This window comes from Coregonus clupeaformis, chromosome 23 (genome assembly GCF_020615455.1).
Source record: "Coregonus clupeaformis isolate EN_2021a chromosome 23, ASM2061545v1, whole genome shotgun sequence".
In the NCBI taxonomy this organism is placed as follows: Eukaryota; Metazoa; Chordata; class Actinopteri; order Salmoniformes; family Salmonidae; genus Coregonus; species Coregonus clupeaformis.
This window is the reverse complement of record NC_059214.1, coordinates 15,459,452-15,747,809: the sequence shown is the minus strand read 5'-3', so window position 1 is coordinate 15,747,809 and position 288,358 is coordinate 15,459,452. Positions and strand designations below refer to the sequence as shown.

The following is a 288,358-nucleotide window of genomic DNA, read 5'->3' as shown; positions in this document are numbered from 1 at the left end:
AAATTGTGGAGATGAAATATCTCTCCTTTAAAACTTCTTTAGTGATTGCCCTTAAGTCTGCAAAGTGAGTGAGTGAGCTGCACACACTGTCAGTCCACTTTTTGTGACAACAATTTGCCCCTGGGTTATCTAAGGTAACTTTGTTACCTAACCCCTCCTTTATGCCTAAGGCTAGCGATAATTCAATTGTCTTGCCTTAGAGCTTGTGGTTTTCCACCCGCCGCCCTTTGGAAGAAAAGTGTTTCCACCGTTTGCGTCCAACACATGCGTTGCGCATTTACTTACATAGATGAGAGCATTACAGATAGGGAAAAAAGTATTTGATCCCCTGCTGATTTTGTACGTTTGCCCACTGACAAAGACATGATCAGTCTATAATTTTAATGGTAGGTTTATTTGAACAGTGAGAGACAGAATAACAACAAAATAATCCAGAAGAACGCATGTCAAAAATGTTATAAATTGATTTGCATTTTAATGAGGGAAATAAGTATTTGACCCCTCTGCAAAACATGACTTAGTACTTGGTGGCAGAACCCTTCTTGGCAATCACAGAGGTCAGACGTTTCTTGTAGTTGGCCACCAGGTTTGCACACATCTCAGGAGGGATTTTGTCCCAAGTCATTAAGGTTTCGTGCCTGACGTTTGGCAACTCAAACCTTCAGCTCCCTCCACAGATGTTCTATGGGATTAAGGTCTGGAGACTGGCTAGGCCACTCCAGGACCTTAATGTGCTTCTTCTTGAGCCACTCCTTTGTTGCTTTGGCCGTGTGTTTTGGGTCATTGCCATGCTGGAATACCCATCCACGACTCATTTTCAATGCCCTGGCTGAGGGAAGGAGGTTCTAACCCAAGATTTGACAGTACATGGCCCCGTCCATCGTCCCTTTGATGCGGTGAAGTTGTCCTATCCCCTTAGCAGACAAACACCCCCAAAGCATAATATTTCCACCTCCATGTTTGACGGTGGGGATGGTGTTCTTGGGGTCATAGGCAGCATTCCTCCTCCTCCAAACACGGCGAGTTGAGTTGATGCCAAAGAGCTCAATTTTGGTCTCATCTGACCACAACACTTTCACCCAGTTCTCCTCTGAATCATTCAGATGTTCATTGGCAAACTTCAGATGGGCCTGTATATGTGCTTTCTTGAGCAGGGGGACCTTGCGGGCGCTGCAGGATTTCAGTCCTTCACGGCGTAGTGTGTTACCAATTGTTTTCTTGGTGACTATAGTCCCAGCTGCCTTGAGATCATTGACAAGATCCTCCCGTGTAGTTCTGGGCTGATTCCTCACCATTCACATGATCATTGCAACTCCACGAGGTAAGAACTTGCATGGTGCCCCAGGCCGAGGGAGATTGACAGTTCTTTTGTGTTTCTTCCATTTGCGAATAATCGCACCAACTGTTGTCACCTTCTCACCAAGCTGCTTGGCGATGGTCTTGTAGCCCATTCCAGCCTTGTGTAGGTCTACAATCTTGTCCCTGACATCCTTGGAGAGCTCTTTGGTCTTGGCCATGGTGGAGAGTTTGGAATCTGATTGATTGATTGCTTCTGTGGATAGGTGTCTTTTATACAGGTAACAAGCTGAGATTAGTAGCACTCCCTTTAAGAGTGTGCTCCTAATCTCAGCTCGTTACAGGTAGCCTAGTGGTTAAGAGCGTTGGGCCAGTAACCGAAAGGACGCTGGTTCGAATCCCCAAGCTGACTAGGTGAAAAATCTGTTGATGTGCCCTTGAGCAAGGCACTTAACCCTAATTGCTCTTGTAAGTCGCTCTGGATAAGAGCGTCTGCTAAATGTAGAAAATGTATTTTTTTTTTATGTAAATAAAAGACACCTGGGAGCCAGAAATCTTTCTGATTGAGAGGGGGTCAAATACTTATTTCCCTCATTAAAATGCAAATCAATGTATAATATTTTTGACATGCGTTTTTCTGGATTTTTTTGTTGTTATTCTGTCTCTCACTGTTCAAATAAACCTACCATTAAAATTATAGCCTGATCATTTCTTTGTCAGTGGGCAAACGTACAAAATCAGCAGGGGATCAAATACTTTTCCCCCCTCACTATATGTCTTCTTCACTAGTTGATATCTATGCAGGGTTGACATCAGAATATAAAGGGATCATTGTGCTGTACAATAACAAGGAAGAAATGTGTTAATGGTCAAGCTCCACTACAAGCTCCACTACTTTTTTCCCTGACTGTATGCCAGAGCGAACAACTATTTGTTTCTTGGGCACCCCCCTCCAAGGTTAGGCCCCTCTCTCATCAACGTCTATCCCATTGGATAGTGGAGGCTATTATATTGGCTTATAATAGCAAGGGTTAACAGCCCCCGGAAGGCCAGAGGGCTCACACCCATTGCTGACAGGGTTATAAAATCGAGCACACAGCCATTCAATCTCCATAGAAAAACATTGGCAGTAGAATGGCCTTACTGATGAGCTCAGTAAGGCCATTGTGGCAGTTCGTCAAATGTCTGCGCTGCTAGAGCTGCCCCGGTCAACTGTAAGTGGTGTTATTGTGAAGTGGAAACGTCTAGGAGCAACAACTGCTCAGCCGCGAAGTGGTAGGCCACACAAGCTCACAGAACGGGACTGCCGAGTGCTGAAACTTCCTTTGGAAGCAACGTCAGCACAAGAACTGTTCGTCAGGAGCTTCATGAACTGGGTTTCCATGGCCGAGCAGCTGCACACAAGCCTAAGATCACCATGCGCAATGCCAAGCGTCCGTTGGTGTGGTGTAAAGCTTGCTGCCATTGGACTCTGGAGCAGTAGAAATGCGTTCTCTGGAGTGATGAATCACGCTTCACCATCTGGCAGTCCGACGGACGAATCTGCGTTTGGCGGATGCCAGAAGAACGCTATCTGCCCCAATGCATAGTGCCAACTGTAATGTTTGGCGGAGGAGGAATAATGGTATGGGGCAGATTCGTAATTGGAAATCTTAACACTACAGCATACAATTACAACTTTGTGGCAACAGTTTGGGGAAGGCCATTTCCTGTTTCAGCATGACAATGCCCCCGTGCACAAAGCGATGTCCATTGGTTTATATCGGCCATTGGACATAAACATCACACAACAAGTTGGTAATCGTAAATTCAACAATGAGTGTTTTGGAAGGAATAAATGGCTAACTGCAAGCGTTGCAAAGCAATGACTAGCCTGCTATTCAGTGGAGTGGGTGTGTGGTCCAAGTCTGGGTTTAGGGGTCTCTTTTCCTAGCTTAAAGGATAAACATTCAACACCATGGGCATTAGCCATGCTGTCAATCCAGCATAATTTATGCACGTTCAAAATAACTGGAAACTCGGAACTGGGAAATGTGAGACTTCAGTAAGTTCAAGACAACTGGGAATTCTGAACAAAACTAGCTCAGACTGGGAAAATAAGTTTTGAACGGTCATCCAACTCAAAATTCCAAGCTCAGTTGGTAGAGCATGGCGCTTGCAACGCCAGGGTTGTGGGTTCGATTCCCACGGGGGCCAGTATGAAAAATTTATGCACTCACTAACTGTAAGTCGCTTTGGATAAGAGCGTCTGCTAAATGACTAAAATGTTAATGTAAAACATGGGAAATCGGGCCTCTTTCTAGAGCTTCGACCTGAAGATCACTGACTTCATGATTCAACCTTGTTTTTTTCAGAGTTCCCAGTTGTCTTGAAAGCACCATAAATCCAGAGAATGCCAGACTTTGAGGACAAAGTTTGATGACACAATTTGCCCACAAGGACCGCCGTGCCACCTTCCTGTTCAAGTCAGCACAGCACAACAAGGTAAGTCCAAACATGTATTGTATGCTGCTGCATAAATGATGTAATGTGCCAGAGAGATATGTATACTATAACTAAGAAAGTAATACTAAGTGTATGTTGTGTAGTAAGCTGTTAGTAGCCCATGTGCCTCACCCTAATAATTTGGTCCCTTTCCCCCTCATAACTTAGCCTACTGTTCTGACGTGGTAGTTCACATGTAGCTTATAGCCTGTTTTAGAGAAATGTAATCATTGACTATTGTAAGAGCTTTCATTGTCTGCTTATATGCCCCCTTTATTTATCCTACGGTTCTGACTTGGTGTACAAGGACAATACTGTAAGAACGGCCCATATTCTGAATTCTGTCGCTGTACATTTCAAAAGTGCTGAACAAATTGTCATATTGACTACGTCCGTCCTAGCTCGCACATTAATGTCTTAATCGAAATTACAGATTGCCTCTTATCCGCTCGTCGTCCCCTTATGCCATTGTTTGTACATCTCAATTGTCAGTAGAAACCACATTTGTTTAAGCAAGTCAGCCATATCAACTATGTTTTTTTTAAAGGCAGTAAATGAGGCTGAATGAACTGTTTCGCTGCCAGACAAGGTTCCGCTGATAGCCAGATGTAGCAGTGGTAAGGATTCACTCCATGGTGCTGAAAAGAAAGCTCTGCTGTTGGGACAGCTTTATGTAGGCACCGTTTGTCACTGTTATAGTGCAATTAATGTATTGTTTAGTGTTGTGTTGTGTAGTGGCTTTGCTGGCAAGCATAAAAATTTAAAAATACATGAGTTTGCCCCACCAATATTTACATGCTAAAATCGCCACTGCACAAGACATGTCTTTTAAAACAAATCTCTCCTATTCTCTACACACTTTCCGCTGTGTTAAATCCCAGTAAATTAAGATATTGGATTTTAAATTATCCACTAATTGCTATGAGAAGTCAAGGATTTCTAAACTGAATTTCAATTCAATCTTCTGACAGGAATTGTCACGCCCTGACTCAGGGGACTCTTATTTGTTGAGTCAGGGTGTGATTTTCTATGTGGTGTAGATCTATGTTTATGTTCTAGTATGTGTAGTTCTATGTTGGCCGGTGTGGTTCCCAATCAGAGGCAGCTGTCACTCGTTGTCTCTGATTAGGGATCATACTTAGGCAGCCTATTGGCACTCATTAAGTTGTGTGTTACCTTTGGACGTCACGTTTCGTTGGTTTATTGTTTTGTCGTTGTTTATTAAGTTTAAAATAAACATGTATGCATATCACGCTGCGCCTTGGTCTGACCCGTCTATGAACGAACGTGACAGGAATGGACATGAAATGGACACAATTCCTGCCCTACAGTGCAGTTTGTCTGGCCCTAACCACCACCGCCATCCAGGTGCTCCATTCAATGTTATAAATCTTGGGAAGAACAAGAACAGACATGGTTGTGCTGTAGAACAGGACAAACAGCTGTCATAGCTAGCAACCCTTTGAAGAAGCATGTCATGTTTCCCTGATATACTGTACTTGTTCTGACCTTGTTTAACTAACCACAGCTGATTGATTACTCAGTGGTATCTGCCAGCTCACCAGGTGTGGCTGGCTATGCTGGCTATGCTTTTCAGGCCACAGAAGTCTTGTTAGCTGAGCCACTATAGAATCGTTATTGTATATTGACATTGGCATTATCCATATTTTGACAATGGGAAGAATATATTTAGCATGAATACGTTGGGTCATCTGGAAACCATCAGCATTTCCAATTCAGTAGTGTTTCCTGAGGACTTCATCTGAAAGGAGTTAAAAGTTAGTGCTCTCTGCATGCAAAGTGGGGACACAATACACTCACCAGCATGTCATTACTGGGGCCAAGCACAATCTCAATCCTGGGTAGGGGGTTGGAAGTTGGCAGAGTCGTAACTGTGATCTATGGCTGTGTCGGCCGCTGCACATTAACGTTTCATCTTTGGTGTGAGAGGCCTGGACTCCCGGGAGAGAACACACAATGGCAGTGTTGTTCTGGAATATGAATGCTGCAGAGATCCTTATATAGATTAGATTAGATACGTTTATTAGTCACATGCACAGGGTCACAGATGTAACCGCAGTGTACAGTGAAATTCTTATGCTCCGAGCTCCAACAGTGCAGGTAAAAAAAAGAGAAGTGAATGAGACAATAATGCAAATAATAATAGTGAGAAAATTATAGAAAAACGCTAGAAAAAGTAGAAACCTGCAAAGTTTTGTAGGAGATCGAGGCGAGGATACCATGTAAAAATGTATGCGCACAGGACTGTAAGTCGCTTTGGATAAAAGCGTCTGCTAAATGGCATATTATTATATTATTATGTTTGTTGGTGCTATTCCAGTGTTTAATATATATATATATATATATATATATATATTTTTTTTTTTATAGAACCTGTGTGCAAAGCACTCCGTTTTTTTTCTAATACTGATCTAAGGCCAGTATTCTGGTGGAGAATTCCCTCCACTAATCGCTACTGCTACCAATCTTCGCCTCCACCCCTCGCTAACCCACCACTCCTTTTTGAATACAGAAATCATCCCTGTATGATGCATCATACTAGGATGATTTCAGTATTTTGAAAGTTACATATCTTGAAAACTTGATTGCTGACAAGCAAAATATTTTGTGACTATGTCAACAATGGACTAATGAAACAAATACCAAAATATAGGTTTTGGGCGGAACATTTTACCCTACATATTTATTTGGTTCCCCTGCTGCCCACCCATTGGCCATCTTAACAATGTGAATATTGCCCAGCATTATTTTCTAAAAGCCTGCTGTAGTTTAGACTGACTATATAAATAGGTATGTGTGGAGTCCATATGCACAGGATATTCTATGAGAGCTTGTATATGCAGATGTTTTATATGGCTCTTAAACAGTTTGAACCCCCCTGCACCTGATCAACCACTCCATTTTATGCTGTCCTCTCTAACCTTGAAACTGTACCCAGTTATTTACATCATTGTCATTTCCTTCCCCCCACAGAGCAATAACTGGGATGAGATGTAATCGCTTGATTTGTTCTATTTCAGCTTTGCTGTCAGATGCATCTGCTACACCAGTCTGGCTTGTCTCTTCGTATGCAGCATGAGCGTGTATGGTTACCCGCATTCAGTCATTCATTCCTCCTGACATGCATCCATGCTCTCTGTCCATCCCCTTGAACACTCTCATGTACCTCATAGTATGTTCTCAATGTGGCTCATTCCTCATTCATGTATTCATCCCTATAATCTTCATCATTAACCCACCCTCCTTTACAACCTGGCTCTAAAATCTTGAGGCATTCTTGCTGAGATTAAGTGTGGGATCCAGATGGATGAGGAAGGGTGGGGGGGGGGCATGAGATCTGGAATGAAAGTGTGGACAAACTCAACCCCTCTTGGCCTTGGGTCCACCTTGTCATCGCTAGTTCCATTTGAACAAAAGTAATTTAACCAAAGTCATCCCCTGCCCCAGTCCTAAAGTAATTCCCACTGTCATGAGACTCCGTCACTTTCCCAGGTTGATTACTACTGCCTTCATCCATTCTCTCTTAACTGACTGATCTCAGGTATAAGCAAAATAAGTGGTCGCTTAGGGCCCCCCAACCATTTTTTAGGAACTCAGTCAGGGTCTCAACCGCAGGAGGTTGGTGGCACCTTAATTGGGGAGATCGGACTCGTGAATGTGTGCCTGGCGCAGACGAGGATGGCGGCCTCGCGACTATCTCTTAGGAAACTTAGCGGTATTTTGTTTGTTTATGTATTATTTTTTACACTATTAGCTCAGAAAGTGTTTTGTATCATTACATACAGCCGGGAAAAACTATTGGATCAGAGCGGCGGTAACTCACCAGCATTACAACCAGGAACACGACTTTTCCGAAGCAGATCCTTTGTTTGCTCTCCCCAGGGCAATTTAACTGATTCCAGCTGCTGACCCAAAACATTGCCGGCGGAGGAGAGGCACTCGGAGCGGCCTGCTGATTCAACTTCAACACCACCCACCACTTCCAAGTATACTACTCGCTAATGTTCAGTCTCTGGTTAACAAGCTCGACGAGCTCCGGCAAGGATTTCTTTCCAGAGAGACATCAAGGCCTGTAAGATACTTTGTTTCACGGAAACATGGCTCTCTGGAGATATTCTGTCGAAATCGGTCCAGCCAGATGGGTTCTCAGTTCATCGCGCAGACAGGAATAAATATCTCTCCGGGAAGCAGAAGGGTGGAGGTGTGTGTTTCATGATTAACGACTCATGGTGTAATTGTAGTAACATACAGGAACTCAAGTCCTTCTGTTCACCCGACCTAGAATACCTCACAATCAAATGCCGACCGTATTATCTCCCAAGATAATTTTCTTCGGTTATAGTCACGGCCGTGTATATCCCCCCTCAAGCCGATACCACGACGGCCCTCAAAGAACTTCACTGGACTTTATGCAAACTGGTTATAAGGCCCACCCCCGCCCTCCTTTCGGCAAATCTGACCACGGCTCCATTTTGCTCCTCCCTTCCTATAGGCAGAAACTCAAACAGGAAGTACCCGTGCTAAGGACAATTCAACGCTGGTCTGACCAATCGGAATCCACACTTCAAGATTGTTTTGATCACGTGGACTGGGATATGTTCAGGGTAGCTTGTGAAAATAATTTAGATGAATACACTGAAACGGTGACTGAGTTTATCAGGAAGTGTATAGGTGTTGTTGTGCCAACTGTGACTATTAAAACCTACCCTAACCAGAAACCGTGGATAGATGGCAGCATTCGCGCAAAACTGAAAACTGAAGACAGCATCCCTAGCCGCATCCTCAGAGCATGTGCAGACCAGCTGGCTGGTGTGTTTACGGACATATTCAATCTCTCCCTTTCCCAGTCTGCTGTTCCCACATGCTTCAAGATGGCCACCAATGTTCCTGTACCCAAGAAAGCAAAGGTAACTGAACTAAATTACTATCGCCCCGTAGCACTCACTTCTGTCATCATGAAGTGCTTTGAGAGACTAGTCAAGGATCATATCACCTCTACCTTACCTGTCACCCTAGACCCACTTCAATTTGCTTAACGCCCCAAAAGATCCACAGACGATGCAATCGCCATCACCCTGCACACTGCCCTATCCCATCTGGACAAGAGGAATACCTATGTAAGAATGCTGTTCATTGACTATAGCTCAGCATTCAACACCATAGTACCCTCCAAGCTCATCATTAAGCTTAAGGCCCTGGGTCTGAACCCCGCCCTGTGCAACTGGGTCCTGGACTTCCTGACGGGCCACCCCCAGGTGGTGAAGGTAGGAATCAACATCTCCACTTCGCTCATCCTCAACACTGGGGCCCCACAAGGGTGCGTGCTCAGCCCCCTCCTGTACTCCCTGTTCACCCATGACTGCGTGGCCAAGCACGCCTCCAACTCAATAATCAAGTTTGCAGACGACACAACAGTAGTGGGCTTGATTACCATTAATGACGAGACCGCCTACAGGGAAGAGATGAGGGCTCTGGGAGTGTGGTGCCAGGAAAATAACCTCTCACTCAACGTCAACAAAACAAAGGAGATGATCATGGACTTCAGGAAACAGCAGAGGGTGCACCCCCCTATCCACATCGACAGGACCGCAGTGGATGAGGTGGAAAGCTTCAAGTTCCTTGGCATACACCTTACTGACTAAATGAAATGGTTCACCCACGCAGACAGCGTGGTGAAGAAGGCGCAACAGAGCCTCCTCAACCTCCGAAATTTAGCTTGGCACCAAAAACCCTCACAAACTTTTACAGATGCACAATTGAGAGCATCCTGTCGGGCTGTATCAACGCCTGGTACAGCAACTGCACCTCCCACAACCGCAGGGCTCTCCAGGGGGTGGTGCGGTCTGCCGAACGCATTACCAGGGGCAAACTACCCACCCTCCAAGACAGCTACAGCACCCGATGTCACAGGAAGGCCAAAATGATCATCAAGGACATCAACCACCCGAGCCACTGCCTGTTCACCCCGCTATCATCCAGAAGGCGAGGTCAGTACAGGTGCATCAAAGTTGGGACCGAGAGAATGAAAAACAGCTTCTATCTCAAGGCCATCAAACTGTTAAATAGCCATCACTAGCACATTAGAGGCTGCTGCTGCCTATTGAAATCACTGGCCCCTTTAAGACAGAGTGAAAAGAAGGAACCCTGTACAGAATAAAAATATTCCGAAACATGCATCCTGTACAACAAGGCACTAAAGTAATACTGCTAAAAATGTGGCAAAGCAATTCATTTTTTGTCCTCAATACGAAGTGTTAGGGGCAAAACCAACACAACACATTACTGAGTAACAATCTCCATATTTTCAAGCATAGTGACGGCTGCATCATGTTATAGGTATGCTTGTAATCGTTAAGGACTGGGGAGTTTTCAGTATAAAAAATAAATGGAATGGAGCTAAGTACAGGCAAAATCCACCAGACACTTGGAGATGAATTCACCTTTCACCAGGACAATAACCTAAAACACATGGCGAAATCTACACTGGAGTTGCTTACCAAGAAGACAGTGAATGTTCCTTCAGCACAGGTGCATCAAAGCTGGGACCGAGAGAATGAAAAACAGCTTCTATCTCAAGGCCATCAGACTGTTAAATAGCCATCACTAGCACATTAGAGGCTGCTGCTGCCTATTGAAATCACTGGCCACTTTAAGAAATGGAACACTAGTCACTTTAATAATGTTTACATATCTTGCACTACTCATCTCATATGTATATACTGTATTCTATTCTATAATATTCTACTGTATCTTAGTCCATGCCGCTCTGTCATTGCTTGTCATATATGTATATATTCTTAAATTCCATTCCTTACTAGATTTGTGTGTATAGGGTATATGTTGTGAAATTGTTAGATATTTGTCACGGATTCTGCCGAGGCTGCTCCTCCTCCTTGTTCGGGCAGGCTTCGGCGTTCGTCGTCCCCGGAGTACTAGCTGCCACCGTTGAATGTTTCTATGTTTGATTGCTTTGTCTGTCTATTGCACCTGTGTCCGTTTGTGTCTGATCATGTGTTCTATAAGTTGCCTGTTTTGTATTGGTTAGGTTGTGTGTTGTTTTTCGCATGTCAGTTAGTGCTGCGTGTTTGCTCTGTTTGTTGTTTTGGAGTTTACGCACAGTTTGCGTAATCGCTCGCCTCTGTGTGTTTTGAGGCCGTTTATTGTATTTTTGCCTAGTGGTTAACTAGTAAACTTTGTTGGACTAAGCTTCGGTGTCCTGCGCCTGACTTCCACACCACACTTACATCAGCCCTTGACAGAACAACACACCATTATGGAGTCAGCAGGAGCAGTGGCGGCACCCAAGTCGCTGGAGGATCGGATCAGCGACCAAGACACCATGATCCGGCAACTTGGGGCCGCCATGAACGAGGTGTCCAACACTCTACGCCGGTTGGTTACGGGAGAGGTGCCCACGCCTTCGCACACCTTACCATCACCATCGGCCAGTCCTCCTCTCCCAGCACCGGAACCCAGTGGCATTCGGCTCTCGCTCCCGAGGGCATATGATGGTTCTGCAGCCGGGTGTCAGGGGTTCCTCCTGCAGGTGGAACTATACCTGGCCACCATACACCCGGTGCCCTCGGGATACGAGAGCGTCTCCGCCCTCATCTCCTGTCTATCCGGCAAGGCGTTGGAGTGGGCCAACGCCGAATGGAGGGGAATAGACGCCGCTACCATCACCTACGCGGAGTTCTCCCGCCGCTTCAGGGCTGTGTTCGATCATCCACCTGAGGGGAAGGCGGCGGGGGAGCGTCTGTTCCACCTCCGACAGGGGAAGAGGAGTGCACAGGAGTTCGCCCTGGAGTTCGGACTCTAGCGGCGGATGCGGGGTGGAATGAGAGGGCCCTCATCGACCATTACCGGTGTAGCCTACGAGAGGACATTCGTCGTGAGCTGGCCTGCAGGGACACCAACCTATCCTTCGACCAGTTGGTGGACATTTCCATCCGTCTCGACACCCTGCTGGCTACCCGCGGACGTCCCGAGTGGGGGTCGTCCATTCCACCCTCCAGCACCTCCGAGCCGATTCCCATGGAGCTCGGGGGTGCTGGCGCTAGGGAGAGGAGGAGAGAGAACCCGAGGGGGGCCGTCCCCTGCACCAACTGTGGCCGTGGAGGACACACTGCGGCTAGGTGCTGGGGAGGGTCTCCTGGGAGAGGGGACAACAGGTCACGCACCGGGGAGTCATTTCAGGTGAGTAGGCACCCCACTTACCCAGAGCTCTCTGTTGGTCACATGAGTATACCTGTGAGATTTCCACAGGTGGCACCTCATTCCCAGCATAAGGCGCTAGTAGATTCAGGCGCAGCTGGGAATTTTGTTGATCGTGAATTTTGTTATAGGCTAGGAATTCCCCTTCGGCCGGTAGAAGTCCCTTTCCCTGTTCATGCCCTAGACAGCCGGCCGCTGGGGTCGGGGTTGATCAGAGAAGTCACAGCACCACTTAAGATGACGACGCAGGGGGGTCATGAGGAGATCATTCAGTTTTATCTGATCGACTCTCCTGCGTATCCCGTGGTACTGGGGCTTCCCTGGTTAAGTGCCCATGATCCTACCATTGCGTGGCAACAGAGGGCTCTTATGGAGTGGTCTGCCCAGTGTGTAGGGAAATGTCTAGGTGTTTCCTTAGGGGCGACCTCGGTGGAGAGTCCGAACCAAGTGCCCGCAATGCGCATTCCCCCTGAATATGAGGATTTAGCACTTGTGTTCAGCAAAACTAGGGCAACACGGCTACCACCTCATAGACGGGGATTGTGCGATAGATCTCCAAACAGGAGCGGCACTTCCGCGGAGCCGTGTGTATCCCCTGTCCCAAGAAGAGACAGCGGCTATGGAGACTTACAGTGGGGAAAAAAAGTATTTAGTCAGCCACCAATTGTGCAAGTTCTCCCACTTAAAAAGATGAGAGAGGCCTGTAATTTTCATCATAGGTACACGTCAACTATGACAGACAAAATGAGAAAAAAAATTCCAGAAAATCACATTGTAGGATTTTTAATGAATTTATTGGCAAATGATGGTGGAAAATAAGTATTTGGTCAATAACAAAAGTTTCTCAATACTTTGTTATATACCCTTTGTTGGCAATGACACAGGTCAAACATTTTCTGTAAGTCTTCACAAGGTTTTCACACACTGTTGCTTGTATTTTGGCCCATTCCTCCATGCAGATCTCCTCTAGAGCAGTGATGTTTTGGGGCTGTCGCTGGGCAACACAGACTTTCAACTCCCTCCAAAGATTTTCTATGGGGTTGAGATCTGGAGACTGGCTAGGCCACTCCAGGACCTTGAAATGCTTCTTACGAAGCCACTCCTTCGTTGCCCGGGTGGTGTGTTTGGGATCATTGTCATGCTGAAAGACCCAGCCACGTTTCATCTTCAATGGCCTTGCTGATGGAAGGAGGTTTTCACTCAAAATCTCACGATACATGGCCCCATTCATTCTTTCCTTTACACGGATCAGTCGTCCTGGTCCCTTTGCAGAAAAACAGCCCAAAAGCATGATGTTTCCACCCCCATGCTTCACAGTAGGTATGGTGTTCTTTGGATGCAACTCAGCATTCTTTGTCCTCCAAACATGACGAGTTGAGTTTTTACCAAAAAGTTATATTTTGGTTTCATCTGACCATATGACATTCTCCCAATCCTCTTCTGGATCATCCAAATGCACTTCAGACGGGCCTGGACATGTACTGGCTTAAGCAGGGGGACACGTCTCGCACTGCAGGATTTGAGTCCCTGGCGGCGTAGTGTGTTACTGATGGTAGGCTTTGTTACTTTGGTCCCAGCTCTCTGCAGGTCATTCACTAGGTCCCCCCCGTGTGGTTCTGGGATTTTTGCTCACCGTTCTTGTGATCATTTTGACCCCACGGGGTGAGATCTTGCGTGGAGCCCCAGATCGAGGGAGATTATCAGTGGTCTTGTATGTCTTCCATTTCCTAATAATTGCTCCCACAGTTGATTTCTTCAAACCAAGCTGCTTACCTATTGCAGATTCAGTCTTCCCAGCCTGGTGCAAGTCTACAATTTTGTTTCTGGTGTCCTTTGACAGCTCTTTGGTCTTGGCCATTGTGGAGTTTGGAGTGTGACTGTTTGAGGTTGTGGACAGGTGTCTTTTATACTGATAACAAGTTCAAACAGGTGCCATTAATACAGGTAACGAGTGGAGGACAGAGGAGCCTCTTAAAGAAGAAGTTACAGGTCTGTGAGAGCCAGAAATCTTGCTTGTTTGTAGGTGACCAAATACTTATTTTCCACCATAATTTGCAAATAAATTCATTAAAAATCCTACAATGGGATTTTCTGGATTTTTTTTTCTCAATTTGTCTGTCATAGTTGACGTGTACCTATGATGAAAATTACAGGCCTCTCTCATCTTTTTAAGTGGGAGAACTTGCACATTTGGTGGCTGACTAAATACTTTTTTTCCCCACTGTACATAGCCGAGTCCTTGGCACAGGGATACATCCGGTCCTCCCCTTCCCCGGTTTCCTCGAGTTTCTTCTTTGTGAAGAAGAAGGACGGGGGTTTGCGCCCGTGTATTGATTACCGTAGTCTCAATCAGATCACGGTTAAGTACAGTTACCCTCTTCCTCTGATTGCGACTATGACGGAGTCATTACGCGGAGCGCGGTTCTTCACAAAGTTGGATCTCAGGAGCGCGTACAATCTGGTGCGCATTAGGGAGGGGGATGAATGGAAAACAGCATTTAGCACCACCTCGGGTCATTACGAGTATCTCGTCATGCCATACGGGTTAATGAATGCTCCTTCAGTCTTCCAATCCTTTGTTGACGAGATTTTCCGGGACATGCATGGGCAGGGTGTGGTAGTATACATTGACGACATCCTAGTGTACTCTTCTACCCGAGCCGAGCATGTAGCCCTGGTGCGCCGAGTATTGAGGAGGCTGTTGGAGCATGACTTGTATGTTAAGGCAGAGAAATGCCTGTTTTTCCAGGAGTCCATCTCCTTTTTGGGTTATCGGTTGTCCGCGTCTGGTGTGAAGATAGAGGTTGACCGTGTGTCGGCCGTGCGTAATTGGCAAACTCCAACCACTGTAAAAGAGGTGCAGCAGTTTTTGGGTTTTGCTAATTACTACCGGAGGTTTATCCGGGGCTTTGGACAGGTGGCAGCTCCCATTACGGGGGGTCCGGTGCGTTTTCAGTGGTCAGCTGAAGCGGACAGGGCATTTGTTAGACTGAAGAACCTGTTCACTTCGGCTCCGGTGCTGGCGCATCCGGACCCCGCTTTACCATTTCAAGTTGAGGTAGACGCGTCCGAGGCCGGTATTGGGGCAATCCTATCGCAACGGTCCGGCACGCCACCCAAGCTCCGCCCCTGTGCGTTCTACTCTAAGAAGCTCAGCTCGGCGGAGCGTAATTATGACGTAGGGGACAGGGAGCTGTTGGCTGTAGTCCAAGCCCTAAAGGTGTGGAGGCATTGGCTTGAGGGGGCTCAACACCCTTTCCTCATTCTGACTGACCACCGTAACCTGGAGTACATCCGGGCAGCTAGGAGATTGAACCCTCGTCAGGCTAGGTGGAACATGTTCCTGACCCGGTTTGTTTTTAAGATTACATACATCCCAGGGTCCCAGAACGGTAAGGCAGACGCCCTGTCCCGGCGGTATGACACAGAGGAGAGGTCCATCGAGCCTACCCCCATACTGCCGGAGTCTTGTCTGGTGGCTCCGGTTATGTGGGAGGTCGATGCGGAGATCGAGCGGGCACTGCGTACCGACCCTACTCCCCCCGAGTGTCCTGTGGGGCGGACGTACGTTCCGCTCGAGGTTCGTGACCGCCTTATTTATTGGGCTCATACATCACCCTCCTCTGGACATCCAGGTATTGGCCGGACAGTGCACTGCCTTAGCGTGAAATACTGGTGGCCAACGTTAGCTAGGGATGTGAGGGTTTATGTCTCCTCCTGCTCGGTGTGCGCCCAGTGTAAGGCGCCTAGACATTTGCCCAGGGAAAGTTACATCCCCTGCCCGTTCCACAACGACCATGGTCCCACCTCTCGGTGGATTTTGTGACCGACCTTCCCCCTCCCAGGGGAATACCACCATTTTGGTCGTTGTGGATCGGTTTTCCAAGGCCTGTCGTCTCCTCCCAATGCCGGGTCTCCCTACTGCCCTACAGACCGCTGAGGCCCTATTTACCCACGTGTTCCGGCACTATGGGGTCCCCGAGGATATTGTGTCTGACCGAGGTCCCCAGTTCACCTCCAGAGTCTGGGGGCGTTCATGGAACGCTTGGGGGTCTCGGTGAGCCTTACCTCGGGGTACCACCCAGAGAGCAATGGGCAGGTTGAACGAGTCAACCAGGATGTGGGTAGGTTTCTGAGGTCCTATTGCCAGGGCCGGCCGGAGGAGTGGTCTAGGTATATCCCCTGGGCAGAGATGGCCCAGAACTCTCTCCGCCACTCCTCCACCAATTTAACACCTTTCCAGTGTGTTTTAGGGTATCAGCCGGTCCTGGCACCATGGCACGAGAGCCAGATCGAGGCCCCTGCGGTGGATGAGTGGATTCGGCGCTCTGAGGAGACGTGGGTCGCTGCACATGTCCATCTGCAGCGGGCCATCAGTCGACAAAAGGCGAGCGCCGATCGCCACCGCAGTGAGGGACCGGTATACGCACCGGGGGATCGAGTCTGGCTCTCGACTCGAAACCTGCCCCTCCGCCTGCCCTGCCGGAAGCTGGGTCGGCGGTTTGTGGGGCCCTTTAAAGTCCTGAGAAGATTGAACGAGGTGTGTTACAGGTTACAACTGCCTATTGATTACAAGAATATTAACCCCTCGTTCCATGTGTCTCTTCTCAGGCCGGTGGTAGCTGGTCCACTCCAAGAAGATGAGATAGGAGAGACCCCTCCGCCCCCTTTGGACATCGAGGGGGCCCCGGCGTACAGGGTCCGGACCATCTTGGACTCGAGGCGCCGGATGAGTGGTCTCCAGTATCTCGTGGAGTGGGAGGGGTACGGTCCGGAGGAACGGTGCTGGATGCCTAGGAGGGACACCCTAGATCCATCCCTCCTGACTGAGTTCCACCGTGGGCATCCCACGCGCCCGGGTCCGCGTCCTCCTGGCCGTCCCCGGCGCACGGCTGGAGCCGCGCGTCAAGGGGGGGGGGGGCACTGTCACGGATTCTGCCGAGGCTGCTCCTCCTCCTTGTTCGGGCAGGCTTCGGCGTTCGTCGTCCCCGGAGTACTAGCTGCCACCGTTGAATGTTTCTATGTTTGATTGCTTTTGTCTGTCTATTGCACCTGTGTCCGTTTGTGTCTGATTATGTGTTCTATAAGTTGCCTGTTTTGTATTGGTTAGGTTGTGGGTGTTTTTTCGCATGTCAGTTAGTGCTGCGTGTTTGCTCTGTTTGTTGTTTTGGAGTTTACGCACAGTTTGCGTAATCGCTCGCCTCTGTGTGTTTTGAGGCCGTCTATTGAATTTTTGCCTAGTGGTTAACTAGTAAACTTTGTTGGACTAAGCTTCGGTGTCCTGCGCCTGACTTCCACACCACACTTACATCAGCCCTTGACAATATTACTTGATAGATATTACTGCACTGTCGGAGCTAGAAGCACAAGCATTTCGCTAAACCCGCAATAACTTCTGCTAAACACATGTACAGTCGTGGTCAAAAGTTTTGAGAATGACACAAGTATTGGTCTTCACAAAGTTTGCTGCTTCAGTGTTTTCTGATTTTTTTGTCAGATGTTACTATGGTATACTGAAGTATAATTACAAGCATTCCATAAGTGTCAAAGGCTTTTATTGACAATTTTATTAAGTTTAAGCTAAGAGTCAATATTTGAAGTGTTGACCCTTCTTTTTCAAGACCTCTGCAATCCGCCCTGGCATGCTGTTAATTAACTTCTGGGCCACATCCTGACTGATGGCACCCCATTCTTGTATAATCAATGCTTGGAGTTTGTCAGAATTTGTGGGTTTTTGTTTGTCCACCCACCTCTTGAGAATTGACCACAAGTTCTCAATGGGATTAAGGTCTGGGGAGTTTCCTGGCCATGGACCAAAAATGTCGATATTTTGTTCCCCGAGCCACTTAGTTATCACTTTTGCCTTATGGCAATGTGCTCCATCATGCTGGAAAAGGCATTGTTCGTCACCAAACTGTTCTTGGATGGTTGGGAGAAGTTGCTCTCGGAGGATGTGTTGGTACCATTCTTTATTCATGGCTGTGTTCTTAGGCAAAATTGTGAGCGAGCCCACTCCCTTGGCTGAGAAGCAACCCCACATATGAATGGTCTCAGGATGCTTTACTGTTGGCATGACACAGGACTGATGGTAGCGCTCACCTTGTCTTCTCCGGACAAGTTCCTCGCTGCCCTTCTTGACACCAGGCCTTCCTCCAAAAGTCTTCGCCTCACTGTGCGTGCAGATGCACTCACACCTGCCTGCTGCCATTTCTGAGCAAGTTCTGCACTGGTGGTGCCCCGATCCCGCAGCTGAATCAACTTTAGGAGACGGTCCTTGCGCTTGCTGGACTTTCTTGGGTGCCCTGAAGCCTTCTTCACAACAATTGAACCTCTCTCCTTGAAGTTCTTGATGATCCGATAAATGGTTGATTTAGGTGCAATCTTACTAGCAGCAATATCCTTGCCTGTGAAGCCCTTTTTGTGCAAAGCAATGATGACAGCACGTGTTTCCTTGCAGGTAACCATGGTTAACAGAGGAAGAACAATGATTTCAAGCACCACCCTCCCTTCCAGTCTGTTATTTTAACTTAATCAGCATGACATAGTGATCTCCAGCCTTGTCCTCATCAACACTCTCACCTGTGTTAACGAGAGAATCACTGACATGATGGCAGCTGGTCCTTTTGTGGCAGGGCTGAAATGCAGTGGAAATGTTTTTTGGGGATGAAGTTCATTTTCAGGGCAAAGAGGGACTTTGCAATTAATTGCAATTCATCTGATCACTCTTCATAACATTCTGGAGTATATGCAAATTGCCATCATAAAAACTGAGGCAGCAAACTTTGTGAAAATAAATATTTTTGTCATTTTCAAAACTTTTGACCACGACTGTATGTGACAAATCAAATTTGATTTGATTTGATTTGGTAATGGAGTGGAATAAGTAAATATGGTTTGCAAGTGTTTGATGCCATTCCGTTTGTGCAGTTCTGGCCATTATTATGAGCTCCTCTGGTCTCAATTTACTGTTGAGAGTTAGAATAATAGAATACGCAAGGTGCAATTTCAAAATGTGGTTGTGCATCAGCAGTCTTTCTCTTTAGATTGGTACATTTTTAGATTGGTAAATTAGTCTAGCCAGGTATCTAACTTGTAGTAATCCTGGCCGAATACCGACTGGGCACAGGGGCCCTGACCTCCAGGGGGCCCCCATTGATTTTGTTAGTCATTCTCACTCAGATACTGTATCATTAACACGGCATAAGTCTTGGCAAAATGTGTAGAATTGCAGGAAATTTGCTTTTTTTTTTATGTATCTCTGACCCATGGCAAAATGTGTAGAATTGCATGAATTATTTTATAAAATTGATAAACTTCTCTCCACCCCATGGCAAAAATGTGTAGAAATGCAGAAAGCTTTAAAACTGCAACAATTGCTCTACTCCCCATGTCAAAATGTGTAGAATTGCAGGAAGTTAACTTTCAAACTTAAATGTTTCTCTCCGCCATAAAGAGGGGGGCCACTAAAATGTTTTCCCAGTTAGGTGGGGGAGCCACCAACCAAATCTTGCTTAGGTCCTCCAAAAGGCTAGGGCCGGCCATGACTGAGCTCATCCCTTTCTTTATAAATGTCCTCCATCTGGCTCATATGCACACGCATACACATACACAGTGAGTTTTAGAAGCCCTCTCATGTCTGCATCGTCAAAGCCACATGCAGTGCCTCCTGCTGAGTTCACCTTGCCAATGGAAGTGTGTGTGTGTGTGTGTGTGTGTGTGTGTGTGTGTGTGTGTAGTGACAGGGACACAAATAGAGCAGGGGACAGACCGAGCAGTCAGAGGAAGGCCAAGGACAAATAATTTAATAGGAGGATGCTAATTATGTTTTTGCCTACAGTGTGTGGGGTCTTTAAGAGACAATTAGCTCACTTAGGCTCATCTTTTGCAACTTTTGCAATAAAATAATCAAACCAAGCAAACAAGTTAGGTTGTGGAAATGAGCAAGTAATAGAATGAATTAATACATTTACATTTACATTTAAGTCATTAAGCAGGCGCTCTTATCCAGAGCGACTTACCAATTGGTGCATTCAACTTAGGATAGCCAGTGGGACAACCACATCTTGATCACAGTAAGTACACTTCTTCAAACAAGCAGCTGTGAGCAGTCAGTGCAATCAGGGACAACTACATCTCGATCACAATAAGTATATTTCTTTAAACAAGTCAGTGCTAGCAGGTGAAATAAGTCAGGTGTTAGTTTAGACAAAAGACAGTGGTAGTAAAGGGGGGGTAGAAGGATTACTATTATACTATTCCAGGTATTCCTTAAAGAGGTAGGGTTTCAAGTGTCTCCGGAAGGTGGTCAGTGACTCCGCTGTCCTGGCATCGTGGGGGAGCTTGTTCCATCATTGGGGTGCCAGAGCAGCGAATAGCTTTGACTGGGCTGAGCGGGAACTGTGCTTCCGTAGAGGTAGGGGGGCTAGCAGGCCAGAGGTGGATGAACGTAGTGCCCTCGTTTGGGTGTAGGGTCTGATCAGAGCCTGAAGGTAAGGAGGTGCCGTTCCCCTCACAGCTCCGTAGGCAAGCACCATTTATTTATTTTTTATTTAACCTTTATTTAACCAGGTAAGCCAGTTGAGAACAAGTTCTCATTTACAACTGCGACCTGGCCAAGATAAAGCAAAGCAGTGCGATAAAAACAACCACACAGAGTTACATATGGGGTAAAACAAACATAAAGTCAAAAATACAACAGAAAATATATATACAGTGTGTGCAAATGTAGCAAGTTATGGAGGTAAGGCAATAAATAGGCCATAGTGCAAAATAATTACAATTAGTATTAACACTGGAATGATAGTGCAAGAGATTATGAGCAAATGAGCAAAATAAATAACAATATGGGGATGAGGTAGTTGTGTGGGCTCATTTCAGATGGGCTGTGTACAGGTGCAGTGATCGGTAAGGTGCTCTGACAACTGATGCTTAAAGTTAGTGAGGGAGATAAGAGTCTCCAGCTTCAGACCATGGTTTTGTAGTAGATGCGAGCTTCGACTGGAAGCCAGTGGAGTGTGCGAAGGAGCGGGGTGACGTGAACTTGGGAAGGTTGAACACCAGACGGGCTGCAGCGTTCTGGATAAGTTGCAGGGGTTTAATGGCACAGGCAGGGAGCCCAGCCAACAGCGAGTTGCAGTAATCCAGACGGGAGATGACAAGTGCCTGGATTAGGACCCGTGCCGCTTTCTGTGTAAGGTAGGGTCGTACTCTATACATTTAGATTTGTTCTCTCTCCTACACCAAATGGAGTCATTCCAGACCTTTCATAACCGCAGGGTTCCGTGAAACCCTAGGGCCTACAGTAATTTACAGATACAACAGATATATTCTAGTTATAACTTAGTCCTTCATGTCTATAGGACAGCCGTTAAGACAGGCAATCATCTCCTCCCCAATTAAATTACCCCGATCCTAAGTTCGAATTTAATTAATTCCCCGTTAATGTCCAGTGGAGAACTCTGGTAGAGTGCATAATCATCAGCATGATTAATCCCTCCATGGTAAAAACAACCATAGACTCGATCCAGCTTCCTCAGCTCACTGCTGGGACTGTGGAGTTGAGAGTGAAGGGAGGATGTGTGGAAGATGGGTGGAGGAGCGCACACAAAGTTCACAGTAATGTACTGTTAAACCAACGTTTTTTTGAATTTACAGTAACATACTGTACCTTTTTACAGTAACTGGCTGCCAGTAAGTTACCGTAAAAACAACAACCACATTTTTATTTATAGTATACACAAACAGTGACAAATCAGATTCCACCTCAGAAGTAGCAGGTCCCTCTCCTAAGGACCGAATATTCACACAGAAAATAAAGGTTTTTCAAATCATCCTCCTTCCTTCATCATTAGGTATATAATTAAGGGTTTGTCCAAGGACGTTGCTGTCGGGAATAACTGTGTTGATGACGGATGGCGGATTGATAATTGAGTGATAAAACGTATGTATGATCATCTGCCATTTCCTTCCCCAAACTCTTCCAGCACCTTTCTCTTTTTTCATCAGGTGTCTCTCTCCCTGCTGTGGGTAGTTTCGAGTCCATTTGATGTTTCCATCTCCCAATATGTGATTCTTCAGGTGTGTAAAGCAACTAATGATCCGACTTCAAAGGTTGAAGGCAGCGAGGTGAACGGAGGGGGATTGATTTACTGACGTATGAACGGCTGGGAAGGTTGGTTGGGAGTTAGGTGGGTGCCCACCGAGCTGTGTTTCGTACCCTCAGTCCCAAGGCATATCCTGTCTCTGTGTCTCTATGGAAATGTAACAAATGTAATGATGACGAAGCCACAGTGGAGTGGGGTAGAAGAGAGGGAGGGAGAGAGCGAGAAAGTGAGAGAGGGAGCGAGAAAGAGAGAGGAAGGGAGAAAAATAGATTAAGGGAGAGAGAGAAAGTGGTGGACTTTTTCAAATGAGACGTTAATTAGCGTGGACAGACCTCTAATGGTATGTCAGCTTGCTAGAATGACTCTAGGACACAGCCTGAAGGAGATGGAGGTAGTGAGAAAAAACGGCTGGATTTTTTTTCTTCATTTAAACAAATATTTTTCAATAAAAGGGCGGGGGTGGGGGGAGCACAACAGAGTAGCGGTGCGTGGCTAAAATAACTCGGGAAGACAAGCCATAAAAAAAAAACATGTTGTGATAATTGCGTTGTTTGCTCTATAACCTGCTAGTTCACATTCCTTGCGACCGTGATATATAGGCCTGAGGCCGAGACAATAAGAAGACACAGTGGCAGAATAAATTCAACCACACATTTGTTTCATCACAAAACCGGAGAGCAACCTCTGTCTGGTGAAGTCCACAAAGCATATCGTATGTAACAAACAGTTAGATGACCTACAGTATGGTCAAGCAAGTTAATGTTTCCGACATTTTCGGACCACTACACAACTATTGATTTAGAACCACAGAGAGTTAACGCACGTTGCAAAGAAAACAGGAGCTGCCTCAACTATTCCAGAACAGTTTCAACTTCAACATTTCAACATTGTCACACCCTGACATTGAGATCTCTAGTTGAGTTGGTCAGGGTGTGAGATCTATGTTATATATTTCTATGTTGGCCGGGTGTGGTTCCCAATCAGAGGCAGGGAGAAGGAGTCAGTGGATGCACGGAGAGAGGAGCTGGCCAGACAACAGGAGGAGCTGAGAAAGGAGTTAACCCTCCAGCAGCAGAGAGCTCGGGCCTTAGAGCAGAGGCTGGCGGAGCAAGGTTTAGCAGAGCCAACTCCCCGCACTCGCTTTGAGGAGCATGTGACCGTGCAGGCACCAGGCTATGCGCCGGCTTTACGCACTGTGCCGCCAGTGCGCCTTCACAGACTGGTACGGCCCGTGCCTGCTCCTCGCACCAAACCAGTGGTGCGTGTCTCCAGGCGGTGCGCCCCGTACCTGCTCCTCGCACCAAACCAGTGGTGCGGGTCCCCAGCCTGGTACGGCCCGTGCCTGCTCCTCGCACTAAACCAGTGGTGCATGTCGCCAGCCCGGTACGCCCCGTACCTGCTCCTCGCACCAAACCAGTGGTGCGTGTCACCAGCCCGGTACGCCCCGTACCTGCTCCTCGCACCAAACCAGTGGTGCGTGTCACCAGCCCGGTGCGCCCCGTACCTGCTCCTCGCACCAAACCAGTGGTGCGAGTCTCCAGTCCTGTACGGCCCATACCTGCTCCTCGCACCAAACCAGTGGTGCGTTTCGCCAGCCCGGTGCGCCCTGTACCTGCTCCTCGCACCAAACCAGTGGTGCGTGTCCTCAGCCCGGTATAGCCCGTTCCTGCTCCTCGCACTAAACCAGTGGTGCGTGTCACCAGCCCAGTACGCACCGTACCTGCTCCTTGCACCAAACCATTGGTGCGTGTCCCCAGCCCGGTAAGGCCTGTGCCTGCTCCTCGCACCAGACAAATGGTGTGTGTCCCCAGCCCGGTGCGCCCCGTGCCTGCTCCTCGCACCAGACCAGTGGTCTGTTATCTGCTCCCTACCAGAGCCGGGGCAGTCCACTTCACCAGTGCCCAATGTTTTTCAGTGGCAGGGACTGAGAGACAACTCAGGATTGAGGGAAAGATTAACGGAGCAAAGTACAGAGAGATCCTTGATTAAAAACCTGCTCCAGAGCGCTCAGGACCTCAGACTGGGATGAAGGTTCACCTTCAAGTAGGACAATGACCCTAAGCACACAGCCAAGACAACGCAGGAGTGGCTTCTGGACACGTCTCTGAATGTCCTTGAGTGGCCCAGCCAGAGCTCGGTCTTGAACCTGATCGAACATCTCTGGAGACACCTGAAAATAGCTGTGAAGCAATGCTCCCCATCCAACCTGCTTGAGAGAATCTGCAGAGAAGAATGGTAGAAACTTCCCAAATACAGGTGTGCCAAGCTTGTAGTGTCATACCCAAGAAGACTCGAGGCTGTAATCACTGCCAAAGGTGCTTCAACAAAGTACTGAGTAAAGGGTCTGAATACTTAGGTAAATGTGATATTTCCGTTTTTATTTGTAATACATTTGCAAAAATGTCTAAAAACCTGTTTTTGCTTTGTCTTTATGGGGTATTGTGTGTAGATTGATGAGGGGGGAAAACGATTTAATCAATTTTAGAATAAGGCTGTAGCGTAACAAAAAGTCAAGGGGTCTGAATACTTTCGGAATGCTCTGTATTAAAGATACAATTTGGCTGAAAGGAAATGGCATAAATACAAAAATATACCATTTTCATTTGAGGAAAAAACTGCGCCATACAGGTAGCAAAATAAATGGAAAGAGATTTTCGATGTACAGATTTAATGGCACATGGTTTATGAACTGGTACAAAAAACAACACTTGATTCAACACTTGCCACCAACAGAATGCTATATATATGGGGCACTCAACAATCACAGCTCTGTAGATTTTACTGCGAAGAGACAGAATCATTAGATCATTTATTCTGGAATGCCCCTATGTAGCTTGATTCTGGTCACAGGTTCAGGAATGGTTAAAAAATCACAACATTCACTTAAAATTAACCTTACAAATAGCAGTGTTGGGCGATTTGGAAAGCCATATTCAGTCAATAAATAATATAATAATATGCGTAGGAAAGGTTTTCATCTTTAACTCCCAATCTGTGGATACTATACGATTAGAAAGCTTCAAAATGTATGTAAACATCACAGCACAATTGAAAAATATATGGCACATGGAAACCAAACAAGGGTGGTCTATGGTGATAGGGGGATGGGCTGAGAGTGGCTGAGGGGTGGGATTAAAGAGCTTATGTTTGGTAATGTATTATTGTTATGTGATTGATTTATATAAAAGTACCATGTATGTAAAAAGTATATGCAAAATGTGTATGTAAAATGTAAAATGTATATGTAGCAGAAAAGCTGTCAAAAACAAATACGATGTGTCCTCAGAAGTGGATGGGTTAATAATATTAAAATAAAATAAAAAGCTTGCTCGCTAGCCTAACTTCCTTTCATGGGCAACGTTAGCTAGTTAACATTAGCCTTCTACATCTAGCTACATATTGAACTTTCATCCTTTCAGGCCAGGGGCACAATGTATGAATTTATGGTTGAATCAGAAACGCCATTATAATCATTGGCCACTATGCAGAATTCAGTAAAACCAAAAGTCAAAATCCCTATCTCCATCCATACTAGTTTAGGAAAGGGACAATTTTAGCTAGATAGCAAGCCACCGGAGAACAACAACACAACGAGATGCACAATGAGTTTCTGTCAGTGACGTATGCTCTCGATGCAATGTGATTGGAGTGAAGCCAAATCCAAACTGGCTTCCCTTGACACTTTTTCTTGGTGCTCCAGGACAATTCACAGTTGAGCTGGCTCAGTTTAGCTCAACGCTGATTGACTATTATTTAAAAAGAAAATGATCAAGGGAAGCCAAATGCTCGCTGGTTTCCCCTGCATTCAATTCTACGGGTGGCAACAATGTCATACTCTTTTGGACAAGACAGCATCAGATAAATATCCTACACGTACGGAGACAGGGGGGCGCTGTTTCGCTCGCTCAGATGGCTTCTCTGGTGAGATACATTCAGCCACTTGCAAATTGAAGGAAAGTTATGAAACACAGAGAGACAAAAGATAAATTATCTACAAAAAAAATCTTGGTCAATTATTTGGGGATGCCTGGCTTTCCTTGGCATCCATGAATACACACCACTGATGCTGAAGTCATGTGTGAGGTACTGTATTTCGAGAGAGAGTGCCTGACTGAGTCGGTTTAGTCTAGTGAGCTGTCTCTGCCTACTTAACTATGGCACCTGTGATCGGAGTCGGAGACTCATGAGCAGCCTTTGGCCTCTGCCTTATATGTACATCTATTAAGAAAATGCTTCTTTATGAGCTCACAGCCAGCTTAGCATATTAGCACATTAGCACTTAATGGGCTTTATGGCTATGGTTGCATGGAGGTGGAGATATTAGACACTTTTATAAAGAGCTTATAGTTTAATCAGGAATAAGCTCAGTTCACAATGTAACTGAGCCTGTGTTCTGTTTCTGTCATGTGTTTGAAATACAGAGGAGGCAAAGCAAGGGAACAATAGGACTTTGATTATTCATCAGCTTTCATCATGGGGGTCATTGGTAGTGTATTATTTTGACCCCCCCAAAAAAAAAAAGAGGAGACTGTTGATGAACAGGTAGCAACGCTTTTTCATCACACCACCCGCACCTGGTTTTGTTATGAGAGGCAGCCACCATCAAAGCCCTGGAGAGACCCAGAAAAATACATCACACCTGTGATGTCTATGTGAGGGCACACGGTGCGGGAACTGTGTGCAGGTGATGCTTCTGTAAGGGTGTAGTGACAAAATTCACACCCCCAGCACTTACCGCTCCACCAAAACCCCAACCATCAGAGCTGGGCATCCCCTCTCTGGATAAGCCTTTATTACCAGTCTCCAAATGAGCAGCGTACAGTGCCTTCAGAAAGTACTCAGACCTTATTCTAAAATGGATCAATAAAACAATTTCCTCAGCAATCTACACACAATACCCCATAATGACGAAGTGAAAACACTTCTTTAGAATTTTTTGCAAATGTATTTATAATAAAAAACAGAAATACCTTATTTACATAGGTATTCAGACCCTTTGCTATGAGACTCGAAATTGAGCTCAGGTGCATCCTGTTTCCATTGATCTTCCTTGAGATGTCTCTACAACTTGATTGAAGTCCACCTGTGGTAAATTCAATTGATTGGACATGATTTGGAAAGGCAAAATACTTTCTATATAAAGTCCCATAGTTGACAGTGCATGTCAGAGCAAAAAAAAGCCATGAGGTCGAAGGAATTGTACGTAGAGCTCCGAGACAGGATTGTGTCGAGGCACAGATCTGGGGAAAGGAACCCAAAAAATTCTGCAGCATTGAAGGTCCCCAAGAACACAGTGGCCTCCATCACTCTTAAATGGAAGAAGTTTGGAACCACGAAGACTCTTCCTAGAGCTGGCTGCCCGGCCAAACTGAGCAATCGGGGGCGAAGGGCCTTGGTCAGGGAGGTGACCAAGAACCCAATGGTCACTCTGACAGAGCTCTAGAGTTCCTCTGTGGAGATGGGAGAAACATCCAGAAGGACAACCATCTCTGCAGCACTCCACCAATCAGGCCTTTATGGTAGATTGGCCAGACGGAAGCCACTCCTCAGTAAAAGGCACATGACAGCCCGCTTGGAGTTTGTCAAAAGACAACTTAAGACTCTCAGACCATGAGAAACAAGATTCTCTGGTCTGATGAAACCGAGATTGAACTCTTTTGCCTGAATGCCAAGCTCCAGGTCTGGAGGAAACCTGGCACCATCCCTACGGTGAAGCATGGTGGTGGCAGCATCATGCTGTGGGGATGTTTTTCAGATGCAGGGACCGGGAGACTAGTCAGGATCAAGGTAAAGATGAACGGAGCAAAGTACAGAGAGATCCTTGATGAAAACCTGCTCCAGAGCACTCAGGACCTCAGACTAGGGCGTAGGTTCACCTTCCCACAGGACAACAACCCTAAGAACACAGCCAAGACAATTTAGGAGTGGCTTTGGGACAAGTCTCTGAATGTCCTTGAGTGGCCCAGCAAGAGCCCGGACTTGAACCCGGTCAAACATCTCTGGAGAGACCTGAAAATAGCTGTCCAACCTGACAGAGCTTGAGAGGATCTGCAGAGAAGAATGGGAGAAACTCCCCAAATACAGGTGTGCCAAGCTTGTAGCGTCATACCCAAGAAGACTTGAGGCTGTAATCGCTGCCAAAAGTGCTTCAACAAAGTACTAAGTAAAGGGTCTGAATACTTATGTAAATGTAATTTTTCAGTTTTGTATTTGTAAGACATTTGCACAAATATATAAAAACCTGTTTTTGCTTTGTCATTATGGGGTATTGTGTGTAGATTGATGAAAAAGTCAAGGGGTCTGAATGTTTTCCCAAGGCACTGTATATGGTGTGGTGAAGCTCAGGGTGCAGTGCTGTTGTCACTTTCTGGAGCAGAGGCAAGGAAGCGGTTATGCTTGGCTGCCTCGTCCTGCCTCGACTCTCTCCCTGACACATCCCCTCTCTCCCTGACACATCGCACATTGTGCCTCTCTTGGCTCGAGGCTTCGAGGATTCCATGTGAGTGAGACCTTTAAACAGGTTAACATTCACAAGGCCGCGGATTTACCAGGACGCATACTCCGAGCATGTGCTGAAAAGCTGGCAAGTGTGTTCACTGACATTTTCAACCTCTCCCTGACCCAGCCTGTAATACCTACATGTTTCAAGCAGACCACCATAGTCCCTGTGCCTAAGAACCCCAGGGTGACCTGTCTAAATGACTATCGCCCCGTAGCACTCACATCTGTAACCATGAAATGCTTTAAAAGGCTGGTCATGGCTCACATCAACACCATCATCCCAGACATGCAGGACCCACTCCAATTCATATAGCGCCCCAACAGATCCACAGATGATGAAATCTCTATTTCACTCTATGCTGCCCTCTCCCACCTGGACAAGAGGGACACCTATGTGAGAATGCTGTTCATTGACTATAGCTCAGCATTCAAAACCATAGTGCCCTCCAAGCTCATCACTAAGCTCAGGACACTGGAACTGAACACCTCCCTCTGCATCTGGATCCTGGACTTCCTGACGGACCGACCCCAGGTGGTGAGGGTAGGAAACAACACATCCGCCACGCTGACCCTCAACACGGGGGCCCCTCAGAGGTTCGTGTTTAGTCCCCTCCTATACTCCCTGTTCAGCCACGACTGCATGGTCGCGCACTAATCCAACACTGTTGTGCTGACGATACAATGGTGATTGGCCTGATCACTGACGATGATGAGACAGCTTATAGGGAGGAGGTCAGTGACCTGTCAGTGTGGTGACAGGACAACAACCTCTCCCTCAACGTCAGCAAGACAAAGGAGCTGATCGTGGACTACAGGAAACAGAGGACCAAGCACGCCCCCATCCACATCCACAGGGCTGTAGTAGAGCGGGTCACAAGCTTCAAGTTCCTCGTTGTCCACATCACTAAGGACCTATCATGGTCCACACACACCAACACAGTAGTGAAGAAGGCACGACAACGCCTCTTCCCCCTCAGGAGGCTGAAAGGATTTGGAATGGGCCCTCAGATCCTCAAAAGGTTATACAGCTGCATCATTGAGAACATCTTGTTTAGCTGCATCACGGCTTGGTATGGCAACTTCTTGGCATCCGCGGCAAGGCGCTACAGAGGGTAGTGCGTACAGCCCAGTACATCACTTGGGCCGAGCTCCCTGCCATCCAAGACCTCTATACCAGGCGGTGTCAGAGGAAGGCCTTAAAAATGGTCAAAGACTCCAGCCACCTAAATCATAGACAGTTCTCTCTGCTACTGCTCGGCAAGCGGTACCGATGCACCAAGTCTGGAACCAACAGGACCCTGAACAGCTTCTACCCCAAAGCCATAAGACTGCTAAATAGTTGGTTAAATAGTTAACCAATAGCTACCCAGACTATTTGCACTTACACTTTTTGCACTAACTCTTTTGATTCATCACATACGCTGCTGCTACTGTTTATTATCTAGCCTGTTGCCTAGTCACTTTATCCCTACCTACAGTATATGTACATATCTACCTCAGTTACCTCATACCCCTGCACATCGACTCAGTACTGGTACCCCGTATATATAGCCAATATTATTTCCTTTTTCTCTCTGCATTGTTGGGAAGGGCCTGTAAGTAAGCATTTCACTGTTAGTCTACACCTGTTATTTACGAAGCAAATAACATTTGATTTGATTTGATTCTTGGCTCAGCCCCAATCTTTTCTCTGACTCACTATAGAGTAAAGACCCCATAACCATCATATTAGTGCTGGGAGGTACACATCACGATAAAGGAACAAAGTCAACCATGTTTGTGTGATGGTCAGGAACGGTAGGAAGGGATAATGTGTGTGTGTGTGGGTGGGGGGTGAGGGTCTTGGTGAGAGGTGGAGTCCTACAGCACACATATGTTGTTTTACAGCCTTGATGAGCCAATTCTCCTGCTCTAGATCAAGGAGCAGAATCAAAGGTCCCACATGTTAGGCCATGTGTGCGGTTGAGTTGACTTAATTGACTGAATATTGTGTTGTTCACTGTCTTCTTCTCGTACACTTATTGCCTTACTCTAGACCCCTTTATCAAACCCTCTCGATCGGCCCCACTCGCACTTTGATTTGCTCGTTTTATGATGTGCCGTTGGAGAACTGTAATCAGAGACATTTCAGGCCATGTAATTACACTTGGGGTTCTGGGTATTGTATCTATAAGTGGGTCTTACAGATTAAAGCTTTGTGGAGTGTTTTGCACTTGCTGTGGCTGCCTGACAAACAGCGGTAGGAAATCAGGATATTAGGAAATTGCTGCTGTAGCTGAGATTACAAAAATAATACTTCTGGGTGATACAGGAGGAGCATTGTTCAAAGTGGACTGACACCCTTCCTGTCACTCCCATTGTCAGTGTTCACCCAAGAAAAATGCAGACAATTAGAGCATCTCATCAGATGCAAAAGCTTCCTACCATATCATTGTCATGTCAGGAGAGACAGCTTAATCTAGTTTACTTAAGTTTTATTTCTCTAGTGTACCTGACATCATCACTGTCAGAACGTACATCGCAACAGACTAGGTGTAAAATAAACTGTCATGACTCCCTCCGAAGCTGCCTCATCTCCTTGTTCGGGCAGGCTTCGGCGTTCGTCGTCACCGGCCTTCTAGCCAATGCCACTCCTCTTTTCATCATTCCATTAGTTTTGTCTTGTTTTTCACACACACGTGGTACATATCCCCTCATCAGTCTCTGTATAATTATTCCCTCTGCTCCCCCATGTCTTTGTGTGTTATTGTTCCATGTGGAGTTGTCGCTAGCTAGCATTATGTTACTTTTATCGCCGGGATATTCACCTGTGTGTTTTGTTTTCCCAATACGCATTTTAAGTCGCACTGTATTTGGATTACGCATTGCTGCGGACTGCTGTATTGGCCAAATAAACCCTGTTCTTTGATTCACACCTCCTACGCCTGGCTCCATCCTACTCACCTTGTTACAGAATAAGACACCCAAACAGCATGGAGTCAGCAGGAGCACGGAATATGCCTGGAGTCATTGAGCGGGTCCGGGAGCATTCCACCATGTTAGCCAGCTTGGGCGAAGCGATGGATCGTGTTCTCCAGGCCGTCCAGCGCCTGGAGAGGAGAGGATCCAACCCTGCGGAACAAGCTGAGCTACCAGATCCAGCCACCCACACACCAGCAACCAGGGGTATTCACCTTTCTCTACCGAGGGAATACAATGGGACAGCTGCCCGCTGCCAGGGGTTCCTCCTGCAGATGGACTTCTATTTCTCCACCATTAGCCCGGCTCCCTCGGAGCGGGAGAAGGTGTCCGCCCTCATCTCCTGCCTCTCGGGCAAAGCCCTGGAGTGGGCCAACGCGGTCTGGAGTGTAGGAAGAGCCGCGTTGGACAACTACGGGGAGTTCGCTCGCCTCTTCCGGGCCGTCTTCGATCACCCTCCCAAAGGGAGAGAGGCGGGCGAGCGGCTGATCAATTTGAGGCAGGGGATGAGGACAGTGTAGGACTTTACCCTGGAGTTCAGGACTCTAGCGGCTGGGTCCGGGTGGAACGAGCGGGCCCTCATCGACCACTTCCGGTACCATGTGCGAGAGGACGTCCGAAGGGAGCTAGCCTGCCGGGACACCACATTGTCCTTCAATCAACTGGTGGACATGGCCATCCGGTTGGACAACCTGCTGGCTTCTATAGGACGTCCTGGGAGGTGCCTGCCCGTTTCACCCCCCCCCCCCAACCCAGATCACGAGATGACGGGTGGTACGGCGATCCAGGAGAGCGGAGGATGACAGCGCCAGTGTCACTCTTGTGGCACAAGAGGACATTCTACTGCACGCTGTCGTCAGTGTTCTTTTGGGTTTGGAGGCGGCAGGCAGGACACTCTCGCATCACCCCTGGTATCGAACACCCACATGCCTCCCAGGAGTCAGGTATATCCCCTGTTGCAGGCTGAAACGGAGGCAATGGAGACATACTGTACGTCTCAGAGTCCCTGGGCCAGGGGTTCATACGTCCCTCCACTTCGCCCGCCTCCTCAAGTTCATTTTTTGTGAAGAAGAAAGACGGAGGTCTGCGCCCTTGCATTGATTACAAGGGGACTATTCGTTATAGTTATCCTCTACCCCTCATTCCATCTGTGATCGAGTCAATACATGGGGAGCGCTTCTTCAGAAAATTAGATCTCCGGAGTGCGTACAACCTGGTGCGTGTCCGAGAAGGGGACGAGTGGAAGACAGCATTCAGCACAACCACAGGGCATTACGAATACCTGGTGATTCCATACGGTTTGATGAATGCTCCATCAGTCTTCCAGTCCTTCGTGAACGAGGTGTATCGGGACATGCTTGGTCGCGATGTGGTGGTCTTCATCGATGACATTCTTGTGTATTCCACTACACGCGCCGATCATGTGTTCCTGGTTCACAAAGTGCTGGGCTGACTGTTGGAACATGACCTTTATGCCAAGGCAGAGAAGTGTCAATTTTTCCAGCAGTCCGTCTCTTTTCTCGGATAACGCAATACCACCTCAGGTGTGGAGATGGAGGGAGACCGCATGTCAGCCGTGCGTGATTGGCCGACTCCAACCACAGTAAAGGAGGTGCAGCGCTTCCTTGGCTTTGCCAACTACTATCTGAGGTTTATCTTGGCCTTTGGCAAGGTCGCAGCTCCCACCACCTCTCTGTTGAATGGTGGGCCATCCCGGCTCCGCTGGTCTGCTGAGGCTGACAGGGCCTTCAGTATCCTGAGGGCTCTGTTCACCTCAGCCCCAGTACTGGCCCATCCCGATCCATCACTACCGTTCGTAGTGGAGGTGGATGCGTCCGAGGTAGGGATAGGCGCTGTCCTATCTCAAAGCTCGGGCACACCACCCAAGCTCCGCCCCCTGCCTTCTTCTCCAAGAAGCTCAGCCCGGCAGAGCAGAACTACGACGGTGATCGGGAGCTGTTGGCTGTTGTCAGAGCCCTGACAGCATAGAGGCATTGGCTCGAGGGGGCAAAACACCCTTTCCTCGTCTGGACTGACCCCCGTAATCTGGAGTACATTCGGGCAGCGTGGAGGCTGAACCCTCGCCAGGCCAGGTGGGCCCTTTTCTTCACCCGGTTTGATTTGACACTGTCCTACATACCGCCGTTAAACCCAGGTACTAAGAACGTGAAGGTAGATGCACTGTCACGGCTGTACGATACAGAGGAGAGGCCCATAGATCACACCCCCATACTCCCGGCCTCCTGCATTGTGGCGCTGGTAGTATGGGCGGTGGACGCGGACATAGAGCGGGCGTTACACACTGAGCCATCTCCACCTCAGTGTCCAGCTGGGCTGCGGTACGTGTCGGCTCTTGTCTGATCTATTGGGCACACACATCCCCCTCCTCTGGTCAACCAGGTATCGGACGTACAGTGCGCTGCCTGAACAGGAAGTACAGGTGGCCTACCTTGGCTAAGGATGTGAGGGTGTATGTCTCCTCCTGCTCGGTGTGCGCCCAGAGTAAGGCACCTAGGCACCTCCCAGCGGGTAAGTTACAGCCCTTACTAGTTCCACAACGGCCATGGTCCCACTTGTGTATTGACTTCCTTACTGATCTTCCCCTCTCTCAAGGTAACACCACCATCCTGGTCGTTGTGGACTGCTTTTCTAAAGCCTGCCGCCTCCTTCCTCTGCCCGGTCTCCCCACGGCCCTGCAGACTGCGGAGGCCTGTTTACACACATCTTCCGGCACTACGTGGTGCCAGAGGACATAGTGTCTGACCGGGGTCCCCAGTTCACATCCAGGGTCTGGAAGGTGTTCATGGAATGTCTGGGGGTCTTGGTCAACCTGACCTCTGGTTTTCACCCCGAGTCTAATGGGCAGGTGGAAGGGTGAATCAGGATGTGGGTAGGTTACTGCGGTTCTACTGCCAGGACCGGCCAGGTGAGTGGTCAGTGTTCTTGCCATTGGCCGAATATTCCCAGAACTCTCTCCGCCACTCCTCCACTAAGCTATCGCCATTTCAATGTGTTTTAGGTTATCAGCCGGTCCTGGCACCGTGGCATCAGAGCCAAACCGAGGCTCCTGTGGTGGATGACTGGTTTCGGTGCGCGGAAGGGACGTGGAACGCTGCTCATGTCCACCTCCAACGTGTCGTGTGTCGCCAGAAGGCCAACACTGACCACCACCGCAGTGAGGCCCTGGTCTTTGTACCGGGTGATCGGGTCTGGCTCTCGACCTGAAATCTGCCCCTCCGCCTGCCCTGTTGGAAGCTGAGCCCGCGGTTTGTGGGGCCGTTCAAAGTCCTGAGGAGAATAAACGAGGTTACCTTTAGGTTACTACTCCCTCCAGATTACCGCATTAACCCCTCGTTCCATGTGTCTCTCCTCAGGCCGGTGGTGGTTGGTCCGCTCCAGGAGTCTGAGGTGCGGGAGGTTTCCTCCGCCCCCTCTGGACATCGAGGGGGCCCGGCGTACTCCGTCCGTTCCATCCTGGATTCGAGGCGTCGGGTGGGGGGCCTTCAGTACCTCGTGGAGTGGGAGGGGTACGGTCCGGAGGAGGGGTGCTGGGTCCCGGTGAGGGATATCCTCGATCCCTCCCTGTTGCGGGATGTCCTCCTTCGCCATTCGGCTCGCCCTGCTCCGCGTCCTCCTGGTCGTCCCCGAGGCCGGTGTCGGAGCGCTGCTGGTGCTGCGCGTCAAGGGGGGAGTACTGTCACGACTTCCTCTGAGGCTGCCTCCTCTCCTTGTTCGGGCAGGCTTCGGCGTTCGTCGTCACCAACCTTCTAGCCACTGCCGCTCCTCATCTCATCATTCCATTTGTTTTATCTTGTTTATTACACACACCTAGTTTATATCCACTCATCAGTACCTGAATAAGTGTTCCCTCTGCCCCCTTGTCTTTGTGTGTGATTGTTCATTGTAGAGGATATATAGCTCGGTGGAGCTAGATTTGTATTGTGTATCGCTGGGATATTCACCCGTGAGCCTTGTCTTCCCCAGTGCGCCGTTTACCGCACTAGTGTATATTACGTATTGCTGCGTACCTCTGTTTATTTGAAAAAAACATTTATTCCATGATTTCCTCTCCTGCGCCTGACTCCGTCCAACATCGCCTGCTGCAGGTATTGCCCCAATGTAGCTTGTTTCTGGTCACAGGTTCAGGAATGGTTAAAGAATCACAACATTCATTTAAAATTAACCGTACAAATAGCAGTGTTGGGTGTATTTGGAAAGCCATAGTCAGTCAATAAATAATATAATAATACTCGTAGGAAAGGTTTTCATCTTTAGCTCACAATCTGTGGATACTATACGATTAGAAAGGTTCAAAATGTATGTAAAACATCACAGCACAATTGAAAAATATATGGCACATGGAAACCAAACAAGGGTAGTCTATGGTGATAGGTGGGATGGGCTGAGAGTGGCTGAGGGGTGGGATTAAAGAGCTTATGTTTGGTAATATATTATTGTTATGTCATTGCTTAATAAAAAAGTACCATATAGGTACGTAAAATGTATATGTAAAATGTATATGTAAAATGTGTATGAAAAAGTATGTAAATGTAGCAGAAACACTGTAAAAAAACAAATAAAATATGTGTCCTCAGAAGTGGATGGGTTAATAATAATAAAAAAGAAAAAAAGCTTGCTCGCTAGCCTAACTTCCTTTCATGGGCAACGTTAGCTAGTTAACATTAGCCTTCTACATCTAGCTACATATTGAACTTTCATCCTTTCAGGCCAGGGGCACAATGTATGAATTTATGGTTGAATCAGAAACGCCATTATAATCATTGGCCACTATGCAGAATTCAGTAAAACCAAAAGTCAAAATCCCTATCTCCATCCATACTAGTTTAGGAAAGGGACAATTTTAGCTAGATAGCAAGCCACCGGAGAACAACAACACAACGAGATGCACAACGAGTTTCTGTCAGTGACGTATGCTCTCGATGCAATGTGATTGGAGTGAAGCCAAATCCAAACTGGCTTCCCTTGACAATTTTTCTTGGTGCTCCAGGACCATTCACAGTTGAGCTGGCTCAGTTTAGCTCAACGCTGATTGACTATTATTTAAAAAGAAAATGATCAAGGGAAGCCAAATGCTCGCTGGTTTCCCCTGCATTCAATTCTACGGGTGGCAACAATGTCATACTCTTTTGGACAAGACAGCATCAGATAGATATCCTACAAGTACAAAGACAGAGGGGCGCTGTTTCGCTCGCTCAGATGGCTTCTCTGGTGAGATACATTCAGCCACTTGCAAATTGAAGGAAAGTTATGAAACACAGAGAGACAAAAGATAAATTATCTAAAAAAAAAATCTTGGTCAATTATTTGGGGATGCCTGGCTTTCCTTGGCATCCATGAATACACACCACTGATGCTGAAGTCATGTGTGAGGTACTGTATTTCGAGAGAGAGTTCCTGACGGAGTCTGTTTTGTGTAGTGAGCTGTCTCTGCCTACTTAACTATGGCACCTGTGATCGGAGTCGGAGACTAATGAGCAGCCTTTGGCCACTGCCTTATATGTACATCTATGAAGAAAATGCTTCTTTATGAGCTCACTGTTCAGCCAGCTTAGCATATTAGCACATTGCACTTAATAGACGTATGGCGATGGTTGCTTGGAGGTGGAGATATTAGACACTTTTATAAAAAGCTTATAGTTTAATCAAGAATAAGCTCAATTCAACTGAGCCCTGTGTTCTGTTTCTGTCATGTGTTTGAAATACAGAGGAGGCAAAGCAAGGGAACAATAGGACTTTGATTATTCATCAGCTTTCATCATGGGGGTCATTGGTGGTGTATTATTTTGACCCCCCCAAAAAAAAAAAAAAAAAAGAGGAGACTGTTGATGGACAGGTAGCTTCGCTTTTTCATCACACCACCCGCACCTGGTTTTGTTATGAGAGGCAGCCACCATCAAAGCCCTGGAGAGACCCAGAAAAATACATCACACCTGTGATGTCTATGTGAGGGCACACGGTGCGGGAACTGTGTGCAGGTGATGCTTCTGTAAGGGTGTAGTGACAAAATTGACACCCCCGGCACTTACCGCTCCACCAAAACCCCAACCATCAGAGCTGGGCATCCCCTCTCTGTACAGTGGATAAGCCCTTCTCACCAGTCTCCAAATAAGCAGCGTACAGTGCCTTCGAAAAGTACTCAGACCACTTGACTTTTTCCGCATTTTGTTAAGTTACAGCCTTATTCTAACATGGATTAAGTAAAACAATTTCCTCAGCAATCTACACACGATACCCCATAATGACAAAGTGAAAACAGTTTTTTATAATTTTTTGCAAATGTATTAAAAATAAAAAACAGAAATACCTTATTTACATAGGTATTCAGACCCTTTGCTATGAGATTCGAAATTGAGCTCAGGTGCATCCTGTTTCCATTGATCATCCTTGAGATGTTTCTACAACTTGATTGGAGTCCATTTGTGGTAAATTCAATTGATTGGACATGATTTGGAAAGGCACACAACTGTCTATATAAGGTCCCACAGTTGACAGTGCATGTCAGAGCAAAAATCAAGCCATGAGGTGAAAGGAATTGTCCGTAGAGCTCCAAGACAGGATTGTGTCGAGGCTAGAATCTGGGGAAAGGTACCCAAAATATTCTGCATAATTGAAGGTCCCCAAAAACACAGTGGCCTCCATCACTCTTAAATGGAAGAAGTTTGGAACCACCAAGACTCTTCCTAGAGCTGGCTGCCCGGCCAAACTGAGCAATAGGGGGCGAAGGGCCTTGGTCAGGGAGGTGACCAAGAACACGATGGTCACTCTGACAGAGCTCTAGAGTTCCTCTGTGGAGATGGGTGTAACTTCCAGAAGGACAACCTTCTCTGCAGCACTCCACCAATCAGGCCTTTATGGTAGATTGGCCAGACGGAAGCCACTCCTCAGAAAAAGGCAAATGACAGCCCGCTTGGAGTTTGTCAAAAGACATCTTAAAACTCTCAGACCATGAGAAACATTATTCTCTGGTCTGATGAAACCAAGATGGAACTCTTTGGCCTGAATGCCAAGCGCCAGGTCTAGAGGAAACCTGGCACCATCCCTACGGTGAAGCATGGCGGTGGCAGCATCATGCTGTGGGGATGCTTTTCAGCGGTAGGGACTGAGATACTAGTCAGGATCAAGTCAAAGATTAATGGAGCAAAGTACAGAGAGATCCTTGATGAAAACCTGCTCCAGAGCGCTCAGGACCTCAGACAAGGGCATAGGTTCACCTTCCAACAGGACAACAACCCTAAGCACACAGCCAAGACAATGCAGGAGTGGCTTTGGGACAAGTCTCTGAATGTCCTTGAGTGGCCCAGCAAGAGCCCGGACTTGAACCCGGTCTAACATCTCTGGAGAGACCTGAAAATTGCTGTGCAGCAACGCTCTCCATCCAACCTGACAGAGCTTGAGAGGATTTGCAGAGAAGAATGGGAGAAACTCCCCAAATACAGGTGTGCCAAGCTTGTAGCATCATACCCAAGAAGACTCGAGGCTGTAATCACTGCCAAAGGTGCTTCAGCAGATTACTGAGTAAAGGGTCTGAATACTTTTGTAAATGTAATATTTCAGTTTTGTATTTGTAATTGATTTACACAAATGTATAAAAAAATGTTTTTGCTTTGTCATTATGGGGTATTGTGTGTAGATTGATGATTAAAAAATATAATTCAATACATTTTTAAATAAGGCTGTAACTTAACAAAATGTGGAAAAAGTCAAGGTGTCTGAATGTTTTCCCAAGGCACTGTATGTGGTGTGGTGAAGCTCAGGGTGCAGTGCTGTTGTCACTTTCTGGAGCAGAGGCAAGGAAGCGGTTATGCTTGGCTGCCTCGCCCTGCCTCGACTCTCTCCCTGACACATTGCCTCTCTCCCTGACACATCGCACATTGTGCCTCTCTTGGCTCGAGGCTTCGAAGATTTGATGTGAGTAAGAATTTTAAACAGGTTAACATTCACAAGGCCGCGGATTTCCCAGGACACATACTCCGAGCATGTGCTGAAATGCTGGCAAGTGTGTTCACTGACATTTTCAACCTCTCCCTGACCCAGCCAGTAATACCTACATGTTTCAAGCAGACCACCATAGTCCCTGTGCCTAAGAACCCCAGGGTGACCTGTCTAAATGACTATCGACCCGTAGCACTCACATCTGTAGCCATGAAATGCTTTAAAAGGCTGGTCATGGCTCACATCAACACCATCATCCCAGACACGCAGGACCCACTCCAATTCGCATAGCGCCCCAACAGATCCACAGATGACGCAATCTCTATTTCACTCAATACTGCCCTCTCCCACCTGGACAAGAGGGACACCTATGTGAGAATGCTGTTAATTGACTATAGCTCAGCATTCAACACCATAGTGCCCTCCAAGCTCATCACTAAGCTCAGGTCACTGGGACCAAACACCTGCATCTGGATCCTGGGCTTCCTGACGGACCAACCCCAGGTGGTGAGGGTAGGAAACAACACATCCGCCACGCTGACCCTCAACACGGGGGCCCCTCAGGGGTTCGTGTTTAGTCCCCTCCTCCACTCCCTGTTCAGCCACGACTGCATTGTCGCGCACTAATCCAACACTGTTGTGCTGACGACACAATGGTGATTGGCCTGATCACTGACGTTGATGAGACAGCTTATAGGGAGGAGGTCAGTGACCTGTCAGTGTGGTGACAGGACAACAACCTCTCGCTCAACGTCAGCAAGACAAAGGAGCTGATCGTGGACTACAGGAAACAGAGGACCAAGAACGCCCCCATCCACATCCACAGGGCTGTAGTAGAGCGGATCACAAGCTTCAATTTCCTCGTTGTCCACATCACTAAGGACCTATCATGGTCCACACACACCAACACAGTAGTGAAGAAGGCACGACAACGCCTCTTCCCCCTCAGGAGGCTGAAAGGATTTGGAATGGGCCCTCAGATCCTCAAAAGGTTATACAGCTGCATCATTGAGAACATCTTGTTTAGCTGCATCACGGCTTGGTATGGCAACTTCTTGGCATCCGCGGCAAGGCGCTACAGAGGGTAGTGCGTACAGCCCAGTACATCACTTGGGCCGAGCTCCCTGCCATCCAAGACCTCTATACCAGGAGGTGTCAGAGGAAGGCCTTAAAAATGGTCAAAGACTCCAGCCACCTAAATCATAGACAGTTCTCTCTGCTACTGCTCGGCAAGCGGTACCGATGCACCAAGTCTGGAACCAACAGGACCCTGAACAGCTTCTACCCCAAAGCCATAATACTGCTAAATAGTTGGTTAAATAGTTAACCAATAGCTACCCAGACTATTTGCACTTACACTTTTTGCACTAACTCTTTTGATTCATCACATACGCTGCTGCTACTGTTTATTAACTAGCCTGTTGCCTAGTCACTTTATCCCTACCTACAGTATATGTACATATCTACCTCAGTTACCTCATACCCCTGCACATCGACTCAGTACTGGTATCCCGTGTATATAGCCAATATTATTTCCTTTTTCTCTCTGCATTGTTGGGAAGGGCCTGTAAGTAAGCATTTCACTGTTAGTCTACACCTGTTATTTACGAAGCAAATAACGTTTGATTTGATTTGATTCTTGGCTCAGCCCCAATCTTTTCTCTGACTCACTATAGAGTAAAGACCCCATAACCATCGTATTAGTGCTGGGAGGTACACATCACGATAAAGGAACAAAGTCAACCATGTTTGTGTGATGGTCAGGAACGGTAGGAAGGGATAATGTGTGTGTGTGTGTGTGGGTGGGGGGTGAGGGTCTTGGTGAGAGGTGGAGTCCTACAGCACACATATGTCGTTTTACAGCCTTGATGAGCCAATTCTCCTGCTCTAGATCAAGGAGCAGAATCAAAGGTCCCACATGTTAGGCCATGTGTGCGGTTGAGTTGACTTAATTGGCTGAATATTGTGTTGTTCACTGTCTTCTTCTCGTACACTTATTGCCTTACTCTAGACCCCTTTATCAAACCCTCTCGATCGGCCCCACTCACACTTTGATTTGCTCGTTTTATGATGTGCCGTAGGAGAACTGTAATCAGAGACATTTCAGGCCATGTAATTACACTTGGGGTTCTGGGTATTGTATCTATAAGTGGGTCTTACAGATGAAAGCTTTGTGGAGTGTTTTGCACTTGCTGTGGCTGCCTGACAAACAGCGGTAGGAAATCAGGATATTAGGAAATTGCTGCTGTGGCTGAGATTACAAAAATAAAACTTCTGGGTGATACAGGAGGAGCATTGTTCAAAGTGGACTGACACCCTTCCTGTCACTCCCATTGTCAGTGTTCACCCAAGAAAAATGCAGACAATTAGAGCATCTCATCAGATGCAAAAGCTTCCTACCATATCATTGTCATGTCAGGAGAGACAGCTTAATCTAGTTTACTTAAGTTTTATTTCTCTAGTGTACCTGACAGCATCACTGTCAGAACGTACATCGCAACAGACTAGGTGTAAAATAAGCTGTCATGACTCCCTCCGAAGCTGCCTCATCTCCTTGTTCGGGCAGGCTTCGGCGTTCGTCGTCACCGGCCTTCTAGCCAATGCCACTCCTCTTTTCATCATTCCATTAGTTTTGTCTTGTTTTTCACACACACGTGGTACATATCCCCTCATCAGTCTCTGTATAATTATTCCCTCTGCTCCCCCATGTCTTTGTGTGTTATTGTTCCATGTGGAGTTGTCGCTAGCTAGCATTATGTTACTTTTATCGCCGGGATATTCACCCGTGTGTTTTGTTTTCCCAGTACGCATTTTAAGTCGCACTGTATTTGGATTACGGATTGCTGCGGACTGCTGTATTGGCCAAATAAACCCTGTTCTTTGATTCACACCTCCTACGCCTGGCTCCGTCCTACTCACCTTGTTACATAAGCAGTGGTGACCCGTCATTCAGGGCCCCACATTCATAGCTACAAATAAAAAATGTATAAAAATAGAGGGGGGTTGCCTGTTTTGCATGTTATTTTGGCATTAATACGTGTCACATATCAGTTTGCAAACAATGTGAAAATTAATAATAATCATTGGGTTAATAAAGCCACATACAAACATGGTCCCTTTTATTGCTTTCTTGAGTAAGGCAGCTCCAAAATGCAGGTGTTTCAGCCTAGCTCAGTGCTTTTTGTGGTGGTGGGGCAGCCAGCGGAAAATACATTTTACATTTACATTTTAGTCATTTAGCAGACGCTCTTATCCAGAGCGACTTACAGTTAGTGAATACATATTTTTTTTATACTGGCCCCACGTGATTGACTCAGTGTTTTGTCACTCATGGAGACACTACGTCACCACCAAGTAGAAGGGTAGAGCTCAAAATTTCAAGCCCCTTGGGTGCTGCCATGGAGTTACATTAGAAGTGCCCATCCAAGAAGGCTCAAGGTCATTGGCCACAGATAAAATGACATCATCATTATCTACAGTAGCTTTGATTGGACTGATCATGTCAACATCATACTTTCAAAATCTTAGCTAGCAGTCATCATCATGAATCAAGTCGACAATCTACTGGCAAATCATTTTTAACATCTACTGGACGGGTATCCAGTGAACGGGACAGTTATTGCTCAATATGCATAATGTGACTACAACTACGTTGTAAACAACAGCCAATTTTCCGGGACATATACGTTTCTTATATGGGCAAAAAGCTTAAATTATTGTTAATCTAACTGCAGTGTCCAATTTAAAGTAGCTATTACAGCGAAAAAATACCATGCTATTATTTGAGGGTAGTGCACAACAACAAAACACTTTTATCACGGCGACAGGTTTGATACATTCACATCTGAAGGTAAACAATGTACTTACATTCAGTAATCTTGCTCTAATTTGTCATCCTGAGGGTCCCAGAGATAAAATATAGTGTCGTTTTTTTGGATAAAATCCTTTTTTACATTATAACACGATCCATGTTGTATGCATGATCAATGTTGTATTCCCACTCGTTCAACTTGCAAATAAATATATCTTTGAAAATCGAATGCTAAACCTTGATTCAGCCAGTCAAGTTTGGTTCCTATTTATTCCTCAGAAACTCCAGAAGGTAACCAGTCTTTCCATCATCATTCTGCATTAGGTATATCCGATACAAAAACATTTTTAGACACAAAGACACGACATCATTACGCGCCGATGAGACGGGCGTTGTTGACTTGATTGACTGTATCTTGGTCCAATGACCAAGATACCTATCGTTTTGAAACATAGCTAGCTATATAGCCAATTAGCTGAGCTTTACAGGAGTATGAGATGGTCCTTTGTCTGAGGAAAAGCATGTGTATTCAGCATGTGCGCAACGCAGTTTAGTGTCCATTGGAAATCTAAACAAGGAAGTGGCACATCGCTTGAAAGTACAATATGGCTACTAATACTGGAAAAGCTAAATGAAAGTCCAGGTATACAGATTTGGACAAGATTATAGAAGAAATCGACCGGGAAAGTGTCACAGAACCAGTAGATGAGGACTTAGTGAATAAAGTTTAGACGCAACAGCTGAAGATATGTTTTTGGAAGGAGAGGACGCCACTTTAGACTGGTAAGTGAAATACGTTTTCTACTCATATTTTTTTTTTTTAACTTTTATTTAACCAGGTAAGCCAGTTGAGAACAAGTTCTCATTTACAATTGCGACCTGGCCAAGATAAAGCAAAGCAGTGTGGAAAAAAAAAACAACAACACAGAGTTACATATGGAATAAACAAAACGTACAATCAATAACACAATAGAAAATATATATACAGTGTGTGCAAATGTAGTAAGTTATGGAGGTAAGGCAATAATTATAATTTAGTATTAACACTGGAGTGATCGATGTGCAGAAGATGATGTGCAAATAGAGATACTGGGGTGCAAATGAGCAAAATAAATAACAATGTAAATAACAATATGGGGATGAGGTAGTTGGGTGGGCTAATTACAGATGGGCTGTGTACAGGTGCAGTGATCGGTAAGCTGCTCTGACAACTGATGCTTGGAGATAAGTGTCTACAGCTTCAGAGATTTTTGCAGTTCGTTCCAGTCATTTGCAGCAGAGAACTGGAAGGAATGGTGACCAAAGGAGGTGTTGGCTTTGGGGATGACCAGTGAGATATACCTGCTGGAACGCATTCTACGGGTGGGTGTTGCTATGGTGACCAATGTGCTAAGATAAGGCTGGGATTTGCCTAGAAGGGATTTATAGATGACCTGTAGCCAGTAGGTTTGGCGACGAATATGTAGTGAGGGCCAGCCAACGAGAGCGTACAGGTCACAATGGTGGGTATTATATGGGGCTTTGGTGACAAAACGGATGGCACTGTGATAGACTACATCCAATTTGCTGAGTAGAGTGTTGGAAGCTATTTTGTAAATGACATTGCCGAAGTCAAGGATCGGTAGGATAGTCAGTTTTACGAGGGCATGTTTAACAGCATGAGTGAAGGAGGCTTTGTTGCGAAATAGGAAGCAGATTCTAGATTTAACTTTGGATTGGAGATGCTTAATGTGAGTCTGGAAGGAGAGTTTACAGTCTAACCAGACACCTAGGTATTTGTAGTTGTCCACATATTCTAAGTCAGAGCCGCCGAGAGTAATGATTCTAGTCGGGCAGGCGGGTCCAAGCAGTGTTCGATTGAAGAGCATGCATTTAGTTTTATTAGCGTTTAAGAGCAGTTGGAGGTCACGGAAGGAGTGTTGTATGGCATTGAAGCTCGTTTGAAGGGTTGTTAACAGTGTCCAATGAAGGGCCGGATGTATACAAAATGGTGTCGTCTGCGTAGAGGTGGATCTGAGAGTCACCAGCAGCAAGAGCGACATCATTGATATACACAGAGAATGGAGTCGGCCCGAGAATTGAACCCTGTGGCACCCCCATAGAGACTGCCAAAGGTCCAGACAACAGGCCCTCCGATTTGACACATTGAACTCTATCTGAGAAGTAGTTGGTGAACCAGGCGAGGCAGTCATTTGAGAAACCAAGGCTATTTAGTCTGCTAATGAGAATGTGGTGATTGACAGAGTCAAAAGCCTTGGCCTGGTCAATGAAGACGGCTGCACAGTACTGTCTTTTATCGATCGCGGTTATTATATTGTTTAGGACCTTGAGTGCGGCTGAGGTACACCCATGGGGGGGGGGGGGCATGGGCAAGTTGCAGCGGAGGGTGCAGAGCTGGTGGCCGGGGTAGGGGTAGCCAGGTGGAAAGCTTGGCCAGCCGTAGCAAAATGCTTGTTGAAATTTCGATTATCGTAGATTTATCGGTAGTGACAGTGTTTCCTAGCCTCAGTGCAGTGGGCAGCTGGGAGGAGGTGCTATTATTCTCCATGGACTTTACAGTGTCCCAAAACTTTTTGGAGTTAGTGCTACAGGATGCACATTTCTGTTTGAAAAAGTTAGCCTTTGCTTTCCTAACTGATTGTGCAAATTGGTTCCTGACTTCCCTGAAAAGTTGCATATCGCGGCGGCTGTTCGATGCTAATGCCGTATGCCACAGGATGTTTTTGTGCTGGTCAAGAGCAGTCAAGTCTGGGGTGAACCAGGGTCTATATCTGTTCTTAGTTCTGAATTTTTTGAATGGGGCATGCTTATTTAAGATGGAGAGGAAAGTACTTTTAAAGAACAACCAGGCATCCTCTACTGACGGAATGAGGTCAATATAAAATGGCGCCGGAGAAGATGGCTGCCGTTTTACAGCCCTCTAACCAATTGTACTATTATGTGTGTTTTTCCACGTTATTTTTAATTTATTCTGTACATAATGTTTCTGCCATCGTCTCTTATAACCAAAAAGAGCTTCTGGATATCAGGACAGCGATTACTCACTTCGTATTGGACGAAGATTTTTTATTCAACAAGTCGGATGCGAAGGATATCCTACAGACACCCGACAAGGCCCAAATCCCCGTCATTCGCATGAGAAAGAGACAGAGATATCGTGGACGTAGGTCGGGGTGCCTTGTAAGGATCCGACGCCGAGCAAGTTAACTGCCTCTTCCATCAATCCTATTAGCCAATGTACAATCATTTGAAAATAAATTAGATGACCTAAGATTACGGTTATCCTACCAACGGGACATTAAAAACTGTACTATATTATGTTTCACAGAGTCATGGCTGAACGACAACATGGACAACATACAGCTAGTGGGTTATACGCTACATTGGCAGGATAGAACGGCTGACTCCGGTAAGACAAGGGGTGGCGGTCTGTGTATATTTGTAAACAACAGCTGGTGCACAAAATCAAATACTAAGGAAGTCTCGAGGTTTTGCTCGCCTGAGGTAGAGTATCTTATGATAAGCTGTAGACCACACTATTTACCAAGAGAGTTTTCATCTATATTTTTCATAGCTGTCTATTTACCACCACAAACCAATGCTGGCATTAAGATTGCACTGAATGAGCTGTATAAGGCCATAAGTGAACAGGAAAACGCTCATCCAGAGGCAGCACTCCTAGTGGCCGGGGACTTTAATGCAGGGAAACTTAAATCAGTTCTACCTAATTTCTACCAGCATGTTAAATGTGCAACCAGAGGAAAAAAAACTCTAGACCACCTTAACTCCACACAAAGAGACGCATACAAAGCTCTCCCTCGCCCTCCATTTGGCAAGTCTGACCATAACTCTATCCTCCTGATTCCTGCTTATAAGCAAAAACTAAAGCAGGAATCACCAGTGACTCGGTTAATAAAAAGTGGTCAGATGACGCAGATGCTAAGCTACAGGACTGATTTGCTAGCACAGACTGGAACATGTTCTGGGATTCTTCAGATAGCATTGAGGAGTACACCACATCAGTCACTGGCTTCATAAATAAGTGTATCGATGACGTCATCCCCACAGTGACCGTATGTACATACCCCAACCAGAAGCCATGGATTACAGGCAACATCCACACTGAGCTAAAGGGTAGAGCTGCCGCTTTCAAGGAGCAGGATTCTAACCTGGACGCTTATAAGAAATCCCGCTATGCCTTCCAACGAACCATCAAACAGGCAAACAGTCAGTACAGGACTAAGATTGAATCATACTACACCGGCTCTGACGCTCGTCGGATGTGGCAGGTCTTGAAAACTATTACAGACTACAAAGGGAAGCACAGCCGCGAGCTTCCCAGTGACACAAGACTTCCAGACGAGCTAAACCACTTCTATGCTCGCTTTGAGGCAAGCAACACTGAAGCATGCATGAGAGCACCAGCTGTTCCGGATTACTATGTGATCACGCTCTCCGTAGCAAATGTGAGTAAGACTTTTAAGCAGGTTAACATTCACAAGGCCGCAGGGCCAGACGGATTACCAGGACGTGTACTCCGAGCATGTGCTGACCAACTGGCAAGTGTCTTCACTGACATTTTCAACATGTCCCTGACTGAGTCTGTAATACCAACATGTTTCAAGCAGACCACCATAGTCCCCGTACCCAAGGACACTAAGATAACCTGCCTAAATGACTACCGACCCGTAGCACTGACGTCTGTAGCCATGAAGTGCTTTGAAAGGCTGGTCATGGCTCACATCAACACCATTATCCCAGAAACCCTAGACCCACTCCAATTTGCATACCGCCCCAACAGATCCACAGATGATGCAATCTCTATTGCACTCCACACTGCCCTTTCCCACCTGGACAAGAGGAACACCTACGTGAGAATGCTATTCATTGACTACAGCTCATCATTCAACACCATAGTGCCCTCAAAGCTCTTCACTAAGCTAAGGATCCTAGGACTAAACACCTCCCTCTGCAACTGGATCCTGGACTTCCTGACGGGCCGCCCCCAGGTGGTAAGGGTAGGTAACAACACATCTGCCACACTGATCCTCAACACGGGGGCCCCTCAGGGGTGCGTGCTCAGTCCCCTCCTGTACTCCCTGTTCACCCATGACTGCATGGACAGGCACGATTCCAACACCATCATTAAGTTTGCAGACGACACAACAGTGGTAGGCCTGATCAATGACAACGATGAGACAGCCTATAGGGAGGTCAGAGACCTGGCCGTGTGGTGCCAGGATAACAACCTCTCCCTCAACGTGACCAAGACAAAGGAGATGATTGTGGATTACAGGGAAAAAAGAGGACTGAGCACGCCCCCATTCTCATCGACGGGGCTGTAGTGGAACAGGTTGAGAGCTTCAAGTTCCTTGGTGTCCACATCACCAACGAACTATCATGGTCCAAACACACCAAGACAGTTGTGAAGAGGGCACGACAAAGCCTATTCCCCCTCAGGAGACTGAAAATATTTGGCATGGGTCCTCAGATCCTCAAACAATTCTACAGCTGCACCATCGAGAGCATCCTGACTGGTTGCATCACCGCCTGGTATGGCAACTGCTCGGCCTCCGACCGCAAGGCACTACAGAGGGTAGTGCGTACGGCCCAGTACATCACTGGGGCCAAGCTTCCTGCTATCCAGGACCTCTATACCAGGCGGTGTCAGAGGAAGGCCCTCAAAATTGTCAAATTCTCCAGCCACCCTAGTCATAGACTCTTTTCTCTGCTACCGCACGGCAAGCGGTACCGGAGTGCCAAGTCTAGGTCCAAAAGACTTCTCAACAGCTTCTGCCCCCAAGCCATAAGACTCCTGAACAGCTAATCATGGCTACCCGAACTATTTGCACTTTATTTTACTTTTTTTATAAAAAAATAAATGCATTGTTGGTTAAGGGCTGTAAGTAAGCATTTCACTGTAATGTCTACACCTGTTGTGTTCGGCGCATGTGGCCAATAAAATTTGCTTTGATTTGATCCATCCAGGAAACCCGAGCCAGGTCGTTAGAAAGGCCTTCTCGCTGAAGTGTTTTAGGGAGCGTTTGACAGTGATGAGGGGTGGTCGTTTGACCGTGGAACCATTACGGACGCAGGCAATGAGGCAGTGATCGCTGAGATCCTGGTTGAAGACAGCGGAGGTGTATTTAGAGGGTAAATTAGTCAGGATGATATCTATGAGAGTGCCCATGTTAACATATTTAGGGTTGTACCTGATAGGTTCCTTGATAATTTGTGTGAGATTGAGGGCATCTAGTTTAGATTGTAGGACGGCCAGGGTGTTAAGCATATCCCAGTTTAGGTCACCAAGCAATACGAACTCTGAGGATAGATGGGCGGCAATCAATTCACATATGGTGTTCAGGGCACAGCTGGGGGCTGAGGGGGGTCTGTAGCAAGCGGCAACAGTGAGAGACTTATTTCTGGAAAGGTGGATTTTTAGAAGTAGAAGCTCAAACTGTTTGGGCACAGACCTGGATAGTATGATAGAGCTCTGCAGGCTATCTCTACAGTAGATTGCAACTCCGCCCGCTTTGGCAGTTCTATCTAGACGGAAAATGTTATAGTTGGGGATGGAAATGTCAGAATTTTTGGTGGCCTTCCTAAGCCAGGATTCAGACACTGCTAGAACATCAGGGTTGGCTGAGTGTGCTAAAGCAGTGAATAACTCAAACTTAGGGAGGAGGCTTCTGATGTTAACATGCAAGAAACCAAGGCTTTTGCGATTACAGAAGTCAACAAATGATAGCGCCTGGGGAGCAGGAGTGATACTGGGGGCTACAGGGCCTGGGTTAACCTCTACATCACCAAAGGAACAGAGGAGGAGTAGAATAAGGATACGGCTAAAGGCTTTAAGAGCTGGTCTTCTAGTGCATTGGGTACAGAGAAAAAAAGGGGCAGATTTCCGGGCATTGTAGAATAGATTCAGGGCGTTATGTACAGACAAGGATATGGAAGAATATGAGTACAGTGGCGGTAAACCTAAGCGTTGGGTAAAGATTAAAGAGATAGCATCACTGGAGGCACCGATTGAGCCGGTCTCTGCGTGTGTGGGGGGTGGGACAAAGGATAAATCTAAGACAGGTTGAGCAGGACTGGGGGCTCTACATTGAAAAAGTACAGTTAGAACTAACCGAAACAGCAATAGGCAAGGCATATTGACATGGGAGATAGGCATAAAGCAGTCACAGGTGCTAATGCAGTTGTTTGAATGGTTGCATATTATTCATTAGAGATATTTTTTAGATGTTTTTTCTTTTATTGCTATATATTTTACATTTTAGTCATTTAGCAGACGCTCTTATCCAGAGCGACTTACAGTTAGTGCATACATTTATTTTTTTCATACTGGAATCAAACCCACAACCCTGGCGTTGCAAACACCATGCTCTACCAACTGAGCTACATCCCTGCCGGCCATTCCCTCCCCACTCCCTGGACGACGCTGGGCCAATTGTGCGCCGCCCCATGGGTCTCCCGGTCGCGGCCTGCTACGACAGAGCCTGGATTCAAACCAGGATCTCTAGTGGCACAGCTAGCACTGCGATGCAGTGCCTTAGACCACTGCGCCACTCAGGAGTTTAAATATATATATATACAGTTGAAGTCGGAAGTTTACATACACCTTAGCCAAATACATTTAAACTCAGTTTTTCACAATTCCTGAATAATAGTAGAGAGAATGATTTCTTTCAGCTTTTATTTCTTTCATCACATTCTCAGTGGGTCAGAAGTTTACATACACTCGATTAGTATTTGGTAGCATTGCCTTTAAATTGTTTAACTTGGGTCAAACGTTGCAGGAAGCCTTCCACAAGCTTCCCACAATAAGTTGGGTGATTTTTGGCCCATTCCTCCTGACAGAGCTGGTGTAACTGAGTCAGGTTTGTAGGCCTCCTTGCTCGCACACGCTTTTTCAGTTCTGCCCACACATTTTCTATAGGATTGAGGTCAGGGCTTTGTGAGGGCCACTCCAATACCTTGACTTTATTGTCCTTAAGCCATTTTGCCACAACTTTGGAAGTATGCTTGGGGTCATTGTCCATTTGGAAGACCTATTTGCGACCAAGCTTTAACTTCCTGACTGATGTCTTGAGATGTTGCTTCAATATATCCACATAATTTTCCTTCCTCATGATGCCATCTATTTTGTGAAGTGCACCAGTCCCTCCTGCAGCAAAGCACCCCCACAGCATGATGCTGCCACCCCCGTGCTTCACGGTTGAGATGGTGTTCTTTGGCTTGCAAGCAACCCCTTTTTCCTCCAAAGATAACAATGGTCATTATGGCCAAACAGTTCTATGTTTGTTTCATCAGACCAGAGGACATTTCTCCAAAAAATACGATCTTTGTCCCCATGTGCAGTTGCAAACCGTAGTCTGGCTTTTTTTATGCGGTTTTGGAGCAGTGGCTTCTTCCTTGCTGAGTGGCTGTCACGGATTCTGCCGAGGCCGAACTGAAAAACCTGTTCACCTCGGCTCCGGTGCTGGCGCATCCGGATCCCTCTTTACCATTCCAAGTAGAGGTAGACGCGTCCGAGGCCGGTATTGGGGCAGTCCTGTCGCAACGGTCCGGCACGCCACCTAAGCTCCGCCCCTGTGCGTTCTATTCTAAGAAGCTCAGCTCGGCGGAGCGTAATTATGACGTAGGGGACAGGGAGCTGTTAGCTGTAGTCCAGGCCCTAAACGTGTGGAGGCATTGGCTTGAGGGGGCTCAACACCCTTTCCTCATTCTGACTGACCACCGTAACCTGGAGGACATCCGGGCAGCTAGGAGATTGAACCCTCGTCAGGCTAGGTGGAACATGTTCCTGACCCGGTTTGTTTTTAAGATCACATACATCCCAGGGTCCCAGAACGGTAAGGCAGACGCCCTGTCCCGGCGGTATGACACAGAGGAGAGGTCCATTGAGCCTACTCCCATACTGCCGGAGTCTTGTCTGGTGGCTCCGGTGGTGTGGGAGGTCGATGCGGAGATCGAGCGGGAACTGCGTACCGACCCTACTCCCCCGAGTGTCCTGTGGGGCGGACGTACGTTCCGCTCGAGGTTCGTGATCGCCTTATTTATTGGGCTCATACATCACCCTCCTCTGGACATCCAGGTATTGGCCGGACAGTGCACTGCCTTAGCGTGAAATACTGGTGGCCAACGTTAGCTAAGGATGTGAGGGTTTATGTCTCCTCCTGCTCGGTGTGCGCCCAGTGTAAGGCACCTAGACATTTGCCCAGGGGAAAGTTACATCCCCTGCCCGTTCCACAACGACCATGGTCCCACGTCTCGGTGGATTTTGTGACCGACCTACCCCCTCCCAGGGGAATACCACCATTTTGGTCGTTGTGGATCGGTTTTCCAAGGCCTGTCGTCTCCTCCCAATGCCGGGTCTCCCTACTGCCCTACAGACCGCTGAGGCCCTATTTACCCACGTGTTCCGGCACTACGGGGTCCCCGAGGATATTGTGTCTGAACGAGGTCCCCAGTTCACCTCCAGAGTCTGGGGGCGTTCATGGAACGCTTGGGGGTCTCGGTGAGCCTTACCTCGGGGTACCACCCAGAGAGCAATGGGCAGGTTGAACGAGTCAACCAGGATGTGGGTAGGTTTCTGAGGTCCTATTGCCAGGGCCGGCCGGGGGAGTGGTCTAGGTATATCCCCTGGGCAGAGATGGCCCAGAACTCTCTCCGCCACTCCTCCACCAATTTAACACCTTTCCAGTGTGTTTTAGGGTATCAGCCGGTCCTGGCACCATGGCACGAGAGCCAGATCGAGGCCCCTGCGGTGGATGAGTGGATTCGGCGCTCGGAGGAGACGTGGGACGCTGCCCATGTCCATCTGCAGCGGGCCATCCGTCAACAAAAGGCGAGCGCCGATCGCCACCGCAGTGAGGGACCGGTGTACGCACCGGGAGATCGAGTCTGGCTCTCGAGTCGAAACCTGCCCCTCCGCCTGCCCTGCCGGAAGCTGGGTCGGCGGTTTGTGGGGCCCTTTAAAGTCCTGAGAAGATTGAACGAGGTGTGTTACAGGTTACAACTGCCTATTGAGTACAAGAATATTAACCCCTCGTTCCATGTGTCTCTTCTCAGGCCGGTGGTAGCTGGCCCACTCCAAGAAGATGAGATAGAAGAGACCCCTCCGCCCCCTTTGGACATCGAGGGGGCCCCAGCGTACAGGGTCCGGACCATCTTGGACTCGAGGCGCCGGATGAGTGTCTCCAGTATCTCGTGGAGTGGGAGGGGTACGGTCCGGAGGAACGGTGCTGGGTGCCTAGGAGGGACATCCTAGATCCATCCCTCCTGACTGAGTTCCACCGTGGGCATCCCACGCGCCCGGGTCCGCGTCCTCCTGGCCGTCCCCGAGGCCGGGGTCGGCGCACGGCTGGAGCCGCGCGTCAAGGGGGGGGTACTGTCACGGATTCTGCCGAGGCTGCTCCTCCTCCTAGTTCGGGCAGGCTTCGGCATTCGTCGTCCCCGGAGTACTAGCTGCCACCGTTGAATGTTTCTATGTTTGATTGCTTTTGTCTGTCTATTACACCTGTGTCCGTTTGTGTCTGATTACGTGTGCTATAAGTTGCCTGTTTGATATTGGTTAGGTTGTGTGTTGTTTTTCGCCTGTCCGTTGTGCTGCGTGTTTGTCTCTGTTTTGTTGTTTTATTGTTTTACGCATAGTTGCGTAATTGCTCACCTCTGTTTTGTTTTGAGGCCGATCATTGTATCTTTGCCTTGTGGTTTCACAAGTAAACTTTGTTGGACTAAGCTTCGGTGTCCTGCGCCTGACTCCCACACCACATACACCTCAGCCTTGACAGTGGCCTTTCAGGTTATGTCGATATAGGACTCGTTTTACTGTGGATATGTCACGATCGTCGGATATAGAGGACCAAGGCGCAGCGTGGAAGGTGAACATACTTATTTATTAAATGATACACGAACAAAACAACAAATCGATACGTGACGTCCACAGGTGCAAAACACAAACCAACACGGAACAAGATCCCACAAACACTGTGGGAAAACCACCTGACTAAATATGGTTCCCAATCAGAGACAACCAGCAACAGCTGATACTCGTTGCCTCTGATTGAGAACCACTCTGGCCAACATAGATATACCAAAACTAGACTAGACACAACGAGCACAAAACATAAACTCTACACACCCTGGCTCAACTTAAAAGAGTCCCTAGAGCCAGGGCGTGACAGTACCCCCCCTTAAAGGCGCGGACTGCGACCACGCCTAAACATCACCGAACAGGGGAGGGCTGGGTGGGCATTCCTCCTCGGAGGCGGTTCCGGCTCCGGGCTTGACCACCACCCTCTACTAACCCCCCCGTAGTGCCCCTGGTCTGGTCTAGCCCCACTGGCTGGAGCTGGACTGGACTTCGGTGGAGCGGATTGCTCAGGCTCCGATGTGGAGCAGCTGACCGGTACCTGACCAGGCACCGGTGAAACGGGCACGGGCTGGCGATGCGCACCACAGGTTTGGTGCGGGGAGCAGGAACAGGCCGGACCAGGCTGGCGACGCGCACCATTGGCTTGGTGCGGGGAGCAGGAACAGGCCGGGCCGGGCTGGCGACGCGCACCACTAGCTTGGTGCGGGGAGCAGGAACAGGCCGGACCGGGCTGGCGATGCGCACCACAGGTTTGGTGCGGGGAGCAGGAACGGGCCGGGCCGGGCTGGCGACGCGCACCATTGGCTTGGTGCGGGGAGCAGGAACAGGCCGGGCCGGGCTGGCGACGCGCACCATAGGCTTGGTGCGAGGGGCAGGAACAGGCCGGACCGTACTGGGAACACACACCACTGGTCTTACACGGGGATCAGGAACGGGCCGGACCGGACTGGCAACACACTTCAGTACCTCTCGCCGTGCCTCTACATTTTCCTTCCCTCTATACACCAATGGCTCCCGTAACCCGGTGGCCTTCTCTCCTCGTCCACCAACTCGCCCCTTATCTGCCTCCAGTGGCCCCGTCGTCCCTGCCATGTGCCCCCCTAAAAATGTATTGGGGTGCCCCTCGCCTGTCCGACGACTGCCCGGTTGGCGCCGCTTCTCCTCTCCTGCCTGGGCACGCTGCTTGGTCCTGTATTGGTGGGATCTTCTGTCACGATCGTCGGATATAGAGGACCAAGGCGCAGCGTGGAAGGTGAACATACTTATTTATTAAATGATACACGAACAAAACAACAAATCGATACGTGACGTCCACAGGTGCAAAACACAAACCAACACGGAACAAGATCCCACAAACACTGTGGGAAAACCACCTGACTAAATATGGTTCCCAATCAGAGACAACCAGCAACAGCTGATACTCGTTGCCTCTGATTGAGAACCACTCTGGCCAACATAGATATACCAAAACTAGACTAGACACAACGAGCACAAAACATAAGCTCTACACACCCTGGCGCAACTTAAAAGAGTCCCTAGAGCCAGGGCGTGACAGGATATAGATACTTTTGTACCTGTTTCCTCCAGCATCTTCACAAGGTCCTTTGCTGTTGTTCTGGGATTGATTTGCACTTTTCGCACCAAAGTACGTTAATCTCTAGGAGACAGAACGCGTCTCCTTCCTGAGCGGTATGACGGCTGTGTGGTCCCATGGTGTTTATACTTGCATACTATTGTTTGTACAGATGAACGTGGTACCTTCAGGCGTTTGGAAATTGCTCCCAAGGATGAACCAGACTTGTGGAGGTCTACAATTTTTTTCTGAGGTCTTGACTGATTTCTTTTGATTTTCCCATGATGTCAAGCAAAGAGGAACTGAGTTTGAAGGTAGGCCTTGAGATACATTCACAGGTACACCTCCAATTTACTCAAATGATGTCAATTAGCCTATCAGAAGCTTCTAAAGCCATGACATCGTTTTCTGGAATTTTTCAAGCTGTTTAAAGGCACCGTCAACTTAGTGTATGTAAACTTCTGACCCACTGGAATTGTGATACAGTGAATTATAAGTGAAATAATCTGTCTGTAAACAATTGTTGGATAAATTACTTGTGTCATGTACAAAGTGGATGTCCTAACCAACTTGCCAAAACTATAGTTTGTTAACAAGAAATGTGTGGAGTGGTTGAAAAACAAGTTTTAATGACTCCAACCTAAGTGTATGTAAACTTACGACTTCAACTGTATACTGTAGCTAAGAAAGTAATACTAAGTGTATGTTGTGTAGTAAGCTGTTAGTAGCCCATGTACCTCAACCCTAATAATTTGGTCTATTTTCCCATCTTAATTTCGCCTACTGTTCTGACTTGGTTGTGCACATGTAGCCTATAACCTGTTTTAGAGAAATGTAATCATTGAATATTGTAAGAGCTTTCATTGTCTGCTAATATGCCTCATTTATTTATCCTACGGTTCTGACTTGGTGTACAGGGAGAACACTATAAGAAAGGCCCATGTTCTGAATTCTGTCGCTGTACATTTCAAAAGTGCTAAACAAATAGTTATATTGACTACGTCCGTCCTAGCTCGCTCATTAATGTCTTAATCGAAATTACGGATTGCCTCTTATCCTCTTGTCATCCCCTTATGGCATAGTTTGTACATCTCAATTGTCAGTAGAAACCACATTTGTTTAAGCAAGTCAGCCATATCAGCTATGTTTTTTTTAAGGCAGTAAATGAGGCTGAATGAACTGTTTCACTGCCAGACAAGGCTCCGCTGATAGCCAGGTGTAGCAGTGGTAAGATGTTGGGACTGCTTTTGAGACTCTGCTGTTGGGACAGCTTCATGTATGCCAAGATTTACATGCTAAAATCGCCACTGAAAATAAGATTAGGACGCACAATGATGATGCTCTTACAATGTCTTCATATGGTGTATTTCAAAACATTGAATGTGTGGAAAGAGAAACTGCTTCTATATTCGTAGTAAAAATGTACCAAACCCTGGGGGACCACTTTAGGGTCAATGAGCTGTGGAAATATGAAGACAGGTCAATAACTGTATCCACCTTCTCCATCCCACAGAGAACAAACCAACGGAGATAAACTCTTCTAGTGGTGTTTTTATATTCTGATGGGTGCCGTCCTAAACTAGTCTGTTGATTAAGAAGGACCCTGTCTTCTTGATATTGAGGGTCGATGGATCTGGTATCACATCATTGGGGAAGAGGGAAAGGTAACCTGAGATTTTTATTGGACATCGCACTATGTAGTTTGTGTATAGCTGGATGTAGGGAGTGGGGAAAGGAGGTTGACTTCTTTGCTGTTGAGAGCCTTCACCGCAGGGGCCCCTTCTGTCTTTATGGAGATTAACTCTGTTCATTTTGGCCCTGCTGTCAAAGCCCCATCTACCCCGAGCTTCAGCCAGACTGACAGCCAGCCACTGATAGGGAGATTTAACCACCGACCAGAGGGCTTTACGGCAGCAGGTTCAATCAATAAAGGTCTTATAGGCCTCTAGGCCCTCCCTCGCCCCCCTACAAGAGTGATCTCCAGTCTTAATGCGAAACAGGAGTCCTCCTCAGAGGCTTCGCATTACTTTTCATTAAAATGTTCCCTCAGCAGCTGGAGCTGACCAGGTTTTAAGGATCCATCCATTACAGAGAAAACTGATTTAGTCCGTGAACAATGACATGGCCAGAGCTGGCACGGTGATGTTTTCTGGCAGGTACTTTGATGGTACTTTGCATTCCGTTGAACCATTGTCAAAAAGCAATATGTTGTCAATTTTTCCCTAGGCTCCCTCCGATGGCATGGAAGTCAATACCGCTGTTATGGTTTATATTGAAACCGAGCCAAACAAATAAAAACCTGCTACACCTGACACATCCATCACCGTGTCAATCCTGGCAAACTGCCCATAAAAGATAAGAAAATAGGAGAAAAAAATCCCCAACTGCAGTTCCTGACAGGCATGCCAGAGCAGATAGCCAATGTCAGCGATACCTGACCTTTTATTTCTTGGTTTCCAGTCTAAACAACTGTGTCTGCAATCACAACAGTGAAAGTAACCTAATGGGTGCCCTGTGGGGATCCCTTGGGACGAAGGAGGGAGGAACTGTACATAGAGCAGTGAGGGCTACACTGCCTCAGGAGGGGTGGCAGCCTGAGTCATCATGGAGACGCACATTGACCGACAGGACGAGGAGGTGGTTTGTGTGGCAGCAAGGATCCCCATTGAAGTGTTTCACAGGCAGCCAGGGATCTTCCAGGCTCTCGGCTGGGAGTCCATCACACACACCACACCTCCCACAGTGTTTGCACTGGAGGCATGCAGTGGTATGGTATGTGGCACACACACACACACTCATACTTTAGAGAAAAAAAACACACACACATACACACACACATGCACACACACACACTGAATAGTTTAATCTGGCAATCGCATTGTCTCGCCACATGATAAATAGACATTAGATAGATAAAGTGGACTTCCCTCTAGACATCTTTATCAAGGGTATTATTATAAGGGTACAACAGGAAAAAACCTAAAATGCTATTCTAATACCCAGTAGCTTCCCCAAAAGCAGGCACACAACATAAAACCAAATGCTTCTCATAAAGATGAATGCCATATCTAATGTGGAAGATCCAAGTTTCCTAAAAGACATAAAAGTCTACCCTCTGTACCCTCTGTTATTACGAAACAGTGAACACATGGGATACAGAATGTATTTTATCATGTGACTGCTGTAAATATGTTGTTATACTTAATGAACTGGTTGTTTGTGGTCCCGGACTGGATTTACACATGAATGCACAGTACACTCACACGTACACACAAATAAACACACACATATACAGTACACATTCTCTCTCTCTCACTCTCACTCTCTCCCGCTTCCTCTTTCTCTCTTTCTTTACAATCCCCTCCCTTTTATCATCTCAACTCTTGGATAGAAAGAGTTGATTCTAAATCAGTCCCTAGTGTCCGAAAGCATCCAGACGAAGTTTATTTAGGGTCTAGTACCTCTCCTATGTGACAAACACCTACTCTGGTAGTCTGGTTTACTTCTGTCTCCCGGGATACAAATGCAAAACACAGGGACAGGCCAAAGAGCCCCCTTGTTGTTTAATGTGAACTGTAAAACCCACTGTGTGCTTTGGCCTCTTTTGGCAGGGAGTGGGAGAAGCTGTTGAGTTTAGGAGTCAACAGGTCCCATTACGCTGGAGCAGACAAAGGCCTCAGTGGCGATTATCACCTCCCAGTGTTTCAATGCTTTGTAATTTTTTGCGTCGCATGATGTCAAAGAGGCATGCTAAGCAGTGTTTTGCTGGGCTAACCATCGCGCTGGGCTTTTTTATTTATTTAACCAGGTTAGTCTTGTTGAGATATACATCTAGTTTTCAAGAGAGACATGGACAAAGCGATGGCCCTAGCATTATTCAGACTCCTCCATTGACATAGTACTGGAAAACCCATTGCCTGCCAGCCCTGTTGCTGTAACCTTAGCTGTAATCAATGGAAGGGGGAAGGCACCGTGTATGATTCAGTCGACCACAGCAGATGCCTGGGTTACCCGCACCCACATGTAGCGGATTCATTCAGAGATTGTTCTCGTTCTCATTCCTTGAATTACAGTATTATTAAGCCCTGAGCACATGCCATGTCTGTACAATATGTCTGGCTTTTGCAATTGTGTGTGTGTGCGTGCGCGCATGTGTGTATGAGTGTGTGTGTCTCCGGAATATGTGTGTTTAGTATGAGCATGTACAAATACACATTTGTGTAGTGTGAATGCATATACAATCCCTTGTATAATGTGACAAGAGGACATATACACTACCGTTCAAAAGTTTGGGGTCACTTAGAAATGTCCTTGTTTTCGAAAGAAAAGCAATTTGTTGGTCCATTACAATAACATAAAATTGGTCAGAAATACAGTGTAGACATTGTTAATGTTGTAAATGGCTATTGTAGCTGGAAACGGCTGATTTTTAAATGGAATATCTACCTAGGCGTACAGAGGCCCATTATCAGCAACCATCAGTCCTGTGTTCCAATGGCACGTTGTGTTTGCTAATCCAAGTTTATCATTTTAAAAGGCTAATTGATCATTAGAAAACCCTTTTGCCATTGTTAGCACAGCTGAAAACTGTTGTACTGATTAAAGAAGCAATAAAACTGGCCTTCTTGAGACTAGTTGAGTATCTGGAGCATCAACAATTGTGGGTTTGATTACAGGATCAAAATGGCCAGAAACAAAGAACTTTCTTCTGAAACTCGTCAGTCTATTCTTGTTCTGAGAAATGAAGGCAATTCCATGCGAGAAATTGCCAAGAAACTGAAGATCTCGTACAATGCTGTGTACTATTCCCTTCACAGAACAGCGCAAACTGGCTCTAACCAGAATAGAAAGAGGAGTGGGAAGCCCCGGTGCACAACTGAGCAAGAGGACAAATACATTAGAGTGTCTAGCCTCACAGGTCCTCAACTTGCAGCTTCATTAAATAGTACCCGCAAAACACCAGTCTCAACGTCAACAGTGAAGAGGCGACTCCGGGATGCTGACCTTCTAGGCAGAGTTGCAAAGAAAAAGCCATATCTCAGACTGGCCAATAAAAAGAAAAGATTATGATGGGCAAAAGAACACAGACACTGGACTTTTTCGTTGTACGAGATCTTCAGTTTCTTGGTAATTTCTCGCATGGAATTGCCTTCATTTCTCAGAACAAGAATAGACTGACGAGTTTCAGAAGAAAGTTATTTGTTTCTGGCCATTTTGATCCTGTAATCGAACCCACAATTGCTGATGCTCCAGATACTCAACTAGTCTCAAGAAGGCCAGTTTTATTGCTTCTTTAATCAGCACAACAGTTTTCAGCTGTGCTAACATAATTGCAAAAGGGTTTTCTCATGATCAATTAGCCTTTTAAAATTATAAACTTGGATTAGCAAACACAACGTGCCATTGGAACACAGGACTGATGGTTGCTGATAATGGGCCTCTGTACGCCTATGTAGATATTCCATTACAAATCAGCTGTTTCCAGCTACAATAGCCATTTACAACATTAACAATGTCTACACTGTATTTCTGATTAATTTGATGTTATTATAGTTGCCTCCGTCTTAGAGCCCTGCAGAGCCCTCCATGACAATATATTATAGCTACAAATAAAGTTATTCAAATTGAATTGAATACAAAGATCACTGGGTCCAGTGTGCAAATTACAAGGTCTATTGTTTGCTAATAGACTGCTTTAACACGTGCTCCAGATTAAGCAAACAAACTGGAGAATGAGTGTGAAATGAACAATGAAATCGTTGACGAGCGCTAATGTTATCATTTGCTTTTCTGAACGTGTGTAAGCTTACATCATCCTTAATTCATCAGAAGTCTTTGTGCTCTCTGCACTGCTCAGTACTGAAACACAGAGACCTGGGGTGTAGTAGGGTGGTTTTGAACATGATCTGTGGATTTCTGGCTAAGGAGCAGTCGACTGTTACCCACAACGCCTTCAGGAGTTGGTATTTTTAAGCCTTATGTATTGCGTAACCTATTAAGCAGAGCAGTCCTTAAAAGGGCACACTGAACAGTGGGGATAGACTAATAACACCGGACGTCAACAAAGTAGGATTTCTGTAAATCCTGTGCTGAAATCCAGTATATTTTCTCGCTTAGCCTTTCCTTCATAGCCACTCACAGGTTTCAACTATAAAAGGTATAAAAGTAACCCTTAACCCTAATCCATGACGATGTTCAGTATGCAGTGCACTCAATAGTCTGGTATTAGGATGTTCATTTGTTATATGAATTATACATTTGGAGATGTATAACCTGTCTGTATTATAACAAAACATGCTGTCCAAAATTAACATTGTTAGTGACATTTTTACTAAGATGGCGGTATTGCCATCGTCTCGCAAAAGGGATTTTATCTCAATTAAACTAACCTGGATAAATAAGATGAGGAATAAATGACTAAATAACGGTGACATATATCCATCCAGTCGGCCCAGAGAGCCCAACCCTGATCTCAGGTGTGCGGGAGTGGGAACTCGTGAGAACAAAGTTGAACCTATGATGTTCCTGACATTCCAACAGCTAGCTTGTTTTTCCAAGTTGGGAGTTTTGGCCTGCTGAGCCATGCACCTGGCATAAACAGACACACCCTCCCAACTAGTGTGTTTTCCCATAAAGACTGAGCCTTTTATTGTTCTCCAATAGTGTTGTGTGAAGTCTTTAGTTTACGGTCATGCCTTGGAGCAATGAGTGTACCTAGGAAAACGGTCCCAGTCTTGGCTGAGGTTTCCCAGCCTGTCTTTGGATGCTTCACAAAAGACAGAGAATCAGTTCCAATAGACTTAGTTTGGGCCTGCCTTGACAGTATGCTTGACAGTATGCTTAGTGATATGCAGTTCGTGAACGATTTGTTCTTTTTGAACAACTCTTTTTACTGACTCGAGTCATGATACATTTTTCGAGTGACTCATTCATTTTAGTCATTTGTTTGACCTGCTGGCCGCAATGAATTCTACAGCAGGATTAATATGCGCTCCTCCGGTTCAGTGGCTCCGTAGACGTGCTTTGACCACCAACTGTCAATCATGTATTATGCTGCACGCAGCAAAGAGAAGGAAAATATATGTTTAGAACTGATAAATGATTGCATGGTGCATGCAATAATTGCATTCCGCCAAGAGTCGTTCACAATCTGGTCCGGTTGCGGCCGCGTTTCAAAGGTATCAAGAAATAATCGTATTTGTACGCCTAGCAAACACAAATGTACATTATTTGAAGCACAGTTTTATACACTACTGGTCAAAAGTTTAGGAACACCTACTCATTCAAGGGTTTTTCTTTATTTTTACTATTTTCTACATTGTAGAATAATAGTGAAGACCTCAAAACTATGTAATAACACATATGGAATCATGTAGAAACCAAAAAAGTGTTAAACAAATCAAAATATATTTTATATTTGAGATTCTTCAAACAGCCACCCTTTGCCTCGATAACAGCTTTGCACACTCTTGGCATTCTCTCAACCAGCTTCATGAGGTAGTCACCTGGAATGCATTTCAATTAACATGTGTGCCTTCTTAAAAGTTAATTTGTGGAATTTATTTCCTTCTTAATGCCTTTGAGCCAATCAGTTGTGTTGTGACAAGGTAGGGCTATTTTACCAAGAAGGAGAGTGATGGAGTGCTGCATCAGATGACCTGGCCTCCACAATCCCCCGACCTCAACCCAATTGAGATGGTTTGGGATGAGTTGGACGGCAGAGTGAAGGAAAAGCAGCCAACAAGTGCTCAGCATATGTGGGAACTCCTTCAATACTGTTGGAAAAGCCTTCCAGGTGAAGCTGGTTGAGAGAATGCCAAGAGTGTGCAAAGCTGTCATCAAGGCAAAGGGTGGCTATTTGAAGAATCTCAAATATAAAATATATTTTGATTTGTTTAACACTTTTATGGTTACTACATGATTCCATATGTGTTATTTCATAGTTTTGACGTCTTCACTATTATTCTACAATGTAGAAAATAGTAAAAAATTACGAAAAACCCTTGAATGAGTAGGTGTTCTAAAACTTTTGACCGGTAGTGTACGTTTCAGTCACAGATGACAGCTCCAATAAGCCCCCTTTGGTGAATGAGAGGCTTGCAAAATCATGATTCTTTCGAGTTTTTAGTTAATCGTCGCTGGTAGGGGGTCCTGTGTGCTTTGGGCATTACTGGCTTAAATGAATGAAATGAGTCGAAATATACGTTATTTGACTGAACGAGTCGAAAAGATCTGTCAGTAAAAAGAGCTGAACTTCCCATCACTAATGCTTGACAGTATGCTCGTATTACACCGTCATAAAGGATCATGACAGGTTATGACAATCAATCTTACACAATCTGAAACAATCTGAAACAATCATAAATCTTAACATAGATTTTATGTGCGCTATATAATAATGAGAGTGTTGTCAGTTTAGCAATGGTTGGGTGTCATCAACATAAAAACTTACAGGTACAGGTACAGGTTGGTCTAGAAGGTGTGTGCATGTGTGTGTGTGCGCGCATTAGTGCGTGTGTGTGTGTGTGTGTGTGTGTGTGTGTGTTTAGGTAGGCTTATGTATGCATGTAGGTATGTTGGTGTATGCCTCATACTTTGACAGCTCCTGAGACAATCAATGTCTCAATTGTCTCAAGGATTTAAAATACTTCTTTAATCTGTCTCCTCCCCTTCATCTACACTGATTGAAGTGGATTTAACAAGTGACATCAATAAGGGATCATAGCTTTCTCCTGGATTCACCTGGTCAGTCTATGTCATGGAAAGAGCAGGTGTTCTTAATGTTTTGTATATCAGTATATTATGCACAGTATATTTTCATGCGTGTATGTTCATATACAGTTGAAGTCGGAAGTTTACATACACCTTAGCCAAATACATTTAAACTCAGTTTTTCACAATTCCTGACATTTAATCCTAGTAAAAAATGCCCTGTCTTAGGTCAGTTAGGATCACCACTTTATTTTAAGAATGTGAAATGTCAGAATAATAGTAGAGAATATGATTTATTTCAGCTTTTATTTCTTTCATCGCCTTCCCAGTGGGTCAGAAGTTTACATACACTCAATTAGTATTTGGTAGCATTGCCTTTAAATTGTTTAACTTGGGTCAAACGTTTCGGGTAGCCTTCCACAAGCGTCCCACAATCAGTTGGGTGAATTTTGGCCCATTCCTCCTGACAGAGCTGGTGTAACTGATTCAGGTTTGTAGGTCTCCTTTCTCGCACACGCTTTTTCAGTTCTGCCCACAAATTTTTTATAGGTTTGAGGTCAGGGCTTTGTGATGGCCACTCCAATACCTTGACTTTGTTGTCCTTAAGCCATTTTGCCACAACTTTGGAAGTATGCTTGGGGTCATTGTCCATTTGGAAGACCCATTTGCGACCAAGCTTGTACTTCCTGACTGATGTCTTGAGATGTTGTTTCAATATATCCACATAATTTTCCTTCCTCATGATGCCATCTATTTTGTGAAGTGCACCAGTCCCTCCTGCAGCAAAGCACCCCCACAGCATGATGCTGCCACCCCCGTGCTTCACGGTTGGGATGGTGTTCTTTGGCTTGCAAGCAACATAACGATGGTCATTATGGCCAAACAGTTCTATTTTTGTTTAATCAGACCAGAGGACATTTCTCCAAAAAGTACGATCTTTGTCCCAATGTGCAGTTGGAAACCGTAGTCTGGCTTTTTTATTGCGGTTTTGGAGCAATGGCGTCTTCCTTGCTGAGTGGCCTTTCAGGATATGTCGATATAGGACTTGTTTTACTGTGGATATAGATACTTTTGTACCTGCCTCCTCCAGCATCTTCACAAGGTCCTTTGCTGTTGTTCTGGGATTGATTTGCACTTTTTGCACCAAAGTACGTTCATCTCTAGGAGACAGAACGTGTCTCCTTCCTGAGCGGTATGACGGCTGCGTGGTCCCATGGTGTTTATACTTGCGTACTATTGTTTATACAGATGAACGTGGTACCTTCAGGCGTTTGGAAATTGCTCACAAGGATGAACCAGACTTGTGGAGGTCTACAATTTATCTTCTGAGGCCTTAGCCGATTTCTTTTGATTTTCCCATGATGTCAAGCAAAGTGGCACTGAGTTTGAAGGTAGGCCTTGAAATACATCCACAGGTACACCTCCAATTGACTAAAATGATGTCAATTAGCCTATCAGAAGCTTCTAAAGCCATGCTGTTTAAAGGCACAGTCAACTTAGTGTATGTAAACTTCTGACCCACTGGAATTGTGATACAGTGAATTATAAATTAAATAATCTGTCTGTAAACAATTGTTGGAAAAATTACTTGTGTCATGCACATAGTAGATGTCCTAACCGACTTGCCAAAACTATAGTTTGTTAACAAGAAATTTGTGGAGTGGTTGAAAAATGAGTTTTAATGACTCCAACCTAAGTGTATGTAAACTTACGTATTATACAGTGTATTTGTTATTTAATACTCCATCTACCCCCCCCCCCCTAAGCTGTTAACGTATGTGTAAACTTTACTGCTAGCTTGAGTTACCTTATGTGGAAGAGAGTTCCATCCTACTTGGCACAGATGTCAATTCCACATTGGTTCAACGTCATTTCATTGAAGTGACGTGGAAACAACTTTGATTCAACCAGTGGGATGTAGTCATGGCTCTATGTAGTACTGTGTGTTCCCACGCTCTGTTTTGGACTTGGGGACTGTGAAGACACCCCTGGTGGCATATCTTGTGGGGTATGTATGGGTGTCTGAGCTGTGTGTTAGCTGTTTGAACAGACAGTTCGGTGCTTTCAACACATCAATACCTCTCACAAAGACAAGTAGTGATGCAGTCAATCTCTCCTCTACTTTGAGCCAGGAGAGATTAACATGCATGTTCTTGATATTAGCTCTCTGTGTATATTTAAGGGCCAGCCGTGCTGCTCTGTTCTGGCCCAACTGTAATTTGCCTAATGAGTTTGGAGTTTGCGGATACACCAGAGAAAAAGCATGTGCTATGAAAGCTTTTCAATAAATAATTGATCTTGATCAAAGTAGGTTTTCTCCCTCCATTGAGTGGAACTAAATGGGTCTCGTTATTGCACTATTTGTTGTGGAGGTAGAAAGAGAACGAGCCTTAGACAACAATCACCCCCCCCACCACCACCATGTTATTGTGGCTGAAGACATTACTTAATCGCGGACAATTTATTAGGATATAAAGCAGACATTCATCAGATTCTACAAAGGGTATATGGATTCTACTGTTGTGCACATGATTGTAGTATAATTTCCGGGCACTTAGGGTTCTTGTTTTTGTGATTTCATAAATTTTCCCTGAATCTTTCCAACTTGCACTTTTTCATCTTTCAAATCGAGCTAATGCATTGCAAAAAAAGTAATACATCCATGCAATGGGATAACAACTGATGCTGTATAACATCTCATGCACTGTTGTACTTTGTGCTTCTTCTTCCCAGTCTGTATTGAGGAAGCTGTCCTTACTCTGACCTCCCAAGTCTCTGTCGATTTGACACCCCACTGACAACAATGGCAACTTGTTCTAAGGAACATAAATAAAGAAAGGAACTTGAAGCAAATGAGTACAAGTTCAAGAGGAGAGAGTAAAGGAAGGGAGAACAATGAGACTGGTAATTATGCTAATCTAGTTGGCTAAATTAGCACGACAGAACCCAAAGCTGTGTCAGCCACAGCTCCAGAGGGCCCTGGTCCAAAATGCCCAAGCCTCCATCTGGTCTCCCCCACTGGCTCACAATGCCCCCCCCACACACCGCCCCTCGCCTACCCTCTTTATGTGACTTTATGGCAATATGGCTGACAATCGACTCTGGCCTTTGCCAGAGATAGACATCACAAGGGCGCTAATTCCCCATGCGTCAGCTGTTTGGCTGGTAAGCTTTTGTGAAGTGGGACCGTTTCTTCCTAGGTTCCTGCCTTTCTAGGGAGTTTTTCCTAGCCACCGTGCGTCTACATCTTCATTGCTTGCTGTTTGGGGTTTTAGGCTGGGTTTCTTTATAAACACTTTGTGACATCCGCTGATGTAAAAAGGGCTTTATAAATACATTTGATTTGATTTGATGAGGTCTGTTCAACGCTGATTGCACAAGGCCTATTCCAGGCTGGCCAAGACTGAGGTCCCTTTCACCTCAGGCAGGGGAATCTGCTTCCCAATACAAAACCACACACACAAATAAATAAAACGAATTCAAGCAGACACACACGTACACACTCAAACACATATACACACACTATGCCACACACACACTGTCAAAGAGAAACAGACTGGAATGCAGAGACTGCATGCTTGGGAGTTGTATTGTTCCCTCTCATTTTATTGTGTATTGGAGAGAAAAACAATCTGGCGTCTGACTGAAGAGCTACGGAAATGTAATTTTCAACCTTTTTTCATCTCCATAGGAGAGTCCAAATAAGAATGGAGACTGTTTGCTAATTGCGAGGCCTTTCACCATTTTAGTTAACTCCCATGCCCCAAGCCGTGGTTGGACTCCAGTCTTTTCCCCTTGGTTAGGTTGATGTTCCTGGGTACAGCTGGGGGTTTCTAGACAAACTCTCTCTCTGGGCCCTTGGGGTTAACTTCTCTTCTCTCCCGTGTGGAGAGAGGAACCCCACTTCACCGCCTACTTTAAATTATTCAAGTGTTTACCAAGATGTAGCAATGCGGTTTAGTGTTTGTTTTGCCTTCGAATTCCAGTGGCTATTACAAAAATCTCTGAAATGCTTACAGAGGGTATTTCAGGGCGCACCAGGGACTTGTATCATCTTCAGTTTAATGACGAAGTGAGAAGCAATTAGGCAGAGGTGGTTTTACCTCACGCCACCCATTGGTGTAGCTAGCTGAATGTTGTGGTATTCATTTCACATCACAGAGTAGACACAAGATAAGCGAAATGTGTGTGCAATGCGTGTATGTTTACTGGTGGAGGTTTGTATCCGACATGAATGTGCCCAAGAGGCAGCTACGGTTCCTCAGTCGCAGACTCTTCCAGACAACCCCCCTTCCTGCTCTCCTACCAATACATGCACATACTCCTCCCATCCTTCAACCCTCCACCAAACTGACATTCTCTCTCTCGCATGCACACACACTTTTTTTGTACTTTCTTTGCGCTAAATGTATCTGCCACAGGAGGCTGCTGAGGGGAGGACTGCTCATAATAATGGCTGGAACGGCGCGAATGGAATGGCTTCAAACACATGGAAACTATGTGTTAGATGTATTTGATACCATTCCACTTATTCCACTCCAGTCATTACCACGAGCCCGTCCTCCCCAATTAAGTTGCCACCAACCTTCTGTGGTATCCTCTAAAATGTATTATATGATCGACAAAACCTTTTGAACATCACATCGGCAGTTACTAACCTAAATGTTGGCTTCAACGACTTCGACTCATCTGGCCTGGGCTCTTTATGTACCTCCGATCCAATCATCGGGCTAACCAAGATTAAATGCATGCGAAAAATAGGCAAGAGATCGGGTGTCCTGTTGAGACTAAGGCAAAGAGAAAGGTTCGCTGCTTCCCCAATCAAAATCACTGGATTAACACTGAGGTACGCGCTAAGCTAAAGGACAGAGCTACTGCTCACAGGGCTATCACAGCTAACCCAGAGGCTACAGCTGAGGACACAAACACGTACAAGAAGTCTCGCTACGACCTCTGCAGAGCCATCAAACAGGCAAAAGGACAGTATAGGAACAAGGTGGAATCATATTACACTCAACGCATGTGGCAGGGGCTACAGTCCATTAGGAGTTACAAAGTTAGACCTAGCCGTGATCTATCCAACGATGCCTCTCTACCAGACGAACTCAATACATTTTATGCACGTTTCGACAAAAACAACACCAAGCCATGCACGACGGCCGCTGCTGTCCCAAAGGACTGGGTGATCTCACTCTGAAGCCGACGTGTGTAAGGTTTTGAATCTGGTCAACACTCGCAAGGCAGCGGGGCCGGCCAGTATTCTAGGGCGCGTTCTCAGAGCATGCACAGACGAGCTGGCAGGCATCTTCAAGGTCATTTTCAACCTCTCCTTGTGCCAGTCTGTAATCCCCACATGTCTCCAGCTGACAACCATTACTGTTCCTAAGAACTCAATGTCTACCGCCCTGTAGCACTAAGAGCAGTAATTGGGGTGGCAGGTAGCCTAGTGGTTAAAAGTGTTGGGCCAGTACCCGAAAGGTTGCTAGTTTGAATCCCCGAGCCGATTAGGTGAAAACTCTCTCGATGTGCCCCTAAGAAAGGCACTTAATCCTAATTGTTCCTGTAAGTTGCTCTGGATAAGAGCATCTGCTAAATGACTAAAATTTCAATGTAATCATGAAGTGCTTTGAAAGACTGGTCATGGCACACCTCATCACCCTAGACCCACTCCAATTTGCATTTTGCCTCTACAGACGATGCAATCTCAATTGCACTCCACACTGCCCTATACCTATGTGAGAATGCTGTTCATTGACTACAGCTCAGCGTTTAACACCATAATGCCCTCCAAGCTCGGGGCCCTGGGACTGAATACTTCCTGACGGGCCGACCCCAGGTGGTGAGAGTAGGCAACAACATCTCCGCCATGCTGACCCTCAACACGAGGGCCCCCCAGTGGTGTGTGCTTAGCCCCTTCTATACTCCCTGTTTACCCATGACTGTGTGGCCTTGCACGACTCCAACTCCATCATCAAGTTTGCTGACGACACGACGGTGCTAGACCTGATCACTGACGGCAATGAGACAGCCTACAGGGAGGAGGTCAGAGAACTGGCAGTGTGGTGGCAGGATAACAACCTCTCCCTCAATGTCAGCATACCTGTATATACTTGCATTATTATAATTTTTGTGATTAAATGTTTATTGAGTTTTCACACAACATAAAACATATATAACAATCAACAAACAAAACAGACACAACAAGCAGAGTCAACACCACACAATGCTCCAGCCCATGAAAAATCACAAAATAAAAATACAGTTAAGTTTACAGATTTGGACAAGCCTCCCACCCATCTCCCACCAACAGCTCGAGGCAAACTTCTCAAATAGTAGAGACAGTCAAAGGAAACAAAAAGGGGAAGAAAAGAGAGGTAAGTCACCCTACCAGTTGGTCCCTTATGGCGGAGGATATCCCTGCCCATGCCTGCACTGTGGACAGCCTCCAAATTAACAATATTCTGGCAAACATTCATCTAGTAAATTTCAAGAACCAGCCCTGGATTCCACCATAACGGCAAAATTGTTTTCTTTGCTGCTGTAAATTTGGCTAGTAAAATCCTACGTTGAATAAGTGTCAAAGATAAGTCATCATTCAACAGGCACAGGTAAGGATCTGGGATAATCTTGACAGCACCAAGCACGTCACTCCAAAATGTATGTAAAACTGAACAATCCCAGAGCATATGCATAAAAGTACCTACAGCATTATTTGTACAGGGTGTGCAGTTTGGGTTTGTTATTATTTCCATCTGAAAACGTTTATATGGAATTGCATGTGCTCTGTGATTCAATTTGAAGTGAATGAGCTGAAGGGTAAGATTCTTAGATGTCTTGCTCAGACTTGACCATATCCTATCCCAATCAGGGGTTAATCCCATCCTCTCTAACTCTGTCTCCCAAATGACCTCCATGGGTCATTTCTTATGTCTTCCCTGTAAGTGAGTCATATATCTCTGCTACTATCCCTCTAGAACTTCTATCTGGACCTATCCAGCCTGCCATTGGGTGTTCTGGCAAGGGCAAATTCCAGGGTACACCGTAAGCTTTCATTGCTGACCTTAACTGCAGATACAGAAAGTATGAAGATACTGGCAGGGAATAGTCATCTTTAACATCCTGAAATGTGCGCAAGCCAATCTCACTATAAATGTCCTTCAAAACATAAACACCCTTTGAAGACCAAGAGGCCTGTGTGAAAGGATGTCCATTCGTCAATAAATTGAAATTGTTCCATATATAACTGATGGAATTTTGTCTGATGACCTATGACCTTTTCCACCCTCTTCCATACATTCAATGAGTTCAGAACTATGCCACCAAACCTAAAACTAAGATGTTTTCTATCAACCCCAGAAAATAGTAACTCTTCTAGTCTATATCTATATAAATATTATTTTTATCACTGCATTGTTGGGAAAGAGCTCTCAAAGTAAGAATTTCACTGTACCGTTTTACACCTGTTGTATCCTGTGCACTAGGCGAATAAACTGAAACTTGAAAAACACACACATTTAGCCCCCCGACCACTTTCCCACTTCTCATTCCCTTGCTGTGGTGGTCTTCCTTGCTAAGCCATTATGAATCAATTACCCTCCACACTGCCTGGGCTCTCAGGTTCTTTAATCTTAATTTTTCTTCCAATTACAGCTCTGCTTGCTGTGGGGGGTGGCGTCCTGTCTCTTCTCCCTTTCTCTGCAGGTTTCTTTCAGAACCCTATAGGTTTTACAATCAGCTTCCCCTGCCCCAGTCCTAGCCATCACCCATAAGGGATAAATAAGTTTTAAAAGGATCCTGGATTAGCAGTTAGATACAACTTCCACCTAATGTTCTTCACTCATAGTCCTGGGGACCCACAAGGTGTGAAGGATTTTGTTGCAGACCAGGACTAACTCACCTGATTCAATCAACTATTCGCTAAGCCCTTGATTTGCTGACTCAGTGCTGGGCTGGAACAAGAGCCTGCACACAAATAACAACTAATAACAACAAGATAACTAATGTAAAACATTCTGTGTCCTCAAAACGTATATAGGTTATAGGTTAAGAACTTTTGTGAAAGAGCACAGTTTGAAAGATATGGCAAATAGAAATCAAACCGGATGGACATCAGAAATAGATGGGAGAGGTTGAGGGAAGAGGAAGGACAGGACTAAAAACAAGCAAAATATAATTATTGTAAAATAGACTGTGTCCATAAAATGTATATAGTATGTATAAGCTGGAAGTAGAGGCCTAAGCGTTGTTGTTCACTAGTTTACTCCAATTAGAGGAGGGGTGGTAGGGTTAGAAAGTAATAAAGGAAAATATATATATTTTTAAAGGATATGTATACAGTATATATGTATGTATATGTATTTATATGTATGTATGTATATATGTACTGTATGTACAGTGAGGGAAATTTGATCCCCTGCTGATTTTGTACGTTTGCCCACTGACAAAGAAATGATCAGTCTATAATTTTAATGGTAGGTTTATTTGAACGGTGAGAGACAGAATAACAACAAAAAAATCCAGAAAAACGCATGTCAAAAATGTTATAAATTGATTTGCATTTTAATTAGGGAAATAAGTATTTCACCCCCTCTAAATCAGAAAGATTTCTGCCTCCCAGGTGTCTTTTATACAGGTAACGAGCTGAGATTAGGAGCATACTCTTAAAGGGAGTGCTCCTAATCTCAGCTTGTTACCTGTATAAAAGACACCTGTCCACAGAAGCAATCAATCAATCAGATTCCAAACTCTCCACCATGGCCAAGTCCAAAGAGCTCTCCAAGGATGTCAGGGACAAGATTGTAGACCTACACAAGGCTGGAATGGGCTACAAGACCAAGCAGCTTGGTGAGAAGGTGACAACAGTTGGTGCGATTATTCGCAAATGGAAGAAACACAAAATAACTGTCAATCTCCCTCGGCCTAGGGCTCCATGCAAGATCTCACCTCGTGGAGTTGCAATGATCATGAGAACGGTGAGGAATCAGCCCAGAACTACACGGGAGGATCTTGTCAATGATCTCAAGGCAGCTGGGACCATAGTCACCAAAACAACAGTTGGTAACACACTACGCCGTGAAGGACTGAAATCCTGCAGCTACCGCAAGGTCCCCCTGCTCAAGAAAGCACATATACAGGCCCGTCTGAAGTTTGCCAATGAACATCTCAATGATTCAGAGGAGAACTGGGTGAAAGTGTTGTGGTCAGATGAGACCAAAATGGAGCTCTTTGGCATCAACTCAACTCGCCATGTTTGGAGGAGGAGGAATGCTGCCTATGACCCCAAGAACACCATCCCCACCGTCAAACATGGAGGTGGAAACATTATGCTTTGGGAGTGTTTTTCTGCTAAGGGGACAGGACAACTTCACCGCATCAAAGGGACGATGGACGGGGCCATGCACCCTCAAATCTTGGGTGAGAACCACCTTCCCTCAGCCAGGGCATTGAAAATTGGTCGTGGATGGGTATTCCAGCATGACAATGACCCAAAACACACGGCCAAGGCAACAAAGGAGTGGCTCAAGAAGAAGCACATTAAGGTCCTGGAGTGGCCTAGGCAGTCTCCAGACCTTAATCCCATAGATAATCTGTGGAGGGAGCTGAAGGTTCGAGTTGCCAAACGTCAGGCTCGAAACCTTAATGACTTGGAGAAGATCTGCAAAGAGGAGTGGGACAAAATCCCTCCTGAGATGTGTGCAAACCTGGTGGCCAACTACAAGAAACGTCTGACCTCTGTGATTGTCAACAAGGGTTTTGCCACCAAGTACTAAGTAATGTTTTGCAGAGGGGTCAAATACTTATTTCCCTCATTAAAATGCAAATCAATTTATAAAATTTTTTACATGCATTTTTCTGGATTTTTTTGTTGTTATTCTGTCTCTCACTTTTCAAATAAACCTACCATTAAAATTATAGACTGATCATTTCTTTGTCAGTGGGCAAACGTACAAAATCAGCAGGGGTTCAAATACTTTTTTCCCTCACTGTATTTAGACTTACTCAGCAGCCTAAAGCAATGATCTTTCTGCTCTCCACTGGTGGATGAAGCAGCATACATTAGCTTGGTCCCAGATGTGTTTGTGCTGTATAGCCAACTCCTATGGATGTTGTTATTGTTTGGCATGACAATGACCATAGTAGTTCCATATACAACACAAACAGATCTGGGACCAGGCTAGTGATCAGTCCTGGAGTAAACCTCTGCTAGTATACATTATCACATCTTTATATGTAATTAGAGGGGGAGGGTAGGACAGTATAATTATAAATACTTATTTTTGCTCTGTACTCTCCTGAAGAGAAGAGCATAGCTTTCAGGGACGGATTCTGCACTGTACCTGGCCAGCTGATTTTGACCACCACCCCTACTGCTAAATATGTACATGTTGCCATTAAAACTCGTTTATCAACCACTCCACAAATTTCTTGTTAACAAACTATAGTTTTGGCAAGTCGGTTAGGACATCTACTTTGTGCATGACACAAATAATTTTTCCAACAATTGTTTACAGACAGATTATTTCACTTATAATTCACTGTATCACAATTCCAGTGGGTCAGAAGTTTGCATACACTAAGTTGACTGTGCCTTTAAACAGCTTGGAAAATTCCAGAAAATGATGTCATGGCTTTAGAAGCTTCTGATAGGCTAATTGACATCATTTCAGTCAATTGGAGGTGTACCTGTGGATGTATTTCAAGGCCTACCTTCAAACTCAGTGCCTCTTTGCTTGACATCATGGGAAAATCAAAATAAATCAGCCAAGACCTCAGAAAAAAATTGTAGACCTCCACAAGTCTGGTTCATCCTTGGGAGCAATTTCCAAACGCCTGAAGGTACCACGTTCATCTGTACAAACAATAGTACGCAAGTATAAACACCATGGGACCACGCAGCCGTCATACCGCTCAGGAAGGAGACGAGTTCTGTCTCCTAGAGATGAACGTACTTTGGTGCGAAAAGTGCATATCAATCCCAGAACAACAGCAAAGGACCTTGTGAAGATGCTGGAGGAAACAGGTACAAAAGTATCTATATCCACAGTAAAACAAGTCTTATATCGACATAACCTGAAAGGCCGCTCAGCAAGGAAGAAGCCACTGCTCCAAAACCGCAATTTAAAAAGCCAGACTACGGTTTGCAACTGCACATTGGGACAAAGATTGTACTTTTTGGAGAAATGTCCTCTGGTCTGATGAATCAAAAATAGAACTGTTTGGCCATAATGACCATCGTTATGTTTGGAGGAAAAAGGGGGTCGCTTGCAAGCCAAAGAACACCATCCCAACCGTGAAGCACGGGGGTGGCAGCATCATGCTGTAGGAGGGACTGGTGCACTTCACAAAATAGATGGCATCATGAGGAAGGAAAATTATGTGGATATATTGAAGAAACATCTCAAGACATCAGTCAGGAAGTTAAAGCTTGGTTGCAAATGGGTCTTCCAAATGGACAATGACCCCAAGCATACTTCCAAAGTTGTGGCAAAATGTCTTAAGGACAACAAAGTCAAGGTATTGGAGTGGCCATCACAAAGCCCTGACCTCAATCCTATAGAAAAAGCGTGGGCAGAACTGAAAAAGCGTTTGTGAGCAAGGAGGCCTACAAACCTGACTTAGTTACACCAGCTCTGTCAGGATGAATGGGCCAAAATTCACCCAACTTATTGTGGGAAGCTTGTGGAAGGCTACCCGAAACGTTTGACCCAAGTTAAACAATTTAAAGGCAATGCTACCAAATACTAATTGAGTGTATGTAAACTTCTGACCCACTGGGAATGTGATGAAAGAAATAAAAGCTGAAATAAATCATTCTCTCTACTATTATTCTGACATTTCACATTCTTAAAATAAAGTGGTGATCCTAACTGACCTAAGAGGGAATTTTTACTAGGATTAAATGTCAGGAATTGTGAAAAACTGAGTTTAAATGCATTTGACTAATGTGTGTGTAAACTTCCGACTTCAACTGTATTTAGCAGTACAATGTTAAGTCTGTGAGACATAACATCTAATTTGTGAGCATCTATATTGGACATATTAACAAGTAAGTCAATACTTTGTGAATACAAGATATGTATAGATTATAATCTTTAGTCTATAATATCTATAGACTACAGTCTCCATGACAACTGTTTTGTAAAACATGTTCATACTGTACTGAGTAGGCTACTATCAGCTAGATATGTTTCCAAAACACTGATATGCTTAAGAAAGAGGCTAGTTTTAAATTACCACGGTGTATGATCCCCTCTTTTTTTTGTGTTTTTAACATTGCTAAGCATAGAATGAACTACCTTTTGAGTGGGGACGTTCTGTGCTTTTTGTACATTGCCCAGTAGGCCTAAACATCCATTTAGGTACACAAAGTAATCATGACAATGGGAACAAGTGTTCAAAGAGTTCCACTTGGCAATCATAACACTAGTGACCAAAAGGTTAACACTCAATCAACATCCCTCCTGATGCAATGATCTGAAACTCTGTAAAATGTGTCCACTTCTACCAATTAGACTGAGACATACTGTGGGAATGTCAGAGTTTAAACCCTTTAAACCTTGGAGAGGGAGAGAGAGACCATTGATTTGACACAACTTCTTGATTGGTGCGGCACTCTGAAGTCTCCAACCCTGAACAGGCAAACTTTTCTTTTTTTTCTTTTTACACAGAAGTCTCTTTCTGTCTTTTTATGAGCATATGCTCTAGTTCACAAGCACAGGCACAAGGAATTCACACACCAAGGACTTCATTCAGGCAGATGAGAAAGGTACAGAACAAAGCTATATTGTTACTGACACAGCATTGAATAGGGCGCTGTGACATCACATTTGCTACTCATGCCAAATATTGCAATCTGTGAGATGATGGGAGTATGTTTGTCACATGCTAACTAAATCAGGGGGAAATTAAATGTTTGTAAGTGAATCTTATCTGATTGTCACGATCGTTGAGAGACAGGTCAGACCAAGGTGCAGCGTGGTATGCGAACATGTTTATTAAACTCAATAAACACCGTAACGTGAAGTCCTCCGGCCATACACATACAAACCAAACACAGAACAAGATCCCACAACTAAGGTAGGCAAACAGGCTACTAAAGTATGATCCCCAATCAAAGACAACGAGCGACAGCTGTCTCTGATTGGGAATCACACCCGGCCAAACATAGAAACACAACCTAGATCCTAAACATAGAAATACATCACATAGATTTCCACACCCTGACTCAACATACAAGAGTTCCATACGTCAGGGCGTGACACTGATTTAACAATCATGTATGTGAGAATATGAAATGTGCGTACTGTACTGTATGTATCCATTTCGCAATAAAAATCTGGATAGACTCTTGTCACCACCAGTGATGTTGTGGTAAAAAATAGGTGGGTAAACACTGGTCGGTGCTTGTGGTGAGTAAAGTAACACTACCTCTACTTTCAATACATTTCACTGTAAAAAGGTGGGTCAACGGATGCGCAAAATGAAATAAGGTGTTTACATGCATTTACCCTCCACTAATGCTCACCATATATCCCTGCATGTGCAGATTCAAATGTCAATACTTGTTTTGTTTTACACAGACCTGAACTTCGTGACATTAGTCCAGGAGTTTGGAGATGCTGGTTGAGATGCATTCCTACAGAGATCTTCCAATGGGGACAAGAACTGGGCCAGAGGCTTTAGCCCCAAAGTATGAGTCTGAGTCACTGAGTTAAATGACTTTGTGAACTAGATTCACACTATGACACTGTTGTTTCAAGCCTTAATCCTCGTCCTAGAGATATTGTATCCCAGTGAATGGATCGATAGACAATCCCAATCACAGTCTGGATTCCACATAGCCCCTGGTGACACAAACATGTCAGAGAAAACAAACCCAGCTAACAATTCTAGGGACAGAGAACATATTTGTTGTGTTACCTGTAATGTTCCCCTGATGTTTGAATGTCCAGTTTTTCATTAGTTAGGGGAACAGTCTGTGTACAGTGCATTCGGAAAGCATTCAGACCCCTTCACTTTTCCACATTTCGTTACATTACAGCCTTATTCTAAAATGTTTAAAATTGTTCTTAGAAATTGTTGCAAATTTATTACAAATAAAAAGCGGAAATATCACATTTATATAAGTATTCAGTCCCTTTACTCAGTACTTTGTTGAAGCACCTTTGGCAGCGATTACAGCCTCGAGTACCTCGAGACCCTTGACTCCCGAGTGGCGCAGTGGTCTAAGGCACTGCATCGCAGTGCTAGCTGTGCCACTAGAGATCCTGGTTCGAATCCAGGCTCTGTCGTAGCCGGCTGTGACCGGGAGACCCATGGGGCGGCGCACAATTGGCCCAGCGTCGTCCAGGGTAGGGGAGGGAATGGCCGGCAGGGATGTAGCTCAGTTGGTAGAGCATGGCGTTTGCAACGCTAGGGTTGTGGGTTTGATTCCCACGGGGGGCCAGTATGAAAAATAAAATATTAAGATAATGTAAGTCGCTCTGGATAAGAGCGTCTGCTAAATGACTAAAAATGTAAAAATGAGTCCTCATGGGTATGACGCTACAAGCTTGGCACACCTGTATTTGGGGAGTTTCTCCCATTCTTCTTCGCAGATCCTCTTAAGCTCTGTCAGGTTGGAAGGGGAGCGTCGCTGCACAGCTATTTACAGGTCTCTCCAGAGATGTTCGATCGGGTTAAAGTCTGGGCTCTGTCTGGGCCACTCAAGGACATTCAGAGACTTGTCCCGAAGGCACTCATGCCTTGTCTTGGCTGTGTGCTTAGGGTCGTTGTCCTGTTGGAAGGTGAACCTTCACACCAGTCTGAGGTCCTGAGTGCTCTGGAGCAGGTTTTCATCAAGGATCTCTCTGTACTTTGCTCCGTTCGTCTTTCCCTTGATCCTGACTAGTCTACCAGTCCCTGCCCCTGAAAAACATCCCCACAGCATGATGCTGCCACCACCATGCTTCACCGTAGGGATGGTGCCAGGTTTCCTCCAGACGTGATGCTGGGCATTCAGACCAAAGAGTTCAATCTTGGTTTCATCAGACCAGAGAATCTTGTTTCTCATGGTTTGAGAGTCTTTAGGTGCCTTTTGGCAAACTCCAAGCGGCCTGTCATGTGCCTTTTACTGAGGAGTGGCTTCTGTCTGGCCACTCTACCATAAAAGCCTGATTGGTGGAGTGCTGCAGAGATGGTTGTCCTTCTTGAAGGTTCTCCCATCTCCACAGAGGAACTCTGGAGCTCTGTCAGAGTAACCATCAGGTTCTTGGTCACGTCACTGACCAAGGCCCTTCTCCCCCGATTGCTCAGTTTGGCCGGGCGGCCAGCTCTAGGAAGAGTCTTGGTGGTTCCAAACTTCTTCCATTTAAGAATGATGGAGGCCACTGTGTTCCTGGGGACCTTCAATGCTGCAGACATTTTTTGGTACCCTTCCCCAGATCTGTGCCTCGACACAATCCTGTCTCTGATAATTTCTTCAACCTCATGGCTTGTTTTTTTCTCTGACATGCACTGTCAACTGTGGGACCTTATATAGACCGTTGTGTGCCTTTCAAAATCATGTCCAATGAATTGAATTTACCACAGGTGGATCCAATGAAGTTGTAGAAACATCTCAAGGATAATCAATGGAAGCAGGATGCACCTGAGCTCAATTTCGAGTCTCATAGCAAAGGGTCTGAATACTTATGTAAATAAGGTATTTCTAAAAACCTGTTTTCACTTTGTCATTATGGGGTATTGTGTGTAAAATAATTTCATCCATTTTAGAATAAGGCTGTAACGTAACAAAATGTGGAAAAAGTGAAGGGGTCTAAATACTTCCCGAATGCACTGTATATTAGCAAATACCTCCTTAGAACCTATTTAGCATGTTTTGGCGTTAGAGTTAGGAGAACATTTCCTTAATGTCAAACAAACTTACCCAGAACGTGCTTACCTTGTTCTCAGATTAAATATATTAATGTTCTTGACACGTTTCATGGGAACGTTGCAAGAACATTCATGTGTCCAAGCACGTTTAAAACATAGGACATTCTGTCATGGTTCCCTGAAGGTTTTTGTCTATTTCCCGGCTTGTTCCGGTGACGTCCCTAAAGAAGTGTTTAGGAAGTTGCCTGATGGTCCCAAAGAGACGTTCTCCCCCCAAATAATTTGTTTCATTACACGTCACCCCTTGCCGAGCCCGTCAAGGCTCTGATTGTTGAACCACTCACAGCTCTTTGTCTGTTGGCAAGGTTAGGGATACCCACAAATACAAACAGTGCTTTCAATATACATTGTTTTAGACATATGTATTTGTAACACTTTGACATACATGATTACATTGTGCATGTTCATTTATACAGTAATTATTATTTAACATGTCCTCAACTGGGATTTGAACTCGTCTTGGTTCACAGCATTCCGATCTTCCTGTTACGCCACCATGGCTGTATCAATAACTGATTTCACATGTATTGCTACACTTTGCACTTCAAAGTAAATCTCAGCTCTTTTAAAAGTACACTCAAGAAAAATAAACTGGAAACTGTGTAGACATGGTGATCTGAGCTATCTGATTGGCCAGCATAAGTGCACTTGATTTGCTCTCTGGTACTGCCGGGTAGGCAGAGTTCTACCTTCAGACACATGAAACGGTTCAAAATGGGAATTTGTATTTTACTTTTGGATTATGTGTGTATTGTTATTTTATTGCTAGATTTTGCGGCACTGTTGGAGCTAGAAATATAAGCATTTTGCTGCACCTGCGTTAACACAGACCAATAAACTTTGATTTAATTTAAAACTGCATTGGGAAGAAGAAACACTGATGTCAACTTGATATCCTTGGAATCCATAAAATATTCATTATAGTGCCACACCTGTCGCTTGGATAATCTACACACACCTGTCCTATATGTACACCCACGTACGTTAAAACACACGCATGCACATACACACATGTACACACCACACACACACACACACGGGCATACAGACACACACACACACAGGCCTACGGACACATGCAAGCACATGCACACACACATGCAGTAAGATATAATGTATGAAGGGCTGCCACGTGTAATTACGTTTATTTCTCCATACAGTAGCCAAAGCACCCCTGCTGGCAGGTGACATCAGTGTCTAAGCTGGAGAGTCCTCTGTTATTTCTATAAAAAAGAAATGAAAGTACAGTACCTTAGGCATACTGTAATAATTGTCCATTAAAATTAGCAAACAACTATTTCTCAAGCTGTCTGGGAGTGATCTAAGTGGGGAGGGCACCTGAAAATGGAAAACTAGCTGTTATTGGCAGAGAGGTTTGGAGCTCTCTTTGTTATTGGTCTATTATATTTACCACCTGGTGATGTCACCAGCCAATCCGAAACTCCACCCATGCAAAACCTGCTGATTACAAGGTCCTGTATATATTGTATTTTCAACCCGCAACTATTAAGAAATAACACTGATCAAATGTTTTCACACTTTTACAGTGTTAGTTTCATCAGCTGTTGTACAATATGATACAAAACACAGGAAAAACAAAATGTTGACTGCACTGGGCCTTTAAACAAAAAAGTATTACATGCTTAGTATGTGCTTAGACAAAATATTATAGGCTATTCTAATCAAGATATCCATTGTAAGAGCATAACATTGACATTTAATTGGCAGTTTTCTATTTCTCTCTGGATAACATTTGCTGTATCCCTCGCATGCATAAACATTTTATTGAAATACTAATGAAGGGACTATTGTTTTTGTAACAATTACTAGTTCACATAAATCCCAAAGACATAAAATACATTTAAAATATTCCAATAAATACTTATTAGGCAAAATGTTGACAATGTTGTTCAAAATCAGGTAACACTAAACTTGTAATAGCATGTAATTTTGAGTCTCTTGAAAATAGCCACTTTTCAACCACTAAAACACATGTGCAATACAAGCAATATAGCTTATTTAATGTGAGACAGTGGGCCCATTCAGTTCTCTAGAGGAGGCCTCCACATCAGACTGGCTGGGTTGAATTTGACACTGCCCAGCAATTTCCCAGTGATCCATTTCAGTTTGTTCATGAGCTAATTATAATTCAGTGAATTTAACAGCTCCATTCACCCCCTCTCATAATAGAATTCCATCCTCATGTCTTTTCAAATCTACAGAGGCTATTTCATGAAAATTGACCTAGGTCAATTTGTGATATGAATGAATGTCCACACGTAGGCCTAATTTGACATTTGTGTCAAATCTCTTTGTTACAGTGTAGCCTAACTAACAAACCAATATCACCATACCTGTTACATCTAGCCCGATGGTAGGCAAACTTTTTGGCTCAAGGGCCACATTGGGATTTCGATATTCAATGGAGATCCGCACAGATTTGTTTGGGACCGATTTGTTTGTCAAATTCAATTTGCGGCCCAGAAAAAGGGCTGTTATTTGAAAATACTGTATATAGGTCCATTATAATTTCCACATACTTTCTATCTAGTTTTAGATTCTATCTAGATGCGGGCCCCCTCCGCTCATGAGTCATTTAAGCTTGTTAACCCTCACAAGACTGCCGGTCCAGACAGCATCCCAAGCCGCATCCTCAGAGCATGTGCAGACCAGCTGGCTGGAGTGTTTATGGACATATTCAATCTCTCCATATCCCAGTCTGTTGTCCCCACTTGCTTCAAGATGTTCACCATTGTTCCTGTACCCAAGAAAGCAAAGGTAACTGAACTAAATGACTATCACCCCGTAGCACTCACTTCTGTCATCATGAAGTGCTTTGAGAGGCTAGTTAAGGACCATATCACCTCCACCTTACCTGACAACCTAGACCCACTACAATTTGCATACCGCCCCAACAGATCTACCGACGACACAATCGCCATTGCACTGCACACCGCACTATCCTACCTGGATTAAGAGAAATACCTATGTAAGAATGCTGTTCATTGACTACAGCTCAGCCTTCAACACTATAGTGCCCTCCAAGTTCATCACTAAGCTCAGGGCCCTGGGTCTGAACCCCTCCCTGTGCAACTGGGTCCTGGACTTCCTGATGGGCCGACCCCAAGTGGTGAAGGTAGGCAACAACACCTCCGCCATGCTGATCCTCAACACGGGAGCCCCTCAAGGGTGCTTGCTCAGCCTCCCATGTACCCCCTGGTCACCCATGACTGCTACAGTATATACCGTACTTAGCTACTATTTATAAACTTTTTATAAAATTACACATCAAATAGCCTAACAATGAGGAAAGAAGTAGTCATCTTGAAGATGACTGCGCCTGAGTGGCGCAGTGGTCTAAGGCACTGCATCGCAGTGCTAACTGTGCCACTAGAGATCCTGGTTCGAATCCAGGCTCTGTCGCAGCCGGCCGCGACCGGGAGACTCATGGGCGGCGCACAATTGGCCCAGCGTCATCCAGGGTAGGGGAGGGAATGGCCGGCAGGGATGTAGCTCAGTTGATAGAGCATGGCGTTTGCAACGCCAGGGTTGTGGGTTCGATTCCCACGGGGGGCCAGTATAAAAAAAATTAAAAAAAATAAAAGATGTATTCACTAACTGTAAGTCGCTCTGGATAAGAGCGTCTGCTAAATGACTAAAATGTAAAAAATGTAAAATGTAAGATAAATTCAGCCACTGTTTATTGTTGAACTCAGCGGGTTTTGTCTGGCAAATGGGCAGCAATATTCAAGGTAAATTAAATTAAATCATATGAAATCCAACTTGAAAGACTCTGCTGGTGTCCTGAAGTCCTCCTTTTCTGTGTGTAAATGTTTTCACCACAGCCTGTAGGTCCAGGTTGCAGGCCCGACTGTTTTCTATACTGAGTATTGCCAATCCAGAAAGTATTTCCTGAGACATTGTGCATTATATGTCCATTGCGCAGCACACAATTTAAACTTAGTGTTGAATGATGCGTGCCAAGATACTGTATACCAGAGATAAGGGGCTGTTGATATTCTCATGAAAACGATGGTGTTCTCCGTTTTCCTCTATATGCCCACAAGCCTCACAAGACTAGTCTGAAGGTAGTCGGGTACCAGTTAAAAAAATTAATGGAAATACAGTATATATGGAGATAGTTTAGTGCCTAAAATAAGGGGTTAAATACATCTAAATATATCGTTTCCTGATCTTACTTATATCTCTCAGATATAGGACATACACTTCAGAACAAACTTCCTTTTGATTTTTTTGGACTATTTGTTTATCCATGTATGAAGCTGTTATTCAATGTGTTTCTATGGGCTGAAAGCAGTAAGGCCAAATTCAATGTTTCATCAAATAATTTGTACATATATTTTTTTGATACCTTAAGGGGTCCTAAAACTCCAAATCAAATAGCTAAATGATCCTTGGTATGACCATCTTAAAACAATTCCATATGTTAGCTTAGTAGAACCCCCCACCCTCAGGGTTAACATCCTTGTAACTGTCACTTCTGCAGAGAGATTATTTTCTAAACTACAACTCGTAAAGAACTACCTAAGAAGCATTAGGCTGTCAGTCTGATATGCGCTTTTGAACACCTGAGTAAGCTCCACTAATAACACTGGCCCCGTTGCAGCCTTGACCACTGCGTTTATTCACTTATATCCCCTTGTACTTTCAATCAGTTACTTTTTTATTTTAAACTTTTTCAGTCACATTCCTGAAGCCCAAGAAACAAACACTTAGCTTTCTAGTACTTATATGGACATTAAAAAGGTTAATGAATAACTTTTACCCTCAAAATAATGTATACAATAAAGACATTGATGACAGGGGCATGGGCTCCCAGAGCTCCGATATATTTTTTTATTTCTTCCCTTTATACTTGTTGGATTATGTGCATATTGTTTTGTATTGCTAAGTATTATTACTGCACGGTTGGAGGTAGAAACACAAGCTTTTCGTGCACCTGCGATAACATCTGCAAATATGTGTACACAACCAATAAACTTTGATTTGATTTCATATAGATGTTCAAGAGTGGCCTGGATTTTTTATTTTTTTTACCCAATATAATAATTCCGATGGCGAAGTTGGCTCAAAACAAAAGTAACGTTGAGTAATGAGTAGGATTCTGTGTTTTCACATGAAAAAGGGATCTGCCTTCCTAATGAAAACTAGTTTTCGAACATTAACTGTATATTATGGAAAAGAGATGTATGTTTATGAACGATGCATCATGCTGCCTTGTTGACAACATGAACGAGCGGCGCAGATTACTGTTCGATTTGAGAAGTGCGCTGCTCCATCACCGCTTTTGCCCATTCACAGTTACAGGCCACAGCCCGGTGCACCGCGGTTCAGCTTAATCGAACTCCCTCAATGAAGCGCGTGGCGCGTAGTTCATGACATAAACCAATCCCCTTCTAAAACAATAACACCCCAATCGGTGCTCAAAAATTTACAGCCTCCTTCAAGAGTTTGTCCAATCAGATCTGTCTAATTAGTATCCAGTCTCGGTAGCCTGGGCATCCAATGAAAATCCAATGTCCTTCCACGTTGCTCGCTTCCGAGGACCGATACCGCGAGAGCAGGCTAGGCCGCAGTTCGTCTGTATTGCGGTGAGTGCAACTGTACTGGCAGTGCCTTCACGCCAATTCATTCAGTTGCAGCAACCCATAAAACGGAGGACAAGAGGCGGTCTGTGCTTTTACATTGAATGGAGGACGAGCACAGTTTTCTCCGGCTCTGAAAGCGTCCCTTTCAATTGCGACACATACTGTAAGTATTGACGGCTTCTCAGTGTGTCGGATGGTATGGATGAAAACACAGGCTATTTTTCTTGGGTTCCGGGGTGTTTATGTAATATTTTCTTGTAGATCGCGTGCAAACATGGCTCTTGAATTACCTTTCTCGAGTCTACGGCGGTGTCGTTTTCGGCTGTCGTGCCTGTTAGTCTGTTGCGAAGATACGGTGGAGAGACAGCATGGGAGACCTCATGTGCGAGCCGCAGTATGATGAAAGGGATACATTGTAAGGTTCTGGTGGCGGGGAACGACACGATTAGTTGACAGAATTCACGGTTGTCCAGTTCAGCGTTATATCAGTCATTTGGACAGTTCGCTTGGTGAGAATTTATGAAAAATGTTGATTTTCTCTAGATTTCGTCTTAGAAGTAAACTACCAAGCCATCAGAATTTGACCTGTAAAAGATAGCGGTTGAAAAGCCACAGTCATGGGTTTTTAACAAAATTAGATATTTCAAAATGTAGCCAATTTTTCTCTGAATAAAACGAAAGCACCAAATTGAAATGTGGTTGGGTACCTTGCAAAGTTGTGCCAGGCTATTATAGCCCATACAAAACCTGTCTTATGGGTTTTCAGTAGGACACTTATTTAGGTTAAATCATGGTTGTATGGTTGTGCTTAACCATGCGATGTAACTGAATCATGTATAGCCTACAATTTATGCTACTGAGTTGGTTCAAGAAATGTTCGGTGTTCTTGTTGAATTCAATAGGCCTGTTGACTGTGTTTGGGACAAATGGGTGCTTGAAGTAGATATTGAATAGTTAACCAATTCATTAGTGTAATGGGGAAAAGTAGATTTAGGCATCCCCCTATTCCCACAAATTGAATAGTCTGCCAAATTGAAGTTGGAAAGATGATGGTATAAATCAGAGTTGCCCAACCCTCTTCCTGGAGATCTACTGTCCTGTGGGTTTTCAGTCCAGCCCTAATTTAACACCCCTGATTCAACTTATTAGCTGCTCAACAAGACCTTAACTAGCTGAATCAGATATACTAAATTAGGGTTGGAATGAACCTACAGGACAGTAGATCTCCAGGAAGCGGGTTGGGCAGCCCTGCTCTAAGTAATCCACGAGGGTTGCCTACTGCAATCACAAACTATCAATTGATAGTGTGTCAGCAAACACGCCACTGTTGCCAGATTCAGCACAAGAGTCGATCACCATGTCCAAACACATGTTTTTCTACTAAACACTCTTAGGTGGGCCTGTCCTCATCAATTTACACTTAATCTCATTACATTTGCTGCAGCCCGGTACTAATTGCTGTGATGACAGTTTTCCATGCTTAGAGGGGCATAGGCTCTGAGCCATGGATACCTTGCCAAACCTGTGCTGTGCCTAGCCCAGCTCAGTTGCCCGGGGCACTTTTGCTGGACCGTTTAATTTACCTTCCACTCTGCCTCGTTATTAGCGTGTTACAGCGACGGGGGAGCTACCTGAGGCAAACAAATGGCTGCTCAGCGTCACCACAAAGAGCAAGGGCCTCCGTTAACCCCGTAGTGGCTGATCGGAAGCAGGCTGCAGCCGCCTCCGCTGCTCAAGCACATTACATCAGCCGTCACTCATTCACCCGCCTGTTCAGGACCCTGGCGCTTTCAGTCAGCTCTCCATACGTCCCCGAGGACTATGATGTAATTTCAGATGTATTAAATGCATCATTGCTAGCATTAGCAGCCTTATGACCTATTCACATTACATCTGAGCAGTCCGTCTGTGCCAGATGTCATTCATTTCAATGGGACCGTCCACACAGTGTTGCCAACTCCTCAGTAAGGAAAGTAGCTATTGGCTGTCCTAAAAGTCGCTAGAAGTCGCTAAAATGACATCATCACCTAATTTGCATAATTGGCCATGTGCATGTAATTGTGATGGATGCTGTAGGAGAGAGGAATAACGTTGTGGGAGAGACAAAAAGTGAGTAAAAAACACCCTACATTTACATCCCGCCCTGAATGTAAGCCAGGGTGGGATCAGCCAGCGGCGGCTTCCCGCATGCGCAATTGATTTGCAGTCTGGATGCGGAGGGGTGAACATCTCCTGCTCTGACTGCAGCTGGGAGGGACTGGGCCGCCTGTGAGTGCTTTGGGACGAGCACCCGCTGCTCGTTGAGAAGAGTAAGAGCGATACGTGCTTTCACGTCAGTCTCCAAAAGTCTCCAATAACACCAGAAAAAGTCGCTAGATTTGTCGCTAGTCGCTTTTTTGAAAATGTGTCGCTAGAGGGGTCTGAACTCGCTAAATATAGCGACAAAGTCGCTAAGTTGGCAACACTGTGTCCAAAATGGAGTGGTATAGCAGCGCCCTTTTGCCGTTCTAGGCTCCGTTACGAAACAGATGCCGCGTACTTTGATTTTTTTCAAACTTTGCGTCATCTTAAGTGTAGCCAGAGTCAGTCAATAGAACAGGAAGTTACCAAACCACAGAACAAGTTGAACATATGTGGTTTTCGGCGAAGCCATTATGGGATAGCTAGCAACTTGTAAACAATTACCCGTTCTTATAAGTGAGTACTATTTTAATAGTAATGTTAAATAATACACATTGGCTGTAAACCAGTTATATTATAGACAGTGTACAAAACATTAAGAACACCTTCTTAATATTGAGTGGCACCACCCCTATTGTCCTCAGAACAGCCTCAATTTGTCAGGGCATTGACTCTACAAGGTTTCAAAAGCGTTCCATAGGATTGCTGGCCCATGTTGACTCCAATACTTCCCACAGTTGTATCAAGTTGTCTGGATGGCCTTTGGGTGGTAGACCATTCTTGATACGTACAGGAAACTGTTGCGCGTGAAAAACCCAGCAGCGTTGCAGTTCTTGACACAAACCATTGTGCCCGGCACCTACTACTATACCCCGCTCAAAGGCACTTAAATCTTTTGTCTTTCCCATTCACCCTCTGAATGGCACACATACACAATCCATGTCTCAATTGTCTCAAGGCTTAAAAATCATTATTTAACCTGTCTCCTCCCCTTCATCTATGCTGATTTGAAGTGGATTTAACAAGTGACATCAATTAAATTTTTTACATTTTAGTCATTTAGCAGACGCTCTTATCCAGAGCGACTTACAGTTAGTGAGTGCATACATTTTTCATCAATAAGGGATAATAGATTTGACCTGGATTCACCTGGTCAGTCTACGTCAAGGAAAGAGCAGGTGTTCATAATGTTTTGTACACTCAGTGTATAGGGTGTCCACCCACTGCCCAGAGTGGGTGAAAACGAACTTTGGTGATAAAATGTCACTTTATGTTATAAAATACATTTTACAAATATGATACCTTTTTTATACATTATATCCAAAAAGTTGGATTTCGTAACCTAATACATCTGATAATAAGCACCTAGCTCTGAAAAAAGTAACTAAACGAAACATGTTTTATTATCACCTGAAACAATATGTTTCTCCTGTCTTGAATGAAAAGGTCATCTTTTTTTTAATGAAAAGATCATAAATGAGATCGCTGACCAGAGATTAGGCTCTCCTCCATCTTGTTTTGCAGTGTGAAACCATATGCTCTCCGTCTAGTAGCGGGCGTGAAGATGACGTACGGCCTAATGAAATGCATTATGGTGGCCAGGCTATGCTCATTTCAGCCATAAAAGGATACTGTCCTTGTTCATTTTGGTTACAGTCAGGCTATATTTTCAAGAAAGCCAGAGAGACGAGAACCCTGATTTCTTACTGACTGTTGACAAACCTTTTCACCTTCTTTCCAATAAACCTTTACACTTTCACCGCTGATCTTTCATCCAAACTCTGGGGGGGAAAATGTGTCTAGTCTTTCTCTTATTGGTAGTCCATTTAGAGCTGAAGTTGATCACCACATGACCACAGAAAGCCACACTGTTTTCTTTGAGATCTGTTAAAGGCATGACCTGGCTCTTTGTTGATCTACAAACCAGAAGTGAGAAGCTCATGGCAAGCACAAAGTTACTGATGCTGCAGCCACACGGTTCAACCACAATAAGGCAAAACGTTCACACATGAGCGCGCCGTCAATGTTGACTTTCAACAAACATCCCGGCAACTTTGCTTTGCCGTAGAGTTTCAGCGATTGGGGGAATGGGTCACCTATATGCTCCAGCTTGCTGATAATCACATTGGACCCGCTTCATGCTCATCATTAGACATCGTCATTATTATGAGGCAGATGTAAGGGCAGGGAAACCCCAACATCGAGTAACGTGTGTTTCATATTTTCTAGAGTTCGGGGTAATCTTTAGAATTTTTATTTAACCTCTGTTTGCTATTTTCTCATTTGAAGGTGGCAAGTTGGATTTGAACCCATAATGAGCAGTGCTTTGATTAGTTAGTTTTTGTTCATTAGGTAGGCCTATGTTGCCATAACCAGAATGAAGGGGTGCAGATCATCGATCTGGTGATTAGGCTATGGATGACCTTCCTGTCTCGCATATGTCCGCTAGCGACTAAAAAATACCCCACCCCTGTGGGGCTGATATTATTATTATTTCACCCTGACTATATGGAGGCCAGTTCCATGTAACCGTTCTATGTGAATAGGACAACAATATTTGAACACTTTCACTACACAGAAGTGTCTCTGAAGATCTGTTTTCATAACATGACTTAGGCCTTCAGTTTGACATAACGCCATTGCAGTGTTTGTCATATCTTTGACTACCATATGCTCAATTTGCAGGGACACAACGATGGCCTCTTGCGTCAAATGGGCCTGCAGAGACATCAAATGAGCAAGGCAAGAGGCACTTTCACCTGGCAATGTCCTTTTTGGTGTAGTGAAAGCTACCAGCACTAATTTTGAATACATTACATTAAATTTGCGTGGAGCACTGTACCCTTATTAAGAGGCCCTGCCCAGAAAATAAGTTAATGTATGGTATGATGCACAGAAATAATGAGCCTTAGAATGAAGCAAGGCAGGGCCTCATTGTCACACAAGGCTGTGTCCTCGTTTTCTTTATCTGCAAGCCTCCGCTTTAGTGTAGCTGAATCAGTTATAGTGTGGCATATCCATTTGTTAAAAGAAACCCCATGCTATTCCAAGTTGATTGAAGTAAACTGGGTTTGGAAAAGGAAATCTCAAAGGATATTCCTCTGGAGCCGGAAGAAGGAGCCAAATGAATCACCTTGCTCGCGTTTGAAGCTTCAGTCGTAAGAGATCTCAGATAACCTATCCTCTGACGTATTATGTCTTCTCCTTTTGTGTATTTGTTTTTTAAAGGTTCCGGGAGAACGTTGATAAAAGCAGTCATCCCCACTGCACTTACACTCCCTTGATTCCACCGAGGGTAAAAAAAAAAAAAAAGACCAGTGACGAATAACAAGGTAAATGTTTCCTTTGAGTTCCTAATGAGGAACATAAGCATTGAGGCTTAATGAAATCTCTTCACGTGAACGAGGGGCTAGTTGTGGCGGGATCTGAATTTTGCCATTTGTTGCTGTTTTTTCACCTCCTACAGGGGTGACTGAGGGGAATTCTTAACGGAGCAATAACCTCTCACATGACTGAAACCGAATTGGGTCATTGGGTGTTAAGTGGCCCTAAACTCTGCTCTTCTGAAAAAAAGGTGGTCTATAGGTAAAGGGATTATTCATGCTAAAAAATGGCACAGGATTTGAACAGTTGAATAAGTAAATCTGGTTGCTGGTTAACATTACCATGTGTCCGACAACCAGAACCATACAAATTTAAGCAGACCACACATACAAGTCACTGTTGTGTACAGATACAGTTGCCCCACATGCCGTCTAAGCTTAAGTCATTGACATTGACTCTTGGATTGTTCATTTGCGGTGTGTTTTGTTTGGGGAAAGGGGGTGACTCAAACGGAAATTAAATGCGGTGGTTTGAAGAGTGAATTTACTGGGCTGGAAGTATTGGCTTTTCGATGGGTCTCTGGTAGTTGAGGGGCGTTTGTGTGTGTGTGTAGGGGTAGTCTAATTGCGTTGCAGTGTGTGTCCCGGGGAGGGAGGAACATGTTTTGAAGGGGGGTTGTCAGTGCGAAGGGGGGTAGTTGCTGTTGGGTGTAGGCTGGGATCGACGGGACCCCATCCTGCTCTCCCCGGAGGGCGCATCAGTGCCGCCTCATCTCCCCCGTCACCAAATTTTGCAGGGCAGGAAGCCGCAGGTTGGAGCCATTATTCATGCTCAATACGTTTGGATGTTGAGACTTAGTTGCATCATTATTTTTAAGCAAGAGACAAGAGAAAGCCCTCCAGAGATTAGAACAAATAACTCAGTCGGCCTGTATTGGCGTGTGTGTGTGTATGGTCCCTGTGGTATATAGCGAGGGCCCTTTTTGACATGTGCTTTCTTTTGCAAGCGGTTTCGTAATCTCTAACATCCACTGAAGATGGACATTCAGCGAAAAAGGGCTAACACACGCGACAGAGCTGGTTAGCATCAGCTACTCGCTGCAACATCATGGTGCGTGGGCACACACATAGGGTCACTCCACCGCCACTGAGAGCCCTCTGTCCCACTGCCACCCAGACCCTTCCAGTCCACAGCCAGGCCAGGGGCGGTTGGGGCTGGCTAATATCAGCCTTTTACCCATATACTATCACACCAAAAGTTAGGGACTAACATGGTGTGGGATTTATATTATAATCTAACAGCACCTGTTTGTCACACATAATATGCACACAGCTCTTGCTCCTATATCCTCCTTTTTCATGATCTTCTTCTTACAATTATTATGATCATCATTATAATAATAAGTAATGTTATCATTAGTAGGCTTTTTATAGTAGCCTTGTATAACAACCATCGAACTGTAGGCCTAAGAGCGCATCCTGTTTAGTCTTAGCGTAACTTAGTTAGAAAAAATAATATTGTAATCTAGCTGCAACTGTTGGCACATAATACTCACGCAACGCTTGCTCCTATACTCTCCTTTTTCTTGATCTCCTGTAGTTTCCACAACAACGTCATGTCTTCCACAGATCTGACTTCTTCTCCTTTTCCTCCTGTGCAACCAGTAAACATTCGGAAGTTTCACATTTCTTTTTCACTTTCTCCGATCCATGCGATTATGATAGGCTATAGGTCAGGCTATTGGTTGCATGCAATGCTTACATGTTTCACGTTGAGAGCAAGGGTTGAAGGAATAGGGAATGTTTTTCCTAAACAAATTAGGGATTTCGTTAACAGAACTTTTTAGTCAGAAACAAGTAAGAAACGGCTGAAATGATGTTGCAGCATCGGCACGGACAGCGCAATAAACACTTGCTGTGCTGTGTTGCCTTTGCGCTGCAGTAGGGAGGAGAGCGAGTCAACGTGCGCCAGTCACACAGGCACAAGCGTTTTTTTTTTTCCACAGTGTGACCATCGGGATCTTGAGTCATTTTTGTGTCTTAATTATTTAATCGAACAGTGTGCTTAAAGCATCAGACAAGCTCAGTACATATTTAGTTTTATTGAAACACACAGGGTGTGTCTGTCTATCATGGCTTGCAAAAGTATTCATCCCCCCCATGGCATTTTTCCTAGTTTGTTGCCTTACATCCTGGAATTAAAATAGTTTTTTGGGGGGTTTGTATTATTTGATTTACACAACATGCCTACCACTTTGAAGATGCAATTAAAGCTGCAAGTCTCTTGGGTTATGTCTCTATAAACTTGGGACATCTAGCCACTGGGATTTTTGCCCATTCTTCAAGGCAAAACTGCTTAAGCTCCTTCAAGTTGGATGGGTTCCTCTCGTGTACAGCAATCTTTAAGTCATACCACAGATTTTAAATTGGATTGAGGTCTGGGCTTTGACTAGGCCATTCCAAGACATTTAAATGTTTCCCCTTAAACCACTCGAGTGTTGCTTTAGCAGTATGCTTAGGGTCATTGTCCTGCTGGAAGGTGAACCTCCATCCCAGTCTCAAATCTCTGGAAGACTGAAACAGGTTTCCCTCAAGAATTTCCCTGTATTTAGTGGCATCCATCGTTCCTTAAATTCTGAAAAATCCCCACAGCATGATGCTGCCACCACCATGCTTCACTCTGGGGATGGTGTTCTCGGGGTGATCAAAAGTAACAGTCAGTATCTGGTTTGGCCACCAGCTGCATTAAGTACTGCAGTGCATCTCCCCCTCATGAGCCTGCAGGAAGGGTACCACATGAGGGAGGAGGATGTCTTCCCTGTAACGCACAGCGTTGAGATTGCCTGCAATGACAACAAGCTCAGTCCGATGATGCTGTGACACACCGCCCCAGACCATGACGGACCCTCCACCTCCAACTCGATCCTGCTCCAGAGTACAGGCCTCATTGTAACGCTCATTCCTTCGACGATAAACGCGAATCCGACCATCACCCCTGGTGAGACAAAACCACGACTCGTCAGTGAAGAGCACCTTTTGCCAGTCCTGTCTGGTCCAGCGACGGTGGGTTTGTTCCCATAGGCGACGTTGTTGCCGGTGACGTCTGGTGAGGACCTGCCTTACAACTTGGGGCCAGGAGGTTAGCCGATCAATACCAACCGCCGTATGAAACATCTGAGGGTAAGGTAGGCAAGTCCTCCCCCACTCCTCTGGTCCCTCTCTTAATTCATAATTGTTTGTATATATAGCGTAGAACTTAAATTAATAGCCCGGGCATTTATTTGATGTCTCTGAACACAACAGGCGCTTATTCCTTAATGCACACAGCTTTTGCTCATTTGCATAGGTATTTTTTTAATTCTAACATTAACGTTCAGCATTTTAATAAATGTATTCATTTCCTGCACTAATGTATTATCATCCTTGACAGAATACTTATTCTCCTCTTTCACTGTGCATTTTCGGCAGTTCTTACTTTTACCACTAAAGGGCCATCGGACGATTTCAAGGGGTCTGGACTCGCGAAGTTGACTTTTTGTCCTCGCCAGTTAGCTAGCAGTTCTCAACGGTAAGCAGCCAATGGCTAGCAGTTTCTTAATGGCGATTATGATTGCCATCATTTTTCGAGTCATTACTGAATTATTTAATGTAACAAATAAAACGAGTTTATTTGCTGAAATGTGTGCAGTTGCCCAGCTAATAAGGGACAAGCGGCTATTTTAGACTGTTTAATTGAAGTTTTACGGTAGGCTGTTAGTTCATACTGTCTTGGATATGACTTAGGATAGAATAGGAAGGCCTATGTTGGTCGGTGGTGTAGGATGAAATTGCCCCCTAGATCTAAAGTCAATTTTGAACTTTTCCTCTCTAATGGTTCAAGGATGATAAGCTGATCGCAGATCTGTGCCAAAGGACAACTTCCACCCTGGGGTGTGCATGAGTCCCAGCGTTTCCCTGTCAAACTGTTTTATCCCCCCCGTTGGTTTTGCTTTTCATTTTTCAGGAGAGATTGTAGTACAAGCCCTCAAATGCAAACTTATTGTATACATGGAGAGCTAAGCGTATAACCCCCTCTTTCGCTATGACTACCTGTCCTACCCTGTTTAGCACTTTTAGTGGATTTCAGGCATGCTGTGTGGAAAGCCACATCCCAGGTTAAGACTATAGTTGGCCGATATGTCTGTCGGCAAAGCTTCCGCACCGCTTCCCGGTCAGGTCTGAGCAGACTGAAATAACAATCTGGGATGAACCACACACACACCTCGTCCCCATGTGTGCATATCACTCTGTTAATACAGGGCCTGTCATGATGTGGCAGTACATGTATCTGCGATGGAAGAGGAGCCAGGTCCATGAATAATGCAGGACTCATAGAGAAGCTGTGAATACATGCTCTTCATGTTTCATAAGCTCCGCGCGCTGCTCCATGGCATGTGTCTGGGCGTTCGGTTTCAAAGGCTGCCTTCCTGCCCACACACAATGCTCCACCAAGTTATGAGACTTGTTTATTTTCCCTCTCTCCTACATATCAACACGAGTCTGTTTTTCTCACCGTCCCGGGCCGTGCTGACCGCACCGCAAGCTGCACTAAGCAACTAGCCACATCCTCCACTCTGAGACTGGTAGCGATTAACCAAAAATGTTGGCCATTAATTTTGGTTCAAATATTTGAATTCCGATTTAGTTAGTTTAATTTTTTTTTACCTCAATTGCATGTTGCAGTTTCACTAGAGATAAATCAAATCATGCCCAAACTGTGCGATGTAGTAGGGAGTTGTAGTTTCCAATGGCCAATGTTCTACGTAGTTTAGCGCAGAATATGTGATAATTGACTACAATGACCATAATCCATTGTGCAGCTACTTGTCTGTCTCTTTAACGCTTGTTACATAAGACAGAAGAATGCGTGATGAAGAGGGGATAGAGAGCAATTGCTTTGTGAGGTATTGGTATTCAGCAGTCATAAAAGTATGCCTTATTTACTTTGAAGCACTACTAAAATTGTGATTTTTGTCAGACAGCATAGGCATCAGCTCTATAGAGATATAAAGTAATGTGAGTAACTGATGGTTAATACAATGCCTTCAGAAAGTATTCACACCCCTTGACTTTGTCCACATTTTGTTGTGTTACAGCCTGAATTTAAAATTGATTAAATTGAGGTTTTACATAATTGGTCTCTACACAATAGCCCATAATGTATAAGTGGAATTATCTTTTTAGATATTTTTTACAATTTCATTAAAAAAGAAAAGTAGAAATGTCTTGAGTCAATAAGTATTCAAGACCCTTTGTTATGTCAAGCCTAAATAAGTTCAGGAGTAGAAAATGTGCTTAACAAGTCACATAAGTTACAGACTCACTCTGTGTGCAATAATAGTGTTTAACCAGATTTTTGAATGACTACCACATCTCTGTACCCCACACATGCAATTATCTTTAAGGTCCTTCAGTCGAGCAGTGAATTTCAAACACAGATTCATCCACAAAGACCAGGGAGGTTTTCCAATGCCTCACAAAGGGCACCTATTGGTAGAAAAAAAAAAAAGCATGGTGAAGTTATTAATTACACTTTGGGGTGTATTGATATCCCATCCAGTCACTACAAAGATACATGCGTCCTTCCTAACTCAGTTTAAACCAGTTAGTTTAATGGCTGTGATAAGAGAACTGAGGATGGATCAACAACATTGTAGTTATTCCACAATACTAACCTAAATGACAGTACAGCCTCTACAGAAGAAAAATATTCCAAAACCTGCATCCTGTTTACAATAAGGCACTAAAGTAAAACTGCAAAAAATGAACTTTATGTCCTGAATACAAAGCGTTATGTTTGGTGAGTGGGGAAAATCAATTGAATCCATGTTGAATTCAGGCTCTTAACACAATCAAAATGTAGAATAAGTCAAGGTGTATGAATTCTTTCTGAAGGCACTGAAGTGATCAGCAGTAATGAGCAGTCACTACCATCATGGGACTTTTATTAATTGTTTTATTCTGTGTCACAGCATTCAACCCACACAATGCATTGTGTATTTAATGTAACACAAAAAAATCTTGATCATTTTCTTGAGAGAATCATAGTACCATCTAAACTGCTGTGAAATCTTTTCAATAACCCAAAATATTGTATTTTCAGATGTTTGAAGCTGGTGTACAAAACTGAAAGTAAAAGACGCAAAAACAAAACTTAAGAACTGGAAGCATAGAATTAGTGCAGATAGAACCGCTTGTACCTGCTTTCAATGACAATGACGGATATATAACTCACATTTCTTTTTATATGGCGGTTGGCAACTAACTTTAAGGTGCATTACCACCACCAACTGGACTGTAGTGTGCACCTCAGTTCATCTTTCAGTCACCCACGTTGGGTATATGCTCCTAAAAACCAATGAGAGGCGGGACTTGCAGCACGTCACGCGTCACAAATAGAACCAAGTTCTATTTTAGTGCCTGGCTACGCAGATGCTCGTTGACGTGCGCGAGCAGTGTGGGTGCAATGATTGAATAACATGTATGTGTATATTTATTTTTCAACCCTCGCGGAGAAGTACCTGTCCTGCTTCTCTCAAATGTAGGAAAGTGCGCAGTTGTGCTTCTCAATCATTTTTTCCTTCACCTCACAGAGTAAGCTAACAAAGTCCTTTTTTTTATTACATTTTTTATATAAAGCCATTCAATTTATAAAAGTTCCTCACAGTATTTGAAAAATCTTTCCAACACTCTCCCCCTCGATAATCAGCGTCGCTGATAAATAGGCTATGGACATATTTGTTTCAATTTTAATAATTGTGAATTTCATATTCATACTATAGCATAGCTGTCCCCTTCATACTTTCCTTGTCAATTCATCATCTTATAGCCTTCTTTAGGAAAGCCTAGGTTTTTTGATACTTTTTAAGGAAAGGAGACACATTTGCTCGTGTCTGACATACACTGGTGGCTTTGGACCCCCCCCAACCCTCCCATGTACATTGGCCTGGCCAATTACTGTAACCTCAAATTCCAAGACCGTCACAGCCCTACTCGGTGTGTAATACAGTTAATATCAATCAATCTCATCTCCCCAACACAACCACACACACAGCAGTCATCTCTATGGCCAGTAATCTGCCGCCAGTCTGCCCATTCTCACACTCGGTATGTAATTTAGTTATTATCCCAATCTGTACACAAACAGGCCACAATCACACAGCCTTCTGGTCAATTCTCAAGTCGACTTCTGTCCACTCTAAACAGTGCACTATTTGACACTGTTAAAGTAACTGTCCAGTGAAAATCTCCCTTTTCAAAAGCTCAGATTCTGTTAATGCATACCCAAATAATGTTGTTGACTCGTCCTGTACTCGTATTTGTGGCCAAAGCATAAATTGGAGAAAAAACACTTCAAAAACCCCACTTTAAACTTGTATCGTAAACAGACCACTTATAAAATGCTTGCTATTTCCTCATTTAACAATTAAAAAATGCCATATCTCAGACTGGCCAATAAAAAGAAAATATTAAGATGGGCAGTCTGAGATATGGCTTTTTCTTTGCAACTCTGCCTAGAAGGTCAGCATCCCGGAGTCGCCTCTTCACTGTTGACGTTGAGACTGGTGTTTTGCGGGTACTATTTAATGAAGCTGCCAGTTGAGGACCTGTGAGTCGTCTGTTTCTCAAACTAGACACTAATGTATTTGTCCTCTTGCTCAGTTGTGCACCGGGGCCTCCCACTCCTCTTTCTATTCTGGTTAGAGCCAGTTTACGCTGTTCTGTGAAGGGAGTAGTACACAGCGTTGTACGAGATCTTCAGTTTCTTGGTAATTTCTTGCATGGAATAGCCTTCATTTCTCAGAACAAGAATAGACTGACGAGTTTCAGAAGAAAGTTCTTTGTTCCTGGCCATTTTGAGCCTGTAATCGAACCCACAATTGCTGATGCTCCAGATACTCAACTAGTCTCAAGAAGGCCCAGTTTTATTGCTTTTTTAATCAGCACAACAGTTTTCAGCTGTGCTAACATAATTGCAAAAGGGTTTTCTAATGATCAATTAGCCTTTTTTAAAATGATAAACTTGGATTAGCAAACACAACGTGCCATTGGAACACAGGACTGATGGTTGCTGATAATGGGCCTCTGTACGCCTAGGTAGATATTCCATTTAAAAATCAGCCGTTTCCAGCTACAATAGCCATTTACAACATTAACAATGTCTACACTGTATTTCTGATCAATGTGATGTTATTTTAATGGACAATAGAATTGCTTTTCTTTCAAAAACAAGGACATTTCTAAGTGACCCCAAACTTTTGAACGGTAGTGTATGTCCTTATTATACACATGGTACAATACATCTCTCTCCATTCTTACAAAATCCTCCCAATGTCTATCCACTTAAGTCCATCTTGGTTCATTACGCTTAGAAAAAAGGTCAGTCCTTTTTAGATGTCACTCAGAGCAAGGATGGGCTACAATGTCCTGTGAGCTTGGTCTTTTGGTACTCTGAGTCAAAATAATGTTTTGCACCATTTTCCTTGTAATGCTGTTACTGTCGTGAACCCTGTCATCTTTAATGCAGTTCTTGCATAAGTCATGGCGCCCTCATTTCTTGACTGCAGCAGGATAGGAGGGAGGGGATGAGGATGGAGAGGGATGAGGATGGAGAGGGACATTGCGAGTAGGGTGAGCAGAGAGGGAAAGGGAGGCCTTCTGTTGAGTTGCCAATAAGTTACGACAGCCTCCTTCGAACGTAGCCTAGCCCAGGAGTGCGCAGAATCCCCCCATCACCGCTCGTGTCAGGCAGAATGCACAGCCGGGTGTCATGACTCACTGTGTCACACATGAAAGAGGTGCTCTTCCTCCCACTCCTCCTCTACACACTGCATGGCTCTGTGTAAAGCCCTTGGTGATATGGCTATATATAGAGGGGAGAGAAGAAGCTAGACAAAGAAGAAACAGTATTTTGGTGCTGTATGGCTGACTCTGTTGAGTGCCCCCTATGTAAGGTTTTAGGAGAGGGTGAATGTACGCGCCGAGTTGGTTATGTTTGTGGCTTCTCTAGAGGGGTGTACAAGGTTAAGGAGTCGTGCTTGACTGGAGGATAACTAATATTGTGGGCAGTGGACACTTTTTTTTAAAGTTATGTTTAATGTAAGACTCAGATCAGATCTAGGATCAGTTTACCCTTTCCCTAGTTGCAACACACATAATTAGAGCGACGAAAAAATCGGACCCTGTATCCGTGGTTAAAGGCAACTTCTACCTACCTCCACATTTTACCTTGTCAACCGTTATGCTTCCTGCGTACAACCAATCCAGTCCGCTCCTATTAGTGAGGACAAAGGTAAATGACTTAGAAATAAACAGAAGCTTCTCCATAATATTATTGACTCTCATTCCTCTGCTTTGGAACCAGATCAGGGACATTGAATTTCAAGGTTGCCATGGGGATCGCTCACATCCATTCCTTAAAAGTAGAAAGACTGCTGTGTCTGGAATAGTTGGAATTCCACCTGGTCGGGAACGCTGGCACCGCTTAGCCATGCATTCATAATGATGAGCGATCCAAGGGTCAGGTGTGTATGTAATTCACTCCAAAAAAGTAACTGTACTGCACCAAGAGGAGAGAGGGGAAAAACAAAAAAGAATGGCAGTGTTCTCTGTAAAATGAGTGTGGCAGGTGCATGCTGGTCTGGAGGGCATGTGTCTGCACTTTGTTCACTCAGAGGGAACATTTTAATTTGATCTGTTTTTAAAACAGGTCGGATTCATGACACCACCGAGCTTTTGGGTTTATTGCGGCTATGCTCACCTTTTGGCTGTTTTGGGGAAGCCATGGCATGACTTTGTGAAACATTGTTAAATTAAGTGGGGTAATTCCACAGTAACGGAATTATGCTTTGACAAAAACCATTGATTTGAAAGTATAGCAAACCTTACAACTCTATGCACAATGACTACTTTGAACAATTGACACAGACAGATTTCCTAGAAGAACTGTGCAGATGCAAAGTTTGGTAAAATAATTACGGTAAAATCTCCCTCTGTTTTTTATGTGACCATGTTTTTTTTGTTTTATATCTCCTCCAAATTAAGATTCAAAGATGTCTGCAGAAAGAATGGGGTGTCAGCTATGACATGACACCTTGAGTTTGAAAAATTCTATATTTTTGGTTATTGAACTACAGTATGTGAAGTGGATTTACATCCGGTAATGGAATTACAGTAACAGTATTACATCATGGGTCCCTGATCTGTACTATACAGAAATGCATAATTATGGATATGAATATCATTATTTTAATGGTGCTGTATCCTGAATAGGTACACAAAGGTATAAATATGCAATATCCTTCTTTTGTGTATTTGGGTATTATTCTACATTATTCTACCTACACCCCCAAACAAGACCAGATTTGGTTGGTCTGGACCAGACTAAATATAAAACAATCATAGATGTCTATGTTTCACATGTTTGGACATCACAGCACAGTAAAGTACTACTGGTAGGCCTAGGCTTTTTGGTCATTATCTGCAGATAAATTATGAAAACATTAGATGAAGATGGTGAATCATCACTGTAGGTACAATAGGTAGTGGAGAGACCCATTCTGGTCCAAATATGATCATTAGGGCCCTCACGGAATCCAGGCATTAAAATGTAATTCGACAATATAAAAAAAAAAATGTATTGACCTTAGTAGGGAATCAACTAAATGTATTGAAAATGTATTAAGTTGCCCAAGTTTATCATAAGACAAGAACAGAATGCATTAGTGATTCGTATTTCGAGAATGCCCCTGTCTAACACAGCCGTAAGCAATGATCCTATGGTAGATGGAAAGGCTTTCCCAAAAACCTTCTCAATTAAATGTTAACTACAAAGTATCCTATGCTTACCTGGCAGAATTATATCATGTTTATTTTCATCAATCCAGTGTGTATTTGTTTTGCAAACCATCACGTGCGCTACAAAAACACTACCTGCTAGATGCATACTTGACTTAATCCTTTGAAGTGTACCAACACACGGGTGTGATCATTCTACAGTGGTCCCTGCAGCGTACGCTCAAACCGGTGTGATTAGAACGCTTATTTAGAACGTCCAGTTTCGATCGACGCAACAGTCAGCGTTTGAGCTGGCAACATTGTTTTTTTTTCACATAAACATTTTTCACAAACACCGTCCTTAAAACGTTATGTCCTGAATGTGACCAGTTTATTTTTGGAAGCAATGTTCAGACATTCACTGAAGTGGTGACAGCATAACACAATCATCCAAACCGGAAAATGTAGGCTACATTAGTCCTAGCGCTAACTGAGGAAAGATTGACTATATATTATTTAGCTAACTCTCGGTTGACAGAAACCATAATATGAATTAGCTAATAGAAATTACTATTTACAATTCATCACATCACGGGTGAGCTCACTATTGATCAAAATAATTGAGTAAAACACTGTAATCCGACGATGGGTAGTTTGTGCGTGCTGCCATGTTTGTTTTTTCGAGTCAACCAATGATAAGAAGAGGACACAAGATGAGTTTGGTCTGTTTGCAGTATGCATGTTGAAGGAGGTGTCATATACCATCATTCACTTCCCTTCATTTACTTCCGGAAGTTGACTCGAAAGATGAATGAACCATCCCTCACCTCATTCTGTTATAACATCTTTGGTCTGACAGACGTTTACGTGACACCCAGAATGCATTGTATAATGTCAACAAACATAGTGCCACACATACAGTGGGGGAAAAAAGTAAACTTCTGACCCACTGGAATGGTGATACAGTGAATTATATGTGAAATAATCTGTCTGTAAACAATTGTTGGAAACATTACTTGTGTCACACACAAAGTAGATGTCCTAACCGACTTGCCAAAACTATAGTTTGTTAACAAGAAATTTGTGGAGTGGTTGAAAAATGAGTTTTAATGACTCCAACCTAAGTGTATGTAAACTTCCGACTTCAACTGTACATACAAATGGACTACAGTAGAAACAACAACACGATATACAGAAAATAAGGCACTTACTTTGCTTGGAGTGCACACATGTCCAAAGTTGTTATTTGTAAGGAAAACAACCATGAATTCAATGTGAGCACCAGAAAATATGCCAGGGGAAAAGTTTGCGCTAGACTGCGAACATGTCTGCATACTTGATCTTGGGATATACTGGGGAGCTGCTTGGGCTCTCATCAAAGAGAGGAGTTTGTCCGGTTCAGTAAAGCCTCAAACATAAATTGTTCAACAGTGGAATGGGCTACTTCTGTGGGAATTAATGATGAGGCGGAACACAACTCAATTCAAACTGTTATGAAATAAAACTTTTTAGAGATTAATTTCAAATTGACAAGTTGAAATATAGCCTATAGATAATTAGCAGGCAGCGTCTTGGTTTGAGGGCAGCGTGGGTTTCACTGTCTTGTTGCGTAACAATCACATTTTGGAACAGGTGAGTGCATTCTGACATTGACACTGGGGCAACCGTTAAAGATATTTGGAACGCACACCTGTGGTTAAAGGGTAACGACACCCCAAAATAAAAATAAATCAGAATTTATATATGATCTCCTGATGTGGTGTAAGCATTGTGGTGGACTCTTATTTTTATTTTTTTTAAAGAAAACAAGTGATGTGCTGTGGCGTCCGCACCACCCTCTGTAGGGTCTTCCGGTCGCCGGCGGTGCAGTTGCCATACCAGACGGTGATGAAACAAGTCAGGATGTTCTCAATGGTTCAGCTATAAATGTTCCTGAGGATCTGAGCGACCATGCCAAATCGTTTCAGCCTCCTGAGGGAGAAGACGCGTTGCCGTGCATCTTCACGACTGTCTGGTGTGAGAGGATCATGTTAAGTCGTCATTGATGTGGACACCGAGAAACTTCAAGCTCTTGACCCCCTCCACTGCGGCCCAATGGATGGGGGTGTGCACCCCCCCCGTTTCCTTTAGTCCATGATGAGCTCCTTGGTCTTTTTGACGTTGAGTGTGAAGTTGTTGTTCTGGCACCACACTGACAGTTCTTTGACTTCCTCCCTGTAAGCTGTCTGTCTCATCGCCATTAGTGATCAGGCCTACCACGTCGTGTCATTAGCAAACTTGATGATGGAGTTGGAGTCGTGCGTGGCCACACAGTTGTGGGTAAACAGGGAGTACAGAAGGGGGCTAAGCACACACCCCTGAGTGGGCCCTAGTTGAGGGTCAGTGTGGCGGAGGTGTTGTTGCCTACTCTCACGACCTGGGGCTCTTCAGGAAGTTCAGGATCCAGTTGCAGAGGGAGGTGTTCAGTCCCAGGGTCCCGAGCTTGGAGGGTACTATGGAGTTGAACGCTGAGCTGTAGTGTCCAAGTGTGATAGGACAGTATTTGAGTGCAAATGAGATTTGCGTCGTATGTAAAACTGTTGGGGCGGAATGCAAATTGGAGTGGTGATGTGTGCCATGACCAGCCTTTCAAAGCACTTCATGATTACAGATATTACAGGTAGTTATTGTGGCATGTAGCCGTAGCGTTCTTGGGAACAGGAATGATGGTTGTCAGCTTGAGACAAGTGGCGATTACAGACTGGGACAAGGCGAGGTTGAGAAGGACAGTGAAGATGCCTGCCAGCTGGTCTGCCCATGTTCGTATAAAGCACCCTGAATACTGTATGGCCCCGTGGTCTTGAGTGTTGATCCCCTATTCGCCGTGGGAAATGTGGGGACCCGTTGTCCAAGTAGGCTACACATAGCTATGTGAAACATTTCGTCACAGGTAAGACATTTAACTTGTTTAGTATAGTCCGTTTGTAACTCCACTCAATATACGTTTTTCCAAGTAGTGAGAACGCTTTGGAGTAGGCAATGTTGGAAAGTAATCTTTAGACACGTTGTACTTTTCTTAAATGTAGTTTTGTAATTGACTAAAACAAGCAGACAAGAAATGTGCATTTGACAAAGGTCAAGTATTTGCTGTGAGCCAATGGGGTAACCAAGGTAACCACATGTTGTTTTCCCCCACAGGCGGGTGGGGCCACAACGTTCTATCTAGTACCGACTGGGATTATGGGCCACGTCATGTATGCCTCAACCCATTTTCTCTGCAAATTGTGCTCATGGTAAACAGAGCTGATCCTGGAATGTTGGATATCAGACAAACCGCAGCAATACACAATTGCATTACTATTGTTTTGTAACTAATTATAGAACACAGTTCACTGATACACTTCACAAGAATTAGTAAAACCTGAGTCCCTTAGGGGATATAAGGGAATGTACATGAAAACAGCATTCAATAAGTGTACTGGACAATTTATTGGTGCCTCAGCTTTAGCATTATACATGTATTTGATAATTTACAATAGGCCAGCATAGCTGAAATATTGATCAACATGAACACACATGAGAAATAAAGGTGAGGAATAATGGGGAGACATCATTTGACATAAAAAAATTTGGGCCATAAGCCTAATATAGGAACCCAGCCGCCCTACGGTGTGCAGGACCCCATTGATTCGTACAATTTGTAACAATCATCTCTCGTCCGAATGCTTAAAGAAAACAATACAAAATCATATCACGTAAAAGTGCATTACTTAGGCTTTAGGAAATGCAACCAACTACGGAGATTGATAGGAAGGGGAGCGGGAGATTAGGGTGACCCATGTACCCCGCTTCAATCAAGCAGGCTTCAGTCACCCACTTGACTTCATTTTTATTTTTTTTATTTTTTTACGTTTAGCAGACACTCTTATCCGAAGTGACTTACAGGAGCAGTTGGGGTTAAGTTCCTTGCTTAAGGGCACATCGACAGATTCCACCTAGTCGGCTCGGGGATTAGAACCAGCGACCTTTTGGTTACTGGCCCAAATCTCTTAACCGCTAGGCTACCTGCCACCCTCCAGTCACCCCCAAGATTGAAGCAGGAGACAAATCCAGCTATGGCCTCCTCGTCAGGCTTCTCACACTGGGCAGACTGGGGTCCTGGGATGGACAGCTCACACAGCTTCTCTATATACGGTGCTGGATCAAGGGTGACCTCATTCAAGAGGAGAGCCTGTCCATGTAGAATTTAATGTTTTGGAAAAGGGAAATGTTTGTTAAATGGGTAGTGAATTGAATTTCCTTTTATTTACTGTTCTGAGTTATGATGCTATTAATTCGTTGATATAGTGTTCTGAAAACTGAGAAGCAAATTTCTGGTGACTTTTCAAAAGGAAATTCTACTCAAATTTATGAAAATAAAATTATGCTGACACCATCTAAAATACTATTTCCACCTCCAGAAATGAGCCCAATAACATATTGGTAAAATTATTTGTTAAAATGATTTTAACATATTGGAACATACAGTGGGGAGAACAAATATTTGATACACTGCCGATTTTGCAGGTTTTCCTACTTACAAAGCATGTAGAGGTCTTACATTTTTATCATAGTTACACTTCAACTGTGAAAAATCCAGAAAATCACATTGTATGATTTTAATGTAATTAATTTGCATTTTATTGCATGACATAAGTATTTGATACATCAGAAAAGCAGAACTTAATATTTGGTACAGAAACCTTTGTTTGCAATTACAGAGATCATACGTTTCCTGTAGGTCTTGACCAGGTTTGCACACACTGCAGCAGGGATTTTGGCCTATTCCTCCATACAGACCTTCTCCAGATCCTTCAGGTTTCAGGGCTGTCGCTGGGCAATACGGACTTTCAGCTCCCTCCAAAGATTTTCTATTGGGTTCAGGTCTGGAGACTGGCTAGGCCACTCCAGGACCTTGAGATGCTTCTTACGAAGCCACTCCTTAGTTGCCCTGGCTGTGTGTTTCGGGTTATTGTCATGCTGGAAGACCCAGCCACGACCCATCTTCAATGCTCTTACTGAGGGAAGGAGGTTGTTGGCCAAGATCTTGCGATACATGGCCCCATCCATCCTCCCCTCAATACGATGCAGTCGTCCTGTCCCCTTTGCAGAAAAGCATCCCCAAAGAATGATGTTTCCACCTCCATGCTTCATGGTTGGGATGGTGTTCTTGGGGTTGTACTCATCCTTCTTCTTCCTCCAAACACGGCGAGTGGAGTTTAGACCAAAAAGCTCTATTTTTGTCTCATCAGACCACATGACCTTCTCCCATTCCTCCTCTGGATCATCTAGATGGTCATTGGCAAACTTCAGACGGGCCTGGACATGCGCTGGCTTGAGCAGGGGGACCTTGCCTGCGCTGCCGGATTTTAATCCATGACGGCGTAGTGTGTTATTAATGGTTTTCTTTGAGACTGTGGTCCCAGCTCTCTTCAGGTCATTGACCAGGTCCTGCCGTGTAGTTCTGGGCTGATCCCTCACCTTCCTCATGATCATTGATGCCCCACAAGGTGAGATCTTGCATGGAGCCCCAGACCGAGGGTGATTGACCGTAATCTTGAACTTCTTCCATTTTCTAATAATTGCGCCAACAGTTGTTGCCTTCTCACCAAGCTGCTTGCCTATTGTCCTGTAGCCCATCCCAGGCTTGTGCAGGTCTACAATTTTATCCCTGATGTCCTTACACAGCTCTCTGGTCTTGGCCATTGTGGAGAGGTTGGAGTCTGTTTGATTGAGTGTGTGGACAGGTGTCTTTTATACAGGTAACGAGTTCAAACAGGTGCAGTTAATACAGGTAATGAGTGGAGAACAGGAGGGCTTCTTAAAGAAAAACTAACAGGTCTGTGCGAGCTGGAATTCTTACTGGTTGGTAGGTGATCAAATACTTATGTCATGAAATAAAATACTAATGAATTACTTAGAAATCATACAATGTGATTTTCTGGATTTTTGTTTTAGATTCCGTCTCTCACAGTTGAAGTGTACCTATGATAAAAATTAGACCTCTACATGCTTTGTAAGTAGGAAAACCTGGGTGGGGTGGGGTAAGGGGGGGTTAGAAGGATTACTTTATCCTATCCCAGGTGTTCCTTAAAGAGGAATTCATGGTGAATTGCAGAGCTGTAACTTGCTTAACCATGCCTCTGCTAAAAACTCTGGGTTTAAAATGGTGCAGTTCGCCCATATTTAGGAGTTGAGAAATAAATAGGAATCGAATAATGGGAGCCTCTTTTATTAAATAAAGGCCGTTAAAACTCCTGTTTTTGCGATTGCATGAATTGACTGCTTGTCAGAAAGCATGTTTCCTTCCCTATGGCACTTGTAACTTGAATGCGCCTCGAGAGGAATATTTATCTCACATGGAACACCCAACAACAACAACAAGCCGACTAGGTAAATAGAAAGTATTCTATTATGGGGTTGTCCAATTTTTTTATTCATTGCTCGTTTCTGTTTGCAGAGGAAAATTAAATGTGGACTGTTCTAGCAGCAATGATTTTGCCGTGGAGCAGCGCCACAGCAAAATGACTGTAGCGGACACAGTGCTCCTATGAACCTCACATGTTGGTGCTCATGGGTCCATTTTAGATGGAAAGGCCTTGTGGTTTTTCGGAAACATTTCATCAAAATGCAGAGAAAGCCTGCGTCTAATTTGACGCATTCCAGGACGAACGCATATCGCTGACATGATAGACTGACTATGCATCTCATAAACTCATTCAATTTACTTATTTACTTGTTCAATTGCTGATAGGCCAGAGTGTTCTGGTCATGCATAGTAGTTGATGCTAAACCGATAACTCTACATAATTGTGTCAGAGAAGAGGAATCTGGGTTCTATAGTTGTATAAATGTTCCATTATCGGTGCAATACATTCCAAAACCCATGTCGGCTGACATCCTTTTGCAATTCTTGAGGTGAAATGCAAAAGGACTTCCTGCCTGTGTTTTTGAATGGACAATTACAAACATATGACTTTATAAGTGGTTGGAATGCAGGCATTTTATCAAAACCAGCCGTGCCATCAGATAATGTAATTTTCTTCTAATGTTTTTGGCTGTTTTTCAAGTTTATGCCATTTATAGTCATAAAGGGGCTTGTAGAATTTTGTCTGGAATGATATTTTTTTTTAAATAACCGACATGTACGTCGATTTAAGGCAGCCCCCCGCACCTCTCTGATTCAGAGGGGTTGGGTTAAAAGCGGAAGACACATTTAGGTTGAATTCATTCTGTTGTGCAGCTGACTAGGTATCTCCTTTCCCTAGATGCCAATTCTTTTGAGTGCAAGCATCCTCCAAAGATGGTTAGGGACAGTTCATCATGGCATGATCAGAGGAAGGTGGTCAGGGAGATGGTTGATGAAGAGTCTGGTGACAATCTTGTTGAGGGTTACTCTACAAAATACATTTTTCCAGTATAAAATATAATACAATGTGTTATCTCTTGAAGTTCACCATAAGTATGCTTTATTGCTTTTCTTTGTCTAAATTATCAGTAGCCTACATAACGTCAATACACATTTTCTCAGTTGTTCATATGGAAGCATATTTAATGGCTTAAATGTACACTACCAGTCAAAAGTTTGGAAACCTACTCATTCAAGGGTTTTTCTTTATTTTTACAATTTTTTACATTGTAGAATAATAGTGAAGACATCAACTCTATGAAATAACACATGGAATCATGTAGTAACCAAAAAAGTTAAACAAATCAAAATATATTTTATATTTGAGTTTCTTCAAATAGCCACCCTTTTGCCTTGACAGCTTTGCACACTCTTGGCATTCTCTCAGCCAGCTTCTTGAGGTAGTCACCTGGAATGCATTTCAATTAACAGGTGTGCCTTCTTAAAAGTTAATTTGTGGAATTTCATTCCCCCTTAATGCGTTTGAGCCAATCAGTTGTGTTGTGACAAGGTAGGGGGGTATACAGAAGATAGCCCTATTTGGTAAAAGACCAACTCCATATTATGGCAAGAACAGCTCAAATAAGCAAAGAGAAATGATAGTCCATTACTTTAAGACATGAACTTTGAAAGTTTCTTCAAGTGCAGTCGCAAAAACCATCAAACACTATGATGAAACTGGCTCTCATGAGGACCGCCACAGGAATGGAAGACCCAGAGCTACCAATGCTGCAGAGGATAAGTTCATTAGAGTTACCAGCCTCAGAAATGGCAGGCCAAATAAATGCTTCAGAATTCATGTCACAGACACATCTCAACATCAACTGTTCAGAGGTAACTGTGTGAATCAGGCCTTCATGGTCGAATTGCTGCAAAGAAACCACTACTAAAGAACACCAATAAGAAGAAGAGGCCTGCTTGGTCCAAGAAGCACAACCAATGGAAATGTGTTCTTTGGTCTGGAGTCCAAATTGGAGATTTTTGTTTCCAACCGCCGCGTCTTTATGAGACGCGGTGTGGGTGAACTGATCTCTGCATGTATAGTTCCCACCGTAAAGCATGGAGGAGAAGGTGTTATGGTGTGGGGGTGCTTTGCTGGTAACACTGTCTGTGATTTATTTAGAATTCATGGCACACTTAACCAGCATGGCTACAACAGCATTCTGCAGCGATACACCATCCCATCTGGTTTGGGCTTAGTCCCACTATCATTTGTTTTTCAACAGGACAATGACCCAACACACCTCCAGGCTGTGTAAGGGCTATTTTACCAAGAAGGAGAGTGATTGAGTGCTGCATCAGATAACCTGGTCTCCACAATCCCCCAACCTCAACCCAATTGAGATGGTTTGGGATGAGTCAGACCGCAGAGGGAAGGAAAAGCAGCCAAGTGCTCAGCATATGTGGGAACTCCTTCAAGACTGTTGGAAAAGCATTCCAGGTGAAGCTGGTTGAGAGAATGCCAAGACTGTGCAAAGCTGTCATCAACGCAAAGGGTGGCTACTTTGAAGAATCTCAATTTGGTGTTGCCTGTATCAAAGCCTCAATTTCTATTTCCGCGAACCGACCTAGTCATGATTGTGATGAAGTTCTGCCTACAGCTACATTTCATACTAAGCCGTAACGCTGAGACTGCATTGGCACGCACTACGCTCTTAAGCTCTTAATGTTTGCTAGGCAGTGCGCGTTTCTATTAGGTTGACCCCAACCTCCTGGTAGTTCTAAAATTGGAGAGACATGCCACCACCCATTTCTTCGCATACCCCACCATATGCATCTATCGGTAGATATTGGGGGGAGCAGACATTGAATATCCCTTTTGAGCTTTGAGCATGGTGAAGTTATTAATTACACTTTGAATGGTGTGTCGATACACCCAGTCACTACAACGATACAGGCATCCTTCCTAACTCAGTTGCTGGAGAGGAAGGAAACCGTTCAGGGATTTCACCATGAAGCCAATGGTGACTTTAAAACAGGTAGTTTAATAGCTGTGATAGGAGATAACTGAGGATGGATCAACATTGTAGTTACTCAACAGCACTCACCTAATTGACAGAGTGTAAAGAAGGAAGCCTGTACAGAATACAAATATTCCTAAACATGCATCCTGTTTGCAATAAGGCACTAAAGTAATACTGCCAAAAATTTGGCAAAGCAATTCATTTTTTTGTCCTGAATAAAAAGTGTTATGTTTGGTGCAAAGCCAATACAACACATTACTGAGTTCCACTCTCCATATGTTCAAGCATAGTGGTGGTATGCTTGTATTTGTTAAGGACTGGGGAGTTTTTCAGGATAAAAAAATAAATGGAATGGAGCTAAGCACAGGCAAAATCCTAGAGGAAAACCTGGTTCAGTCTGCTTTCCACCAGACACTGGGAGATGAATTCACCTTTTCAGCAGGACAATAACCTAAAACACAAGGCCAAATCTACAATGGAGGTGCTTACCAAGAACACAGTGAATGTTCCTATGTGACAGAGTTACAGTTTTGATTTCAATCTACATGAAAATCTATGGCAATAACTGGAAGTGGTTGTCTAGCAATTATCAACAACCGTTTTGACAGTTTGAAGAATTGACAATAATAATGGGCAAATGTTGCACAATCCATGTGTTGAAAGCTATTATAGACTTACCCAGAAAGACTCAAAGCTGTAATCGCTGCCAAAGGTGCTTCTACTCTGCAGCACTGGAGGAGTATGCGAGATTTTAGCACCTTTCACTGATCTCTCACTTTCTAATGTGTGATCCGCAGTACTGGGCTTTCTAGTAGGACAGGAGCTGATAGTTTCCCACCCAAGGCAATAATGTGTTTTTTCACGGGTAGGTATGGTTGTTTACATGTGTGTTGAATACAGTACAATACAACTATTAAATCCCCTCGAGGGCAATTTAGAAGGCATCGTCACAAGAACGCAATTACATATTGTCCATGTACTATTCATACAACATAATGTAGTTCTACATTGCAGCTCATTCTAAATTACTAAATGCAATACGGTTGTTAATACGGTTTGAACTTTATGCAGTTTTATCACAATGAAATGAATCCCTCTCTGAATTAGGCCTACAGCAAAAGGGTAAAAGGAAAACCTGCCAGTGGCCATTTACAGATGCAAACTGTATGCTTCCATCAGGTTCCTCCTCAGTTAGTCGTGACAAGAACAGTTGACCAGAGCAGTATTAGGCCATTCTTTCAGTTCTCGGCGCTCTGTCAAGGCAAAGGGCAAAGTACCGTGTGCATGTTTTTAAGGCTTTTGTATCAAAATACAAAGCACATCTTACAAAAGGTACTTAATGAGGTGATTATCTTTTAATGAGAAGAGGTGACACCGCTCTACCCCAACAACCTGATGGCCTTGATAGACAGTGTCACAATTGAACAGAAAGGGCATTGGGGAGTAAAGGTGGAGACAGCGAGGCTTCCGCAGTGACCTTCACACTTCACATTGGATGTCTGCGCACACACATCACAAGCCTCAATGTAAAGGGAAAACCGCTAATGTGGTAAGTGAGTAAAACTGATAATCGGCTATGCCGAGGAAGGCTGTGATTGCCTTTAAATGGCAGGATAACTCTCTTTGTCTGGGGTTTGACCGTCTGGGTGCCTCAGTTTCATTAACAGTTAGGTGTTTGTTTGGGATTAGAGAGTCATGATCCAAAGCCAAATGGCTCCTCTTATGATTCACTGTATTAGCGCAGTGAGAGCTATGCTCATTGCTAGGCTAACCATACAGCTTCAGACCCACACTGTTTCTTTTTATGAATATAATTAAAACTAGAATCGAGAGTGAATAAACAACACACAATGCAGAGACTGAAATATTTGAATATACAGTGGGGAAAAAAAGTATTTAGTCAGCCACCAATTGTGCAAGTTCTCCCACTTAAAAAGATGAGAGAGGCCTGTAATTTTCATCATAGGTACACGTCAACTATGACAGACAAATTGAGAAAAAAATTCCAGAAAATCCCATTGTAGGATTTTTTAATGAATTTATTTGCAAATTATGGTGGAAAATAAGTATTTGGTCACCTACAAACAAGCAAGATTTCTGGCTCTCACAGACCTGTAACTTCTTCTTTAAGAGGCTCCTCTGTCCTCCACTCGTTACCTGTATTAATGGCACCTGTTTGAACTTGTTATCAGTATAAAAGACACCTGTCCACAACCTCAAACAGTCACACTCCAAATTTCACAATGGCCAAGACCAAAGAGCTGTCAAAGGACACCAGAAACTAAATTGTAGACCTGCACCAGGCTGGGAAGACTGAATCTGCAATAGGTAAGCAGCTTGGTTTGAAGAAATCAACTGTGGGAGCAATTATTAGGAAATGGAAGACATACAAGACCACTGATAATCTCCCTCGATCTGGGGCTCCACGCAAGATCTCACCCCTTGGGGTCAAAATGATCACAAGAACGGTGAGCAAAAATCCCAGAACCACACGGGGGGACCTAGTGAATGACCTGCAGAGAGCTGGGACCAAAGTAACAAAGCCAACCATCAGTAACACACTACGCCGCCAGGGACTCAAATCCTGCAATGCGAGACGTGTCCCCCTGCTTAAGCCAGTACATGTCCAGGCCCGTCTGAAGTGCATTTGGATGATCCAGAAGAGGATTGGGAGAATGTCATATGGTCAGATGAAACCAAAATATAACTTTTTGGTAAAAACTCAACTCGTCATGTTTGGAGGACAAAGAATGCTGAGTTGCATCCAAAGAACACCATACCTACTGTGAAGCATGGGGTTGGAAACATCATGCTTTGGGGCTGTTTTTCTGCAAAGGGACCAGGACGACTGATCCGTGTAAAGGAAAGAATGAATGGGGCCATGTATCGTGAGATTTTGAGTGAAACCCTCCTTCCATCAGCAAGGGCATTGAAGATGAAACGTGGCTGGGTCTTTCAGCATGACAATGATCCCAAACACACCGCCCGGGCAACGAAGGAGTGGCTTCGTAAGAAGCATTTCAAGGTCCTGGAGTGGCCTAGCCAGTCTCCAGATCTCAACCCCATAGAAAATCTTTGGAGGGAGTTGAAAGTCTGTGTTGCCCAGCGACAGCCCCAAAACATCACTGCTCTAGAGGAGATCTGCATGGAGGAATGGGCCAAAATACCAGCAACGGTGTGTGAAAAACCTTGTGAAGACTTACAGAAAACGCTTTGACCTGTGTCATTGCCAACAAACGGTATATAACAAAGTATTGAGAAACTTTTGTTATTGACCAAATACTTATTTGCCACCATCATATGCCAATAAATTCATAAAAAATCCTACAATGTGATTTTCTGGAAAAAAAATTCTCATTTTGTCTGTCATAGTTGACGTGTACCTATGATGAAAATTACAGGCCTCTCTCATCTTTTTAAGTGGGAGAACTTGCACAATTGGTGGCTGACTAAATACTTTTTTTCCCCACTGTATCCACCACAATGGACTTGAGGTGGTTTATATATTATCTTGTTGACGAAATGCAACAACTAATCATTGATAGACTGCAGACTTCTCGTCAAAGTGTTCCCAGCTTAGACTAGCTCTTTTTATGGGTAGCTGGAGTTTTTATCCTGTTTGAAGTCACTGGCATGCTATCAGGCTGCTCACGAAATGGACTGTGGCGCAATGCAGTAGCATCAGTGGGGATATGTGAAGACATTCTGGGGCTCTCTCAGGGTCAGGACTACTACTGCTTATGGCTCTTTCAAAAGATTTCCTACACTGGACTACTTGTTACAGCTGTTGATAAGTCATTGATAATAATCTGCAACAGAAAAATCACGTCATTACATTAAGATATAAGGGGGGATCATAGTTATATTCAATTAAGTGGAAGAGTTTATTTAAAACCTGTTTTAATCCTTTGTCATGGTTGGTGTCTTGAGGGATTTGTCCAAAATCATGTGACATAAAACATTACTTTTCTGTCCTTGCATTTATGTCAGTGTCAGTTGTCGTTATGTCATAAATTAAGCATTCATCAGTTCAATTAGCCTCCCGAGTGGCGCAGTGGTCTAAGGCACTGCATCGCAGTGTTAGCTGTGCCACTAGAGATCCTGGTTCAAATCCAGGCTCTGTCGTAGCCGGCCGCGACCGGGAGACCCATGGGGCGGCGCACAATTGGCCCAGCGTCGTCCAGGGTAGGGGAGGGAATGGCCGGCAGGGATGTAGCTAGGTTGGTAGAGCATGGCGTTTGCAACGCCAGGGTTGTGGGTTTGATTCCCACAGGGGGCCAGTATGAAGAAAATAAAAACATATGCACTCACTAACTAATGACAAAAAATTGACATTGAAGTTGAACCCTGTAAGTATCCTGGATCTAGCTGTCGGACATTATTTTTTTGTATAGAGATCGCAGAAATGCAGTGTAACTACATAACATTTAGTGTCTTATGTTAGAGTGAAAACGTATTTTTCATGGGCACACAAATCCAAAAGAAATGCGAATTTCAAAATCGAGTGCCTCTAACCGAAAGATACGTAAAACCTAACTCGATACTGTTATTAATGTGGTTCTTCAATAATTACGCATAATACTTGTTGGTTGCGCATTTGGTGTCCAGCTGATATTTTCACACATCAGCATCTGATCTAGGAAGGAATTTTCCAAATGACAGTCAAGTGACAAACCGCTGTTGTGATAGTGCATGCAATGCAACAACAACCCAAGTGCTGGAAATAAGGTGTTCATGAGGAATGTCGAATATTTTGGTGTGTCATTCGTTACGCTGGTGAAGACCGTTGTGCCTGGATCCACGTTGGATCTAATATCCCTAGCGAGTTGATGATCATATGTTGTCTGCTTGATTTACAGCAGGGTCTCGATATATTTAACAGAAAAAGCATTGGACACAGTCTACTGTGGGCAATTGTGTAGGATAGACTATTGCGCAACACCCAATGCTATTCCTATTAATTATTCTGGATATAATAACAGATTACATAGCATAGTGGGTTTATTCACAATATGATCTGGTAATGAAACATGACAAATACATTTAGTTTTCTATGTTACACCTGCAATTTTAAACAATACAAGGGGCTTGGAGTAGCCTACTTGAACTTGGAGTTCAGAAATTCAAGTACTGGAATAGGTCTACCTTAAATCAGACAAGTTCTCTTGCCCCTTCTAATTATTCAATTACATTTTTTATCCGTTTTTGTGATAATGTGGCCACTTTCGTTTGTTTCGCGCTGCTTCAATTGAAGGGTGTTGCGGTTAAACTATGCGGTTATTATGAGGACGATAACCTCTGTTGGCTTGAATTTGCTTTCCATACAAATCCTTCCATTAAAAAAGGAACATAGCTTTTGGTCACTTTCTCATTATAAAAACAGCAATGGTGAGATTAATGCTACCACTATTCATGGCTTTATTATGTGTGCCTTCGTCAGGCTACAGAAAAATCTCCATGCATGCATCCAATCTATTTAGTGTATGTGCTTCTCTGTGTGTGCCTGTGTTTGCGCACATACTCCAGGGCCCGCCACAGAGACTCGAGCTGTCTGTTTTTGCTGCTTCTGCGCTCGGTGCAAATGTTATGCGTGACCTCTGCAGACAAAAGGGGCTGACTTTAATTATCTCAACATCTGTGTGTAGGGAGAGAGAGACAGTCTTGGAGATCAGTGCCAGAAATTGAAACATAAATAAGACACTGCAGGGGGGAAGCAAGCTGTTTAGAGCTGCTTTGATGAGGGGAGGGAGGGGGGGGAGAGAAAGACTCATTCCGATTCACTTAGTTACCTTTTGGGCTCTGCGGCGCCCCGAGGATGCTGACTACACGCATCTGTTTATCTGCTTGCCTTTCTTTTTTGCGGTCAGTCTTTTTCTGACCTCCACCCATCTGCCTTTCTCTCCCGTGACTGTACATTTCAATTCTTTCTCCTTTAAAGGGTGACTGCGCTTCCTGATTTGCTCAATAAGAAATGCTAGCGGCCATGACTGAAGCCAAACGAGAGTTGTCTTGGGTGTGGTTTGATGTGGGTGTGTTTTATGTTAATATATCGTACCCTGGCAGGTACTGTTGTTTGTCCCTCCTGAGAGTCACCATAGCAACAACGTGGCCACTTCCTCAAAATAGTAACTTCCTTAAAATAGTCAGAATTAATCTTAAGACAAATCAAGAAATCTGTAATTTAGACGTTATTGCCGATTTTAGGTCTTAGTCGCACAATTTTACATCCAGCTAAGGTGTTTGGTGCACTATTTCTCAAGTAAAAAAAAAATCATTTAAAACTAGTCAGTGCACTGCATACAATCTATCGATTCGAAAATCGCTGCGCGCTCAGGACTGATTTCTGAGAACAATAACATGTCTACAACTTAATCTGCAAGCTGTCAAACTATCATAAATAAAGCACAAGCTACACACTGTTTATCAATGCCCAAAATCACTTGCTAGCTAAGTTCTAACTCTGTCTTTGTCAATGAAGCTAGCAAGTAGTAGTTAGCAGTCACATTGAGCAGCCAGGCCACAATCAACTTATCAAGTCACTGGCGAGTGGTGACGTGTGTGATTCGGTGCCGTTTTAGTTTTTTACGACGATCTGTATCTGGCAGTGTTTCATAGGGAATCATGTTAAAAACAGGTTGCGCGGGTACACAAGATGCTCGCGAATAGGTTTTGGAATATTGACAAGTTGCAGTTGGTTGCGATACAAGTGCGCTCTGATTGTCTTAATTCTAATTTTTCCCCAAAAAGTGGCAGTCTCGAGCGATTTGGCACTATCAAACACATCAGCAAGTGGTCACTGCATAAAGGGCTTAGGGCCAAGGGTTATTTCAACATAACATTGGCGACGTGTTGTCTTATGTAAGCAAGTCTGAGGCGCTGCATATTGGGCAGGTCTGTCTCCCTGTCTGGAGGTACTGGCTGCTATGATTGGAAAGAGCATGCGCAGCTGCTTCTCTCGTTAGTGGGCACTGGGCAAGTGGGCATGATCGTAATCCATACCCAACCCTCCAGTAAGTCATGACGAACTCACTTACAAAATTCCATTTAGGACGAGACTGACTTTATGACAAACCTCTTCCTATTTACACTTTGTAGTCAACTTTGACCCCTAGAATGAATGTTCTGACTCGTATCGATGCCACATAGAACCAACTTCTCTGGTTTTAAACTGCCTAAGCGGCAGTTGACCTTTAAAAAGTTGTCTGGCTGACGCACAATGGCTGAGTGCGCGCACTTGTAAACTCAGACCTCGCCCCGATGGCTAAGTGCATGTCTAATCCGATGTCTGTGCGTCGTCCCTCTCCCTGCCCTTCGGAAAGGCTTAGAGCCACGGTGACATGACATTGGCACTGAGTGGAGAGCGAGATTTACAGACAGTCCTCACTGTGACTTTGAGTGAATGTTTCTCCTCTTGACCTATTCTGTATTGGATGACCAGCATTTTACAGTAAATGTGAGATGGGTGCTTTGAGGAATTACCTTTACCTCAGGTTTGAAGTGCTTCCTCCATGTGTCTACCACATGGCTTAGTTTGAGTTCAAGAGAAGGTCAACACACCATGGGAAGAACACTAATGCCTCAGCAAACACAAAGGAAATGGTAGTCATTCGCCAACGCCACACTGACTGTATGGCAACACCGACAGATGAACATAATTGGCCTCCAATGAGGATTATTCCCTCCATAGGCACTGCAGCATACGACACTGCATTCAATTTGGATTTCCCATTGACAAGGGTCGAAGGGGTCCAAGGACCCTCTATTGTTAAAGCTTTTTTTTGCTTTGTTGAGCTTGGAGAGGATCCGTTCACTGTGTGATGCTGACTGAGAGATATTGCACTCTCGCGGTTGGCCTGCAGGTTTAGAGACTGTCAATTATCTGGAAACATGCGCCAGGTGATGGTGATTTTAGTTGGACAGGGGCATGTGTGAGAGCGCTTGAAACAAAGGCGCTTTGTTTAAGGAGAAGAGAAGTGTCTTCTGGAGGGCTTGGTTAGCGGAACAGAAAGCAAAACTATCGAAGGCTCAGTTGCTTCTTCCTTGCTGCACAAGGGTACAAACCCATAGATTAATGTGGATGCTGTGCCCTTTTTCTGAATGGGATTGTTATGCAATAGCCTACATGCCATATTGATTGAACTAGGATTGTTGTGATTGTTGCTGGACTGTAGAGATATCCAAATCACGTCCACAAAAGTTGACCCGTTGAAACGTTCACTCTTCAGGTTCAGCCCTATACAGCTCGTTTTAATCTCGTACCAAACATAGGCCTCCTGGAGTTTTGAGATGATTGATTTCTCTGGCTAAGGGAGAGCATGGGATTTTAGCTCTTTTTTTGCTGAGACTCCTCACCAGGGAGAAGGCAGCACAAAAGTTACAAATTAACCTCTTTGATCTTGATGACAGATGCGCAGTGCTAATGCTTTTCTCAAGCCGAGCGCTCGCTCTCTCCTTTTGTCCCACTCTACATCCCTTCTCCTCACCATGGCACTCTCCATCTCACACTTGCTACCCCACCCTCGCTATCACAGCTCTCCACACTTATGAAGTTTGTTTATGATTAAACTGGCTAGCATCTTTTCATATCTTCTCATGTCCTTTTGAGAAGATGCCAAAAGCAAACATGCAACATGCGTCAGTACACAAGAAGTGATGCATAGTATAGAATAGCAGGTGAAAATAGGATTCTCCCACATGGACTAGGTCTATCTAGGCACTAGACTGGATCAGCCAATCAGCAAGTGAGAAGGTCCATTGCTTTGATAAAGCATTCCCTTTTTCCACACAGGTAGACTGCGTCTCTTATTTCTGGGTGAACCACAGCATACATGCTGCCTCTATTCTGCAACAGTCTCGAGAGGCAAGGCTGCTTACCGTGGCGCTCGCTACGCCGTTATAATTCACTGCTCGCCGTGGTGGTTAAATAAAAGGGTGACGCGTTAGTTCCCAAGCTGCATTCGAGACAAAAATGCAGCAAAAGTGTTCATAGTTAGCCTAAAGCAAGCTCTCCCTGGTGTCATACAAACGCCTAGTGTGTTTGTGTGTGCGCACACAGAGAGCGGTTTGGGTCATTTGCTGCTGACTACGTACATCAGCCTTGACGACTGCCTCTCAAAGAGACTGGAAGCAGGCATACCACAGGCACAGCTGGCACCACAGACTTTGTTACTACACTATTATGACAAACTGCATTTTATTTGATATTTTAGCACTGACAGGCAGACTAGAATAACAGTATTTGCCTTATATCAAGTGTTACTAAAAAAACGACACCCAATCCCATTCCCCCCACACAAAATCTCCAATTAACCTTTTGAGTGAAGTAACATAGTAATCACAGAGAGGATTCTCTGCTGTTTCATTCCCTCATGATCAAATTGGCATGAGCACAGAAGCAATGTTACTGGGCCATGGCTGGTTACGCCGGCGGAGTGATTTAGCTGGTGTAATCCCTGACTCCTCTTGTTTCGTCGGGTTTAAGAGAATGGAGCTGATACCAAGCCGATCTCCTCCTTTTGTCCAGGGCTGTAACTCACTCAGGCTGCTTGGGCCATTAGCCAGGCTTAAACTGAGATCCTGACGACTAAAGAGGGCTCACTTCAGTGTGCACTGCTAACAGATATGAGTCTTATCTTTTTTGACATTGCTCCAACTTAAGGTCCTGGCTAAAACACAGTTGCGGGGTGAAACTTTGGCGATTTATAATTTTTTTATACTTTGGGAGTAGGCTATATTACATATGCACAGATATTAATTGTTTTATTCATCTATATGCACTCTCTGGATGTTGGTGGGTAAAGGAACAGCAACACCTGCTGTTCGTGATGCTCTGATTCATCCTGGAAGCACTCTCTCTGTCGGAAACCAGCTGCAGGCCTCTTAAAGTGCCATACATAGTCAAGCTCACCCCGCTGGGCTGCACAGTGCACTCCACAGATCTGCTTACACACAGATCAATTACAATTTACAGCTCTGCTTTGAGTATTATGCAGTTGTGAATATGATGTTGCCTGCTTTGTTTGAATAACTTTCATGGCGAGCCTGAATGGGACCTCTGCAGTAGGTGTGCAAATGTAAATTAAAACGAATTGATGCCCTGTCTTGAATATGCCTCTCTGGAACTTGGTGTGTGTGTGTGAGAGAGACACTTATAACGAAGGTCTCCGTTCAGGTCTGCAGGGCATCTGCTTTGTTGATGATGCCCACGCTGAGGATCATGGGAAATTAGTGTCCGGACGGAGATCATAAGCCCTGCTCTTCTCAACGGAGACCTGCAGCAGCAACGGCACAGGCCCATCTACCGCCTCCGGCTACTGTACATGGCACCCCACAGTTCTAAAAGTATCATACTACTGATACATAGCCTAACAGCATGTACAGTGCCTTCAGAAAGTATTCATACTCCTAGACTTATTCCACATTTTGTTGTTACATCTTGAATTCAAAATGAATATATATATATATTTTTTAATGTCATCCATTTACACGCAAGACCTCATAATGACAAAGTGAAAACATGTTTTTAGAAATGTTTGCTAATTTATTGAAAATGAAATGCATAAATATCTAATTTACATAAGTATTCACACCCGAGTGAATACATGTTAGAATCACCTTTGGCAGCGATTACAGCTGTGAGTCTTTTTGGGTAAGTCTTTAAGAGCTTTGATCACCTGGATTGTACAATATTTGAACATTGTTCTTATAAAAATTATTCAAGCTCTGTCAAGTTGATTGTTGATCATTGCTAAGCCATTTTCAAGTCTTGCCACAGATTTTCAAGTTGATTGTAAGTCAAAACTGTAACTAGGCCACTCAGGAACATTCAATGTCGTCTTGGTAAGCAACTCCAGTGTATATTTGGCCTTGTGTTTTAGGTTATTGTCCTGCTGAAATGTGAATTTGTCTTCCAGTGTCTGTTGGAAAGCACACTGAACCAGGTTTTCCTCTAGGATTTTGCATGTGCCTGGCTTTATTCTGTTTTGTTTTATCCCTAAAAACTCCCTAGTCAATGCCGACGACAAGCATACCCATAACACTATGCAGCCACCACCTTGCTTGAAAATATGAAGTGGTACTCTGTTGTGTTGGATTTGCCCCAAATATAACTCTTTGTATTCATGACAATTTTTGGGTAGTTTACTTTTGCAATTCGGATGCATGTTTTTGAAAAAAAAAAAAATCTGTACAGGCTTCCTTCTTTTCACTCTTGTCATTTAGGTTAGTAACTACAATGCTGTTGATCCATCCTCAGTTTTCTCCTATCACAGCCATTAAACTCTGTAACTGTTTTAAAGTCACCATTTGCCTCATGGTGAAATCCCTGAGCGGTTTCCTTCCTCTCTTGCAACTGAGTTAGGAAGGATGCCTGTATCTTTGTAGTGACTGGGTGTATTGATACACCATCCAAAGTGTAATTAATAACTTCACCATGCTCAAAGGGATATTCAATGTCTGATTAATTTTTTCCATCTACCAATAGGTGCCCTTATTTGTAAGGCATTGGTCTTTGTGGTTGAATCTGTGTTTGAAATTCACTGCTCGACTGAGGGACCTTACAATTATCTGTATGTGTGGGGTACAGAGATGAGGTAGTCATTCAAAAATCATGTTAAACACTTGTTAAGCAAGTGTTTACTCCTGAACGTATTTAGGCTTGCCATAACAAAGGGGTTGAATACTTATTGACTCAAGACATTTAATAAAAATTTTAAACATTTCTAAAAACATTATTCCACTTTGACATTATGGGCTATTGTGTGTCGGCCAGTGACACAAAATCTCAATTTAATACATTTTAAATTCCGTCTGTAACACAACAAAATGTGGAAAAAGTCGAGGGGTGTGAATACTTTCTGAAGGCACTGTATGTTTCCCATTGATTCATTGTGTTGCACTAAATCCAAGATTACATTTTTCATACCTTTACATGGCATAAATGCTACAGACAAACGGAACATTACAATACGGCATTATATGCATTACAGTAATACTTACATTTTGAACACACTAGCAGATTATCCTATCTAAAGCAGCTTACCGTTTGTAGTACAGCTATACAACCCCATGACTACATTTTTATTTTCTTTACTCCCTTCTTTGGTTTCCGTGTAACCACAGAGTTAAAATCTAATTAGCTAGCTTTGGCTTTCAATTCGGTGCATTATAAAGATTTTATTTCGAAGTGATTTGTGTTTTCCCCCCAACAAACGTAATAGCAATGAAAAACCATATACAGTTGAAGTCGGAAGTTTACATACGCCTTAGCCAAATACTTTTAAACTCAGTTTTACACAATTCCTGACATTTAATCCTAGTAAAAATTCCCTGTTTTAGGTCAGTTAGGAGCACCACTTTATTTTAAGAATGTGAAATGTCAGAATAATAGTAGAGAGAGTGATTTATTTCAGCTTTTATTTCTTTCATCACATTCCCAGTGGGTCAGAAGTTTACATACACTCAATTAGTATTTGGTAGCATTGCCTTTTAAATTGTTTAACTTGGGTCAAACGTTTCGGGTAGCCTTCCACAAGCTTCCCACAATAAGTTGGGTGAATTTTGGCCCATTCCTCCTGACAGAGCTGTTGTGGACTGCCAGGTCACTGCTGGGCTGTGTTTTGTATGTTTAATTTCTCTATTTCCATCAGTGATGAAGTGACAAATTTCACACAAGGGGATCAGAGCAAACCAGTACTGAGATGATAGGTCGTAATCTGTTGGAGTCTGGCCGGTGGAAAACTTGTGTGAAAGTTTGTGTGTGTGTATCAATGTGTGAGTATATTTGGGGGGTATCTGTGTGTTTGTATGCACATGGTCCCAATTATTCCTCTTGGGGTTGAGTTCCATAGGTGAGAACCCTGACCTCTCCAGACAGCCACTCTCTGATGATTGTCAGAAAAATTCAAGTCCCTTTGAGAAGGGGGAAACTCAAGCACAGACATCAAACTAATCTCATGTGTCTTGGCAGATCTCCTCAGATCTGAAACGTTTAGCAACACTAGTGGAAAGGGCCCAAATGCAAGAAGGGTAACAATACTTGTGATTCCCCCTCTTTCTCCCCCATCACTGCTGAGGTCCAACAAACTGACTACAAGCCAGAAAAGCCTTTGCATGCTTTTATGTTGTGTTCAAACAAAAAAATATCCCATGTTTTGGGGGATTTTTTTTGTGTCCCCTCACAGATATTTGGCTGCTTAGAATAGAATCCCCAGATACACCCAACTCCCCAAATCACGGCTGACTCTCAGCGCCCCAACGCTTGGCAGTGCCACCCAGACTTGGCGTCTTTAGTGGTTCACTTCACCCAGTCTGACATTTGCTGCAGGTTGCTTTTCACTGACTGGAGATGGCGTGCCGGAATTAAGATGACTTCTGTTTTTCCTTCTCAAACATTTCTCATCTATTTGTCCTTTGCTTCATTGCCTAACCCCATTGGCTGAGCAGTCCAAGAAAGGAGGCCTCACACAGAGGATGACTCCTGAGATACAGTGGTGATGTCCTTTCAATGGCCCAATGCCCCTCTCAACCTGCCTCTCCAGGTGGGCCTAGTCATCCTGCTCCCACTTTGACATCTCCCTACTTCACTGTGCCACGGATTTTGAAAGTTCAACATGATGACTTCACACAATTACGATAAAGTCAACATTTGTTGCTTGACTCAAGGCTATTTAAATAAAGCATATGAACTCCATGATTCTTTGTTGCATAATGTAGTCACTCTAATCATCAGTCATTCTAATCATCATAGTCACTCTTATCATCCGATTTAGTCACTAGTCATCATGGTAAAGTAGCTCTTAAGTTTTGTCCAATCAGTAGACAAATTCAGAAGACTTATAAATAGAGGTTAAACATTTGACAATCTATATTTGATAAAGTTGTAATCACTTTTGTTTTGAAGCCTGGTACTTTCATGTCGTTAGTGGATGGCCAAGTCAAACACAGACCATGAAAGCATTATTATTATTATTATTATTATTATTATAAAGCGCACAGCACGGTTCTGCTAACGTTCCATGACCTTGTGGCAGAAAGGAAGTGACTTGGAGGCTAGTTAACTACCAAATGAGCTGAGACTCATGGTTTGTTTGTGTGATGATGGAGCTGTCACACAAACTAATACAGCCTTTGATTGTTGGCTTCGTAGCAGTTATTTGTCTCCCGCCGTCAGTGTTACACTTCCTGTCTGACTCATGCCGCCGAACGGGGCACCTGCATCCTCCTAGCTTCTGATTAGACAGAAGGTGATTTCCATCCCCGCAGTAACTTCAAAAGTGTGTTAGTGTCTCTGTGTAATCTTCTGATCTGGGTTAACACTTACATGTGTGGACACAGACCACGTGTTACACCACCACCAATCTTCACCATTTTGACCTCTACAATGCTGTGACTAAGCATATCCTTTTCAAGGTCAAATAGACATCCAAATACCAGGGGGTGAAGGATAGCTCTACCAACTGCTGATGCAAAATCTAGATGGCTGTGTATTCCAGAGGTCCTCCAAGGCACCTTTTCTAAAACCAAGCAAATTGTTTCCTTCGCTGTGCATACTGTGTGTGTATGTATGAGCGATTTATTAAATGTGTAGCTCTGAGGCAAAAAAACATCTAATTGTGTAATGTTGGCCGCTGCCTTCAGGTCTCTGCGTGTTTGCTAATTGATATTAATTAATTTAATTATATCTGTATGTTTACACTCTGAGCTCTCTCCCCTCGTTTGAATCTTAATTCAGATTGAGTCGTCCTCCCTGTGTCGAATCAACAAGGCCTCCATCCATGCCTTTCTCTAGAGAGGCTGTTGCCAGGTGGATATGACAACCCGTCCACGGTGTGCTGTGTGGTGCATTTTTATAATGCTCTTTGAAAGGATGGATGGATGGGGCTAGCCATGCTTTACTTTCCCTCTCTTTCCTTATTATTTTGCTTGGGGCTCGCTCAATCTCTCTCTCTCTTGCTCAATCTCTATCTCTCTCTCTTGCTCAATCTCTCTCTCTCTTGCTCAATCTCTCTCTCTCTCTCTTGCTCAATCTCTCTCTCTCTTGCTCAATCTCTATCTCTCTTGCTCAATCTCTAGCTCTCTCTCCCTCTATCAATATGTGTGAGAAGGAGACCTGATATCCTATCGACCTATAATGATTTGATCAGTCACGCGATAACAAATCTGCTTAAGCTATAGCTAAGCACTCTAATCTCCCCACAAGATTTGGTTGCCTAGTTAAATAAAGGTTGCCTAGTTAAATAAAGGTTGCCTAGTTAAATAAAGGTTGCCTAGTTAAATAAAGGTTAAAAACTATTCACTCACTCAGGCTTTACTGTGTGTATGTGATGTACACACTATTACATATTACATTATCGAAGCCAGGGTTTGAGTTCTTGTACTTTTTGAACTACAGTTGATGTTGGAAGTTTACATACACTTAGGTTGGAGTCATTAAAACTTGTTTTTCAACCACTCCACACATTTCTTGATAACAAACTATCATTTTGGCAAGTCGTCTAGGAGATCTATTTTGTGCATGACACAAGTAATTTTTCAAACAATTGTTTACAGACAGATTATTTCACTTATAATTCACTGTATCACAATTCCAGTGGGTCAGAAGTTTACATACACTAAGTTGACTGTGCCTTTAAACAGCTTGGAAAATTCCAGAAAATGATGTCATGGCGTTAGAAGCTTCTGATAGGCTAACTGACATAATTTGAGTCAATTGGAGGTGTACCTGTGGATGTATTTCAAGGCCTACCTTCAAACTCAGTGCCTCTTTGCTTGACATCATGGGAAAATCAAAATAAATCAGCCAAGACCTCAAAATAAATGGTAGACCTCCACAAGACTGGTTCATCCTTGGGTACAATTTCCAAACGCCTGAAGGTACCACGTTCATCTGTACAAACAATAGTACTTAACTATAAACACCATGGGTGTCTCCTAGAGATTAATGTACTTTGATTTGCATTTTTCGCACCAATCACAGAACAACAGCAAAGGACCTTGTGAAGATGCTGAAGGAAACAGGTACAAAAGTATCTATATCCACAGTAAAATGAGTAATATATCGACATAACCTTGAAAGGCCGCTCAGCAAGGAAGAAGCCACTGCTCCAAATCCGCCATAAAAAAGCCAGACTACGGTTTGCAACTGCACATGGGGACAAAGATCGTACTTTTTAGAGAAATGTACTCTGGTCTGATGAAACAAAAATAGAACTGTTTGGCCATAATGACCATCGTTATGTTTGGAGGGAAAAGGGGGTATCTTGCAAGCCGAAGAACACCATCCCAACCGTGAAGCACGGGGGTGGCAGCATCATGCTGTGGGGCTGCTTTGCTGCAGGAGGGACTGTTGCACTTCACAAAATAGATGGCATCATGAGGAAGGAAAATGATGTGGATATATTGAAGCAACACCTCAAGACGTCAGTCAGGAAGTTAAAGCTTGGTCGCAAATGGGTCTTCCAAATGGACAATGACCCCAAGCATACTTCCAAAGTTGTGGCAAAATGGCTTAAGGACAACAAAGTCAAGGTATTGGAGTGGCCATCACAAAGCCCTGACCGCAATCCTATAGAACATTTGTGGGCAGAACTGAAAAAGCGTGTGCGAGCAAGGAGGCCTACAAACCTGACTCAGTTACACCAGCTCTGTCAGGATGAATGGGCCAAAATTCACCCAACTTATTGTGGGAAGCTTGTGGAAGGCTACCCAAAACGTTTGACCCAAGTTAAACAATTTAAGGGCAATGCTACCAAATACTAATTGAGTCTATGTAAACGTCTGACCCACTGTGAATGTGATGAAAGAAATAAAAGCTGAAATAAATCATTATCTCTACTGTTATTCTAACATTTCACATTCTTAAAATAAAAGTGGTGATCCTAACTGACCTAAGACAGGGAATTTTGACTAGGATTAAATGTCAGGATTTGTGAAAAACTGAGTTTAAATGTATTTGGCTAAGGTGTATGTAAACTTCCGACTTCAACTGTATATTGTTCGCATGGGGACTATATCTTCTGGGTTATAGTTCTAGCCATACCTCTCTACCATTCGATGCGATGTAGATAACCACATATTGCAAAGAAATATGGCTGATTTATTTCTTTCCCCACTAAATTAACATGGGCATAGGTTTTGTTTTCTTAGCCCAAAATGATTTATTGCAAATGAAGGTGAAAGATGAACTTGGGCAAAAGGTGTGTTGAATAAACATAGCAAGTGGGTCACAAACGTATTTGTTTTTCCATCTGAAATATTCCGTATTGCCCAATATTTATTCTCTGTTATTTCAGTTATTCTGATATTTACAAAGCCTCACTTAGTTTTATTGCTACAGGGTGGTTTCATACATTTTCACTGCCTTCATTTGTATGAGAGAGTGTATGTTTTAACAATCACACAGAGGATGACTTGTTAGGTGTTGATAGTTTTATAAAATAGGAACGGAAATACAGACACACAAATCCCATTTATTGCTTGATCGCTGACTGTTGGAGTTAGTTCATTAAAACGGAATCCACTCAATTCTCGTGAAGACCCCCATGCTCAAATAGAATTTCAATTTGCCTCCTGATTGGCTCGTAGTGGAGCTGGACCATTAACACATTTCTTCCTTGTTATTGTACAGCACAATGATCCCTTTATATTCTGATGTCAACCCTGCATAGATATCAACTAGTGAAGAAGACATATAGTGAGGGGGGAAAAGTATTTGATCCCCTACTGATTTTGTACGTTTGCCCACTGACAAAGAAATGATCAGTCTATAATTTTAATGGTAGGTTTATTTGAACAGTGAGAGACAGAATAACAACAAAAAAATCCAGAAAAACGCATGTCAAAAATGTTATGAATTGATTTGCATTTTAATGAGGGAAATAAGTATTTGACCCCTCTGCAAAACATGCCTTAGTACTTGGTGGCAAAACCCTTGTTGGCAATCACAGAGGTCAGATGTTTATTGTAGTTGGCCACCAGGTTTGCACACATCTCAGGAGGGATTTTGTCCCACTCCTCTTTGCAGATTTTCTCCAAGTCATTAAGGTTTGGAGGCTGACGTTTGGCAACTCGAACCTTCAGCTCCCTCCACAGATTTTCTATGGGATTAAGGTCTGGAGACTGGCTAGGCCACTCCAGGACCTTAATGTGCTTCTTCTTGAGCCACTCTTTTGTTGCCTAGGCCGTGTGTTTTGGGTCATTGTCATGCTGGAATACCCATCCACGACCCATTTTCAATGCCCTGACTGAGGGAAGGAGGTTCTCACCCAAGATTTGATGGTACATGGCCCCGTCCATCGTCCCTTTGATGCGGTGAAGTTGTCCTGTCCCCTTAGCAGAAAAACACCCCCAAAGCATAATGTTTCCACCTCCATGTTTGATGGTGGGGATGGTGTTCTTGGGGTCATAGGCAGCATTCCCCCTCCTCCAAACACGGCGAGTTGAGTTGATGCCAAAGAGCTCCATTTTGGTCTCATCTGACCACAACACTTTCACCCAGTTCTCTTCTGAATCATTCAGATATTCATTGGCAAACTTCAGACGGGCATGTATATGTGCTTTCTTGAGCAGGGGGACCTTCACGGCGTAATGTGTTACCAATTGTTTTCTTGGTCACTGACTATGGTCCCAGCTGCCTTGTGATCATTGACAAGATCCTCCCTTGTAGTTCTGGGCTGATTCCTCACCGTTCTCATGATCATTGCAACTCCACGAGGTGAGATCTTGAATGGAGCCCCAGGCCGAGGGAGATTGACAGTTATTTTGTGTTTCTTCCATTTGCGAATAATCGCATCAACTGTTGTCACCTTCTCACCAAGCTGCTTGGTGATTGTCTTGTAGCCCATTCCAGCCTTGTGTAGGTCTACAATCTTGTCCCTGACATCCTTGGAGAGCTCTTTGGTCTTGGCCATGGTGGAGAGTTTGCATTCTGATTGATTTGATTGATTGCTTCTGTGGACAGGTGTCTTTTATACAGGTAACAAACTGAATTTAGGAGCACTCCCTTAGGAGAGCTCCTAATCTCAGCTTGTTACCTGTATAAAAGACACCTGGGAGCCAGGAATCTTTCTGATTGAGAGGTGGTCAAATACTTATTTCCCTCCATTAAAATGAAAATCAATTTATAACATTTTTGACATGGGTTTTTCTGGATTTTTTTGTTGTTATTCTGTCTCTCACTGTTCAAATAAACCTACCATTAAAATTATAGACTGATAATTTCTTTGTCAGTGGGCAAACGTAAAAAATCAGCAGGGGATCAAATACTTTTTTCCCCTCACTGTACACTGCACTGTAATACGCTCTGATAGATGTAGAGCCCAATGAAATGGGGGATTTTTTGTCCTCCGACAGAATTAATGAATGGACGTGGATGAATGGGTAAGTGTGTCCTCTCGACTGCCTTCCTCCTTCAATGCATGGGGAGGAGGTAGACAGCCCGGGGAAGATTAAGATGGAGGCAATTGGAGAGGGGGGAGGGGGTGACACCTCAGGAATGGCCGGCCACTGCATTACACTCACTTTGAAGAATATCCCCTGTGTCTACATGTCTATTCGCGAATACATGCATACACGCACACAGATGCATCTATCCTTAGGTATTCCAGTATCATCTTCTCTCCATCTCTTCTCTTGATCACTCGTTCTTTTTCTGTCTCGTGGCTTTTTTCTCTTCTCCAACCATTCTCTTCCTCTTCCCCCATCCACCTCCTTTTATCTGATGGGGGTTAGGCTATGGGAAAGCTGTGCTGTACCACATTGCATGGAGATGTTTATGATGGAGGTCTGTTTTAAGTACATTGGGCGTTGGTGACAGGTTTTGGTTTACAAGCAATGCCAGGGTTGGGGCCACGTTGTACATAAAATCAGAAGCGAGTTTTAAAAGCACCAGGCTCCTCTACACACCCTACACCACAATGGAGTTTCCCTTCTCACTATGTTCTTAGAGGAAGGGTTCACCCTTTTTGAATGTTAAATTGTTTTTGTGCACCTCTGAGTGATGTTCTATTGATTTCCTGGGTCATTTCATGTGTATCTGAGTTATTGGCGTTCAAGCAGGCAGAAATCCGTCGGGTATGACGTAGCACTGTGATAGTCGCTCTCACTAAACTGGAAGTTAGTGAAAATGTCTATCATACACTGCATTCGGAAAGTATTCAAACCCCTTGATTTTTCCCATATTTTGTTACGTTACAGCTTTATTCTAAAATTTATTACATTTGTTTTTCCTCATCAATCTACACACAATACCCCATAATGACGAAGCAAAAACAGGTTTTTAGACATTTTGGAAAATGTATAAAAAAAAGAAAAAAAAAAGAAATATCACATTTACATAAGTAATTCAGACCCTTTACTCAATACTTTGTTGAAGCACCTCTGGCAGTGATTACAGCCTCGAGTCTTCTTGGGTATGACACTACAACCTTGGCACACCTGTATTTGGGGAGTTTCTCCCATTTTTCACTGCAGATCCTCTCAAGCTCTGTCAGGTTGGATGGGGAGCGTCGCTGCACAGCTATTTTCAGGTCTCTCGATGTTCGATCGGATTCAAATCTGGGCTCTGGCTGAGCCACTCAAGGACATTCAGAGACTTGTCCCGAAGCCACTCCTGCGTTGTCTTTGCTGTGCGCTTAGGGTCGTTGTCCTGTTGGAAGGTGAACCTTTGCCCTATTCTGAGGTCTTGAGCACTCTTGAGCAGCTTTCCCTTGATCCTGATTGTCTCCCTGTCCCTGCCGCTGAAAAACATCCCCACAGCATGATGTTGCCACCACCATGCTTCACCGTAGGGATGGTGCCAGGTTTTCTCCAGACGTGACGCTTGGCATTCAGGACAAAGAGTTCAATCTTGTTTTCATTGGACCAGGGAATCTTGTTTCTCATGGTCTGTGTCCTTTAGGTGCCTTTTGGCAAACTCCAAGTGGGCTGTCATGTGCCTTTTACTGAGGAGTGGCTTCCGTCTGGCCACTTCACCATAAAGGCCTGATTGGTGGAGTGCTGCAGAGATGGTTGTCTTTCTGGAAGGTTCTCCCATCTCCCCAGAGGAACTCTGGCGTGACCATCGGGTTCTTGGTCACCTCCCTGACCAAGGCCCTTCTCCCCTGATTGCTCAGTTTGTCCGGGCGGCCAGCTCTAGGAATAATCTAGGTGGTTTTAATCTAATTCCATTTAAGAATGATGGAAGCCAATGTCTTCTTAGGGACCTTCAATGCAACAGACATTTCTTGGTACCCTTCCCCAGATCTAGCCTCAACACAATCCTGTCTCGGAGCACTATGGACAATTCATTTGACCTCATGGCTTGGTTATTGCTCTGACATGCACTGTCAACTGTGGGACCTTATATAGACAGGTGTGTGCCTTTCCAAATCATGTCCAATCAATTGAATTTACCAATGGTGGACTCAAATCTAGTTGTAGAAAAATGTCAAGGATGATCAAAATAAACAGGATGCACCTGAGCTCATAGCAGAGGGTCTGAATTCTTATGTAAATAAGGTATTTCTGTGTTTTTATTTTTTTTATTTGCTAAAATATATAACCTGTTTTGGCTTTGTCATAATGGGGTATTGTGTGTAGATGTGTGAAAATTAATGTTAATCCATTTTAGATAGATTAATGTAACAAAATGTGTAAAAAGTCAAAGGGTCTGAATACTTACCGAATGCACTGTACATGTCAGCCGATGTCATAACTCGGGAGGATGTCGAATGTGCCATTGATCATATTTTTTGCAGTATTCCTACCTCGAGAAATGTTGCGTCACGTGGTTGCTAAGCTAATTGTCACGCAATCCCTTCTCAAAGTCAGTGTATATGTCGAGAAACGTGCCTATTTTCCTCAAAAGTACGTAATATCACAATTCCAAAGCTATACGATATTACAGATGGCAAGTTAATTATCTCGCAAAAGATTTGTAATGTTCTTCTTGTTGACGAAATTCGTGCTAATGTTGGGTTTTTGATCTAGTGCCCAATGGACTCCCATTTACTCCCTGAAGGAGAGCGCTCCTTGTCCCAGAATGCACCACGCGGCCCATTGATGTAGCATGGGCAACTTTCCCCGTCTCCTCAGTAGTATATCTGCCGTTGCGAATGTTAGACTACACTTTGTGAGGCACGTCGATCTGCAGGTTGAACATGGTGAGATTGTAGCAAACTATCTATTTTACATGCTGATATTGTATTTTCTATTATTGTTTGTTGCTACGTTTGCTAGCTAGCTAGCTAGCTAGCCAGCCCATAGAGAGAGCATTGCATTGTGGATTTTGTAGTCAACTTTGTTCCATGTTGCTGCCAACCTTTATTTTAACGCCAAAATGAAACATTTGTTCACAAATGATATTGTTCTCACATATTAGTGTTATTTAACACTGTCAATTTAAAGCAATGAGTGGTTTTGGGTGGATTTTTCCTGTGAGTTCTGGTCCATGGAGACCCATAGGGGTGTGCAAGCTTTTGTTCCAACCCAGCACTAATCGTAGCACAAATGATCAGCTAACGGTCAAGCAGTTGATTAGGTGAAATCAGGTGTTTGTGCTGGGCCGTAACAAAAATCTGCACTCTCTAGCCCAGGACCAGGGTTATATTAAACATTCTATTCGATTTTGCAACGACCTCACCTTCCACTATGATCAGTTGGACATTAGACCAGTGGAATTGGTCCTTTTGGTCTGGAGTCCAAATTTGAGATTTTTGGTTCAAACCGCTGTCTTTGTGAGTCGCGGTGTGGGTCAATGGATGATCTGTGCATGTGTAGTTCCCACCGTAAAGCATGGAGGAGGTGTTATGGTGTGGGGGTGCTTTGCTGGTGACACTGTCTATGATTTATTTAGAATTCAAGGCACATTTAACCAGCATGGCTACCACAGCATTCTGCAGCGATACGCCATCCCATCTGGTTTGGGCTTAGTGGGACTATCATTTGTTTTTCAACAGGACAATGACCCAACACACCTCCAGGCTGTGTAAGGGCTATTTTACTAAGAAGGAGAGTGATGGAGTGCTGCATCAAATGACCTGGCCTCCACAATCCCCCGACCTCAACCCAATTGAGATGGTTTGGGATGAGTCGGACGGCAGAGTGAAGGAAAAGCAGCCAACAAGTGCTCAGCATATGTGGGAACTCCTTCGAGACTGTTGGAAAAGCATTCCAGGTGAAGCTGGTTGAGAGAATGCCAAGCGTGTGCAAAGTTGTCATCAAGGCAAAGGGTGGCTTTTTGAATATATTTTGCTTACTACATGATTCCATATGTGTTATTTAATAGTTTTGATATCTTCACTATTCTTCTACTATGTAAAAATAAAGAAAAACCCTTGAATGAGTAGGTGTGTCCAAGCTTTTGACTGGCAGTGTACAAAGGCACCATAAGGACATTTTGAGGATTAAGATGCTGCGATACAGGAGCAGTAGATCAAACATTTTTTAATAGCGATCAATGCAGTCATATTGACGACTCAAAAAGATGGCGTTCCTGGAGCAGATGGTGCTTTTTAAACCGGGCCAGAACCGTTGGACAGTTCTCTATTATTTGATGGACAGCTGGATGGGTTTGGCTGAGTTAAACAAGTGGAACTGGGTTGGAGGGCTTGAATAGAAGTGAAATGAAGTGAAGTCTATTATAAGGCAACTTTTGCCGCAGCCGAGTGCATGGAGCAAAAACAAAGGGTGTCCTAGAAAGACAGTCACGCTAACTAAAATGGACACAATCGCAGTTGCGCCAAACACACACCCACAGTCATTATGCATGACATGATGACACACCGCGCACAGACAACCAATGTGCACTTTCTTTGGATCCACACCGAAACCTTTCTGTAAGCATGACCATGTTTGTTGTATAGACCCTATTAAAATATTTGGACCCTTTAAGTCCAACCATTCGCACAGAAAATTTGCATGCGTCAAGGACTCTCTCTCCCCCGGCCACTTCCACTAGAGCTCCTCCGACCCCGGCAGGAAGGTGGTACAATTTGAATGCATTACACAAGCACTGTTATCCTCTGCGGTGGCCTGCTGAGTTCCGACTCATCTCCCTCTAGCTCTTCTCTTTTCCCATTTCCCCATGTTGCCATCACATATCCCCCCCCTTTTCTGATCCACCCTCTCATAGTTATTCTCCTCTACCATCATTTTGTCTTCTCTTTTGTTCTGTGATTTTGTTGCTATCGTTTGACTGGAATCTACAGAAACGTGTTTGTGTTGCGAGACCACACAGAGATGAATCTCCATGTAAAGTAGATAATGCTCTTCTCAGCATCTCTCCCTCTTTTTTTTCTCTCACCTGCGGTCAGTCACAGGTCATGGTGAAGCTGTTCTGTTTCCATCAGTGTTAATCTGGTTTATGAGCGACGCTATCAGTCCCGACTCTCTCCCTCCCTCTCTGCACCAGAGACTGATTCACCGCCAAGACAGCACTTGCTTGTTAGCCTTATGATTCACCGCCAAGAAGATGACATGAAACACAACTCTCCATGAAGAGGGCCTTTATTGTTGTTTTATGGTGATTTGTAGTGCTCTCCTCACTTCAAGGATTTCCCTGTGCTGTGTGTGTGTGCACATGCACACAGAGAGAAAGAGATGGATCAACAACATTATGGTAGAAGAATGACAATGACTGTGTGGATTTTCAAAACAGAGTTTGAGCTTCTGAAAGTTGTTAGCACGGGCCTGTTGCATCATCAGAATCATGGTTGTCCTCAGTATCATGAATCTAAGAGAATGATAATGATTGAAGGATTACATGACAATATCATGTTTTCCATTCATTGTTATCATCACCTAGATTTTGTATAATCGGTATCAGTGTCTTTGATTTGACTAACGCTTATCATCTTTTTATCATTGTCGTTATATAAACTGTGACAACTACATTTTGATCATCTTATACTTGTTAATTACTGTTATCAGGGTTATCTCAAGGTAGCCTCACCCTCCCTTTATGAGAGTGTATTACTGCCTCTGCATCAGAGGTAATTCTGGGTCTTCCGTTCCTGTGGTGGTCCTCATGAGAGCCCGTTTCTTTATAGCGCTTGATGGTTTTAGAGACCGCACTTGAAGAAACTTTTAAAGTTTCCGTGTTGAATGACCATGTCTTAAAGTAATGATGGACTGTCATTTCTCTTTGCTTATTTGAGCTGTTCTTGCCTTAATATGGACTTGGTCTTTTACCAAATAGGGCTATACCCTCACTACCTTGTCACAACACAACTGATTGGCTCAAACGCATTAAGAAGGGAAGAAATTCCACAAATTAACTTTTAAGAAGGCACACCTGTTAATTGAAATGCATTTCAGGTGACTACCTCATGAAGCTGGTTGAGAGAATGCCAAGAGTGTACAAAGCTGTCATCAAGGCAAAGGGTGGCTATTTGAAGAATCTCAAATATAAAATATATTTTGATTTGTTTAACTTTTTTGGTTACTACATGATTCCATATGTGTTATTTCATAGTTTTGATATCTTCACTATTATGCTACAATGTCAAAATTAAGAAAAACCCTTGAATGAGTAGGTGTGTCCTAACTTTTGACTGGTACTGTATATGTAATAGCTCCTATACACGCAAACACTCCCGAGTGGCTCAGCGGTCTAAGGCACTGCATCTCGGTGCTTGAGGCGTCACTACAGACCCCCTGGTTCGATTCCAGGCTGTATCACAACCGGCCGTGATTGGGAGTCCCATAGGGCGGCGCACAATTGGCCCAGCGTCATCCGGGTTTGGCCGGTGTAGGCCGTCATTGTAAATAAGAATTTGTTCTTAACTGACTTGCCTAGTTAAATAAAGGTAAAATAAATATTTAAAAAACACACAGGGTTGGACTCAATTTGAGTTGAAGGCAATCAACTCAGGAAGTAAACTAAAATTACAATTCAATAATCGAAAAAACAGCAATTTATTTAAGTCTAGATATTTAATTCAAATCTCTTCCTGAATTGACTGCCTTCAATTAGAATTGAGCCCAACCCTGACACATACTCCTGAGTGGCGCAGTGGTCTAAGGCACTGCATCGCAGTGCTAACTGTGCCACTAGAGATCCTGGCTCGAATCCAGGCTCTGTCGCAGCCGGCCGCGACCGGGAGACTCATGGGCGGCGCACAATTGGCCCAGCGTCGTCCAGGGTAGGGGAGGGAATGGCCGGCAGGGATGTAGCTCAGTTGATAGAGCATGGCGTTTGCAACGCCAGGGTTGTGGGTTCGTTTCCCACGGGGGGCCAGTATAAAAATAATAATATATGTATTCACTGTAAGTCGCTCTGGATAAGAGCGTCTGCTAAATGGCTAAAATGTCAAATTTAAAAATACACGCAGCGCTGCCCACTGTGGCGCTACAGGGCCAATTTGGTTGTTTACGGGGGAATCAGTCAGACGAGCCCAGAGCTCCTCTTTACTCCCCTTTTAATGAGTAGCCATGACTCATAATCTATAGTGTGTACTTACCCCAAGGGCTAATCAGCCTGATGTGTGTGTTTGAGCGAGCATGTAGGCTGTGTGTGTGTGTGTTGTGTGTGTGTGTGTGTCAGTTCTGCATTGAACATAATGACTGTCAGGCAGAGCCATGGATGGTTTACTTAATTTTTTGTGATGTGGATATTTTCCTCTCTGGCTGTCTCTAACGCTTGTCCTTTTACAGTAAGGTCAAGTGTTGTTGCTTAGTCTTTTACATTGCACCATACCAGTAGGTGTATCTACTGCAAATGGTCCATCAGTGGTTTTGCACATCCTCCCCCTGCACTTGAACTGTAGGTGCTATTCACTTTGATGATATACACTGAGTATACCAAACATTAGGAACACCTTCCAAATATTCAGTTGCACCCCCCCTTTTGCCTTCAGAACAGCCTCAATTCGTCGGAGCATGGACTCTATAAGGTGTCGAAAGCGTTCCACATGGATGCTGGCCCATGTTGACTCCAATACTTCCCACACAGTTGTCAAGTTCGCTGGATGTCCTTTGGGTGGTTGACCATTCTGGATACACACGGGAATCTGTTGTAATGGGCTTTATTCATAGCAGCTATCGGGCTGACCGCTTATCCTGTAGTGGTCACTGCTGATCACAGGGGGTGAAACACACATACGACGGGGTCTCGTTTTCCTAATGTAACCGAACCCATGGAGACTGTCAGTCAAGCAGAGGATAAGACTGGAGATATAGCGATATGCCCAGGTTCTTTACCCCACTAGTAACTTCAGATAGTCATAATTCAGTATGAAAAGAAATGTAGTAGCCTACATTATGTTCCCCATACAAAAAATACATGGTAGAATCTCCTCTTTGCATTGACACCAGTAATGTGCTAGTTTAAACATGGTAGTGTGTTTGGGTCTTATATGGATGTGTTATTCAATTCTGGGTACGCCAAATACATTTTACAGATGTTACAGATGAACACGGATGCATTCCTCTCTGTGTTTCGACCTATGTTGGCCTTTGTGTTGCAGTTTAAACCCTCCCCCACCCATTCTCAAAGGGGTGGTTAGGATTGGTTGTGACTTCTGTGTTAATGCTCCTGGTTGCTGCCACGTGCCTTTATCAGAGAGATAGAAAGAGGGAAGGGGAGGATGAAATTATAGGGAAATGAGTAGACTACTAGGGCTGGGAATAGCCAGGGACCTCACAATATGACGTTACGGCGATACTTAGATGCCGATGCAATATGTATTGCGATTCTGACCATTCTATATGTATTCCGATTCGAGACTATGATTTTATTGCGATCCGATGTTCCAAACATATTGCTTACTATATATATGCTGCAAAGGGACGAGAGAGCCATGAGAAAACGAGTTTTAATTAGTAATGGGCTCCCTATTTAAAAAGATGAAGATCAAGCTACAGAATAAAGGAGAAATACTTTCCCTTTGCACACCACCTGTGTCCGGATAAGGCCTATTGTTCTGGTTTAATATGCTCTGTACTTATTTAGATAACAAATCAGTTAGTTTGAATAAAATATAAAAATACAGCTTTTGTCTCCTTAGGTAAATGCCCGATCATCCTCTTGTGTGCTCAGATAATGTCAATGTAGTCCTGTGATCAGAAGTCCTATGATTGGGCGTCCTGTCCTTTCCCACGGCTCCATTATTGGCTCCCTTTGATCTAGCAGCTGTGAGGCTTCCATCACAACCACTTAGGACCACGGGGCTGCCACTCAGTTCCCTTCCAAAATGCAGACTAAACAAGAGGATTTAGCACCGGCAACGCGCTATTAAACATCAAGCGTCAAAAGAAGCTTCGACCGCTGAAGCGTGAAATGGTTGGGTAGATCATCAATTACTATCGTAACGTCATCTAGCCAATTAGTTTGAGCCCCAGAAATGTCAGTTATATTCATATTTATTCTAAGTGACCTCCAGGTATCTCTCCTGGCTCAGGGAATTCAGGTATCTTGCTAGTTAGCAGGTTATTGATTTGAAGCATTATTCTATTAGGAGCAGTGGCGGCTCCTGAAAAAATTCTCAGGGGGGGCAATTTTTCTGATGATTTAGGTGACCTACACACATTTAAAAAAGATATGTCCAGCAACAACATGAAGACAGGGGCAGCATATAAGTCAATGCCAGAAGCATTTATTGACTGATCTCAAAAGTGTTGGCTTACAAAAGCAAAATAAGTTATCACAGTAAAAATAATCAAGGGTGTTCTTTCACATTCCTCAACACTGCATAAACAATATGCATTTCCATAAACAAATGAAATATCAGCTGAAAATACAGCATCTTGGTATTTGTTCAGATTGCAGGATCAACAAGAGCTTTTACCACATTTTTTGCCTCATGGTTGAATTGGAAATATGTGCACCTGAGCATAATTCACAACAAGCAAGCAGGAGCTTTTGATAGAGGCTACTGAAAACATTGATGCAAGTTATTGGTAATAAGACATTTTTATAGACTTCCATATTCTGCCCTCTTGTATAGATTTGTGAAAATGAACAGTGATAGACATTTGCCTGAAAACAGAATTTGAAAATAATTTCTAGAAAAGGTAAACACAGCTATCTGTATGGCTTTGTAAAAATGAACAACCATATTCTGGCCAATTGTATAGATTTGTAAATATGAACAACCATATTCTGGCCAATTGTATAGATTTGTAAAAATGAACATGAACAGATTTTTTTTTTTTTTTACTTTAAAAAAAAAAGAAAAATAACTATTTTAAACAACATCAACTGTGAACTGATTTGGGCGTGTGTGTGTTAAAGAGACAGACAGGGAGGGACAAAGAGAGAGAGAGGCTACATTACTTGTACTGAAACTGTTCTCTTCTCTCTTTCAATGCAGCAAAGCGGTCAATGACTTTCTCATTGAAATCAGGCATGCTGAGGACTAGTTCCCTCTCCATGGAAAGCATGGCCAGTGCATTCAGACGTTCCTGGCCCATTGAATTTCGCAGGAATGTCTTAACTCGTGTCAAAGTTGAGAAACATCTCTCAGCTTCAGCTGTTGTCATGGGAGTAGTTATGAGGATGTTCAACAGAGTCACAGTCTCAGAGAACGTCTCCTGGAGGTTGTAGCTCATGAGAACCTGGTACAGTGCAAGTGCACCACAGTTTGACTTTCTCGTCGTCTGCAAAAAGACCGTTCAGTCTCTCCAAAAGCACACTGGCGATTGAGACTGAGGTTGATTCCGAGATGGGAAGGAACTCAAAAAAGCGCTCCTGCACTTTGTGGTTGCTATCTATGTACCTCAGCACAAGCACCAGCTGTGTCTGTGTAGAAACGTCCGTGGTCTCGTCAGCTTGGATAGCTACGAAGTTCGCCGACTTCACCTCCTCCACAATATGTTCCCTCATGACCGCTAGCATACACTCCAGTAGCTCGTTTTGAATGGTCTTTGATGTGAACTTCTTTCAAAGAGACAATCTTGTTGCACTGAACGCTAGCCATCTTGATAGTAGTACGTGAATTGATTGACGCTGCTACCCGCTCTTTTCTTAGTTACGTTCATGGTTATGTTACGTGTGACGAAAGCGCGTAAGTGCAAGCCCTCAGAAACCCATAGAGATTGTATTGAAAGCTCTGATATTTGAAAAAAACAGATTTTACATGACAGGCTATGAGATACTTCTGGGGCGATTTTCAACCTGACTGAAATCGCCCCAAAAGGGGCGGGGCCATTTGAAGCACGACTTTAGCCTGATTGGACATTTAGTGGCAGATCAGACGTCTAGATTAGAACACTGATAACTACTGTTGCCGTGATATAATTGATTAGAAAAAAAATCCCTTCCTTTTCCCGTTTGGCAGTGCGTCGCCCATATCGCCCTAATGAACACACCGCCCCTGATTAGGAGGCTTCCCTTGTAAGGACATAACCAGTGTTGTGTTCATTCACTGCTCTGTCCGATGGACTAGCGATGCGTAGGGCTGGGCGTTATCTTTTTTTGGGTGGGGGGTTTCTCTAAAAAAGCTTTGTTGCACAATTAAACGTAAATACAGTCAGGAATAATCTAATGAATTTTGGTATTGTAAAATTATACCTAGGTTAAATATGTCTTCCACAACCCTAAAACCCACTAATAATTTCATTAAAATAATCACTGATCTGGCTTTTAAGTCTTGTCTAAGAAAATGCCCTTTTTGGTACAAATTTAATCAGAACACACAATGTAGTGCTGCACATCCACTAATAAACACCAACTTCTAGTAGCAGGCATAGAAAATGAACACAGGTCTCCTAAACAATCTCTTAATCACAAACCCACTTGCTATTGAGTAGCCAGCTAATCTTTATATTTAAAGTCTCGCCAACTTGGATCTATTTACTTGATGACAAGGTCAAACAGTTGGACAGGAGGGTGTATTCATAACAGTTCATTTCCAACTGTTTGAACAACAACAACAACAACAGCCTGTTTACTGTTTAGATGTTGAAATGAAGTGGCCTACTGGGATAAGAAGAGAATCATTTCTCAGAATAAGAATGAGTTGCCAATTCCTTATATAAATGCGAAGGAGAATCGACCGATTCTGTTGGACCAAACCTCAAATGCAAATAGCGAGTTGAAACTGCATGTCATAGTGTAAGAAGGGATCGTTCATCTTTGTTGTGAGTGGCAGGGGGAGAGGCTTGGTGCCTGTGTGCGAGTGGGAAGGTGCACACAGCAAAGGAGAAGCGAGCAAAAAGACAAACGCTCATAAAAACCATATGCAATATGCTCTAAGTGCACAAAAAATTAATATAAAAACCTTGATTCTTTCGATAGAGGCATTTGGAGCATTACACTAAAACATCAATTTGAGTTAATTCAATATATAGTGCAGCCCTAGCGACGCCCATAGCCTCACCCTCCTTTGCCCTTTTCCTCCTTGGCCTTTCTGACTGTTTCCCAGCACTCATTGAATGAGCGAGAGCCCCGACCTGTGTTGCCCCTCGCTAGTCATTAATAATGAATGGTGTTGGGTCTGTTTGAGAGGTAATAATGGTATTGATGGGAGACTAGTGTCCTGGGGAGACTATTATCACACACTGTCAGTCATTTCCACAGATAAGCCAATAGGAGCTCTTTAATGTGGGTAGCCAAGCGGTTTTATTGGGTGACATTGACAGTGTGCGGCCTTTATATGCCCCATTTGGTTAATTTGCAGTTGTAGTATAAACATTGATGCTAGCTTTTCAGTCTAGCGGTATATGTACAGTTGACTTTGGAGTGCAGAGTGCTGCCCAACTGGGTTTGAAATGGGTCAGGTTCGTTATTGTCCAGCTTTCTATGCAGCAATTGAAACAACTAAATACTAGTGTTGTCTCTCTAGCACTTAGAGCATATTGCTGCTTTGCAGGGCTATAACAGCCTTTTATACTGCCCATATGAGCAGTGGAGCAGTGCGTGCTTTTTGGCTCTAACAAGAGGTTACTGCAGACATTGCGGCTGTACCCTCATTAGATCTGTGATGTCTTAACTGTGTTTCTTGCTTGACGAGGCGACAGTCTGCTTTTTACCTACAGTACCTCCTGGCCCATGGGAGATGAAGCCACACAGAGGGAGATAATCAACCTTTTGGGATCGTCTAATGTATATTTCATAGGATTCTTTCAAGGCCTTTGCAGTAACCGTATCATTGCAAGAAAGCGAGAGAGAATTTTAAGAGTTTGTCTGAGTCGTAGGGAAATCCAACGATGGGAATCCATCCAGTCTACATTTTTGGCAGACTCAGGGAATGTGGTTAATTACATCTGTGTCGAAACTGTTCTGATCAGTTTCTGTCACGCTCCTCTAACAAATACACTTGGCACTTTAACACCCTTTGTCACCCTTCTGAAACCAAGCAGTTCGGAAATGTGAAAATCAAATGCTTTCCAAACTGTCTGCTTCCAGTTTTGGGCTATCTAGATGGGCATATTTCACCGTTTTGGCTTCCCAAAATGGACTTGGAGGATTTAGTTAGAAAGAATGCAAAGCTGGTGCCGTAGATGTAGGGGAAAACCACTGGCTGTTTGAGTGTCTGTTTTATGGGGTCTGCAGATGTGGACTTAGCGGACTTCGCGCAGAGGTGAAAATGGCGTCAGCGCTAACCACAAAACATATGGACTATGCTGCTACTGTGGGTTGAAGAAATCTTGGAAAACTGGGGGTCATCGGCTGTGACTGCCTGCTTATGTCTAGTCAAATGCACTGTGAGATCATTTTGCTATAAGCGTAATATTTTGGTTTCTTGTTGTTCTTTAGAACATATATGATAGGCTGTCCTTTGTTACTGAAAGTAAAGTCAGTTGGGATGTTGGCAGCAGTCTCTCCCTCTGACTGCATCCAGGGGGAATTTAGCCTTTGTCACAAGATAGCTAGTCTGGTTGGTTACCTGTCTGCTTCTGGGTTGTTGCCTTGGCAATCAGAAACGGATTGTCACCCAGGCTACAGAACTGCTTGCATCACTTAGCGTCTCCATTTTGACATTGCTGTGCCAGTCTGTGGGAGATTCTTCACTGTCACTAAGCGCTGTTGCCATAGTTGAACTCGGGTGTCAAAAACACCTCACTCTAGAGTTTCTCCATTCTTTAATCCACACCCCTTTCCCTTTAACATGCCCCTAATCTTCATTGGGCGCTTTTATCCCCTTGACAATAACTTGGATACCTGCTGAGAAGATGAAGGCTGTAATTGAGGGGTGGAGACTGTGTGTCTGTGTGAGAGTGTAGATGGTTGTATAGGCCTACCTATACATCTTTGTGGCAATGCAGATGAGCATTGTCATTAGGGCTGTGACGATACCACTATCACAATATTTTTTCCATGGCAAAAATGAAAACACGAAGTAAACTTCACTCTTTGGTCCTTCAAAAACCTGCTGTATGTAAAGTATTGTGTGCTATAGCTTGGAAAATAAATACATGTGACTCTGGATGACAACATGTTTCATTCCAACGTTAGCGCTGTTCTTCCTAAAAGAAGTTAATCCCACTTCGTGTTTTGTTTCCTTGCCAAGTATTGCGATACTGGTATCATCCCGGCCCTAATTATTATATACTATCATATCCCTTAGGGAGTTGAATTGACAAGTTCTGGCATTGTGCTGTGTGTGTAAACGCATGCGTGTGCGGGGGGTTTGTGTGAGTGCTTGAGAGTGGATATTTGTCACAATCAACAGTGGGATAAGATGCCTAATTTAACTTTTACAGTCACTGTCTTGCATATGTTTTAGCTTGTGTGACGTGGATGCGTTTTGGGGAGTTGCTCAATTTAACTGAAACTTCACTGGCTTCCTGGTCTCAGTGTATGACAGGATATGCTGCTCTATTTCTAGACTGTGTTTTAAAGCCAGGATGATGCCATCCTATGTATTTGCCATCCTCTATAGCTTTCCCTCCACTTTTCCCTGTATGTTATTACAGGGCAGCACAGGACTTACCATGCCGTAAATAAAACAACCAATCCGATGTCATAACAGATCCATAACCATGCAGTGATTTTATAATATCGCTTGAATGACATTACCATTAATGACGTGATACCTTTCATACCCATGCAGTGTCGGATTGTTGCGATTACCATGCTACCAATGTCGCACCTTATGCAAAAATGTCCCCATGACAAACCACAGGATATCGACAAACTTTCAAGCTCGCCACGATTTTATGACCCCAGTGGCCTGATGAAGATCCCTGTGGTGTCAAATCAAGTTGTCAACATCTGGAGTAGGATCTGGTGTGCCAGCATTACTCCTCGCACACTGAGGACGTGAGTTTGTTCACCACTAGCAGATAGGGCGGTGCGAGAAGGTAAGAAGGCGACCGGTCCTTGTAGGAGAAATCCCCCGTCTTGGGCTGTGATTATGGGGGCGCAGGGAGAGGAAGAACACCTTGGTGAGGGCCTGGAATACTGATGCCCTTCTCCATCTCTTCCACACGCATGAGCAGTGATAAGACGTGATGCATGGAGAGTGGCTGCTTCAGACCCAGCTGCCCATATGCCACGTGCAGCTGCCATATAGACTGCACCACTCACCCCACCCTAGCCTCTTTTGGTTGGCTGAACAGCTCACTTAAGGGCAGCGCAGTGCTTTTTTTTCCTTTCTTTCTTTTAGCTAAGTGGAAATCGTTTCGCTCGTAGGAAAAAATTTGTATTTAGGTCACTCCCCATCATTGCTACATAAGTGCTAACAAGCAGTATTTGCATTCATTCGAATTTAATGAACACTACTGAAGTCATTTTCCTCCCTTTACCCTCGTATCAATGTTACATCCACTTACATTACATATTGCATACTTTGAGTTGAATCCATCTACTCAAATATTGTTTGGAATGCTTTGTCTAGCCGGCTTCATTTTCTAAGTGTCGAATGGCTGTCGGGTTTCCTTTGACCCGACCAACCAGTATCGGGTCAATGTTGTCACTCAAGGACAAATGGCCATGTGATATCTGAATTGCTTACTTGCAGTTATTTATTACTGTAATGGTCCTGACCTGTATCATCGTGCAGACTGACATTCTGGCTGGCATGCCAAAGCCCGTCTCCTATGCCAATCTTGCCACCTGCACTGGCACTGCCTTATGACACAGGTCGCTTTCAGGTCAAGTCCCTACTTGATTGTGATTTGTTCAGATGCCAAGCATCCAATTTACTCCTAGCTAAGGTAGCCCTTGTAAAAGGAGCCGTCTTGCCACTGTTTCCAGCCTCTCTCCGGTACTTCTCCTTGATGCCCCTATAATTGGATCACCTAATGCAATTGGTTGGTGGGGTCGTCTGACACTTCTGCCAGTTTCCTTGGGCCTTGCGAATATGGACTACCACACAGTTTGATTGGCAGACATTTTGTGATGTCTTGGACTCTTGATTGTTGGTGGTCATGCATTTCACACCGCTGGGCTGAGGGTCGGTGCATGTGGGTAAGTGGACCCTCGTATCAATGTTACATCCACCTTTACACTATTTTCTGAAGAATGAAGACATCCGACAGCAGTGGCTGCTTTTCATTTCGCGTGGACACGCTATACAATTATGATAATGAAATTCAGACACTTCCCATAAGGTTCAGTATTGTTTTATCTATACTGAACAAAAATATAAACGCAATATGCAACAATTTCAAAGATTTTACTGTGTTACAGTTCATTTAAGGAAATCAGTCAATTGAAATAAATAAATGAGGCCCTAATCTATGGATTTCACATGACTGGGCAGGGGTGCAGCCATGGGTGGGCCTGGGAGGGCATAGGCACACACACTTGGCAGCCAGGCCCACCCACTGGGGAGTTTTCCCCACAAAAGGGCTTTATTACAGACCAGAATACACTTTATATGTTGTGTTTTTATGTTTTTGATCAGTGTAAAGTAAGCTAGGCTGACTTCTGTTTTACACAAAGAACAATTAAATTATAATACTAATACTGATATTCTCTCTTTTTTCAGGCATGAGCTCTGACACCTGTTCGTAGGACATTGAAGCTTTGGCAAAGATCTGCATCACTCCACTGACTGCCCAGAGACTCTGTAAGTTAAACAGTGTAGTTCACTCCACACACCTTACGTAATTCCAAGTGCGTGGATGAAAACTCTATAGACAGCACACTGGTATTCTAGAATACTCCACAAACAATTCAGACTATTTGGACTGTTCATTGGTAGATGTCGCTGTCACTGCTCCATGGCTGAGCTGTGAAGGCTGTTTGACTTGAGACATTGTGGGATTTCTCTGACTTCTCAGATTGTTCATCCTGACCCAACTTGTGCCTGACAGACATGACTTTAAGCTTGTAGATCAATTGGAGCGGCTGCAGTTTATATTTATTTAAAAATAATGTGTAACTAACTGCTAGAGTTTGTTCAGTATGAGACCTGGGTTGGTGTGGCTCTGTCCTGGCCTTTGAGTGACATGGCTTGACATTGGCACCAAGAGGACACACAATCATCACTCTTCAACTCGGCAACTCAACAGTAATAATCCATGAATATGTAAAAAGGCAGACCATATATCCCTGTGTTGGGTTACCCAATCGCTTTCCTAAGGCTGCCTTATTGAAGGTGACACTACAACCAACACGGGTTGTGTTTACGATTCCGAACACAATAATGAAAGGTGTCCATATGACCGCCGCAACCATGAGCTCCGTGTCATAAAACGGAAGTGTGCGTTACACTGAATGACTGTAACCTGCGTCATCTGGCACACAGAGACTTTTTGATGTATTCTCTCAGGTCTTAGAATATAACAATTCCGGCTCTACCCAATTTCTATTTCTGGACAGGACAAATAGCAGGGGGTCTGGGATTTGTATTTGTCACCCCCCTGGTGGAAATCCAAACCCTGTTCGGTTGATTAGGGCTGATTTGTTGTGCGCTATGCTTGCTCCTGAAGGATCCGATTCCCCTTTTGGGAATTCAGCCTTTTTGTTTTTTGTGTTATATAACCCCCTACCCTGGCTGTGGCACGGGTGGCAGTGCCTGGCGGTGTTCAAGTGGCAGTATTAAGGGGCTGAGACTGTCATTCTGTTGTGCTGTCCTTTAGCAAATTAACTCCCTCAACTCCGTCAGGAGCTCTGCTGGCTGGAAACCTGGGCGCTCTCTCTCTCTTGCTGTTGCTTCTCCCATTCTCTCTCCATCTCTCTCGCTCTATCTGCACAGGCAAATATAGGCCTCCAGTGGAGCCTGATCCACACATAATTGGCAGTGTACTGGACACACACACGTCGGGGCCAGCACCGGTCATGCTGAATTCCATTAGTGGCGACGCATGGATTTTAGGGAAATTGCCTAGGAGGGGTGTGATGGTCACACTGATTTATGTTCATCCTGGCAGGGAAAGTGCCTGTGGTGTCCTCTGTCTCCCCGTCTCCCCCTCTTCACCTCCATTACAGTAAGGATGATTATTTACTGCAGCGTCGGCAAAAGAGTGACAACACACTGGGCTAGTCAACACAGGGAGTCAATGAGTGCCGCCACAGGCAAGCACAGCAGGCAGGGACTGGGCACAGGATACTGGCAAATGCTGACGGAGATACTGTAGTGTAGTCATAGTAGACAGACGGACATTGAGACAGGAGGACAGAGAGAGAGACTGGCGTATAGGCAGACAGGCAGGTTTATAGGCAATTCGAGACCCACCGACAAGATTGAGTTACAGTCTAGCCATTTCTGCACATGAATCCGGACACTGTGTGTGTGCCTGGGCATACTACTCTGCCCAGGTGTGCACTGACGGATGTCGAGGAAGATGAAAAATGCAAGGCTATTCTTCATGGGACCGCTTCTCTCTCTTTTTTTTTTTTTTTTTTTACTGCAGAGGTAACATCTCTGATGAATTCATCTTCACTATAGTCTTGCAGCACGGGCAGTGATATATCATTTATGACAGTGGTAAAGATTGTTGTTAATTTGTAGGCAGCCTGCTGGGGGAATCGTTAGAACAGAGACCATCTCACCTTGGGCTCTGTACTCTGTACTCTTTGTGTGTGTGTTTAACTATACTTGTGGGGACCAGAAGTCCCCACAAGAATAGTAAACCAAGACAAATTTGACCAACTGGGGACATTTTGTTGGTCCCCACAAGGTCAAATGCTATTTCTAGGGGGTTTAGTGTTAGTGTTAGGGTTAGAATTAGTGTTAGGGTTAGAATTAGGGTTAGGATCTAGGGTTAGGGTTAAGGTTAGATTTTTGGGTTAAGGTTAGGGTACCAGTTAGGTTAGGGAAAATAGGATTTTGAATGGGACTGTATTGTGTATCCCCACAAGGTTAGCTGCGCAAGACTGTGTGTGTGAATGAAAAACGTGTATATTCATTTTAAATCGCCAATTGGCAACCCGTGTGTGTGTGTGTATCTGTGCTTTCATATGACACATACATGAGCTTTCACAGCCCACACACGCTCCCACACATACATGCACACTCTCTTTCAGCGAGTCTTTATCAGCCCAAATGGAACCATTTCCCACTAAATATATTTTCAGGCACTCTACTTATGTAGAGGAAGAGCAGGATAAGACCTAGTGACTCCGACTCGTGTACAGCGCCTTCAGAAAGGATTCAGGGGTATGAAGACTTTCTGAAGGCGCTGTGAAAAGGATTGACTTTTTACACTTTAGGCCGCTGCTTCATATTTGGCTTGATCAACTACAGACGCTACTGGTGACTCGGAAGACTTGTCCCGCGTGGGGAGAGTTAGAGTGGGGATCCATTTCAAAGGGAAATAGTGATTGGATACTATTTTTTTGACTCTTTTGCTTCCGAGACGTACGTTTGATTTTTATTGCAGGGCCTGATTATGAATCTTAAGACGCTACCAGCCCTACAGTAGTATGTGGGAGTGATGTCATGAAAAATGCAATGCCTTCCCTCTTATGGAGTGATGTCCCAGCATTCGAATGTTCCGACTGTAAGATTTGAAGATCATTTTTTGCCCAACCCATGCAGTTTGAGACCTGCTTTATCCATACATTGTTGGTCCTAATGAGTCACAACATTGGTACATCGTCTAGGACATATAGCATATTAAATATGAATTCAACTGAATCTGTGACGTACAGATCACTTCAGAATACCACACTCTATACTTGTATTCTCTCGGTCTCTCTCCCCTCTCTCTCTCCCCCCTTCTCTTTCTCCCTCTCTCCTTCCCTCCCTCCTTCTTTGTCCAACATGTCCAGACCTAGTCAACCTCCCCAAAAAACAGATGGATCTCATATCAAAGTGCTGTGTGTTTTGGATCAGCGACTGTAATAACAACCCAGTCATTCTGCTGGAACCCAAATAGAGGCTCCTATCTATCGCTGTTGGTGCCGAGCTTGACCCATTTGGAAAGGTTCTGTTCAATGTCATTAGTACCCTTTTCACATTATCGACCCGAACCAAACTGTGCTGTCTCGGGAACACGGTTCCAGCAATTACGGTGGATGCGTAATCAGGCCAGCTCGGTACAGCTTGGTTTGCCTTGGCTCGGTTCGGCTCAGTGTCAAAAGCCCCTCAGTCAACAACAAATATATGGGCTTGCTTGTCCGACTTGAGTAGTGACTTAATACAAGTGATAGAAAAAGCCCAATACGTGCAAAGGCTCAGCCATCCTAGCTTTACTTGTTATATAATGAGTGCTGTACTAACTACTTGCAGGTGTACTTTGAAATGGTTATTAAGTATAGAATACTTTGGATTGGACAATCTTGCCTTGTTTTTGGAATTGTCTACTTACATTATCCTTATCCATTGGCCTAGCATGCTAAGTATAGACAGAGCACAAAACACAGAAATCCCTATGATTTGCCACTGTTCTTGCACACTCCTCTATAGCCTGCAGTAGTTCATAGTGATGTTATCATAGCCCCTATGTTTAGAAGAGTAGATGGGTACTAAAGTCATACACATCATATGGAAAATGTATGCACTCACTAAAAACTGTAAGTCGCTCTGGATAAGAGCGTCTGCTAAATGACTAAAATGTAAATGTAAAGACATGGTATGACAGTTGCTGACCATTCAACCCAGCTTTCTCTCTTTTCTTCAGTCTTTCTCTCCTCCCTCTGTCCTTCTGCTCTCGGTTTATTGCTGTAAAACCAGGCGTCAATAACGTTGGTCCTGGAGTATAGTATCGGACAGCTGACGCGACTATCAATAGGCACAACAAAATAATTTAGCCCTTTTTGTGTTTCGCCTAGAAGATTGTTTGGATTTTCCTTTGCTCGTCAAATCCACTTAACTCATTTAGGCATTCCACCGGTTATCCATGGAGGCTCCAGCGAATCGAATGGGAGATTTCGGTGCTGTTTTGTTTTGCTCATGAAATCTCCACAAAGCCCTTTTCATAAGTAGTGATTTCGATTATGTTTTTATTTTGCTCAGAATAGATTTGATAAACAGATCTAGCAAAACACTCTCTCGATCACGGTCTCTCTCCCTGACACACACACAGGACAGGCTGTTGAACGCACGCGCGCACACAGACGGGATGGGAAAGGGGGGGACATTGTGATTTAGCATATGTAGGCCTCATTTCACCTGACAGGGTCCGTTAACTTTTTTTCTCACTGGCCCGGTCGGGCCAAAGATCTACTGGCCTGAACATAATTCTTACTGGCCCTGACATTGGGTAGTTTAAAATGCATTAGGTTAATGCAGGGCATAGGTTGACATGCTTTCTCTGTATACAGTTGAAGTCAGAGGTTTACATACACAATAGCCAAATACATTTAAACTCAGTTTTTCACAATTCCTGACACATTATCCTAGTAAAAATTCCCTGTCTTAGGTCAGTTAGGATCACCACTTTATTTTAAGAATGTGAAATGTTAGAATAATAGTAGAGATAATGATTTATTTCAGCTTTTATTTCTTTCATCACATTCCCAGTGGGTCAGACGTTTACATACACTCAATTAGTATTTGGTAGCATTGCCCTTAAATTGTTTAACTTGGGTCAAATGTTTTGGGTAGCCTTCCACAAGCTTCCCACAATAAGTTGGGTGAATTTTGGCCCATTCCTATGCTTGGGGTCATTGTCCATTTGGAAGACCCATTTGCGACCAAGCTTTAACTTCCTGGCTGACGTCTTGAGGTGTTGCTTCAATATATCCACATAATTTTCCTTCCTCATGATGCCATCTATTTTGTGAAGTGCACCAGTCCCTCCTGCAGCAAAGCACCCCCACAGCATGATGCTGCCACCCCCGTGCTTCACGGTTGGGATGGTGTTCTTCGGCTTGCAAGCCACCACCTTTTTCCTCCAAACATAACGATGGTCATTATGGCCAAACAGTTCTATTTTTGTTTAATCAGACCAGAGGACATCTCTCCAAAAAGTATGATCTTTGTCCCCATGTGCAGTTGCAAACCGTAGTCTCTTTTTTATGGCTGTTTTGGAACAGTGGTTTCTTCCTTGCTAGGCGGCCTTTCAGGTTATGTCGATATAGGACTCGTTTTACTGTGGATATAGATACTTTTGTTCCTGTTTCCTCCAGCATCTTCACATGATCCTTTGCTGCTGTTCTGGGATTGATTTGTACTTTTCGCACCAAAGTACGTTCATCCTTCCTGAGCGGTATGACGGCTGCGTGGTCCCATGGTGTTTATACTTGCGTACTATTGTTTGTACAGATGAACGTGGTACCTTCAGGCGTTTGGAAATTGCTCCCAAGGATGAACCAAACTTGTGGATCTCTACAATTTGTTTTTCTGAGGTATTGGCTGATTTCTTTTGATTTTCCCATGATGTCAAGCAGAGGCACTGAGTTTGAAGGTAGGCCTTGAAATACACCCACAGGTACACCTCCAATTGACTCAAATGATGTCAATTAGCCTATCAGAAGCTTCTAAAGCCATGACATAATGTTCTGGAATTTTCCAAGCTTTTTAAAGGCACAGTCAACTTAGTGTATGTAAACTTCTGACCCACTGGAATTGTGATACAGTGAATTATAAGTGAAATAATCTGTCTGTAAACAATTGTTGGAAAAATTACTTGTGTCATGCACAAAGTAGATGTCCTAACTGACTTGCCAAAAACTATAGTTTGTTAACAAGAAATTTGTGGACTGGTTGAAAAATGAGTTTTAATGACTCCAACCTAAGTGTATGTAAACTTCCGACTTCAACTGTGTGTGTGTATATGTGTGTGTATATATATATATATATATATATATATAGCCAAGTTATCGTTATTCGTTGTGTATTTATTCCTCGTGTTCTTTTTGTTTTTTTCTCCATTGTAAGCATTTCACTGTCAGTTGTTTACGAAGCATCAAATTGGATGAAACCAGTTCAAAGTAGGGTGACCCAAGTATGAAAAAATGACTGTAGCTGGTGCATTGATAAAGTTTGATCTTAAAGTAACTGGTCCCCTCCCCCTGTGTCAAAACACTTGAATTCAGGAGGCAGGCATTACCAAGGATTTACTTCCGGCTTTATGCAACGCTACATGAAGTAGGACTTTCTATACACCAATGGTAGCTTCTTACCATATCTCATTTAAATATGTACCGCCTTAAAACCGTCATCACTTGTGCCCCTACGCCTTTGTTTTACAAACTGTAAGCTAGCTTCTAGTAGATACTGGTAACCTTTCATCTGTGGTGTGAATGTTTGTTGGCAAGCTACTTACCAGCATACTGGAAAAAGCCCACTGTGTTGTGACTGTATGCCATAGTGTAAAATTAACCTTTACACTATTTTCTGAAGAATGAAGACATCTGACAACAGTGGCTGCTTTTCATTTCGTGTGGACACGCTATAAAATTATAATAAAGTCACGCGTGTGCAGTGCACATTTCGAGTAAAGTTGCTTTATCAGTGTGGGAGAACATTCAATGGGTCTTGCCAGGAAGCTAATCCTGAAAACGGATGCCATCATTGACAGTGGATCTTGCCAGGGTTTACTAAAATTAACTTTCCGAGTTTGATAAGTTTCACGGTAGCCAACTTTTTGTTCACAACCAAATATTGCATACTACAAAATTAGTAATTAAAAAAACACTAGAAAACACATTGTAGAATGAGTTGATCACTATATCAACAAATTGATAGCATCAATTAATTTAACAAACATTTCCCTTTTCAAAAACATTGCATGCTACGTAGACAGGCTCCTGGCTATCCTCTTCAATGAGGTCACTCTTGATCCAGCACCATATGTGGGGAAGCTGTGCGAGCTCTCAATGCCAGGACCCCTGTCTGCCCAGTGTGTGAGGCCTGACAAGGATAGCTGGATTTGTCTCCTCCAATTTTGAGGGTGACTAAAGCCAAGTGGTTGACTGAAGCCTGCTTGATTTAAGTGGGGTACATGGGTCCCCCTCCCCCCCATTCCCATCAATCTCTTTATTTTGTTGCGTTTCCTAAAGACTAAGTAATTCACTTTTACGTGATATGATTGTTAATTTGTATTGTTTTTTTTAAAAGCATTCGGAAGGGAGGTGAGTGTTACAAATTGTACGAATCAATGGGGTCCTGCACACTGTAGGGTGGCCGGTTGCGTATATTAGGCTTAGAGAAAAAAATGCAGATGCCCAACCAGATTTTGAAATTGCACGTGGTGTATTCTGCTATTCTTACTCTTAATAGTAAGCTTGTTTGTTTGCTTGTTTGTCTGTAATGAAAATGTGCTCCGCAGAGAATGCATACCAATTCGTTTTACACCCAACACCCGTCTCCTCCCTCTCTCTCTCGAACCAGGGGATTGCAGCGTGATTTCATCATTCTTCACAATCAGATGACATGTTGGAGGTGGTATAATTACAGCTTTAGCTGATTTAATGGGCAAGCTATAATTCGGATGGGATACGGCGAGAGAGAGAGACTGGTTGAGAGTGTGCGTGTGAGAGTAGGCCTAAATGTATAAGCCTAAGATCACCATGCGCAATGCCAAGCGTCGGCTGGAGTGGTGTAAAGCTCGCCGCCATTGGACTCTGGAGCAGTGGAAAGGTGTTCTCTGGAGTGATGAATCACGCTTCACAAATCTGGGTTTGGCGGATACCAGGAGAACGCTACCTGCCCCAATGCATAGTGCCAGCTGTAAAGTTTGGTGGAGGAGGAATAATGGTCTGGGGCTGTTTTTCATGGTTCGGGCTAGGCCCCTTAGTTCCAGTGAAGGGAAATCTGAGCGCTACAGCATACAATGACATTCTAGACAATTCTGTGTTTTCAACTTTGTGGCAACAGTTGGGGGAAGGCCCTTTCCTGTTTCAGCATTACAATGACCCCGTGCACAAGGCGAGGTCCATACAGAAATGGTTTGTCGAGATCGGTGTGGAAGAACTTGACTGGCCTGCACACAGCCCTGAACTTAACCCCATCGAACACCTTTGGGATGAATTGGAACGCCGACTGCGAGCCAGGCCTAATCACCCAACATCAGTGCCCGACCTCACTAATGCTCTTGTGGCTGAATGGAACCAAGTCCCTGCAGCAATGTTCCAACATCTAGTGCAGGCTGTTATAGCAGCAAAGGGGGGGACCAACTCCATTTTAATGCCCATGATTTTGGAATGAGATGTTCCCTGAGCAGGTGTCCACATACTTTTGGTAGTGTATCTATCCGGCAAACATTAAGTTGTGAATTCCATATTGTAAATAGAACACCTGGTGCATGCTGCACAACAGTAGGTGACACACAAGGCTCCAGTCTCTCGTTGCTGTGTGTTACTAAACAAACACCACATGACTGGGGACTACCGATAAGCTTCATAATGAAAAATTGTTACCGGTGAAATGAAGAACGCAATCTTTATCTCCTAATGTATTGCACAAGTTGACTGCAGGTATTTACTTAAAGGAACTACAAATGTTCAGATGTATAAAAACATTGTTTTGACGGTATTGGAAAAACCATCCTGTGGCTTTTTCCAAATACCCGGTATACGGTATACCGCCCAAGCCTAGTGTACGCTTGTATAGGTGTGTGTGCCCGTGTGAATGTTGGGCGTTTTACTGTATTTATGCGTGCGTGCAGTGAAAACATTTTAGGTGTGTATGGGTGTTCACACATCATTTTCAATTGAGCCCATTCACCACCAGTGGTGTAGAAATCGCCTTGGCTGTGACACGACTCAGAATATAAATCATGTTGTATTTGTCACGTGCAGAATACAACGGTTGTAGGCTTAACTGTGAAATGCTTAATTACGAGCCCTTCCCAACGATGCAGAGTTAAAACAATAGTAAAAAGAAAAATGGTAACACGAAATATAAAATAGACAAGAATTTACCTATATACAGGGAGTACTAGTACCAGATCAATGTGCAAGTGTATGAGGTATTTGAGGTAGATATGCACATGAAGCAAGGTAAAATGATTAAGCATCAGGATAGATGATAATAATAAGAGTAAAATAAAGAACAGTGTCGCAGCAGCATATGATGAGAAAGTGTGTGTGTGTTTGTTGGGTTAGTGTATGTGAATGTGGGTTTTGTGTGAGAATGTCAGTAGTGTGAGTGTGTGTGTGTGTGTGTGTATTTTTATTTATTTATATATTTAAATATTTGAATCCTCTTCTGGATCATCCAAATGCACTCTAGCAAACTTCAGACGGGCCTGGACATGTACTGGCTTAAGCAGGGGGACACGTCTGGCACTGCAGGATTTGAGTCCCTGGCGGCGTAGTGTTTTACTGATGGTAGGCTTTGTTACTTTGGTCCCAGCTCTCTGCAGGTCATTCACTAGGTCCCCCCGTGTGGTTCTGGGATTTTTGCTCACCGTTCTTGTGATCATTTTGACTTCACGGGGTGAGATCTTGCGTGGAGCCCCAGATCGAGGGAGATTATCAGTGGTCTTGTATGTCTTCCATTTCCTAATAATTGCTCCCACAGTTGATTTCTTCAAACCAAGCTGCTTAGCTATTGCAGATTCAGTCTTCCCAGCCTGGTGCAGGTCTACAATTTTGTTTCTGTGTCCTTTGACAGCTCGTTGGTCTTGGCCATAGTGGAGTTTGGAGTGTGACTGTTTGAGGTTGTGGACAGGTGTCTTTTATACTGATAACAAGTTCAAACAGGTTCCATTAATACAGGTAACGAGTGGAGGACAGAGGAGCCTCTTAAAGAAGAAGTTACAGGTCTGTGAGAGCCAGAAATCTTGCTTGTTTGTAGGTGACCAAATACTTATTTTCCACCATAATTTGCAAATAAATGCATAAAAAATCCTACAATGTGATTTTCAGGATTTTTTTTTCTCAATTTGTCTGTCATAGTTGACGTGTACCTATGATGAAAATTACAGGCCTCTCATCTTTTTAAGTGGGATAACTTACACAATTGGTGGCTGACTAAATACTTTTTTCCCCCACTGTATATAGTATTGTGAGTGTTTAAGATCAGTGCAGATATTCCTGGTAAACATTAATTAACTATTTAGCAGTCTAATGGCTATTTAGCACTTAAGGCTTGGGTATAGAAGCTGTATCGGAGCCTGTTGGTCCTACAGCCAATGCGCCGGTGCCGTTTGCCGGATTGTATCAGAGTGAGCAGTTTGGCTTGGGTGGCTGGAGTCTTTGGCAGTTTTTCAGGCCTTCCTCTGACACCGCCTAATATAGAGGTCCTGAATGGCATGGTGCTCTCAATGGTGCAGCTGTATAACTTTTTGAGGAGCCGAGGGCCCATGCCAAATCTTTTCACCCTCCTGACTGTTGTGCCCTCTTCACGACTGTGCGGGTGTATGTGGACCATGTTAAGTCCTTAGTGATCTGGACTCCAAGGAACTTGAAGCTCTCGACCCGCTCCACTACAGCCCTGTGGATGGGGGCGTGCGCTCCCCTCTTTCTTCTGTAGTCCATGATCAGCTCCTTGGCCTTACTGACGTTGAGGGCGAGGTTGTTGTTATCATGGCACCACAATGCCAAGTCTCTGATTTCCTCTCCGTTGGTGATCAGGCCTACCGCCGTCATGTCGTCAGTAAACTTGATGATGGTGTTGGAGTCATGCATGGCCACGCAGTCGTGGGTAAACGGAGTGAGGGGCCCCCTTGTTGTGGGTCACCGTGGTGGAGGTGTTGTTGCCTACCCTCACCACCTGGGGGCGGCCCGGCAGGAAGTCCAGGATCCAGTTGCAGAGGGAGGTGTTCAGTCCCAGTGTCCCCAGCTTGGTAATGTTTGTTGAGGGGACTATAACCCATTCTGACGTGTTGACAGCGCCGGGTGAAAAACACTTGTTTGCTACAATATGGCTATACATTTTACATTTTAGTCATTTAGCAGATGCTCTTATCCAGAGCGACTTACAGTTAGTGCATACATTATTATTTTTCATACCCCCTGTGGGAATCGAACCCACAACCCTGGTGTTGCAAACGCCATGCTCTACCAACTGAGCTACATCCCTGCCGGCCATTCCCTCCCCTACCCTGGACGACGCTGGGCCAATTGTGCGCCGCCCCATGGGTCTCCCGGTCGCGGCCGGCTACGACAGAGCCTGGATTTGAACCAGGATCTCTAGTGGCACAGCTAGCACTGCGATGCAGTGCCTTAGACCACTGCGCCACTCGGGAGACTATGTCCCAAATGATGCCGGATTCTATATAAAGTGCAGTACTTTGGACCAGGGACCAAAAGTAGTGCTCTATGTAGGGATTAGGGTGCCATTTGGGACGCAATTTATGTCTCCAGTGATGTGCAAACTCAGTACAGTCAATCTCATTTAAGATTTAATTTGCAGTCTTAACGGCACATTCGTTGAATTTGGAGCTGTTAAAATAACACCAAGGTCCATTGGATACTGGCTTCTGCGTTTTCCGATGAGGCAGTGTTATGTATGCACTGAATGTACAATGGTGTTATACAAGGCTTGCTCATCCTAACTGTTCTCTTTCTCTCCCCTGCCCTCTCTCGCTCTCTTTCTCTCAGTAAACGCAGAGTGAACTCCAAAGAAGTAACTTCCAGCTCTCACCCCTTTCTCACGGTAGGTCCACTTTTCTATTATAGATTATCCTACCACTGCTTAGGGTAGGCAGTGTTTACCCCACTCTGCTTAAAAGTTTGCTTGTCTAGAAGTATCCGTTTCTCCCCTTTCTCCGTTATTTACAGAGTGTGGTGTCATCAAGAGAATGTCTCTTTTGCAAAACAGACCTTTGAATTCCTACCACAGTGCTCAGATAATGTTAAGTGCTTTGACTGTGATGTTGTGCCTGCTGTATATTGGGACAGAACTAGTAACAACTTTGCAAAACATCCCGTCTCCCCTCCCTCCTAAATTGCCTTAGGGGGTTGTGACTGGGTGATGTTTTCCCCAGTGCGCCGTGTGATAGTTTCCACTGCCGATACACCATTACTCTATCGATCACGGCTGACTGCGGCGGTGGTGTGTGTGTGTGGTATGTCCCTGGCTCTCGTTTGTGACGTCTGCCCTCAATTGCTCCATTGCGTCAAGTGCAATCTTGCTACCTCACACCCTGTACCAGAACAGATGGTGTAATGATAACATTACATTCTTGGGTTACTCTCCCTTTTTGTATATGTGTGAGTGTGCCTGTGTGTTTTCTCATCTGTGTGTTTTTTCGCTCACGTGTGGATGTGCAACTAGTAGGCCTTTTAAAGCTCAAAGAATGTGTTTTTATGTCTGAGGCCCTCCGGTGTGAGAGACTAGAAGCCTGGAGTGTGTCCCGCCCTACGGCAGAAAAGACACACACCACTTGCCTGGCTACCCAGACTCTTTGCTCAGGCCAAACGCCGGAGTACCTCCCTGACCCTTCACCGAATGCGAACCCTCGGGACCATCTGATTGGACCAGAAACTGATGGGTTGGGCCAGAACACATGTGTGTAAAGCGGTGGTTTGAAAATACCATGCCCCTCGTCACCACAAATGACTTAAACGATGGTAGTCTGACTAAAGTATGTAGCGACAGAGCAGCGGAAGAATTGAATGTGAGTCGTCAGGCTAACACACCACATGGAGCCTGTATTTGACCTTGGAGAGAGAGGGGGCATCGGGGGAAGAAGGGAAATGGAGAGAGGGGGATGAAAGGACACTATCAAGAGTAAGAAGAGGGGAGAGGGAGCGAGTGGATGGATCTGATGCCCTACATCTCTACACAGGGAGTGTGCGTTCTCCTTGGATATCAGTGGTTTAAAGAAACACTACTGTCAGAGGAAATTAGCTGTGCTGGTGAGTAGACTTGGGCGGTATACCGTATACCGGGGTATTTTGAAATACCCACAGTATGTTTTGCTTCGTGACGTCACTATTCGTTGTTGTGTAGCGCAAGAGAGGTGACCTCCCCGAGTGGCGCAGTGGTCTAAGGCACTAGAGATCCTGGTTCGAATCCAGGCTCTGTCGTAGCCGGCCGCGACCGGAAGACCCATGGGGCGGCGCACAATTGGCCCAGCGTTGTCCAGGGTAGGGGAGGGAATGGCCGGCAGGGATGTAGCTCAGTTTGCAACGCCAGGGTTGTGGGTTCGATTCCCACGGGGGGCCAGTATGAAAAATAATAAAATGATGTATGCACTCACTTAACTGTAAGTTGCTCTGGATAAGAGCGTCTGCTAAATGACTAAAACGTAAAAAATGTGATCAAGTTACACTTGAAATTCACTACTAATGTTTGGCAGCTAAATATCTTATAACTATCTCAGATGTGCCAAATAAGTTCTTCAGCTATGCATTTGTTTTGCTAACTTGCTAGTTAAGTGTCTAGCTTGCAAGATCACGCTTCTTGGTTACGTCAGAGACAATCAGTCCCCTCCTGGATCAAGATCGCTGCTATCTAATATTTGTTTTGTGCGTGCAGCAAACTGTGAGTACCCTTTTGAGATAGTTGTACAACTTTATGAACTGGGTTGTCTGTCCTTGCAATTAGTTTATGTTCGTTTGGATAGAAACAGCGACCCTTTGTAATACCGTATACCCTGGTATGGTACGGGAACAGTATGAAGGGATAAACATCTGGACACCGCCCAACCCTACTGGTGAGAGGATTTATGTGCATATGCGTGTGTATAGCCTGCACGCATGTGTGGCTGTATCCCTGTATGTACATCAAAGCTGTTTAATTCCAGTCCTGGAGGTCCAGAACACCCCTGATTGCAATTAACTATGAGGTAGAAACAAAAAAGTGTTTCAGCCCTTCCGGACTGGAATTGGCGCTGATATACAGATAACATAAACAATGTGTCTTTGAACTTGACGTGTCCTCTCCCGTTCCAGGTATCTCTCACCTAGAGCAGTGGTTTCCAACCTGTCCTCAAGCTTTTGGTGTTCCCCAGAACAGAAAAGGTTGGGAGCAGCTGACCTAGAGAGCTTTTCAGCCCACTCCCTAAACCCCACCACCCCCTCTCGTCTCCACATCCAGTCACCGCGTCCAGTCACTACATCACCAGTCACCAGAAAGGGCAGCCAAGGACGTGCTAACCGCTAGCCAGGCTAGCCAGGGCAGCAGAATGCCAAGCTCAGCAGGGACAGCCCAATGCAATCTGTCCCTGCCGGAACCCATGTCAGGCCAATACACATCAAAGTCAACTCTATCAACCTGGTGTTCAAGTCTCACACTGATCCCAAACCTGTCACATATTGGCAGTGGCACAACAGAGTACACACCGTGTAGTACAGGGTTGTTGTGGCATTATTATGGTTTTTGGCGTTTTAGATACTAACCCCTGGTTTTGATTAGTATGTCCATAAATCGTTATTTTATCATTACATCTACGTGTGTTTGTTATGAGTGAGATATTGGTAGTGTTATTTGGAAGAGAAGAGTTTGAGAATGTGTGTTTGGGACAGTGAGACATTGAGGGGAGAGAGATGGCCACAGAATGACTTGGGGCCAGACAGTGCGGTCATACACCCAGCTGTGTGTGTGTGTCAGTGTGTGTGTGTGAGAAGAACAATATGTTGTCAATGTTGCAAACTTTTTTCAAGGAAAGTAGCTGTTGGTTGCTCCATTTGTCACTAGATGACGTCATGACATGATGTCATAATGTTAATATACGCATTAAAAATGTATTTAATTGTTTTATGCTTATGCTGGTCTCACTCAATAAAAAATGATCCAAAGCAAAACTAAATAGAACGTTTGAAGGAGGAACCGATTTTAAATAATTAAGCAGCACAGGAAAAAAACAGAAGGTAGATAACGTTTTTAGAAAATAAATACATTTTTATTTATTTATTGGAGAGCTTTGGTATCATTTAAAAACAACGAACCAATGTAATAACGTCACTTGCTGCAGCAGTGGGGAGAGGACCTAGAGGCTAGAGCGGAGAGAGGCGGGGAAGGGGAGCAAATGACGGGTGCACACACAGGCAGCAGCCGGCGGAGGCACACACAAACAAGGAAGTTACTAAATCAACAAAAACTTCGGTGGAGGGGTCTGAAAACGTTCAAGATTTAGCAACAAAGTCGCTAAGTTGGCAACACTATATTGCGCTGTTTTTATAATACTAACCTCCTACTTGAAAGAGGGGATCAAAATGAAACAATGCAACAGTTTGTTCCCCACAGGAGATGATTACACATGCATGAATGCATGCACGCGTTATGAAAATTTGGCGCTGGACAACGTGACCTGCAAGATTTAAAATTACCGGACATTTGACAAATTTACCGGACATCCATATGCGTTAGGTGTGTAATGCATTAGGGCGTCCACCCACGGGGCTCAAAATCTAATTTAGATTATTGTAATTCATTTTAACCGAATAGAACTTAGCCTGCAAAGTTGTAATAAAGTTAAATGATGTTCTTATACCAACATGACAGGTTTTATTGAAAAGCAAAACATTGCCCGTTGCGTCGTCATCCCAGCTATAAATCATTTTTAAAAAGAAAAAAACATTATCCTACCACTGCTTAGGGTATTATTATATGTGTATAATATAATTTGCTAAAGAGCTGTCCTTTAGGCTATTTGTATGAACATTTTAATTGATAAAACACAGCTGTTTTCAAACACAATCTAGGCCTCTCCAATTTAAATTTAGTCTGGCTTGAACATTTGAATTATGCTTAATAGATTGTAACTCAAGGACCGGCCGGTCATGGCTAGAAGGGATCCAGCTTTTGTAAAATGTATGTCAGATTCGACTTTGTAGCAGGTTAGGATAATTAGGTTAAGGTTTGGAAAAGGGTTAGGGTTAGCTAAAATGCAACTTTTGATGTTAATTTGACAACGCTGGAACCCTTCTAGCCATGACTGGACCGGCCCGCCCCACTCCTGCTGTGATTCAGCACCACAGCAGTGGAAAGAGGACACTAGGCAGCCACAAAATGAAGTAATTATAAAACTGATGTTGGACAATCAAATTCGATATTTAAATAAACTAAATTCGTTAAGGCTGGTTCATTGAGAGAAAGCTTATTTTACAATGCTCCTGTGAAACGAGGCTCGCGCCATGCATTTATGAAAGCACTTCTTTCCAAAGCACACTGGAAATGGGGATAATCAACACAATCTTTGCCAGTTTTGCCCAGTCTAAATACTCTTAGCTGAAGTCCCTTATGAGGACCTTGCCCCTTTTGTGTGAGTAAAAATAGAAACGCACACAATGACACTAATTTCCAAGCTGCTTGAGGATTTATTAGCCTATGAAGTATATTTGCCTTTGAAGTTGGAGCACAACGACTGGTATTTCCATCAATAAATAAATAGTATTATTTTGCAGTGTAATTGTATTATTTCTGGACATTGTGGGACAAAAAAATTTAAAGGGGGGGTCCAAAAGCCGGCATTTACCGGCTAACGGAAACCCTTGCGTGGGCACACACACGTGCACCTACATCCTCTCCTGGCTACCACACACAGTCAAACACAGGACCAGGTTCTTATTTAATCCAGCAACAGAAATATGAACTGAGAGGTTGGATTGCTGCAATGCATATTTGTGTACCACTCTGCTATACTGATAATGTTTCTGGCTGGGGGCTTTTGTGCACTGGGTCTCTTCCAGGGGTGAAAGTAATCCGGTATGGCGTCCTGGCAAAATAAATAGCGGGGTACGATGTACCGGTAAAACATGAGCAATGTGGTGTGTGTGTGTGTATATACGCTACAAATTGCGCTGTGGTTCGACAAGAACACAGAACTTTTTCCCAAGACAGAGTTGACTTGTCGAGACTGACCCACACGGACAGCAGTAGACCCATCAATTCAGGCTAAAAGTGTAGGCACAATGACAATCACCAATTTTTGGTGTTTTAACAAATATTTATTTCCATTAATCATTCCTCTCTATCGTGTTCCTCCTATTTCTCTCTCCCTCCTACAGTGCCTTCAGAAAGTATTCACATCCATTGACTTGTTCCACATTTTGTTGTTAAAGCTTGAATTGAAAATGGATTAAATTGAGATGTTGTGTCACTGGCCTACACACAATACCCCACAATGTCAAAGTGAAATTCTGTTTAAAAAAAAAAAGAAAAGCTGAAATGTCTTGAGTCAAGTATTCAACCCCTTTTTTATGGAAAGCCTGCAGTGCCTTCAGAAAGTATTCATACCCCTTGACTTATTGTTACAGCCTGAATTCAAAATATATTTGTTCTCACCCTTCTACACTCAATATCCCATAATGCCAAAGTGAAAACATGTTTTTAGATGTTTTAGCACATTTATTGAAAATGAAATCTCTTTTACATAATTATTCACACCCCTTAGTCAATACACCTGGATTGTACAATATTTGCACATTATTCTTTTTAAAGTTCTTCAAGCTCTGTCAAGTTGGTTGTTGATCATTGCTAGACAGCCATTTTCAAGTCTTGCCATTAGATTTTCAAGCCGATTTTAAGTCCAAACTGTAACTAGGCTATATATACTCCAGTGTATATTTGCGCTTGTGTTTTAGGATATTGTCCTGCTGAAAGGTGAATTTGTCTCCCAATGTCTGTTGGAAAGCACACTGAACCAGGATTTTGTTTGTGCTTAGCTCTATTCCGTTTATTTTTATCCTAAGAAACGTCCTAGTCCTTGCCGATGACCAGCATACCCATACAATGATGCAGTCACCACCATGCTTGTAAATATGAAGTGGTACTCAGTGATGTTGAGTAAAAGAGATAGCTGTATTTCATTTTCAGTCGATTCTGAACATATTTTCACTGTCATTATGGGGTATTGTGTGTAGATAGGTGAGAGGAAATCTATTTAATCCATTTAAAATTCAGACTAACACATCAAAGTTTGGAATAAGTTAAGGGTTATGAATAGTTTCTGAACGCACTGTATTGTCTCAATGCATTTTAAATTTACCTCACGCTCAGCGTCCCTCTCTTTCTCTGTGCCCTTTCCTTCCCTATTTCTTGCTGTTCCTACATCCTTCCTCTCCTACATCTTCTCCTCTCTTGCCCGCTCTCATTTTTCTCCCTCCCTCTCCTTTGCACCAGTCCTCTCCTCTATTTGTGTATGCACCCCATCCTCCATCGAGTCAACGTTGTTGCCATAGAGCAGAGGTGTCAAACTAATTTTGCCCCGGAGGCCGCATTCGGTCTTCAACGAGGTCTGGAAGGCCGCACTGAATGTTGGTTATAGTAAAAATGTGCCAAAAATTGTCCTCTATCCATAGTTTTTTGAATTTCCAATGCTCCCTGACTGTCTAGCGCTTATTTCATGTTTATAAAAAAAATACTTTTAGAATAAGGCTGTAACTTAACAAAATGTGGAAAAAGTCAAGGCGTCTGAATACTTTACGAATGCACTCTATCATTGAACTAGCAATTTTAAGTGTGCGCCACATGTTTTTTATTTTATTGTACCTTTATTTAACTAGGCAAGTCAGTTAAGAACAAATTCTTATTTACAATGACGGCCTACACCGGCCAAACCCAGACGACGCTGGGCCAATTGTGCACCGCCCTATGGGACTTATCCCTTGCATGTGTCTGCCTTTCTCAAAGGGCTCACACAAACAGTGTGTAATGACGCTCCAGGAGAGTGAGGATCCATTTGCAGTTTTATTACAATCTTGGTCGTACAAACAGAGTCAATCGCCAGCAGACACAACAGTAGGGATAAGGCAACTCGGAATCCAGGTACAGGCATAAGGTCAGTGCAGGCAGCAAGCTACAACAATCAGTCCAGTAAAGAATGTAGTCCAAGGCAGACAGCAAACAATCAAGGAGGGAAAAACAGTCCAGAGTAAATCCACGGGTAGACAGACACAGGCGAAAACGCACAGCAATGAACACCAGGGCTAACAAGACTTCGCAAAGAGAGAGAGTTAGAGAGCACCTAAATAGTCTACTGATGGGAGTCAGGTGCAACGGTAATCAGAGCCAGGTATGTGGGAAATGAAGTTCAGGGGTTTAATACTCAGGAGAGGGTTCCCTCTGGTGGTGAGCAGGAGGAACAGCGGGAGTCTCATTTGTGACAGAGCCCCCCCCCCCCTGCGAGCGGCTCCTGACGCGAAAAGGCGAACGACGCCGGGTCTTCCTCGAGGTCGAGGGGCCGGTTTCTCCGGGTGCGTCCTATGGAACTCAGTCATGAGTGCGGGGTCGAGTATGTCCTCTGTATTAACCCAGGATCGCTCTTCCGGTCCGTACCCCTCCCAATCCACCAGATATTGGAGGAGCCTGCCCCGGCGTCTGGAATCGAGTAGATCTCGAACCTGATATGCCTCCTCGCCGTCCACCAAGATGGGTGGGGGGCCCTGATCACTGGTCTGCTCCTCCTCCTCCGCTCTCGGACCACCAGCGGGTTTGAGAAGTGATACATGAAAAGTGGGAGAGATACGATAATTAGAGGGTAATGCCAAACGGAAGGAAACTGGTGTAATCTGTTTAACAATTTGAAAGGGGCCTACATACCTGGGACTGAGTTTCTTGCAAGGAAGTCTGAGGCGTAGGTCTCGAGTGGATAGCCAGACCCATTGACCTGGAGTATATTCGGGATTGGGGCGACGGTGACGATTGGCCTGCAACTTCTGTCTCCTGACAGCACGTAGCAGGTGGGTGTGAGCCTGACTCCAGATGTCCTCGCTTCTCTGGAGCCAGTCGTTGACAGAGGGTACCTCGGTGGGTTCCCCTGACCAAGGAAATAGGGGAGGTTGGAAGCCCATTACACATTGGAATGGAGTTAAACCGGTGGAGGGTTTCTGGAGTGAGTTCTGTGCATACTCCGCCCACATGAGGAATCGACTCCAGTCTGCTTGGTTCTGATGACAGTAGGTTCTGAGAAACCGGGTGACCTCCTGATTGAGGCGTTCTGTCTGACCATTAGATTGTGGGTGATATCCTGACGTGAGGCTAATGTTGATGTTGAGTTGTTGGAAGAATGCTGACCATACTCTGGATGTGAATTGGGGCCCCCGGTCCGACACGATGTCCTCAGGCAGGCCATAGAAGCGAAACACAAGGTTGCACATGAGTTCGGCTGTTTCCAATGCAGTAGGCAGTTTGGGAAGTGGAATCAACCGGCAGGCCTTGGAGAAGCGATCTATGACAGTGAGTATTGTGGTGTTCCCATTGGACTTGGGAAGATCGGTAATAAAGTCTATGGCAAGATGGGACCATGGTCGGTGGGGAACTGGCAGTGGTTGCAGTAGGCCCGATGGTAGTTGTCTGAGATGTTTGCTTGTGTTACAGGTGGTGCATTCGTTAATGAATTTTATTGTGTCTGCCCGCAAGGTTGGCCACCAAAAACTGTTCTGAAGCAGGTGAACAGTGGCAGCGATTCCAGGATGACCGGAGCTGAGTACGGAGTGAACTTGCTGTAGCACTTTCTGACAGAGATCTTGAGGTACAAAAGTTTTGTTAGGGGGGCATTCGGGAGGAGGGGTCTTTTGTGAATTGGCCTGGGTGAGCTCTGTCATGATGTCCCACTGAATAGGGGCCACGATTAATGACTCAGGAAGCAGGGTTTCCTTGGATTCAGTGGGAACTACACCGTCGTGTTGGCGTGACAATGCGTCTGCTTTGGTGTTCTTTGAACCGGGACGATAGGTAACGGTGAAGTCAAATCGTGTAAAGAAGAGAGCCCACCTCGCTTGTCTGGGATTCAGTCTCTTGGCAGATCGCAAGTATTCCAGATTCTTGTGGTCAGTTAGAATCACAAACGGGTGTTTAGCTCCCTCCAGCCAATGACGCCACTCCTCCATAGCTGCTTTCATGGCCAACAGTTCTCGGTTACCGACGTCGTAGTTCTGTTCGGCTGGACTAAGTTTGCGGGAGTAATAGGCGCACGGATAGAGCTTGAGTGGGGATCCGTGCCGCTGTGAGAGGATGGCTCCAATGCCCGTATTAGAAGCGTCCACCTCAACTATAAACGGGATTTCAGGATTAGGGTGGTGGAGGATGGGGGCCGATGTGAAACGTGACTTGAGTTCTGCGAAAGCCTCCTGTGCTGTAGTTGACCAGGTGAGGTGTCGTGCATTTCTCTTAGTCATAGAGGTTAAGGGAGAGGCTACCGAGCTGAAATTCCTGATGAAGCGTCGGTAGAAGTTAGCAAATCCCAAGAAGCGTTGTAACTCCTTTAAGGTTACTGGCAATGGCCAGTCTAGAACGGCCTTGACCTTCTTCTCGTCCATGGCGACTCCTTCCTGGCTGATGATGTAGCCCAAGAAAGACGTGGAAGTCTGGTGAAATTCGCACTTCTCTGCTTTGGCGTATAATTGGTGATCAATGAGTCGTTGTAATACTGTTCTCACGTGTTGCACGTGTTCCTCATAGGTGTTGGAATAGACGAGAATGTCATCGATGTAAACAATTACCCAACGATTAAGCATGTCCCGAAAGACGTCATTGATAAACGACTGAAATACGGACGGACTATTGGACAGCCCGAAAGGCATAACCAAATACTCATAGTGCCCAGTGCTGGTAGAGAAGGCTGTCTTCCATTCATCACCGTCCCGGATGCGAATGAGATTGTAGGCGCTGCGGAGGTCCAGTTTGGAGAAGTACTTGGCTTTGCGGAGTTGTTCTAGGGCAGCTGGTACCAGCGGTAAAGGATATCGAAACTTGACGGTGATGTCGTTGAGACCCCGGTAGTCGATACAAGGGCGTAGGCCACCGTCTTTTTTTTAACAAAGAAGAAGCCAGAGGCTGCAGGTGATGTCGACGTTCTAATGAACCCCTTCGAAAGTTCCTCCTCGATGTAGTTGTTCATGGCTTCTGATTCGGGTTGTGATAGAGGGAAGATTCGGCCCTTAGGTGGTGTTGTGCCTGGTAATAGTTCGATGGAACAGTCGCTTGATCGGTGGGGAGGGAGTTCCATCGCCTTGGTCTTGCTAAAAGCTTCGATGAGGTCAGAGTATTCAATGGGAAGAGTGGAGAAAAGGACCGGCTCGTCCTTTAGCGTGACGGTCTGAATGGAGAGTGAAGGGCTGCCAGTTAAGCATTTGGAGTGACATGACGGGTCCCATTCGATGATACGACCCTCCCTCCATGAGATGAGGGGATTATGTTGACGTAGCCAAGGGAGTCCAAGAATAACCGGGTTATGAGGTGATGAAATGACGTAGAAACGAATTACCTCAGTGTGAAGGGTACCGGTCTGTAGTTGAAGGTCCACGGTGGTGTGCAGGACCCTCCCATCGCCGAGAGGCCGTCCATCTAGCGCCTCCACTGCCAATTGAGAGTCACAGGAGATTAATGGGAGTTGTTGTTGTTGGGCAAACTCGTGAGACATAAAGTTCCCGGCTGCTCCTGAGTCTAATAGAGCTGATGTGGATATCTGATTGCCCTCTAGAGATAATACTATAGGTACTTTGATGCAAGAACTGGAGTGATGTGCTTGAACACAAGGACTCACCGAAGAGGGATTACGAGGAGGTGGTCTGGTGGGGCAAAACGCCCTCAGATGGCCCGGTTGACCACAATAGAGGCAGAGATGTTGACGTATGCGGCGTTCTCGTTCTTCCGGAGTCAGGTGAGTATATCCGAGCTGCATGGGTTCAGTTTGAGACAGAGTGACCGGGTATTGTGTGCTGGTGGGTACCGTTCTGAGTGGACGACGTGAACAAATCAGATTATCAATCTGAATGGTTAGTTCGATGAATTGATTCAGCGATCTCCCTTCATCTCGGCAGGCCAGTTCGGATTGCAACTCCAAGCTGAGTCCCTTGCGAAAGAGCAGTTTAAGTGTGCTCTCCACCCAGTCGGTTTGAGCTGCTAGAGTGCGAAATGTCAAAGCATATTCTGCTGCGGTATTCCTGCCCTGGCTCAACGCCAGTAGTCGGTCATCAGCTCTCTTACCTCCCTCCGGGTGTTCAAATATTTCCCGGAAGCGTTGAAGAAAGGTACCAAACGATGGGAAAGCAGTGCCATCCTCTCTCCAAACCGCCGTCACCCACTCTAACGCCTTGTCAGTGAGGAGTGAGCATACCAAGGAAATCTTGCTGGCATCGGTGACATACATCGCTGGTTGTTGATCAATGAATAATGAACATTGCAGTAGAAATCCCTTACTTTTAGTTGGGTTGCCGTCGAATTTATCAGGGAGAGCCAGACGTGGGTTAACTGTGAGTAACGGTGGTGGAGAAGCGCCCACACTCGCGTTCGATTGAGGAGGGGCTGGGTTCGTTAGCGACACCGGCAACCTCTGTAGCGTCCTGACGAGTTCCTCTGTTACTGTAGTTAAATGGGTTAGCTGCTGTTGATGAATGGCGAGTTGGTTAGCTTGAGTGGAGATCTCCGTGGACATCTGAACCAGAGCTGCTGGATCGTGTGTTGGCGAAGTCTTCTGTAATGACGCTCCAGGAGAGTGAGGATCCATTTGCAGTTTTATTACAATCTTGGTCGTACAAACAGAGTCAATCGCCAGCAGACACAACAGTAGGGATAAGGCAACTCGGAATCCAGGTACAGGCATAAGGTCAGTGCAGGCAGCAAGCTACAACAATCAGTCCAGTAAAGAATGTAGTCCAAGGCAGACAGCAAACAATCAAGGAGGGAAAAACAGTCCAGAGTAAATCCACGGGTAGACAGACACAGGCGAAAACGCACAGCAATGAACACCAGGGCTAACAAGACTTCGCAAAGAGAGAGAGTTAGAGAGCACCTAAATAGTCTACTGATGGGAGTCAGGTGCAACGGTAATCAGAGCCAGGTATGTGGGAAATGAAGTTCAGGGGTTTAATACTCAGGAGAGGGTTCCCTCTGGTGGTGAGCAGGAGGAACAGCGGGAGTCTCATTTGTGACACAGTGTCAAAGGTGAATATTTCTGATGTGTGTGCACTCGTGTGTGTGTTTTTCAGGGTTTCCTTTGGCTTTTGCCCCCCCCCCCCCCAAAAAAAAACAAAGCAACAACAACAGATAAACAAATTGGCAAAATGGCCACAATATTTTTTTTTCCGTTGCAATGTTAATTGATGGAAATACCAGTCTATGTAAATACCTCTGACAGTCATGCTTATTGGTCTATAGGTCAATTTGCTTAAATTAGTGGAATTCAATTGGCTTGTGTGTATTTTCGTTAGTCATCATGTATCTTATTTATCCAACACATCTATCACATGCGCACATCATACAGAGCCTATTTTGAGCTGGGGTTTCTCCTGCAGCTCATCAACTGGTTGCGGCTGGAGTATAAACCCATCCATTGCGCAACAGTTCTAAGTGCAATCGTGTGTTAACGGTTTTGGTGGAACTGGTAATTGAAGCATGCCTCGCGTTCACCATTCAAGTGCAGGCGACAGGCTATCAGGCTATTCTGGAGAGACTTGCCTATACAGTTGAAGTCGGAAGTTTACATACACCTTAGCCAAATACATTTAAACTCAGTTTTTCACAATTCCTGACATTTAATCCTAGTAAAAATTCCCTGTCTTAGGTCATTTAGGATCAACACTTTATTTTGAGAATGTGAAATGTCAGAATAATAGTAGAGAATGATTTATTTCAGCTTTTATTTATTTAATCACATTCCCAGTGGGTCAGAAGTATACACTCAATTAGTATTTGGTAGCATTGCCTTTCAATTGTTTAACTTGGGTCAAATGTTTTGTGTAGCCTTCCACAAGCTTCCCACAATAAGTTGGGTGAATTTTGGCCCATTCCTCCTGACATTGCCGGTGTAACTGACTCAGGTTTGTAGGCCTCCTTGCTCACACACACTTATTCAGTTCTGCCCACACATTTTCTATAGGATTGAGGTCAGGGCTTTGTGATAGCCACTCCAATACCTTGACTTTGTTGTCCTTAAGCCATTTTGCCACAACTTTGGAAGTATGCTATGGTCATTGTCCATTTGGAAGACCCATTTGCGTCCAAGCTTTAACTTCCTGACTGATGTCTTGAGATGTTGCTTCAATATATCCACATCATTTTCCTTCATCTATTTTGTGAAGTGCACCAGTCCCTCCTGCAGCAAAGCACCCCCCACAGCATGATGCTGCCAGCCGTGCTTCACGGTTGGGATGGTGTTCTTCGGATTGCAATCAACCACCTTTTTCCTCCAAACATAACGATGGTCATTATGGCCAAACAGTTCTATTTTTGTTTCATCAGACCAGAGGACATTTCTCCAAAAAGTACGATCCTTGTCCCCATGTGCAGTTGCAAACCGTAGTCTGGCTTTTTTATGGTGGTTTTGGAGCAGTGGCTTCTTCCTTGCTGAGCGGCCTTTCATGTTATGTCGATATAGGACTCGTTTTACTGTGGATATAGATACCTTTGTACCTTTTTCTTCCAGCATCTTCACAAGGTCCTTTGCCGTTGTTCTGGGATTGATTTGCACTTTTCGCACCAAAGTACGTTCATCTCTAGGAGACACAACGCGTCTCCTTCCAGAGCGGTATGACGGCTGCGTGGTCCCATGGTGTTTATTCTTGCATACTAATGTTTGTACAGATGAACGTGGTACCTTCAGGCCTATTCTGAGGTCTTGGCTGATGTATTTTGATTTTCCCATGATGTCAAGCAGAGGCACTGATTTTGATGGTAGGCCTTGAAATACATCCATAGGTACACCTCCAATTGACTCAAATCATGTCATTTAGCCTATCAGAAGCTTCTAAAGCCATGACATCAATTTCTGGAATTTTCCAAGCTGTTTAAAGGCACGGTCAACTTAGTGTATGTAAACTTCTGACCCACTGGAATTGTGATACAGTGAATTATAAGTGAAATAATCTGTCTAAACAATTGTTGGAAAAAATTACTTGTGTCATGCACAAAGTAGATGTTCTAACCGACTTGCAAAAACTATAGTTTGTTAACAAGAAATGTGTGGAGTGGTTGAAAAACGAGTTTTAATGACTCCAACCTAAGTGTATGTAAACTTCCGACTTCAACTGTATCTTCGCCACACACCCCCTCCCCTTCTTGTCTCAAGATTTTAAATTATACTCAAGACACTTTATCTTCACACATATTTTAGATGCTTTTTACTGACAGCCACCTCAATAATCATCTAGGCCTTTTGCCACGCGCGCTGCCCAAATTGCGGCCTCCCCAAATAGGCATAGTCCTGTGATTTGAAACGATCCACAGCTGTTTTTTAAAAGAAACAAATTATCCTCAATGTATCTGTGGCTAAGTCATGCTTTCTGGTGAAGTATTTTGAATGATTTTATTTATTTATGTATAGACCGGAGTAATTATATAATTTTGGCAAATGTATTTCCATTTACTTCCCTATTGGATCCACCGCTATGCCATTTCTCTCCTGTTCATATCAACTTTATTTCGTTGTCCAGAAGCCAAAGGCACAATCCTAGTCAAATTAGCACTTTAGATTACCCGCTTTCTAAGTTTCTAACAGAGATCTTCATGTGTCACAAATGGAACCGCTATCAGGTACTATTTTTAGAATGGTGTTTTCCTTGGTGCGCTGTTTAGAATGTTTTCCCACGAATTGCATTTTGGATAATGTTTGAAAATGACATTTTATTGGCGGCGGCTTCATTACATGAGTTGCATGTTCTGTCATTCTGAGCACCGTGGGTGGATGCCCTAATGGGTTATGCACCCAATGCATATGGGTCTGGGAAATTTCTCAAATGGCCGGTAAATTTAAAATCTTCCCGGTCACGTTGTCCGGCGCCACATTTCCCTAACGAAACCCTGGTTTGTGTATATACAGGTAACTGCCAAAATAATAGAAACACTTGAGTAAATGAGGGATACAAAGTATATTGAAAGCAGGTGTTTCACACACGTGTAGTTCCTGAGTTAATTAAGCAATTAGGGGCATTATTTTGGCCATTATTTGGGCTACCATGGCTATGCCCCCATAGGATGACAATGCCCTCATCCACAGGGCATGAGTGGTCACTGAATGGTTTGATCAGCATGAAAACAATGTAAACCATATGCCATGGCTGTCTGTCACCAGATCTCAACAATTCTGTAGCATTGCATGAGACCACCAAGAAAACACAAAATTATAAATTTTCCCGTGGAAGAATAGTGTCGAATCCCTCCAATAGAGTTCCGGACACTTGTGGAATCAATGCCAAGGTGCATTGAAGCTGTTCTGGCTCGTGGTGGCCCAACGCCCTATTAAGACACTTTGTTGGTGTTTCCTTTATTTTGTCAGTTACCTGTATATAGTGTGTGTGTGGGAGGAAGCTTCAAAGCCACTGTGGGGTGACCGTGGAAATCCTGCTTTGATATGAAAGATCTGAAAGGCTGTGTAGCGAGGGCTATGGATTTGAGCAGTTCTTTGTGGCGCTGCATTGCTTTTAATCACTGAGACCCATCGTATCTGGTTTCAGACGGAACGGCAAGCACTTCATGTTATTCTCCCCAATGAGGAAAGACCTGAATATACTGTATACAGTTGAAGTCAGAAGTTTACATACACTTAGGTTGGACACTTAGGTTGGAGTCATTAAAACTTGTTTTTCAACAATTTCCTTGTTAACTAACTATAGTTTTTGTGGGAAGCTTGTGGAAGGCTACCCAAAAACCCAAGTTAAACAATTTAAAGGCAATGCTACCAAATACTAATTGAGTGTATGCAAACTTCTGACCCACTGGGAATGTGATGAAATAAATAAAAGCTGAAATAAATCATTCTCTCTACTATTATTCTGACATTTCACATTCTTAAAATAAAGTGGTGATCCTAACTGACCTAAGACAGGGAATTTTTACTAGGATTAAATGTCAGGAATTGTGAAAAACTGGGTTTAAATGTATTTGGCTAAGGTGTATGTAAACTTCCGACTTCAACTGTATATACAATACTTTGAGTCATTAAGTCATTTCTAGCCTTTCTCATCCGAGTCATCAGAAAGATGTCCTTCGTTCACTGAAGTGTGAGTGGAAATGGTGGTGGTGTGTGTGTGTGTTTTTGGTTTACTATACTTGTGAGGACCAGAAGTCCTCACAAGAATGGTAAACCAAGGAGAATTTGTACAAGTGAGGACATTTGACCAGTCCTTAAAGGGAAAAAGGCTATTTTAAGTTTAGGGGTTAGATTTAGGGTTAGGTTTCGGGGTTAGGGAAAATGATTTTTTTAATGGGAATCAATTGTTGGTCCCCAAAAAGTCCTCACAAGTATAGCAATACACAACTGTGTGTCAGGGGCATATCAGTGCAGAACAGGAGCAGATGTGAGGAGGTAATTTGAAGCCCTTAGCGACAACCTCTGATCTGACACAAGCCAAGGCATTGTGGGTAGATATTTCCCGCTGTCGGTTTTAGTGGCCTTCAATGACAATGAGTCTCTCTCTCTCTCTCACACACACAAACACACACACACACAAACACACACACACGAACACGTGCACACCCCAGACAGCTGCAGAGGTTCCACATGGATTGATTATACCCTCTTAAGCGAATTGATGATGTGCTTAAATGGAAATGATGGAGAACGTCTCTAATTGATTGAGCTGTCAATCCTTTGGTAATGATTTGCATGTTAATCTTAAAATGCATATCTGCGATAACATATAGAGAGAGTGGGCGCTGTCATTTGGACAATGATAATGGCCAGACACTCTTAAAGGTTAAAAATATTTTTTTGGGGGAAGCAATGGTATAGGTTTCTATTAGACACAGATTTAGGGTCAGCTTACCCTACACAAATCCGAGCTATTAGTGGGGACAATGCCAAAACTGACCTTAGAACAGTCTCTAGAGGTAACCTTATCCTACTTGGTGATTTGAGGAAGAAAGAATAAACCTCTCCTACACCAACTGTAATTGGATTTTCTTTTTTCAGACAATCTCTCTCGCTCTCAGCCTCGCTCTCTCTGTCTTTGTCTCTGTCTTCCCCTGCTCACCTTGAATGACCTTTTGTGGAGATACCCTACATGGCTTTACACCGCTCCAGCCGACGCTTGGCATTCTGCATGGTGATCTTAGGCTTGTGTGCGGCTACTCGGCCATGGAAACCCATTTCATGAAGCTCCCGACAAACCGTTATTGTGCTGACGTTGCTTCCAGAGGCAGTTTGGAACTCGGTAGGGAATGTAGCAACCGAGGACAGGTAATTTTTACGCGCTTCAGCACTCGGCGGCCCCGTTCTGGCCTAACACTTCACGGCTGAGCCGTTGTTGCTTCTAGACGTTTCCACTTCACAATAACAGCACTTACAGTTGACCGGGGCTCTAGCAGGGCAGAAATTTGACGAATGGATTTGTTGGAAAGGTGGCATCCTATGACTGTGCCACGTTGAAAGTCACTGAGCTCTTCAGTAAGGCAATTCTACTGCCAATGTTTGTCTATGGAGATTTTATGGCTGTGTGCTCGATTTTATACTCCTGTCAGCAACGTGTGTGGCTGAAATAGCCGAATCCACTCATTTCAAGGGGTGTCCACATCCTTTTGGCCATATAGTGTAGGTTGACATTTAAAATATTCTGAATCAATGTCTATATGCCACTATGAATTAGAGGGCCCTGCTCTCTATCAAAACACACTTAGTCATTTCGCCATTATATCCTCTAGCCCTGGCTAACACTAAAACGGTATTCAGCGGAGGCGCATTAGTAATCATACTATACATACAGTGCCTTCAGAAAGTATTCACACCACTTGACCTTTTCCACATGTGTTACAACCTGACTCTAAAATGGATTGAATTGAGATTTTGTCACTGGCCTACCCCATAATGTCAAACTGGAATTATTTGTTTAGTAATGTTTACAAATTAATTAAAAATGAAAAGCTGAAATGCCTTGAGTCTAAGTTTTTAACCCCTTTGTTATGGCAAGTCTAAATAAGTTCAGGAGTACAAATGTGCTTAATAAGTTGCATGGACTCACTCTGTGTGCAATAATAGTCTTTAACTTGATTTTTGAATGACTACCTCATCTGTACCCCACACATACATTTATCTTTAAGGTCCCTCAGTCGAGCAGTGAATTTCAAACACAGATTCAACCACAAAGACTAGGGAGGTTTTACAATGCATTGCAAAGAAAGGCACCTATTGGTAGATGGGTAAAAGAAAAGCAGACATTGAATATCCCTTTGAGCAGGGTGAAGTTATTCATTACACTTTGGATGGTGAATCAATACACCCAGTCACTACAAAGATACAGGCGTCCTTCCTAACACAGTTGCTGGAGAGGAAGGAAACCACTCAGATTTCACCATGAGGCCAATGGGGACATTAAAACAGTTACAGAGCTTAATGGCTGTGATCTAAGAACTGAGGATGGATCAACATTGCACACTGAACAAAAATATAAACGCAACATGTAAAGTGTTGGTCCCATGTTTCATGAGCTGAAAGAAAAGATCCCAGACATTTTCCTAATGCACAAAAAGCTTATTTCTCTCAAAATGTGTGCCCAAATGTTTACATCCTGTTAGTGAGCATTTGTCCTTTGCCACTAAAGTAAAACTGCAATAGATGTGGCAAATAAATTAACGTTATGTCATGAATACAAAGTGTTATATTTGGAGCAAACACATCTGAGTACCAATCTTCATATTTTCAAGAATGGTGATGGCTGCATAATGTTATGGATATGCTTGTCATCGGCAATGATTAAGGAGTTTTTTAGGATAAAAAGAAACGGAATAGAGCTAAGCGCAGGCAAAATCCTTGAGGAAAAACCTGCTTCAGTCTGCTTTCCAACAGACACTGGGAGACAAATTCACCTTTCAGCAGGACAATAACCTAAAACAAAAGGCCAAATATACACTGGAGTCACTTACCAAGATGACATTGAATGTTCCTGAGTGGCCTGCTTACAATTTTGACTTGAATCGGCTTGAAGATCTATGGCAAGACTTAAATGGCTGTCTAGCAATGATCAACAACCAACTTGAGAGCTTGAAGAACAGAGGTGTGAATACTTACAGTACCAGTCAAAAGTTTGGACTCACCTACTCATTCAAATGTTTTTCTTTATTTTTGCTATTTTCTAGTAGAATAATAATAGTGAAGACATCAAAACTATGAAATAACACACATGGAATCATGTAGTAACTAGAAAAGTGTTAAACAAATCAAAATATATTTTATATTCTTCAAAGGAGCCATCCTTTGCCTTGATGACAGCTTTGCACACTCTTGGCATTCTCTCAACCAGCTTCACCTGGAATGCTTTTCCAGCAGTCTTGAAGGAGTTCCCACATATGTTTCACACTTGTTGGCTGATTTTCCTTTACTATGCGGTCCAGCTCATCCCAAACCATCTCAATTGGGTTGAGGTCGGGTGATTGTGGAGGCCAGGTCATCTGAAACAGCTCTCCATCACTCTCCTTCTTGGTAAAATATCCCTTACACAGCCTGGAGTTGTGTTGGGTCATTGTCCTGTTGAAAAACAAATGATAGTCCCACTAAGCGCAAACCAGATGGGATGGCGTATCACTGCAGAATACTATGGTAGACATGCTGGTTAAGTGTGACTTGAATTCTAAATAAATCACTGACAGTGTCACCAGCAAAGCACCATCACACCTCCCCCTCCGTGCTTCACGGTGGGAACCACACATACGGAGATCATCCGTTCACCTACTCTGCGTCTCACAAAGACACAGTGGTTGGAACCAAAAATCTCAAATTTGGACTCAACAGACCAAAGGACAGATTTCCAAGGGTAATGTCAATTTCTCGTGTTTCTTGGCCCAAGCAAGTCTCTTCTTCTTATTGGTGTATTTTTAGTAGTGGTTTCTTTGCAGCAATTCGACCATGAAGGCCTGATTCACACAGTCTCCTCAGAACAATTGATGTTGAGATGTGTCTGTTACTTACTCTGTGAAGCATTTATTTGGGCTGCAATTTGAGGTTGGTAACTAATGAACTTATCCTCTGCAGCAGAGGTAACTCTGGGTCTTCCTTTCCTGTGGCGGTCCTCATGAGAGCCAGTTTCATCATAGCACTTGATGGTTTTTGCGACTGCACTTGAAGAAACTTTCAAAGTTCTTCATTTTCCGGATTGACTGACCTTCATGTCTTAAAGTAATGATGGACTGTTTTTTTCTCTTTGCTTATTTGAGCTGTTCTTGCTATAATATGGACTTGGTCTTTTTCCAAATAGCGCTATCTTCTGTATACCCCCCTACCTTGTCACAACACATCTGATTGTCTCAAACGCATTAAGAAGGAAAGAAATTACACAAATTAACTTTTAACAAGGCACACCTGTACAGCAGCTGTAAATATTTTAGTTGAGTGAAAAAGAGCGTGAGAGATTGAAAAATTGAGAACTGTCAGGACCAGTGCAGGGTAGCCTCGAGGTTAGAGCGTTGGGCCAGTAACCGAAAGGTTGCTGGTTCGAATCCCAAAGCCGACAAGGTGATGCACTTAACCCCAATTGCTCCAGTGGTGTTGGACAATGGTGACCCAGGCTGTGACCCCACTCCCTGCGGGTGTCTAGGGGAGTTGGGATATGCAAGAAAAACATTGTGTGTGCTTTCATGTGAATGAATGTGAGCAGCAGAGCATTCTTAAGAAGTTAGCGAGATGTAGAGGAATAGAGACAGACGGTGGCTGAGAGATTCACAACCTATCCGTCATTCCACCACCATACCCTTTTTACTCCAACACCCATCACTCTCACACACACACACACACACACACACACACACACACACACACACACAGCCAAGTGGAAACGCTGTGTTTGGGTTGGCACTGCACGGGTAGACAGAAAGAAGGAGAGAGGGAGGGAGGGAAAGGGAGAAATCGCTTTATGCCTAGACCCTCATTGCTATGGTTTATGAACTAATGCTACATTTTGAGCAGCCTCTAAGGTACCATATGTCCTGTGAATGACACGCTATTATAGCCTTCCATTTCCTTACCCTCTGATCACTTTGGTCACTCCTTTGGCAATGTTTTTTTTTGGCTGAATGGTCTTACCCACATCCGTGCGTTTGTGTGCGGGCGCATGCATGTTTGTGCACATATTTGTATTTGAAAGGATTTGAAGGTACTCTAATTTCAAGCTTGAAAGTCACAAATGACTTTCACCTGCCCAGGTGTAAACCAATTCTATGCCCCCATTTTTCTCTCTCCCTCCCTCCCTCTCTCACACACACACACACACACACACACACACACACTGGTGGCCTACTTTTAAAGCACAGTTGGTGTAACATTAGTTCCAGCTTTTGAATAGAGCCAGCGTGGGAAAAACAAGTGTTTGTTTTGTTACCCTGGGTATGGGAGGTTTAAAGGGGCTGGGCTCCAGGGTGAAGTTTCCTCTAGGTACATACTGTGTATCTAAGATCAGCTTCCACTCCCCAGTCCTAACCTTAACCATTAGTGGGGGGAATGCAAACTGACCCAATATCAGCGTCTAGGAGCAACTTACGCCTCCACCAAGGGGCTGGGGTTGAATAGGCCAGATTACACTTATAGGCCTGGTTTTGGACCATGCGTTTCAATGTTCAAAGTTTGTTTGCCACGTGCACAGTATATTAAAACAGTATAGTGAAATTCTTACGTTTACATTACATTTTAGTCATTTAGCAGACGCTCTTATCCAGAGCGACTTACAGTTAGTGCTTACATTATCTTTTCATACTGGCCCCCCGTGGGAATCGAACCCACAACCCTGGCGTTGCAAATGCCATGCTCTACCAACTGAGCTACATCCCTTACCTTGAGACCTCTTTCCCAACTATGCAGTAGTAGTAGTAATAATACTACTACAACAACAAGATATAAGTACCATATTATACTCATGTTAATATATATACAGTGCTGTGAAAAAGTATTTGCCCCCTTCCTAATTTTCTCTACTTTTGCATATTTGTGATACTGAATGTTATCAGATCTTCAACCAAAACCTAATATTAGATAAAGGGAAAATAAGTGAACAAATAACACAACAATTACATATTTATTTCAGAAACAAAGTTATGCAACACCCAATTCCCCTGTGTGAAAAAGTAATTGCCCCCTTACTCAATAACTGGTTGTGCCACCTTTAGCTGCAATGACTCCAACAAAATGCTCCCTGTAGTTGTTGATCAGTCTCACGTCGCTGTGGAGGAATTTTGGCCCACTCTTCCATGCAGAACTGCTTTAACTCAGTGACGTGTGGGTTTTCATGCATGAACTGCTCATTTCAAGTCCTGCCACAACATCTCAATTGGGATTAGGTCTGGACTTTGACTAAGCCATTCCAAAACTTCCAGTTTGTTGCTTTTTAGCTATTTTCATGTAGACTTGATTGTGTGTTTTGGATCATTGTCTTGCTGCATGACCCAGCTGCACTTCAGCTTCAGCTCACAGACGGATGGTCTGACATTCTCCTGTAGAATTCTCTGATACAGAGCAGAATTCATGGTTCCTTCTGTTAAGGCAAATCGTCCAGGTCCTGAGGCAGCAAAGCATCCCCAAACCGTCACACCACCACCACCATGCTTGACCTTTGGTATGATGTTCTTACTGTGGAATGCAGAGTTTGGTTTTCACCAGGTATTACTGGAACCATGTCGTCCAAAAAGTTATACTTTTGAATCATTTGTCCATAGAACGTTCTTCCAAGAGTCTTGATGATCTTCCAGGTGCTTTTTGGCAAACTTGAGTCAACTTTTTGGACGAGATGGGTCCCATTATGCCTGGCGAAAACCAAACACTGATCGGTGTGGAAGAACTTGACCTCACAGAGCCCTGACGTCAACCCCCATCAAACACTGACTGAGAGCTAGGCCTAATCGCCCAACATCAGTGCCCGACCTCACTAATGCTCTTGTGGCTGAATGGACGTAAGTCCCCACAGCAATGTTACAACATATAGTGGAAAGCCTTCCCAGAAGAGTGGATGCTGTTATAGCAGCAAAGGGGGGACCAACTCCATATTAATGCCCATGATTTTAGAATGAGATGTTCGACAAGCAGGTGTCCACATATACTTTTGGTAGTGTAGATGGTTACTAATGGTAATGGCAATCCATGAACAGCATCGTAATGGTAGTAATAAATCCAATCAAATCAGTTTAGCAGGTGTGTGTCTGAGTGGGTACAAACCTGTGGATGGCCATAGTCTGTGGGAGAGCAGTAGTTGTTAGCCATTTAACAGTCTTTTGGCCAGGGGATAGAAGCTGTTTAGGAGTCTCTTGGTCTGAGCCTTGATGCACCGGTACCGCCTGCCAGATGGGAGCATGTAGAACAGTCCGTGTCTCTGGTGGTTGGAGTCTTCGACAATATTTCGGGCCTTTCTCAGACACCGCCTGGCATGTACGTCCTGAATGGCTGGGAGCTCGCACCCAGTGATTCGCTGGGCCGTCCGCACCACCCTCTGTTGGACCTTCCGGTCAAAGGCGGTGCAGTTGCCATCCAAGACTGTGATAGAACCAGTCAGGATGCTCTCGATGGTGCAGCTGTTGAAGGGGCCATGCCAAATTGTTTCAGCCTCCTGCGGGAGAAGAGGCGCTGCCGTACCATCTTCACGACTGTGGTGGTGTGAGAACTATGTTAAGTCCTCAGTGATGTGGCACACCAAGGAACTTGAAGCTCTTGACCTTCTCCACTGCAGCACCCCTGTTTCCTGTAGTCCACAATCAGCTCCTTGGTCTTGCTGACGTTGAGGGAGAACTTATTGTCCTGGCACCACACTGCCAGGTCTCTGACGACCTCTCTGTAGGCTGTCTCATCGTCGTTGGTAATCAGGCCTACCACCGTTGTCTTCGCAAACTTGATGTTGGAGTTGTTTGTGGCCACACAGTCATAGGTAAACAATGAGTACAGGAGGGGGCTAAGCTCAGACCCCTGGGGGGGCCCTGTGTTGAGGGTCAGAATGGCGGAGGTGTTGTTGCCTACTCTCACCACCTGGGGTCAACACGTCAGGAAGTCCAGGATCCAGTTGCAGAGGGTGGTGCTCAGTCCCAAGGTCCCGAGCTTGATGACATGCTTGGAGGGCACTATGGTGTTGAACGCTGAGCTGTAATCGATTAACAGAATTCTGCCACAATGACTACTGCCATGTAGCACTCATTTGTAATCATGAAATGCTTTGAAAGGATGGTCACAGCACACATCAACTCCATCTCAGACACCCTAGATTCACTTCAATTTGCATCCCGCACCAACAGATCTACAGATGATGCAATCTCAATAAAAGGAAAAATAATAATGATACTAAGTAAAATAATAGAATAGAATCCAGGACTTTTGATTGGGGAAGCAGCAAACCTTTACTGTGAAGCCGGTGATTGAGGTGGTTAGCTCGTCAATGCTATAGGCGGAGTCTAGGAACATATTCTAGTCAGCGCTAGCATAGCAGTCCTGCAGCATAGCCTCCGCTTCAGAGGACCATTTCTCTATGGAGTGTGTCACGGGGACTATCTGTTTTGAGCTTCTGCTTGTAACAGGAAGCAGTAGTATAGAGTCATGATCTGATTTGTGTGCGTGTGACTGTGGTAGTTTAATTGCTTTTCTTTCCTACTGTATGATGGTAACAGTTGATGCGTGATAGTTTTGTTATCAGTTTCGAGTGGTTGATGTTTGGGATGGGTCATAGAACAGTCGTTTTGACATTCAAGGTTGTTTGGTATAATACGTTTTCATCTCCACAATCGCATGCACACACGCAGGCTAGTGATGCGCGGGTCAACTGTTTGTTCAATTGTTAATGACCGATCTGCAACCACCCGACTTGATGTGTTTAAGTGAAAATCTGAGGCCCGCACCCGATCCTAACCCACAAATATAGAAAATGCAGTTCCCTTTTGTCGTGCCATATTTGAAGTCCCCGTCTTGTGACAGTCAAATTTGTATAGCGCCTCACAATCATCCCACACAATAAAGTCGGCACTGCTTTCATCCTCTTTCCCAAACATGACTTTTCTGTCCCTCCCTTCTCTTTGTCAACTCTCCATGTCTCAGCTTTTCTCTTACTGACATTGTCCTTGCTGTCCTCAGTGGATCGACGTGAACTTTTTCTGACCAAGTTCCCAAAAGTGTTTGGTGAGCGTACAGTTTTAGCCCTAAAGCTTAGGCACTGCCAGATAAAAAGAATTAAAGAGAAAACTAAATGTTATGGATTTTCTAATGCATTGTTTTCTCTTTATTCAACCCACCCACCCATCCTCCACACAATATTTAATGGCCATAAACCCGCCCGCCCCGCGGATATAACCGTGGGGACCAATGTTCCCTCTAAGCTGCGCGCAGTATCCCTGAGACACCAACGATAAAGCCTTATATTCCTATTTATTTTATTTGTCTCGGGCTGTTGGCGGTAGGTGCACCCGATTTAGCTGCCCTGCACGCTGTCTGAAGGTACAAACTCTGCCTTCCTGGCAGGCCCAGAGAGCAAATCAAGTGCGCTATAGGCCTACCGCTGGCCAATCGGATGGCTCAGATTACCGTGTCTGCAGTAACGTAGCAGGCATAACAGAAAGCTACAGCAAAGTTCATGCTGTGAGATTTCAAAACGTTTAAAACCATGACTAGAGAGAGACTGTCAACGAATACAGCAACGAGATGCTGTTTTTATGGGTGAGTTCTTGTTTAATTTCTTACTCAGCACGGTCAATACTTTGTGTTCAAAACTTTTATAAGCCATAAAATGCGTGTTCTTCCTATTTCCACTCTGCACTACAACAAGCACTGCAGCAGTAATGAATGAGTAGGAAAGTGTATCTATAGGCTTGTGGTGTTGTTATTATTAGCGGCTTGGGTCTTATTTAATATCGAGAAATATTTCACTTTCTCTGTTCATAGGAGTAACAACATGAATTTGTGCATGAGGCAGAAATAATGCGGTGCAACTCGAGTTTCGCCATCAGCTGGAAGACGTTGTCCCTTTTTGGTCAGTGTCAGTGGAGGAACGGGAGAGCGGAGGGATGTTGAGGCAGACCGTCAGTCTGCTGCTCTCTCCCTCCACTGAGCACCATCAGCCCAGTAAAATAAAAAGCAAATTATTTAAAGTTGTGCTTCACAAGTAATACAACAACAGATCTATTACCGGTGTGATCATATTATAGCCTACCTCAAATTTAGAAATCACATTTTGAAAATGGCCTGAACAACAATACATTGGCAGGGCAATTCAAGCAAAGCCAATATGCGCTGTTAATGTATTGGGGCCTATAGCTTACCACACAAACCTCATCGTTACAGGACTGTTTTTAATTGGTTAATGTTGCATAGGCTTACGTTTTTTAAAGTCATGTGAGCGGCATTTTGACTCAGTGGTCTTGACTCAGAAAAGGTTGGCGACATAAACTATCAGAGCTGCAGTAGGCCTAGATGCAAATTAGACCATTGCCATATGGATCTGTGCCATTTACTTTGAACTGGACTGTGTTTACAGCATGAGCGGTCGTGAGTAGATGTGCTTGTTTTGAAATCAAAGCGAGAGCTGCATGTAGCCACGTGTGCACATTTTGTTAGCGAGTTAGTAGCCCTGTTATAGATCATTTGTAGTCAGCAGTAGGGGATGATTGCTTCCTACAAGAGCACAAAACGTGTACATTTCTAGACATCTTTGAAAAGCGAGTCAGGTAAAGACCCTTTTTCTTAAAGGGCCAGTGTTGTATTTTGAGATGGCTAAGTAGCCAATAGGCAGAGGGTAGCATAATTTGTCTGATTCTCTGTAATAATGGTATGGGAATAATAATGCATTTTATTTTGTAAAGTCGTTTCTTGCATTGAACAACACAACAACATTTTCAGTAACCTCGTCTGAAGGACAAGTGGAAAAGCAGGTTCATGTGATCAAATAGCCACAGTAGCTTACTTCGCCACTGTTAAAACTTAAAGTGGGTACAGCCTCAGTGAACGCGTACTGGACGTTGCACAGAATTTTCACAATGTTCAAGTTTGTCCTCAGCAGACCTGAAATTTGCTCAGTGACCAAAAATTGGAGGGAACATTGGTGGGAACTGGCTGGTTATGAGTCAACCTGCGCATCACTAACGTACACACATACAGTACGCACACAGCCCTCATCACTAATCAGGTGGCAGTACCCGATGCCCGCTCTGGGTGGTGGCACCTGGTGGCTCCAAGGGTGTGTGTGTTGTGGGGGATAGGCGGTGGGCACTGCAGCTGTAATGCCCAGCTACCCACCGCGCCACCTTGGACTGGCATCTCCCCAGATGCCTGACCCAAATAGAGCCAGCATTTCCAGAGGAGAGGGGGACGCCACCCTACACACACGCACGCACACACACACACTAATCTGCCACACCAGCAGGTGTGCCGAAGCAAATAATAAGGATATTTTGGGGCGAAATACAAATCTCCCGCTGTGCAGCTTTCCAGCCGGGTGCTAATCATAGTTGGTTGGGGTCAATTCCAATTAAATTCCAATTCAGGAAGGAAACTGAAATTCCAATTCCAACTCCAATTTTCTTCTAATCGTCTGAATTGGTATGGAATTGACCCCAAACCTGGTGCTAATACTAGTCTGTGTCAGAGGTGCACAGCTTCAATTCTCAGTCAGTGTTTTGCCATTTTTTACCCCCTTTCAATCAGACACTCCAGAGGTGGTTACCGCCTGGGTAACCAGGGGTGTGTTCAGCAAAGTGAAACTTTCTGAACTCTGCAGATAGAAACGTAGTCAATATACTCCTCTTTGTCTCACTTCCATATAGGCAATCTCTTTGTGCCCCCCATTCGTTAAGACAAGACAGGGAGAGCTCCTAATGAGGACACAGGTGGAAGGGAATATTCCAAAGCTTGTGAACATTGTTAAAGTGAGGAAGTGCTGACTTAGTTCTACTATGGGCTACTTTAATTATCCAACTCTGCACTCTGCTCCTCTGTGTTGAAGAGGGTTTACAGAATGTAAATCCTGTATATCAAAGCTGGTCTAGTGCTATTATCTCTGATTTATTGAACAAGCCACAGCAACCTACTCCCTCCCGCCTTTGCTAGTCCAGATTTGACCTTCTGACGCTCCTCTTTCCCAGAGGCGCCTGATGTTTTTGGGCCTCCTTCCCTCCCTTCCTCATTGGTGTGTATGCCAGAGCCCCCCAGGCTTGTGTTGTGGTGCGTGTGGGCTGCCAGGGGCCAGACCGAGACGTCTGTTGTGTTGCCCTTGAGCGGCATCACAACGGGGACCCATCCCAGTGCCACCCTACCTAACACCAGGCTGGCTCCCATATGGGCCTGCCTCCTAGGAGGTCGGGCTGAGCGTTAGGACAAAGCATTGAGTCGTATCAACAGGAGAAAGCGCTGACCACAGGACAATGTGCTTCCATCGTTTATAGATATACATATTCATACACATTCATACAACCTTGTATATTCAATTAAGTGTATATAGTACATAATTGGTATCACTCCACAGTCCGCACCCATTAGTTAACATACGGTAGTAGCGTCGCACTGTTATGCTAGCCAATGACAGATGGGGACTGCAGATGGAAATGTGCTGTTTAGCTACATATGGTGCAATGTATAGATGGTGCATGGTCCCTGGCAGATAAACGAATACTAGGAGTCCACATCCTTCCATTCATTGTCTACATGGAATTAGGACTGCTGTCCTCTGACTTTAGTTATAAGATGCTGATTGAGGTTATTGCTGTGTGTTAGCTGAATTTTTCCAGGATTTCAAAGGAGTTCAAATGAGGTGTGTCGTGGAAATTACCACCAGGGACACTTGAAGTCAATATTAAATGAATCATTCTTTATTATCAGCAAGCTGGAGAGGTTCCAACAAACTTAATGCACCATAATACACGTCGGTTGGGAGCTCTGCCGTGGCAGTCCCGTTAGTTCTCTTATATACTGCTTACACAGACCAGTTGTATTTGCATGATTTACATTATTCATCATTAACGTTTGGTTCATGCACATGACTGATCAATACCTCACAAGGCTTCTTCTCTCCAAGCTGAGACCTTGAAACTGAGAGACCCCTTTCATATCTCAAAGCAATGTTCTGATTTTACTGCCAAATTGCTTATACTGATAGTGACGATTCCTCCCAGGCACGCTCAATCAGTCACTTGCATGAACCCAGTCTAATTGGTTATTAGAATAGCACAAACATAACATTTTCCTTCACAGGTGTATACTGTACGCCTGCATGCTTGCGTGGTACGTGCGTACATGCACTTGTGTATGCATGTGTGTGTTTGCACTGAGTACCCCCCCCCCATCAGAATTTTTATGTAGAAAGACTAAGAAGGGAAATACTCCTCCTACTTCCCAAAGAAACAACTTCATGTCACCACCCCCCCCCAACCCCCAACACTTTCCCTGGTTGCCACTACTCTTGCTCAACTAAAAATGTAATCCGTCTCATCGCATTTTTTAAAAAGTCACTCCCCCCAAAATATTTTAAGTTAGGGTTGCGTTTTACCCCAAGTTAACCTACAATTGACCCGTGTTAAGTTCAGCCCCACTCTCACCTATGCACTCACTGTGAATTGTGGAGCGGTAACATGCTTAACCATGCCGCTGCTAAAAACTCTGGGTTTGAAACGGTGCAGTTCGTCAATATTTAAGAATAAGTAAAGTAGGAATGGAAAGCCTTTTTAACAAAGGCCATTACAATCGCTGTTTTCCCCGTGATTGCATTATGAATTGTTGTACATTGACAGCTTGTCAGAAAGCATGTTTCCCTCCATATGGCATTCACAATTTGAAAGTGCCTTGAGAGGAATATTTATCTTGCATAGAACGCACAACAACAACGGACTAGGTGAATAGAAAAACGATTTTACTATGGGGTTGTCAGGTTTATCTATTCATTACTCATTTTGTTTGCAAAGGAAATGTAAATGTGGACTGTTCTAGCATCTTCAAAGTGCGCCTCGGCAGAAATACTTTTTCATGTTCCATATATTTTGGGCGTGGCGGCAATGATTTTGCAGCACCACAGCTAAATGAGTGTACTTATTTCCCCGCACCTCTCTGCAGTGTTAAATATTTAAAGGTCTGCCTTCACACTGCATTGGGCAGCACTAGCGCCGAGCGTAACTGGCCCATGGCCCATGGGTATAGGGATCTAACGCTACAGAGGAAATTAGAGAAGGTCCTCCAGATTAATATCGATTTAGTAAGACCGCAATTTCTGCATTCTAGAACTGTGTGAGTCTACTCTGACTGGATTTCAGTAGTAATGAGATGGAAAAAGATGTACACAGGAATACAGTATGTATACAGGAAGGTGTACACAGGCGCACACACGTGCAGTCGTACGCTATACAGAGATACATGGACTCCAGGTCAGTGTGTTTAATTTAAGGGCAAGGTTGCTCCTTCTGGGCAGGTATACCTTTACACATTAGAATAGGAGATATATCTACAGAAGATGGGTTACTTACTAAAGCTTACTGTATGCTTCCCATTCTAAACAGTTTGCGCATACTGTATATTATGACACATTTCTGATGTTTTTGTCTTTGGCAGGTTTTTATTTCAGTTTGTGCAGACATCTTTTCTTGAGGCAAGTCGAAGTTCGGTAGCTGAAGTCTATGCCCCTTCATCGGTGATTGGTCAACAGTACTACTCCTAGTAGGAATGGGAACATGTTTGTTGTCATTAAATGAGAGACGACTAGTTTTCATGCACATTTTTTCACTTGAGAAATACTGCACCCAACATCTTAGCCAGATGTAAAATTGCACGACTAAGACCTCGTCGAAAAAGTAAAAATGTATCACAGATTTCTTGACTTATCTTAGATTAATTCTGACTATTTTGAGAAAGTGTTTCTGGCTATGTTGTAGCTACGGTGGCTCGTTTTTCAAGCGAAGGTCTTTAGGGAGCACAGACTGTTGCCTAGCCGAGTTCTGATAGGATCAAACCGAACCTATGTATGCGGACACCTTAACGCACACAAACACACACAGGCAGGAAATATTCCTTTGCTGACAACCCTCTCTGTCCTTTCTTGACAGGATTGATTCCCAGTCAATCACCATTTTTACACTTCTCTCTCTGAGGATACATTTATTAAATATCAAATTAGCACATCTCATTCCAAAATCATGGGCATTAATAAGGAGTTTGTCCCCCCTTTGCTGCTATAGCAGCCTCCACTCTTCTGGGAAGGCTTTCCACTAGATGTTTGAACATTGCTGCAGGGACTTGCTTCCATTCATCCATGAGCATTAATGAGGTCGAGCACTGATGTTTGGTGACTAGGCCTGGCTCGCAGTCTGTGTTCCAATTCATCCCAAAGGTGTTCGATGGGGTTGAGGTCAGGGCTCTGTGCAGGCTAGTCAAGTTCTTCCACACTGATCTTGACAAACCATTTCTGTATGGACCTCGCTTTGTGCACGGGGGCATTGTCATGCTGAAGCAGGAAAGGGCCTTCCCCAAACTGTTGCCACAAAGATGGAAGAACAGAATCGTCTAGAATGTCATTGTATGCTGTACCGTTAATATTTCCCTTCACTGGATCTAAGGGGCCTAGCCTGAACCATGAAAAACAGCCCCAGTATTCCTCCTCCACCAAACTTTACAGTTGGGGCAGGTAGCGTTCTCCTGGCATCCGCCAAACCCAGATTTGTCCGTCGGACTGCCAGATGGTGTAACGTGATTCATCTCTCCAGTGAACGCGTTTCCACTGCTCCAGAGTCCAATGGCGGCGAGCTTTACACAACTCTAGCCGATGCTTGGAATTGCGCATGGTGATCATAGGCTTGTGTGCGGCTGCTCGGCTATGGAAACACATTTCATGAAGCTCCTGACAAACAGTTATTGTGCTGGCGTTGCTTCCAGAGGCAGTCTGGAACTCGGTAGTGAGTGTTGGTTTGTTGGAAAGGTGGCATCCTATGACGGTGTTATGTTGAAAGTCACTGAGCGCTTCAGTAAGGCCATTCTATTGCCAATGTTTGTCTATGGAAATTGCATGGCTGTGTGCTCTGTTATATTCCAGTCAGCAACGGGTGTGGCTGAAATAGCCGAATCCACTAATTTGAAGGGGTGTCCACATACTTTTGTGTGTATGTACAGTACCAGTCAAAAGTTTGGACACACCTACTCATTCCAGGGTTTTTCTTTATTTTTACTATTTTATACATTGTATAATAATAGTGAAGACATCAAAACTATGAAATAACACATATGGAATCATGTAGTAACCAAAAAAGTGTTAAACAACTCAAAATATATTTGAGATTCTTCAAATAACCACCCTTTGCCTTGATGACCGCTTTGCTAACTCTTTGCATTCTCTCAACCAGCTTCACCTGGAATGCTTTTCCAGCAGTCTTGAAGGAGTTCCCACATATGCTGAGCACTTGTTGGCTGCTTTTCCTTCACTCTGCGGTCCGACTCATCCCAAACCATCTGAATTGGGTTGAGGTCGGGGGATTGTGGAGGCCAGGTCATCTGATGCAGCACTCGATCACTCCTTCTTGGTAAAATAGCCCTTACACAGCCTGGAGGTGTGTTGGGTCATTGTCCTGTTGAAAAACAAATGATAGTCCCACTAAGACCAAACCTGATGGGATGGTGTATTTCTGCAGAATGCTGTGGTAGTCATGCTGGTAAATAAATCACAGAGTGTCACCAGCAAAGAACCCCCACACCATAACACCACCTCCTCCATGCTTTACGGTGGAAAATACACATGCGGAGATCATCTGTTAACCCACACCGCGTCTCACAAAGACACGGCGGTTGGAACCAAAAATCTCCAATTTGGACTCCAGATCAAAGGACACATTTCCACTGGTCTATTGTCCGTTGCTCGTGTTTCTTGGCCCTAACAAGTCTCTTCTTCTTATTGGTGTCCTTTAGTGGTTTCTTTGCAACAATTCGAACATGAAGGCCTGATGCACACAATCTCCTCTGAACAGTTGATGTTGATGTGTATGTTGCTTGAACTCTGTGAAGCATTTATTTGAGCTGCAATTTCTGAGGCTTGTAACTCTAATGAACTTACCCTCTGCAGCAGAGGTAACTCTGGGTCTTCAATTCCTGTGTTACATACTGACTGACCTTTAAGACAAAGTAATGATGGACTGTTGTTTCTCTTTGCTTATTTTAGCTGTTCTTGCCATAATATGGACTTGGGCTATCTTCTGTATACCCCCTCAACCTTGTCACAACTCAACTGATTGGCTTAAATGCATTAAGAAGGAAATAAATTCCACAAATTAACTTTTAACATGACACACCTGTTCATTGAAATGCATTCCAGGTGACTACCTCATGAAGCTGGTTGAGAGAATGCCAAGAGTGTGCAAAGCTGTCACAAAGGGTGACTACTTTGAATATTCTCAAATATAAGATGTATTTTGATTTGTTTAACACTTTTTTGGTTACTATATGATTCCATATGTGTTATTTCATAGTTTTGATGTCTTCACTATTATTCTACAATGTAAAGTGTGTTCGGAAAGTATTCACACCACTTGACTTTTCCCACATTTTGTTAAGTTACAGCCTTATTGTAAAATGGATGTAATCATTTTCCCTCAACAATCTACACACAATAACCTATCATGACGGGGTGAAAACAGGTTTGTAGACATTTTTGAAAATGTATTTTTTTTAAAAACATATCACATTTTACTTAAATATTCAGATCATTTACTCAGTACGTTGTTGAATCACCTTTGGCACCGACTACAGCCTAGAGTCTTCTTGGGTATGACGCTACACGCTTGGCACACCTGTATTTGGCGAGTTTCTCCCGTTCTCCAAAAGAAGAAATACCTTATTTACATACAGTTGAAGTCGGAAGTTTACATACACTTAGGTTGGAGTCATTAAAACTTGTTTTTCAACCACTCCACAAATTTCTTGTTAACAAACTATAGTTATGGCAAGTCGGTTAGGACATCTACTTTGTGCATGACACAAGTAATTTTTCCAACAATTGTTTACAGACAGATTATTTCACTTATAATTCACTGTATCACAATTCCAGTGGGTCAGAAGTTTACATACGCTAAGTTGACTGTGCCTTTAAACAGCTTGGAAAATTCCAGAAATGTATGTATACTTCCGACTTCAACTGTAAGTATTCAGACCCCTTGCTATGAGACTCGAAATTGTGCTCAGGTGCGACCTGTTTCCATTGATCATCCTTGGGATGTTTCTACAACTTGATTGGAGTCCACCTGTGGTAAATTCAATATGATTTGGAAAGGCACACACCTGTCTATGTAAGGTCCCACAGTTGACAGTGCATGTTGGAGCAAAAACCAAGCCATGAGGTCGAAGGAATTGTCCGTAGAGCTCCGAGACAGGATTGTGTCGAGGCCCAGATCTGGCGAAGGTTACCACCAAGACTCTTCCTAGAGCTGGCCGCCCGGCCAAACTGAACGCTCGGGGGAGATGGGCCTTGGTCAGGGAGATGACCAAGATCGCTATGGTCACTGATAGAGCTCCAGAGTTCCTCTGTGGAGATGGGAGAACCTTCCAGAAGGACAACCATTTCTGCAGCACACACAATCAGGCCGTTATGGTAGAGTGGCCAGACGGAAGCCACTCCTCAGTAAAAGGCACATGGCAGCCCGCTTGGAGTTTTCCAAAAAGGCACCTAAATTACTCTCAAATCATGAGAAACAAGATTCTCTGGTCTGATAAAACCAAGATTGAACTCTTTGGCCTGAATGCCAAGCGTCACGTCTGGAGGAAACCTGACACCATCCCTAAGGTGAAGCATGGTGGTGGCAGCATCATGCTGTGGGGTTGTTTTTCTGCGGCAGAGACTAGTCAGGATCAAGGGAAATATGAACAGAGCAAATTACAGAGAGATCCTTGATGAAAACCTGCTCCACAGCGCTCAGGACCTCAGATTGGGGGGAAGTTTCACCTTCCAACAGGACAACTACCCTAAGCACACAGCCAAGACAACGCAGGAGTGGCTTCAGGACAAGTCTCTGAATGTCCTTGAGTGGCCCAGCCAGAGCCCGGACTTTAACCTGATTGAACATCTCTGGAGAGACCTGAAAATGGCTGTGCAGCGACGCTCCCCATCCAACCTGACAGAGCTTGAGAGGATCTGCAGAGAAGAATGGGAGAAACTCCCCAAATACAGATATGCCAAGTTTGTAGCATCATACCCAAGAAGACTTGAGGCTGTAGTCACTGCCAAAGGTGCTTCAACATAGTACTGAGTAAAGGGTCTGAAATGCTTAAGTAAATGTGACATTTCAAATCAAAATATGACGTCTTTGCTCACTCTTGGCATTCTCTCAACCAGCTTCATGAGGTAGTCACCTGGAATGCATTTCAATTAACAGGTGTGCCTTGTTAAAAGTTAATTTGTTGGAATTTCTTTCCTTAATGCATTTAAGCCAATCAGTTGTGTTGTGACAAGGTAGGGGGGGTTTACAGAAGATAGCCCTATTTGGTAAAAGACCAAGTCCGTATTATGGCAAGAACAGCTCAAATAAGCAAAGAGAAACGACAGTCCATCATTACTTTAAGACATGAAGGTCAGTCAATATGGAACATTTCAAGAACTTTGAACGTTTCTTCAAGTGGAGTCGCAAAAGCCATCAAGCGCTATGATGAAACTGGCTCTCATAAGGACCGCCACAGGAATGGAAGACCCAGAGTTACTTCTGCCGCAGAGGATAGGTTAATTAGTTACCAGCCTCAGAAATTGCAGCCCAAGTAAATGCTTCACAGAGTTCAAGTCACGGACACATCTCAACATCAACTGTTCAGAGGGGACTGTGTGAATTAGGCCTTCATGGTCGAATTGCTGAAAAACCCCCACTACTAAAGGACACCAATAAGAAGAAGAGACCTGTTTGGGCCAATAAACACGAGCAATGGACATTAGACCGGTGGAAATGTTTCCTTTGGTCTGGATTCCAAATTGGAGATTTTTTGGTTCCAACTGCCTCGTCTTTGTGAGACGCGTGTGGGTGAACGGATGATCTCTACATGTGTAGTTCCCACCGTAAAGCATCGAGGAGGAGGTGTTATGGTGTGGTGGTGCTTTGCTGGTGACACTGTCTGATTTATTTAGAATTCAAGGCACACTTAACCAGCAAGGCTACCACAGCATTCTGTGAGACGAGGAAAAGCAGCCAAAAAGTGCTCGGCATATGTGGGAACTCCTTCAAGACTGTTGGAAAAGTATTCCAGGTGAAGCTGGTTTTGAGAATGCCAAGAGTGTGCAACGCTGTCATCAAGGCAAAGGGTGTCTATTTGAAGAATCTCAAATATAATATATATTTTGATTTGTTTAACAGTTTTTCGGTTACTACATGGTTCTATATGTGTTATTTCATAGTTCATGTCTTCACTATTATTCTACAGTGTAGAAAATTGTTAAAATAAAGAAAACCCTTGAATGAGTAGGTGTGTCCAAACTTTTGACTGGTACTGTATATGTGCAGTGCTTTGCAAAATAATTAATCCCCCTTGGCGTTTTTCCTATTTTGTTGCATTACAACCTGTTATTTAAATGTTTTTTATTTGGATTTCATGTAATGGACATACACAAAATAGTCCAAATTGGTGAAGTGAAATGAAAAAAATAACTTGTTTCAAAAAATTCAAAAAAATAAATAACGGAGAAGTGGTGCGTGCGTATGTATTCACCCCATTTTGCTAAAAAGCCCCTAAATAAGAGGTGGTGCAACCAATACCTTTAGAAGTCACATAATTAGTTAGATTGCTCACAGGTGGACTTTATTTAAGTGTCACATGATCTGTCACATGATCTCAGTATATATACACCTGTTCTGAAAGGCCCCAGAGTCTGCAACACCACTAAGCAAGGGGCACCATGAAGACCAAGGAGCTCTCCAAACAGGTCAGGGACAAAGTTGTGGAGAAGTACAGATCAGGGTTGGGTTATAAAAAAAAATATCTGAAACTTTGAACATCCCACGGAGCACCATTTAAATCCATTATAAAAACAATGGAAAGAATATGGCACCACAACATACCTGCCAAGAGAGGGCCGCCCACCAAAATTGACGGACCAGGCAAGGAGGGCATTAATCATGGGTGGTCCTCTGTAGCTCAATTGGTAGAGCATGGCGCTTGTAACGCCAGGGTAGTGGTTTCGATCCCCGGGACCACCCATACGTAAAAATGTATGCACACATGACTGTAAGTCGCTTTGGATAAAAGCGTCTGCTAAATGGCTTATTATTATTATTAATCAGAAGCAACGAAGAGACCAAACACGTTTGGTGTTCGCCAAAAGTCATGTTGTAGACTCCCCAAACATATGATAGAAGATACTCTAGTCAGATGAGACTAAAATTGAACTTTTTGGCCATCAAGGAAAACGCTAGGTCTGGCGCAAACCCAACACCTCTCATCACCCCGAGAACACCATCCCCACAGTGAAGCATGGTGGTGGCAGCATCATGCTGTGGGGATGTTTTTCATCGGCAGGGACTGGGAAACTGGTCAGAATTGAAGGAATGATGGATGGCGCTAAATACAGGGAAATTCTTGAGGGGAAATCTGTTTCAGTCTTCCAGAGATTTGAGACTGGGATAGAGGTTCACCTTCCAGCAGGACAATGACCATAAGCATACTGCTAAAGCAACACTCGAGTGGTTTAAGGGGAAACATTTATATGTCTTGGAATGGCCTAGTCAAAGATCAGACCTCAATCCAATTTAAAATCTGTGGTATGACTTAGATTGCTTTACGCCAGCGGAACCCATCCAACTTGAAGGAGCTGGAGCAGTTTTGCCTTGACGAATGGGCAAAAATCCCAGTGGCTAGATGTGCCAAGCTTATAGAGACATACCCCAAGAGACGTGCAGCTGTAATTGCTGCAAAAGGTGGCTCTATAAAGTATTGACTTTGGAGGGGTCAGTAGTTATGCACGCTGAAGTTTTTTGTTTTTTTGTCTTATTTCTTTTTTATTTCACGATATAACATATTTTGCATCTTCAAAGTGGTAGGCATGTTGTGTAAATCAAATGATACAACCCCCCCCAAAAATCAATTTCAATTCCAGGTTGTAAGGCAATAAAATAGGAAAAATGCCAAGGGGGGTGAATACTTTCGCAAGTCAATGTACATATACAACCGGCAAAAGCCTGACCGCCACCTAGGAGAGGGCTTGTCAGGACCCCCCTCAAGCATGTGTGCTCTGAAGTGGCGCCTGTGGCCTAACTGTCTGCCGAGTGAGGACTAGCTCAGTTAAACTGCCATGCCTACACAGTTCCGCTGTCTCTTCCTCCCTCTTTCTCTCGATCTTTCTTTCTCTCTCTGGGAAGATCTCAATTGCATACTCCTCACGTCCTCTCTCCTCGTCTCCTTCTCATAACCCATTGGATGAGAAAGCCAGAGATCCGTCCTCTCTGACCGTTTCTGCCAATAGGTTTTGAGAAGGAGAGAGGACCCAAGGAGTATGCATTTGAGATATCTCTCTATCCTCTTCTGTTTCAATGTACGTCTCTCTTCTTTCTTTCGCTGTGTCTTTGTCGCGTTCTGTCTGACTGTTTCTGTCTCTCTCGCTCGTATCTCCATCTTGTTTCTCCCTCTCTCAAACACAGATTTGCATGTACTAACTCCTAAACAAAAGCATATTTTCTCGAAGTTTGGTCTCTAGCCCCCCTCCTCCTCTCTCTCTCCATCCCTCTCCATGTCACTCATTCTCTGCGTGTGGTAGTGTGATTTTGCATAGCTGTTTTGGATCTTGCCCAATCATAATGTACAGACCACCACCACGTCTCTCATTCCCCTGCCCCCTCAGTGGGTGAGTGCCCTGGCCTGAGCCCTGTGGCACAGCAGTGGGGCTTTCCCCGGTCCCTAGCCTTAGTGACCTGGCCTAAATAATGACGCTAATGATGCTGACCCAGGCTCTCACACATCTCGCTCTGTCGCTCTCGCGCTAATGAAGAACTATGCTACCCCCTACTGGTGTTTAGTAGTATTAGGCTTGACGTATTCTCAGCTCTTACTTCTGATTCTAAGGCTGGCTGTGTTATTTACAGTTTACTGTGAGTATCATGATTTCAATCCTTTCAATCGCCCATATATTGTAGATGACTGTAATTAAACCAACTGGGAAAAGTGCACGATAGCATGGCTAATAGTTCCATGCCAGTTTTGTCCTCCTAACAATGACACTTATCAACAGGGCCGCGTGACTACATGCATTCAACGTTAGTACTATAACTCACTCCTACTTTGATTGTGCAATCTTGTTTGGATCATATTTGTGGCCTTTAATTTGGTCCAGACATATCTGCATACTAGGTTTTGAGAAAATGACTGACTTTAGGAATTGCCATTTTTATTTCAACCATGTTTTTTCAGTGTACTGTCTGTAAAGAGATATATGAGTTTAAGAAATAGAAATTGTGACGACAGTTGTTTGGCCTTTGACTGGTGTTGGCTTGTAAAAAAAATAAGCGGTATTTTTCTATAATTCTTCAGGAACCACTGTATGAAGTTCATGCTTTCTCTTTAGTCTGAGACGCCCTACTGTTTCTCAACCACTACCACTTCCTTCTCCTTCATGGTTGTGCTTGGCCTATATACTGTCAGTAGTGTGATGGAAATGCTGTGGGCTAGTGTGAGTTTTGGCACTCTCTCTATCTCTATTTTTCTCTCTGGCCGACTGGCACATGCTGGTCTTCTTATAGGAGAGCTGTCTAAACACATGCCAGTTGGTCTGAGCCACAGTACCACAGACAGCCATGGGAATTAGAAGTGGGCATTGATGGAGACAGCTGTGGTGTCCTCAAAGGACCCTTCAGGTTAAAGGGATGGACTGGCCGTCCCTATTTACTGCCCCTACAATATCAATCACTCTTTTCCTCTCCGCCTCTTCCTTTCCTCCCTTTGGTATTCTCTCTTTTCCCCACTCTGTCGTAGTCTGAGGGTTTAAAGCTTTATGGCTTTGGCTGGCCCAAGCTGTTTTTCTGTACCGAATATAAAAGTATTTTATACACGCCTGTGGGCTTTTACTGCAGATTTTAACTGCTGTTATTTTCAGCCCGCTTTTCCTTTGGGCTAAAGTAATTTGTCACATGCTTCTGTCTCCCCCGCTTCTCCCAACCTGTAAACGCTACGTGGCAAGGTGTATGGTTGTCATTGTCAACCTGCTGTCTAGGAAACACTGCCCTTCTGGAGCTCAGGAATGGATGGATGGAGGGAGAGAGGGAAGGAAGGGAAGTGTAGATGGGTGGAGGGAGAGAGGGAAGGAAGGGAAGTGTAGATGGGTGGAGGGAGAGAGGGAAGGGAGGGAAGTATAGATGGGTGGAGGGAGAGAGGGAAGGAAGGGAAGTGTAGATGGGTGGAGGGAGAGAGGGAAGGAAGGGAAGTGTAGATGGGTGGAGGGAGAGAGGGAAGGAAGGGAAGTGTAGATGGGTGGAGGGAGAGAGGGAAGGAATGGAAGTGTAGATGGGTGGAGGGAGAGAGGGAAGAAAGGGAAGTGTAGATGGGTGGAGGGAGAGAGGGAAGGAAGGGAAGTGTAGATGGGTGGAGGGAGAGAGGGAAGGAAGGGAAGTGTAGATGGGTGGAGGGAGAGAGGGAAGTGTAGATGGGTGGAGGGAGAGAGGGAAGGAAGGGAAGTGTAGATGGGTGGAGGGAGAGAGGGAAGGAAGGGAAGTGTAGATGGGTGGAGGGAGAGAGGGAAGGAAGGGAAGTGTAGATGGGTGGAGGGAGAGAGGGAAGGAAGGGAAGTGTAGATGGGTGGAGGGAGAGAGGGAAGGAAGGGAAGTGTAGATGGGTGGAGGGAGAGAGGGAAGGAAGGGAAGTGTAGATGGGTGGAGGGAGAGAGGGAAGTGTAGATGGGTGGAGGGAGAGAGGGAAGGAAGGGAAGTGTAGATGGGTGGAGGGAGAGAGGGAAGGAAGGGAAGTGTAGATGGGTGGAGGGAGAGAGGGAAGGAAGGGAAGTGTAGATGGGTGGAGGGAGAGAGGGAAGGAAGGGAAGTGTAGATGGGTGGAGGGAGAGAGGGAAGAAAGGGAAGTGTAGATGGGTGGAGGGAGAGAGGGAAGAAAGGGAAGTGTAGATGGGTGGAGGGAGAAAGGGAAAGAAGGGAAGTGTAGATGGGTGGAGGGGGAGAGAGAAAGTAAAGGATGAATGGATTGAGTGATGGATGACATGTAGATTCATGGATGGATTAATGAGACATAAATGGTCTGGGTGGACTGGGAAGGGTTGAAGAGTGGGATGAAGTTGGGATAATCTGTTCTGTAAGACACTCACAAATACCTGCCTGTTAGTTCCTTATATACTGTACAGGTTCGTGTGTGTATGCCTATGTGTGTTGTAAAAAATGTGTTTATAAAAAATGAAGCAGATCAGCTTTAATATTGCAGATTGTGGCTTCCATCAATGTAATTGTCTGCATCATTTCCAATCCCCCATATATTTATTTTGTAAATATATATAGATATTTTCAATATTTTCCATTATTATTTTCCCCCTAACCCTACCACCCTCCCCTAATTGGAGTAAACTCATTGACAACAACACTAAGGCATCTACTTCCAGCTTATACATACTATAGAAATGTTACGGACACAGTCTATTTTTAAATGTTTTTAGTCCCATCCTTCAGCTCCACTCAACCCCTCCCATCGATCTCTGAACACCATCCATATTGGATTTTTATTTGCCATATATTTTTTAACTGTGCTGTGATGTTTCACAAAAGTTCTGAACCTTTCAATTCTCATAGATTGTACATATTGTAAATTAAAGATAACATTTTTGGTAAGAGTATTATATTATTGATCGATTGACTGACTTTTTAAATCACCCAGCAGTGCATATATATATATATATATATATATATATATATATATATATATATATATATATATATATGGGATACAGCCATGTATACATACATGCATACATACATACATACAGCTCTGGAAAAAATTAAGAGACCACTGCACATTTTTCTTAAATCAGCATCTCTACATGTATTACAGCCATTCCATTTCGGTGTCTGTTGAATTCCAACACAGGCACACCTCATTCTACTGAATTAGGTACTGATTAGATGATCACCTGAACCAAATCTTATTTAACAAGGAAAAGTATAAAAACCACTGCTGTGGTCATCACTATCCTCTTGCAATAGGACCAGCTGGATAGCAAAAACAGTGCTAATAGTACCTCAAAAGTAATATTAATCAAAAAATAACTATTGACCATGCCAAAAGAGTTGAAAAGGAAAGTTTTGAGTGAGGAAAAGAAGGGTTCAAATCTGGCTTTACTGGCAGAGGGATACAGTGAGCGTCATGTTGCTTCCATCCTTAACATTTCAAAGACGGTGGTTCATAAGAACAAGGTCAAGCAGCAGACATTGGGGACAACAAAGCTACAGACAGGCAGAGGGCGAAAACAACTCTCTACTGACCAGGATCACCGCCAACTCATTCAAATGTCACTCAACAACCGTAGGATGACATCAAGTGACCTACAAAAAGAATGGCAAATGGCAGCTGGGGTGAAGTGCACGGCGAGGACGGTTCGAAACAGGCTCCTAGGGGCAGGGCTGAAGTCGAGCAAAGCTAGAAAAAAGCCCTTCATCAATGAGAAGCAAAGAAGCGCCAGGCTGAGGTTTGCAAAAGACCATAAGGATTGGACCGTAGAGGACTGGAGTAAGGTCGTCTTCTCTGATGAGTCCAATTTTCAGCTTTGCCCCACCACCTGGTCGTCTAATGGTTAGACGGAGACCTGGAGAGGCCTACAAGCCACAGTGTCTCGCACCCACTGTGAAATCTGGTGGAGGATCGGTGTTGATCTGGGGGTGCTTCAGCAAGGCTGGAATCGGGCAGATTTGTCTTTGTGAAGGACGCATGAATCAAGCCACGTACAAGGTTGTCCTGGAAGAAAACGTGCTTCCTTTTGCTCTGACATTGTTCCCCAACTCTGAGGATTGGTTTTTCCAGCAGGACAATGCGCCATGCCACACAGCCAGGTCAATCAAGGTGTGGATGGAGGACCACCAGATCAAGACCCTGTCATGGCCAGCCCAATCTCCAGACCTGAACCCCATTGAAAACTTCTGGAATGTGATCAAGAGGAAGATGGATGGTCACAAGCCATCAAACAAAGCCAAGCTGCTTGAATTTTTGCGCCAGGAGTGGCATAAAGTCACCCAACATCAATGTGAAAGACTGGTGGAGAGCATGCCAAGACGCATGAAAGCTGTGATTTGAAAATCAGGGTTATTCCACCAAATATTGATTTCTGAACTCTTCCTAAGTTAAAACATTAGTATTGTGTTGTTTAAAAATGAACATGAACATATTCGAGGTCAGACAACACTGCATATTTTTGTTATTTTGACCAGTTGTCATTTTCTGCAAATAAATGATCTAAATGACAATATTTTTATTTGGAATTTGGGAAAATGTTGTCACTAGTTTATAGAATAAAACAAAAATGTTAATTTCACCCAAACACATACCTATAAATAGTAAAACCAGAGAAACATATATTTTTGCAGTGTTTCTTAATTTTTTCCAGAGCTATATCTATATATATATATAAACTGTTCAAAAAAATAAAGGGAACACTAAAATAACACATCCTAGATCTGAATGAATGAAATAATCTCATTAAATACTTTTTTCTTTACATAGTTGAATGTGCTGACAACAAAATCACACAAAAATTATCAATGGAAATCAAATGTATCAACCCATGGAGGTCTGGATTTGGAGTCACCCTCAAAATTAAAGTGGAAAACCACACTACAGGCTGATCCAACTTTGATGTAATGTCCTTAAAACAAGTCAAAATGAGGCTCAGTAGTGTGTGTGGCCTCCACGTGCCTGTATGACCTCCCTACAACACCTGGGCATGCTCCTGATGAGGTGGCGGATGGTCTCCTGAGGGATCTCCTCCCAGACCTGGACTAAAGCATCTGCCAACTCCTGTACAGTCTGTGGTGCAACGTGGCGTTGGTGGATGGAGCGAGACATGATGTCCCAGATGTGCTCAATTGGATTCAGGTCTGGGGAACGGGCGGTCCATAGCCTCAATGCCTTCCTCTTGCAGGAACTGCTGACACACTCCAGCCACATGAGGTCTAGCATTGTCTTGCATTAGGAGGAACCCAGGGCCAACCGCACCAGCATATGGTCTCACAAGGGGTCTGAGGATCTCATCTCGGTACCTAATGGCAGTCAGGCTACCTCTGGCAAGCACATGGAGGGCTGTGCGGCCCCCCAAAGAAATGCCACCCCACACCATGACTGACCCACCGCCAAACCGGTCATGCTGGAGGATGTTGCAGGCAGCAGAACGTTCTCCACGGCATCTCCAGACTCTGTCACGTGCTCAGTGTGAACCTGCTTTCATATGTGAAGAGCACAGGGCGCCAGTGGCGAATTTGCCAATATTGGTGTTCTTTGGCAAATGCCAAACGTCCTGCACGGTGTTGGGCTGTAAGTTCAACCCCCACCTGTGGACGTCGGGCCCTCATACCACCCTCATGGAGTCTGTTTCTGACCGTTTGAGCAGACACATGCACATTTGTGGCCTGCTGGAGATCATTTTGCAGGGCTCTGGCAGTGCTCCTCCTGCTCCTCCTTGCACAAAGGCGGAGGTAGCGGTCCTGCTGCTGGGTTGTTGCTCTCCTACGGCCTCCTCCACGTCTCCTGATGTACTGGCCTGTCTCCTGGTAGCGCCTCCATGCTCTGGACACTACGCTGACAGACACAGCAAACCTTCTTGCCACAGCTCGCTGCTACAACTCAACTCTCCGTGGTGTGAAAGAGGTATGGGACTGTAGGTGTGAGTAAGGATGACAAAAGGCAGAGAATACCGTTAACAGGGAATTTATTCCTTTGCACGGTAAGTTTGGGGAAAAGGGGCTGGACGGAACCAAAGCAAAGAAAGTAAATATCAAAGCCCCCTCTCCTACCTTACCTACCTACCCACTACTTGCTTAACTAGCACCACCTGGTGCACTAACCAAAATACAAGGGATGGTTCGCCCAGGTCTTTCCTAGTGTGCATAGACAGTCAACTTCTACGGGTAATGTATGCCCGCGGACCTCTTGCCTAAGCACTCCCTAGGTGCCTTCCCCTTCCCCCCTTGGGAACAAATGAAACAAAAATAGCACAAACTGGTTCACAACAAAACCTGAGAAAAAAACTAACTCAGGACATTTAAAGGAACTCTGAGCCACAAACTAACACAAAACATTACAATTGGTTCTCAGATCAACAACAACACAGTACATACCAAACTCTTAGCATACAACCAACATGATGTAACTCTCAGCAATAGAAACTGGGGAACGTAACACTCGCATTGATGTGCCATCCTGGATGAGCTGCACTACCTGAGCCACTTGTGTTGGTTGTAGACTCCGTCTCATGCTACCACTAGAGTGAAAGCACCGCCAGCATTCAAAAGTGACCAAAATATCAGCCAGGAAGCATAGGAACTGAGAAGTGGTCTGTGGTCACCACCTGCAAAACCAGTCCTTTATTGGGGGTGTCTTGCTAATTGCCTATAATTTCCACCTGTTGTCTATTCCATTTGCACAACAGCATGTGAAATGTATTGTCAATCAGTGTTGCTTCCTAAGTGGACAGTTTGATTTCACAGAAGTGTGATTGACTTGGAGTTACATTGTGTTTTGTTTTTTTGAGCAGTGTGTATATATGTATATATAGATATAGATATAGATATAGATATAGATATAGATATAGATATATATAGATATATAGATATATAGATATAGATATATATATATATATAGATATAGATATATATATACTCAGCAAAAAAAAGAAACGTCCTCTCACTGTCAACTGTGTTTATTTTCAGAAAACTTAGCATGTGTAAATATTTGTATGAACATAACAAGATTCAACAACTGAGACAGAAACTGAACAAGTTCCACAGACATGTGACTAACAGAAATTGAATAATGTGTCCCTGAACAAAGGGGGGGGTCAAAATCAAAAGTAACAGTCAGTATCTGGTGTGGCCACCAGCTGCATTAAGTACTGCAGTGCATCTCCTCCTCATGGACTGCACCAGATTTGCCAGTTCCTGCTGTGACATGTTACCCCACTCTTCCACCAAGGCACCTGCAAGTTCCCGGACATTTCTGGGAGGAATGGCCCTAGCCCTCACCCTCCGACCCAACAGGTCCCACACGTGCTCAGTGGGATTGAGATCCGGGCTCTTCGCTGGCCATGGCAGAACACTGACATTCCTGTTTTGCAGGAAATCACGCACAGAATGAGAAGTATGGCTGGTGGCATTGTCATGCTGGAGGGTCATGTCAGGATGACCCTGCAGGAAGGGTACCACATGAGTGAGGAGTATGTTTTCCCAGTAACGCACGGCGTTGAGATTGCCTGCCATGACAAGCTAAGTCCGAGGATGCTGTGACACACCGCCCCAGACCATGACGGACCCTCCACCTCCAAATCGATCCCGCTCCAGAGTACAGGCCTCGATGTAACGCTCATTCCTTCGACGATAAACGCGAATCCGACCATCACCCCTGGTGAGACAAAACTGTGACTCGTCAGTGAAGAGCACTTTTTGCCAGTCCTGTCTGGTCCAGCGACGGTGGAGTTGTGCCCATAGGTGACGTTGTTGCCGGTGATGTCTGGTGAGGACCTGCCTTACAACAGGCCTACAAGCCCTCAGTCCAGCCTCTCTCAGCCGATTGCAGACAGTCTGAGCACTGATGGAGGGATTGTGCGTTCCTGGTGTAACTCGGGCAGTTGTTGTTGCCATCCTGTACCTGTCCCGCAGGGGTGATGTTCGGATGTACCGATCCTGTGCAGGTGTTTTTACACGTGGTCTGCCACTGCGAGGATGATCAGCTGTCCGCCCTGTCTCCCTGTAGCGCTGTCTTAGGCGTCTCACAGTACGGACATTGCAATTCATTGCCCTGGCCACATCTGCAGTCCTCATGCCTCCTTGCAGCATGCCTAATGCACATTCACGCAGATGAGCAGGGACCCTGGGCATCTTTCTTTTGGTGTTTTTCAGAGTCAGTAGAAAGGCCTCTTTAGTGTCCTAAGTTTTCATAACTGTGACCTTAATTGCCTACCGTCTGTAAGCTGTTAGTGTCTTAATGACCGTTCCAGAGGTGCATGTTCATTAATTGTTTATGGTTCATTGAACAAGCATGGGAAACAGTGTTTAAACCCTTTACAATGAAGATCTGTGAAGTTATTTGGATTTCTATGAATTATCTTTGAAAGACAGGGTCTTTGGTGGTGGTAAAGTGGGAGATTTGTACAGGGTAAAAGGGATCTTGAAGAAGGAAGGCTATCACTCCATTTTGCAACGCCATGCCATACCCTGTTGACGGCGCTTGATTGGAGTTAATTTCCTCCTGCAACAGGACAATGACCCAAAGCACAGCTCCAAACTATGCAATAACTATTTAGGGAAGAAGCAGTCAGCTGGTATTCTGTCTATAGTGGAGTGGCCAGCACAGTCACCGGATCTCAACCCTATTGAGCTGTTGTGGGAGCAGATTGACCGTATGGTACTTAAGAAGTGCCCATGGAGCCAATCCAACTTGTGGGAGGTGCTTCTGGAAGCATGGGGTGAAATCTCTTCAGATTACCTTAACAAATTGACAACTAGAATGTCAAAGGTCTGCAAGGCGATAATTGCTGCAAATGGAGGATTCTTTGATGAAAGCAAAGTTTGAAGGACACAATTATTATTTCTATTAAAAATCATTATTTCTAACCTTGTCAATGACTAAATTTCCTATGCATTTTGCTATATTTGCTATTCACTCATTTCATGTGTGTTTTCATGGAAAAGAAGTGACCCCAAACTTTTGAACGGTAGTGTATGTATGTGTGTGTGTGTGTATGTATATATATATATATAATCATAACATTCTATTGGTTGCAAGAATTTTGTATAATAATTTAAATTGAAAAACAGACAATGTCCTTACTTTCTCCCCCTTCAACTTGCCTCTTCCATTTTTGCAGTAATGCTACAATTAGTTGGTTGTAATTTTGAGTAGAGCAGACATTTCCATAGATTTTTGTTAGCTGCATGTGTGACAACTCCATAATTAAATGTATGTAATGATTTTAATTATACGAACACCAATAACCCATTACCAAAGAGCACCTTCATTCTACCATTATCCTAGTAGCATTTCCTTCCTTTTTTTGTTCTTTCTATATGTGTTGTGCCTGTTTGTGATTACATATACTGTACCTGTTAGCTGACCTGTGCTCTCCTTTCTCTTCCAGGCCACTGAAGAAGACCCACAGAGTGCGCCAGCACTACACAACGGACAACAAAGGGAAAACAGGTGTGTAACGAGTCATTCTCTCTCTCTCTCTTCTTATTTATTTATTTGATGGAAAATCAAGCCTACATAGATGAATGAAAGTTGGTTAAAACTCCCGATTTCATTTATCCTGCAAATGATCTGGTCATTTGCCAAGTGTTTTTTGATGTTCTATACCAGGGCACTCCAAGCCTGTTCCTGGAGAGCTACCACACTTGTAGCTAACCTGATTCAGCTTATCAACCAGGTAATTATTAGAATCCGGTTCACTAAATTAGGGTTGGCGTGAAAACCTGCAGGATGGTAGCTCTCCAGGAACAGGGATGGAAAGTCCTGTTCTATGCTGCACAATATAGCCTCTGGTGTCCTATGCTGCATTGATGTTCATATGCAGTACTATTGTATTCCACAGAGGGGCAGTGTTTACCAAGATAAAGGCACCGTTGTGTTGTCTCATGGTTTCATATCCATTAGTATGGCTTACACAGATGGCTAAAATCATATTCATGTACAATCACATTCAAGGTCATTGTCATACATGGGGTATAAAATGGGTTTTGTATGATAAAGCCTGTTTGTGTGTGTGCTGTACGGTAGTGTTCTGGTGGTTACTGCATCATTGACATTGTCTCTGCTGTCACTGGAATCATAGAGTAATGATGAAATATGCACACTAGAGGGAGGTAGAGTACTGTGCTGCGGTATTGTGACGGTTCACACTGAATACTTCAGCTCTTTTTGTTCCTATGCCTGAACCTATTAGTGTATGGTGTACTCATTCTGTGAAGTATGTGAGATTTCACCTAATGTTAAACATTGCTGGACATTGCAGTACCTTTAGCCACACTGTTGTACTGTATGAGTGTGTGTTTTGAGGAATGAAAGCACTTGAAGTTTGGTAATTCCATGGTAACAGAGTAATGCTGAGACTCAGATTTTCGCCCAGTTACATTAATTTATGAGTGTGTTAACAGTAGTGTCAGTGTTCGAGTGTGTGACTGTGTGTAGCCTACATTATAAGCATGCATGTTTGTCCGTGTACATTGGTATTGGTATTTTATTAGGATTCCCATTAGCTGTTGCAAAAGCAGCAGCTACTCTTCCTGGTGTGCAAGCATGTCTATCTGTCTTAGTACAGTGCCTTGCAAAAGGTATTTTTTTACAATCTACTCAAAATATCTTGTCAAAATGGAAGAAAAAAGTTCATAACTAAAATATAGTTGTTGCATAAGTATTCAGCCCCTTTGTTTAGGCAAGCCTAAATTAGTTCAGGAGTAAAAATTGGCTTAACAAATCACATAAATTACATGGACTCACTCTGTGTGAAATAACAGGGGTTGACATGGTTTTTGAATAACTAACCCTTCCTCTGTACCCCATACATACATCATCTTTAAGGTCCCTCAGTCAAGTATTGCAAGCACAGATTCAGCTACAAAGACCAGGGAGCTTTCCGGAAGCCTCATAAAGAAGGGGAGTGATTGGTAGAAGGGTAACAATAACAAATCAGACATTGAATATCATATTATTAAGCATGGTGAAGTTAACATTTATGTTGTGGATTATTTATTAAACCACCCAGACACATCAAAGATACAGTCGTCTTTCTGAACTGAGCTGCAGGACAGGAATGGAACTGCTCAGGGATGTTACCAAGAGGCCATTGGTGATTTTAAAAAGGCCACAGTTCAATGGCTGTGATTGGAGAAAACTGAGGATGGATCAACAACATTGTAGTGACTACACAATAATGACCTAAATGACAGAGTGAAAAGAAGAATACAAAATGAAAATATTCCAAAATATATTTCAAACCATGCATCCTGTTTGCAACAAGGCACTGAAATTAATGCTGCAAAAAAACACAGCAAAAGGAATACACTTTTTGGCCTAAACGCCAAGCCTTATGTTTGGGGCAAATCAAACACAACACAGAGTAACTGCCTCTATTTTCAAGCATGGTGGAAGCTTCATTATGGTATGGGTATGAGTGACATTGGCAAATACTGGGGATTTTTTAAAGGATAAAAATGAATAGGATGGAGCTAAGCACAGGCAAAATCTTAGAGGAAAACCTGCTTCAGTCTGATTTACACCAGACACTATGAGAGGAATTCACCTTTCAGCAGGACAATAACCTACAACACAAGGCCAAATCTACACTGGAGTTGCTTACCAAGAAGACCGTAAACATTCCTGAGTGGCCACGTTACAGTTTTTACTTAAATATGCTTGAAAATCTATGGTAAGACTTAAATGGCTGTCTAGCCCATGATCCTCAACATCTTGACAGAGCTTGAAGAATTTTGAAAAGAATAATGGACAAATATTGCTCAATCCAGGTGTGCAAAGCTCTTAGAGACTTACCTAAAATGACTCACAGCTGTATTCGTTGCCAAAGGTGTTTCTAACATTTATTGACTTATGCAATGACTATTTTAGTTATATTTAATTTTTTTAGATAATAAAGAATTATATACATTCACTTTGACATTGGATTATTTTGTGTAGATTGTTCACAGAAAAATTAGTTAAATTGATTTTACTCCCACTTTGTAATCCAAGGGGTCTGAATACTTTTGCAAGGCAAGTGTGTGTGTGTGAGAACAGGTGGAGGCCAGGCGATGAGCCAGAGGCGGCCTGTGATAGGCTGAGGGCCAGTGTGACGTGTCAGTGAAACGATATAGAAGCACTGAGCTGGTGGGAGCAAGCTTCCTTCTCTGCTGAAAGCGAGGGAGAAGGGGATATGAAAGACTGAGCGAGAGAAATATAGGACCGACTCCATGTGACGTTCTACAATTCTCTGAGGAACAGCACTAGTCCTCTCCTTTGAGGGTATGCACTTCCCTCCACATACACACACACTATCTGCTCCCCCTCCAACTAAGTAGAGGGAGACTGAAACCAAGAGAGAAAAGGAGTGAGGGAGAGTTGTGAGTGTTCCACCACATGGCTGTGTATGTTAAGGGTAAGTGCTAGCTAGTATCTTGAGGTCCAGTAGTCAGTGTCTCCTGGACAGGAGAGCAGTGTGTTAGCCAGTGGAGGACAGCATGGCCCTGTTCAGCTCCGGGCCCCAGAGCCTGGGCTCCTACTACTGCCTCATCCGCAGGAGGTTCAAGAGGAGGCGCAAGAAACGCAGCGAGCGTCAAGGTACTCCCTCCTACTCGCCTACCTGTAGTGTGTATGATGCAAGTTGTTTGCGTGTGTGTGTGTTTCTCGCACAAGCTGTTCTGTTCTGTTTTGAAAGATTCTGTGTTAGTTTATCTTGGTCTAGAAGTGGTTACCTACAGTACAATTAATCGAAATAGGAAAGTAATGTAGTTGAAATATGCAACCTGTTCATTAAACGATAAGTGTCAATTGGTAAGATGGGGAAAATGGAATCTACCATAGACTTGTCAAGTATGTGACTTAGTATGATCTAAATATTGAGTACTGTTCGGGGTGTAGAAATTTAACAGATGTCAGTGTAAGACTGGGTACTGCTGATTTTGGTAGTGCCTGAGGTTTGCGTCTCTGAATGTGTGAGTGTGTGACAGGTTAGTTTGAAGCGTCTTTAGTGTTTACAGTGCTTGTTTCTGTTAAGTGTATGGGAACTGGTTCTGAGACCTCTCTGAGTGAGACAGACCTCTCTGTGAGTGAGACAGACCTCTCTGTGAGTGAGACAGACCTCTCTGTGAGTGAGACAGACCTCTCTGTGAGTGAGACAGACCTCTCTGTGAGTGAGACAGACCTCTCTGTGAGTGAGACAGACCTCTCTCTGCGAGTGTTACCGACCTCTCTCTGCGAGTGTTACCGACCTCTCTCTGCGAGTGTTACCGACCTCTCTCTGCGAGTGTTACCGACTTCTCTCTGCGAGTGTTACCGACTTCTCTCTGCGAGTGAGACGGACCTCTTTCTCTATGTGAGTGAGACTTCTGTCTCTGTAAGTGATGTAGACTGACTTGGCTCCTCTGGGACTCTAAGCTTCTCCCCCCCTGATTTGCTCCAGTGCTCTAGGGATTAGCCCAACAGGGAAGTAGTAATTATTGAGGCGCTCCCTCTCAGTGGCGGCATTGGTGATGTGTCAGCCATTTGCTTTGATAAATCCCCCTACTCCCCGGGCCCCCCCACCGCGAATCGTCAAACCCAAGCCCCTTCATCTGAGTAAATCCGCCGCAGCTGAAGTTGCATTTTAGCCGTGTGACTCGCTCACACCCCAAAAATTTAAGCAGGCTTTTGTCTGTCAGCGTCGCCAGGCGTCCGTCTCCACCCCTTTCTCGTTATCGCCGCGGAAATAACGGCACCACTTTGCGCGAACCCGGGGGAAGAAGACTTTAAGGTGAATTTTAGGGAATGTTATTCCGCTAACCTGTCCCAGCTAGCAGTAATTCCCTCAGCGAGCGGAAGCCCTGATGAGTCCCCAGAGTATTAGCTCATTGTGTTTGCCTCCCTGGTGATTAGCGGCTACACTAACTGATGGCATGGGCTGGGCTGTTCCCAGCCTTTGTCTGTCAGACCAGCTAGCCTGTCAGTTAGTGGCTAATGCTAGCTCTGTCAGACCAGCTACCCAGCCAATTAGCCTAGCAGAGGTTTATAGCAATGTAGTTCAGGCAACAGACGGGTGTTTGCACTCTCCTGGGAGATTCGTTCACATTGCCCAAACACAAGTAAAGTTTTGCTGTATTGAAAACATCAACAGTACCTTTTTGTGGCTGATCGCTGTGCTCCAATATCATTGACTATGTACCATATGTGTGAATGGCATGATCCAATGCAAACCACAGAAGCACATGGCTACTTTCCATTGAGTCTAGGAACACTGTACACAACAGCATATTTTCCAACAGAAGAAGCTTCAATGTATCGCCTCCACAATACATTATGGCGTGGAGGACACTCATAAGGCAATGCCTCTCCAATGGGCCGTATATGAAATATGGAAAATGGGACCCAGGGTTTTGTGCGGAGCCAGCAGAATCTCTAAAATTAGCTTTTGGAAACTGAGTGAGATATGCCCTGTCTCCACTCAGTGTATCTATTGCTTAGTAGGAAGAGGGGCTGTTTCATTCAGTTCTGTTAGCCAGAAACTGTTCAGCCTTTTCTCTGAGTTCTCTTACAACACCTCACACATTCCAAGAGCAATTTGCTACGAGGTTAGCTATCAGATAAACCCAATGCTTTAGAAATGGTATTAAGAAATTAAAAAAGATCTGAATCGAAGCACATAGAATTGAACTAAGCAAACACACTTTCTATCCAAAGTGCTTCCATGCTAGATTAACAGGGTTGCAGATTTCCAAGGCACTCTGCACCCATTGACAGCAGATTAGAATTAAAAGGCATTCAGGAAAGTAACATTTTCCGACTGGAAATGACAACAACTACCTCGATACAGCCACTCCACAAAGCATCAACAAATTGGCTGCCGAAGGAAGTCTGCTCTAGCCTCGGCAGACAACATCAAACGGCTTCCAACAACAACAGTCAGAAAAGCGACATCGTCACATTAATTACTGAAAAACGAACGCCAAAGCGCTTGATTAAGACACCAAGTCGACGACTGCCTTATATTGGTAGCGTAATTTCGTAGCTGGAGACCCCACAATGCAAAACGGCACTCTGTCATGATAAGAAACTAGCTGGGTCACACAGTCTGAGTGAACAGTGTGTAATTAGCCTCCATTAACATTTGGCTAAATGGCTGTCAGCGAGTGATGGAGGAGAAAGCCACTATAGCAGAACGACGCTTATGTGTGTTCAGCCAGGGAGGACGCCGTGTCTGGGACTGAGGGTTGGACGGCCCTTAAGTCAACGCTGCTACCTACAGTATGCCTAATTTCCCATGGATTTGTGCTAGAAAAAATCCTTAATTACAATCCCAGTGCAGTTATCACAAAACTAGCACTAACAGGTCCCGATCATCATAAAGGAAAAAAAATCTAATTAAACAAATACCTGACGCAACAATGCTGTAACATTACTAGGAGGAGATATGCATCTTTCAAATGATTTGCCACGGATATAAAGCGCTTCTCACGTCATCGTGGTTAACAGTTGGAAAAATGGCAGAGTGATACAGGGAAGCAACAGCAGCGAAGTCCTGTATGGCAATACTTTGAAAAGTTAAATGAGGTGGTGGTTAAATGCACATTTTGCGAGGTGGAATTAAGCTACAGTGGCAGTACAGGTGCAATGCTGAAATGGAGGCACCGTGAGACCCAGAGTTTCTGGCAGCAGTGAGATAATAAACAGAGTAAGAAAATCACAGCGCTGATTACACAAATGATTGCAGTTGATATGCAGCCATTGTCAATAGTAGAGGATGTCGGCTTTAATGCGTTAATGGCATATTTAGAACCAGACTACAAGATGCCGTGACCGGCCGGATGGATAAATTGTGCAGTGTTTACTCTGCAAGTACAAAGCGAGAGCTCTCAAACACAATACGTGGCGTTAACAGATTGTTAGACGTCTATGAACACAATGTCATACATCACTTCAACAAGCCATCACATTAATGAGAAGTGGGACATGAAGTCCCGTGTACTGACAACTGAGAACATGGAGGCACACAGCAGAACTACCATCGTTGCTGAGGGGGTGGGAGACCACACTAAGGTGAGCGCCATCTGGTAGGTCGCCAGGATGCGGTAGATTGAACTGCATCGTCCCCTAGTGGTCATACACAGGTCATATCTGAATTGTCAATTCACGTCATTTTATGATTTTTTCTTATTTAAACGATAAAAAAAAGTGTTTTTAAATGTTACGAATGTCACATCCCTAATTGCTTATACAGTGAGGGGGAAAAAGTATTTGATCCCCTGCTGATTTTGTACGTTTGCCCACTGACAAAGAAATGATCAGTCTATATGTTTAATGGTAGGTTTATTTGAACAGTGAGAGACAGAATAACAACACAAAAATCCAGAAAAACGCATGTAAAAAATGTAAAAAATTGATTTGCATTTTAATGAGGGAAATAAGTATTTGACCCCTCTGCAAAACATGACTTAGTACTTGGTGGCAAAACCCTTGTTGCCAATCACAGAGGTCAGATGTTTCTTGTAGTTGGCCACCAGGTTTGCACACATCTCAGGAGGGATTTTGTCCCACTCCTCTTTGCAGATCTTTTCCAAGTCATTAAGGTTTCGAGGCTGACGTTTGGCAACTCGAACCTTCAGCTCCCTCCACATGTTTTCTATGGGATTAAGGTCTGGAGACTGGCTAGGCACTCCAGGACCTTAATGTGCTTCTTCTTGAGCCACTCCTTTGTTGCCTGGGCCATGTGTTTTGGGTCATTGTCATGCTGGAATACCCATCCACGACCCATTTTCAATGCCCTGGCTGAGGGAAGGAGGTTCTCACCCAAGATTTGATGGTACATGGCCCCGTCCATCGTCCCTTTGATGCGGTGAAGTTGTCCTGTCCCCTTAGCAGAAAAACACCCCCAAATGATGTTGTTTCCACCTCCATGTTTGACGGTGGGGATGGTGTTCTTGGGGTCATAGGCAGCATTCCTCCTCCTCCAAACACGGCGAGTTGAGTTGATGCCAAAGAGCTCAATTTTGGTCTCATCTGACCACAACACTAACACCCAGTTTTCCTCTAAATCATTCAGATGTTCTTTGGCAAACTTCAGACGGTAATGTATATGTGCTTTCTTGAGCAGGGGGACCTTGCGGGTGCTGCAGGATTTCAGTCCTTCACGGCGTAGTGTGTTACCAATTGTTTTCTTGGTGACTATGGTTCCGGCTGCCTTGAGATTATTGACAAGATCCTCCCGTGTAGTTCTGGGCTGATTCCTCACCGTTCTCATGATCATTGCAACTCCACGAGGTGATGGTCTTGTAGCCCATTCCAGCCTTTTGTAGGTCTACAATCTTGTCCCTGACATCCTTGGAGAGCTCTTTTGGTCTTGGCCATGGTGGAGAGTTTGGAATCTGATTGATTGCTTCTGTGGACAGGTGTCTTTTATACAGGTAACAAGCTGAGATTAGGAGCATTCCCGTTAAGAGTGTGTTCCTAATCTCAGCTCGTTACCTGTATAAAAGACACCTGGGAGCCAGAAATCTTTCTGATTGAGAGGGGGTCAAATACTTATTTCCCTCATTAAAATGCAAATCAATTTCTAACATTTTTGACATGTGTTTTTCTGGATTTTGTTGTTGTTATTCTGTCTCTCACTGTTCAAATAAACCTACCATTAAAATTATAAACTGATCATTTCGTTGTCAGTGGGTAAACGTACAAAATCAGCAGGGGATCAAATACTTTTTTCCCTCACTGTATGTGTGGATGGTTTAATAACTCCTTGTCAAGCAATGTATGACTGTTAGGGCTAATGATGCTATGGCTAATGTGTTGCATTTATTCCTAACAACAACTAGTGACAATTTGAGAACAAGCACCAAAGTGCAAGGGGAAGCTGAAACTGTACTCTTAACTTGTCTGGCTGCCTTGCTTCTCTCCCCTCCCTCCGTCTCCCGTCTCCCTCACTTGTCTCATCTCAACAATCGTTCAGTCTCTCTCTGTTCACTCCCTATGTTCCCACCTTCATTTGTTCTCCTTCTCTCCCTCCCTCTCTCTCTAACCCTTCACCCATCACTCCTACACTTGTCCTCGCCATACTGCAGACTTTCTCTCTCTCCTACTCCCTCCCTCTTGTTCCTCTCTCCTGTCTGTGACCTTTCAGTGACCTCCGCTCCCAACTGTCCGTCAACATTACCTCAGAACATGGTAATAATGGAGGCAGGAGTTTACCCCCCTCTCTCACACCTTAACCTGTGCAAATAGAAACTGCAGTCATTCACACACACACACACACACTCAAATGCATAGATTCTCTTGCACATGGACATATACTGAACAAAAATATAAACGCAACATGTAAAGTGTTGGTCGCATGTTTCATGAGCTGAAATAAAAGATCCCAGAAATGTTCCAAACGCACAAAAAGTGTATTTCTATCAAATGTTTGTGCACAAATTTGTTTACATCCCTGTTAGTGAGCATTTCTCCTTTGCCAAGATAATCCATCCACCTGACAGGTGTGGCATATTAAGATGATTATTAAACAGCATGATCATTACACAGGTGCACCTTGTGCTGGAGACAATAAAAATACACTCTAAAATGTGCTGTTTTGTCACAACACAATGCCACAGATGTCTCAAGTTTTGAGGGAGCTTGCAATTGGCATGTTGACTGCAGGAATGTTCACGAGAATTGAATGTTCATTTCTCTAACATATGCCGCCTCCAACGTAGTTTTAGAGAATTTGGCATTACGTCCAACCGGCCTCCCAACCGCAGACCACGTGTAACCACACCAGCCCAGGACCTACACATCCTGCTTCTTTTCCTGCAGGATCGTCTGAGACCAGCCACCCGGACAGCTGCTGAAACTGTGGGTTTGCACAACCGAAAGAATTTCTGCACAAACTGTCATTACTCCTGAACAGCTAATCAAATGGCTAACCAGACTATTTGCATTGTCCCCCCCTTTACACTGCTGCTACTCTCTGTTTATTATCTGTGCATAGTCACTTTAACTCTACCTACATGTACATATTATCTCAATCACCTCGACTAACCTGTGTCCCCGCACATTGACTCTGTACCGGTACCGCCTGTATATAGCTTCACTACTGTTATTTTACTGCTGCTCTTTAATTATTTGATATTTTTATTTATCTATTTTTTACTTAACACTTACTTTTTCTTAAAACTGCATTTTTGGTTAAGGGCTTGTAAGTAAGCACCTGTTATATTTGCCGCATGTGACAAATAAGATTTGATTTTGATTAACAGCTCATCTGCGTGCTCGTCGTCCTCACCAGGGTCTTGACCTGACTGCAGTTTGGCGTCGTAACTGACTTCAGTGGGCAAATGCTCACCTTCGATGACCACTGGCACACTGGAGAAGTGTGCACTTCTCGGATGAGTCCCGGTTTCAACTGTACCGGGCAGATGGCAGACAGCATGTATAGCGTTGTGTGGGCAAGCAGTTTGCTGATGTCAAAGTTGTGAACAGAGTGCCCCATGGTGGCGGTCAGTGGTGGAAAAAGTACCCAATTGTCATACTTGAGTAAAAGTATAGATACCTTAATAGAAAGTTACTCAAGTAAAAGTGAAAGTCAGTGAGTAAAATACTACTTGAGTAAAAGTATTTGGTTTTAAATATACTTATGTATCAAAAGTAAAAGTATAAATCATTTAAAATTCCTAATATTTAGCAAAGCATACTTGTTTTAAAAAATTTAGGAAAGCCAGGGGCAAACTCCAACACTCAGACATTATTTTCAAAAGATGCATTTGTGTTTAGTGAGTCTGCCAGACCAGAGGCAGTAGGGATGACCACGTGTTCTCTTGATAAGTGCATGAATTTGACTTTTCCTGTCCTGCTAAGCAATCAAACTGTAATGAGTACTTTTGGTTGTCAGGGAAAATGTATGGAGTAAAAAGTACAATATTTTCTTTAGGAATGTAGTGAAGTAAAAGTTGTCAAAAATATAAATAGTAAAGTACAGCTACCCAAAAAAACTACTTAAGTACTAAAAGTATTTTTACTTAAGTACTTTACACCACTGGTGGCAGTGGGGTTATGGTATGGGCAGGCGTAAGCTACGGACAACAAACACAATTTCATTTTATCGATGGCAATTTGAATGCACAGAGATACCGTGACGAGATCCTGAGGCCCATAGTCGTGCCATTCATCCGCCACCATCACATCATGTTTCAGCATGATAATGCACGGCCTCATGTCACAAGGATCTGTGCACAATTCCTGGAAGCTGAAAATGTCCCAGTTCTTCCATGGCCTGCATACTCACCAGACATGTCACCCATTGAGCATGTTTGGGATGCTCTGGATCAACATGTACGACAGCGTGTTCCAGTTCCCGCCAATATCAGCAACTTTGCATAGCCATTGAAGAGTAGTGGGACAACATTCCACGGGCCACAATCAACAGCCTGATCAACTCTATGCGAAGGAGATTGCGCTGCATGAGGCAAATGGTGGTCACATCAGATACTGACTTGTTTTCTGATCCACGCCCCTACCTTTTTTTAAGGTATCTGTGACCTACCGACGCATATCTGTATTGTATTCCCAGTCATGTGAAATCCATAGATTAGGGCCTAATGAATTTAATTCAATTGATTGATTTCCTTGTATGAACTGTAACTCAGTAAAATCTTTGAAAACGTTGCATGTTGCGTGGGCACACACATTTTACATTATAGTCATTTAGCAGACGCTCTTATCCAGAGCGGCTTACAGTTAGTGAGTGCATACATAATTTTTGTATTTTTCATACTGGCCCCCCGTGGGAATCGAACTCACAACCCTGGCGTTGCAAACGCCATGCTCTACCAACTGAGCTACATCCCTACACGTGAGGATACTGGATCCCCTGATCCGGCCTTGAATATGAAGTACAGTGCACAGCATGGGCATTGAGGCGATGAAAATGGGAAGAGAGCGAGGGAGAGTGCAATGGAGAGGGAGAAATAGATAGTTGGAGAGCAATGGAAGTAGATAGTTGGAGAGAGAGGGGGAGGGAGAGAGCGAGGCAGAGACTATGCTGATACCAGCAGTTTTTGTCTGGTCAGCCTGCAGCATTTCAAAATATGATTTGAGAGAATGAGGCCATACACACTTGCATGCACACTGTCATATGCACACACACACACACACACACAGCAGCTGACCCCTTGCCTCTAAATAGCTGTCAGCGCATGCCTTAGTTCATCTTTGTTGTAAACTTTTTTTGTAACAATTTCTGGTATTTTTATTCTTGCTTCAGGTCATACAGCCCAACGCACACTCCTAGACGAACACACACGCGCACTCTCTCGCTCTCTCCTATGTGTGACTTCAGTGACTGAACAGTGAGCACCGCTACATGTGGTGATGGCCCGTGGAGAGCTCAGAAGAACTCTCACACCTTAGCCACTCACCTTAGACACACACACACACACACACATCCGCCCCACAGGTCTATCATAAATCATAGCTGTCACACCGATTTTACAGGTCCCTCTGAAAAGGGGAAGTGGACGGCGGCAGCCACCCGGCGCCCTTGAAGAGAAGGGGAGAATGAGAGGGAGAAATAGATTTGTATTGAATCGGCAGGAGCGCAGGTGTGTGGTCTTGAAGAGATACACAGTCGACTAATATGGTGAAATGATGGATACTACATTACTCCCCATTGAGCGAGCTACCTGACAAGATTTCAACCATATTGGTTTTGCTAGATTACTAACCATCCTATGGGGTGTCATGCAGTGCTGTTGTTTTGTACCGTTGACTATCATTTCTGTTCCCTTGGAATTCTATTAATCTCTTGTCTTGTCTTGCTTATGAGAGTGTTTCAAAATGAAATGTAGAATTAGTGTTACATTTTCAACCGCTTTTAAATCTTTACATCACTGAGAATGATGAGAGGTTTCCCTTTTCTGCTCTATGGGACACTTGGTCAGGTCCAAATGTCCAGCTGGCACCTGCAGCTTGTAACAGGGCCTCTTAAACGCATTGGGAAGCCTGCTCTTATTGAAGTCAAATTGGTGTTGGCAGGCTAATTCAAACAGGTTATTGGTCATTAATGAAACCAAATTGAATAATGGAGTCTGAGATGGAGGGTTGCGTGGGGGCACAGTTGAGCTGTGCGCGTGAGTGTGTGTGTGTCTATGTCCGTGTGTGAAGCGGGCACGCTCCTCTCCCCCATACCCCGGCCCATCAGTTTCAATCCGGCAAAACGACAGGTCCCCCTCCCCAGTTCATTAGGCCCCCGGTGGCCCCACACGTGTAGCCCATTATGGGGCATTAGCTGGTCACCGCCCTGGGCAACTGGACCGAGATAGAAACTGGACAGCTAGTGAGAGCGATGGGCTTGAACATTACAAAATCCCTCACTGGTTCACTTCAAATTATTTCTTTCTCAAAGTAATCACTGATCTGCCATGGTTTGGTTGGCAAAAAGATATTGGATAGAATCTAGAAACATTGCTGTTGCCTATCCAATAGCACATACAAATCAGTGATTACCTGAAGAAGGAAGGATGCGTTTTAGAAGTGTCGAACAGTGTCGTTAATGTATTTGTGTGTGTCTCTCTCTGAGGTTTTAGAAATGATTTAGTGTCTCTCCAGTCTTCACTCCAGCGCTAACCTGCTCCATGTGCCATAGTGAGGACTGAGTTTTGTAAAACTGAGAGGGAGAGTGTGTGTGGTGTTAATAAGAGAAACCCAAGTGTTTTGAGAGGTGTGTGTGTGTGTACCTGCAACATATTCTACCTTGACTTGCTCCCATTATAACCTGCTCTCTCTCCTGACCCGCCTCTCTAGTGGCCCTGTGAAAGGCAATCTCACATAAAACCATCAAATAAAAAATTCATATTGATACTCTTTTCTCTCTGACTCTCTCCACCTCCAAGTCCTCCACATCAGCACCCCGGTGATGTACAGCCTACTGTCAAATATTAAAGTCTAGCCTACTATCGCAACCTCCACCTCCATCTCTTCTAAGCAGACCCCCCTCCCCCTCTTCTCCTGCTCCTAGCACTTTACTGTGTACTGAGAGCATTTCACACAGTGCTCTAAAAATCCAAACTTCTATCCTGATTTTTTTTGTGTAAGATGACACCTATTTTGCTGTAAGAATACACATGTGGATGTATTTCTTGGGGGAAGAAAGTTGTTTCCCCTTATTCCGGAAACTTTTGGATAGAGATTTGGATTGAACAGTGTCTTCTACTGGTTTAAACATGTGGTAGTGGTATATTTGTGTGGTATATTGATGTTTCTCTGTCTATGGTCCTGAAATAGTCTGTTTTGTTAGCCTGTCCGTGTGTGCAGTAGATATTTTCAGTTTCGCTTGTGTGCAGCATGTTTGTTTGTTTGCATTTGTGTCTGTGACTGAGTGTTTACGACAGCCTAATTGCTTGCTCGTCTCGTGTCTCTTACATGCTGTGGGCTGTCACACCAACATGTGGGACCACTGGGGATTCGTAATCGATGGCAGAGAAAGGCCTTTCTGTATTAAATGCGCTCTTAATTCAGTTTGTGTCAGTGAGGATTCCTTCAGAGCTCGGGCTTAAGTCGGTGTTGTCAAGCTTTTAAAGGCAGCATGAAAGTGACACTACAGAGAAAGCTCCTCCAACAACAAGCCGTGGCAGAGAGGGATATCTTTAATGGCTTTTTTTTTGTCAGAAAGGCTGGGTTGTTTTGATTTACAGTGGGGAAATTACAGTTGGAGGGAGAGGTTATGGATTCCCATTAAAAAGTGGCGTTAGCTAAGTTCTATATCAAATCAAATTGTATTTGTCACATGCGCCGAATACAACTGGTGTAGACTTTACCGTGAAACGCTTGCTTGAGAGCCCTTCCCAACGATGCCGAGTTTTAAAATAACAGTAATAGTAACACGAGGAATATAATAAAATACACAAGAATGGAGCTATATACAGCGAGTACCAGTACCAGATCAATGTGCAGAAAGAGGTAGATATCTACGCGAAGACAGGGTAAAGTGACTAGGCATCAGGATAGATAATGATAAGAGTAAAATAAAGAACAGAGTAGCAGTAGCAAATGATGAGTGTAAAAGTGTGTCCCGTAGCTCAATCAAAATAAAGAGCAGGCCATTTAGGGTGAGTTACAAAGTGGTGCTTCACTGAGAGAGCCCCTGACCTGAGCTCTCATGTCACCGTACCAATATAAAACTATCAAATTGTCAGTAGACCAATTACAAGCCATCACCCTGTCAATTGACCAATCACAAGCCATCACCCTGTCAGAAGCTCAATCAAAATACACCACCCTTTCATTTGACCAATTACACCCATGGCACTGACAATGCTCCCATAAAGCTGTTAATTATTTTCTGCGTTGTGGTTACAGGTTCCAGACCTTTTTTTGCTCCTGACCTTAGAAATAAATACATAAATACCTTTTTTTCCATTATGGATAGTAAATGTAAATCACAGAATACATTGCCTGTTGCCTTAAGGCAACTTTGCCTGTTGCACCGGACAGAAATAAACTTATTTTCATGCACCTCCGTCTTCATGCTGTCTTTTATTACATAAGGTACTCCTCCTCTCATCCCCCAAACACTCAACCTCTACCAGCGTTTGGCTGGACTGTGTTCCTCCCACTATCTTTCAAGGGCGGTATCCTGATTTATTTGTTTTAGGAGACATAATTATTCTCTTTTACCTAGAATAGGATTGCATTTTATGTTTCTCTCCTCTCCCTCCCACTCTCTCCTCCTCTCCACCCCCCCTTTCCCTCTCTTCTGTTCCAGCTCCCTCCACGAAAGCGCCGTGCTATCGCTCCACCGCAGAGAAAGTCAGGGATGAAAGACGAATCAAACCACCTTATTTCCCTCAGGCCTTCACGCCGTCGTGATTGAATTTGAGTTTTCTCATCTTCTTTCTCATCTTTTCTTTCCCCTCCCTCGCCCCAACCATCCATTGAAATACTTCTGAAGCCAGCCCCTTTCACAACTGGTGGGATTTGGTATCATTTGTGCATAAGGAATAAAGAAGAGAGCAGCACACACGTCTATCTACCAGTGCAAGACCTCTAACCCGATAATAATCATAAGCATAATCTACTGGTTTAGCCACACATCTTTAGCTTTGAGACTGAAGGTTATGCCACTGAAGTCAACATTGTTCTTTACTTAAGTTGTTATGGCAATAGTTGTAGTAGTGTCGCCATCGTATCAATGACTCGCCTTCCTTACTTTCCGTAGACAGAGTGGAACACTGATATGACATGCTGATCACTGACACCAGTTTTCTCCCAACAATTTGAATGCTAAAGAACATCCTATTGAATCGTAGGAATTTGGAAGGAATCTCTTTTAAATCTGGTATGAGAGTCGAGACCTGGTCAGGATGCTCCTTTCTACGTCGATGACTTTTACAGCCACTGACCCATGTGGAGCAAAAAAGCAGCTGGTTAAATGTGGCCTCTATGTATTGACTGTGGGCAAACACTGAGGCCAAACACAGATGCAGCTGTGCTAACACTGGGTCTAAGCAGGGCTGAGCTGGCCAGCCAGCACTCTGGTACCCCAGCCTGGCATCCTTCAGCTGGCTACTGAAGCATGAAGTGATGCCACTAATACCCTAACAGTTAGTTGGGCTGAAGGACCAGACAGGGATCTGGTTCTGCCTTTGTTGTGTCCTTGGCCCTAACTCACCACTGGATTTTATTTTTCCTTACAGCTTGGTTTTTATGAATGCTGTAGATGCACTGGCCATAGGTTGGAACCGATCTCATGGCTGCTTACCGATTCATGAGCGGCTCTTGAGCGAAGCGGTGAAACGTCTCTGCGACCTCAAATCAAAAGCGACGGGCGCACGAGCCAGCCTAAATGGGCCAATCTCGAAACCTGTAATCGCCAAAGAGGCATTTAGCGTTCAAGCCTTCGGGTGAAAGAGGGAACAAGGTGGGGGGGTGGGGGGAGGATGGGGAATCATTGGAGGAAGGAAAGACACCTGGCTGGAGTTTGACTTGGCTACCTAAGACAAATTATCTCTCCTACCCACACCCAGCTAACCCCCTCACAACCGCCCTTTTTTATTTTAATAGGGTTATAATTGTGCTAGCATATTTGTTGTCACCCACCATTAGCCAAGATGAATTAGGCCATTTCATTTAGCTTAAAGTGTCAGCCATGAGGAATGGCGCATGGGACCAAGACAGAGAGCTGGAATCAGCACAATCTGCTCCCTATCGCACGTCATCATCACGCGCTCTCTTATTGGGTTCATCATGACTTCTGCTGTAGTTTCAGAGTGACTAAGCTGTTAGACCGGCGCATGTGTGTGTATTGCGTGTGTCTCCTGGTCCATTCACCTCTTGACTAGGATGTTATTTTAAAAGAGAAATTCTCATCGACTTCGCTATAGGGCTGACATGAAATGTTCTATGCTATGGTTTTTTCTAGTTGTCAAAGTTCTAGTCTAAGTGGTTCCACGGAAGGACAACTGTTGTACACATGACCAACAGATGTGTTATACATATGGCCAACATCATTTCTACATAGGTTACATACTGTAGCTGCTCAAGAATGAAGACTAGTACATTGGACTGGGGAAAACATGTTGGACTGAGGAAAAGAGAAAAATATATTCAGTAAGAGAATGTGATTATTAACGAAGAGCATTTCTTTCTAGGCCAGAAACTAACTACACACTCCCTTGAGTGTGGATCTGGACTATGTTCAAGATGAACAATGATCAACACTACTATTTAAGACTGGAATTGGGAGGTTGTTGTTGAAGTTTAATGATGTCAACTTTGTGGGAATATTTTGCTAATATACACTACCGGTCAAAAGTTTTAGAACACCTACTCATTCAACGGTTTTTCTTTATTTTTGTAGAATAATAGTGAAGACATCAAAACTATGAAATAAGACATATGGAATCATGTAGTAATCAAAAAAAGTGTTAAACAAATACAAATATATTTGATATTTGAGATGCTTCAAATAGCCACCCTTTGACTTGATGACAGCTTTGCACACTCTTGGCATTCTCTCAACCAACTCCATGAGGAATGCTTTTCCAACAGTCTTGAAGGAGTTCCCACATATGCTGAGCACTTGTTGGCTGCTTTTCCTTCACTCTGCGGTCCGACTCATCCCAAACCATCTCAATTGGGTTGAGGTCAGGGGATTGTGGAGGCCAGGCCATCTGATGCAGCACTCCATCACTCTCCTTCTTAGTCAAATAGCCCTTACACAGCCTGGAGGTGTTACACAGCTTGTCCTGTTGAAAAACAAATGATAGTCCCACCAAGCTGTGGTAGCCATGCTGGTTAAGTGTGCCTTGAATTCTAAATAAATCAGACAGTGTCACCAGCAAAGCACCACCACACAATAACACCACCTCCTCCATGCTTTATGGTGGGAAATACACATGCGGAGATCATCCGTTCACCCACACCGCGTATCACAAAGACACGGCGGTTGGAACCAAAAATCTCACATTTGGACTCCAGACCAAAGGACACATTTCCACCGGTCTAATGTCCATTGCTCGTGTTTCTTGGCCCAAGCAAGTCTCTTCTTCTTCGGGTGGCCTATAGTAGTGGTTTCTTTGCAGCAATTCGACCATGAAGGCCTGATTCACACAGTCTCCTCTGAACAGTTGATGTTGAGATGTCTGTTACTTGAAGTCTGTGAAGCATTTATTTGGGCTGCAATTTCTGAGGCTGGTAAATCTAATGAACTTATCCTCTGCAGCAGAGGTAACTCTGGGTCTTCCATTCCTGTGGCGATCCTCATGAGAACCAGTTTCATCATAGCGCTTGATGGTTTTTGCGACTGCACTTGAAGAAACTTTAAAAGTTCTTAATGTTCTGTATTGACTGACCCTCATGTCTTAAAGTAATGATGGATTGTCGTTTCTCTTTGCTTATTTGAGCTGTTCTTGCCATAATATGGACTTGGTCTTTTACCAAATAGGGGTATCTTCTGTATACCACCCCTACCTTGTCACAATACAACTGATTGGCTCAAATGCATTAAGAAGGAAATCAATTCCACAAATTAACTTTTAAGAAGGCACACCTGTTAATTGAAATGCATTCCCGGTGACTACCTCATGAAGCTTGTTGAGAGAATGCTAAGAATGTGCAAAGCTGTCATCAAGGCAAATGGTGGCTATTTGAATATTCTGATTTGTTTAACACTTTTTTGGTTACTATATTATTCCATATGTGTTATTTCATAGTTTTGATGTCTACACTATTATTCTACAATGTAGAAAATAGTAAAAATAAAGACAAACCCTAACAATTCTACATCAATTTAACAGGTTCTGAAATTTTCCTCTTGGTATATTTAGTGCTCACAGGCCATCCAGTTCTACTGTGTGTTCTTGATGTATGACTTAAAGATTTCAAGTATGATCTCAGTATAGATTCCAGGTCTTTCCATGGTGACTGATGGCTAGACACTGCATTCACTTGCAGAGAACCATCTCACACAAATACCATGTGCATGAACCCAATTCTGCTCACCTAGAAATCTATCGGCTTTGCTGTACAGTACAACTGTGCGTGTACTGTAGTGCATTTTCTACTGGAGGATAAATGGCTGTCTGTGTCATGCCCGACTAAAAGGCCTGTCCATGTCAATGGCTGTATATCTCCCGGCAGGCAGCTGGAAATGAGGTCTAATCGGACGGATATTAAAGTCACAATAGACTGCTCTCGACTATTATGGCCTGTCAGCACCGGGCCCCCTCTCCTCTCTCGCCCAGATTAGTATCTACCCCTGAATATTTATACACTCACCGTAGACTTAACCTGGCTGTGGGTATGGGTGTCTGTACATCTGAATATTTAGATTTTTTACACTTTCAGCAGCCCCTGCCCGTAGGGAAGGAACCCAGACATTTCCCCACACACTTTGTCCCCTCCTATTATAGTTGTATGTGTTTGTGTCTTCAAATGTGCACGTGTGTTATTTGTGGTAGAGACATCTAGGTTGAATTTGACTGACCATCCCTTCCTCTCGTGTTGTTCTCAGGTGGAGCCGGAGCTCGGCAGCCCCGGCCCCAGCAGAAGCTCTTCACCATGGATGTGGATGAAGAGGAGAACATGAGTGAGTCTGTCTCTCTCTCTTTGTCCAATTGTCTGTCTGCCTGTGTCCATTTGTTCCCTTACCAGATCCCCTGCCTAAACAGACACGCACACAAAGGATATACACAAATGACACGCACCGCATATACATAAACTTCACTGCAGAACTACATCTTCCCACCACAACATCTTCAATAAATTCCTTGGATTCAACTTATATTGCTCTATGCACACCCTCTAAAAAAATGTCATCCTCCCTCTTCAAATTTAATTGGACATTTTGGGAGGAATCTGAGCCCTGAGCTCCAGCAGCCATGCCTGTGAATGAGTCTCTGCCCCCAGATCCCCACCACTCTGACAGACAGAAGAAAATGGCTGCCTGGTCTATCCCAGGTTGAAATGGATGGTTGCCATTGTAGTTTCACATACCGGTTTCACACTGACAATGTCACCTTCATTACAATTGGTCAGTTTCTGTACATGTTTCTAAAACGCCGGCAACTGTCTCAAAGCAGAGGGGGACATTTCATGGAGTTTTGATACTGGGACTATTGTTATTTATCTCCAGGTTAGTTAGACACTTTAAAGATCGCTACAAACATATTGCTTTGAGCAATGGACATTTGTAATTTACTTGAACACCAGGAGGAGTTATTCATATTTGTTTGTTCCTCAAGTATGCTCACTCTTTGCTCACATTCATACCAGCTGGATTCCAGTTTGAAAAACAGTGTTCGAAACATGCTCACTGACATTCTAAATACATTGAGAGACGCATAAGCCTCAAAATAATATTTACATACTCCACTGAAATCGACAAGACATTTACGTTTTCTGTACTGAAATGAAAGTAATTAGGCCTAAATATTCATTGACTCATCAAAAGTCACCAATTTCACTGTGTACAAAACATTAAGAACACCTTCCTTATATTGAGTTGCCTTTTGTCCTCAAAACAGCCTCAATTCGTTGGGGCATGGACCCTACAATGTGTAAAAAAGCATTCCACAGGGATGCTGGCCCATGTTGACTCCAATGCTTCCTACAATTTTCAAATTGGCTGGATGTCCTTTGGGTGGTGGACCATTCTTGATACACACGGGAAACTGTTGAGTGTGAAAAACCCAGCAGCGTTTCAGTTCTTGACACAAACCGGTGCACCCTGACACCTACTACCATACCTTGTTCAAAGGCACTTAAATATTGAATCTTGCCCATTCACCCTTTGAATGGCACTCGTACACAATCCATGTCTCAAGGCTTAAAAATCCTCCTTTAACCTGTCTCCTCCCCTTCATCTACACTGATTTGAAGTGGATTTAACAAGTGACATCAATAAGGGATCATAGCTTTCACCTTGATTAAGCTGGTCAGTCTATGTCATGGAAAGAGCAGGTGTTCTTAATGTTTTGTACACTGTCTATAATGGCAAAAGCCACTTCTTAATGTTACAGTATTCATGCCTTTTGGTTTTTCTCCTTTGTAGTTATTTCCCTTACATCCCCTTGTTAAGACTCCTTCTTGCCTGGCTTGTTGCATGGCTACCTCAGAGTCCACCAGCCTATTTTCAATGTGTCAGTGATACTCCCCAATTCAAGACCTCCTCCAGAAAGCACTCACACACATCCATGTTACACTAATGTATACATACTGTACCTTAAATCACACGAGGCAAATACAGATCTGAAAACTGTCTTGGGGAATCAACTACATCCAAAGTAAATGAAATCGTGTAAATTATGTTGTTTGAGTGGAACATCCTTTAATGCAAGTGCACATTATAAGGAGGGTTAGGGCTCCATATTAGTCTGGTTATATAAGAGACTACAATTTGGAAACACATGAGAGCAGGATTTTTTTGTCTTGCTTGTGGGATGTGCCCTCTATTTTAGTATGCAGAAACTTGACGAACATCAGCGCCTGTCAGAAGCTAAGGATTCTGTGTTGTTCAGAAGTTGATGGAAACCCCAACAGAGCCTCTGAAGAGCTCTGATCTCATGTAGTTTGAAAATGCATAGTTTGATATGTTTTTGAAAGTAGAGCTCTGTGTTACCAAGAAGCCTGTAATGGATATCAGATCAATTAGGTTGTCTAAAGATCTAAAACCTTTCTGATACTGGTACCTAAGCTCAGGTTGGACCCTTCCATCCTTGTCAGACTTTGTTGGTCTTGCGGAATGTGTCCTCTTTCCTTGCTCTTCCTCGCACTCTTCCCTGCACCCTCCATCTTCCCAATAAACCCTGTCATTTGCACTGCCGGTTCTCTCTCCCCTGAGTACCGAAAGGAGTAACCTATCAAGCCTTTGCTGGAGGATGTTATAAATGAAAATTTTGCCAACATTCCATCCACTTTGCCAACAGGACATGGTGATTTGTGTTCCTTAGAATATTCTAGAGCTGCAATTCCACTATTATGAGAGCTAGTTCAGCACTCTAACGTCAACCTATCATTAAAAAGCCAGCAGATAGGAGGAACGATACTTGTGGGGTGACGAACAGGTCATCAAATCAAAATGAAGATCAGTGTGTTCGTATGCGTGTGTGTACGTACCACAACTCTTCCACATATTTTCCCCCTGACCCCTCCCTAAACTGACATATCAACAGAAACCTCCCTGACAAAGGCCAGCAAATGCAAATAGTTCTCCCTTTTGTAGAGGGAGGAACTCAATGTTTTTATTGTTGTGCTGGCCTGATTTTTACAATATTTCCCAATCACTGATTTCCCCATTGACATAGTAATTGCATATATTGTATAGATTAAATCCTTCTTGCAATGCTATAGAATCCAACTTCCCTTGAATATTGAAGAAAGTACAGTCCTATCATTATGACAATTTATATTTATGACAATTATTGGCTATTTTTCTAAAACTTAATTGCTAAATGGATTTTCCTCATGAGATGTATATTTGATCCTTTGGGGTCAATGTAATATCAGTTAAGCCTCTCTAACAAATGAACATAACACACATCACCAGTTCAGTTCCAAAGAGTGATATAGGAATCTATAAATTTTACATTTACAAGGTCCTGCAACGAAGGCGTTGTAAGTTACTCTTTCTGGGCACCGCAGGTTCGAGCAGCACCGACGTAAAGGAAAACCGTAACCTGGACAACGTCTCCTCCAAAGTGGGGGAGGCTGTGGCTGAGCAGCTCCCCAACGGCAGTGGCGGGGGCAGCAGGAAGCGCCCCTTAGAGGAGGGAAACAATGGCCACACGCACTCCAAGTTCCGGGCCAAGAAGCGTAAGAAAACGCCAGGCCCGGTTCTACCCAAGAATGCCCTTATGCAGCTGAATGAAATTAAGCCGGGGCTGCAGTATAAGCTGCTATCTCAAACAGGTCCGGTCCACGCTCCCGTGTTTGTCATGACCGTCGAGGTCAATGGGCAGCTGTTCGAGGGCTCAGGTCCCACCAAGAAGAAGGCCAAGCTGAATGCGGCAGAGAAGGCACTGCGCTCCTTTGTCCAGTTCCCCAACGCCTCCGAAGCGCACCTGGCTATGGGCCGGACACTGACAGTCAACACAGACTTCACGTCCGACCAGGCCGACTTCCCAGACATGCTCTTCAACGGGTTTGAGACGCCTGCACCGCCCGAGGACTCCTTTTACCTGGGCTCCAATGGCAGCAGCTCCTTAAACTCACTGGGAGAGTACTCCATGCCTTCCACGCCAGGTGCTAATCTAGCCCAGGCCTTGTTGCCCCCTCCCTCGTCCTTCACCTCGCCCTCGAGCGGCAAGAACCCTGTCATGATCCTCAACGAGCTGAGGCCAGGCCTCAAGTATGACTTTGTATCCGAGAGCGGCGAGAGCCATGCAAAGAACTTTGTCATGCAAGTGTTGGTGGACTCGCAGCAGTTCGAAGGCTCTGGACGAAACAAGAAGCTGGCCAAGGCCCGGGCTGCCCAGGCAGCCCTCTCAGCCCTCTTCAACATGCAGCTGGACCAGACGCCTTCCCAACAGCCCATCCCCAGAGAGGGACTGCAGCTCCACCTACCCCAGGTAAGATCCCAAACCTAGGTCCCTCTGAACAAGCCCACTCTGCCACCAGTCAATACCCTTTTAGAACAGGTTATAGCACCAAAATTGTATCTGCACTCACTGACTGTGAAAAAACCAATGTGAACCGTTTTTAATAGGGATGAGTGATATGCTTTATACTCTACATGTAATGTTTTCAGGTGCTGAACAAAGGAATCACAGCACTTATGCCCTCAAGCACAAAGGTCTAACACCCTAGAGTCCAAAACAGAGCTTCCCCAGAAAGTATGCCTTCTCTGTGATACATTATGGATAGCCAAAACACTTATGCAAGGCTTTCTCAAACTGTTGTAATTTAGTATTTTGAATTATGGGAGTGCATTAAATATTTATAAATATCCAGATGTTTTGGTCAAAGAAACCCATCTGCTGAGAGTTTGAGAATAGTTCTTTATTACGTTGTAAACTGGGGAAACGTTCAATTAGCTTATGTGGTTTTAAAGCTGAGGACACAGAGGTATTTTCACCACTGGAGTTAACAATATCTCCTCTCTTTTAATCACAATGTCTACGACCTTATCTAAAGACCTTCAGTATCAGTCATATACTACCTCATATTTTGAAGTATTTTCTTTATGAAAGTCCCCACTGGAACAATTAACGCTCCTGCCAATCAACGCTGGGTTTGAGACATTAATTGAAAATTAAGATGACATGATCAGGCCTAAAGCATGATTGAAGATGAGACAGGAGATGAAAATGTGAGGTGCTTTAGTACTGAGATGATGTGAGACATCTATTTACACTTCTCTTAGCTCCCCTAATCGCCAGCTGATAACACCAGGAAATAGCGTGCCTCTATCTTAATTTACATCTCCTTTTTTAGTCTTGTTGAAACAACCACTATTGACTGTCCAGGCTCTTTCCTACCTAGATGTGAGACCTATTTCATTGAAGCACTCAGTGTAAACCCAGCCTTACAGGTGCTCAAAGAAGGTATCCCTTTCAAAAGCCTGCTCTTTTTAAAGACTCAATAAAGCTTGGTTCAGTTTGATAAGAATTGGTGGTGAGGGTGGGGATTGGTCATCACAGAAGTGACTGTCAGTCCTGCCGGTGTGTGCAGAGAGAGTGCAGTCTAGACAGGTAAGCAGCTAATGGGGCACACTGTCAATGGCTTCCATTGTCTTTTCTCACCAGGAACATTTCCCACTTTCCTTTTTTTTACTCTCCCTCCACTTGCCATCGGCCTGCTTCCTTCAAACAGGCAGCTCATGTCAACGATACTGCACCTGCTAATTGGTCTATTAATTCTGTCGGTTAATATTTATTACATTTACCATCAACCCAGCTGAAGCGGGCGCTCCATATGGACGGGGCTAATTAGAAAATCAGGGAAACATGAGTGATAGAATACTCTGTTTTTTATTGCCAGACTGGAATTGCCTCACTGTTTTTGGCAGGCTGTTTGGTTCCCAAAGGATAACACAGACGTCCACACGTTTCTGGGCTGCCTACAACCAACCCACGGAATTCAGAAGTCAAATTATTCCCTTCCAACTGGGTGACTCTGACGTACCGGGGAAGTGATATTTGGACTAATCTCGTTAATTTGTGCTTATTCAGTCGTTGCCTCTCCTTGGTTTTAATAATTTTCAGCATTTAATAACACTAATCAAAATATTTACAGGAGTTTTTTACCAGAATAGACAAACACAATTTCTTTATACAATCAGCATTTAACAACACATCAAAATGCTTACAAACATAATGAGAATGATCATGAAAAGGTAGGAAATAGAATAGAATGTAAGACCAGAAGTGAAGACCTCGAGATCCTGAACATTAAATGATGTTATACTCTGTCTATGATCAAAGTCTGTTGTGGCTTTTTGAATGTTCAGGCCGCATGAAGGAGAAAATGGCTGTGTCTGGTTAATTTGGGGTTCCTCCTTCAGGTTGCTCTTTTGGTCCTGAGTTGGTGTCCTTATGCTTATTGCTCTTCTGTTGGTTGCTTGCTTGAGTTGCAGAGGCTCTGCTCTAATTGTCTTATTTTTTTCTAGAAGGTGGTAAGCTTAAAATTGTCCTCCAGCAAAAACAAAGTCAACTTTTACTGTTGAAAAGTGATATCCCAAGTATAAATACAGTTAATTACCTACACTAAAGTTTTTTTTTTAGACAACTGCAAACTTCAAGGAGTAGGGCATTCAACGAGTTGGTCTGATGTGAATCCGTGATGTCATCAGCTTCCCCACTTGATTGAGCAGGATGAAATGAGCAGGATAAACTAATCCCAAACAGGCAACCTCTACCTGAAGCCTGTGGTTGTTGTTGCGTGTCTCATCTCTGCTGTGTGTGTGCGGTCCCAGGTCCTCGCCAACGCAGTCTCTCGCCTGGTTGTGGACAAGTTCAGCGAGCTGACGGACAACTTCACCTCCCCCCACGCGCGGCGGAAAGTCCTGGCAGGGGTCGTCATGACAACAGGTACGCTTTGTTACTAAGTGTAATGGAAAAACACTGCGTTCTCCACTTTTGGGAAGCGTTGCTGCTGCCAAACGGTACACCACTAGATTCGTACAGACCATAAAAACCTAGCCAAGAGGCAGAAGTGTATCGATGGGAGGAAATGAAGCTTCTTAACCACATGATGGTGTGCACATCAAGGTTTTCCTTTTGAGTTTGTGGGTCAATGTCCATGATTGATAGTGCACGATGCTGCTGGTCATCATTGGCTTTGTAAGCCAAATTTCCTATTCACAATTTTTTGGGACAAATACACACGTGCATATTTGTATGAATACCTAAGAAACTACAGTGCATTCAGAAAGTATTCATAACCCTTGACTTATTCCGCATTTTGTTGTTACAGCCTGAATTCAAAATAGATTAAATCGATTTTGTTCTTACCCATTTACACACAATACCCCATAATGACAAAGTTAGAACATGATTTTAGAAGAAAAGTAAAATATGTATTGATCATTAAATGCATAAATATCTAATTTACATAAGTATTCACACCCCTATGAGCTCAGGTGCATCCAATTTCCTTTGATCATCCTTGAGATGTCACTACAACTTGATTGGACATGCACTGTCTACCTGTGTACAATTCAATTGTTTGGACATGATTTAGAAAGAAACGCAGCTGTCTAGATAATGTCCCACAGTTGACAGTGCATGTCAGAGCAGAAACTATACCATGAAGTCCAAGGGACTGTTCATAGATCTCCGAGAGAATTGTGATTAGCCATATATGTGGGGAAGGGTATAAAACCATTTCTGGAGTGTTGAAAGTTTCCAAGAGCACATTGATCTCCATTATTGGGAAATGGAAAAAAAATTGGAACTACCCAGATTCTGCCTAGAGCTGGCCTTCCGACCAAACTGAGCAACCGGGCAAGAAGGACCTTGTTCACGGAGGTGACCAAGAACCCAATGACCACTCTGACAGAACTACAGAGTTCCTTGGCTGAGATGGGAGAACCTGCCAGAAGGATAAGTCTCTACAGCACTTCACTAATCTGGGCTTTATGGGAGAGTGGCCAGACGGAAGCCACTCCTGAGAAAAAGGGACATGACATCACATTTTTTTACATTTACATTTTTAGTCATTTAGCAGACACTCTTATCCAGTGCGACTTACAGATAGTGAGTGCATACATTTTTATACTGGCCCCCCGTGGGAATCGAACCCACAACCCTGGCGTTGCAAGCGCCATGCTCTACCAACTGAGCTACACGGGGGGACATCACGCCTGGAGTTTGCAACAAGGCACGTGAAAGACTGATAGCCCAAGGCAAAATATTCTGTAATCTGATGAGACAAAATGTAACTCTTTGGCCTGAATGCTGTCTGGAGAAAATCAGGCACAGCTCATCACCTGTCTAACACCATCCCTACTGTGAAGCATGGTGGTGGCAGGATCATGCTATGGGGATGCTTTTCAGTGGCAGGGACTGGGAAACTGGTAAGGATAGAGGGAACAATGAATGGAGCCAAATACAGGCAAATCCTTGATGAGAACCTGCTTCAGAGTGCAAACTACCTTAAACTGGGGCAAAGATTTCCGTTCTAACAGGACAAAGACCCCAAGCATACAGCCAAAGCAACGCTGGAATGGCTTCAGAACAAGAATGTGAAAGTCCTTGAGTGGCCCAGCCAAAGCCCAGACTTGAATCCCATAAAATATTGATTGCTGTTCACCCCCGCTCCCCATCTAATGTAACAGAGCTTGAGAAAAACTGCAAGGAAGAATAGGAGAAAATCCCCAAATCCAGATGTGCAAAGCTGATTCAGACATACCAAAGACGACTCAAAGCTGTAATCGCCGCCAAAGTTGCTTCTACAAAGTATTGACTCGGGTGTGAATGCCAGTGCTGAATTTGTAAATCGGGAGGTCCCGGAACACATAGTGAGCGTGAGAAGGAGGGTTATCCGAGGGGCTCTGAGGTACCGGTGTCAAACACAACGTAGCAGCGCGGCAGACAGAGTAAACAGCCAAGTAGCCTACTGTCTATGGTGGTAGCACTCTCCAAGGTGCTGATTTAATTCAAAGCATTTTAGACGTCACTGCACTATGCCCACATACTTGAATATAGCTGCGGGGCTTACACAAGTCCGAATTTCTTATAGCCTAATTTTCTAGACATCAATATAGAGCAACATTCTTAGACACTGCAGAACACCCGCCAAATGCATGCATACATACATACTCAGCTGTGGGGCTTACAAGACCCGAAGTTCATATAATTTAAGACATGTAGCAGTAGAACAAATATCACTTCAAATAAAATAAAATTAAAAATTACGTCTGAGGCATAGGATGTTAACCTACTGTACATTCCACCCATTATTTTGCTAGTTGAATCCCTCCAGTTGTTTCTAGACCCAAGCGCCCTACCTTTTTGCATGTTGTACAGCCCAACTTTGAATTCTGCAAATTGCACCTGATCCGAGCACTTCATCAGTGGATGCACTGAACCCCTCTCCCCCAGATCCCCGTCTCCCGCTGAGTCTGACTCGCTAGTATGCCTACTAGCTAGTGGAGGTGCCGTTGGTGACGCTGAACTGGTGGGATTAGCAGCGCTGCTAGCTAAGGCATCGCCATCAGGAACAGTTTGCCCCTCACTCCTCTCCTCCGGCAATGACAGTTCTCTGGCTCGTTCTGGGTTCGATTCACCATCTTTCTCTGGATTTTTGGACTTAATGTCATCAAACTCGATTTCCTTTTCTTATCCATTTTTTATTTGACTTTCCCACGATTCAAATTCAGTAGGAAGACGATATGTGACGTGATTACATAGGGACCTCTTCACTAGCTGACCACCACTACCAAGACCTGTGTCAAGATCAGTTACTTACAACACCGGCCCTTCCCACAACATCTATGTACAAATAAGAGAGCAGGTCTGGAATCAGTGTGGCAAGATGGGATGATTACACAGAAGGATCACCGCGCTTTTACATGATGGTCTTTCTGGGGGCCAGGAGAAATAACGAGAAGGCAACTTGATTTAACGCTGATCGCTTTTATTAGAATGTCTACAGTGCGAACAGTGAAACAATTAATAAATCATGCCGCGACAGGTACCGGATCCGGGCAAATAGGTGCCGGAACAAACAAAGTCAAATCTGAGAGGTGCCGGATCCTGTTCAAATTAAGCACTGTTGAATACTTATGTAAATTAGATATTTCTGTATTTCATTTTCAATACATTTGCTGAAATTTCTAAAAACATGTTTTCACTTTCTCATTATGGAGTATTGTGTGTAGATGGGTGAGGAAAAAAATCAATTTAATACATTTTGAATTCAGGCTGAAACACAACAAAATGTTGATTAAGTCAAGGGGGTGTGAGTACTTTCTGAAGGCGCACTGTACATGTCCCTTATCTAAAATACAATAAAATGTAAATGAAATGGGATAATAGAAAAGGAAAAACCATCAACACAAATGGCTTTTATTGAATGTAATGGTGAATTTTGAGCCTCTCTGTTCCCTACCCCCAGGCACGGACGTGAAAGAGGCCCAGGTGATCTGTGTCTCCACGGGCACCAAGTGCATCAACGGCGAGTACATGAGTGACCGCGGCCTGGCGCTCAACGACTGCCACGCAGAGATTATCGCCCGCCGCTCGCTCATCCGGTACCTCTACGCCCAGCTGGAGCACTTCCTAAGGTGAGAGGTCAAGGGGTGAAGGCAATGGCAGAGGCCGTTGAAAACACAAACGCACACAATGACTCCCATTTTGATTGGAGTTTGTTCGTTGTAGCTAACCTTTCTTGGGTCATGAAGTCATAGTCCTGGATTTGTATTTAGTTGTAAAATCAAGTCCACTGTTGCATAACTTTTTCTATATGCTGTAATGGTTGCAAATAGTTTATTCAATTGCAACATGGCATTCCTTTTTTGTTCTTGCTTCAGCTGATTATTTTAGTAGTTTTTGTTTTCTGTGAAATTTGGTCCCACTGCCCACACTTTACTGTCCCCCTTTTTTCACCCTCTGTCACCTAGCAACAACAAGGAGGAGCAGCAGAAGTCTATATTCATGCGCTGCGACAAGCGTGGCTACCGACTAAAGGACAACGTCCAGTTCCACCTCTACATCAGCACCTCGCCCTGCGGAGACGCACGCATCTTCTCGCCGCACGAGGCCGGCATGGAAGGTACGAGGCACTGCTCCTTACCATATGACAGTAAGAGATGTGGCCAAGCCTCTTGCTGACCCTTCTGTGCCACCATGTACAATGATGGCATGATTCCTGTCTTCTTCATCAGATGCATATGTCTGGCTATCCAGCGCCTGCTTAATGCTTTTAGATGTGAATGGAGATGTGAATGCGTTCTGCCCTTAAGTTTATATGAAGCCTAGTTATCGGTTACTAGGCAGACCCTATGTTAATTTGTGATGCACAGTCATATAAACCCAGAACAACATTTCTGATCATAAACTTCTTGTTCTTAAGTTAATGCAATTCGCTGAACTATCTCTTTAATGCAAGTGAAAAAGAGCGCCACCAAGTGGTGTTAGACTCCGAAGGAGGTGCCAATTTAAGATTTTAGATTTTAGTCATTTAGCAGACGCTCGTATCCAGAGCGACTTACAGTTAGTGAGTGCATACATTATTTTTTTTATTTTTCATACTGGCCCCCCGTGGGAATCGAACCCACAACCCTGGCGTTGCAAACGCCATGCTCTACCAACTGAGCTACATCAACTGAGGTACAACTTCCCCGGCTTCCCGGTTAGAGGACGTAGAATGACCGGTAGGAGACAGATCAAACATTTATTACGACACTCAAGACAAACGCACAGCAAACAAGAAGGAGTAATAGTGGAAGTGAATAGTAATAGGGGTTTGCTCTGGAACAGAAGGAAATACAAAACATGTATTACATGGCGGTAATAGCAGGCTAACGACTAATAGCAATGCTAACAGTCAGGCATGTGCACAGATAGGAGTATACCTGTGCAGAGCACATACCTCTTTGCCCTTCTGATCTCAAGTGCTCTTTTGGATGGTAGTATTTTCCATATACATCTTTGGTGATTTGTTGTTCTGAACCCATTGCCTGCAAATCGTCAAATGTCAAATTTGGCTATTGATAAGCGCCTAAATTGGAACACAGTGGCTGTACAGTAACATGCTATACATGACGTCAGACCTCAGGTTCTCCGCTTCATAGCGCTGTATGGGTTTTGACTGACAACCGTTCTAAACTTGAGCACTGCGCGCGACAAGAAGATGCCCAAATCCCTCCCGCTAATTGGGCTACTTTTGAGCATTTGTTGTCTGTTGAAAAATTAGATGTTAAGGATTATAATAAATACTGCTTTGATGAAGCAAACCACACTGCCGTGAGTCCAAATTTGCACTTCACATTTCCGTATTTAAAAACTCATGTCATTTACAGTATCAACATTTATGATCACTATGTTTGATCTAGAATGACAAGGATGACGGGTGGTATCCAGATTTTCATATCGTCATACCGTCCTTCCCTCACCATGGGATTTACGGTATTATCGGCTAAGTACACAACAGGGCACCACTAAAAAAATCTAAAGCCCATTGAGCGTCTATTACCAGAATGCTAACAAAATTGGCACAAGTTATAGTGAATTTCCATGGAAGGTGCTAGCTAAATATGCTAATGAGCGCAAATGAAAATAAACTAATTGCAAAGATGGGCAATTCAGCTCATAAAGTCTGGACATTTTACAAGCAAATGTGAACGAGAGACGTTGAGCAAATTAACAAAGTTTTGACGCATGCTTGTCTGTAGGAATAACAGTACTTGCTCTCCAGCAGCATGTCTACAAGCTGTGTCTGTCTGGAGTCGCTAGGGCAACGGGCCTGCCTGCTCTGTTCGGAGAAGAGGGGGGAGGAGCAGACAGCCCGAGAACAGAGATAGCAGTGGCAGCTGTAAAAATAACTCATCCAAAGTGTTTTGACTTCTCAAAAATGGCAGAAAGCTAACACAATATGATGCCCCGTCACCTTATTAATTCATCCACTTACTTAGATAGAAAAGTAAACTTAGAGGTTGTGTTAATGCAGAAATCTGCATTTTTCACGCGGGGGGGAAAAAAGATAAAACGCATCAGAAATATCTTGTCGCGTTTTGTAAATGCAGATCTAAAATACTTCTTATTGTAACTGCTGCTCGGCATCAGACTAATTTTGTGCCTCAGTTGCACTTCTAAACTCGGATGAGAATTCACGAACGGGCATTCTATCAGCAGACAGTGCTCTGACTGATGTGGAGCTACTTTTCTCGGTGTAGCCAGCCTATTTTTCTTTGTAAAGTGCAAGATTACCTTTAAGCAAAACATTGGGAAATGTAGCTGGCTGCATTCTTTCTATGATAGGCTTAAACATTAGACCATGATGGCCATGCATCGTTTTTGCAAAAAATACCTTTCTTTTTCATTGTAAGCTTTTACTTGTGTGGCTGCCAGCCAAAATATTGTTTCACTTCTGTTGTCATCTAATGAAAATGAAGCTATTTTATGCCGAATGTGTTGCACTAATGTATTTTCTTTGAAGGAAAATGTTTTATATATTGTGGTAAACCGTGGGGTGTTGTTGGGTTGAGCGCACAGGGATGGACACAGAGGGTGGTTCAAGTCAGAACACGACTTTACTAGGCAACAAAAAATAAACATAACAACAAAATAACTTAGGGTTGGCTTGGTTCTTCTTCTCATATTCATCTCCGTGCATCCGGGAGCTTCGTTCCATCTGTAGGCTCACTCCTCGCCGCTCTCTTTTTCTCCCAGGATACCACAATAAATATATATATATATATATATATATGTAATTATTTACCTTTATTTTATCAAGGAGTCCTACATAAATTACAGAAAATAAACACATCAAAATATAAATGCAAGCAGAAAGAAAAACATGGTCTTTAAAAAAAAAAAAATCTGTAATAAGGTCCTCAATCAGCTTTCTGAATTGCCCTAGAGGCAGCAGAACAGCAAATGTAAGAACGTTTTGAAGATTGTTCCGCAAATAAGGTGCAAGAAAACTAAAAGCTGATTTACCTAACTCAGGAGAGACCAAAGGAATTTCCAGAGTTAGCCATCCCTGAGACCGGGTGTGGTAACTCATGTCTCTAAAGTTGAGTAATGATGTTAGGTACAGTGGGACTTTTTGTAAAAGGGCTTTATAAATGAAAACATTGAAATGTATCAACCTATGTGACATCAAAGAGGGCCAACCAACTTTCTGGTAGAGAATGCAGTGATGAGTACTAAAATTGTCAGCCGTAATAAAGCGCAGTGCGCTATGATAAAATGCATCTAACAGCTTTAATGAAGTGGCAGCTGTGTTCATATAGATGATGTCACCATAGTGTAGGACCGATAGGAACGTCGACTGAATAATCTGCTTTCTACTATTTAGCGAGAGACCGGACCCATTTTTATTCTCAGCTTAACTAACTCATCAATATGCTTTTTAAAAGACAGCTTTTCATCTATCCAGATGCCCAGATATTTGTAAGCACGGACACGATCAAAATGGACACCATCCAAAGTACATATGCTTAAATTAGACTTATTTTTATGCGATCTAGAGAACAACATATACTTAGTTTTACCTGCATTCAGTACTCATTTCAGGTCAATTCAGTTTTTATGTAATACAATGAAGGCAGACTGTAGTTCGGATAGACCCTGGTCAACCGTTGGGGCAATAGCATACACCACAGTATCATCAGCAAGTGCAGGTTACAATTTTTTTTCTCGATAATTTGATATTGTTAATGTAAAAAGTACAGGACCCGGAATCGACCAGTGTGGGATAACTTTCGGAATATCCAGTAGATATACAGTACCAGTCAAATGTTTGGACACCTACTCATTCAAGGGTTTCTCTTTATTTTCACTATTTTGTACATTGAAGAATAATAGTGAAGACATCAAAACTATGAAATAACATCATGTAGTAACCAAAAAAAGTGTTAAACAAATCAAAATAAATTTTATATTTGAGATTCTTCAAATAGCCATCCTTTGCCTTGATGACAGCTTTGCACACTCTTTGCTTTTTCTCAACCAGCTTCACCTGGAATGCTTTTCCAACAGTCTTGAAGGAGTTCCGACACATGCCGAGCACTTGTTGGCTGCTTTTCCTTCACTCTGCGGTCCGACTCATCCCAAACCATCTCAATTTGGTTGAGAGCCGGTGATTGTGGAGGCCAGGTCATCTGATGCAGCACTCCATCACTCTCCTTCTTGGTAAAATAGCCATTACACAGCCTGGAGGTGTGTTGGGTCATTGTCCTGTTGAAAAACAAATGATAGTCCCACTAAGCCCAAACCAGATGGGATGACGTATCACTGCAGAATGCTGTGGTAGCCATGCTGGTTAAGTGTAAATAAATGACAGACAGTGTCACCAGCAAAGCAACCCCACACCATAACACCACCTCCTCCATGCTTTATGGTGGGAACTACACATGTGGAGATCATCCGTTCAACCACACCGCGTCTCACAAAGACACGGCGGTTTGAACCAAAAATCTCCAATGTGGACTCCAGACCAAAGGACACATTTCCACCGGTCTAATGTCAATTTCTCGTGTTTCTTGGCCCAAGCAGGTCTCTTCTTATTATTGGTGCTCTATGAAGCATTTACTTGGACTACAATTTCTGAGGCTAGTAACTCTAATGAACCTGTCCTCTGCAGCAGAGGTAACTTTGGGTCTTCCTTTCCTGTGGCGGTCCTCATGAGAGCCAGTTTCATCATAGCGCTTGATGGTTTTTGCGACTGCACTTGAAGAAACTTTCAAAGTTCTTGAAATGTTCCGTATTGACTGACCTTCATGTCTTAAAGTAATGATGGACTGTTGTTTCTCTTTGCTTATTTGAGCTGTTCATGCCATAATATAGACTTGGTATTTTACCAAATAGGGCTATCTTCTGTATACCACCCCTACCTTGTCACAACACAACTGATTGGCTCAAACGCATTAAGAAGTAAATAAATTCCACAAATGAACTGTTAACCAGGTACACCTGTTATGAAATGCATACCAGGTGACTACCTCATGAAGCTGGTTGAGAGAATGCCAAGAGCGTGCAAAGCTGTCATCAAGGCAAAGGGTGGCAATTTGAAGAATCTCAAATATAAAATATATTTGGATTTGTTTAACACTTTTTTTGGTTACTACATGATTCCATATGTGTTATTATTCTTCAATGTACACATTTTTTAAAATAAAGAAAAACCCTTGAATGAGTAGGTTTGTCCAAACTTTTGACTGGTAGTGTACATTGAGTTTTATTTGTCAAGTAATTGCACATCCCTGAGCACTCTATTGAAGTAAAAAAACAGACGTGACTGGCTCAACTACATAAGCGTCATAATGTAAAATAATGTGACAGTTGAAATGAAGAACACAATCATCTTTATCTCCTACCGAATTGCAGAAGTTGACTGCAGGTATTTACTTAAAAAATAGCTACAAATATTAAAATGTATTGAAGACTTCAAATAAATTGTTTCAACGGTAGTGAAAAACCATCCCGTGGCTGTTGGCTATAGAATGCGTTTTAAAATGCAAATAGTCCGGGTAGCCATGATTAGCTGTTCAGGAGTCTTATGGCTTGGGGGTAGAAGCTGTTAAGCTTTATGGACGTAGACTTGGCGCTACGGTACCGCTTGCCGTGCGGTAGCAGAGACAACAGTCTATGACTAGGGTGGCTGGAATCTTTGACAATTTTTAGGGCCTTCCTTTGACACCGCCTGGTATAGAGCTCCTGGATGGCAGGAAGCTTGGCCCCAGTGATGTACTGGGCCGTACGCACTACCCTCTGTAGTGCCTTGCGGTTGGAGGCCGAGCAGTTGCCATACCAGGCGGTGATGCAACCAGTCAGGATGCTCTCGATGGTGCAGCTGTATAACTTTTTGAGGATCTGAGGACCCATGCCAAATCTTTTCAGTCTCCTGAGGGGGAATAGGCTTTGTCGTGCCCTCTTCACGACTGTCTTGGTGTGTTTGGACCATGATAGCTTGTTGGTGATGTGGACACCAAGGAACTCTCAGCCTGTTCCACTACAGCCCTGTCAATGAGAATGGGGGCGTGCTCAGTCCTCCTTTTTACCCTGTAGTCCACAATATTCTTATCATGTTACTGAATTTATTCAGAGGATTTTCAGATTTTGTTATCAACAAATGCGGCAAAAAGTACAGTAAATGTGAAATGCATATAAAATCAAGTGTAATATTTGTATTCAGTCTTGTCAGGTGAACTGTTGTGTCCTCACCTTTTAGTCTAATAATTTTCCCATAATCTCCAAACTGTTCCCTTTTAATTGCTACCATGGTTATGTATATGCTTTCCATATTTCTTCTGTAAGAAACATTTCAATTTAGCCTAATCCATATAGGCAAATTCCCACGAGTGTAAGGGGTTAAATGCTGCTGCTAAGTGAACATGTACATATAGGGCTGTCCCCTTTGGTGACATCATATGTTTAGTGACCTTTGACAACCAGAGTCAATCAACCTCAGCTTCGGGTCAGAGTCTCCATTCCACTCACTTAGCTGGCTGACACATTTTTTAATCAAATTTTACGCTTGTTGAGAATTCAATATCAGAGCTTGTTTATTTTATTCAATTAATTTTTGTATGTTTTCCTCTTATGCTTGGTTTCGTTTAATTAGGATTTCACATTAATTAGTGGGTCTGTTTCTCTCCCTCTCTCTCTTTGCATCTCTCTCTCTCTCCTTTCTCTCTCCTCTCTCTTCTCCTTTCTCTCTCTCTCCTTTCTCTCGCTCTTATGTCTCTCTCTCTACCCCGCTCTCTGATTACTCACCCTCTTTATGTCACCAAAATTATTCTGTCACAATGTTTCCCTGCATTCAGAGAAACACAAAAGGAAATACTCTTGTACAATTAGTCAGTGAGTTGATTAGGCCTGCTGGCGTTTTGAATTAGATTCCAATATTTAGAAATGCTTTGATTAATACAATGAAGTTGTATTTAAAGTTGTATTTTGTATCCTTTGCACTGTTGAGATGATTTGGTGTCATGCCCTAGAGGACCACAATGGAAACAAGTCTCTTGACTTTTTTGTGTATGTATCCTCGACAATTGTATCTATATGTATCTGTTGCCTGGTGTAACATTTTATGTATTTTAAATTGTCAAATAAAATAAAATCTACTGTGTAAGTGTACATGTTGCCAGGATTACATACATATTGGTGGTACTGACCCTTAATAGCTTATTGACAGCATCCAAGAAAATTGATTTTGTGTGATCCATTTTAAAGGCAAAATCAGATACATTAATTCATGGTCTGAAAGCAACTGGTTTAGGATTAATCCATCGGTCTTGTACTTGTCCCCCCTCCCACAGACCAAGGCGACCGACACCCCAACCGGAAGGCGCGGGGCCAGCTGAGGACCAAAATAGAGTCTGGGGAGGGGACCATCCCTGTGAGGACCAGCAACACCATCCAGACATGGGACGGGGTGCTGCAGGGAGAGAGGCTGCTCACCATGTCCTGCAGTGACAAGATCGCAAGGTAACCTGGTCGTTGTGGCCCCTTTTGGTATCTCTTTCACCAAATATCCTCCCCCAAAGCCAACAAGATTGTGATACACCATGTAGTATCGATAAGTGGTGTGGTCCAGGTTGTTTCAATTGAGGAATTGAATTGGACTCCAATTCTTGCCCATTACTTACTTAATCCTTACTGTCAGTAAGCTCTTCTTGTGGTCGATACAGCTATATTTTATGGCCTACTTGTATGAACCATAGTTAGGCTACTAGTATCTGTGTAAAGATGTCCGTTAAGTTGCTGTAAGTACAGGTTGGGCAATTCACCCATAGGGCTACGGTGATGTCAGCCAGTGTGTGCTGTGGTGATGGCATGGTAATAGAGCTAGCAGTGTCAAGCCTAATGACCCACATACACACATTCTTCCTTCAGTGTGCCGTGGCTTATCTACTCCTACCCCTACAGAACTTCACCTACACACACACACACACACACACATAATGCATTGATGTAGAGTATCTATCAGCCACTTCCACCCATTTAGCAGACTCTGCGTTGCTTCTTTAATGCATTGGAATAGATTAATACATGATTAATTGCGGTTTGGTTGAAATACTGTTTATGTATGAGTTATACTTCTTTAATTGCAATTATTTTGTGTGTTTTCAGCTAGTTTTGTTTAGATTGGCCTGTGATACAATGCAGAAATTTCTGCCAATGCGTAAGAACAAAAATAATATTGTAAAAATGAATAATGGAGGATTGCAAAATTGCGTAGTGGGCTGGTTTTCTAGAGCAGTTAGTCTTTGTTTTATATGTGATAGCACTTAGTTGCTAGGCGTTATCCTGTATATCTCACTTCAGTCAGGCCCAGTCTCATTTGATTCAGGCAAATCGATGAATCGATGGGGTCCAACCCAGGTATTTTCGCAGGCAGCCCACACGGCCCTGCTCACTGTCCACAGTCAAGGCAAAGCTATCTATCCCTCCCCGTTGATGTATGATGCAATCAACTCCCTAACTCTCCCTCCTAGTCCCTTCCTCCAATTTCAATGCCAACAGGAGTGTCACACGCCTAATGTTTTTGAACATGCAATAATGGCAGTCGATATTATTATACTATGTAACAAAAAGATCTGAGTCAAAGGAAAACAAGATGACAGTATACAGGTAGCCTGTGCACTAACCTAGCGTATAGCCTGATTTTAGAGCAAGGCATAGAAAGTGTCTTAACAGAACAGGCTTACCCGCCAGTTCTCTACACAACACATCCTCTCCCAACATGACCATGGCAGCAAAAAGGAAAGAAATGCACTTCCTACCATCTCCGAATGAATGATTAATGACTCGGCAATGGCCATTTAGCTAAATGAACTAGCGTTGTTTCACCTAGCCCTCATTGTTCTTTCCCTGTGGTTTGTGTTTTTTTACACCATTCTCCTTTGATTAACTGGCCTGGCGCTAAGGCATTATATGGAGGCCTAGGTCTTCCTGTTCCCAGCAAGTTAAAGGGCCTCATTAGAAGTGTTACTCTCCAGAGTTGTTTTTTTCTTTTGAAAAAGCAACTGATTGTGACGGCATTCAAAGTCCCAATCACTTGAGCTTCATTACCACTCTCCGTTAGCACACTCAAGTGTGGGTCTGTGTGCATGCACGCGAGTGTGCATGTGCACACAGAGCGGTGATATTTGTGTCTGATTTTAGGTTCTTTGATTGTGCTCCCCAGAACCTCCATGGCCACTGGGGGCCGGCTGCTATTCGTAAGGGGCTAAATCATGTTTATCAAGTCAGGTGGATGAGAGGAGGAACAACAGTAATGATACAGTCCAACGATCAACCCCCCCATTGCATATGGAAGATGTCCCTGCTGAGGTCTAATGGAAAACTGGAGGTCTCCTAGCCTTGTCTGACTGCGACTCCAGTCTGTCTTAATTTCACACACTCTCACGCACACTGCCTCAGGTCAGGAGGAGAGCGGAGCAGCAGTTATCAGAGCTGTTTGTCAGGGTCTCGTTTCTGTCGTCTGGTAATGGTATTTTAACTCCCGTCTGCCTTTTGGAAGTCGCCTCTCTCCAAGGCAATTGGCATAAATGCTTCATTGAGAGTGTGGAAGGAAATTGATGGGAAAGATGGCTCTGGTAATGTAACAACACAGAATGTAGAGCGAAAGAAAGGAAATTGGATCGTTCAGAGTGAGTACCCATTCCTAAGTTGTGTGCGTGTGCACGCATTTGTGCGTGTGCACCTTTGTGTGTTTCTGTGTCATTGTGCATGCGTGTGTACTTGTGTATACTAATGCAACATCTCTGTTGCAGATGGAATGTGGTGGGCATCCAGGGCTCTCTTATGAGCTACTTCACAGAGCCAATCTACTTCTCCAGCATCATCCTGGGCAGCCTGTACCACGGCGACCACCTCTCCCGGGCTATGTACCAGCGCATCGCCGACATCGAGGACCTGCCCCAACAGTTCAGCCTCAACAGGCCTCTACTGAGCGGTCAGTACCCTCACCTTTACACCTTGACTTCTTTGCACCCCTAATACTGTAGTGTCTAGACTCTCCTACACTCAGGGCATTGTAAATTGGGACACACAAAGGAATAAAAAAAACATTTTGCAACAGAAAACAACATTCTGTCCAGGTAGTCGCTCCGTGTTAAAGTCTCTCCCCGTTTTCATCTCTTTGGAGTCTAATGAACACGACATGGGCGTAGACACTCATGCCAAGGAAAACACACTACACTAACTCAAGTAGCACCGCATGCATACACGTTCAAACATTCCAATACTTTCAACACTCTTTTTAGGTGGCTAGTTGTCCTCTGTCTGTTTCCTCACACTGTCTCTGTGAACCCTAATAAAACTGGACACTGTGACTCCGTGGGCACAAGGGTAAACACCAATCATGGGTAATCAGATAGGATTAGGGGTTCCCAACCTTTTTTCCCCCAGAGCCCCCATATTGAGAGAGCCTATATTAAATACCCACCAGCTTGATTTTGTTCAATTTGAGGGAACTAGGAAATGTTCTGTTTTGAAGCTCATTTCCTGCTATTCTATTTAGTTTAACAAGACTCTTGACATCTTTTAGGTAGTCTATTTAACCCTTTACACTCATGGGAATTGGCCTATATGGATAGGGCTAAATGGAAATGTTTCTTACAGAAGAAATATGAAAAGCATATGCATAACCATGGCAGCAATTGAATGGGAACAGTTTGGAGACTATGGGAAAATGATTAGACTTAAGGTGAGGACAACAGTTCACCTGACAGAAGACTGAATCCAAACATTACACTGTTATTTATGTGCATTTTACATTTACTGTACTTTTTTCCGCATTTGTTGATAACGAAATCTGAAAATACTCTGGATACATTCAGTAACATGATAAGAATATTCCTGGAAAATGTGGGATAAGTGCAACATAAGACATCAAAATGACAAGGGTTTGAGTGAAAGGGCTAACTGATGTCTCCAAATGGCCACACTCTTCTCCAAAGTGTGCATAGTTCCTAAGTCATTTTAATGACTTTTTGACTCAAAGAAGATTCTTCAACTATAAGGTGCTTGCTCTCATTGAGGAACTAGAGCAAGTACACGTGTGTGTGTGTGTGTGTGTGTGTGTGTATGTATGTATATATATATATATAATATATTTCTTTTTTTAAACACGACCCTGCATCCCCGCCATCACACAATTACTGTTGTTTAAGCAATCCAAAAACGGTCGATTAGAAATCGCAATCTGGGGGCAGGTGGGCATCATTTGACAGCTTGTTCTATTGCCAACATGACCAGCTAAGTTATAATGCAATTCAGGGAAACCGATCACATACCGAACAAAAATATAAATGCAACATGCAACAATTTCAACGATTCTACTGAGTTACAGTTCATATAAGGAAATCACTCAATTGAAATAAATAAATTAGGCCCTAATCTATGGATTTCACATGACTGGGCACCCATACTTGAGAAACTGGCGCACCCGCTGTGGAGCAAGGCCTATCCAATCGGAATAACTTTTTCCCCACAAAAGCGCTTTATTACAGTCAGAAATATTCCTCAGTTTCATCAGAAGCCGGATGTGGAGGTCCTGGGCTGGTCTGGTTACACCTCGTCTGCGGTTGTGAGGCCGGTTGGACGTAGTGTCAAATTCTCTAAAACGACATTGGAGGCGGCTTATGGTAGAGAAATTAACATTAAATTCTCTGGCAACAGCTCTGGTGGACATTCCTGCAGCTCTGGTGGACATTCCTGATATGCCACCCCTGTCAGGTCAAAGGACAAATGCTCACTAAGAGGGATGTAAACACACTTTCTGGGATCTTTTATTTCAGCTCATGAAACATGGGACCAACACTTTACGTGTTGCGTTTATATTTTTGTTCAGTATAATTTTGGTGCGCATAGAATGCTGTCATGAGTGCATTCAGGTGTGTGTGTGTGCCGCGGTGAATTTACTCAAATACAAACAGGAACATTCTGTTCAGAACAACCCAGGGTATGACTCAATGTCATCTTGTAACTGTACATAGTGATCATAAACATTGACACTGTATGACATGAGTTTTATGATATGGAAATGTAAAGTGCACATTTTGACTTAATTTACAGCCAATGCGTTCCAATTTAGGCGTTTATCAGTGCCCAAATCTGCCATTTGCAATCCCGTATACGGGTACGAGTGTGAAGGGCTAATAGTGATGATGGTGAAAGTAAATACAATTAATTTTAGACCTGATTTCCCCAAATGTTATTCTGCTTCCAAATGTTTTATGATAATGTATATGAAATTTCTATTTAATTATACATATTCTCTTTTACAGAAAGTGAATAGATCAATTGAGTGACAGTCACATATTGTGAAAGATTACTTCCCAAGCAAAGTACAATTTCTTTGACTCCTCGACTTTAGAATGTCATGGCCCAGCTTCTGATTGTCATGAATGCCAAATAAAATATACTCCCATTGTTATGTCACATCTTCCTCTTACTGTTTGTTTCTAGGCTAAAGCATCGCGGAGATATGCATTTTAGATCGGTATAAACAATCGCGAATTGTATATATTTTGGGGGGGGGAGCCCTCAAATCAAAGAAGGTCGGGAATAGGGCTGCACAATTACCGTATAGATGTGTAACCAGGGCCTCCTGAGTGGCGCAGCGGTCTAAGGCACTTCATCGCAGTGCTTGAGGCATCACTACAGACCCGGGTTCAATCCCAGGCTGTGTCGCAGCAGGCCGCGACCGGGAGACCCATGAGGCGGCGCACCATTTGGCCCAGCGTCGTCCGGGTTAGGGGAAGGTTTTGCCGGCCAGGATGTCATTGTCCCATCGTGCTCTAGCGACTCCTTGTGGCGGGCCGGGCACATGCATGCTGACTTCGGTCGCCAGTTGTACAGTGTTTCCTCCGACAAATTGATCCGAAAAAGGGGGTAAAAATATACAAATAAACATGTAACCACCGGTTATGCATGAAAACCGTCCTGAAAATAAAATAACTGTCTAAACAGTTTTTCGGAAAAAATAAATAAATAAATAATCGTATCTGATATGATTGTCACGGGTCTTGGGTATGTGTAATTATAACTGATTTGCCCATAAGGACCCAGTTAAGACCCAGTAGAGAAAGAGAGAAATTATATTTAGGAGACTATCTAATCAATGGATAGGGTGACCACCCACTGCCCAGAGTGGGTGAAAATGCACTTAGGCGTGGAAATTTCACTTCATTATTTATAAAATATTGTTCTGAATTGTTCAGTGGGGTCTTCCGCTTAACATGTCATTAGCTAACATTACATCCAAAAAGTATGATTTCGTAACCTAATACAGTGCATTCGGGAAAGTATTCAGACCCCTTGACTTTATCCACATTTTGTTACGTTAACCTTATTCTAAAATTGATTTAAATTGTTTTTTTCCCTCATCAATCTACACACAATACCCCATAATGACAAAGCAAAAACAGGTTTTTAGACATGTAAATAAAAGTATTCAGACCCTTTACTCAGTACTTTGTTGAAGCACCTTTGGCAGCGTCTTCTTGGGTATGACACTACAAGCTTGGCACGCCTGTATTTGGGGAGTTCCTCCCATTCCTCTCTGCAGATCCTCTCAAGCTCTGTCAGGTTGGATGGGGAGCGTCCCTGCACAGCTATTTCAGGTCTCTCCAGAGATGTTCGATCGGGTTCAAGTCCGGGCACTGGTTGGGCCACTCAAGGACATTCAGAGACTTGTCCCAAAACCACTCCTGCATTGTCTTGGCTGTGTGCTTAGGGTCATTGTTCTGTTGGAAGGTGAACCTTCGCCCCAGTCTGAGGTCCTGAGCACTCTGGAGCAGGTTTTTATCAAGGATCTCTCTGTACTTTGCGCCGTTCATCTTTCCCTCGATCCTGACTAGTCTCCCAGTCCATACCGATGGAAAAACATCCCCAAAGCATGATGATGCCACCACCATGCTTCACCGTAGGGATTGGTGCCAGGTTTCCTCCAGATGTGACGCTTGGCATTAAGGCCAAAGAGTTCAATCTTGGTTTCATCAGACCAGATAATCATGTTTCTCACGGTCTGAGAGTCCTTTTGGTGCCTTTTGGCAAACTCCAATCGGGCTGTCATTTGCTTTTTACTAAGGAGTGGCTTCTGTCTGGCCACTCTACCATAAAATCCTGATTGGTGGAGTCCTGCAGAGATGGGAGAACCTTCCAGAAGGACATCCATCTCCACAGAGAAACTCTGGAGCTCTGTCAGAGTGACCATCGGGTTCTTGGTCACCTCCCTGACCCAGGCCCTTATCCCCCGATTACTCAGTTTGGCCGGGCGGCCAGCTCTAGGAAGAGTACAAACTTCTTCCATTTAAGAATGATGGAGGCCACTGTGTTCTTGTGAACCTTCAATGCTGCAGACATTTTTTGGTACCCTTCCCCAGATCTGTGCCTCGACACAATCCTGTCTAGGAGCTCTACGGACAATTCCTTCAACCACGTGGATTGGTTTTTGCTCTGACATGCACTGTCTATTGTGGGACCTTACATAGACAGGTGTGTGCCTTTCCAAATCATGTCCAATCAATTCAATTTAAAACAGGTGGACTCCAATCAAGTTATAGAAACATCTCAACGATGATCAATGGAAACAGGATGCACCTGAGCTCAATTTCGAGTCTCATAGCAAAGATTTGGAACCTGAGATACATTGCAGTTTACATGTGTTCTGTAGCATATACAGACAAAATAATGTGTTCCCCATTCTATCCGACTGCCCAAAAAAACCTCCTACACCTATTGTCAGGGTAGGGGCTAAGGAAGGGTGAGGGTTACTGTTATGGAACCGACTAGACAACCTAATTTTAACACTGGACTCGTTAAGTCTAGGGGTTCTAGGCTTGCTTAATTGTTCTGTAATCTGACTGGGTGTGTGCATAACTGTGAGAAGTAAGTATATGCGATCAGGTGTTGAATGTACATGTGCCCAGGGAGACCGCAACCTTACCTTAGGTCCAGGGCCAGCTCTGTCTTGACTCCTTTGGGTCGGCGAGCCCAAGCTGATTGTTATGTTAAGATAGTGACGGAAACAAATATATACAAAAAAGACAACTTCAAACAGGCATGCCTAAATTAAAGACTCAAAATCAAAACGAAAGGCTTCGGGGCCACCAAACAAACCAGCAACCTCACGGCTTGCAAGGTGGGACACTGACTGACGATCACCTTAATTGGCAGCACCTGTCCTTATCAAGGCTTGCCAGGGATTGTGGAAGTGTAGTTAGGATGTTTCTGCTTATGCGCTTAAGACCTATACTACCTCTCCATTCCATAATATTACCTAGTAACAGTATAGTATCCTGGGTTGTGTTCAATAGGCACGAAACGGAAATAATAGGCACAAAACATTCATTGTATCTTATTGAAACGTTTTGCAATGGTGTGCCCTAATTAACACAACCTTGATCTCCCTCCAGATCTCACACAATGCAATACCTGTCCCAACTGGTGCGCTCAACTTCCTCCTCACCTACCTTACCTTACCGTCTTTCCTCTTCCTCTTCCTCCTGTCTGTTCCCGCCGATGGCTCCCTAAACTGCAGGTAAAGACATAATGGGAGGGTTATTAACCTTATCTTCTTTAGAGAGTTTTGCCTTGAAGGATCTTTGTGCTGCGGAAGCTCTGCATTTAGTCCTTTAAATTTCGACTGCCCCCCAAAAAACTACTAATTCCTTTGAAAACGGCCTGTCATCGATATGAGTCGGCATCATTTATTCTAGTGTGAAAATTGACTACAAAGTGTAAATCTGATCATTTTGGTCATAAAGTCAGTCTCGTCTAAAACAGAGTTTGGAACCTCAGTGAGTCACAAGTAAATTAAGGTTGGGTTTGGATTACAATTATGTCAACAAATCATGCCCCCTTTTGCCAAGCTCCACGTTCAAAACGCCCCTCCGCCCATTTCGCTTCCCTTTATTGAATGGGGCTCCGTTGTTTCATCGCCCTCAACGCATTCAAAGGATCACGGCCATTTGAGACTGAAAAGCCCTATACGGATTGACCATGCAATGCATGCTTCCAGCAGGATGCACAACCAACAACTATGTTTTGCATGCCCTGCCGAAGGACCCTATCATGCGGAATAGGATGTTGGAGTTTGTTGGTCCTCAGTGGTGGTGAGTATACCGGTAGCTAGACCATAGACTGTTGGTCATGTATCTGGTTATGTATATTTTGATAGTCATTATCACTATCATCGCTAGCATAGCTGACGTTAGCTAGCTACCTACATATACCTACCTAACTAGCTAGCTACCTACCTAATTAGCTACCTAGCTGGCTAACATTAGCCTATCTCAATACAACTCGGATTTGGCTTAGAAACATGATAACATTTCAAAAGACGGCAAATAATTAGTAGGAAAACCTTTTGTCATGATTGTGATGGCGCCAGATGCAGTTTAACTTTAGCCAGCTAACTAAGATTGAGGGGACGTCCATATTTTAGCTAGCTAACATTATTGCAAGGAACAGTAATGGCAACATTGCCATCTCTCTAAAGTAAATTTAACAACATCATAATAAGTTGTTTCTTACTAATTTATTTGCAGTGTCATTGTATTTCCTTGCCACTTTAAGTTAGTGTAATTTAGACAAAACAGTCACATTAGCCGCCCGAGGTGCAACCCATGTCTAGGGCACAAATAAATATTGGTTGCAGCTATGGTGGTATTAGCTAACTCATGTATGACTACAACGGTGTACTAACTAGCAGCAACAAACTCAAACCAACCCAGGCCATAGCAAAGCATGTCACAGTTGGTTGCGTAGTGTAACGGCGTCACTGGCCTGAATCCAATCTTGAGCCAGTCAGTCTACATCTGTAAAGCATAGCATTAGCTTCCAAACGAGGTTACATTATTTCTCGAGCTATGTTTATAATTGAGGGATGATGACAATCATTAACCCTGTTTTTCTGTTAGACAAAGTGCACAGTTGGGTGCCAGCCTGAGGAGCAAAGGTGAGTATGATAACATGTCCAGCAATGTGATTGCAATGGTTTAGCGACCTCCAAAAATCATTTAATTCACTGTTCACATGCTATTTTTACAGCTTGTCTGGCAAGACCTCCAAATAAAAGTCTCATGCAACACAAGTACCCTTCTGACACCTACTCTGTTATTGCCTGAGTGTCCCTCGACTCCTATGAAAAGGACACGCCATCATAAGGCCTCCTCTGATAGTGACCCGAGTTACTGCCCTGATGACAGACAGCTTCATCAACAACGACAGGTAATGTGTGCTATGTGAAAAGCTGTATTAAAAAAATACCTGGCTTGATAAACTAGTAGGCTAATTCCCCAGCCAAGCAGACACAACTTGTAGTCACAGGCCCTCCCAGTCAACACCACCTCATAAGATTGCCTGCTGCAGTTGTTCGTGAGATGTCCAGTTTGCAGCCAAACATGCAGCATAGAAAAGACCAATAAGGGGGCCCTCATCAGCATCATGCAAACATGCCTTCTCTGTGAGCATTCCTATGAATGGAACAGTCTGCCACATGTTGGCAAGGATCCGGTCAGCAACCTTCACCTGTCAGCGGCAACAGCTTTCACAGGCTCATCATTTGTACAAATACAGAAGGTAACCCACTTCATGACTTTGATACATTTGATAACCCAATTGGGAAACAAATTATGTAAACTGACATTATTTGTTGCTTATTTTCTACTTCTTAGATGCATGGAATGTATAGGGCATAACCTAGCCCGGTGGAACCAGCCTGATCATTGTGTTCACCATTCTTTTTCACTTCACATTTCATGATATCTGAAGTGAAATAGAAAGGTGAATGTAGCGATCAGGTTGGTTCCTCCAGGCTAATCATAACCACCATTGATAATGTAATCAGTGCTCTGTGTTTGTGTGTGACTGACCAGTATCTTTGAGGGGCCAGAAGCTGAGCTATGCTGCTATGCCCATCAATGGGGCTTTGGCAAAGACCTCAACTCCAGCCTCTCCTCTTGCCTGCTGACCAACGGTGGTCGATGGGGAGAACAGAATTAGGTGTGTTTTAATCTGACTTGTTCAAACTTCAACATAGTACAGTCGTGGCCAACATTTTTGAGAATGACACAAGTATTGGTCTTCACAAAGTTCGCTGCTTCAGTGTTATGAGATATTTTTGTCAGATGTTACCATGGTATACTGAAGTATAATTACAAGCATTCCATAAGGTTCAAAAGCTTTTATTGACAATTACATTAAGTTTATGCAAAGAGTCAATATTTGCAGTGTTGACCCTTCTTTTTCAAGACCTCTGCCACATCCTGACTGATAGCAGCCCATTCTTGCCTAATCAATGCTTGTAGTTTGTCAGAATTTGTGGGTTTTTGTTTGTCCACCCACCTCTTGAGGATCGACCACAAGTTCTCAATGGGATTAAGGTCTGGGGAGTTTCCTGGCCATGGACCCAACATGTCGATGTTTTGTTCCCCGAGCCACTTAGTTATCACTTTTGCCTAATGGTAAGATGCTGGAAAAGGCATTGGTCGTCACCAAACTGTTCTTGGATGGTTGGGAGAAGTTGCTGTCGGAGGATGTGTTGGTACCATTCTTTTTCATGGCTGTGTTTTTAGGCAAAAATGTGAGTGAGCCCACTCCCTTGGCTGAGAAGCAACCCCACACATGAATGGTCTCAGGATGCTTTACTGTTGGCATGACACAGGTCTGATGGTAGCACTCACCTTGTCTTCTCTGGACAAAGTGTTTTCCGGATGCCCCAAACAATCGGAAAGGGGATTCATCAGAGAAAATGACTTTACCCCAGTCCTCAGCAGTCCAATCCCTGTACCTTTTGCAGAATATCAGTCTGTCCCTGATGTTTTTCCTGGAGAGAAGTGGCTTCTTTGCTGCGCTTCTTGACACCAGGCCATCCTCCAAAAGTATTCACCTCACTGTGCGTGCAGATGCACTCACACCTGCCTGCTGCCATTCCTGAGCAAGCTATGCACTGGTTGTGCCCCGATCCCACAGCTGAATCAACTTTAGGAGACGGTCCTGGCGCTTGCTGGACTTTCTTGGGCACCCTGACGCCTTCTTCACAACAGTTGAACCTCTCTCCTTAAAGTTCTTGATGATCCGATAAATGGTTGATTTAGGTGCAATCTTACTAGCAGAAATATCCTTGCCTGTGAAGCCCTTTTTGTGCAAAGCAATGATGACGGCATGTGTTTCCTTGCTGGTAACCATGGTTAACAGAGGAAGAACAATGATTTCAAGCACCACCCTCCTTTTAAAGCTTCCAGTCTGTTATTCTAACTCAATCAGCATGACAGAGTGATCTCCAGCCTTGTCCTCGTCAACACTCTCACCTGTGTTAACGAGAGAATCACTGACATGATGGCAGCTGGTCGTTTTGTGGCAGGGCTGAAATGCAGTGGAAATGTTTTCTGGGGATTAAATTCATTTTCATGGCAAAGAGGGACTTTGCAATTAATTGCAATTCATCTGATCACTTTTCATGACATTCTGGAGTATATGCAAATTGCCTTCATCAAAACTGAGGCAGCAGACTTTGTGAAAATTAGTATTTGTGTCATTCTCAAAACTTTTGACCACGACTGTATATGTTTACGGTCATATCACCTATCCCTAACTGCCATTGGTAATAGAACAGTGACCATGTGTATGTGTTCAGAGATGCAGAGACCAGGCACTCAAAAACATCCACAATGAGGTGATTACTAATAACACAGTACAGCATAAATGTCCAGTAATAGCAACACGTTTCATTCCATGTGTCACTGATCAACTCTGCCTCAACTCTGCCTATTTCTACAGATGGACTGGAGATGCTTTTGCCAGACGGCAGCCTCAGTCGTTTGATGGGGAGACCTTAATTGGGTAGGTTTTATCTGATGTGTTCAAACTTCAACATAGTTTGTATGTCAGATATTACCTATCCTAACTGCCATTGTTAATAGAACAGTGACTATGCCTGTATGTGTTCACAGAAACATGTATGGAGCCAGCACAAGGAGACTTGCTAGATGAAGTCCAGACTGACAGACGGACTTTATACTAATGTCTCTGAATGGAGAGAGACCTGACACTGCATTAAAATGTTACAAAACACTTTCACTTAAATTGTCTTTTTCTATTATTGGATTGAATTGTATCAGTCAATATGGGGAGAGAGAAAATCTGTGTATTCTGCACCAGAATCAGGGAACTCCTGTTGTATACAGGACACCACACAGGAAGGAATGACCACTCTGACATGTTTGCCAAGGTAGCCCCATTACCACCAGACAAAATGCTGATAGGCACAGTATCTGTATCAACCGGGAATGACAATGAAAAATGAAGGGTGCATATTGTTATATTAGCAGAACACAGCTTCTATGGTATTATGTAAAAGGTTGGTTATTCTACATGGACCTACTACTTCATTTGAAAGTTATCAAAACACCTAGTTTAGAATATCTGCATAAATTCAGCAATTGCATTCTTCTCGTATTACTCTGTAGGCTACAGACCTATTCAAAGCTTCCTCCAGCATCTCACCCATACGTCTGCCTGTAGTTATTGAACTCAACCTGCAGGAGGTTTGTTTGTTCCGATTTAGTGTGGGGAAAACAGCTGCGGGCAAGATTCTGAAAAGATGGGTGTGTCTTGGTGGTAGCAAGGACACACCCAAGAAACACCCACATCAAACCACACCCCCAAGCCAACTCATGTTTGGCTTCTGTCATGTCCGGCAGCATTTCTTGAGAAGCAAGCTAAAAAACAAGGCCAAATCAGTGGGTGCAGTTCCCCTTTAAATCAGCCCAGTACACTGCAGAAAAGAAAGGAACCAAGTAGTTTAACACCCTCCAATGAAATAAGTATTTATGCCTCCTGTCTATCTCCCCTCTAGGCCCCTGCTTGGAGGAGCACATGTCCTGTAGTAGAGTTGAAGAAGCTTTATCCTGTTTTTTTTTACTACCATCTCTGACGGATACTGCTTGGACAAAGATTGTACGAAGACTTGCATCTTTGACCCTTCATGCCCTCGCTTGTGTAGTAAATGCTCGAGTTCACCACGCTCACACGATGAGAAGCCTTCACTGAAACTTGAAGACTCATGTTTCCTTTAGAGCTAAGGCTTGAGCTCAGTCCTATGTATGATTCCCACTTGGTCAGACGTGCTTGCCTTTAGAAAGGGGAGTTAGCTGCCACTTTCACAGCTAATGCCTAGGTTCATCATGTCCCGGATTCGATTCCCAGTGCCTCAGACTTGCATGCTTACTGTTAGAAAGTGGAGTTGGCCAATCACATCTATTTGTGATTCCAGGCATCAGCAACGCGGAGGCGAGGCAGCCTGGCAAGGCGCCCAACTTCAGCGTGAACTGGGCAGTGGGCGACCAGGCACTGGAGGTCATCAACGCTACCACGGGCAAAGACGACATGGGGCGCGCCTCGCGCCTCTGCAAGCATGCCCTCTACAGCCGCTGGATTCGCCTGCACTCCAAGGTACAGAAAGGTCCAACACACACAACACAATGTCTCTCCTTGTCAAGGCATCTAAGTGTTTATGACATTCAGCACTGCACACAGACGGTGTGAGCAGCACAACACATTAAGACCAGCGGAAGCACAGATCAAGTCGTTGTACATTTAAACACTGTACAAGTTGCTCCTCAATATTTGATTCAACATAGTGTTCTTATCTCAACATCTGTTTGCTCCCCACCCCAGCTGTCATCCACACTGAGGATCAAGGTGTCCAAGCCCAGCTCGTACCATGATGCCAAGCAGGCAGCGGTGGAGTACCACAACGCCAAGCAGACGCTCATCAAGGTCTTCCACAAGTCGGGCCTGGGGGCCTGGGTGAAGAAGCCCATCGAGCAGGACCAGTTCTCCCTCAACTCCTGATCAGGAGGTTAGGGGGAACCTCCTCACCCAACCCACTGCACCCCAACCACCTCTCTAGGCCTGAGAGAGAGAGGCTCCTCGAAACTACCAGCCACTGAAACTTTGCGTCTGTATGTGTGCGTGCATTTGTGTGTGCCTCGTGCATGCGTGTGTGTATGTGTATGTCAGTCTGAGTGTTTGTGAGAAATAATGCATGTGGTTATGGCCACCTCCTTCCGTCCCAATCACTCAGCTCTCATTCCTCATGGCTGTGATGTCATCACTTGCTGTTTCTGTCTCTGTACAACGTTATTTTTTTAATCGATGGTACTCATGTTCAATCTGCCCATCTAATCAAGTCTTGCCATTTTTAACTGGAATTCTTTTTAGTCATTGTAGTTTTATTTGCTAGACTTTACATGAAGTTGTCCATATACCATGTAGTTACTTATATATATATATATATATATATATATATATATATATATATATATATATATATATATATATATATACAGTGGGGAGAACAAGTATTTGATACACTGCCGATTTTGCAGGTTTTCCTACTTACAAAGCATGTAGAGTTACATAGCATGTAGAGGTCTGTAATTTTTATCATAGGTACACTTCAACTGTGAGAGACAGAATCTAAAACAAAAATCTAGAAAATCACATTGAATGATTTTTAAGTAATTAATTTGCATTTTATTGCATGACATAAGTATTTGATCACCTACCAACCAGTAAGAATTCCGGCTCTCACAGACCTGTTAGGTTTTCTTTAAGAAGCCCTCCTGTTCTCCACTCATTACCTGTATTAACTGCACCTGTTTGAACTTGTTACCTGTATAAAAGACACCTGTCCACACACTCAATCAAACAGACTCCAACCTCTCCACAATGGCCAAGACCAGAGAGCTGTGTTAGGACATCAGGGATACAATTGTAGACCTGCACAAGGCTGGAATGGGCTACAGGACAATAGGCAAGCAGCTTGGTGAGAAGGCAACAACTGTTGGCGCAATTATTAGAAAATGGAAGAAGTTCAAGATGACGGTCAATCACCCTCGGTCTGGGGCTCCATGCAAGATCTCACCTCGTGGGGCATCAATGATCATGAGGAAGGTGAGGGATCAGCCCAGAACTACACGGCAGGACCTGGTCAATGACCTGAAGAGAGCTGGGACCACAGTCTCAAAGAAAACCATTAGTAACACTACGCCTTCATGGATTAAAATCCTGCAGCGCACGCAAGGTCCCCCTGCTCAAGCCAGCGCATGTCCAGGCCCATCTGAAGTTTGCCAATGACCATCTGGATGATCCATAGGAGGAATGGGAGAAGGTCATGTGGTCTGATGAGACAAAAATATAGCTTTTTGGTCTAAACTCCACTCGCCGTGTTTGGAGGAAGAAGAAGGTTGAGTTCAACCCCAAGAACACCATCCCAACCGTGAAGCATGGAGTTGGAAACATCATTCTTTGGGGATGCTTTTCTGCAAAGGGGAGAGGACGACTGCACCGTATTGAGGGGAGGATGGATGGGGCCATGTATCGCAAGATCTTGGCCAACAACCTCCTTCCCTCAGTAAGAGCATTGAAGATGGGTCGTGGCTGGGTCTTCCAGCATGACAACGACCGAAACACACAGCCAGGGCAACTAAGGAGTGGCTCCGTAAGAAGCATCTCAAGGTCCTGGAGTGGCCTAGCCAGTCTCCAGACCTGAACCCAATAGAAAATCTTTGGAGGGAGCTGAAAGTCCGTATTGCCCAGCGACAGCCCCGAAACCTGAAGGATCTGGAGAAGGTCTGTATGGAGGAGTGGGCCAAAATCCCTGCTGCAGTGTGTGCAAACCTGGTCAAGACCTACAGGAAACATATGATCTCTGTAATTGCAAACAAAGGTTTCTGTACCAAATATTAAGTTCTGCTTTTCTGATGTATCAAATACTTATGTCATGCAATAAAATGCAAATTAATTACTTAAAAATCATACAATGTGATTTTCTGGATTTTTGTTTTAGATTCCGTCTCTCACAGTTGAAGTGTACCTATGATAAAAATTACAGACCTCTACATGCTTTGTAAGTAGGAAAACCTGCAAAAACGGCAGTGTATCAAATACTTGTTCTCCCCACTGTATTTCTGTAACCAGAATGTACAATAATTTGGCTAGATTCTATTTCTACTATTCAGTTAAATGTATTTACACTAGTGTAAACCCAAATGCCATATGACTTCATGGTATCTTTTTAACCTATTGTAGGATTTTACCTTTTAATGTCTTATTTCATTACAATACAACCCCTTTATTAAAAGCACATATGACATGATGCTAAAAATAAATCCAAAATGTTGGTTACAGTCATTCAATTATTATTAATTTGAAATCTTCTCTTTTGGACCTTTTACGTCTATTTATTTGTTGCCATTTTTGGTCATTGAGTGCATTCCCATTCCATACTTGAACACGGGGGCCTGGTGGAGGCTGTCCATGATTCTCCTTGAGTCCTTTGACCTGGGGGGTTGAGGGGAGTTGTGGATGTGCTGCACGTTTTTTCTTATTGATGGTAAGCCATGGCTTTGCATGGGAACTGTCTCAGAGGTCTGCAGAGCTGATTCGGTAGAGAACCACCAGGATCTCCTCAAGTTAATTTTTTCTGCACAGGGAGCTTTGAATCATGTTTCTCTCTTTAATGTGTTTGTTTTGTTTTCTGGGCGGGGGCTTAGTTTTTAGTATTGCAACTTTGGACTTTTTGTGTTTGAGAGATGAAGGATTACACTGCAACTAAATAATGACAGGAATTAAGTATTTCTGTCAATGACACTGACTGCATAGGAGCTACATTACACCTTCTTCATAAGCATGATCCTCATGGACATTATGCATCCATGCCCTGGGCATTTATAAATGTTTATGTCCACAACCTCGGATTGATTAGTCATGGTCATGCCACACAATACAAGTCTGGTGACATAACACATCTGTCAATCTGGGGTTGTCATGAAGGTGTAAAGTAGACCATGTCATTCATAGAGAGCTGGGAAATGCATACGTCTCCAAGAGCTTATGTCATAATTTAAATAACTATTGTAAGCAACACGATTGTTGATTGCTCATTGTGTGAGTAAACTTCCAAGGCAACACAAAGAAACGCATGAGAGATTTTACAAAGTTGAGTTTGGTACCGCCCACTCAATGACCAATTCCGTGTTTTCTCACTCCTAGTCCAATTGGTCCATATACCTGGGTATTCTATATGCCCTCTTCACCACCCTCTCCCGTTAATCTTTTCTATTTCAACTATTTCTACAACATGATAAACTCTGGATGCCAGTAATGACAACTTTCTAATGCATTATCTGTGTGCTCTCCCTTATAGGCTGTTCATATACCTTTTAATATCAGCATTGTACATGGCCAGTGACAAACCACAATGTAAACAGACACACTGCAAAGGAATGGTTATGGGGTATTCTTTAGCTTGGTGTATTTTTATATCCAATATATTTGGTTCAAAACAGCAGGGGGAAGGTGCTTGGTTTGAGTCCCAGCAGTGTGCGTGTTGTACGTACACTACATGACCAAAAGTATGTGGACACCTGCTCGTCGAACATCTCATTCCAAAATCATGGGCATTAATATGGAGTTGGTCCCCCCTTTGCTGCTATAACAGCCTCCACTCTTTTGGGAAGGCTTCCCACTAGATGTTGGAACATTGCTGCTGGGACTTGCTTCCATTCAGCCACAAGAGCATTAGTGAGGTCGGGCACTGATGTTGGGACCTCGCTTTGTGCACGGGGGCATTGTCATGCTGAAACAGGAAAGGACCTTCCCCAAACTGTTGCCACAAAGTAGGAAGCACAGAATCATCTAGAATGTCATTGTATGCTGTAGCGATAAGATTTCCCTTTACTGGAACTAAGGGCCTAGCCCAAACCATGAAAAACAGCCCCAGACCATTATTCCTCCTCCACCAAACTTTACAGTTGGCACTATGCTTTGGGGCAGGTAGTTTTATCCTGGTATCCGCCAAACCCAGATTCGTCCGTCGGACTGCCAGATGGTGAAGCGTGATTCATCACTCCAGAGAACGTGTTTCCACTGCTCCAGAGTCCAATGGTGGCGAGCTTTACAACACTCCAGCCAACTCTTGGCTTGCGCATGGTGATCTTAGGCTTGTGTGTGGCTGCTCGGCCATGGAAACCCATTTTTTGAAGCTCCCGCCAAACAGTTTTTGTGCTGACGTTGCTTCCAGAGGCATTTTGGAACGCGGTAGTGAGTGTTGCAACCGAGGACAGACTATTTTTACGTGCTTTAGCACTCGGCGGTCCCGTTCTGTGAGCTTGTGTGGCCTTCCACTTCACAGCTGAGCCGTTGTTGCTCAGATATTTCCACTTCACAATAACAGCACTTACAGTTGAGCGGGGCAGATCTAGCAGGGCAGAAATTTGACCAACTGACTTGTTGGAAAGGTGGAATCCTATTACGGTGCCACGTTGAAAGTCACTGAGCACTTCAGTAAGGCCATTCTACTGCCAATGTTTGTCTATGGAGATTGCATGGCTGTGTGTTCAATTTTATACACCTGTCAGCAACGGTGTGGCTGAAATAGCCGAATCCACAAATTTGAAGGGGTGGCCACATACTTTTGTATATATAGTGAATGTCTAGAATAAGGTGGGTGCGTGACACAGCTCGATAAATGTCATAGCAACAGGACATTAGAGATTGCGGTGGAATCTGCACCAAAGATGATGTCCTTGTTTTTTCTCACAATTTTCTTTATTGAGCAATGACAAAGAATGGGGGGGGGGTTAAGATGTGTTTCTCACACACAGATTGCTGGGTATAATATTACAATGTTTTTGTACTTTCATTTTATCAATGTATTTTTTTATTTGTATAAAATGATGGGTTGTATTCTGTTGTATTCCAGCTTTGTGATGGAATTTTGTTAGGCTCTTTCAGTATTTCTGTAGCTGTTGATTATCAAGGTGTTGTTATTGTCAACCTCTGTTATATTGCAATGGAAATTATGCGTATAGCATTAATACTGGTTAAAAATGTGATGCCTGTGCAACTATTCTTCCTTCACTGTCTAGTTCTTGTTCTCCCTCCCCCTTACCCCCCATGAAACTGCTGGGATGTATTTGATTTGTTTTTGTCTTCATTTTTAACTCTTAAAGGTCCAATGCAGCCTTTTTTTTTTTTTATCTCAAAATCATTTCTGGGTAACAATTAAGTACCTTACTGTGGTTGTTTTCAATTAAAATGGTCAAAAATAAACAAAAATATCGTCTTAGCTAAGAGCAGTTTCTCAAGCAAGAACTATGCTAGGACTGTCTGGGAGTGGTCTGAGTGGGGAGGGGTAAACTGAAAACTAGCTGTTATTGGCAGAGAGGTTTGGAACTCTCTTATTGGTCTATTAACTAACTTGCCGCCTGTTGATGTCACCAGGCAGGCCAAAACTCCATCACACCAAAGCAGGCAGAAAATTCAGGCGGCCTTTTTAAACCGCTTTAACACTTAAAGGGCATTATCAGCATTTTCACAGTATAATTCCAACCTCAGTGTGGAAATATACACTGCTCAAAAAAATAAAGGGAACACTAAAATAACACATCCTAGATCTGAATGAATGAAATAATCTTTTTAAATACTTTTTTCTTTACATAGTTGAATGTGCTGACAACAAAATCACACAAAAATTATCAATGGAAATCAAATTTATCAACCCATAGAGGTCTGGATTTGGAGTCACACTCAAATTTAAAGTGGAAAACCACACTACAGGCTGATCCAACTTTGATGTAATGTCCTTAAAACAAGTCAAAATGAGGCTCAGTAGTGTGTGTGGCCTCCACGTGCCTGTATGACCTCCCTACAACACCTGGGCATGCTCCTGATGAGGTGGCGGATGGTCTCCTGAGGGATCTCCTCCCAGTCCTGGACAGTCTGTGGTGGATGGAGCGAGACATGATGTCCCAGATGTGCTCAATTGGATTCAGGTCTGGGGAACGGGCAGGCCAGTCCATAGCATCAATGCCTTCCTCTTGCAGGAACTGCTGACACACTCCAGCCACATGAGGTCTAGCATTGTCTTGCATTAGGAACCCAGGGCCAACCGCACCAGCATATGGTCTCACAGGGGGTCTGAGGATCTCATCTCGGTACCTAATGGCAGTCAGGCTACCTCTGGCGAGCACATGGAGGGCTGTGCGGCCCCCCAAAGAAATGCCACCCCACACCATGACTGACCCACCACCAAACCGGTCATGCTGGAGGATGTTGCAGGCAGCAGAATGTTCTCCACGGCGTCTCAGACTCTGTCACGTCTGTCACATGCTCAGTGTGAACCTGCTTTCATCTGTGAAGAGCACAGGGCGCCAGTGGCGAATTTGCCAATCTTGGTATTCTCTGGCAAATGCCAAACGTCCTGCACGGTGTTGGGCTGTAAGCACAACCCCCACCTGTGGACGTCGGGCCCTCATACCACCCTCATGGAGTCTGTTTCTGACCGTTTGAGCAGACACATGCACATTTGTGGCCTGCTGGAGGTCATTTTGCAGGGCTCTGGCAGTGCTCCGCCTGCTCCTCCTTGCACAAAGGCGGAGGTAGCGGTCCTGCTGCTGGGTTGTTGCCCTCCTACGGCCTCCTTCACGTCTCCTGATGTACTGGCCTGTCTCCTGGTAGCGCCTCCATGCTCTGGACACTACGCTGACAGACACAGCAAACCTTCTTGCCACAGCTCGCATTGATGTGCCATCCTGGATGAGCTGCACTACCTGAGCCACTTGTGTGGGTTGTAGACTCTGTTTCATGCTACCACTAGAGTGAAAGCACTGCCAGCATTCAAAAGTGACCAAAACATCAGCCAGGGAGCATAGGAACTGAGAAGTGGTCTGTGGTCACCACCTGCAGAACCAGTCCTTTATTGGGGGTGTCTTGCTAATTGCCTATAATTTCCACCTGTTGTCTATTCCATTTGCACAACAGCATGTGAAATGTATTGTCAATCAGTGTTGCTTCCTAAGTGGACAGTTTGATTTCACAGAAGTGTGATTGACTTGGAGTTACATTGTGTTGTTTAAATGTTCCTTTTATTTTTTTGAGCAGCGTATATATAACACAGGAATATCATGTTTTTGACTGCACTGGGCCTTTAAAAAAAATAAAATGCTAGTCCCTTTCCTTCACTGCAACTGCCAGAGATGTGCTAGTAATTGTTGAGCAAAGTCAAATGTCTTGTGTCGCTGTGTCCTTGTGATACACATGAATATTTTGAATCATGTCTCTGAAAGGCCTCTTGACTGCAAATAAGGCTGCGGTCATGTTGTGATTGATGCCCCCTCCCCCCAGAAAAGATCCAGGTCACAAGCAATATACCCCCCAACACCCCCTTTCATGAGGCCCCAGGAGGAACAGGACCAGAAAGAAAGGTTCCCTTCCCCCTTCATCGTGCTCTCTTTAAACTTACTGTTTTTTTTTTTTTTTAAGCCTGCCTGCTTCTCTATAGTATGGTTCTTCTTTTTTTGACTGCACTAAAGATGTAAATCGATGATGTCATGACACAAACCGTCCTCCAAAATGGACAGGTCGGAACTATTTGCAAGAAACTGAACTGCTTCCCTATAACCGAGTGATCCCAGTGGTCTATAGTCCTCGTTCGGTCGGCCGTCCTGACTGCGTTGTGATTATTTGGTGACTGTTCAGTGGTCCTGGTGTGGTCCACTCGGGGTGGTCAGAGAACTCCTCTACCCTCCTCTCACCCCACATCCGCTGTGCATTCTCCACCTGGACCACCATCTTGCATGTGCTCCCACACTGAAGCTGCACCTAAAGCATGAAGACATACTTTTAAAGGCCTCTTATGTAGAAAAAAACGGATAGATATATATAATGGAAAAAAATAATAATAAAGGAGACCTTAGTTTACTTTCGCAGAGGTCATGTCATTATTTACGACGTGTGTATGTGTGTAAAGTTGTATACTGTTGTTGTGCTGAAAGTACTGAGCACATGAAACGCACAGAATCCTTATCAGCAAGCAGCCTCCCATCTAACCTTAATATTTCTCCACCAGCCCACACAGAGTTGAAACTACATCAGATCTAAAATAAAGTTATATATAATTAACAAAAATATAAACGCAACAGTTCCAGTTCATGAGGAAATCAATTGAAAAATATTAATTAGGCCCTAATCTATGGATCCCACGTGAATGGGAATACAGATACGTGACTGTTGGTCACAGATACCTTAAAAAAAAAAAAAATGCCTCAGGATCTCATAACGGTATTTCTGTGCATTCAAATTCACAACCATAAAATGCAATTGTGTTCGTTGTCCGTAGCTTATGCCTGCGCATACCATAACCCACCGCCACCATGGGGCACTCTGTTCACAACGTTGGCATCAGCAAAACGCTTGCCCACACGACGCTATACACGTGGTCTGCGGTTGTGAGGCCGGTTGGACGTACTGCCAAATTCTCTAAAACAACGTTGGAGCCAGCTTATGGTAGAGAAATAAACATTCAATTCTCTGGCAACAGCTCTGGTGGACATTCCTGCAGTCAGCATGCAAATTGCACGCTCCCTCAAAACTTGAGGAATCTGTGGCGTTGTGTGACAAAACTACACATTTTATAGTGGCCTTTTATTGTCCCCAGCACAATGTGCACCTGTGTAATGATCATGCGGTTGAATCAGCTTCTTGATATGCCACCTGTCAAGTGGCTGGATTATCTTGGCGAAGAAGAAATGCTCACTAACAGGGATATAAACGAATTTGTGCACAACATTTAAGAGAAATAAGCTTTTCGTGTGTATGGAACATTTCTGGTATCTTTTATTTCAGCTCATAAAACATGGGACCAGCACTTTACATGTTGCATTTATATTTTTGTTCAGTGTATTTTAGAGACGTGGAATATAAAAGTGCTATATTTCTTAAGAGAACATTGAAAAAATACTAGTATTGTTGGATGTTACTCTGTAGTCAGTCAGTCTCAAGGTGAAGCAGGTTTAGTGGACAAGGGCGTTCCTTCCACATGTTTTATCTCCAAATAGCCCTGGAGGTAAGGCAAGTCCATCAAAAGGTGACATTGTGTCGGTTCTCTCTCTCTCTGTGTGTCTCGCTGACTGTGTGTGTCTCTGTGTGTGCATGTCCTTGAAGCTCTTGCAGTGGACAGTGGAGACATGCTGAAGGTATGCTCCTGAGTTGCATCCTGAAAGGAAAGTACTCCAAGTAACAAAATCAATGAGGTAAGAAAATATTGATATGCTTCACTGTTGATCAAAATCCTCTGTAGTGACTGGCCAAGGCCAACCAGAAACACTGATCTCCATTATTAAGGACTGGGTGCTGCGTCATGTTTTCACTCTCACAAAGGTAGCATTGGCTAGGAGCTGATTTAGGTTCAACAAGCCTAGACCGAAACCCTATGCTTGTATTGATAGCATTGAAGCTGACTACTTATGCTTGCGTTTATAACATGGTAGTTCACTTCTTGGTTTTTACGTCGTGTTTTTGTTTGTTGTTGGAAAGTTGTTAGTGTCATAAACCCCTCCTGAACAGAATGAGGGACGACATTCACGTGTGTACTCATGTCATTGACACATCTTACCTTGTAGAATTGTCTTGTCAACATGATAGAGCCTTCATTTCTTCTGCATAATTCCATCAACAAGAGATGGTGGGAAATGCATAAACTAGGTGTAAGAAAGGTTAAATGGTTTACCTCGGGGCATGATTTGCTGGCATAAAGCAGTTTCTCTGGACCCACGCAAGGTCGCAAAAATCGAATGTGTCAGCCAACTATACTCACAAAGTATAGACTACTGTTCGCTGTCCATGGTGCTGAAATTGCGACGTCTATGTGGCTGCATGCCTACCGCATCGATGATAGGCTTTCTGTGGTGCCAGGGCATGTATAGCTTTGCCTTAACTAATGGATAAATGTGTATTTGTAGGCCTATTTGGTAGTAATTTTCTCATGGTTAAGCCTAACATTTCACGAAGCTATCCACGTTGTCACATTGCTGCCATTTTTAGAATGCTGGCTGGCGGCAATGTAATCACTTGTTCAATTAAGTTGGAAATTCAAACATTGCAGATTGTAAAATACATTTTAGATGCAACGCCATATTAATCAGCTACCAATAGATTTCTGGGAATATATAACTGTCCTGTATAGGCTACCTGAACCTGCATAACATGAGCCATCCTCGTGCTCTCTCCCAGCTTGGATAGAAAGTTGTTGTGCGTAAAGCCAGTAATGCCAAATAATACAGTCAGTCCACCCTCAAAACACTAGCTTACTAAGGATTGTTTCATCATGCAGTGTACTATCTATAGCTACAGTGAGGGAAGATAGTATTTGATCCCCTGCTGATTTTGTACGTTTGCCCACTGACAAAGAAATGATCAGTCTATAATTTTAATGGTAGGTTTATTTGAACAGTGAGAGACAGAATAACATCAAAAATCCAGAAAAACGCATGTCATGAATGTTATAAATTGATTTGCATTTTAATGAGGGAAATAAGTATTTGACCTCCTCTCAATCAGAAAGATTTCTGGCTCCCAGGTGTCTTTTATACAGGTAACGAGCTGAGATTAGGAGCACACTCTTAAAGGGAGTGCTCCTAATCTCAGCTTGTTACCTGTATAAAAGACACCTGTCCACAGAAGCAATCAATCAATCAGATTCCAAACTCTCCACCATGGCCAAGACCAAAGAGCTCTCCAAGGATGTCAGGGACAAGATTGTAGACCTACACAAGGCTGGAATGGGCTACAAGACCATCGCCAAGCAGCTTGGTGAGAAGGTGACAACAGTTGGTGCGATTATTCGCAAATGGAAGAAACACAAAATAACTGTCAATCTCCCTCGGCCTGGGGCTCCATGCAAGATCTCACCTCGTGGAGTTGCAATGATCATGAGAACGGTGAGGAATCAGCCCAGAACTACACGGGAGGATCTTGTCAATGATCTCAAGGCAGCTGGGACCATAGTCACCAAGAAAACAATTGGTAACACACTACGCCGTGAAGGACTGAAATCCTGCAGTGCCCGCAAGGTCCCCATGCTCAAGAAAGCACATATACATGCCCGTCTGAATTTTGCCATTTGAACTCAAGAAAGCACATATACATGCCCGTCTGAATTTTGCCAATGAACATCTGAATGATTCAGAGGTGAACTGGGTGAAAGTGATGTGGTCAGATGAGACCAAAATCGAGCTCTTTGGCATCAACTCAACTCGCCGTGTTTGGAGGAGGAGGAATGCTGCCTATGACTCCAAGAACACCATCCCCACCGTCAAACATGGAGGTGGAAACATTATGCTTTAGGGGTGTTTTTCTGCTAAGGGAACAGGACAACTTCACCGCATCAAAGGGACGATGGACGGGGCCATGTACCTTCAAATCTTGGGTGAGAACCTCCTTCCCTCAGCCAGGGCATTGAAAATGGGTCGTGGATGGGTATTCCAGCATGACAATGACCCAAAACACACGGCCAAGGCAACAAAGGAGTGGCTCAAGAAGAAGCACATTAAGGTCCTGGAGTGGCCTAGCCAGTCTCCAGACCTTAATCCCATAGAAAATCTGTGGAGGGAGCTGAAGGTTCGAGTTGCCAAACATCAGCCTCGAAACCTTAATGACTTGGAGAAGATCTGCAAAGAGGAGTGGGACAAAATCCCTCCTGAGATGTGCAAACCTGGTGGCCAACTACAAGAAACGACCTCTGTGATTGCCAACAAGGGTTTTGCCACCAAGTAATAAGTCATGTTTTGCAGAGGGGTCAAATACTTATTTCCCTCATTAAAATGCAAATCAATTCATAACATTTTTGAAATGCGTTTTTCTGGATTTTTTTGTTGTTATTCTGTCTCTCACTGTTCAAATAAACCTACCATTAAAATTATAGACTGATCATGTCTTTGTCAGTGGGCAAATGTACAAAATCAGCAGGGGATCAAATAATTTTTTCCTTCACTGTATGGCCATGGTTGTGGGTGGGAACATCAACATGCTGTTCTAAATTCAGGCAGTCCAGAAGATTACAAAAGTCGACAGCAAGGGGGCACTGTGGGTTACCAACACAGATGTTGAAATCACCAATAATCAACATCTTGGGTAGAAACTGGCAATGTGAAGTCAACAGTTCAGAGAACTCATGTATGAATGAGGGATTTTGTTTTTGTGGGGTGTTACATGACAACGACACTGAGGCTTTGTGGAGGCTTACATTTGAATGCAATGTACTCAAATGACATGTAATCAGAAAGAGGAAGTAGAGTCATTTTCAGGCTAGTATGGTAGAAAACAGCGATACCACCTCCTCGGCGGCCGTCTGTGCATGCCTGATCGATGCAGCTTCGTTTAACAGGCATGTTTCCCCTTGCCTGTACCATGTCTCAGTTAAACATAGGAAGTCCAAGCTGTTTTCACTAATAAAGTCATAGACAAATGTTTCATTGGAGAGATATTGAGTTTTGAACAGTGCGGCTTCGAAACTGAGGGGTAGCCGTATTGTCACAGCGAGGGTTAGAGCGCAGGTTTGACTGCCCGGGAATTAGGCATCGGAGACTGATCCAGGTAGACAGTGGCGTCGGGTGGAGATAACAAAGCCAGGTAGGAGATCAGCAGGTGGTTGGAGGTCATCAGTTTGCAATTTCAACTTAAGAGGGTTTTATTCCTCAAAACTTGGAAAATACAAGGAAATAAACCAAAGTACTTTAAAATATACAAAGGGATAAATGAATTGAAATGAAAAACGGACTGTCCTTTAAAGTCTTTACTTAAAAAAGAACTAAGATCTAACTTGTAGGAACAGAACGTACATAAACCAAAAATTTGCTACAAAAACCCTACAAAACTAACAGATGGCCTGTCTAAAGACAAGGGTTTTTAGGCCAGTTTTTAAGGAGCCCAGTCTGTGGTGCCTTCAGGTGGTCCGAGAGTGCATTCCAGAGGCGGGGGGTTGAACAGAAAGCCAGATCCCCCATGGAGCGGAGCTTGGTCCTGGAGCAGGCTATCGCTCGACCTGAGATTACATCAGAATGTCACCAGGAGGGTTTTGAATTTTGTTTTGAATTTGATTCTGAATGAGATGTTATCTCCTCAAGGCAGGGACTTGGGGCAGTTTCACATACAACTGGGTGTCCTCAGCATAGCAGTGGAATGACATTCCATGCCAGCTGATGACATGACCGAGAGGGAGCATGTACAGCAACCTTTTCTGAGTCAAGATCACTTTCTGAGTCAAAATGCAAGCCGAGATCTACCGCACAGATAATTTTTTCCCGTGACTTAAAAAGTGTAAGCCTATGCAACATTAACAGTACTGTAGCAATGAGGTTTGTGCAGTAGGCTATAGGCCCCAATACATTATCACAGCATATTGGCTTTTCTTGAATTGCCCTGCCAATACATTGTTCAAAATGTTAAATAATTTGCTTTTTATTTTTATTTTACTGGGCTGATGGTGCCTGCATCTGATGGTCAGTCTCAGCGGAGGGAAAGTGCAGCAGACTGAGGGTCCGACTCAACGTCCCTCGGCTCTCCCTTTCCTCCGCTGACACTGACCAAAAAGGGACACAGTCTTCCAGCTGATGGCAAAACTGAAGTCGCACTGCATTATTTTTGCCTCATGCACAAATAAATGTTGTTACTGTTAAATATTCCTCGATATTAAAAAAGACCAGCCACTAATAATTACGCAAGCCTATCAATACACTTTCCTACTCATTCATTACAGATGCAGTGCTGGTTGTAGCACGAGTGGAAGTAGGAAGAACGCATTTTATGGCTTATAAGTGTTGAATAGAAAGTGTTGACAGTGCTGAGTAAGAACTTAAACATGAACTCACTCATAAAAACAGCAGCTTTTTGCTGTATTCATTGACAGTCTCTCTCTAGTCATGGTTTTAAACGTTTTGAAATCTCACAGTATCAACTTTGCTGTAGCTTTCTTTTAAGCCTGCTACGTTACTGCAGACACGGTAATCTGAGACATCTGATTCGCCAGCAGTAGACCTATAGTGCACTTGATTTGCTCTCCGGGCTGAAGAGTTTGTACCTTCAGACACCTGAAATGGCTCAAAATCGGAACACTTTGCCTACCCAGCACGCAGAGCAAATTAATCTGGTGCACCTACCGCGCGATACGAATAAAAATAACATATTGCGTTCCTATTTATCGTTTGGTTTTATTAAAGAAATGTTTGACGATCGACTAGAAATACCTTGGAGATCAACCAGTCGATCGCGATTGACCGGTTGGTGACCACTGATGTACAGAATGAACAGGATGGGTCCGAGAACGGATCATTGTGGGACACCGTAGGTGACTGGGTGGGTCTGGGTCCTGGACCCACCTAGCAAGACATACTCAGTCCTGTCTGAGAGGTAGGAACGAAACCAGCTCAGGGCTGGTCCAGAGAGTCTGATGGTGTTCTGGAAGCAAATGCTGCGCTTAATTCCAAGAGGATCAGGAGACCGGGGGGGCCTACATCAGCCACCATCAGGAGATCGTTGGTTACCCTGAGTAGGGCTGTTTCAGTGATATGGGCCGGCCGGAAACCTGACTGGAACTATTCAAACAGGTTGTTGTGATTGAAATGGTCTTGGAGCTGTACGGCAACCACTTTTTCCAACATCTTGGAAAGGAAGGGGAGGTTGGAGATTGGCCTATAATTGGCCAGAACTTCCGGGTCCAGTGTGGGCTTCTTTAGAAGGGGGATGATGATAGCTGTCTTGAGTGCGGGTGGGACACTGCCAGATTGAAGGGAGTGGTTTACAACCTGTGTTTTGCGAGGGCCCGGTGCATGATTTGAGCAGGGCAGTTGGAACAGGATCCAGGGCACCTGAGGTTTTAATTTTGGCTTTTCTCAATACCTCCCTGGGTAACTTCTAGGAAGCAGGAGAGAGGCTGATGTGGCATTTGCAGAGGGTCTAGGATGGGAGGATTCAGAGCTGGAGATCTGATGTTGTTGACATTTTGTATTTCTTAAAGTCAAATGAAGCTTTTATACTGCTCCACCATTGTCTCGGACCTGGCATCTTTTCACTCCCTCCTCTCTACATTTTCTTCATCTGTTTCTGCTGCTAAGGCCACTTTCTACCACTCTAAATTCCAAGCATCTGCCTCTAACCCTAGGAAGCTCTTTGCCACGTTCTCCTCCCTGCTGAATCCTCCTCCCCCCCTCCTCCCTCTCTGTGGATGACTTCGTCAACCATTTTGAAAAGAAGGTTGACGACATTCGATCCTCGTTTGTTAAGTCAAATGACACTGCTGGTCCTGCTCACACTGCCCTACCCTATGCTTTGACTTATTTCTCTCCTCTCTCTCCAGATAAAATCTTGCGACTTGTGTCGGCCGGCCGCCCAACAACATGCCCGCTTGACCCTATCCCCTCCTCTCTTCTCCAGACCATCTCCGGTGACCTTCTCCCTTACCTCACCTCACTGATCAACTCATCCTTGACCGCTGGCTATGTGCCTTCCGTCTTCAAGAGAGCGAGAGTTGCACCCCTTCTCAAAAAACCAACACTCGATCCCTCTGATGTCAACAACTACAGACCAGTATCCCTTTTTCTTTTCTCTCCAAAACTATTGAGCGTGCCGTCTTTAGCCAACTCTCTTGCTATCTCTCTCAGAATGACCTTCTTGATCCAAACTAGTCAGGTTTCAAGACTGGTCATTCAACTGAGACTGCTCTTCTCTGTGTCACGGAGGCTCTCCGCACTGCTAAAACTAACTCTCTCTCCTCTGCTCTTGTCCTTCTAGACCTGTCTGCTGCCTTTGATACTGTGAACCATCAGATCCTCCTCTCCACCCTCTCCGAGCTGGGCATCTCCGGCGCGGCTCACTCTTGGATTGCGTCCTACCTGACCGGTCGCTCCTACCAAGTGGCGTGGCGAGAAGCTGTCTCCGCACCACGTGCTCTCACCACTGGTGTCCCCCAGGGCTCAGTTCTAGGCCATCTCCTATTCTCGCTATACACCAAGTCACTTGGCTCTGTCATATCCTCACATGGCCTCTCCTATCATTGCTACGCAGACGACACACAACTAATCTTCTCCTTTCCCCCTTCTGATAACCAGGTCGGGAATCGCATCTCTGCATGTCTGGCAGACATATCAGTATGGATGACGGATCACCACCTCAAGCTGAACCTTGGCAAGACGGAGCTGCTCTTCCTCCCGGGGAAGGACTGCCCGTTCCATGATCTCGCCATCACGGTTGACAACTCCGTTGTGTCCTCCTCCCAGTGTGCGAAGAGCCTTGGCGTGACCCTGGACAACACCCTGTCGTTCTCCGCTAACATCAAGGCGGTGACCCGATCCTGTAGCTTCATGCTCTACTACATTCGGAGAATACGACCCTGCCTTACACAGGAAGCGGCACAGGTCCTAATCCAGGCACTTGTCATCTCCCGTCTGGATTACTGCAACTCGCTGTTGGCTGGGCTCCCTGCCTGTGCCATTAAACCCCTACAACTCATCCAGAATGCCGCAGCCCGTCTGGTGTTCAACCTTCCCAAGTTCTCTCACGTCACCCCGCTCCTCCGCACACTACACTGGCTTCCAGTTGAAGCTCGCATCTGCTACAAGACCATGGTGCTTGCCTTCGGAGCTGTGAGGGGAACGGCACCTCCGTACCTTCAGGCTCTGATCAGTCCCTACACCCAAACGAGGGCATTGCGTTCATCCACCTCTGGCCTGCTGGCTCCCCTACCTCTGCTGAAGCACAGTTCCCGCTCAGCTCAGGCAAAACTGTTCGCTGCTCTGGCACCCCAATGGTGGAACAAGCTCCCTCACGACGCCAGGACAGCGGAGTCACTCACCACCTTCCGGAGACATTTGAAACCCCACCTCTTTAAGGAACACCTGGGATAGGATAAAGTAATCCTTCTACCCCCCCCCCCCAAATTTTTTTTTTTAATAATAATAATAATAATAATAATAATTGTAAAGTGGTTATCCCACTGGCTATAAGGTGAATGCACCAATTTGTAAGTCGCTCTGGATAAGAGCGTCTGCTAAATGACGTAAATGTAAAATGTCTCGATGGAGGACTGGTAATGGGGTTTTAGAAAGATGGTTAAGGTGGAAAACCGGTGCTGTCACTGAGGTCAAGGCAAGGATTATGAGTCTACAACCAGAGGAAGACCAAAGTAGAAAAGCATGAATGATTAGAACTATAGCGATCTTAGTAGAACACTTATAATACAGTAATAATAATATTTTGTTTAAAGGAACCAATAGATTCCATGGAAATAGAAACACTGAAAATGGAGATTACGTCTATGCTGTACACTGAGTGTACAAAACATTAGGAACACCTACTCTTTCCGTCACATAGACTGACCAGGTGAAAGCTATGATCCCTTGATGTCACAATCAGTGTAGATTAAGGGGAGGACACAGGTTAAAGAATGATTGATTTTTAAGCCTTGAGACAATGAGACATGGATTGTGTATGTGTGCCATTCAGAGGGTGAATGAGCAAGAGCCTTTGAACGGGGTATGGTAGTAGGTGCCAGGCACACCAGTTGGTCCACCACCCAAAGGACATCCAGCCAACATTGACACAACTGTGAGAAGCATTGGAGTCAACATGGGCCAGCATCCCTGTGGAACACTTTCGACACCTTGTAGTCCATGCCCCGACGAATTGAGGCTGTGCTGAGGGCACAGGGGGCTGTAACTCAATATTAGGAAGGTGTTCCTAATGTTTTGTACACTCAGTGTATGTGTTAGTGTATATTGACTTGGAGGGAAGTTGCAGAAAGGAAGAGAAGGGAGAGACTGAGTCGTCTGAAGAAATAACCCTGATATCGTTTATCTTACGGCTCAGCACCGCTCAGTCGAGAATTCTTTGAACCTGACACAATAATTAAAAACGTCAACCCTTTCTTTTCTATCCGTGAGGAAGGTGGGGTGAGGGGAAGGGGGATGAAGGGCGCGAAAAAGCTGATAATTACTTGATTCGGGAGAAAGGCTGTCCCTTTATTCCTCCAGGCCACTCCAGGACATCAATCTGGCACAGGTGTGTGTATGTGTGTGTGTGTGTGTGTGTGTGTGTGCGCGCATTCATGTGGGTGTGTCTGTGGCAGAAGATTAATGGCATATTACCCATTCATGTCTTCATTACAAACAGTTTCCTTGGAGAGTAGGGCGATTTGAATAGCTAAATTGTCCAAGCGCTGTGGAAACCAGGGCTAATGGTCCTGTGTCCTTGTCACTGATGGCCCACTGTCAAAGTCAAACTGAAGATCTGAGGCACAGTCAGCTATTGTCGGGCAAGACACAGCTCAACAGGGAGCCAAATTGTGTGGTCGTAGATTGATAGAGATTTGCCTATTTCTGGTCTCTATATTGTGCTATGTGTTGGCATCATGATGTAAAGGAATTGCTTCTTGGTGACTGATTTATGCTCTCTTCATTGGACCTTCTAGTTCTATGCATGGTTATTGGCTAAGAGCTATGTGCAGCCGGGGTAGGCAAACCTGGTCCAACAGTATAGAGCTGCAGTGTGTGCAAGTTTTTGTTCTAGCCCAGCACTAACACACCTGGTAATGACAATCAAATAGTCTTGGTCTTCAATTGAGGGTCTCTGGACACTGGACAGGAGTTGCCCATTCCTGGTGTCTGCAAACTGGAGCTACCCGGACGTGGTCATCCTCTCCTGTGGATCACCTGGTACATGTCCTCACTTCACTGTCTCTCTCCTTTTCGACACCATCTCTGACATTTATGTGATTAACAGACAAATCAAATCAAATCGAATTTTATTTGCCACATGCGCCGAATACAACAGGTGTAGACATTACCGTGAAATGCTTACTTACAGCCCTTAACCAACAATGCATTTATTTTTTAATAAAAAAGTAAAATAAAACAACAACAAAAAAGTGTTGAGAAAAAAAGAGCAGAAGTAAAATAAAATAACAGTAGGGAGGCTATATACAGGGGGGTACCGGTGCAGAGTCAATATGCGGGGGATCCGGCTAGTTGAGGTAGTTGAGGTAATATGTACATGTGGGTAGAGTTAAAGTGACTATGCATAAATAATTAACAGAGTAGCAGCAGCGTAAAAATATGGGGTGGGGGGCAGTGCAAATTGGTCAGGTAGCCATGATTAGCTGTTCAGGAGTCTTATGGCTTAGGGGTAGAAGCTGTTGAGAAGCCTTTTGGACCTAGACTTGGCGCTCCGGTACCGCTTGCCGTGCGGTAGCAGAGAGAACAGTCGATGACTAGGGTGGCTGGAGTCTTTGACAATTTTGAGGGCCTTCCTCTGACACCGCCTGGTATAGAGGTCCTGGATGGCAGGAAGCTTGGCCCCAGTGATGTACTGGTCCGTACGCACTACCCTCTGTAGTGCCTTGCGGTCGGAGGCCGAGCAGTTGCCATACCAGGCGGTGATGCAACCAGTCAGGATGCTCTCAATGGTGCAGCTGTAGAACTTTTTAAGGATCTGAGGACCCATGCCAAATCTTTTCAGTCTCCTGAGGGGGAATAGGCTTTGTCGTGCCCTCTTCACGACTGTCTTGGTGTGTTTGGACCATGATAGTTTGTTGGTGATGTGGACACCAAGGAACTTGAAGCTCTCAACCTGCTCCACTACAGCCCCGTCGATGAGAATGGGGGCGTGTTCAGCCCTCCTTTTTCTGTAGTCCACGATCATCTCCTTTGTCTTGCTCACGTTGAGGGAGAGGTTGTTTTCCTGGCAACACACTGCCAGGACTCTGACCTCCTCCCTATAGGCTGTCTCATCGTTGTCAGTGATCAGGCCTACCACCATTGTGTCATCAGCAAACTTAATGATGGTGTTTGACTCATGCTTGGCCACGCATTCGTGGGTGAACAGGGAGTACAGGAGAGGACTAAGCACGCCCCCATGAGGGGCCCCCGTGTTGAGGATCAGCATGGCAGATGTGTTGTTGCTTACCCTTACCAGCTGAGGGCAGCCCGTCAGGAAGTCCAGGATCCAGTTGCAGGAGGTGGTGTTTAGTCCCAGGGTCCTTAGCTTAGCGATGAGCTTTGTGGGCACTATGGTGTTGAACGCTGAGCTGTAGTCAATGAACAGCATTCTCACATAGGTGTTCCTTTTGTCCAGGTGGTAAAGGGCAGTGTGGAGTGCGATTGAGATTGCGTCATCTGTGGATCTGTTGAGGCGGTATGAAAATTGGAGTGGGTCCAGGGTTTCTGGGATGATGGTGTTGATGTGAGCCATGACCAGCCTTTCAAAGCTCTTCATGGCTACTGATTTGAGCGCTACGGGGCGGTAGTCATTTAGGAAGGTTACCTTCTCTCTTTTTCTCCACAATTTTGTGATATCCAATTGGAGTCCCGTACGGACTCGGGAGAGGTAAGGTCAAGAGCCATGCATCCTCCGAAACACGACCCTGCCAAGCCACACTGCTTCTTGACACACTGCTCACTTAACCTGGAAGCCAGCCACACCAATGTGTCGGAGGAAACACTGTAAACTGGCGACCGAAGTGAGCTTGCAGGCGCCCGGCCCGCCACAAGAAGTCGCTAGAGCGCGATGGGACAAGGACATTCTCGGCCAAACCCTCCCCTAACCCAGACGACGCTGGGCCAATTGTGCGCCGCCTCATGGGTCTCCCGGTCATGGCCGGCTATGACACAACCTGGGATCGAACACGGGTCTGTAGTGACGCCTCAAGCACTGCAATGCAGTGCCTTAGACCGCTACACCACTCGGGAGGCATCCTTTGCTTTTTTTGGCACAGGGACTATGATGGTCTGCTTGAAACATGTAGGTATTACAGACTCGGTCAGGGAGAGGTTGAAAATGTCACACAATCATCCGGAACAGCTGATGCTCTCATGCATGGTTCAGTGTTGCTTGCCTCGAAGCGAGCCTAAAAGGCATTTAGCCTGTCTGGTAGGCTTGCGTCACTGTGCAGCTCGTGGCTGGGTTTCCGTTTGTAGTCTGTAATAGTTTGCAAGCCCTGCCACATCCAACAATCGTCAGAGCCGGTGTAGTAGGATTCAATATTAGTCCTGTATTGACGCTTTGCCTCTTTGATGGTTCGTCTGAGGGCATAGTGGGATTTCTTATAAGCATCCGGATTAGTGTCCCAATCCTTGAAAGTGGCAGCTCTAGCCTTTAGTTCCGTGAGGATGTTGCCTGTAATCCATGGCTTCTGGTTGGAATATGTACATACGATCACTGTGGGGACGATGTCGTCAATGCATTATTGATGAAGCCGGTGGTATACTCATCAATGCCATTGGATGAATCCTGGAACATATTCCAGTCTGTGCTAGCAAAACACTCCTGTAGCGTAGCATCCGCGTCATCTGACCACTTCCGTATTGAGCGAGTCACTGGTACTTCCTGCTTTAGTTTTTGCTTGTTAGCAGGAATCAGGAGGATAGAATTATGGTCAGATTTGCCAAATGGAGGGCGAGGGAGAGCTTTGTATGTGTCTCTGTGTGTGGAGTAAAGGTGGTCTAGAGTTTGTTTCTTCCTCTGGTTGCACATGTGACATGCTGGTAGAAATTAGGTAAAACAGATTTAAGTTTGCCTGCATTAAAGTCCCCGGCCACTAGGAGCGCCGCTTCTCAATGAGTATTTTCTTGTTTGCTTATGGCCTTATATAGCTCGTTGAGTGCCAGCGTCGGTTTGTGGTGGTAAACAGACAGCTATGAAAAATATAGATGAAAACTCTCTTTGTAGATAGTGTGGTCTACAGCTTATCATGAGGTATTCTACCTCAGGCGCGCAATACCTCGAGACTACCTTAATATTAGACATTGCGCACCAGCTGTTATTGACAAATAGACACACACCCCCACCCCTCGTCTTAACGGACGTAGCTGTTCTGTCCTGCCGATGCACGGAAAACCGAGCCAAATGTATATTATCTGTGTCGTCGTTCAGCCACGACTCGGTGAAACATAAGATATTATTGTAAATTAGGTATTTCCGTTTTTTATTTTGTAATAAATGTGCTAAAATGTTTGCTTTGTCATTATGGGGTATTGTGTGTAGATTGATGAGGGGAAAATAACTATTTAATCCAATTTAGAATAAGGCTGTAATGTAACAAAATGTGGAAAAAGTCAAGGAGTCTGAATACTTTCCGAGTGCACTGTATGTAAGTGAGTGTGTCATGTGTTTGCTGGTGGCTGAGTGTTCATGGGTGAATATACCATCAGAATAACCTCATTTACCCTCAGCACTGAGAGAAGAGAGCTGAAAATGGCCACTACCTATGTTAAAAGTTCATACAGAAGATGCCAAGTATTTCCCGTCTGAAGTATTATTTGAAAATGAAAGTAATGTAGGGAGTAGTATGTTTCTCATAGGAGCATCCAATGGGATGCAAAGTAAGTAATGCATCTATCTGGATCTACAACAGGATGCTAAGTAATAAGTATCTGGATCCCAGGAATAACATTTGGAGGTAAAACAATCTGCTGGTTGCACCAGAGAGTGAACCTGTAAAACTGATCAAATAAATATTATATAAAAATCTTGGGAACAACACTAGACACATTGAGTGCAGCTCTGCCCACCTCAAAGGAGAGAAAACAAGAGAATGAAAGTGAGAGATAAGGGACGGAATGCCATGGACTTAAAAGCAGAGCTAGAGAGATGGAGAGACTTCATAATTCAATCACTGTCATTGATGGTACAAATGGTACATTTGGGAAAAAACATCTCCACAGTATGAAATGTTATTTGCCTATTCCAGGGAGACATTTTTCTCTCAGCAACATTTTTATTTCCTCTCCACAGCTAAATAACCCACCAAATGAACGTGAACTGGAAGGCACATTTACTTATTAAACACATTTATGAACACATGTTGATTGTTTCCTCTGAAAATGGTACATCCACAAATCTTGATGGCTACCTTTAGTGGCTTTCTACATTAAGTTACAGTGGGGAAAAAAAGTATTTAGTCAGCCACCAATTGTGCAAGTTCTCCCACTTAAAAATATGAGAGAGGCCTGTAATTTTCATCATAGGTACACGTCGACTATGACAGACAAAATGAGAAAAAAGAATCCAGAAAATCACATTGTAGGATTTTTAATGAATTTATTTGCAAATGATGGTGGAAAATAAGTATTTGGTCAATAAAGAAAGTTTCTCAATACTTTGTTATATACCCTTTGTTGGCAATGACACAGGTCAAACGTTTTCTGTAAGTCTTCACAAGGTTTTCACACACTGTTGCTGGTATTTTGGCCCATTCCTCCATGCAGATCTCCTCTAGAGCAGTGATGTTTTGAGGCTGTCGCTGGGCAACACGAACTTTCAACCCCCTCCAAAGATTTTCTATGGGGTTGAGATCTGGAGACTGGCTAGGCCACTCCAGGACCTTGAAATGCTTCTTACGAAGCCACTCCTTCGTTGCCCAGGCGGTGTGTTTGGGATCATTGTCATGCTGAAAGACCCAGCCACGTTTCATCTTCAATGCCCTTGCTGATGGAAGGAGTTTTTAACTCAAAATCTCACGATACATGGCCTCATTCATTCTTTCCTTTACACGGATCAGTCATCCTGGTCCCTTTGCAGAAAAACAGCCCCAAAGCATGATGTTTCCACCCCCATGCTTCACAGTATGTATGGTGTTCTTTGGATGCAACTCAGCATTCTTTGTCCTCCAAACACGACGAGTTGAGTTTTTACCAAAAGGTTCTATTTTGGTTTCATCTGACCATATGACATTCTCCCAATCCTCTTCTGGATCATCCAAATGCACTCTAGCAAACTTCAGACGGGCCTGGACATGTACTGGCTTAAGCAGGGGGACACGTCTGGCACTGCAGGATTTGAGTCCCTGGCGGCGTAGTGTGTTACTGATGGTAGGCTTTGTTACTTTGGTCCCAGCTTTCTGCAGGTCATTCACTAGGTCCCCCCGTGTGGTTCTGGGATTTTTGCTCACCGTTCTTGTGATCATTTTGACCCCACGGGGTGAGATCTTGCATGGAGCCCCAGATCGAGAGAGATTATCAGTGGTCTTGTATGTCTTCCATTTCCTAATAATTGCTCCCACAGTTGATTTCTTCAAACCAAGCTGCTTACCTATTGCAGATTCAGTCTTCCCAGCCTGGTGCAGGTCTACAATTTTGTTTCTGGTGTCCTTTGACAGCTCTTTGGTCTTGGCCATAGTGGAGTTTGGAGTGTGACTGTTTGAGGTTGTGGACAGGTGTCTTTTATACTGATAACAAGTTCAAACAGGTGCCATTAATACAGGTAACGAGTGGAGGACAGAGGAGCCTCTTAAAGAAGAAGTTACAGGTCTGTGAGAGCCAGAAAACGTGCTTGTTTGTAGGTGACCAAATACTTATTTTCCACCATAATTTGCAAATAAATTCATAAAAAATCCTACAATGTGATTTTCTGGATTTTTTTTCTTAATTTGTCTGTCATAGTTAACGTGTACCTATGATGAAAATTACAGGCCTCATCTTTTTAAGTGGGAGAACATGCACAATTGGTGACTGACTAAATACTTTTTTTCCCCACTGTATGTCAATCAAATATAGGTAATTTACCGGTAATAGATTTGTAGATCTGTAAATTAGAATTTGTGGCAAGGCTGAGTCTATTATATGTACTGTGGTTAAGGAGAGCACTACTACGAAAATGTTTCACAAATGGCAGAAGAGTGTTTAGCATCAAAGGTGCATGTGGGCACATGGATTGAGAAGTGTAACTTTAAAGGTTTTCTTTAATGGTTTACAAAATTAAGATACCACTTAAATGGGAAAATAATAATTTCAAAGCACATCATTATTCAATATGATATATCTTGCAAATAATCACCATATACTGAGATATCTAATTTATGTGAATACACTTAATTAAACCATAACAGTGAAAGTAGCGGTGGAGAGTATCACTTGAGCTTCTTCTTTTGTATCATATTGCCATCTAGCGGATAAAACAGATAATTACATCTAAAGAGGTTTTGTATGAGATTAAAGCTGGAATCCTTAATGGTGAAAACTGCCACATCTGTTCGCGATGTTACTGCAAACAATGAACACCGTTCACCAACTCTTATTCATATACTGTATTCTTCACATAACTCATTATAATATCTAATATCTACGACGATTGCATTTCGTCTGGACATCGGTGATTTCTTGTTTTGGATTATTATTTGTGTACTTGTTTTGAAATTTGTACTGCATTGTTAGGAGCTAGTAACACAAGCATTTCACTGCACCTGCTATAACATCTGCTAAACTGTTTACGCGACCAATAAACTTCGATTTTAATATGCACTGCTATTTTATTTTACCATTGTGTGATGTTCCTCAGCCCCCCCCTTTGTCAAAACAATATAACAACAGCGGTGGGGCGGACTGTGGAGCTTTCCTCTACTGGGGATTCCATCTTTAACCCTCCTAACCCACTGAACATCAGCGTTATAGATTGAAATGTACAGGCCATTACATTTTTGAGAATCACTGATGTTAGTGGTCAAAAACTTTTGGACGGGTATATTCTTAGACTTGCACTGTATTTGGAATCAATTGGTTCTAAGTATCAAATCCTACAAATGTGATTCTTATAATAGGGATGCACTGCATTTTTCTTCATGTTGATGTTGTGATTAACCCTCGCACATGGCACGCCGCTCACAAAAAAGTCTGGAGTACATCTCCTCACACGTGCACCCGTTACACAGGCAGTTTCCATGGTTACCGCAGAGGTTTCTGTTTAGGTCCCGGCATCTGCGTTGAGCATTCGCATGCAAGACCCATAAACCCCTCCTCACACGCACAGCGATTGCAGTCACACCGCCCATGACCTGGCGACCAAACACAAACAAAACAGATCCTGCAGTTAGTGCCTTCACAAAGTATTCACACCCCTTGACTTTCCACATTTTGTTGTGTTACAGCCAGAATTTTCTAATTGATTAAATTGAGGTTGTCACTGGCTTACACACAATAACCCCATAATGTCAAAGTCGAATTATGTTTTTCGACATTATAAAAAAATGAAAAGCTTAAATGTCTTCAGTTAATAAGTATTCAACCCCTTTGTTATGGCATGCCTAAATACGATCAGGAGTAAAAATGTGCTTAACAAGTCACCTAATAAGTTGCATGGACTCCTCATGACTACCTCATCTCTGTACCCCACACATACAACTATCTGTAAGGTCCCTCAGCCAAGCTGTGAATTTCAAACACAGATTCAACCACAAAAACCAGGGAGGTTTCCAATGCTTCGCAAAGAAAGGCACCAATTACTATATATGTGGAGTTTAGACCAAAAATCTATATTTTTGTCTCATCAGACCATATGACCTTCTCACATTCCTCCTCTGGATCATCCAGATGGTCATTGGCAAACTTCAGACGGGCCTGGACATGCGCTGGCTTGAGCAGGGGGACCTTGCGTGCGCTGCAGGATTTTAATCCATGACGGCGTAGTGTGTTACTAATGGTTTTCTTTGAGAAGCCCTCCTGTTCCCAGCTCTCTTCAGGTCATTGACCAGGTCCTGCCGTGTAGTTCTGGGCTGATCCCTCACCTTCCTCATGATCATTGATGCCCCACGAGGTGAGATCTTGCATGGAACCCCAGACCGAGGGTGATTGACCGTCATCTTGAACTTCTTCCATTTTCTAATAATTGCGCCAACAGTTGTTGCCTTCTCACCAAGCTGCTTGCCTATTGTCCTGTAGCCCATCCCAGCCTTGTGCAGGTCAACAATTCTATCCCTGATGTCCTTACACAGCTCTCTGGTCTTGGCCATTGTGGAGAGGTTGGAGTCTGTTTGATTGAGTGTGTGGATAGGTATTTTATACAGGTAACGAGTTCAAACAGGTGCAGGTAATGAGTGGAGAACAGGAGGGCTTCTTAAAGAAAAAAGAACAGGTCTGTGAGAGCCGGAATTCTTACTGGTTGGTAGGTGATCAAATACTTATGTCATGCAATAAAATGCAAATTAATTACTTAAAAATCATACAATGTAATTTTCTGTATTTTTGTTTTAGATTCCGTCTCTCACAGTTGAAGTGTACCTATGATAAAAATTACAGACCTCTACATGCTTTGTAAGTAGGAAAACCTGCAAAATCGGCAGTGTATCAAATACTTGTTCTCCCCACTGTATGTATATATGACAAAGAAATGAAAGAAGAAATTATCAGTCTATAATTTTAATGGTAGGTTTATTTGAACAGTGAGAGACAGAATAACAACAAAAATATCCAGAAAAACGCATGTCAAAAATGTTATAAATTGATTTGCATTTTAATGAGGGAAATAAGTATTTGACCCCCTCTCAATCAGAAAGATTTCTGGATGCCAGGTGTCTTTTATACAGGTAATGAGCTGAGATTAGGAGCACACTCTTAAAGGGAGTGCTCCTAATCTCAGCTTGTTACCTGTATAAAAGACTCCTGTCCACAGAAGCAATCAATCAATCAGATTCCAAACTCTCCACCATGGCCAAGACCAAAGAGCTCTCCAAGGATGTCAGGGACAAGATTGTAGACCTACACAAGGCTGGAATGTGCTACAAGACCATCGCCAAGCAGCTTGGTGAGAAGGTGACAACAGTTGGTGCGATTATTCGCAAATGGAAGAAACACAAAAGTCCTGTCAATCTCCCTTGGCCTGGGGCTCCATGCAAGATCTCACCTTGTGGAGTTGCAATGATCATGAGAACGGTGAGGAATCAGCCCAGAACTACACGGGACGATCTTGTCAATGATCTCAAGGCAGCTGGGACCATAGTCACCAAGAAAACAATTGGTAAAACACTACTCCGTGAAGGACTGAAATCCTGCAGTGCCCGCAAGGTCCCCCTGCTCAAGAAAGCACATATACAGGCCCGTCTGAAGTTTGCCAATGAACATCTGAATGATGCAGAGGAGAACTGGGTGAAAGTGTTGTGGTCAGATGAGACCAAAATCGAGCTCTTTGCCATCAACTCAACTCGCCGTGTTTGGAGGAGGAGGAATGCTGCCTATGACCCCAAGAACACCATCCCCACCGTCAAACATGGAGGTGGAAACATTATGCTTTGGGGGTGTTTTTCTGCTAAGGGGACAGAACAACTTCACCGCATCAAAGGGACGATGGACGGGGCCATGTACTGTCAATTTTTGGATGAGGATCTCCTTCCCTCAGCCAGTTCATTGAAAATGGGTCGTGGATGGGTATTCCAGCATGACAATGACCCAAAACACACGGCCAAGGCAACAAAGGAGTGGCTCAAGAAGAAGCACATTAATGTCCGTGAGTGGCCTAGCCAGTCTCCAGACCTTAATCCCATAGAAAATCTGTGGAGGGAGTTGAAGGTTCGAGTTACCAAACATCAGCCTCAAAACCTTAATGAC

The 288,358-nt window shown here is 44.0% G+C and overlaps 1 protein-coding gene across 2 annotated transcripts; it reads left to right on the top strand.

The window, feature by feature from the left end:
- The first annotated feature begins 86,004 nt into the window (after positions 1-86,004).
- LOC121536650 (double-stranded RNA-specific editase 1-like) lies at positions 86,005-260,465 on the top strand. 2 transcript variants are annotated; one of them, XM_041844062.2, is made up of 13 exons: positions 86,005-86,195; positions 147,594-147,674; positions 159,488-159,542; positions 207,962-208,023; positions 227,546-227,620; positions 230,674-231,599; positions 233,945-234,059; positions 237,589-237,757; positions 238,094-238,245; positions 245,459-245,627; positions 247,919-248,100; positions 259,429-259,607; positions 259,833-260,465. In XM_041844062.2, the coding sequence occupies exons 5-13, from the start codon at positions 227,593-227,595 to the stop codon at positions 260,007-260,009; spliced, it is 2,097 nt and encodes a 698-aa protein (XP_041699996.1). In that variant the 5' UTR covers positions 86,005-86,195; positions 147,594-147,674; positions 159,488-159,542; positions 207,962-208,023; positions 227,546-227,592; the 3' UTR covers positions 260,010-260,465. The 2 variants fall into 2 exon arrangements, with proteins under 2 accessions (XP_041699996.1, XP_041699997.1); XM_041844063.2 differs by lacking the exon at positions 159,488-159,542.
- Positions 260,466-288,358: the final 27,893 nt, after the last annotated feature.

Bases quoted from the DNA above. Each gene is read 5' to 3' on its own strand.
- LOC121536650 (XM_041844063.2), top strand. From the start codon at position 227,593: ATGGATGTGGATGAAGAGGAGAACATGA. The intron at 237,758-238,093 runs GTGAGAGGTCAA...TCTGTCACCTAG, and splicing joins CAGCTGGAGCACTTCCTAAG to CAACAACAAGGAGGAGCAGC. The intron at 245,628-247,918 runs GTAACCTGGTCG...TCTCTGTTGCAG, and splicing joins TGCAGTGACAAGATCGCAAG to ATGGAATGTGGTGGGCATCC.